A 288,358-nucleotide genomic window follows, 5' to 3' on the forward strand; every position below is an offset into this window, starting at 1 on the left:
TCTTTCCAGGGTGGTTGTTCTTCTAGGTGAAGCTTTATGTTCCGTTTTCATATTACGTTTTAGCTTTGTAACTTTTTATGTTCACTTTGATTTTAAGAACTTTTTCAACTCAAATATACGATGGCTGCTCTGTTTTTATCCTTTGTAAGCTGGCATTTCCACCTTGGTAAATTGAGATCTATGGATCTATTATGTTGTGTCGTGATGTTTAGATGGATGACATGGACGTTTTGTTTTACAATATTGTGTATATAAACAAATTTTAAAACAAAAAGGTGTTTGCTGGGTTCCAAATAAACAGCTGATTGGCAGGGGGTCTACAGTGGTGGGATCCCACTGGTCAGGTAATAAGGTGCTTATGTACTGCCAAATGCCATCCGTAGGGCAGTGACCTGGTTTTTAGCATTGCAGCTCTCTCATTTAGGCCTCCTGCACATGGGCGGATTTGCACTGCGAAATGTGGAGCGGGATTCCACCTCCAGATTTTACAGCAAATCCAGCCCTCAGCATGCTATGAGAATACACGATTTCCTGCCCACAAGCGGAAATCAATTGCGATTTTCCGATCACGGGGGAGAAATCGTAGCATGCTGCGATGTTGTGCAGGGGACGCACGTTCGGCTTCCGTTGAAGTCAATGGAAGCCATCCATACCGCGACCATTCTGCAACCATCATCGCAGAATGGTTGCGGCAGCCACGTCATCTGTACTGTGCACATGCGTCGGCCGGCACATTTGCAGCAGAGGAGAAGACCAGCGGAGAGGTAAGCTGTGGTCACTGGGTCGAAATCCACTGTGGGAATCCCACATGCGAGGTCTGACCCACCCGTGTGCAGGCAGCCTTACTTGAATGGAGGAGAGCTGCAATACCCAACGGGTATCACTGCGCAATGGACAGCGTTTGTCCTCAGCAGACCCCCTCGCCGATCTGCTCTTGGTGACCCTAGATCCCAGTAACTTTGATTTGTGAGAAATCCCTTCTAGTGGCCCGTGATGATTCCATGAAGTAGGTCAGCAGCTGTCCTCTTGTAAGGCTCCGTCATCTGTTAGTACGTTTACACGTCATAACTCACTTTGCAGTTCGTTAAGACTAAAGACTGTTTTTTAATTTGTAAGTATTTTTGTATATTTTTAGCACACAGGTTGAATGGCTGCCGTCCGTTTGTATGATACTTGGTGCGTTTGATATGTTCCGAACTTGAAACCTGAACGAATTTCCCTGCAGCTTTCGTCCTTTTCTTCTAACAATCCGATAACTCCTCCTCCTCCTTCTCTCCCGTCTCTCTTCTTTACTATCTCGAATGACTGTGTTGTCTTCCACTGTCTGAACAGAAGCAGACATTTTAGTATTTATTATACTGAAGAACTTTCTGAAAGCACAGCACCAGGTTTTTTTAATGCCTGTTTTTTGTATTGAAAAATAGTTTTTTTTTGTTTTTGTTTTTGTTTTTTTTCTTCTTTTTGTAACGAAATCCAAAGCAAGTTCCAAAACCACAAATTCTATTTTGTTAGTTTTTATGACAAATATGTGAGTTTCTTGTTCTACCTGAGATGTGAAAAACCCTGCCTTTATAATCTGTTGGGAAACTTAGGAAAAAATGCAAAGTATATTTTGTAATGTTAAAAAGACAAAGTTGATTGAAAGCAATAAAAGTCTACTGAAATTTCTCTAAGTGTTGCCTCTGAGTGTTTGTTTGCGAGCACAAAAGTAGCGCGGTCGAGATTCACATTTATGTACACAATCACGACATGAAAGCCCGGCCCAGGGGGTGTGGGGAGCCGAATGATATATTACTGTTACCCTAAAGTGATGTCCATCCTGGAAGTCGAGGAGCTTGAGGAAGAAGGTTTTAGTGAGTTTAAGGCCTCTTTCACACGGGCGACAGCGATATCGCCGCAAGAAAATTGAAGCAATGTTGTATCTGTGTTTTGTGCGATATTGCTGCGTTTCCTCGTCGTGATATCGCAATTTTGTGTCGGTAGGAGGGGGCTTGACATATAACCCCTACCCCAAAAATAAGCCCTGGCTGCATGGAAAAGAAGACAATACATCACCTAAGAGGCTGTCCGGCTCCGCCACACGTCTTCTCTGCAGCTCCGGCAGACTTACTTGTAGTTTTCACCCAGCGCTTCCTGGTCAGGGGTTCAAAAACCCCGCCTCCAGTAAGCACTGGTTCTGACTGGCTGAGCCACAGCACTCGAGAACCAATCACAGCCATTGTCCAAGTCAGCCTAAGCTGCAGAGGCGACATGCGGCGCCTCTTAGGTGATGTATTATCAGTTTTTTTTGTTTGTTTTTTTTTTCATTACGGCCAGGGGTTATTTCAGGGGAAACAGTAGGATTTCCTACTGCAAAAGTTGCAGCGCACCGCACGAAAACCACGATTTTCAGCATGCTACAATTTTTTTTTTCTTGCAATAGAGCAGCCTACAAAACATCACTAATGTGAAGGAAACCATGGGCTTCACATACACGCGAATTGTAGCACTGTTGCATCACAAGAAAATCACACACTTTTTTTTGCCCGTGTGAAACCGGCCTGAATTGAATAAACACTATGTGGTAAGCCCAGGCAGTCAGGAGGTGATCATTTTAAAGATAGTTTCACATCTATGTCGGGGTTCTATTTTGCTGCTCCGTAAGGGGAGCAGGAAGGGAGAATCCCCTGGCCAAACGTCTGTCTTAAGACGGAACCTAACAGTGCCGAACAGACCCCAGTGGCTATAATGGGGGCCGCCCGCTTTCCATGCAGCTGCCTGGCTTTTACCCGGAAGAAAAAAGACTGTATGCAGCAGTTTTTTCTTTCCCCCAGTATTTTGTACCGGATTTGTGATGGATCCTCCCGCTGGACGATCCGACGAAGATGTGAAGACACCCTAACTGTGTCTATCTAAGCATTTTAGCTCCATGTCAGAAAATACAGCTTGGACAGCATTTATCAAGGGTTGATGTGGGTCAGGAACGCCATCCTAGAAGGTGAGTGAGTGAGGAGACTTATAAGGCCATTCATGCTCTTCTAGGTAATATGCAAATAAGGGAGCTGGAACAATACCTCTGCAGCGCCATCTATTGGAAGGGAGCATTCCTTCAGATCAATGTTTGACTCTTTATACAAGCCTTGTAAGATTTGATACTCACTTTTAAAGGGGTTTCAATGAATTGTCCTACAAGTTCATGCACTAGAAGACATAGGCTGTAGTTCAGTCAGAAACCGTGCACAGATTTGTGACCCAACATCTTCAAGCACCAACAAATGAACCCAAGATCTAGTAAACAATCACATATTACCAGTTTGCCAGAAGCAACAGATGCCCTGTATATATACCCACCCGGTGTGCTAAAACAGAACTTGTATTTGAGAAAACAAATGGAGATGAGCGAGCATACTCGCTAAGGACAATTACTCGAGCGACCATGGTCCTTAGCGAGTACCTGCCCGCTCGAGAGAAAAGGTTCGGCTGCCGGCGCGGGTGACAGGTGAGTTGCGGCAGTGAGCGGGGGGAGAGAGATCTCCCCTCCGTTCCTCCCCGCTCTCCCCCGCTGCCGCCAGCACCCAAACTTTTTCTCTCGAGCGGGCAGGTACTCGCTAAGGACCATGGTCGCTCGAGTAATTGTCCTTAGCGAATATGCTCGCTCATATCTAAAAACAATCCGTTAAAAATATTGTTTAAGATATTTGGTGGGTATATAGGGAGATTCCCAAAAATGTCTACCCACTTTGATTATAAAGTCAGCTTATTAACATATTTTTCATTTCTGTATGATCTGTTATTTTTGTCTAATTGTTCCTCTTTTTATCAACTCCTGTTTTCCAACGGATGGCCATTCTGGTTCAGGCAGAGCAATGACTAGAACAAACCTCAAGAATCCTTTCATTTGGTATCTCTGCACATTCTTGTTCGTTGGTTGCCCTGTAGGCCTCATGCCCACGGTCGTGACAGACTTCACCAGCAGAATGTCGCAGCAGAGTTTGTCATGGCGCCCCCCCCCCCCCCAAAAAAAAACCCCATACTCTCCTCTCGGGATCTGCCGCTCACATCCCATCCGGCGAGCCAGCATACATGCGCTGTATAGCGCATGACGCGCAATTACGCTATACTTTCCCTGTGTTCACAGCGGAAGTATCACGAGCCGGCCGGCTTCCATTGACTACAATGGAAGCCAGCCGCGTGTTTTTCTGCAGCAATTAGAGCATGCCGCAGTTTCTTTCATTCTGCGGAATTCCGAATGGTAGAATTCCGCAGCCTGAACATTGAGCTATTAGGTTCAATAGACCCTAATAGCTGCGGGATAACGTCGCGGATTTCCGTTTTGTTTCACGTGGCAGAAATCTGGCCGTGGGCATTAGCCCTTAAAGTATTGCTGTAAAAAGGAAAAATGTCTGTAACTACTAGGACTGCTGGGGGGGGGGGGGGGGGGGTTCACAGTAGCAGGATAAACACCTGGATGTCGATAATATTTGTCACAGAAAGGGTTTAGAGTGTCCCTCTTAAAACGTAGCTTTTATTAATAAAAATGTATTTTTTGTGAATCCTAAAACAGACACAGATACAACAAAAATTAGTATAACGTGACCGGCGTTATCTCCCGGAAAGATGTAAGCCAAAGTCAGGTATCTGGGGAGACGTTTTTAGGTAAAAAAAAACTCCCTTAGCGGATAAGTGAATCCTGTTACCCAGTACCTAAAAGGTAGTTATTGGCTGGGAATGTTTCAGGGGTCAATTTTGGAAAATCAAGTTCCTGACTTGTAAATAGTTATATCAGCTAGCGTACCGTTCAAGAAGACAGTTTGTGCTTAAATGAACAGTGCACGGTTATATCTTATAGAGGTCGCTGTCTGATAAAACACCTATCTTGGACACACATCAACGCATAGAGAACATGAATGTCCCAAATCAGGATGTATGTACCAAGAGAAAAAGGATGGTGGATATAACCTGGTCAATGCCACGTAAGTCCCTATGTTTCAGGGCAACAAGAAGGGAAATTGAAAAAGACCCAACCAAATTTGATCAGGTACTAAATTTCCAAAGTACAGAGGTTCTACGCGTTTCCACTACATATCACGTAGTTTCATCAGGAACCAAAACAAACAGGTACCAATAATCAAATTATAAAATTGGTGTGGTAGACTCCCAAAATGTAGAGAGTACCACCTAGATGAGCAGGTAGTCGATCCTATAACCGGGTCTAGCAAATTCAAATAGCCCAGTAATCCCCCCCCAAGACAATTCAGGAACGAAAATAAAAAACAGCAGCAGCACCAGCCTCTGTGGTAGGCTGGCGGCTAAGAGGCACAACAGAGGCTGGTGCTGCTGCTGTTTTTTATTTTCGTTCCTGCATTGTCTTGGGGGAAATTACTGGGCTATTTGAATTTGCTAGACCCGGTTATAGGATCGACTACCTCCTCATCTAAGTGGTACTCTCTACATTTTGGGAGTCTACCACACCAATTTTTCAATTTGATTATTTGTACCTGTTTGTTTTGGTACCTGATGAAACTACGTGATATGTAATGGAAACGCGTAGAACCTCTGTACTTTGGAAATTTAGTACCTGATCAAATTTGGTTGGGTCTTTTACAATTTCCCTTCTTGTTGCCTAGAAACATAGGGACTTACGTGGCATTGACCAGGTTATATCCATCCTTTTTCTCTTGGTACATACATGCTGATTTGGGACATTCATGTTCTCTATGCGTTGATGTGTGTCCAAGATAGGTGCTTTATCAGACAGCGATCTCTATAAGATATAACCGTGCACCGTTCATTTAAGCACAAACCGTCTTCTTGAACGGTACGCTAGCTGATGGAACTATTTACAAGTCAGGAACTTGATTTTCCAAAATTGACCCCTGAAGCATTCCCAGCCAATAACTACCTTTTAGGTACTGGGTAACAGGATTCACTTATCCGCTAAGGGAGTTTTTTTTTACCTAAAAACGTCTCCCCAGATACCTGACTTTGGCTTACGTTTTTTCGGGAGATAACGCCGGTCACGTTATACTAATTTTTGTTGTCTGTATCTGTGTCTGTTCTAGGATTCACAAAAAATACATTTTTATTACTAAAAGCTACGTTTTAAGAGGGACACTCTAAACCCTTTCTGTGACAAGTACTAGGACTGCTGGGGGCCACATAACTACAAAGGCCGTGATGACTAGAGGGGGCATGATTACTATTGGTGCTGCTGCAGCGGGCACAAGTCCACTTGAAACGAAGGACCGCCCACTATAAATTTACATCGCTGCTGCCTGGGCTCTGTCCAGCAGCAACAAAAATTTTATATTCTGTCATTGGGCGATCGCAGCCCCCACAGAGATTAAAACACCTGAAACAGGCTTTTACTAAAAGCCCAAGGTTTGGGTGCCGTCGTCCGTGACCGCTAAACACCCCTAGCTGCGCCTTTTGAGCGTCGGCACTGCTTTTTCTCGCCCAAACATCACCGCCCCTTGTGATTTTCTCGTGTTTTTTTCACTCAATTTTGCCATAATTTTTTTTTTACCTGAAAGCCAAAAGAGCTTCTAATGTTACAAACGCATCGCATGAAAAACAGAAGTTCGGAGGGAAACGTGGAGATTTAAAAAAAAAAAAAAAGCAAAAAGGTAAGACCTGCTGCGATTTTTTTATTTATTTATTTATTTATTTTTATTTTCCCTCCCACATCGCATGAGTGAGAACGTCGCAAATGTGAAGGAAAACCTTGAAAATCCTTGTTTTAACTTGATGTTATCGCCAGCGTGAAGGCGCCGTATCCAGAAATACGATACATGTGTAAGGCGACGTTCACACACAGCAGAGTCGGCTGCTGATGCACATTAGATTCTGCGCCAAAATTCACACCCTTTGTTTGGATTTCGGCACAGACCCACCGCTGATTTTGCCCTTCCGCATGAAGGGATGAAGTCTGCGGCGGAGCCTCGTCAGAATCTGCGTCGCGTGGGATGTGAAATTGAGTTCAGATTTTGGTGTGGTTTTTCTGCAGGAACGATCTGCACCGATTTCACTACGTGTGACAGGACGGATTTACCGTGTGGCTAATGCGCCCGCGGCGCCTAATCCTGAGATTAGCCAGCCATGTGGATAAGATTTTGAAAAAATCTCGTCCACATGGGGGGGGGGCAACCCATCGCGGCGAAGCCAGGCGGAATCGGCGATGCGGCGCGGAATTGACAGCTGCAGCAGCTCAATTTTTCCCCCGCTGCGGTCTCACTCCTCTCCATGGGAAGAGAAACCCGCAACGGAATGCCGGCAGTCGAACCGCTCCAAAATCCGCGGCAAAATGCAGTGGGTTTTGAAGCTGCAGCTCTCCCGCGGCTTTTCGGTGCGGCCAAGCCGTGAGATTTCCGTGGGAACCCAGCCATAAGCCGCTTTCACACGGGCCTCAGCGATATCACAGCTTTGTTCCCGCGATCTTGTAGCGTCAGCAGTGCTTTTTCTTGAGAATAATCTCATGGCTACCGCCCCCCCCCCCCCCCCCGATAAAATCACGTGATTTTTTTAATAGTGAAAATCAATAGGAGCTTCGAATGTTCAAATCACATCGCGCAAAAATCGCAAGTTTTTGCGAAAAAAAAGTTATGGCTGTTTAAATCGCCGATGCGAAAGGATCACTTCAGCGAAGTAGCGATTTCCCCCCCCCCCCGTGGATTTTAGCCGTGGCGCGGGATTGCGGAGTGTTTCCCATTGTCTCCAGTGCGTAACCCCCCCATCACACTCGTGGGCTGTGCGATGCTTCGCCGGCCCTATTGAACACAACAGGCAATGCGTTCCGAGGGAACGGCTAAAGATCAGTCACGCTGCGATTTTTCTTTTTTTTTTTTCCCCCCCCTCTGCACCGTGAATGGTTTCAAATTCGTGCGTCTCAAAATACACATATCTCGCATGATTTTATTGGCCGCGTTAAAGCCGCCTAAGGGTGGTGTCACACAGGCGATAAAACCGCGGCTGCGAGAGTGAGTGAAAACGCAGACTTTTGAAAGCAATGATTTTTAATTGTTTCCTTCACATTTGCGATGTTTTTACTGTTGCGACGAAAACAAATCGCAAATATGCAGGAAAATCAGATATTTCTACCAAAATACGCAGAAAAATCAGCGCGTGCGAGCGAAGCCGCTGGAATGAATGTGTTTTATACATTGTGTATCTGATGGACGGCTGTCTGCCACTATCTCCCCGACCACCGTGCAGGGGGCTGGGGCAGCTGGGTGCCGGCAGTGTAACTACAGGCCGCTCATGAGCCACCACACGGGGCGCCAGACTCTCCTCACCACTGAGGCAGCGCCGGCGTTTTACCTCAGAGGCCACGCCCCCTCCTGGCTCCGCCCCGCAGCGGCAGCGCGCCTTTTTTTTTTTCTTTTACTGTTGACAGTGTTGCCAAGGAGACCGGCAGCCGGACCCGCACAGCGGCCGCCGCAGTATGTGAGTACGGGGGGCGTGCATGCTGGGCGTTGTAGTGCCTGTCAGACACAATAATGTGCTGATTGTGCTTATTTATCAATCCTCTGTTTATTCTGTATGGCTCTGCTCCTCCAACTATGGGCTTATTTACCAGTTCTTGCTACACAGTTGTTGGCTCTCACAAAGGTGCTTTTAAACATGGCGGCTTACAGCAGTTTTTTAACGCTCCCCATCATTGCAATAGGTGATGCGGTGCGTCAAAAGCACGCAAGCAAACAAAGCGCACGTTCGCTAAAACGCTCGTCTCAGAAGCGCCGTTGAAATGAGTGAAAGTTTATAACGCCCGCTAAATGCTGTTAAAAACCCGCCTGCGAGAGAGGCGTTATGGCGGATTCCCACGGGCAGACGCGTATTTGGGTACTTGTGGGTTATCTGTCACCATTTTTTTAATCGATACCATTCGCCGCCATCTTGCGAGCTACGGCCGCGTTTATTACACCGCAATAATATTATAGACTTTTATGTTTTGGAGAAATTTTAAAAAAGTTTAAGAAATAAATAGTGTATGGGGGAAATTAATTTAAAAAGTAGTGACCGATAACCGACGAGTACTAAATGGCGTGATGGATGTTGCTGTTTTGCTCACGTATTTTGCTGTATTTTGTTTTTTTAAGCAAATAAAAAATTTATGTAGGAAGATTAAAAAAAAATTCCAATAAAGAAATCTAAACAATAAAAATGAGCATCATTGGTACATCATTGGTATCGCCGCGTCCGAAAAAGTCCGATCTGTTACAATATTCCGTTATACACCCCACATGATGAGCCAAAATACTGCATTTGGTCCCTTCTTCTTCCACCCTTAAAAAAGTAAAGAAAAAGTTAACAAAAAGTTATATCTGCCCCCAAATGGTGGCAATGCTAACTAGGCTCCACCCCCCATACGAGCCGCCATACCGCGGAATCCAGAGGGAAGTAAAAAGGCGACGGGGCTCCGAATGGGGCGACAGAACGCAAGATTTAAAATTTTTTTTAAAAAAAGGATTTTAATTTTTCTGAATTAGTAAAATATTGAAATGATATCGCTGAATTTGTACTAACCGGTAGAATAAGGTAAAAATGTCATACACCCCTTTAAAAATAGCGCAATTGTTTTTTTTTCCCCCCCACTTAAGAAGTTTTGACTGTTTAAAAAAAAAAAAGTTCTCTTCGTACGGGGATGTCGCCAGAAAATTAAAAAGGTTCTGACTCTTGAAAGGCGAGGGTGAAAGAAATAATAAAAACCTGAACATTGGGGGTCACTAAAAGGGTTAATATTTGTGCGTCTCGCAACGCACAGATGTCTCGCGATTTTGACACCCGTGTGAAGGCGGCCTGAGGGTGTAAAGAAGTACGTTTGTTTTTTAAATGCTGCAGCAGCCGGAGCTCCGCTGTAGCTGCTGATGGCGCAGGTCCTTCTTGTGGCCCGTTTACACGTAATGACGAACGCTCAAAATTCGTTCCAACGAACTAGTTTGAGCGATAATTGCTCAGTGTGAATGCACAATAATCGCTCCCTTTTCGTTCGCAGTTTATTAAACTGACTTTTCGTTCAGCTTGAAAAAACTTTATTGGTATTTTTTTGCGCAATACGACGGGTTCATCCTTAGTTTTGTTTTTGCACACGGAAAAACAATGCAGCGCGCTGTATTCTAATGCGCATTTGCGCAGCTGAGAACCTATAGAGGCCTATGGAGGTGCACAACTGCGCCGGAAAAAACACATCCGGATCTAATTAGGCTACATAGCCTTTTAAATCACGCCATGTGGAATGTCAGCGCAAAGAGTACAGTAAAATGTGCACGAAGGCACACAAAAGCCTGACATTCATGGCGCAAGTACGTTCTGCTAATGCGTGTGTTTTTGCGCATACGCTCGTGTGAAGCCGCCCTAAAACTGTGCAGACATCCACAACCAAGCTGAGAATTTCTGCCCCAGATTTGCTCCTCTCTTTGCCCTGCAGGCTGATTTAGCCCTGGGCGGATTCGGCTCGGAATCCGCATCAAGAAGTGACATTTATAGACTGCGGCGCGGATTATCACAGATACAGGGGCAAAAACACTCACCGTGTGAGCATACCCACTGCTGTAATGCCGACCCCTCTGCCAAACTGCAGGGTGCCGCCTGAGGCCAGAGGCTCCACTTGCCTCATGCTGGCATCCACTGTGATATGTGCCACAACTCCCTCCACATGCTCGCCACTTTTCCTTACGTCGCCTCCCGGCCCGCTTAATTGGCACCAATATTTTGCACCAAAAAGTCGTGCACTTGTTAATATTTTTGGTGCCTTTTATGAGTCTTTTAGAATATTTCGTCTTCTACGCACTTTTTAAAGTTGAGGAGGATGTGTAAAAATGATGTAAAGCGCGTATTTTGGAGCGCAAGGCTCCTGCGTCACTTTTTTTTTTTGCTGCAATTTGTGTCCGAATTGTGGTGCATTTTCCTTAGTAAGGCCGGATTCACACAACCGTAGGGTTTTACCGGCGTGGGGAGCTGCGTCCTCCTGTATGCACATGACAGCGTATCTCGCGCACACTGCCGTACACCGGCTTCCTGGTTTCTTCTTTTAAAAAAAAAAAAAAAAAAATTCTTCTATTGTCTCTTAGCAACATTGCGTAAAAACGCCGCACATGCGCGATGTAATTACGTATGTCCATTGTCTTTGTACGCCCCCATGGAGAACAAAACCCAGTAAAATAGAACATTCTGCATTTTACTCATATGCAAGTGTGAATGGAATCTAATATAAATAAGCCTACTGGCTTTTTCGTGCACCGCACTTTGACCCCTTTGTCTGACCTTTGGTGGATGATTTTGGTGTCATTAGATTAGTGACATCCTCGCAGGCGCCGTAAAATCATAAAATTAGAGATTGGTACAGCGAGTGACTTGTGAGGGAAGCCCAAACTTCCTATGTTGAGTCTATGGGTGCATGCCTAGGGACATGAACTGTTTGCTAATCGAGCGCGAGCGGGTGGTACTGAATGACAGCGGCCAGTGCTGATGGGGAGTGGCCACTGCTGAAAGACAGCAGGCAGCGCTGAAAGACAGCGGGGCAACACAGAAGGGACAGGGGGCAGCTCAGAAGGAGAGCAGGCGGTGCTACACTAGAGTGAGCGATGCTGAAGGGACAGCTGGCAGCGCTGAAAGGACAGCGGACGGGGCTGAAGGAGAGGGGTGATGCTGAAGGGACAGCAGGACGGTACTGAAGGGACAGCAGGGCAACACTGAAGGAGAGGGGCAGTTCTGAAGGGACAGTGGGTGGCGCTGAAGGAGAGGGGTGGTACTGAAGGGACAGCAGGGCGGTGCTGAAGAAGAAGGGTGGTGCTGAAGTGACAGCAGGGCGGTGCTTAAGGACAGGGGTATTGCTGAAGGGACAGCAGGGTGGCGCTGAAGGAGAGGGGTGGTGCTGAAGCGACAGCAGGGCGGTGCTTAAGGAACAGCGGAGCGGCACTGAAGGAGAGCTGGCGGTGCTGCAGAGACAGCGGGCGACGCTGAAGGAGAGGGGAGGTGCTAAAGGGACAATTCAATTCAAAAATCCTGCCTCCACGACGGCTGTGTTTGGCTGAGCAGTGCTGGATGAACCAATCACAGCAGTGCTGGGTAAACCAATCACAGCGGTGCTGGATGGACCAATCGTAACCAGCGTGTCGTGCAGGCAGCATTTATGAATTAGCTGATTTACAAGTATTTTTCCTATCATTTTATGTTTGCATAGCGAACAACGGGTCAATCTAGTAATGAATGTATATCTGACTTGTAAGGGTCTGCTGCTGGGGATCCCCTCCGATCAGCTAGATGAAAGGGCTGTGGTACTTGTGTGAGTGCTGCCGCCTCCTCAGTGCGATCCTGTGACGACTCAGAATACCCTATTCTTCTAGTGGCCGTTCTGAGTACTGCAGGCTTGTCTCATTCATTTAAATGGCACAAGCATCAGTAGCCAGAACGGCTGATATAAGAAATATAGTGTGGGGACTCGCAGGATCGTGCTTAGATGTACCTTGAAGGCACTGGAGTTGATCGGTAGGGGTCCTGAGCTGCGGACCCTCACCACACAGCTGATCGGTGGGGAGTATGGTAGTTGCGCCCTCACCGAACTGATATTGATGACATTTCCTAATAATAAGCCATCAATATAAAGTTAATAACCCCTTTAAACCTTGTCATGAGTTTAAGATAGAGGTTTATGCCACTACGGGTGCCGTGCCATGCGGGAAAGAAAATCGCTCATGCGTATGACCCCATTCGAATGGGGTTCATATTCGTGCGAGATTTGTGCTACATGTCCCCGAGGCATTGCATGCCACATCTCTAAAGCCGTGCGGTAAGTGCCGCCATTTAAATCGCAGCGCTTTGCCGCATTTCGCTTCCGTTTTCTGCCGCAGTGATGCAACGGCGAACGACGGTCTCTAGCACTCCTCATCACTGACGAAGAGCGCTAAACCCCCCAAAATAGAAGAGACAGCGCTCAAAAATCGCGGCACTGAAAAGTACTGCGATCAAGCGGCCTGTCTGATCAGTCCCATTGAAAACAATGGGAGTGTTATACCGCGATTAGCATGGTGCTGAAAGCGCCGATTTAATCGCGGTAAAAAAACGTCTGTGTGAGGGAGGCCGGATTCACACGAGCGTATGCGTATTTGCGTGCGTATGAGCACAGATGCTCCCAGCCATTGAATCAGCTAATTAGTCTAATGAGTTCCAGTTGGGCTTTTTTTTTCCTGCGGAATTACGCAGTGTTTCACGCATCTCCTGGTGTATTTTGCGCACACCCATTGACTTCTACGCAGACTTTTGGTGCGCAAACACGCAGGACAGTAGAGCATGTCGGGGTTCTTTCAAAATTTGCAGGAAAAATCTGCTTATGTGAACGAACCTATTGAAATCAGTGCATTCTATTCACTACGTATTGCGCACACACATTTTGCGCACACAAATACGGTCGTGTAGATCTGGCATTACTACTGCAGCACTAGGTGTGTCCAAATAATACCACCATATAGTTTCCAAATAATATTCAGCACCCCAAAATAGTTCCGTAACCTCCCCCAATTTCCAAACGCTACCAACATTCGCCGCCGCGTAATACGGGGTGATTTAAGAAACGTCTTTTAATCTATTCATGGGCATAAAGTTCATTCTAAATGAGCAGTGCCCAAGTACTGCAGCTGGCAGCGGAGGGGGAGGTTTTCTGCACCGCTCTCAGGTGGCTCCTGGGGGTCTAATCATCTGGGGGCCCGGGCAGTTGTTCAGTTCGTCAGTCCCTGAGATGGCAGAGGCATCGGGGAGCGCGGCGTGAGAGGTAAGGTGTAATTTGCCATTACTTTCCATGTAACATCTGGCTGCTGCTGGGGTATATAATCTAATGCCAGGTCTCAGGAGCTCAAGGGGTTAAATGAACTGTAATATATTCCGCCACCAATAATGTAATGCAATTACTTACACAATACCAAAGCAGAACGCTGCCTTAAATACATGAAAATGTGATTGCAGCTAATGAGGGATTAACACACGGCAGGAGATTACGCTCCCCCGGATAATGGAATATCTCTTCTGGCACGGGGCGATCATACTTGTGCGCCGGCGGGATGTCCGAGGGAACCTGCGCTGGAATGTGATGCGACACCTTGCCGGCATTGTACGCTGCCGCGGGATGTGAGAGCAGCCGTATGGACTGATGTCATGTCTCAAATGAGGGGTGTAAAAATAGAGCGCAGATGCAAGGTGTAAAGTAGGATGTGTGGTGCGAAATCCTGATGAGATGTGATGGCAGCCTGCAGGAGGCAATGTGACACCCGCCGAAATTAGATTGTCAAAAATAAAAGCTCGGCATACAAATCATTGCAGAGCTTCCTGCGCTCTGTGCAGCTGATACAATCTGGCTCTGCAGACACATATAGTTAACATTGGTAGATATTCATAGAAGTCTATTGTGAGGCATGACAATGGGAAAATCACATTGTTTCCAGCTTCACAGGCGGGGGTGACAGGAGGGGGCAACCAGCCTCGCTATAGCACAACGGGAGGGGGCAACCAGCCTCGCTATAGCACAACGGGAGGGGGCAACCAGCCTCGCTATAGCACAACAGGAGGGGGCAACTCCATCCTCACTATAGCACAATGGTGGGGGGCAACCCATCCTCACTATAGCACAACAAGAGGGGGCAACCCACTCTTGTTATAGCACAATGAGAGGTGCTCCCCACCCTCGCTTCAGCACAATGGGAGGGGGCAACCCACCCTCGCTTCAGCACAATGGGAAGGAGCAACCCACCCTCGCTTCAGCATAACGAGAGGCGGCAACCCACCCTCGCTATAGCACAACGGGAGGAGGCAACCACACCCTGGCTATAGAACGATAGGAGGGGGCTCCCGACCCTGGCTATAGCACGACGGGAGGGGGCAACCACACCCTGGATATAGAACGATGGGAGGGTGCACCCACCCTGTCTATAGCGTGACGGGAGGGGGCACCCCACCCTGGCTATAGCACAATAGGAGGGGGCACCCCACCCTCGCTATAGCACAAGGACAGGGGGCTCCCCATCCTGACTATAGCCGAACAGGAGGGGGCAACCACACCCTCGTTGTAGCACAACGGAGGGGGCACCCAACCCTGGCTGTAGAACGATGGGGGGGGGCTCCTCACCCTGGCTATAGCGTGACGGGAGGGAGCACCCCACTCTCGCTATAGCACGACGAGAGGGGGCTCCCCACCCTGGCTGTAGAACGATGGGAAGGGGCTCCTCACCCTGGCTATAGCGTGACGGGCACCCCACCCTGGCTATAGCACGACAGGAGGGGGCTCCCCACCCTCGCTATAGCACGACGAGAAAGGGGGCTCCCCACCCTGGCTGTAGAACAATGGGAAGGGGCTCCTCACCCTGGCTATAGCGTGACGGGCACCCCACCCTGGCTATAGCACGACAGGAGGGGGCTCCCCACCCTCGCTATAGCACGACGAGAAAGGGGGCTCCCCACCCTGGCTGTAGAACAATGGGAAGGGGCTCCTCACCCTGGCTATAGCGTGACGGGCACCCCACCCTGGCTATAGCACGACAGGAGGGGGCTCCCCACCCTTGCTATATAGCACGACGAGAGGGGGCTCCCGATCCTGGCTGTAGCCCAATGGGAGGGGGCAACCACACCCTCGTTGTAGCACAACGGAGGAGGCACCCCACCCTGTCTATAGAACGATGGGAGGGGGCTCCCCACCCTCCTATAGTGTGACAGGAGGGGGCACCCCACTCTGGCTGTAGCATGACGGGAGGGGGCTCCCCACTCTTGCTATTACATGACGAGAGGGGCTCCCCACCCTGGCTATAGCCCAACGGGAGGGGGCAACCACATCCTCGTTGTAGCACTACGGAGGGGGCATCCCACCCTGGCTATAGTGTGACAGGAGGGGGCACCCCACCCTAGCAATAGCACGACGGGGGGGGGGGGCTCCCCATCCTCGCTATAGCATGACGAGAGGGGGCTCCCCACCTTGGCTATAGCATGACGAGAAGGGGCTCCCCACCCTGGCTATAACATGACGGTAAGGGCTTCCCACCCTGGCTATAACACGACGGGAGGGGCTCCCCACCCTGGCTATAACATGACGGTAAGGGCTCCCCACCCTGGCTATAACACGACGGGAGGGGGCTCCCCACCCTGGCTATAGCATGACGGTAAGGCCTGCCCACCCTGGCTATAGCATGACGGTAAGGGCTCCCCACCCTGGCTATAGCATGACGGGAGGGGCTCCCCACCCTGGCTATAGCATGACGGGAGGGGCTCCCCACTCTGGCTATTGCCCAATGACATTACTGCTAGGAAGAATTGCTACACACAAAGCAGCATTATAAGCTCCACTTGTAGAAGGTCATTTTAGAATTGATTCATACAAGCATAAATACAATGCGTATTACACGTGTAATGTTTGCACACAAGATACGCATGGAATAGAAGTAGGGATTTCAAAGGGTTGGTTTACTTGGGCGTATTTTTTTGCATGAAAACATAAGCGGTATGTACTATCTTGGAGCATATTTCGCACTGTTGAATTGCACTGAAAACAATGGGTGTGCGGAAATGCGCATATTTGCTCGTATTTACGCACAAAAGCAATGCGACTTTGTGCATTCTTCTTTATGCGCTATAATACGCTACATAGACAAATGGAATCCAACAGCATATTTAGGCTCGTGAATACACTGCGTATTCACGGACTGATATACGCATACACCGGTGTGAGTGCACCCTTCGACCGGCTTCACTCGGGCAATACAATCGTGCGAGGTTTGTGCATTTTGAGAAGCACATATATGAACCCCATTCTTTTGAAGGGCGTCATACACATGAGCGATGTTTTCCTGCATTGGAGAGGTGATGCTGTGCGGGAAACAAATCGCGGCGTGTTCTCGCATCGCAGCCCCACTGAAAGCAATGGGAGAACTCTGCGATCCTCTTCCCCAGCTGTGACAGCCGTGCCGGAGGATCCCTGCATTCCCGAAATGATGCGAGGCTGTTTTCACATGGTTAGGAGCGCGATATGAGGGTGGGATTCACGGCCCCATATCGCGATCGCCCGTGTGAAGTTAGCTGGGATCACATGGGTGTAAGTGCATTTACACATACATTTGCACTGTGTATGTGCGCAATGGTCGTTGCATATTTACTCGAGCGTGTGCATGTTTTACTGTACTTTCTGCACACGCAAATTGTGCACAAAAAAGACACAGCCGCGCTCCCATTCATTGTAATAGGCAATTATGGGCATGCGGCAAATACCGTTTATAGCATGCTATGGAAAATCAATTCTTCCTGCATACTCGCAGAAACTAAATACGATTTCCGTAAGCAGAGGAAAAATCGCAGCATGCTCTAATTTTGTGCTATGAAGCCGTCCGATCAGCGGCCTGCCTGCAATTAACATTGCGGACAGATTGCCGATTCCACATTATCGCCTAGCTAAGGTGCGGGAAAAATAAACATTAACCAAAATCTGCACATGTCTGACAGCGGCTCACCGGAGTACAGATTATGCAGAAAGAAGGCAGGTGCGTACGGACGCCAAGCGGGCACAGGGCTGGATTTCGCTGCCCGCTCCCGCATGCTCAGTACAGGTTTTACTGAAATGTTTAATATTGTAGTTATTCCTTAGTAAGTCAGTGAGATAGAAATTGCCACCAATTGCTTCCTAAAGGCAATTTCCAACTTTTTCATGCAGTTTTTTGGGCCAAAGCCAGAAGTGGATTAGATGTGAGGAATATAAAGGAAAGGCGTCTTAAGGGTGAGCGCACTTTTGGTCAGTCATAAACTGACCAATTCAACTGTGAGTTTATGTTTTTTACATTGGTTTTTGCATTTGTATGGTGCGAGTGCCACCCAAATATAACCTGTTTTTCACAAGCATGAAAAAAGCAGAAGGTGCCCAATTGATGCCAGTTAAAAATGCCCATTGAAGTGAATGAGCGCGTGAAAAAAAAATGGAGCGCACCCATTGACTTTGATGGAGAATTAAGGTGCATGAAAATGCACCAAAATAGGGTGTGTTGTGACCTAATGTAGTGGCCCGAAGTATTGGAGCCCCCGCAGCACTTATGTGACTAATCTTTTCTGGTGAGTCTTTGGCACTCTGTGTGTCTCATCTTATGTAGGTTATTTGTGTGTTTCGGTAACAAGTCTTTGTCTGGTGTTGGTATAGATCCGTTTGTGTTTGCATGCGTGTCAGTTATACTAACCCACACGGTCTTCTGTCCATCACTCCTTAGCTAGTTTGTGATTGGCTGCAGGGATTTCTGTTGCTTGGGATTGGTTAAGGAAAGGAGATAATAAAAAGGCAGACATCAGAGTGGGAGGAAAAAAAATGGCTGGAGAGAAGTAGAGAGGAAGCCTCCAAGGCTGTCAGCCCCAAGAATGGTTTGGTGGTTTCTAGGCACAACTGCTTTTAGAACTTATGACCGGCTTGCCAAAGTGAAGCTGATCCTCGTCAAGCTGCACCTGGCAGATAATAAGTAGTGGAAGTGGTCACAGGAGAGTCTCTTTCCACCCTACCAGATGGCGTTTGAGTAAAGGCAGACCCTGCACAATTGGAAAAGAAAACGACCTTGGAATCATGAGTGATTCGCAACTCTGTTAGGAAGAAGTCATTGTTCCTCCAGCAAATCCTGTCAGTTTCCACCACCAGTCACCAATCAGAGCAAGGTTCAGATAACTTAGACTGGCCACTTCAGCTATCCATCAAGAATGAGTAGAAATAGACCGTGAGAGCGAGAGTAAGTTTGAGCAACAAGGACTGTTGTTAAATATCTGTGTAAAATACTGTCGGAGATTCTATTGTTTGAAGAAAATGTTTTGTGAATGTTAATTTTCAAGCTGTAGTAACACCGTGTGCCTCCAGTTTTGCAAAAATTGATTTGGCTTGGACTCTATTATCGGACAATGTTATTCTCAGAGGTACTGGCGTCACGTGATAACTGCTCAAACCCTCTTTTTCGAGTAATCCACCTGCTGGGTGAGTAATTGCTGAAGGTAGAGTACCAACCACTGTGACACAAGCTGAGGTTCCCACTTAAACTAAGCCTGCCCTCTTCAGGCCACCAAACTAACATGGACCATTGGTCCGTGAAAAAAAACAAAACACATGGGTGAATGACTGAATTTACTTTAATGGCTTCACGTTCTGTCAGTTGCAGAATTCACAGTGATTCATGGCGGCACATGTGCGGAGTGTAAAGGTATACGACTAATTAGCTGACTTAGTTTGCGTCAAAAATTGCACCGTCTTTTTTTTTGCGCACATATCTCAATTGGACCATGCTTAATTTTATGAAGCCACGCCTCCTAGTAGGTCTAGTCTGTAAAAATTGTCAGAAAGTGCCTAAGAGCACATGATAAATGTGTCATAAACCGTGTAAGACCGTTATCTGGCTCAGTTTGCACTAGAAAATGGTGCACTTCTGAAACACATCCATAATTAACATCTGTATTACGGCCGTGTTTCCATGCACTCATCTGAAACTGGCCATAGTCTTTGTTTCGGTTTTAGTATTTGTTTCGGTTTCGGTTTTAGTATTTTTTTCTGGCATTTTTCCATGGACTTCTCTATCGGAGAAAAAAAAACAAAGAAAAAAAACTCAAGTATGCTGACCAAAATTCATACTTTTACATATTATGCTGGATATTATTATATTTTTTTAAGCAAAACTGTAAAAGAGTGTAAAAAAAGAGTTATAAGGCCAGTCTCACACAAACGGGTCGGATTTCGCTTGCGAATATCCACAGCAGAAGACCTGCGGATGATTGCGCGTAAAAAGGAACGCATCAGGGAATGACATCAGAAAGTTGCCCAACACCCAGGCGACATTCCCTTGTGCAGTCATGGTGAGAGGTTCTGAGAACCTTCAGGACGGGATACTGCTTTCCAGGCTTGGCTGGTTTATACTACTTATCTTGGAAGTAGTATAAACCATGTTAAAAAAAACACTTATTCTTGTGGAGGAAGAGCCAAGAAGAGCAAGTGGAGTCTGCAGCTAGCAGTCTGGATGGTGTGTTGCTCCCCAGACTCCATCCTGCATTTGCTGCCCACAAATTCCTTCATTCTTTATACCGTTTGTTATCTGGTCTCCTAGCAACTTGCGTACAAATTTGCGTCCGTTTGCAATGCCATTGCATATCTACTGCAGACAGAACATATCCATAAAGATCAATGGAGCCCATACGCATGGAATCCGCAGTAAAACAGAGCATGCTGCAATTTTCCCACAATTCCTACTCACAAGTGGAAGCGAACCAGCGAAAATTAATGCATTTCAATGCTCACGTATCATACGCATGGACACCGCATTCAAATCCGTTCATGTGAGACCGGCCTAACTCCTTGATTTGGCTGAAAAAAAAAACGTAAACTTGAGCAGGTATATGTACATAGAGCAATGACTAAAGTTTGATAGTTATATTTGTTTTTGTTGTGGCGGATTTTCTTGTAAAAGTGGTGATAAGAAGTGCAAGTGTCAAAACCCCAAGATCAAAGTGTCACTTAGTTATGGATAGAACAGGACACGGCGACAGGTTGTCCTCAATTCCAGAGCAACTATTTCAGAAGTGACAAACGATATGGCTGTATTTTGTATGCGGCCAGTTTCATCCTTTGGATGGAGATGCTCTGAAGCTGTCAACAACCCTTCTATTAACCGGTTACTTTTGTTCGGGGCTGTAACTAGCCGTCCAAACTGGCTGCTTCTAGAGGAGAATGTCTCAGTACATACAAGACTCTTGGTCACAAGACTGCTCACATTGTGACCTGCAGACATAATGAAGACGCATTACAGCCGTCTGCACGAGGCCTAAGACACGGATAGGAAATTCAAACCAGGATTTAGAGATCTGTCGCAGAGAAGAGGCACTCCCGCCCTCCTTATATAAAACAGGGTGCAGCTTGCTTTGGACAACACACAGACCCGAACGATGCACAACAAGGAAACGGATGGGAATAGAACATGCCATGAGTTTTGGGGGGTTTTTTGTGTGCGTTTAAAAAAATGTACATGTGTAAAGTACCATAGGCTATAATGGGGTCATGCGCCAAGCCTTAAGGTGCATTTAGACTGAACTATTCATTCCAGAAATACAAGTGAATGATAATTGTTAACCCTTTCCAATCCACTGTCTGATGTCTTCCTACATTCTGATTGAAGCTTGTACAGCTCCAATGTCAGAAGACAGCCAACAGGGTATTCTTCCCGTCTATTGTCAGCCACTCTGCTGTCGGAGCCTCTCTGGCGCACACACACTGGCTTTAGCCAGCAGATGGCACCGCTGTATAACAAAAAAAAGAGAAAGCTTTTTAGGAAACCCTGAATCCAAAATTGGATTGGAAAGGGTTAAACGTAAGGCAACGACGAACGAGAATCATGCACCTCTTCTTCATCATTCAGTTTCAGCCGACATAAAAATCATCATCAGCTCGTTGGCTTTTGGTTGCGGCTAAACACTCATCGTTCAGGAATATGTAACACTGAATGACAAATTCACAATTCCCAGCGATGGTTTGCCGGCCTAAACAGGCTGCCCGAGCGTGAACAAGCTGGAAAAAAAGAGAATCGTGAGGTTCTCATTTGGGTGTAAAAGGGCCAGTATTCAGGACGGCATCGTCTACGTATTAATGTAAGTGATTTTATGACTGTGTCCGGTTTGGCAGAGGCTGTCTCTAATGGTGCATTCCCACGAACGTATATCGGCTCGGTTTTCACGCCGAGCCGATATACGTTATACTCGTGTGCAGGGGGGGGGGAATGGAAGAGCCAGGAGCAGGAACTGAGCTCCCGCCCCCTCTCTGCCTCCTCTCCGTCCCTCTGCACTATTTGCAATGGGGAGAGGCGGGGCGGGGATAATTCTCGGAACTTAGCCCTGCCCCGCCTCCTTTCATTGCAGGTAGTGCAGAAGGGCGGAGAGGAGGCATAGAGGGGGCGGGAGCTCAGTTCCTGCTCCTGGCTCTTCCATCCTCCCCCCCCCTCCTGCACACGAGGACAACATATATCGGCTCGGCGTGAAAACCAAGCCGATATACATTCGTCTGAATGCAGCCTAAGGGCCTGTTTAGATGAGTCAATTTATCACACGAATGACGCTATTGTTTGCTCGTGCAGCTTGTTCAGATTGGCAGATACATTGTTGACTCGTTCACACGAGAAATCCTTCAGTTGTTCAGTCGTTTATATTCACTGTATAAGTGACTGAGAAGGACTGAACAAGCGCTGTTTAAACTGAACCAGTCAATGATGGTTTTTATGATCGCATAAAATGAACGAGCAGCAAAAAGCGAACGATTATCGTTTGGTCGTTGGCTGTTATTTAGACTGATGAACATTGTTCACTTTCACTCATTTGAATGATATTGTTCCGTGTAAAAGCACCTTTTTGACCATTTCTGCCACACCGCTGAGTGCTAAATTATATTTCAAGTCTGATTCAGACTCCAATTACTGAAGTTCTCAGCTGTTGACTTTGTCTCATTGATCCCATGCTGATTAGTGGCTTACCATACCTCTATCCACTGTCCCTTTTACACGATCGATTGCGGGGGACGTCGCCGCTAATTCGTTTGCAGTTGTTCGCGCTCATGCAGAATGTTTGGACAGGCATCGTTGAGATTTGTTCGCTTCTCACTCAGTACTTCACATTCCTATGTGATACACGGAGCGTTTAGACGCAGCAAGTGAGCGGATCGCTGATGATTTTTATGCAGGCTGAAACTGAGCGACAAATAAAGTGTACGACGGCCCGTGTTTAGACATAACGATTATTGCACACTTTCGTTCAAGTGAATTTTGAATCATTACGTGTAAATGGGCCTTTATGTTCTCACTAACCTTATCCTGATGCTTTCATTAGACTACTTTAAATAAACACGTCCTGTAAAATCAATGGTTCCACCTTAAGTAAATAGCTGCTCAGGAGCACAGAGTGCCTATACTGTGTTGACTTTTCGTACAGATAGAAACAGCTGAAGAATTTGCTACATGCTATTTAATAGGTCACCTGCTCCTTATTAGCAACAATCTGTCATTTCTAATTAATAAAGAATGCTGGACCTATAATTTATAGCTTATTGAGAAACAAAAAACAAGGAAAGCAGACAGAACTTTATAAGATGCTAGCTGATATATCCAGCTTCACCTGAGTTAACTTGGTCCAGGTGTTTACCTGTTGTTCGCACAGAAAGTTTTATGAAGGCATGGTTACCTCTGAGGAACCGAGGAATAAAATATGTATACACATAGAGGAGCATTAGATTCTCCTCAGACTGCATATACCGATGTCCCTCTGCGAAATGCGCTACCCCTCCCATTATCCTCACTTTTTACCCTTAAAGATAATACCCCTTTTAATTCAAATTTACTCCCATACTGGAGGTTGCAGCCTTTTCTTAGCCTAAAAGACATGCTCCATCCCTGCAGTTCATGGCCACTTCCTTATGTACTTTACAGCCTATTCGTATATACACAGAGGTCAGTTAGATTCTACTCAGTATATACACAGAGAGGTGAGGTAGATTCTCCTCAGTATATGCACACAGAGGTCAGTTAGATTCTACTCAGTATATACACAGAGAGGTGAGGTAGATTCTCCTCAGTATATGCACACAGAGGTCAGTTAGATTCTACTCAGTATATACACATAGAGGTGAGGTAGATTCTCCTCAGTATATGCACATAGAGGTCAGTTAGAGTCTTCTCAGTATATACACACAGAGGTCACTTAGATTGTCCTTAGTATGTAAACATAGAGCCGAGGTAGATTCTTTTCAGTATATACACAGAGAGGTGAGGTAGATTCTCCTCAGTATATGCACATAGAGCTGAAGTAGATTCTCTTCACTATATGCACACAGAGGTCAGTTAGATTCTACTCAGTATATACACATAGAGGTGAGGTAGATTCTCCTCAGTATACAAATTACTTCCCTAGGCTTTATAGTAACATAGTATGTAAGGCCAAATGAAGACAGTGTCCATCTATTCCAGCCTGTTTATCCTCCTATGCTGTTAATCCAGAGGAAGGCAAAACCCCCAAGAGGCAGGAGCCAATTTGCCCTTTTGGGGGAAAAATTCCTTCCCGACTCCCTAATGGCAATCAGACTGCTCCCTGGATTAACCCCTAATAGTTCCCACTTGCTGTGTACCCAGATTAACAGTTAACCTAAGATTTATATCCTGTAATATCCTTCCCCTCTAGAAAGACATCAAGTCCCCTTTTAAACTCCTCTATGGATTTTGCCATCATCACCTCCTCAGGCAGAGAGTTCCACAGTCTCTCTGCTCTTACAGTAAAGAACCCTTTTGTGTGTTGGTGATGAAACCTTCTTTCTTCTAGACGTAGCGGATGTCCTCTTGTTAACGTCGCAGTCCTGGGTATGAACAGATCATGGGAGAGATCCCTGTTGTCCCCTCATGTATTTATACATAGTTATTTGATCACTGCTTAGCCGTCTTTTTTCCAGGGTGAATAATCCCAATTTTGGTAGCCTCTCTGGGTATTCCAGTCCCTTCATTCCATGTATTAGTTTAGTTGCCCTTCTTTGAACCACCTCAAGCACTGTAACATCTTTCCTGAGCACCGGTGACCAGAACTGTGCGCAGTATTACATGTGGGGCCTAACAAGTGCCTTATATAGCGGTAGAATAATGTTCTCGTCCTTCGCCCCCTATACCACTTTAATGCACCCCAAGACTTTATTAGCTTTTTCAGCAGCTGACTGGCATTGGTTACTCCGGTTTAATCTTCAATCCACTAGTACCCCCAGGTCTTTTTCCATCTCACTTTTCCCTAGCAGTACCCCATTTAGTGTATATTGGTGACATCTGTTTCTCCTGCCCATGTGCATAACCTTACATTTATCTATATTGAACTTCATTTGCCATTTTTCTGCCCAAGCCCCCAGCTTATCCAGGTCCGTTTGTAGCCGTACATTGTCTTTCGTTGCATTGATTATATTGTATAATTTCGTGTAATCTTCAAATATTGATATTTTGCTGTGCAGCCCCTCTATCAGGTCGTTGATAAATATATTGAACAGAATGGGGCCCAATACTGAACCCTGTGGCACCCCACTAGCAGCTGTGGCCCAATCAGAGTATGAACCGTTTATTACCACCCTCTGCTTTCTATCATTGAGCCAATTCTTTACCCATGTACACATGTTTTCACCCAATCCGAGCTGCCTCATTTTGTATATCAACCTATTATGGGGCACGGTGTCAAATGCTTTAGAGAAGTCCAGATATGCGAGATCAATAGACTCTCCCAGGTCCAGCCTAGAGCTTACTTCATCGTAGAAGCTGATCAGATTGGTTGGATATGATCGACCCTTCATGAATCCATGCTGGTGAGAAGTTAATCTGTTGTTCTCCTTGAGGTATTCTTCGATGGCGTCTCTCAGAAAACCCTCAAATATTTTTCCAGTTACTGAAGTGAGACTTACCGGCCTATAGTTACCAGGCTCACTTTTGGACCCCTTTTTGTAAATTGGAACCACGTTGGCAATGCGCCAATCCAATGGTACAACCCCTGTCTTGATAGTATCCATAAATATTAGATATAGCGGCATAGATATAAAATCACTTAGTTCCCTTAGTACCCTTGGGTGTATTCCATCTGGGCCCGGTGATTTATCGATTTTAATCTTCTTTAACCAGTTCCGCACTTCCTCCTGTGTTAGGTATGAGATATTTTGGGAGGGGTTCATTTTATTCCCCTGCATCTCATGTGGCATTTCCTTTTCATTCGTGAATACGCTTGAAAAGAAACTATTTAATAGGTTTGCCTTCCTTCCATCATCTTCAATGATTTCCCCTGCATTATTTGTTAAAGGGCCAGTGCTCTCCCTGCAAATCCTTTTGCTGTTAATATAGTTAAAAAATTGTTTCGGGTTGTTTTTGCTCTTTTTGGCGATCAGTCTTTCAGCCTCCTCCTTAGCAATTTTGATCTTATCTTTGCATATTTTGTTTTTTTCCCTGTACGATTTTAGCACTTCTTTGCTGCCTTCTTGCTTTAGTAGTTTAAACGCTTTCTTTTTTTCGTTTATTGCCCCTCTTACTGTCTTGTCGAGCCACAATGGTTTCCTTTTACTTGAAGTTCTTTTATTTTTAAAGGGTATGAACTGCTCATATGAGGTGATTAGGATCCTTTTAAACTTTTCCCATTTGTCGTCTGTACTGATATTTTTGAGGACATTGTCCCAATTAATGTTACCGATAGTAGTTCTCAGCTAATCAGATTTTGCTTTACTAAAGTTTAGTTTATTTGTCGCTCCCTAATAAGGCTTCTTATTAAATGACAGCTGGAAGTTAATTATATTGTGGTCACTGTTCCCCAAGTGCCCCTCAACCTGTACCCCCATTATTCGGTCCGGTCTGTTAGTTAGTACTAAGTCCAGAGTGGCCCTCCCTCTAGTTGGATCCTGCACAAGTAAGATAACTACCGTATCCAACTTGGGGTACTTGACCGAATAATGGGGGTACAGGTTTAGGGGCACTTGGGGAACAGTGACCACAATATAATCAACTTCCAGCTGTCATTCAATAAGAAAAAGAACTATGTCATGTATCGTGGATTTTCACAGTTTTTCATGCTTTGAATTGAATATTGAAGTTGTGACCCCTTTATTTTTCCTATTAGGACGTAAAGAATGGTTGTGGCAAATTTCACGTTTGTTCGTTATTAATTACATTACATATGGAGTCACTTACTTTCACACTTAGAATTTATTAATTAAGTGCAACCTTTTTACTTTTCCTATTTACGATTTAAAGAATGCTCGTGCTAGATTTCACATTAGTGCAGTACAGATATGTTTTATTATTTACATTACATAGGGATGCCAATACTTTTGCACTTAGTATTGAATGATCAGGTTGTTGCCCCTTTTCTTTTCCTATTTAGGAACTAAAGAATGGTCATGCCAAATTTCAAACTTGTACGACACTGGCAAATTAGAGAATTAGATTAGGTGCATTACATAAGGGTGCACTTACTTTTGCAATTAGCATTGAATAATTGAGTTGTGACCCCTTTACTTTGCCTATGTAGGACTTAAAGAACGGTAGTGCCAAATTTCACCCTTGTACGACACTAGGAAGTTACATAACATAGAGGGTCACTTACTTTTGCCCTTTAACATTGAATAATGAAGTTGCGGACCCTTTACTTTTCTTATTTGGGACCTAAAGAATGCTCCTGCCAAATTACAAGTTTGTACGACATCAGGAAGTTAGAGAATTAGTTGTGAGTCAGTCAGTCAGTGAATGAAGGCATTTACCTTTACCTTTACATGTATATATAGATATGTAGTCAGTGAATGGGCTCAAATATTTCTTGCTAATCATTTTGCACAATCTTCTTCATGTTTTCAGGAATAGAAAATTCAGCTCTATGAACTGAGTTCATTTATAATGCCGGATCAGGATGAGAAAGGGAAAAAAACGGAAAAAGTATCTGAAAAGAAAAGTCAAGGAGCAGCCTCAAGGTCTGTCATTTTTATTGTTAAATGTATTATTAAGGGGGTTTTGCTGCCTGTGGTTCGGGCAGCCTGAACCTGATGATAGAATCCCTTTAAATGTTCCACGCTAGTTGTCACATAATATTATATTACCAAAAGTATCTGCAAGCCACCCAGCAATTTATAACTTCATTATAAAATATGCAGATGACTAAAATCCAAAATACAGGAGGACATGCCAGTCTGGGTAAAACCCGGGTCCCGCTACGAGCAACAAACGTATTAAGAGGCGAAACCTATGCTAGCTAGGAACTGGAGTAGGTTTTTGCTATAATTTATGCCAGTTTTGGGTGGAGCTTATAGTAAATGTGATGGGCCACGTCTGGTCACTCCTCCTGAAGTCAGGCTCGGGCCCATTTTTTGAGAAAGTGGTGGGGTGCGGTGTGAATCACCATAAAGTCACAGTTTTGGCTCATGCGCCAGAATTCTGGTGTCCAGAATGTATCTTACTGGAAGCACAGCCAGGGGTGTGCATAGCCTTTCTGCTGGCTGACGCGGGCAGCAAAGTAGACCACTCTTTACCCCCTCAAAAACATTATTACTATACGAGGGGGTACCCAAAGGAAACAGGAATTCATGTATTAAAAAAATCTATTTATTTGTACATTTTGAAGCTACAGTCTCATCCAGCACTCTCCATTTGAAGCAATATATTTGTCCAACTGTTTTTTCAACTGCTCAAAGCATTTTTTAAGCTCATCATTATTGATGTCTTTTAGTACTTGTACTTCTCCACCCTCAGTAAAACGTTTTGCTTTGAGGTCTCCTATAACCTGAGAAAATAAAAAAAAAGTCACAGGGAGCGAGATCGGGTGAATACGGAGGGTGAGACAAGGGCGCCATGCAGTTTTTCTTCAACATTTGATTACCTCTCAGTGCTGCGTGGGCGGGTACATTGTCATGTTGGGAGAACCAATCACCTGTTTGCAACAAAGCGGGACGTTTTCTCCGTACATTGTGAAGCAACCTTTTCAAAACTTTCAAATAAAAGCTTTGGTTGACTGTTTGACCTGGTGTTACCAATTCTGCGTGGAAAATGAATTTACAAAAAAATCCCAGCACTTCTAATGCATAAGTGGATTATAATTGATAGCATGAAAAGCATCTACATGGGTGAGGAGTTCACCAACACCGGCGAGCCCCTTCTAATATCCATGTTCGCTTTGAAAATATCACAAAGTTGTCCAGGCAGAGGTGTGAAGTTGTTCGGACATTCTTCCATACTCCCCCTGAAACCAGTTTTGAAAAATCAACCATCCACCAAAACACGTGTATTAGACCAAACCGAAATGACACAGTTCTACAAACTTCTCCTCCACCTCACCCCTAGGAAAAGACCAAGCGTAGAAGGAGGGGCAAACAAACTGGGAAACGTTATAAAAAGAAAAGGCCAAACTAAGCAACCCCCTGGAATAATAACAAATGAGGGCGCTATTAAACACGGTATGTTTAGTCTATCTAAGCATATCCGGAATAGAAAAGAGGTGGACTAGGGAAGAGCTGTGGTAATTAAGGACAGTGATTATTATGATTTGGAAGCTCGAAGAATTTTGGGGGGTAAAGAGTATTATAAATGAATGGGAATCCAACTCTAGACATCAAGAAGTCACTTTTTGATTTTATTTTGGATGTTTAACTAAAACTGAAAATGATTTTATTTGTGTTAATACTCCTAAAACCCCTTAAATTAAAATTCATAAGTCCTAGGCCGCCCCATTATAGCAAGGATGGGCTCAATTACAAGTAATTTATCAGAATACGTAGATCACCAATTAAAACGTTTTGTCATATATCTACCCGCCTATATAAAGGATACTGCACATCTCCTTGGTATGAGCAAGTGCATCCCATAGAAGGATTCTTATATCTGGGCCTCCCTAGATGTCAAATCACTGTATACTAATATTCCCCATGGTAAGGCACTCCTGGCAGTCAAGCAATTCTTAGACCAGGGCACTTGGATGCCTACCAACCAAAGAACCTTTATTCTAGACGTCAACCCTTCTTTTTAAACTAATAATTATTTTACCTGCAACAATAACTATTATTTACAGACCAAAGGGACCGTAATGGGGACAAAATTTGCACCCAGTTATGCAAAGCTTCATATGGGCACTTTTGAAGAAAAGAATATCAATCCATAAATAAAATGATGACATTTAAATCGTATGGGGCGGCCCAGAATCAGACCTTCAGAAAATTAACACTAATCTTAATACAAACACTTGGGGTTTGGAGTTTTTAGGCAATATCAATGTTAGCCATTTTTGAACCTACAACTATATGGATCCAGATATGCACAAAATTTTTTTTAAAGCTGTTGACGCAATCAGATATTTTGATTTTTCAAGCTGGCATGCAAACAAATGGAGATTAAATATCCCTAATGGGAGAATCAGGAGAAATTGCACCACTGACTTAGATTTTACCCAACAATCCAACATTCTTAAAAAACTTTTTAAAGAAAAAGGATACCCAATGGAGTTAGTAGATTCAGCCTTTTTGAGAGCTTGAACACAAGACCAACCAGTGGGCCTGCGGAGGTCTGTGATAATTGGGGACCATGGTTCCAGGACACTGTTTGTGACTCGTTTTAACACCCAACACTCCCACTTGAAAACCATTATAACATTGGGGAATATTAACTCTGGGGACCCTCTCCCTACAGATAACCTTTCCAATCCCCCCCAAGTAGTTTTCAGAAACATACTAGCCATTTCCCGTCTTTACCAACGCAAGATCCAATCACAAGTTCAAACACAATCCAACTTTTATAAAAAAATGAAAATAGACACCATATCATAAGGGATTTCCTCAACTGTGGTTCAATTATATCCTCTATTTACCTTAATGGTCTTGTGGTCTAAAGTCTGGACTATAAATGCTCTCGGAACCAGGGTGAATAAATATCACTACAACATCACAAATGGCTTCCTGAATTACAGCGTTTCCTGACATTTTTCAAGCCGCCACAAAAAAGACACTTAACTCCACTATAGTAAATTTTCCAAACTTCATTCAAAAGAGATGTTTTGGATCTTCCGCTTGACCCCTAAGGGCTTAAATGAGATACTTGAATATGTATCATCCTCTTTCACATAGTTCTCCTGTTTTCTCAGTCCCTCGCTATGTGCTCCTTTTTTATAACATATATTCATATTTTCCACATTTTTATGTAACCTTTTTTAGTATATATTTTTTTATTTTAATGTAGCATTTATAGTTATATCTTCATATTCCATAGTTTTTAAATCCTATCTTCTTTTCACATTTATTCCACCTTGATTTCACCTTATATTTATTGACCTCCAAAACTCCTTTTTAGTTTTCTTTTACGTTTTATTATGAGCTGTATTATGTTTTATTATATATCTTATCCTGTGACAATACATTTTTATGTTATTATGATCTTACATAACCTTTCTACAATTTACATATTTAATATATTAGTGCCTGGATATCCGTTTACCTGTCAAATACACACAATTTGTTTTTGACACATATATGGATACATAAGTACATTGTCCTAGACGGGGTCAAAACAAAGTTGGGAGGGCAAAATTACGAAACAGAGACTCCAACATGCAAATGATCGAACTGAAAGCAGCAGTCCTAAACAGAACCGCGTGGAGAGGGCCGATCCATAAAGTGTCCGAGAGTTGGCCCGACTATACAGATAAAGATACCGGTAGATGGATTTAAATGTAACATCTTACTGTATCCACTGATACATCATGGCTAAGAATTGGGGCCTGTGCACTAAATCTTTTAGTCAAATCATCACAATTACGGTCATTTCCGGTCTGGTGGAGCTTGCACACAAACTTGCAGACGGTTGCAATATGTCACTTCCAGTGTGCAGCGTACTTGCGAGCGCTTCTGGTGGCCATGTTTGTCCAGTGGCATGTTGTGGCTCGCGCAAGCCCACCAACGCACGAATTTCTGGTTGCGTGAGTTTGTGTACACACGCACATCCGGTCACTCACTATATTTACCTATACCCACTCCACTATGTATCGTGCTTTAAAAAGGAGGCCAATCCATTTGTACGTCCTCCGAAACGCGTTGTACTTTCCTGTGCTGTTTATAACTTGTCTTTTGAAAAACTCGGATCAGTTCTTATCCGTTAAGCATCTGCCTGGACAACTTTGTAATATTTTTAAAGCGAACATGGGTATTTGAGGGGGGTCACCAGTGTTTGCGAACTCCTCACCCAAGTGCCTTTCATACTTTCAATTATAATCCACTTTATGCACTTGGAGCGCTGGGGCTTTTTTGTAAATTTGTTTTCCTGTCTTTGTGACGAAGATACTGGCACGCCCTAGGCTCTCCTTTCATGCTCTCCCTCCCCATCCTTATGGATACCAACAGAGATTAGGTGGTAAAGTGGACCATTGCAACATTATTTTGAAGGTGAACCAGGACTAGCAGTGGGTTGGCCTGTCGAATGACGGGTAGTCCGCAGCAGGTGAGTCCTGTTTTACCGTTTTTCCACAACTTACATATGTCTGCACCAACTTTTATCTCCATTTCTGGGGCGCTGTCCTAACTCATTTTCTCTTTTCCTACAAATTCTGAGTGGACTATCCCTCTTCGATCAAAGAAACAAATAAACGTTGTTCGTATGAATCGGCCATCACAAAATAGGCGAAAAACTGGACAACTTGTTGGAACAAAGATCACTGGTGCCGAATACACCCTTCCCCAACAATGTCAGCTGGCTTACTGCCTCAGAAGGGTTCTATAGACATTCACCTAGCAACAGGAGATTTTACTAGTAATCCTCGCCCATCAGAAGAAGATTCTTTTGGGTGCCCCCTCGTATATGTATACACATGGGCAGGAGTTGTTCATTCCAAATTTCGGCTCAACCTGGAGCATTATTCTTTTCCTCCTTCCAGCTTCTCACGAAGGCTTTGTGCACAATGAAGTAACGCCCCATTTAGACAGGATGACAGTTGCCTAAACGACCGTATGAACGCTGACGTCACCACTAGGTTGTTAGCGCTAGTACAGAGCCCTTAGACAGGCAGTTCACTGCTGGCTTCTCACTCCACAGGGAGCGTTTATACTCAACGAGAAGTCAGCGATCCAGCGATTGTTTTCATGCTGGTTGAAAGTGAACGACCAGCGAACTGCAGATGAATAATAGATGATGGCCGTGCATTTAGATGCTATGGTTATTGCACAAATTTGTTTTTTTGAATGAATTGTGTGCGATAAACGACCCGTGGAAATGGCCCTTAAGGACTCAGGGTGGCTCTGAGCTCCCAGGACATTGCAAAGGAAAGCTTGTTAGTCTATATTTTTACTATCCAGTGTGGCTTGGTATGTGGGGCGCAGACTTAAAGATCTGCTGCTGCCTGCTAAAATTATTGCCCAGTAGTTCAAAAAAACTGCAGCAAATTGTTCTGAAATGCAAAAAAGAATCCCCCCCCTGCTGTGCGGTGATGGCGGTAAGAACAGTATGTGACCGCTGAGGTCAGTAATCGGCTGCAGTAGTCACGTGCCATTACAGCACAGCAGCCTATCAGCTAAAACCAGCGGTCAGTCACTGAAGCATCTGCCCTGGATCGGAGGGAAGCTGAGGAGGGGAGGGCGATTTTATTTCGGTTTTTTTTCTTTATCCTAGGACGTTCCTTGCTTTTTTGTAAGTATTCGGCAATCTCTGCAAGGGTGGATTCAGACAAGCGTCTATTAGAACCATTGGTTCCCTATAGTGTGTTCACATGTCCGTGTTTTACAGGTGTGCAAACGCACATACCTGTAAAAGATAGGACATGCGTGCACCATAGGTTCGTGCTGCGTGTAAATATTCCCTGCGGGAAGTCCCCTTGTCACTGAACACTGTGACAGCACAGTCACAGTGTTCAGTGACAAAGGAACTCCCTGTGGGTGGTAAAGAATCCCCTGCCACAGCTGTCACAGCTGTAACAGCTGTGGCAGAGGATCGCAATGTCCTCCCATTGCTTTCAATGGGACTGGCGCTTCTGCTGTCCCATTGAAAGCAATGGGCTGCCGGCAAGCCCTGGAGGGATTTTCGGGGAAGGGCTTTAAATATAAGCCCTTCCCTAAAAACCATCCCTAGAATGTGTTAAAAATAAAAAAATATATATACTCACCTCTCCTCAGCTGCCGGGGCTCATGCACGTCCAGCCGGTCTTCTCCCTGCACTGCTCTGACTCTGTTTCAGTAGGTGCGGATTTAAAATCCCTGCCTGCTGAAAGGGCTGTATCTAATTGGCTAAGCGCTCAGCCAATCATGGGCAGCCCTCAGCTATTCATTAAATGACAGCTGAGTGCAGCCTGTGATTGGTCACAGCACTTAGCCAATCACAGGCAGCACTTGGCCAGCTGTCACAGCTGTGGCAGGGGATTCTTTACTTCCCTCGGGGAGTCCCCTTGTCACTGATCACTTTGACAGTGCTGTCACAGCATTCAGTGACAAGGGGACTTCCCGTGGAGAATATTTACACTTCAGCGGCGGAGAGGTGAGGATAGATAGATAGATAGATTTTTTTTTATTTATGCACAAACCACAGGTAATTTTTAGTGAAGGGCTTATATTTAAAGCCCTTCCCTGAAAAATCACTGCAGGGGTTGCTGGCATCCTATTGCGTTCAATGGGGCCGCCGACAGCAGCCGCAGCCCGATTGACAGCAATGCTGCACAGACCTGCATTCACTCGTGTTTGTGCACATACAGTGGGGAAAAAAAGTATTTAGTCAGATACCAATTGTACAAGTTCTCCCACTTAAAAAGATGAAAGAGGCCTGTAATTGACATCATAGGTAGACCTCAACTATGAGAGACAACATGAGAAAACACATCCAGAAAATCACATTGTCTGATTTTTAACGAATTTATTTGCAAATTATGGTGGAAAATAAGTACCGTATATACCGGCGTATAAGGCGACGGGGCGTATAAGACGACCCCCCAACTGTCACCTTATACGCCGGTATTCAGTGGAGAAAAAAAAAAAATTTTATTACTCACCTCCCACGGCGTTCTGTCGCGCTCCGGCAGGATGTCGCTCGCTCCGGCAGGCTGTCGCTCGCTCCTCGTCCCCGGCGCAGCATAGCTTTCTGAATGTGGGGCTTGAAATCCCCGCTTCCAGAAAGCTAATACACACGCCGGCAGCCATGACATCATTGAATGGCTGTGATTGGCTAAAGCACACGTGGCTTCAGCCAATCACACTATTCAATGACATCATTGAATGGGTGTGATTGCTAACACGTGCGCCTTCAGCCAATCACAGCCATTCAATGATGTCATTGAATAGTGTGATTGGCTGAAGCCACGTGTGCTTTAGCCAATCACAGCCATTCAATGCTGTCATGGCTGCCGGCGTGTGTATTAGCTTTCTGGAAGCGGGGATTTCAAGCCCCGCATTCAGAAAGCTATGCTGCGGCGGGGACGAGGAGCGAGCGACAGCCTGCCGGAGCGAGCGACATCCTGCCGGAGCGCGACAGAACGCCGTGGGAGGTGAGTAATAAATTTTTTTTTTTTTACACTTTTTTTTTTTTTGTATTACCGGCGCATAAGACGACCCCCGACTGCAGAGCAGATTTTTCGGGGTTCAAAAGTCGTCTTATACGCCGGTATATACGGTATTTGGTCACCTACAAATGAGCAAGATTTCTGGGTCTCACAGACCTATAACTTCTTCTTTAAGAGGCTCCTCTGTCCTCCACTCATAACTTGTAGTAATGGCACCTGTTTGAACTTGTTATCAGTATAAAAGACACCTGTCCACAACCTCAAGCAGTCACACTCCAAACTCCACTATGGTGAAGACCAAAGAGCTGGCGAAGGACACCAGAAACACAATTGTAGCCCTGCACCAGACTGGGAAGACTGAATCTGCAATAGGCAAGTAGCTTGATGTGAAGAAATCGACTGTGGGAGCAATAATTAGAAAATGGAAGAGATACAAGACCACTGATAATCTCCCTCGATCTGGGGCTCCACACAAGAACTCACCCCGTGGGGTCAAAATGATCACAAGAACGGTGAGCAAAAATCCCAGAACCACACGGGGGAACATAGTGAATGACCTGCAGAGACCTGGGATCAACGTAACAAAGGCTACCATCAGTATCACACTACTCCACCAGTGACTCAGATCCTGCAGTGCCAGACGTGTCCCCCTGCTTAAGCCAGTACATGTCCAGGGCCGACTGAAGTTTGCTAGAAAGCATTTGGATGATCCAGAAGAGTATTGGGAGAATGTCATGTGGTCAGATGAAACCAAAGTAGAACTGTTTGGCAGAAACACAACTCGTCGTGTTTGGAGGAGAAAGAATGCTGAGTTGCATCCAAAGAACACCATACCTACTGCGAAGTATGGGGGTGGCAACATCATGCTTTGGGGCTGCTTCTCTGCAAAGGGACCAGGACGACTGATCCGTATACATGAAAAAATGAATGGGGCCATGTATCGTGAGCTTTTTAGTGCAAACCTCCCATCAGCAAGGGCACTGAAGATGAAACATGGCTGGGTCTTTCAGCATGACAATGATCCCAAGCTCACCGCCAGGGCAACGAAGGAGTGGCTTCGTAAGAAGCATTTCAAGGTCCTGGAGTGGCCTAGCCAGTCTCCAGATCTCAACCCTATAGAAAACCTTTGGAGGGAGTTGAAAGTCTGTGTTGCCCAGCCCCAAACATCACTGCTCTTGAGGAGATCTGCATGCAGGAATGGGCCAACATACCAGCAACAGCGTGTGCCAACCTTGTGAGGACTTACAGAAAACGTTAGACCTCTGTCATTGCCAATAAAGGATTTATAACAAAGTATTGAGATGAACTTTTGTTATTGACCAAATACTTATTTTCCACCATAATTTGCAAATAAATTTGTTAAAAATCAGACGATGTGATTTTCTGGATGTGTTTTCTCATGTTGTCTCTCATAGTTGAGGTCCACCTATGATGTCAATTACAGGCCTCTCTCATCTTTGTAAGTGGGAGAACTTGTACAATTGGGATCTGACTAAATACTTTTTTTCCCCACTGTATGTAGGTGCGTGGTTTTGTGTGCACCTATGTAAGGCACATGCACACGCTCGTGTGAATGCACCCTAAAGCTGCGGGGCGGATTTTGGTTTCAATCTATATCAAAATCCGCAGTTTTTAAGAATATTCAGGACAAAAATATCGCGCTGCTAACGTGCGGATTTTCATGCAAAATTGAAGAATTCTACCAGCAATTCTGCATCAAAATCCACAGTTAGCAGTGCGGAATTCTAGGACAGCATATTTCACAACACTGTTGCGGTATATTCCGTCCTGTGTGAAAACACCTTTAGACCGTTTTAATAAATGAGCCCCACCTTCTCTTGAAATGCAAATTGCCCGGCAACAGGTGCTGCCCCCCTGAGGAGCAATACAGCCCTGGCAGTACACAAGACCAGAGTCCTCAATATACACTACGGTCCTGAAAACTGGTTCCGTTCTACACAAGTTACAAGCTGAATTAAGTTGTGCGCTTTCAGTGAAACTCCCTGCAGTGTTTATAACATATCTCGGCTTCTGTTCTTTATTTGTAGGAAATGTTCTGATGTCAAAAGACTTTGGTCTCTCTTAAATGTGCAAGCAAGCAAACAGCAGGTAAATGTATTTAATGTGAAGCGAAGTATGATGCTGTTTTTCAAATCTCATTCTGTAATACTAACTTCAATTCTCTATGAAATAGCAATTCTACACCCTCTCTTCTCTGAGTTTTGCACGGTGACGTTCCTCTGTTATTGCTACTGGAAATGTATGAATGAGTTTTGAGAGTTGGGTGTTGTTGTTTCTTCACACTGGAACATGTCCCTATACACTGTGATACAGTTTAATTAGGGATTACAATGTCCCTCTGTGTAGTGACAAACTATTGGTAAGGAAAATGCAAAAACGCAGTTGTCAATTTAGTCATACATTGCCAGGAAGAATAACAGAGGAACGGCACAGTGCAGAGCTGTGAGAAAAGAGGCTTCAGCATTGTTCTTTTATGGGGAAATACAGATGTTTCCTAAAACAAGCATGACATGAGAGTCGACCACTCCGCTGTAATAAATGTAGTATGTAAATGTAAAACGTGCACTGAATGGCCGCTTTATTAGAGACCCCCATCTAGTAGTGTGTTGGACATTGTTTGGCCTTCAGAACTGCAGTAGGTGTTGACATTTTTCTGCTGGAATATCGGCTCATACGGACAAGAAGCTTCTTGGAGTTGCTGCAAATTACATGGAAGTACTGACATGCTCTGAAAAACAATCCTTCCTGTCCGCTATTCCATTTCATGATATATGCGCCAAATTCTGACCTCCTACCGGCGCAGCAAAAATCTGGATTTATCTCATTAGGCGATATTTGTCTACTGCTCCGTGATCTGGTTCTTGCACTCTTCTGGCCGCTGGAGTTTTGCCTTTTCAGTGTTTCTTGGGCCGAATTTTCATAGACGTATTTGTGCATGAAAAATGTGCGTGCAATATGTAGAAAATAGAACCCATTAATTTCAATTGGGCCGTTTACACGTGCGCAATTCGGTTGCACAAAAAATACACAACATGCTCTATTCTGCGCATTTGCACAGGGAAAGAATACATCTTGAACTTATTAAACTAATTGGCCATTTCAGTGGCTGAAGACCCCAAACGATTGGCAGTGAAATCCTGGCCCCCGGCTAGTATAGATGACCACAGGGTGGTGATAAATGTACAACACTGTGCAAAAGTTTTAGGCAGGTGTGGAAAAATGCTGAAAAGTAAGAAATGCTTTCAAAAATATAATTGCTAATAGTTTATTTTGTTAATTAAGAAAATGCAAAGCGAACAAACAAATTCTTCTAGGTATTTTGTAGGATTATAGTCAGGTATATGATTAACTGGCTATACCAAAGTAGTCAGACATGGAAACTTAGGGGCAGATTTATGAAACTGTCTAAAAGAAAAGCTGCCTTTTTTCCAATAGCAACCAATCACAGAGAAGCTACTGCTAGCGGTAACTGAGACAGTTTCCTTTAAGACATTTTCCTAAATTTCCCCCTAAAGCCCAATTTACACGGGACGATCTGTCAGACAAATGATGCCCGATGGCGCCTCCCAGTAAAGCGCGCTGCTGTGTTGTTACACAGGATCAAGTATCGCTGGTATGGCTCACAGCGTGGCCATCATGGAGGCGGCACAACTGGCGAGCGTTCTCCCCCCGCTTGCCTCCATTCACTGTTGTCAGTCGTTCAGTCGCTGCATGCATTTACACAGGACGACTATCATTCAAATTCCTGTCGCATCCGCCGGTACATTGCACATTTCACAGCCCGACATCGCTATCGGCCGTGTGTAGGTAGCCTTAGTGCCGCAGATGAAAGACACCATGAAAGACACAGATGAAAGACACCATGCTTATTTCCTTTTGAAATCAGGTGTCCAGCAGTGCTATCAGCTCAGAATTGGCAGAAACTAGCGGGACCCCGGTACACCCATCTACTTCAGAGGAGTCTGGCCAGAAGTGGTCTTCATGGAAGCATTGCAGCCAAAAAAGCAATTTCTTTTACGTAGGAACAAGGCCAAACAGCGACTCGCATACTTTGTACATATCATGCAAGCCATTGCTCTGGAAACAACACTGATGTTCGGCACAGTTAGTGGGTCAAAGAACACGCTGGCTGGACGCAATCAAGGCGGATACAAACACACACATGGAAGAACTGAAAGAAGCAGTCAAGGATAGCAAAGCATATGGTGAACGATGATTCATAAAGTGACCGAAAGGTGGGCTCGACTGAATGGATAATCATTAACATCAATGGTGTGCTCAATGCTGAGAAATACAGGCTGATGCTTATCCATCATGCACTAATAACAGGGAGGCGTTTGATTGGCTCCAAATTCATTCTGTAGCAGAACAACAAACCCAAACCTACAGCCAGTATCATGAAGAACTATTTTCAGTGTAAAGAAGAACAAGAAGTCCTGGAAGCGATGATATGGCCCCACAGAGAGCGAATTTTAACAGCATCGAAATTACTCAAAGAGACAGAAGGATTTGAGCGAGCTACATCTTCAATAGATCTGTGAATAGTTCTCCCTGCTAAGTTGACTATGTGCAAGTGTAACTTGAAGAATTGATGCTGTTTTGAAGGCAAAGGGTGGTCACGCCAAATAGGGGTTAACGATTGTCCATTGAGAATCTCATTTTGCAATGTTTCCCAACCTTCTTGGACATTTCTGCCCTTAAGAACATTCAGCCATTGGATTCTTCCTACCACGGGAGGTTGTGAGTTTTCCTTCAATGGAAGTCTTCAAACAAAGGCTGGACAGACATCTGTCTGGGATGATTTAGTGAATCCTGCACTGAGCAGGGGGTTGGACCCGATGACCCTGGAGGTCCCTTACAACTCTACCATAGAACGAATCTGGGATTCTTTCTGAGTCTATTAAAATCCGCCTTTCTGAAATCCAAACTTGACGTTTGAGTCTTCTCAGGTCTTCCTCCCTTGTTATCCATAAGGTCTCCTAACCCACTCTTTTTTCCTCAATCATTCCCTCCCTGTTGGTAAGAATTAGGCACAAGATAGCCGATCCCCCTGTTTTATCTTCTAACTTTTGGAAGATAAAGTTGTCAGCAAGAGCGGATAAGAATTTGTTGGATCCATTACTTTTGCCTGAAAGGGGGGAAACAAATACAAAGAGGCAAGGTAAGAAGAGGAGGAACAAGGACAACTGAGAAGGTAAAGGAAAACAAAAAGGGAGAGGGTAAAGAAGCAGCCCCTCCAATTCCGGAGATATTTTATATTTTTAATAGCAGTGCAGAAGAAAAAACTATATAAATGTGATATTATCACAATTGTACTGACCCACAGAATAAAGTTATAGCATTTTGCCACAGTGTGTACACCGTAAAAAACAAGACACCCACTACCCCAAAAGAAGGTGGAATTGCATTTTTTTTTCCATTTCACTCCACTGAGAATTTTTTAATGTTTTTCAGTACGTTATATGGTACATTACATAGTATCACTTGAGAAATACAGCTCTTTCTGCAAAAAACAAGCCCTCATACAGCTGCGTTCTTCAATAAACAAGAGTTAGGATTTTTTTAAAGTGAGAAGGAATAATTGAAAATGAAAAAAAAAAAATTGGACCTGTCCTTAGGGGGTTAAGTTGTTGGGAAGACCCTGCTGTTTGATCTGAACGCTGAGGTTTATGGTAATTCTTACCGCTGCCTTAATTAGTAGTTCTGAAACCCCAACTTTACAGGACAAGTAGATTATACAATAAATAGATTGTACACGTAAATTACACTCCGGGGACACATTAGCTAGTAAACAACTCAGCCTGCTATTATACACCGAAGACTTCACTTGTACATTGTTTACCTGCTACATTCTGGCACAATCAGCCTCGTCTACTGGAAGCTGAGAGCTAAGAAGTTCTCTTTGCTGGGCTTCTATCATTTCTTGCTGATGATAATTACTGTTATTAAAGGGGTTGCTCCACTAAATGCATCTATCGTATACACAGCATAAGTGATACATGTATGATTGTGGAGGATCTGACCACTGGGACCACAAGAATAGGGGACCATGAGACTCTCTAGTGAATAGAGTGGTGGTGCACTGCTCCATTCACTTCTGTGGGACTGATGGAGGCAGCCAAGCATTGTACTCGACTATCTCCATAGACAGCAAATGGAGTAGTGGTCATGCATACACACCACCTCCTCATTCCCTGAGGGCACTTTGTGACTACCATTGTTTAGATCCTCAGGAGTCCCAGTGGTTGGATTCTTAGCAGCCATACACTTATCATAAATGTATTTGGTTGGAAAGCCCCTTTAAAACTTAGAATTCGTAGTAGCGTTTTATTTATCAGTGACATCCACCTCTGACTCCTTTCGTTGTCAAGTTGTTTGATATCCACAGGATACACTTTTGCTGGAACTTTTTTTCTCAATCACTCCATTCTCTATATAATATAGACACGGTTGCAGGAGAAAACCCGCACACGATTGGCAGTTTTTGAAATCCTGGCCCTGGCACTTGTAGTGGCCCAGAGTTAGTGGGCCCCTCCACAATGTTCTATGTCTGTCTTGTGCCACTGTATTGTCAGCGTCTTAATTGTGAAGTGAATTTAATTTTTGTGCATTGCATGGCTGCAGGACTGCATGGGTTAATGTCTCATCCACTGCAACCAATATTTCTTTAACCCTTCCCAATCCACTTTCCTTGCCACCTGCACACTCGCCAGCTCTTATTTATTTTGGGTGGGAAAGTGCATTGTGCATTACCTGGAATTACTCAACAAAAACACATAAAAATAAGCTGTCATGATGATTTTATTAGCATTTTTTGAAAATTAAATGTGTCAATATGTATGTGTAGTATTTATATATATATATATATATATATATATATATATATATATATATATATATATATATATATATAAAATAGTGTACTTATAATCATATATTATTATATATGTGGTACTATGCAAAGGAGAACTCCGATGTTGGAGCTCTCCTCTGCATAGTGTAATATACATATTATGGTAACCTGGGGTTTAAGGGGTCACTGGGATTGCCATCTTCTCCCTTAAGATGGTTGGCACCACTTTTCAGACAGACACTGGGCAACTGAATTGCTTTAAACTCTGGTTTCTGCCAGCTTTATTGCACACAGCAAACCTACCCCAGTATCAGCAGGCTGCATATGCACTGGAACACATAACAACTTCAGGGTTCACAACCCGCAGTGCCTCTGTCACTTTGTCCAGGAAGCGCGTCTAGTGGGCATCCTCCACTGTCAGACTCATGACTCTGGACTTACAACCCGCAGTGTCCTTGTTACTTTACTCAGCAAGCGCATGCAGGGGGCTCCCTCCACTGTCAGACTCATGACTTTGGATTTACAACCCGCAGTGTCCTTGTTACTTTACTCAGCAAGAGCATCTAGGGAGCGCCCTTCACTGTCAGACTCGTGACGGACATGGTCGGGTCCGCACCGGACCACAGGCTTTGCAGCTCCTGTAGCTGTCTCAGCAGCGCCTCTCCCTGGCTTTCAGCAGGGAGCTCAATGTATTTGGAAGTTTTAACTTCTGCAGACACACCAACACAGCTGTTCTTGCCAATTATCACACATTACGCCTGATTTTACGCCCTCTGTAGGCCATCCTGTGTACTACCTTGCCACAATATGCAGAAGAGCGCTCTGATGTCAGAGCTCTGTTCAGCATTGTATTAGAAACATGTGTCAGACCTCGCCAGACATGGGTGCTATGCAAGGAAATCTAAATATCAGACGAGATCCAACACTGGATTGGAAAGGGTTAAAATAATACAAACTGCAGTGATACCAAAATAATAGAGTACGATCAAACAAAATGCTCTCACTTTACTTAGTGATTTTGACATACATTTGTAGAGTTTTATTGCTAGTTTTTTTTTAGTTAGTTTTTTCCATCCGGGGCTCTGGTACACAGTATATGCCTAACAAAAATAGCACAGCTCACTGCGCTATTTTTTTTCCAGTAAAGTGACGATAACCATGACGGAAATCAGTTGGAACCCATTACAGTCATTGAGTTCCCTCCAGTGCCGCTGGTCTCTGTCATTTGATGGATCTGGCATTACTTAATTTTTTTTGTTTCTCTGTTCTATGACGGCGCAGATGAATCAAAGGCTCTCCTGCTCTTGTTCGTCCTCTGTGACCCATCCGCAGAGCTGATCAGTATGAGAGTCTCCATTCTGGTGGACTTTGTTGCCATCCGTCCTAGTATTACAGGAACAGATTTTTCATGTTGGCGCCACTCTTTTTAAATATTCTTCATATTGTGGCATTATTTTCTGTCATGTAGTAGATCAGATTGGTAATAAAATGTTTTCTATTTGAAGCTTCCTGCTTTAAAAACTACTAGCACACCAAAGACTCAGCAGAAGTTTGGGAAGAACCACACATCTAAAAATCAGTGGCAAGAATCCACTGAGTCTGTAGAACTTGAAAAATTTAGGTAGGTAAAATAATCCATATCTTCTGTACATCTAAAGTGTAAAACAAGACAATGCCTTCCAGATATATAACATTGAGAACTGCTATGTGAGCTTCCTGTTACTGTCCGGGTTTGTTCACATATTGCGGATTTGCTGCAGAATTTCCGCAACTGAGAAATACACAGCAAAATCTGCTCCGTTTGGTGCAGAATTACTGCAGATGTTAATTGGAAGAGTGAAATCTGCTGTGGTTCCACTCCAAAATCTATACCACATGGTGTGGATTTTTATGCAGATTTTTGTGCTTATCCACAAATGTGCGGAAAATGTACTGCAGATTTTGATGTGGATCAGCACTAAAACCCATCACGTGTGAATGCAACCTTAGGGCTTAGTCACACGGGCATTTTTTTGTGCGTTTTTTTTTTTTTTGTGCGCAAAACTGATGCGCACAAAAAAATCACATGACCGAAGCCAGCGTCACGGCTGAAAAAAACGTTAATCAGCCCTAAGGGCTCGGTCACACGGGCGCTGCTTGCTATCCTCTGGCAGAGGAGAACGATGTTTGCCCATGATTTTAATAGAGCCGGAAATACAGCCGGCTCCATTGAAAGCAATGGACTGCCGGCAAGCGCTGTATTAATTTTCGGGGAAGGGCTTCAAATATAAGCCCTTCCCTGAAAACCATCCAAAAAAGTGTAAAAAATAAAAAAATATATATACTCACCTTTTTGCAGCTGCCGGAGATCAGCCGCTGAGAGCTGCCTCTGATTGGTCACAGTGCTCAGCCAATCAGAGGCAGCACACACTCACCCATTCATGAATTCATGAATGGGTGAGTGAGAGCTGCCTCTGATTGACTGAGGGCTGTGACCAATCAGAGGCAGCCCATTCAGCAGGTGGGGATTTTAAATCCCCACCTGCTGAATACTACAGAAAGCAGTTCAGGAGAAGGGCCGGCTGGACGTGGCTGATCTCTGGCAGCTGCAAAAAGGTGAGTATATATATTTTTTTATTTTTTACACTTTTTTGGATGGTTTTCAGGGAAGGGCTTATTTTTGAAGCCCTTCCCAGAAAATTAATACAGCGCTTGCCGGCAGCTCATTGCTTCCAATGAAGCCTGCTGTATTGCCGGCTCCATTGAATTCAATGGGAGAACATCGTTCCTCTCTGCCACAGCTGTTACAGCTGTGGCAGTGAAGAACAATCTTTAGTATATGTTCTCAATGGGGTCGGCGCTGCTGCTGCCGGCCCCATTGAGCGCATATACAAGAACAACGATTTGCATATAACTGCGTTCTGCGAATCGTTGTGTCATATAATTCTCGGCACATCCGCATAAAAAACGGCCATGTGACCGCTCCCATTGCAAAGCATTGGGTATATATATTTGCAGATCGCAAGCATCTGCATCTGCAAATCAGGCAAAAAACCGCCTGTGTGACTAAGCCCTTAAAGCGGAACTGGGTTGTGCCGATATTGAAAGTTATCCCCTAACTCTGAGATAGGGAATAACTGCCTGCCAGTGGTCTGACTTCCTGGATGCCCATTGATTATGAGAACAGGAGTCCCAAAGGTCCCTGAATGAATGCAGCGGTGGTTGAGCTCATACACTTCCACTGTATGCATTTCAATGAGACTGAGTTCAAGTGCTCAGCGATCTTTGACAGTCAGTTGAAATAAATGCAACAGCGTTGTGAATGCACATCACCACTCCATTCACACTGGGAGATACAGGATCAGCAGTCAGACCCCCACCGATCAGATAGCCCTCTCCTATTCTGTGGATGGGGCATAATTTTCAATCTTACCAAAAATAGAAAAGAAGTGCAGAGCACTGCATGGGGTAATATAGTACAGGCAAAACACATCAATAGGCAAGTAATATGCTCATTTACGGTGTTGTGACACGACACCGATATCAGCATATAGGATAGTCCTCCAAAGAAAGCTGCAGATGCATTGGATGGGTCGTTGGGAAAATGTTGAGACCGGAAGATCATCTTTAAGAATTGTTTACTTCTTGTTCCGTGCTTCACATTCTATGTAAAACACTGAGCGGGGAGTGTTTACACGTAACGATAAGGGAACGAGCCAACCATGATTTGTATGCAGGCTGAAACTGAACAACTGACGACGTGCACAATTCTTGTTAGTCATTCAGTCGTTGGCTCGCATTTAGAGGTAACGATAATCACTCACTGTAGTTCTTTTGAGCGAATTTTGACCTACAATCGTCAGATGTAAACGGGCCGTAAGAGCCCTTTTATAACTAACTTACTTTGTATAAAGAATTACCGTATATACTTGAGTATAAGCCAAGTTGTTCAGCACATTTTTTTGTGCTGAAAAAGCCCCCCTTGACTTAAACTCGAATGAGGTATTAAAAAAAAAAAGCAATACTCACCTCCCAGCCGGCATCTGTGTCCCTGGCGCGATGGTCTTCCCGGCAGTGCGGAAAGCTGCTTGAGAATTTTCCCTGCTGTCATCTCCCTGCTTGACTTCGAATTCCCCCGCCATCAGCGCTATGTAAGTATGTGCTGTGATTGGATTGAGCACCAGCCAATCACAGCCGTCGCTCGATCATTCACAGCCATTCAGTGAATGGTATCACTGAATGGCTGTGATTGGTTTATCGAGCGCTGGCTGTGATTAGCTGGCGCTTGATCCAATCACAGCGCTTAGTTACACAGCGCTGATGGCGGGAGAATTAAAAGACGAGCAGGGAGATGACGGCAGGGAGAATTCTCTAGCAGCTTGCTGCACTGTCGGGGAGACCATCGCGCCAGGGACACAGATGCCGGCTGGGAGGTGAGTATAGCGGTTTTTTTTTTAAACTTAGTATATATTCAAGTATAGCTAGGCTTATACCAAGTCAATAAGTTTTACCAGGTTTTTGTGGTAAAATTTATTGACTCGGCTTATACTCGGGTATATACGGTATATATTTTTAATTTTTTGTCTTTTCTGAACAGAACCGGACAAACATTTCATGTCATTTATGTTGTATGCAATGAATGTATTACTGTTCTTTTCTTCACTAAAGAAGATGATGTTTTTACCTTCTAGCTTCAGTTATAAAAATGAAAGAAATTTTAGCCAGCACTCGCAACATAATTTATTCCTTGACATATTCACGGCACTGGTAAAAAACCGGCTGGGATGCAGGTAAAATAAGAATGGTGTTGCATATTTTTATATGATTTGTCAATTTAGCTAATTGGTATACTTATAATTCACTGATTATTATTCTTGTTGTAAATAATGTTTTTAGCCCTAACTGAGCTTGTCCTATTTCAAATGGCTGTAGCTCTGGTTCTGAATTCGGTGTTATTTTAAAGCTTCTTGGCTTTTGGACACCAGAAGCATGTTGGTAGCTTTTACAGAGCCAGAGCTACAGCCGTTTGAAGTGCAGTCGAGAATACTGGATTTACTGCTGTCACTTTTCAGTGTGCAGAGCAGAGCAGGAGGAGGAGAGGGGAACGCCTCCAGCAGAGGGGATCTGTGATTCTCCGGTATCTCTCTCTGTCCCGGGGGACTGGCTGACATGAATCTATATTCATGCTATCACTTTCCATTAATCAGAGAGCATATTTGCTCTCTGATTGTCATATATGTTTTTTTCTTCCCCAGAAAAGAAGTGACAAAGTTAGGAGTTGCTCATGTAATCCCTCGTCTACACTGTTTAACCATGTATATGCCACAGTCATTGCTGATCATGGTATCTAAACCTTTTTTCATAAAAAAAAATAAGTTTATTTCCCCTTTCACAAGGCTTTAAATATTGAATAAAATTAAATGAACAAAAAACCCTGCACATAATGTGTATCACCACAACCATAGCAACCCTGCGATAAAATATTATACTTATATCCAGCATGGTACAAAAAACCCCCAAAATAGCTGTTGTCTGCTTATCTCGCCTCAGCAAAACAGGAATAAAAAAAAGTGAAAATAATAAAAATGTTCAGTCCTGGAATGTGGTGCCCACAAGGTCTTTATTAAAAAAAGAAAGAAAGGGTTTATATTGTGCAAAAGTAGTAAAACAGAATAAAACCTCTATAAATTTAGTGTTGTCATAATTGTAACCTGAAAAATAAAGCTAACATAATAAAATAACCCATACTGTAAATATGTTTTTGGCATGATGGAATTCCATACGCAAGATACACGCCTGTGAACGAACCCATTGAAATTGATGGGTTCTGTTTTCTGCTTATTGCATAAGCAAATCTCGTACACGCAACTACGGTCGGGTGAATCCGGGCTTATTTATGTTACTAAGGGGTTAAAAATGCGCTAAAGGCAATTATTACGGTTTTATGAGACAGAAATTCAAAATCTACAAAAGGGACATTTTTGAGAAGAGTTTTTCCAATTTTTATGTGACTGATGGGGAGTTAAGTATGAGTATTGAACTGAATCACTTTCATATAACCCTCTGTTCACATCAGGTTCAAAGCCTTTGAGGGAGGGATAAAGTCCCGTTTAGACTAGACGACTGCACGAGCGCTGATGTCACCGCTAAGGTTGTGAGCGCTCGTGCAGAGAGCAGCGCTGGGTTGCGGAATTCTCGCTCAGTTTTTTATGCTGACTGAAAGTCGGCGATAACGAGAAGTGAACGAATAGTAAACAATTTTTTTTATTTACACGGGTCGATTATCGCTCATTTTTGTTTGTTTGAACAAATTTTGAGTGATAGTCGTCCCGTGTAAATGGCCCTTAAGTCAGGAGGCTCTCCCAATGTATACCTCTGAGGGAAGGCTGTGATGAATACCACTGTGTAAGCCTACAGTGGGATACACCGCTTACAGACTTGGTGTATGTTATTTTACTCTATACATCTATATGGACTAATGTAGTATAATGAATCACGGTTGCATCCCACAACCAGCAGCACACGCTCTGCAGCACAATCAATCCAAAATAATAGGTCAGCACTAGAGATGAGCGAGCACGCTCGTTTAAGGCTGCTACTTGATCGAGTAGCAGTCTTATTGAGTAACTGTGTACTCGCCTGAGCATGCGGGGGAAAATGAGCGGGGGGAGAGCGAGAGAGATCTCTCTCTCCCTCCCCCGCTCACCCACCGGTGGCCCCCGCCGCCCCCCCCCCCCCATGCTGCTCAGGCAAGTACACAGTTACTCGATAAGACTGCTACTCGATTGAGTAGCAGCCTTAAACGAGTGTGCTCGCTCATCTCTAGTCAGCACGCAAAGCTTCCATAAAACAACTTTTCTATATTTTATTCATTACAGTTAAAAAGATGTTACAATATAACAGAGATGAGTCTCCAATGTGCAGCAGACAGGCGGAAGGAAGGCATACAACATATCAAGTTCATAGAATAATATATAAGTTCAAAAATGCATGTATGCAAAACCATATATCAAGTCATTTAATCGTATAGAAGGACAGATCAAGCATGCAAAAGATTGAACCTACATACATATGTAGCAGTACATCGGCAAATGCAGCCCTATGAATATTTAATATATACAATAGAAGCTTTTTCCAGCATATATCCCAAACTCCAAATGTGGCATGAATAGAGCCTAACACTGCATCACATATCTGATGCTGAAAATTAAAATGGGCATTTGCATGGAATTGTAAAAATCTCTTTGTTCCTGAAGTGCAGGAATTCCAGACATTCTTGTCAAGTCGTATTATCTTTGTTGGTCTCACTCCCAGCTCCGCCATTAATATCCATAGACATAAAATAGCCCACACTGATCTCCCACACACTGTATGTTTCACATAGCATCAGCTGGCAATGCAGCAGCCAAATACTACACAGAAGGCTATTAATGCATAATGATCTAATTAAATCTGAAGTTCAACAATTAGATCAGGACTTCTTATTCTGAAATATGTTGCTACAAACTTGTTATTGTTTCCTTCAATTCTCCCACCACAGAGAATGGATTGACAGAGCTCCATCTGTTCACCTATTGCGAGTATTGATCTGCTTGAGACTATTAATCCGGGACCCGTTTTATCAGGTACAATCGTCATAAAATGATAGTTAACGTCTATAAATATCTGTTCATGGAAACACATCAAGAACTTTGGCGCTCACGGCTGTTGAGATCATTTTAGACAGGCAGAGTAGTACCACAACATGTTTTGAGACCTATCAAAGAAGTTGTTACATATATGAGCAACCCCCCAGCCAATAGTTAAAGCTAAATCCTCGAGAGCAAGAGCTGCTATTTAATAATGATAATCTTTATTTGTATAGTACTAACTTATTCCGTAGCCCTTGGAAGGACTCTACATTGACCTCCCGCCCCCTCTCCTCCCATGATATCCAAATGCCCTAAAAAGGCATATAGAAGGGATTGTTCTAATGGGACTACCCCTTTAAAATATTACCATTTTTATCTAAATAAACTGTAATAATGGTATAATGAACATGTAGGCTACTTTTTACTATACATTGTTTCAATTCCTCATCATTTTTTCAAGATCTTTGTCAGAAAATAAAAAATTCTCTTCTGATTACATACTGCTACAACAGTTATAGATATAGGATAGGAACCAGCTCATAGTGAGCGCTGCTCAGGAGTGATGTATGCATTCCATACATGGATGTATCCAAGGGAAAAGACTTTATTAGTAAAAGTTACACGTTTCAACCCTGGAATGGGGTCTTCCTCAGGCATCATCTGATGATGTGCTGCTATCACAACTGTAAAGTTCTCAAGACATTACCTACAGTGGGAAAATATTTCCATGAGTAAATTCCAAGTCCAGGCCAACCTTATAGATTCCTGACTGGAGGAATAACCAAGACAATTGTCTCTTCTACCAGACCCACCTCTGTATTTGCTCTATGATCTTTTATGTCAAATTTTCTTAATGCCAGACATGTTCCATTCTCCACTGACTTTTTGCTCTTCATCTTTTTGTCTATTTAACCACATCACTACTCAAATACAAATGCTCATTAATATCCTGCCGTAATATCCACAATACAACCGGCATGCCCTCAATTGTGTAAACTGAAATAAGCTGTTTATCCCCAATTGTGTAAAGGTGCCAAAAGATTAAAGGATTATCATTAATGATCTGGGTGATTTGATGTTATTAAAGTGTCCCTCCTGGCATAATCTCCTCCCTTGATCTGACATTGGGCGAGGAGAGACATGACGGTATGCCGCACAGTACTGTTGCCAAGGCAACCATACGACACTTGGCTAGTATTGTGCAAGGGTTCTATTCTAGCTAGTGGCCTTGGGAACTCTACTGCATCTCTCCACACATGGTGCCAGAGCGGGCCAGAGAATATACCTAGAAGGGGTCTATGCGCTAACAACAATAGTTATGCTCCAGCCACTCCTTTGGGTTCCACTTTCTAAAAGTTTTGCAGTGGTCGCAATGTTGTTTGCAAGTCTTTGATTACTATGTGAACTGTAAAATTTTGGTGAGATCAACTTTAGCACAAGTCACAGTAAATTCACCGTGCAGCTCTAGCTTCATTGTCGCTGTCTGTCTGCAGCTTGGTAAATGTTACGATCATAGGGGGAATTTCCCTATTATTTGAGGACAATACGTGTCTTAGGGCTCTCTCTCACAAATGTTTTTTACTGCTGGTTTTGTGCGAGGTAACAAACTTTATATTACTTTTAATGGTCTCTTTCACACACACAGCGCGCAAAATAGAATGCGACATCCTGGAGGGTATTTCGCGTGAATATACATACCAAGATAGTGTATGCAGATTTGTCAGTATGAAATGCATTGTGCACTGAAGCATGCTCCCCTCACGGGAGATACAAGAGCGGTAAACACTTGTGTGTGAGAGCCCTTGTGGGTAACATCTCATGCTCCTAAAGGTGCTGTGTGTTTGTGGTGAAACGTTTTTGGGGGGATTTTTGAGTTAGGGCTTTTACCCACTAGCGATATTTTTTCCTGCGATGCGACAGCGATAATTATGAAACCAATGATTTTCAATTGTTTCATACTCATTTGCGATTTTTCACTCCAGCTTCGCATCGCAGAGAAGAAATCTGCGATATCGCTCAGTGTTTTCAATGGGGCCAGAGGTAGCAACGCTAGCCACATTGAAAACATAGGGAGTATATCGCGGACTTCTGCCACAGCTGTGGCAGGGGTCTCCTTCATTCCCGCGGGGACTACGGGGATGAAGGAATCCTCTGCCACAGCTGTCACAGCTGTGGCAGAAGTCCAGGATGCTATCCCATTGCTTTCAATGCGGTCAGCCCGCAGCATGATTTTCGGGGAAGAGCTTGAAATATAAGCCCTTCCCTGAAAATTATCCCCAGCTGGTGAAAAAAAAAAAAATTATATACTCACCTCTCTGCTGCTCAGGCGCACCCACCGGCTGGCTGCCCTGAAAAATCCCCGCCTCCTGAAAGGGCTGTGCTGATTGTCTGAGCGCTCAGCCAATCACAGGCAGCTCTTAGCCATTCATCAATAGATACATTCTCACCACCGCTGTAAAATCCTATAATGTGTGTTTGATACATTGAGTGGCTGTCAGGCCAGGTCAAAGTTCCTATGTTAAGTCTAGCGGCGCGGTTGTGACAACAGCCAAAATCGTGACTTTTTTTCCTGGAATTTTTGAGTGGCAGCGCTGCTTTTTCTTGCAAAAACATTGCAGCCACTTGCAATTTTCCAGCTCAGAAGTCAATAGGACTTTCTAATGTTAAAATCGCATCATATGAAAACCGCAAGCTTGTGCTTTGCAGTGCGATAAAAAGGAGGCTCCATAGGGAAACATGGGCGATTTAAAAAATGCAGAAAGATGGAGCATGCCGCGATTTTGTTTATCGCAACATCCATGAGTGAAAACATTACAAATGTGAAGGAAACCATTAAAAAAATTGATTTCATAACTCTGCATCTTTACTCACTCTCGCATCGCGCAAAAATCACACGATTTTGTTGCCAGTGTAAAGAAGCCCTGAGTCAAACATTGCGAAGTGACATTCATATCAAGTTTTGTCCAGTTTGATTGTTGCCATGTCCCCAAAACATGGAAAACCAAACTGTGGCCGGCCATCAGTTCAAGGGGTACGCTCAGATGGAAGTTGGTACACTGAAAATGTAGTTTTTCCCGAAGTCATTGCCAATCAAAATAATCAGTTCTTAAAACATTTACAACCATTCTTCCAAACATTTTATGTTCATGTAGCCAACACCGGGTCAATCTAGATATTCGACTGAAGCATCCATCTGACAGAGAGTAGAACGCATTGATTTCCAGGCGCTATGGGATGTGTGAAACACTGCATAACTGCACAGGAAAAAGAACATACCTGGAACTCGTTAAACTAATTAGCCATTTTAATTGAGGCATATTTTTTGCCACGCGGAAAAAGTACAGTAAAATCCGCTAATATATGCTCAAAAACACATCATTCATTCCAAAAATACGCTCTTGTGACGCCGGCCTAAAGGAGGAAGTCTTCTAAAGCAAAGCAGACAAATTTAATACCCGAGGAACAACTCTATTGAAATGTCAGATTATTCTCCATAAACCTGGGCAGCGGTAACATTGTTGAATCACACTTTTTGATAATAAATATTGTTTGCTTGTTAAAGGATTACTAATTTTCCAATAAACTTAAGGCCCATTTACACGAGCAGATGAGCGAAGTTTTAGCGATAATTGTCCAGTGTAAATGGGCCTTTAGTTTAGCAGTTTTTCTTTGTCCCCAGCACTTTGTGTCTTCAGGCATAATGACAATTAACAAATGATCAATGTCTGCTTTGGAAAAGCTGAATTTTACAAACGAAGGGCTCGGTTAGAGGAGTGTGTTATATGTGTGCAGAAAATGAGCGCTCCTAAAAGAACCAATGGGCTCTTATGGAAGCGTTTATATGCGAGGAATTAGCAGCGTAAAACGGCGCGCACCTAAAAAAGATAGAATACGCACAATGTTAGCTGCACGCCGGGCAGGAGTTTCCATTAACTCCTATGGGAATAGATTCTCTGCAGCTTACAGCAAGGCATTTAAAAGGTGCTGGCCAGAAGTCCTTTTAAATGTCCTGCTGTTAACTCCTGTTAGTCCCCGCAGGGATGAAGGGACTCTCCAAGGGTCCATGGGGACTAACAGGGTTGTATAACGGGACATTTAAAAGATGCTTCTGGACAGCACCTTTTGAATGTCCTGCTGTAAGCAGCAGGGTATTCCTCCTGGGCAATTCCCCATTGGTAGGGAACTCCCCCCATCTCTCTCCCCAAGGGAATTCCCTATAGCGGGGAGAGAGAAGTGGGCGGGGTTTAAGGACGAAAGTGTAGGAGGAGGGGGCGAACTAGAGGGATCCACCCCTTGCCATGCCCCCTTCATGGTTTGCTATGGGGATTTTTTGTGAGAATCCCAATAGAAAACCATGGAGGAGGTCTGGCTAGGGTCAGATCCCTTTAGGCCCACCTTCTCTATCAAGCCCCTGCACACTCTCTTTGCGCTATGAGGGTATCCCTCGGGATTTCCTCATAGCAGAGAGAGACAGCACTGCTATGGAGGGTTTCCCCAGAGCAGGGACAGTGAGCGGAGCTATGGGGGATTTTTCCCGAGCAGGGACAGTGAGCGGAGCTATGGGGGATTTCCCCATAGCCCCGCTCTGTCTCTCTGTGCTTTGGGGGGGAAAAAAAACATAGCCCCGCTCACTGTCTCTGCTCTGGGGAAATCTGAAAGCCCTGCGGAGCGTCTTCTCTCTCTCCCTGGAGCAGTTGTGCTTCTCCAAGCGCAGCTGCTCCAGTGAACAGGCAGAGTTTCATGTGCTGCACATATGAAACTCTGCCCATTCACGCATTTTCTACATATGCGAGCAGTGCATTTTTTTCATGCACATAGGCACACAAAAAAACATACTCATCTGACTGAGGGCGAATGATGAAGACAACAGTTAGGAAATCATTTATTGCTAAATGTAATTTACTGTATAGAAAAGAATTATCACCCAGTGGAAGTCCCTGAAGTCGTACAATATAAAGGAGAAATGGCATTGATTTTTTGGGGTGGGGGGGGTGGGGGGGTTATTAAAAATGAGAGGTAGAAGTTGGTTCACAGTTCACGTTGTCAGTAATTCCCATCTTGGAACTCCTATGAGTGCACACACTGCGGGTTCAGGCCCACTGTCGTTACACAGCTGTACCTGATAGGGCTCCATTAATTGTTATTGTATGTCACTTTTTTAGGGCGTACTTCATCAGATTAATGGAGTGGACATTCTTGCACAGGTACCCACAGTGTTCAGTTTACTTTTTACTCTTTGAATCCTTATATTTGTTACATTAATGTTTAACTATGAAACTGTCCTGTTAAAAGTATTTACATTTAAGTGAAACTTTTTTCAAGCCGGAAATGTTTAAATAATGATTTTTACACTACATCACTACCTTGAGACAATTTTCTGTTATACAAAACTGCCCTTTATGCTGCATCCCACTGCAGCCCCTGCAGACGGAGCTTTCCTGCCAGTCAATGCCCCTTCCTTGCTGACCAGTTGTTATATGGGACATAAAGAAGTTATAAAAAGAAATCCCAGTATGTCTTGGAATACTTAAAGGGGTTGTCCAGCCTTTAAAAATTGATGACCTATCCTTGGGATGGGCCATCAATATCTAATCAATGGGGGTTTGCTGCTTGAGATCCCGCTGAATGAAGGGGCTGCAGAGCTTCAATGATTGCATCTGAGCCCAATCCTGTTAGTGGCCAGCTGGCCATATTTATTATGGCAGCCGTTCTGGGTACTGCTGGCTTGTCCCATTGGAATGAATTGATGTAAAATTATACTCTTCTATAAAAAATAAAGCCATGACTTCTCTATCTTGAGTTTGTTGAGTATATTCAGGTGGATTTACACACACAAGTTTTGCCGCTGCTTGAAACTTGCACATGTGAACTTAGCCAAACCTAGTGTATTTTGTGGTTTTAAACTGCAAAACAAATTGCTGAATTGAAACGTTTTTTGTATAATGAAAAGGCAAAAAACAACATAAAAAGGATTTTGTTGTTTAAAACAATATACAAAATGATCTCACTTTCCTAAGTTTACACGCGCCAGTGTGTGCAGTAACTATCATTCTATGTTTGTGCATGTACATACAGTACTGTGTCAATTTTAATGCTGGGGTGCCATCTGCTGGACATTTATTGAATTACTCCTTTTTATATTTAGTACATGCAGACAACGTGCAATACATACCTTTCATCTGGTGAGGATGAATTTAATATTGACAAGCTGGTCAATATGACTTGTAAGTATTAATACTGGGCAATATAACGTTTGTAAAGTTGAGGAATATGTTAATGTGGCTGCAGGACATTAGGGGGACAGTTTGATTGTGGGTGCACGAACCATAGACGCACTCTCTGTTGCTCCCGGAGAGCGGGGGACCCTTTTAAGTTGACCTTTATTCTCCTGCTCAATGGAATGTATGAATTTACACTCCTCAAAATCACAGTGATGTAAAGAAGGGATGGAGAGCGCTCCTGGGTCACAGCCACATTGGGGAGGTCCCAAAACGTCCGCTGCAGAATAATGGCGTTGGTGGATATGAAGAATAGTAGGTAATGGCAGGCTGTTTGTGTACATTTATAAGCAATTTGTGATGATGAGACAGGCAAAAAGAGAGAGATTCAGATGTCCATACAAGGCGACTTGAAGACACTTTCAGCTTTTGTGGTCATAGTTGCAGTAGACTGTGCTCTTACTGAGCTTACATTGTAACCCTGGCCTACAGGGTTAAACCATTGTCTACAGACAATTCCTACTATACATTTGCTGTACTGGATAAAGGATAAAAACGTCTAGGGTCCGACTGCTGGACCACCAACGATCCCAAGACCTTTGCGTCCCATATCCTCCATGAGAATGAAGTGGTGGTGCGTATGTGTGATCACCGCTCCATTCACAGTTATGGAATAGAAGACATTTGCTGAGCGCATCAATCTCTCTCCTTTCCACAGAAGTGAATGGAGCGGTGGGCACGCATGTGGACCACCTGTCCATTTTCATGAAGAATCCGGGGCATACCAATCTTGGAATTGCTGGGAGTCCCAGAGGTCGTATCCCCAACAATCACATGATTATCAGCTATGCAGTGGATGAGGGAGGGATGCATGTCATTAGTGAGAAAAACCTTGGAACTCCGAATCGTTTTCATTGTAATTAAAACACAGAATTTTTTTGTCTTACAGATATTTTTCAAAAACTTGCTGCTGCTAAAGATCAAAGAGAATGGGTGATAGAAAGCTCGGCGCAGAAAGTAAGAGGGAATCCGCCAAAAATGGATTAACTATTGGTGCACAGCAGTGTGTACATAAGTCTACAGCCGGCTTACATGGGCCATTTCTGGGCACACGTGAAAAGAGCCCATAATTTAAAATGGCGCTATTTACACGGGCAATTTGTCTCTCGCAGCGATACTATGGAATACAAAAATCCATCATGTCCTGCTTGTGTCTGATTCTGATTCAGGAATCGCCCATTATTTCCAATGGGAGACGATAAAAAAAAAATCGCAATCCTACTTTTTAAAAAAAAAATAAAAATAACAGCAATGTTGCCTTCTACTGAAATCTATATATATAAAATATTTTCAGATAAATGAATTTTAACCCCATAGTGACCAACCAATTTTGTATCTCAAGGACCCAGTGATTTTCATCATCACATTGCAGGAGCCATTACCCCATGACATAGCTGTATGAGGACCTGTATTTTGTAATGCTGCCACTCTTTGGTACATACAATGTGGTACATTTCTTTTTTTTTTTTGTGATGGGAAAACCCCACAACAATTCAGCAATTTTTTTTATGGCGTTCAATAAAAAATAGCATGATGCCTTTCTTATCTGCATCAGCACGATTACTGTGATACCAAGTTTGCATACAGGTTTTTATTTTTTTACTATTTTAGCACAATAAAAACGCATTTTTGAAGAGAAAACCCGTAACCTTTTTTATTTTTCTGGCTGCAGAAGTTTGGGAGGGTTTGTTTTTTTTGTGGAAAGAGCTGTAGTTTTTATTGGTACTATTTTCTGGTAGATATGATTTTTGGATTGTCTTTTATTGTGTTTTTTTAGGCTGTGAATTAAGGAAAAATTGCAATTCTGGCATTGCTTCTTATTTTTATGGTTTTTACCATGCGAGATAAATAACAATAATATTTTCATTGCTTGGGTCATTGCAAACACAACAATTATGGCCCCCTGCACATGGGTGGAAATTCCACGGCGGGATTTGCCGCAGAATTTCCACCCATGCCCGCCTGTATAGGATTGCATTACAAAACACAATCCTATGCAGACGGACGCAATTCGAAGCGTGATAATACACACGGAAAACAAATTGCGGCATGTTCTATTTCTGTGTGGGCCCGCACAGAAATGTCACTCCCGACGCGCCGGCTCCGCTCTGCGCATGTGCCGCCTGGGCGTCACAGAGCCGGAGCCACAGGAGCAGGTGAGAGCCGCACTGGTCCCTGCAGGGGCGCGGGTCGGGTCCCGCTGCGAGAATTCTTACAGGGGATCCGACCCGGCTGTCTGCAGGCGGTCTATGTGTTTGTTTTTTTACATTTCATGGGTGTTTTATCCATTCAGAATGGGGGTTTGTGTAGGAAAAATGTGTGTTTATTTTTTTTAAACTGGATTTTTCCAAAATTGAACTTTTGTTGAAGTTTTTCTTACATTATGGTTTAGTCCCTTAAGAGAATTTGAAGATGCAATCGTTTGATTACTAGTAGAGATGAGCGAATATACTCGCTAAAGGCAATTGCTCTGAAGGTTCGGGTGCCAGCGGCGGGCAGGGAGCTGCGGGGGAGAGCCCCCGGCTCCCTCGTGCTGACTGCTGCTACTCACCGCTCCCCCGTGCCAGCACCCGAACCTTTCGTCCCGAGCGGGCAGGTACTCGCTAAAGGCAATGCTTGCTCGAGCAATTGCCTTTAGCGAGTATACTCGCTCGTCTCTAATTACTAGGATAGTACACGGCATTACTCATGTAGTGCATTCTGCTATGCCTAGGACATCAGCTTATTAGACTGTGCTAGAGGAGGTGTTTAATAGGCTCAGTTACATGGTAGACACGGAGCCTTTGTCAGGTGTCCGGCTACCATGGGAACTCATTGATACCTTGCGATCACATAAGGGGGTACCAATTGGTGACAGAAGGTGCCCATTCACCCTGTCATACCCTACGTACGGAAGTTGCTATTAATTGTCACATGTAAGGGGTTAAACTTCAAGGATCTGAGGTTTCTCTGCTCCTGGCGGTTAGAGCAGGATCCTGGCTGTCAGTAGTCAGTCAAGCCACCACCTTAAAAAGATGTATGTGCAGGTTTGAAGCCTATTAGTGAGGTCAGTAAAGTGGCAGTTAAAAATACACACAAAACAATGTTTGTTTTAAACAAGTGCTTTTATTAAACACGTTTCATATTTAACAGATAGAAACAGCCCTCACGGAGGGGGGAGAAAAAAAGGGGGTAAAAGTGGAAAAAAGAGGGAAAGAGGAGAAGGAAGGTGTAAAGAGAGTCCATCTTGGTGGGGGCCAGATAGTAGTTCCAGGTGGTTGAGAATCAGTGCATGAATGTAAGGCAGTTTTACATGATGGGTAGTTCAGGTTTCTTCCCTTCCCTCATAAAGTCCTTATCGTCCACCCTATTGTTCAATAAAAGCTATCAAACCCAAGATGATAATGTGTGTTCATTTACACTGTGCCAAAAGAATGGAGGTGGATGGGAGGATACACAGACCCTCCTAGCCTCCAGGACAATAGACCACATAGCCCAATCATGGAAGATCATAAATTAGAATCACCAAGCAGTATACCAGTATAATTTTACATTGGCCTTATAGCGCTGTGCTGCCCACCGGAGCACACCCAAGATATTGTGTGCTCGCCCAATAGAATGTGCTTAATATGAAGTGGGAGAATGCTGATGAATGGCAAGCATGTTTCAAAAACTTCTGAATGCGCAGTTTACCCAGTCCATTCTAAATTAGGAAAAAGTTTTTCCAAACGTGTCCGCAATGTGGGAACATTTGATGCCAATGACCTCTGCAAGATTATCTTGCATGCTGAAATGAATATGTGGGATACAAATTTCTTTTTGCCGTGGGGGGTATGGGTGCGCCCATGGTTGTTATGACCCAGGCTGGAGTTAATGCTGTATTGTAGCCGCTGTGTGTTTTGACAATTGTATGAATTTATTTCCAGAATGACTGAATTTGAGGACATGCCCATAGAGAATGGCGGATTATAAAAGGATGGCTGTCATGAGCCCTGGGCTTCAGGCGGTCCACTGCCAACTAAACAAACCCTATTGTAATTTGTCTATGGGCTGCCTCCCAACATCCTACAGAGCAGCCCTCACAATTGGATTCAAGCCCCAAGCTTCCCCTTCTGCACGTGCCCTCCCCATAGGCCCCTCCTCTTTGACAGCATGGATACAACCCCTGACTGCGCTGCTGACAAAGAGGCAGTGTGACCTGCTCTACCTCCCCCCTGTGATCCTACCATGTGGATGACAGGGAGGCCGCGTGACCCCACCCCCCATGCCCCTCCTCCCCATGATCCTACCATGCCGCCAACAGGGAGAAAAACGCCACCTGAGCTGCCTGTTTCCTCTTCTGAATGCTGCTTATTCCTCCCTGGTATATAATGTGTGTCTGTATGTGAGTGTGTGAAAGTATGCCTGGGGTGTACCTCTATGGAATGTGTGTGTATGTATGCAAAAGCAAGCCTCTACGTATGCATGTATGTATAAGCGTGTGCCTATGTGTGTCTAAGGCTGTGTTCACACTACATGTCAGTGTGTGCCCAGCTTTTGCGTATCGGGGTTTTACCTGAATCAATGAAAACAGCATCCAGACAGAACCCTGGATGAAACTGTACGCTGTAATGTAATTAGTCAGAAGGAGACCACGTTGGTCTCCATCTTAGCAGGATTCTGTATGTTTTTATTTGTTTGTTGGACAGTATAGAGTAGTCAACTATGGCCATGAAGGAGTGCAATCCTGCTAAAACGGTCTCCATTTGACTAATGACAGCATGTGCTTTTGTACAGGGTTCTGTTTGCACACAGTGTTTAATGATCCAGACAGAACCCCAGGATGGAACAGCTGAGTGCGCACTGAAATACAACCTGCCCGGAGCCCAAGATGTGCTGCTGTGCGTCACTCTGTCCACTTCACACCCCTGTCTCTGTCCAGGGGTCCCGTCAGGGGGGCCTTTTTAAAATCCCGAAGACCACACCCCTGGATGGGACCTGAACAGAGCCTATCTCAACTGAAATGGAGACCAATAGATCTGTTTCAGAAGGCTTCTTTGTGCCAGTGTATTTCAAGGTGAGGGGGAGGGGGGCGCTGTAGATGCTGAAATGATTTCTAGTCAAAAAAACGCCGTTTTTGATGCAGAAATGCTGCAGATTTTGTCACATATTTTCCACGGAGGAAAATATGTAGCACTTCCACTATGTGCAAACGTACTCTTAAAATTCTATGTAGAGGCTAATAGAGATGGAGCCCATGTTCTCGGCAGCTAATTACATGCCCATAGATCACATGGTGGAGGGCGCTATGTTTCTCCTCAAATGTTAACCCTGTTGCTTCCATGTATAGTCATTTAGTTTTTTCTTTTTGTTCTCTCAGACCCTTGTGAGACTCTTAGCCGCGCGGGACAGTAATGTGTTATTGGGCGCCCTCCTCGCTCTTACTAGTTTGGCTGAAAGGTGAGTTACTGGTAAAGGTGAAGTCTGAGTTCTCGAGACTCTCTAATGTTTTATACACTGTCCAGAACTGCTATTTAACACTTTTTGGCCTCATGTCCACAAGCGGGTCGGGTTCCATGGGCGGGAGCCCACCCTGCCCGCGGCATGAGGACATTACTTACCAGTCCGGATGCGATGCGTTCGTTGTCTCCTCCGTGCATGTGGGCGGGCGCACCAGCCAGCACGCCCGCCCCCCACCCGCACATGCAAAATGGATATTTTTTTTAATTTCCTGCTTTCCTGTGGGACCCGCAGCACACCCGCAGTGACAGTTCCAGGTGTGCAGCAGATTGGACAGCTTCCATTGACTTGAATGGAAGCGTCCCTGCGGGATCTGAAAGGTCCGGAAAACAAACTCACATGCTTTAATTAAGCTGCTGGCACCCATGATTGTCAATGGGCGGCTTGAACTCCAGATCATCTGCGTGGGTGCCCCATGTGGATCCCGGAATTCAAACCCGCCCATGGACATGAGCCCTTTCCCAATTGTTATCTATTAATCTGCCCCTTCTATGTGCGAATGACAGATTCCCAATGGACAATCTTTTTAAAGTTTATTCTGTCCTAGGTTTTTAGCTGGCGTTTGGCCATAATCCGTGAGCTTTATAGTCTATATAGTCTATATAGTCCGGCTGCATAAATTCTGGAGTTATCAGCCAACAGTACAGCTGAGCATTCATTAATTAGTCAGTTAGTTAAAATCTTGTGTTTGTGACCAGCCATGGATCAGAACGTATATATAATCATGTAAGGTCCCTGAAAAACTGTGAAAACATTATAGTGTTAACTGCACCTACATACCAAGCAAATGTTTTTTATTTTTTTTCCATTTGCAGCCCCGAATGCAGAACTGCAATTACTGAACTCAGTATCACTGAAAGTCTGATGATGATGCTGCAAGAATATGATCTGCTCTCTAAAAGGTAAGTGTGATGGCTGTGTGCGCGGAAAGTATTCCTGAAGACCTTCAATTTTTTAATTTAGCTAAATACAAGAACCCCTTGTATTAGCCAGGGTGGAAGTCTGCTAGAAGGGATAGCTTCTACTATGTAGGCCTCTGATCAGTACTATATTTAAAGGGAATGTGTCATCAGGAAATGACCTCTTGTGTAAATCAAGTTTTTACGTTGAATATATGTGTTAAGAGTTTTTGGTGATTTCTTTTTATTAATTTTCAGTGTCACAGTCTGTATTTGAAAAATTTCGAAATCCTGCGTTTTTCACATTATCACTAAGACTAATAATAGTCTGACACTTCCTGGGCTCTAGAGAAAACTTCTCAGCAGGCATCTTATTAACACAGGCAGGCTTACAATGAAAGGTAACAACACTTCTATATAGATCACTCAAAATCCACCACTCACAACAGGTGATGATCACAGCTTACATCTTCCCTCTCCCTGCACATTGACCTCTGTATTTGTCATAGAGCATGTCTAAAATATTCTCCCATAGAAGTCAATTGGTCAGCTCTAGGGATGAGCGAGTATACTCGCTAAAGCACTACTCGCTCGAGTAATGTGCTTTAGCCGAGTATCTCCCTGCTCGTCCCTGAAGATTCGGGGGCCGGCGCGGGGCGGGGAGCTGCGGGGGAGAGCGGGGAGGAACGGAGGGAAGATCTCTCTCTTCTTCTCCCCCCCCCCCCCCCCCGCTCCCCGCTGCGACTCACCTGTCAGCTGCGGCGGCTCCCGAGTCTTCAGGGACGAGCAGAGAGATACTCGTCTAAGACACATTACTCGAGCGAGTAGTGCCTTAGCGAGTATACTCGCTCATCCCTAGTCAGCTCCTGTTGATTGTTTGAATGGCTCTTGAGTTCTGCTGTAAACTCTGTGCATAAATACAGCACCAAAACCAAGCTTACAACATAACTACAGAACCAAGCTCACAATGTAAATACTGCACAAACCAATCACAGTATAAAAATACAATACCAGAACAAAGCTGATAACATAAATACAGTAGCAGAACTAAGCAATTGTGTTGTAGGGGCAGCCACAACATCATAGGGGAGGACACAGAGCCAGGAGGAGAATGATTCATGTAGCTCCACAAGGCGCTTCTGCATGGAGAAAGAAGATCATCTGGACAGGCAGACTTAAGGGGGCAATCGCCCCAACCTACATTTGCCTGGTGCCCCCCACCCACATTTTAGCGTTTTGCACGATCCCACAGGGCGCACGTAGCTAAGGCCAGGCAGGGTAAATCGTAAAGTCTGTCTGTTGAATCCACTGTAGTTGCTTTGCATACCACTTATTCAGCTGTAGGTCATTAATATTCACTATATGTGGCTCTTCCTGTATTGTCAATATTTTCCAAGAGCCGTCTTGTACTTCAAGAAGATTTTCATATGTTTTTACAATATTCTTTGCAATATCAAACCAGAAATGAAAAGATTAGGATTATACTTAAATTAATATGTGGAATTGTCCATCTTTTCAAAGTCATGGTTTTGTACTTCCCCTCCTTTCAAGAGTGTTCCAAACAAGACTTTACAAGCAGATGCTAAATGTGATTGTTCCCAGTAAGAGAAACCACATAATCTTGTAGATATGATACCTTTTAATGGCTAAACAAAAATACATGATGTTAGTGCGAGCTTTCCAACCAACGCAGGGTTCTTCTTCAGGCTAAAATGGAACAGATCTGAAGATGCATGCATAATTATACACACATACTTATGACAGGGCACAGACATGGATGTGAATGATTAAAAGAATACTGCAACAGAAATACAAACATCTATAAATAGTCACTGATACGAGAGTGAAGGTTTTATGGTCCCTGAATTAGTGCTGGGGGGTGTCACCAGGCCAGTGGTGTTATGTGTACTATAGATTTCTTATACTTCCCATTCACGCATGAATCCTCTTGAAGAATTTAACCCTCTATTGAAAGTGTCAAAAGTTGTTATAAATTTATATTCCAAAATTCTTCTATGGCTTTGTGACTTGAAATTGCCTTTCCGTATCATAACTTTCATATCTTCTATGTTGTGTCCATGACTAGAAAACTGCTCGGCCACGGGGAATTCTGTCTTTCTCTGTTTAATTGAGTGGTGGTGAGACCTCATCCTCACTTCCAGTTTTTGTTCTTTTTCTCCAACTTAAAGGCCCCCAACAGGACATTTACTGCACAGGATCAGGTACACAACATCGGACGTGGAACATGTGAATGTCCCCGGGATCTTAAGGTCCTGCTGTGTGTTGGGGTTATGCATCCTGTCTGCAGTCAGTACATGTGAGCAGGTCTTACAGCCCCTTACATTACAGGGATAAGTTCCTTTTTGTGTGCCGGAGGGCAATGCAGTCACGCGTGACACATTTTTTCACCCCTTGTCACGGTATTACATTTTATTTCCCATTAATCTTTCTTGAACCAGCAGCAACATTTGTCAAGTAATGCAAAATCTTCGTACATAGTGTAACATTGTTCTTTACTTCTAAGACTATGGAAAAAGTAATTGAAATCATGACATGATGAATATGTTTGTTTAATCTGCAGGCTTTCAGCAGAGCTCCTGCGTCTCCTCTGTTCAGAGTCTGACGTAAAGGAACAAGTGAAGATTTACGATGGTGTTCCCACTTTGCTCAGTTTGCTGCATTCTGACCACCTAAAGCTACTATGGAGCGTTGTCTGGATATTGGTTCAGATATGCGAGGACCCAGAAATCAGTGTGGAGATTCGGACATGGGGTGGAATAAAACAGCTGCTCCGTATTTTGAAAGGGTACGACTATTTTGTTTCACAAACCGCACATCGTCATAAAATGTGGCGGAGTAGACATCACAGGACACACTTCTGTCTTGTAGTAAATTCGAATTGCTCCATCAATTCCCACAATTTTTATTGTTAGCTAAACCTGTAACGTACTCTAGACAGTACAGGGAAAAGAAGCAAAGGAAATACTTAGATGAACACGTGTGAAAATGTATGAATAGGCCGAATCAGCAGGTTTACACTGAACATGCTTCTACCCTAACATAACCTATGTGATGTTATATGTAGAGATGAGCGGGCACGCTCGGTTAAGGCAATTACTCGAGCGAGCATCGCTCTTTTTGAGTAACTGCATACTCGTCCGAGAAAATTCGGAGGGGAGCAGGGTGGAGAGTGGGAGAGATCTCTCTCTTTCTCTGACCCCTGCTGCTCCCCCGAATTTTCTCGGACAAGTATGCAGTTACTCGAAATGTGCGATGCTCGCTCGAGTAATTGCCTTAACCGAGCGTGCCCGCTCATCTCTAGTTATATGCTCTTGTATAAAAAATCTAATGTGTTCTAGAGGTGATACCTCAATTGGCTAACCAGAAAAAAGTATGTTTGTAAGCTTTTGAGGCAATGCAGGCCTCTTCATCTGGCTATATAGGTGACTTTGCCTGATGAATAGGCCTAAGAAGCCCCAAAAGACTAACAGATATCATTTTTTCTGGTTAGCCAATAAAGATATCGCCTCTATAATACTTTTGTCATTTTATACAAGAGTATTTACATCACATAGCTTTATCTTCCTAAGGCCTCATGTCCATCGACAGACTTGATTTGCAGAATCCGCACAGGTCACCCGCACGGAAGATCCGCAATTCAAAGTGCCCATTGGGAGGCATTTGTATCCACAACTGAATTGAAGCATCCAGATTTGATTTGCGGACCGTTTGGTGCAGAAAACAAATCACGGCATGCTCCATTTCAGTGCGGATTCTGTACAGACGAGCTTAACCCTTTCCAGTCCAATGTCGGGCCTGCCCCGACATCATAATTTCCCTCCACAGCTCTGATGTCGGGGCAGGTCTGACACTGCAGTGCAGGAGTGGATCTGCACCCGATCGTCAGACACATCGGGTGCAGATGCACTCCTGCACTGATCCTCATCGAGGACCCCCGAGGAGAAGGCAGAAAGGGTTTTTAACCCTTTCTGCCTTCTCCTTTACACATTACATAGCGCTCAATTAGCGCTATGCAATGCATAGATTCCGGCCGGCGATCATGTGACCGCCGGTGTTACCTGACCCCCGGCAGTCACATGAACGCTGAGCCAGGAGCCTGCGCTGTTGGAGGACCTGCTTACCTGACCGGCGTCTTGCGCATTCTTCTTCTGTCTCCCGGCCTGGCGATCATGTGACCGCCAGGTGCCACCTGACCCCAGCGGTCACATGATCGCCAAGCCGGGAGGCAGAAGGAGAATGCAGAAGACGCCGGACAGGTAAGCAGGTCCCTCCCTGCACCCTCCTGAACTCTGTCAGTTCAGGAGGGTGCAGAGAAAATTTATTTTTTCTCATCCATTCTCCCCAGCTACAATTTATTTGGAGCTGGGGAGAATGGGTGAGAAAAAATAAATGGATTGGAAAGGGTTAATAGATGTCAGTGGGTGCGGACGATCCGCAGTGCACCCGCAAATACAGTTGGTATGAAGGTTAAAATCAATTAGGGAGATGGGGAAAAGACTGGTAGGCAGGGTTGCAGATTTTTTTTCCACATGGATGATCCACTGTTCATCCACGTACATCCGCCCGCAAAAACCATTACATCCATGATCTCCTGCAAATAGTTTCCGCAGGTCTCCCACTGTGGAAATCTGCATGCGGAATCCGATCTGCCCATGGACAGGAGGCCCTAGACAATACCTCACTATTTCTGCTCTATCATGACCCAAATACAGCAGGTACGGGATATTTCTACGGTACATGTATGTAGCATAGGCACTTATCCCAACCCCCACCCTAATGTTGGGAGATTTATATTAAAACATAGAATATACTTGCTGAGAACTGTCCGAACCATTTAATATACAGTAAGTACACATAACATTATCTGCTTATCTGTCAGCCTTAAAATGGGCAAATCTAAACAATATCAAGATGTTGAGGTTCCTAAAAGTACAATTTAAAATTATCCACTCTTCTGCACTTGAAAAAACTTTTAACTTCTGGTTGCAGTTACTATCATATTTTTATTCTTCTTTAAAACAGTTACTGTACTTATTTACACAGGACCATTATCAGTCGGAATTGTTCCAATTCCCACACTCTAGTTGGATAATCGTCCCGTGTAAACGCATGCAGCGACTGAATGAGAATTGTTTAGTTTCTGCATGTAGAAAACTGATCAACGCACCATCAGTGTAAACAGCAGTAATTCACTTCCGAACGACTGTCTGTTTAAATTTAATGAAGGTGGGTGATGGGAGAGCGCTCCTCGGCCCATACACCCCCTTCCGGCAGTGCTATCAGCGATGTCAGCAATACTCGCTCCTGTGTAACAGCACAGGAGCATCACTGGGCCAAGGTGCCAGGCATCGTTTGCCCGACAGCTCATCCCGTGTAAATGTGGCATTAGGGTGGCTTTACATGGGACAACTATTATTCGACTATCAATAGTGGCTGCAGTGAGAGTACGAATGACAGCTGTTCCTGTGCTCTTACACAGTGCGATTGGTGTTCATGTTCTCCATTGCTGAAGAGCACACCTTCCTGCAAAGTTTATTAGCTGGTCATTAAAAGACAAACGATTATCTGTTTACACCAGACAATAACCAGCAACTATTTTTAGGTGAACTGAAACAAAATGACGAGTGACTCGTGAACAAACTATTGCTTGTCACCTCGTTGGTGGCTGTGTTTACACGGAACAACTATCGCTAACAGAGCAATTATATGGATGTTATTTGTAAAACCACTCTTACATAACATATCAATACATACAAATGATGGACTCTAGGAAACGAATTACACTTAAAAATATTTACTTTAACCCCTTAATGACGCATCCCCCTTTTTCTATTTCCATTTTCGTTTTTTCCTCCCCCCTTCAAAAAAAGTTTGTTTTTTGCGGGACGAGTTGTATTTTTCAATGGTGCTATTTAAAGTACCAAATAATGTACGCCTTGTTTCTACGGCGCACAAACGGCAACAAAAGCGACATGATAACTTTATTCTATGGGTCGGTACGATTGCTACGGTCCAAACTTGTATAGTTTTTTTTTTACTATACTACTCTTTTTTTTTTTCAAAGACATTTCATTTTTTTTCAATTATTTTCTGCGGTCATTTTGTGCGCGCAATAACTTTTTTATTTTTCCATCAACATAGTTGAGCAAGGGCTCATTTTTTGCGGGATGTCCTGTAGTTTCTGATAGTACCAAATTGGAATACATAAGACTTTTTTATTGCTTTTTATTGCGTTTTTTCTGGGAGACGGGGTAACTAAAAAAATGCATTTCTGGCGTTCTTTATTTTTTTTTTTTCGGACTACGTTCACTGTGCGGGAAAAATAATGCACTACTTTGATAGATCGGACTTTTACGGACGCGGCGATACCAAATACATATTTTTATTTTATGATTTAGATTTTTTAATAATAGATATGGCAAAAGGGGGAGATTTTAACTTTTATAACTTTTTTTTTACAATTAAAAAAACTTTATTGATTTTTTTTTAACTTTACTTTAAAGTCCCCCTGGGGGACTACAAGCAGCAATGCTTTTATCGCTCCTGCAGTATGACGTAATGCTATAGTATTACGTCATACTGCTTTCTGACAGGCAGTCTATCAAGCCACCCCACGGAGATCAAGCCACCCCACGGGGATGGCTTGATAGGCAGTCTGCTAAGGCAGCCCTGGGGCCTTTCTAAAGGCCCCCGTCTGCCATGACACCTGCACGGCTCCCCCGATCTCACCGCAGGGGGGCCGTGCGGGACCCCCGAACATCGCTCGGGGGATTTAAATGCCACTGTCAGAAATGACAGCGGCGTTTAAATGGTTAATAGCCGCGATCGCCCGCGGGTGTCAGCTGTATTAAACAGCTGACACCCGCGCTGTATGCAGAGAGGTCATCCCGTGACCTCTCTGCATACATACGCCGACGCTCCATGACGTACCTATATGTCATGGAGCGGGAAGGGGTTAATGCTTACACAGAAATTTGCCACTTTCTCATCATTGGGGGGACCCTGCTTGATCATGGGTATACAGCAACTGCCAATTGGAGATGGACACTAAGCAGAAAACAAATTGGCTCCTCCCACGTGCCATATACCCCCGCAGGCACTCTGCAAATCAGTTTTTAGCTTATGGTCTGTAGGACATTCCACTCTACCACCACACAATGAGGGCGAATGGGCAGCTGATTCCTGTCCTTTGCCTGCCCTGCCTTTGAAGGCAAGATGGTACAGCTGGGTTCCAGCATGTAACCCGGCAGCTATAGGGTCCTCCCAGAGGCACCCATCCCCGCCCCTGGGGATAATGGGGAGTGGGTAAGGGGGACATCTATCTTCAATTGAGGAAGAAGACAGATAAGTAGGCAACACTAGCTGGACCTGCGGTTCTCGCTCCCACCCATTTTAGCCCCTATGTTTTTGCTGGGGGCATCCCTCCTAGCACTTTCACCTGAGTCACACCATGTGTAGGGCTTTTCCCCTGGCCCAATCGGGGTGCTTACCTTGGCGGGAGCGGGGGGGTTCCTCAGTGGTCTCGGCAGACACGCTTTCCTCCAGGCAAGATCCCTGGTTCCATGAGGCTGGAAGCATGCCAGCCGGCTAAGCACACAGTCACTTCTGGGTCATGCTGATGACTCAATCCTAGGTCACGATGGGTCCGTCCTGATGACATGACATGGCATCCAAAGGGCTAATTCCTGGCTGGGGGCTCCGGGTGGTGAGTAGCAACCCCCTCATCCTATCCGCACGCAGAGCATGTGTTTTTTTTCCATTTTCGTTTTTTTCCTCCCCCCTTTTAAAAAAATCGTAACTCCGTTATTTATCCATCGACGTCACTGTATGAGGGCTTATTTTTTGCAGGACGAGTTGTATTTTTCAATGGTGCTATTTAATGTACCATATAATGCACCAAAAAACTTTTAAAAAATTCTAAGTGGAGTAAAATGAAAAAGAAACGACATTCCACCATCGTTCAGTGTTTCTTGTTTCTACGGCACACAAACTGCAACAAGAATGACCTGATAATTTTATTGTGTGGGTCAGTACGATTACTACGATACCAAACTTATATAGTTTTTTTTTTTGCTGTACTACTTTTATTTATTTTCAAAGACATTTAATTTTTAAAATTATTTTCTGCCGCCATCTTCTGAGCGCAATAACTTTTTTATTTTTTCATCAACATAGTTGGAAGAGGGCTCATTTTTTGGGAGATATCCTGTAGTTTACGTTGGTTCCATTTTGGAATACATATGACTTTTTGATTGCTTTGTACTGCATTTTTTTCTGGAAGACAAAGTGACCGAAATAGTGCATTTCTGGCGCTCTTTGTTTTTTCTTTCGGACGACATTCACTGTGCGGAGTAAATAATTTGTTACTTTGATAGATCGACTTTTACGGATGCTGCGATATCTAATATACCTAATATAGGCGGCAGAGGGCACTTTTTCCATGTGGCCGTTGCACGTTAGTGAGCTGGAATGGGTGCCCCCCCCCCCCCTATTTCAAGTGGTGGAGGACCTGTCTAGGGCCTCCGTGGCAATTCTGGACAGATTGGACCAATTGGCAGTCCTATCGGTCAGACCATACTCCGACAAGGAGGGCTCTTAGCGGTGGGACCCATCACGTGGTAGACCGACTAAGAGACACTCTTTCCATGCAGTCCGTGGGCTTTTTGGCTTCATCCTTGCAATCCATGCCAGGGGCTCAGCCGTAGGTGTTCCTCAGCAGTAGTAGTTGTTTTCCGAGTCCTCTGACATGGAGGCAGAACAGGTTTCTGGGTTCTCCTATGGGGTGGACAGCTTAATTTCGGCCATCATAGTCAGGTGTCCGACCTGGCTTCGCCTGTTACTGAAGCTGGGTTTTCTTTCAGACGCCCCGTTGTCTGCCTAAGACCTTCCCTCCTCATGCAGAGTTTGAGGAGGTTATTCAAAAACAATGGGATGCACCAGACAGACTTCTGTATCTTCCGAGCCAATTCAGTACAATGTATCCCTTCCTGGAGGAGCTGGTAAAAAGATGGTCGGTACCTCCTGTAGTAAATTCTCAGGTGTCCCATTTATCAAAATGTACCACCCTACCTATAGCAGATGCGGCTGCACTTGCTGATCCACGGGACAGGAAAATTGAATCCATTGCCTCTTTTGAAGACGCACGGTCATCCCTCAGACCGGTGTTCGCCTGCACCTGGGTTAGTAGGGCCACAACAGAATGGGCCAGATTCATGCACAGGGGCCTCCGGTCTGGAGCCTCTGCGGAGGAACTTAGTAATCTGGCTTCCCAGATAGGCCAGGCCGGGAAGTTCATTTGTGAGGCTTCCCTGGATAGCATGAGACTTTTAACCCGCGTTTCTGCAGCCTTGGTCGCTACATGTCACACGCTCTGGCTGAAATCGTGGTAGGACAATGATTCATCCAAAAAAAGCCCTTATTGGCCTGCCCTTTGCTGGGACCAAACTCTTTGGGGCCAAGGTGGATGAAATCATAGTGGACACAACAAGGGACAAGAGTTCTCTTCTGCCCCAAAATAGGCCGAGGAGGTCGAGAACTGCCCAGCATAGGTCTAGTTTTCTTGGCCTCAGTGATGGCGCTTCCCCACTCAAGAGGAGTAGCGGCCATCCCATATCTAGACGATATCTTAATAAAGGCTCCTTCTCACTCGGCCAATCTGGAGAGCCTGCATATTACCCTAGACATTCTATCCAGTTTCGGGTGGATAGTCAACTACCACAAACTTTCCCTAATACCAGCTTAGAACATCATTTTTCTGGGGCTCAAGTTCAACACGGACCACACCTAAGTTCGTCTTCCGCCAACGATGTTGCGTCAGCTTCAGGTCCGGGCACACTCCCTGATGACAAAGAGTCCCGTAACACTATGACATTGTATGAGCGTGCTCGGGCTGCTGGTCACCGCATTCGAGGCGGTGTCCTTCAGCCAAGTCCATGCACGGACTTTGCAGTGGTTCATTCAGTCCAAGTGGGATATGACCATAGCCTCCCTGTACCTGATGGTTTGAGTTCCCATCCGGATTCATAATTCCCTTGGGTAGTGGTTGAGTACCCCCCAGACCCAGCGGGGATGCCGCACTCGGAGCTCTTCTGTGGCAGGTGTTGACAACAGATGCCAGCCTTTCGGATTGGGGGGGGGAGGGGGACATGGCAGGGTCAGTAAGCTCAGGGAACGGGGGCCACACAGGATTCTGCGCTTTCCATAAACATCCTGGAGCTGTGAGCTATTCTTTGTTCCCTCCACTATTTTGCCCCTAGGTTGGAGAGACAGCCGATGTAGATTCAATCGGACAATGCTACGGCTATGGCATACGTGAACCACCAGAATGGAACCCCAGCACAAGGGTCATTGCAGAAGTGGCCAAGATCCTCAACTGGGTTGAGGTTCACCTATTGTCTCTCTCTGTAGTTCGCATTCTAAGGGTGACTCTAATGGTGGCAGTCACCTCTTTACGTCAAAGTTCTAAACTCCTAGCCCTCTCCGCAGAGCCACTCTTCACTGTTCTGCACAAGGACAAGGTAGTGTTGTGCCCAAACGCTTTTTTCTTGCCGAAGGTGGTCTCAGACCTCTACGTCAATCAGGATAATATTTTACCATCTTTTTTTCCTTGAGACAATTCTTCCAGAAGAACAGGCCCCGCATAAGTTAGATCTATTGGGGTTGCTGCAGATTTACCTATTTAAGACAGCTACCCTGGGGGGCTCTAGTCTCTTTTTGTGGTGCCGGATCCAAGGGGGCCATATTGCGTTGGATATGCTCTGCGGTGGTTGCGGCGTATCAGGGCAAGGGTGAGATTCCACCTTTTCACATCACAACACACTCCACTCAGGTGTTGGGGGCTTCATGGGCAATGCGGAATGGGGCCTCTGCTACCATGGTCTGTAAGGCTGCGACATGGTTGTCGCTGCACATTTTTTCAAAATTTTACCAGCTGCAAATTTTGCGGCAGCTGACACCACCATTGGTCGGACGATTTTGCAAATGTCTATAGAGCGTTCTCCAAGGTCTTAAGCAGGTTTCCCATTTTAAGGACTGCTCTGGAACAGCCCATGGTCAAGCTGTCCCCCCCCCCCCCCCCAATGAAACGAATGAGAAATCTAGATTTCTTGTGCTCACCGTAAAAGATTTTTCTCGTTTCGTTCATTGGAGGACACCGCACCCGGTAAGGATCCTTTTTCTCTCGGTTTTGTTTTGTTTTTTCCTGCTAGGGCTTTCTCTTTGTTGTCATACAGGCTCCTTCCTAAGGTGGTTTATGTGCTACCATATGATATCAGGCCCTACAGGAGCGCTCCTACTGCTTGCATACAAAACTGATTAGCTAAGTATCTACAGGGGGTATACAGAAAGTGGGAGGAGCCAACTTGTTTTCTACTTAGTGTCCATCTCCAACCGGCAGTTGCTGTATACGCATGGTCAAGCTGTCCCCCCAATGAACGAAACGAGAAAAAGATTTTACGGTGAGTACAAAAAATCTAGGTTTTCGCTAGTTTACTGGGCAGGATTTAGCAAAAGGGGCTCATAGCGGGCATAGATTTCCGGTACACCAACTGTCCAGACACGCACCAAATTTATTTAAAGGCAAGTGCTTCTTAATAAATTTGCAGGACGCTCTTTACTTATATTGGCGTATAAACACTGATCTAAGTAAATTTCCCCCAAAGTTCTCTGTAAAGCATGCTAAGTAAAGCAAAAAAAATATACTTTTTTTCGAATGTCAAACTGCAATATATGTGAACGTTTCAGTTCTGTACACAGGCGGTTATTCATAAACCAATGTCAGTGAAAACTCTTGCTTAACATCACATCACTTCTAATATATCACTTTTACATTCTTCCAGGGAACAGTATCTAGTTTCTGATCGTTCCTCTATTGGGAGCCTGTCAAGTGCAAATGCTGCAGGCCGGATTCGACATCTTTATTTATCTGAAGATTTGAGCCCAAGAGAAATACAAGAAAATACCCTTTCACTCCAAGCAGGTAGCATCATTCGTCTGCTATATTTTGAATGTGCAGGGAGAAATAGACAGTTTTGTTTTCGGATTGTAAAATAATTTAAGAAAACTAAAAATGAAATCTTACAGTATAAGTTCATTAGCCAGAGTCATCCGTGAAGATCCTATTTACCTATTTAGATTTTAACTGCAAAAGATTTCTGGAAAAAAACAATTTTTTTGTCCAGAAAATTAGGTTTTTCTGAAAATGTCTTTCCTGTCCTCACTACTATTTTTTAAGGGGTTTTCCAGGAATACATAATTTTTGGAAATACTTATTTTGGCTAAAGAAATACTTCTAACTTACAAATTTAGACTTATTAAAAATTCTGTCTCCATTCCTTGCTAGTAAAACCTCTAGGCCAGCTGCACACAGGCGCATTTGCATGTGCAACGCGCAGAAAATCTGTATTTCGTACGCACATTTTGGTCACACACAAAAAAGAAAAAAATTAAACCTGTGCGTGCAAAAAAGCATTGTTCATTCCGCTAATACACTTACGCCTGTGTGAAGCCGGCCTAAAGTTCCTTTTACACGCAAAGATAATCTTTCAATCGACTAAAAGATTGAAAAATGTTGTGATCTATTTGCATAAAGTGTTAATGGCCACTAATGGCCATTAACACTTTATCATCTAAAGGGACTTCTAGGAGTTGTTTGCAGAGCCCAGTGTGTGTTTACACACACGTCTAGCTGTGCAAACAGCTGCCAAGAGATTCCATTGTTCTTCTCGCTAGTGTAAACATGCTGCGAGGAGAACATCATGCAGTCTTTTGAAAGATGATCGAAATGCATTCAAATGGAATGTATTTGCTCAGTCTTTCAGGTCCTGAACAATGGATTTTATGTGAAGTAAAATCCATCATTCAAACGCAAAGTGGCTGATGCCAGCGTTTACATGTAACGATTATCGCTCATGTTTGGACAGATTGATTATTTTGATTATAATCAATGCGTGTAAAAGGGCCCTAAGGCTAGTTGCATACTTGGTTTCAAATTTCCTCTGTGAATCTGCAGTACAATTCTACACCAAAAGCCACAAATGTTTTATTGCGAATTCTATGAATGGACCGAGTGCTGCCTGTGATTGGCTGAGCGCTCAGCCAATCAGTCGCAGCCCTTTCAGCAGGTGAGAATTTAAAATCCCCGAATCCCCGCCTGCTGAAAAAACATAATTGCAGTTCCAGGACTCGAGTGGATAGACGCGCCTCAGCCCTGGCAGCGGCAGAGAGGTAAGTATATATATATATTTTTTCACACCAGATAAAAATGATCTTCAGGGAAGGGCTTACATTTTAAGCCCCTCCCCGAAAATCACTACGGGGGTTCCGGCATCCTATTGCCTTCAATTGGACCGCCGGCTGTGGGAGGGGATTCTTTACTCCCTGCGGGGCGTCCCCTTTACTACCCATGCAGTGAAAGCCCCGGAGAATTCAGCTGACAGCTCAGTGCTCCGCACATTTCAGCACTAGAGCTGTCCACGGAAACCTTCCGGGGTTTAATTGCATGGTCAGTCCAGCAAGCCCCGGAGATTTTCCGGGCATGCCATTCAAGGGGTTAAACCTCAACCGCTAACAATGTACTGTAGTTAAAGTCCTTTTAGAGTGGCCAAGTTCTCAGTCCAGTCTTATGATTACTCACTCATATCCATCAGTTAATTCTTGGTCCTTGCAAAGGAAAATGAAAGGAATGCTGATCCACGTAGGCTGGCTATATATCTCTCTTTTCAAACAGGCGAGAGGTGTGGCCAATCAGCGAGCACTTTTATGTTCATCGGAACTAAACAATCAGCTGACAACCAGGTTTTCACCCATTCACCAGCTGATGATTAGTCCTTTTACACAGCCTAATTAATAATTATTAATTTAATCGTGGAACTTTGGTGTTTGATATATGAAACTGGCATTAGTATTATGTATGTGCAGCACTAGAACTATAAGTCATGTGATAATTAGAAGTGGAGCATGAAAGGGGGAAAAAACCTATGAAAGTGCAGAATACTAATCACATAATGGCCAGAAATAGTGTTATTCCTCCTGCACACACAGCGGCTTATTCTGAAAAGTCATCTGAAAGTTTAGTTACATTTAAATATTTTTGTTACATAAAAGAGCTAATTATGTAGTTTACCAATAAATACTAATTAGAAATGATGCTGATGAATCCTGCGGCCACATGTAAACAAGATCGCACCGGGTGATACTGTATGTCTTCTACTTTCCTAATTGCTGTAACGTCCAGAGGTTACGTCTGATACTATGTCTGCATAAATGAGTGTTTTTGTGTCCCGACCAGAATACTGAGCCGTGTTGTACTTATACTGAATGTCAATAATCTGGGAAGTCTTCCTCTCGTTGCAGCTTGCTGTGCAGCTCTTACTGAACTTGTGCTTAATGACACAAATGCTCATCAAGTAGTTCAGGTACAGTCATATTTTTATATACATATGCGGGAAGGCAACACTTAAGACTAATATTAGACGCATGCCTGTAAATTATTCATCTGTTCCGTCAACACAATAAGTTTGAGAAGACTTTTTCCCACTTCAAAAAGCTCTTTTTGAAGTAGGAAAAATGACATCCGGAAAAATCAATGCCGCACTAAAACAAGGTTGGGTATGTAATATTCTCTTCTGTAGAACGGACTTGTTTCACACCTTTTGGGACTTGTCAACACTAAGTGGGGTGATGTTTTCAGCACTGTAAAGTGCCGTGAACCCTGGTGGAACCTTAACGGAATATTACACTCTGCTCATAAAGCCCCAAAAGGTCAAAATAGATATGGCCACTGATTTGGATATCTGGTTTAGGAAGTAACCTTGTCTGGTTTTAAACTGAATCCATCATCAGAGTATGCTGGCTTGCGATCCCTGTCTCCGAAGTAATGATTGAAGGCTGATGATATATCTGCCTCTATGCACAGACAGGGGTGCGCTTGGCATCATGAATATGGACTTTTCTTAGAAGTTATCATACAAATGCCACAATATTCTTTGCATTGTCTAATATAGTAGCTGCAGCATACTTTGATGACAGATCTGCTTTAAGGTACTTGGGGTCTATACTTTATGAAATATACCCACCATGTTTTGATACTCTGTGGTCATTCTTTATCTAAATCTAACAGTAAAGGGCCAAATACGCAGGATGATTATCGCTCAAAATTCATTCAAATAAACAAAGTTGAGAAATAATCGTCATATGTAAATGCAAAAAAAAATCGCTTACTATTCATTCTCTCCTCGTTTTCACTGACTTTCACTCTGCTTTAAAAACCATCACAGGATCGTGGGCTTCTCGCTGAGTGTAAATGCTCACCTGAAGCCCGCAATCCAGCGGTGAACTCTGCCTGTCTAAAGCTCTGCACGACCTTAGCCTTGACGTCTTTTAGACGACTGTCATCCCGTCTAAATGGGGCATAAGATTGTCCTTGTTGCCTATAGCAACCAATCAAAGATCAGCTTTCGTTTCTTAGGCTGCGTTCACGTGTCGCGTCTTTGAACCGCAATTAAAAAACATCAAAAACTGCATGCAGCTGTCAGAAGCCACATATGGTTTTTGATGCATTTTTTATAGATAAATTCTTTATTTGTAAATTTTTTGGGTAAACTTTTTTTTAAAAAGAAAAATATATGCTAGGTGTGAACACAGCCTTAGGGCTCACACCCACTGGCATTTTTTTCTCAACTGCACTGCGAGAGTAAAGGAAAAGTCTTGCAGCGCAGTGCGAGAAAAAAACGGCATCACGCCGGGATATCGCCAGTCTGTCCAATGGGGCCAGCGGCAGCAGCACTAGCCCCATTGAAAAGAAATGGAGAATGCCGCGGACTTCTGGCACAGCTGTGACAACTGTGGCTGGAGTTTCCTTCATCCCCGTGGGGACCGCGGGGTTGAAGGAATCCTCTGCTACAGCTGTGACAGCTGTGGCAGAAGTCCGTGGCATGCTATCCCATTGCTTTCAATGGGATCGGCACTGCTGCCGATCCCATTGAAAGCAGTGCTTTCTGGCAAGCCCCGCAGTATGATTATCGGGGAAGGGCTTGAAATATAAGCCCTTCCCCGATAATCATCAATAAGTGGTAAAAAAATTACTCACCTCTCCGCCGCTCAGACGCGTCCTCCGGCTGGCTTTAAATATAAGCTCTTCCCTGAAAAACAAGGCAAACTAGTGTAAAAAATTTTAAAAAACACACTCACCTTTCTTCAGCTGCCAGGGCTCAGTCGCATCCTCTCTGTGCTGTCCACGGGTCTGCAATGCAGTTCTTTGAGCAGGCGGGGAATTAAAATACCTGCCTGCTGAAAGAGCTGCTTCTGATTGGCTGAGGTACTCAGCCAATCACAGGCAGCTCTCGCTGAATGAATGAGAGAGGACGCAGCTGAGTCCCGGTAGCTGAAGAAAGGTAGTATGTGTTTTTTTTTACACTAATTTGCCTCGTTCTTCAGGGAAGGGCATATTTTTAAAGCCCTTCCCTGAAAAACAATTACCGGGTGCCAATAGCTTGATCCTTTAGCGCAGCTGTCATCTGTAACAGCTGCGCTAGGGAATTCTTTATTCCCCGCTGGGATGAAGAATTCCTTTGCTGCATCTGTCACATCTGTGACAGGTGCAGCAGGGAATTCTTTATTCCCCGTGTTGATAAAGATAACATCTGGCACATGCGGCAGATGTGTTCTTCATCCCCCGTGGGGACACGGCAGCAGCGAACAGGTAAGTATATATATATATATTTTTTTTTTTTTTTACACTAAAATGGTTGTTTTTCAGGGAAGAGCTTATATTTAAAGCTCTTCCCTGAAAAACAATTAAGGGGTGTCGGCAGACCATTGCCTCCATTGTAGACATTGCGTACATTCCCTATGGTGCACACATGTCCTATCTTTGCAAGCGCACGCCTGTAAAACACGGACATGTGAACACACCATAGGAATGCATTGGTTCTAATAGACGCGTGTTTTTATGCATGCGTATGCACACACAAAAACACACTCATATGAAGCCACCCTTAAACTTTTCTGGAAAAATGTAAGTTGAGCTCTGATTGGTTGCTATAGGCAGCAAGGACAGTCTTACTGTTAGACAGTTGTAGGCCCTATGGTTTAAGCCTTTGCAATCCAATTTTGGATTCAGGGTTTCCTAGGGGGCTTTGTAACATCTCGTAAAGGCCCACGACAACAGAGCAGCCAGTAATATACAGTAAGAATACCCTGCTGGACGTCTTACGACATCGAAGCTGTACAGGCTTCAATCAGAATGTTGGAAGACGTCAGACAGTGGATTGGAAAGGGTAGTGCATTGTATCCTAATAAAAGGGTTGCGCCAGAAAATAATTTTATGTAGGAATTCCCCTACAAACTTTGAGCATCTGCAATGAGGAGGAGCTTGAAGGAAGCAATAGTCACACATCCACGATGCCATTCACCATTAATGACATTGCTGGAGATAGCTAGGCACTTGTACTCAGCTATTTCTGTCAGTCCCATTAACATGAATGGAATGGTGCTGCACATGTGTGACTGTCCCTCCATTCACTCTCCATGCCCCCGCAGGTGGGTGTAGTGAGCCCATAGTGAGGATCAATGCAGGTCTTAGTTGTGAGACCCCAACCAATCAGACTTGCATCACCTATAATCTATTTTGGGTATACCCCTTTAAATGGGTAGTATTTAACTAAACCAGCAAGAAGCTTTACTGCAAGAAAGTTAGATGGGTTGACCCATACAATGTTAATGTTATACGAATGTTGATTTAACATTAGTGTAAATAATTACGTAACATTAGCTTAAATAATTATGTTTTTCCATTAAACCTGCACCTATCTACTTCTGTGTGCAAGTGTACACCTGCATTAGGGCTTTCCATCTCTCAGTTCTGCTTTTGGGACAGAGAAATGGAATCAAAAGGGAAATAAATGTTTTCAATTTAATTTTTTCCCAATTGATTCAATGGGTTTTCAAAAAAACAAAAAGCAAAACGACAAGTTTCCATCTGCTTCCATTCTGCTTTCTGCTTTCTTTTGGATGGAAAGTAGCGCAGTCTGCAGTGCTATTAATTAGAGATGAGCGAGCACCAAAATGCTCGGGTGCTCGTTACTCGGGACGAAAATTTTGTGATGCTCGAGGGTTCGTTTCGAGTAACGAACCCCATTGAAGTCAATGGGCGACTCGAGCATTTTTGTATTTCGCCGATGCTCGCTAAGGTTTCCATTTGTGAAAATCTGGGCAATTCAGGAAAGTGATGGGAACGACACAGCAACGGATAGGGCAGGCGAGGGGCTACATGTTGGGCTGCATCTCAAGTTCACAGGTCCCACTATTAAGCCACAATAGCGGCAAGAGTGGGCCCCCCCCCCCTCCCAACAATTTTTACTTCTAAAAAGCCCTCATTAGCAATGCATACCTTAGCTAAGCACCACACTACCTCCAACAAAGCACAATCACTGCCTGCATGACACTCCGCTGCCACTTCTCCTGGGTTACATGCTGCCCAACCCCCCCCCCCTGCACGACCCAGTGTCCACAGCGCACACCAAATTGTCCCTGTACAGCCTTCAGCTGCCCTCATGCCACACCACCCTCATGTCTATTTATAAGTGCGTCTGCCATGAGGAGGAACCGCAGGCACACACTGCAGAGGGTTGACACGGCTAGGCAGCGACCCTCTTTAAAAGGGGCGGGGCGATAGCCCACAATGCTGTACAGAAGCAATGAGAAATCCAATCCTGTGCCACCTCCATCAGGAGCTGCACACGTGGGCATAGCAATGGGGAACCTATTTGCCACACACTATTCATTCTGTCAAGGTGTCTGCATGCCCCAGTCAGACCGCGGTTTTTTATAAATAGTCACAGGCAGGTATAACTCTGCAATGGGAATTCCGTGTGCACCCACAGCATGGGTGGCTCCCTGGAACCCACCGGCTGTACATAAATGTATCCCATTGCAGTGCCCTGGACAGCAGAGCTAACGTCAGATTAAATGCAGGTGGGCTTGGGCCCACACTGCATGCCCCAACCTGACTGGGGTTTTTTATAAGTAGACACAGGCAGGTACAACTCCCTATTGTGAAGTCCCTGTGGACCCACAGCATGGGTGGCTCCCTGGAACCCACCGGCGGTACATAAATATATCCCATTGCAGTGCCCAGCACAGCTGAGGTAATGTCATGTTTAATGCAGGTGGGCTTCGGCCCACACTGCATGCCCCAGTTAGACTGGGGTTCTTTAGAAGTGGACACATGCAATTACAACTCCGTGTGGACCGACAGCATGGGTGAGTGCCAGGAAGCCACCGGCGGTACATAAATATATCCCATTGCAGTGCCCAGTACACTGAGGACAGTCACAGGCAGCCCAAATAGATTTTTTTTTCCCAAATTTTTTTGAAAAAGCCCACTGCCTATATAGACAGTATATCTCTTTCACCTTTCCCACTGTCCCTGCCTCACCACTACTGGCCCTATACTATGTAAAATTACTGCAGACTGAGGACGCAATGCTCTGCACGGCCGATATACAAAAAAAAAAAAATGTGCAACACTGCTAAAAGCAGCCTCAACAGTACTGCACACGGTCAGATGTGGCCCTAAGAAGGACCGTTGGGGTTCTTGAAGCCTAAAATCACTCCTAACACTCTCCCTATAGCAGCTCCAGCATCAGCAGCACTTTCCCTGAGCTATGAATGCATCTGTGGCGAGCCGCAGGCGGGGCCGATTTATATACTCGGGTGACACCTGATCTCGCCAGCCACTCACTGCAGGGGGGTGGTATAGGGCTTGAACGTCGCAGGGGGAAGTTGTAATGCCTTCCCTGTCTTTCTATTGGCCAGAAAAGCGCGCTAACGTCTCAGGGATGAAAGTGAAAGTAACTCTAACATCGCGTGGTACTCGTCTCTAGTAACGAGCATCTCGAACACGCTAATACTCGAACGAGTATCAAGCTCGGACGAGTACATTCCCTCATCTCTACTATTAATCCCTAAAAAAAGAATGAAAACCTAATGAAACAGAAGTAAACAGGTAAGCTTCAAGAAGATACAAAACACGAGGTTTAAGTTACAGTTACCAAAACCTTGGAAGATAAAGAAAACTTACCAACAGCTTTTCCATCTTTCCTGATGGAAATGAGGAAAATATGTCTTGCGCAAACTTTTGTTTAAAAAAAAACAAACCTCACATCAGAAGTCCTGGCGTTCCCCATGAGTTACACCTGAATGCTCACTTTTCTGAATTCTTCTATAATGACTAGCACATTGTACTGTGGTATGTTACAAAATATTGATTAGCTGAGTAAAGGAGGAACAAAATGTTGCCAACGTGATAATGTTTAACAGTAGAGATGAGCGAGCACGCTCGTTTAAGCCTGATGCTTGATCGAACATTGATATTGTCGAGTAACTAATTACTCGACCGAGCATCTCCATCTCTCTCATCTCTCTCTCTCCCTCTCCAATTTACCCAAGCACCGCATGGTTCTCGGTCGAGTAATCAGTTACTCGACAATATCAATGCTCGATCGAGCATCAGGTTTAAACGAGCGTGCTCGCTCATCTCTATTTAATGGCTAACTGAAGAACAGAATATACTTCATCGCTCCATACAGAATAGACTCCCTTCTTTGGCTGTTTAACATAAGGCTGAAGTAACTCGATACAGATTCCATTTAGCCGTTAAGGCCTCCTTCACACGAGCGTATGAGCATTTGTGGAATGAATGATGCTTTTTTGCACGCTCATCAGCGTATTTTATTAGTCTAATGAATTCCAGATATGTTCTGTTTCCTGTGCAATTACGCAGTTTCCTACATCTCCTAGCATACAGCACACACGTTTGCACATCCACATTGGCTTCTATGGGGACTTTGGGTGAGCAAATGCACAGAAAAACAGAGCGTGCTGGGGTTCTTTTGCACAACTGAAATGTGCCGGAAAATATGTGAATGTGAACGAACCCACTGCAATCAATAGGTTCTATTCTCTGCGCATTGTGTGCACAGATTTACCTGTGTGAAGGGGCCTAAGACTCATGACTTACCAATCCTTTTCACTGCTGCCCAACATAGTACAATGCATATTGTTGTATATGAAAATCTTGGTTTCTAAAGCAGAGGCATTTCTTCTTCATTCACTATGTAGGAGAATGGTGTTTACATTATCGGTATGCTGATTTTACCAAGTAGACAACATGACTGTATTAAAAGTAAATCTACTGTGTTACAGGTAAGACTATAATCCATTTTGATATTTTGCACACTTGGTAGTCGTATTCTAAAGCCCGAGAATTTAGATTCGGTCTACCAAATGATTTGATCTTAGGATCCACCAGGTGCAACTCACATTGCACCTGTGTGCTGCCAATACCCACAAGTAGAGGACACTGCATGTCCGATTTTGGTCTGTGACATCATCGGTCTGTGTGGGGAAAAAACGCCAGTCTGAATAGCGTAGTTGGGCTAGAATTGGTCCGTATGCTGTCTGTGAAATACATGGACAGCACACAGATGGGAAATACACCCAAGTGAATGAACCCTTAGAAAGAAGAACGTACATAAATACTGGAAGTAACTGCACTGTAATCACTATCACTAGTTATAATCACAGAAAGGGAAATATCAAACAGACAAAAAAAATAACAGAAAGCGGCCAAATTTTTACTGATATACTGATACAAGCGGGCAGGCACATAAACCACTCCTCCCCCAACATGCAGACAGCCAGAAGGCTAAATGGAGGAGCAACAAACGCCTGTGAAGGACACTGATGAGCAGCCACTCACAAACCCTCCTTCTATTGGTGGAAGGTGGCTGTTTAATGTTTACTCCTACATAAAAGAGTTGATACAGGGCTTTAGACCACATGATACGTGTAGTGCACCATACAAGCTTACAATCTATTACTGACGCCATATTTGAATCCAGTCGGTTGTCCTGCACCCCACTAGCGAACCACTCCGGCATTAGCACTCTGGGCTCCCTCATCATTCAAAGCCGCACTGCATGTTATTGATAAATACTGATAAATACAAGGTATTCGCTGATATTTTGGCCAAAATAAACAGCCAGTGCCCCCAATATAGCAAGGGTTTGTGAGTGGCTGCTCATCAGTGTCCCTCACAGGTGTTTGTTGCTCCTCCATTTAGCCTTCTGGCTGTCTGCATGTTGGGGGATGAGTGGTTTATGTGCCTGCCCGCTTGTATCAGTATATCAGTAAGTATTTGCCCGTTTTCTGTAATCACTATCACAGTGTAGAACCGGTATTTAACTATTATTTGGTGACTGCATTGTTTACAAGTACACTAGAGCAAAGCCTCTGTATCTGAGTGTGATGTGTTATGAAGGTTGTCTTTATAGATAGTACAGCCTCCAGTTTATATATATGTTTTTCTTTTTCTTTTTTGAAGGGGTAGGAGGTGAGGGGGAAATGAACCTATGTCTTGAAGTTTGTGCCTCTGATCATTTAGGACTCCAGCGCTACATCATTGGGTCACTTAAGATGACCCAGTGACGCAGCTGAAAGTTACGGACAAGTTGGCAGATGTGAAAAGAAATTGCAAAGAAAGGGGCGGGGGTGCAAGCTGCACTTTTGCATCAGGACCTATGAGCCTTTAGCTTTGCCAGCCAGCATAATGTCTGTGTACAGTACCTCTCCTGACATATCCTGACTACACTGGCATTCGGTCCCTTTACGCTGTTAAAGGGGTTGTCCCGCGAAAGCAAGTGGGGTTATACACTTCTGTATGGCCATATTAATGCACTTTGTAATGTACATCGTGCATTAATTATGAGCCATACAGAAGTTATTCACTTACCTGTTCCGTTGCTAGCGTCCTCGTCTCCATGGTGCCGTCTAATTTCAGCGTCTAATTGCCCGATTAGACGCGCTTGTGCAGTCCGGTCTTCTCCCTGGTGAATGGGGCCGCTCGTGCCGGAGAGCTGGTCCTCGTAGCTCCGCCCCGTCACGTGTGCCGATTCCAGCCAATCAGGAGGCTGGAATCGGCAATGGACCGCAAAGAGCCCACGGTGCACCATGGGAGAAGACCCGCGGTGCATCGTGGGTAAAGATCCCGGTGGCCATCTTGCTAAGGTAAGGAAGAAGTCGCCGCAGCGCGGGGATTCGGGTAAGTACTAAACGTTTTGTTTTTTTTAACACATGCATTGGGTTTGTCTCGCGCCGAACGGTGGGCCTATTGAAAAAAAAAAAAAACCGTTTCGGCGCGGGACAACCCCTTTAAGCCTCAGCCTGTGTAGCACTCCTGAGGTGGTTCTGTGAACGGCTCACATATTAACTGTCCAGCCCACCAAGCTTCTTATTCAGGTTCCTCGAGAATCAAGTAGCCATTCAGGCAATGGCCACATTGATCATTCTCTGATTATATTCTCTGATCTGATTATAAGCACCAATAACAAAGTACAGTACCTGATGGTGGGAAGCCGACTGTGCTGTAACTCAGCTTTTCCCCTGCTCAAATCGGTGCAGCCTCAAAGAATTGTGGAAAAGCTGGGTTACATGTAATGTAGTAGAACTATGAATGCAGCTCTGGTGTGTAATACAAAGTGTAATATAGGTTCTGCAAAGTTTCTGAACCTTTTAGCTTATTGTATATCTATATATAAACTGTAAAATAGTGCTCAAATATGTGTGCTGTGCAAAAGGTTTAGGTAGATGTGGGAAAATGCTGCAAAGTAAGAAGGCTTTTAAAAATGGAGGTATTAATAGTTTATTTTTATCAATTAATAAAATGCAGCGTGAATGAAGAAAAGAGAAATCTAAGTCACATTTGGTGTGATCAGCCTTTGTCTTCAAAACAACATCAATTCTTCTGGCTTATCTTTCATACAATTTTTAAAGGAACTTGACAGGGAAGTTGGACCAAACATCTTGTGGAACTAACCATAGATTTTCTGTGGATGTCAGCCTGCTCAAATCCTTCTGTCTCTTCTTCTTCAAAGCCATTTCTTGCAAGACTTCTTCGAGCAATAAAAGGGTTAGCTGGGTCCCACTGGTTTCTGCCAGTTCTGAGCTGCCAGCACTGCTGGATATCTTTTGATTTTGAAGGGAAGTAAGCATGCATGATGTGTCTTCCATCTGCTGCTCCTCTGTTTTCTTGACCAAACACTGCATCCACGGCCCTCAACTGCCCATTTCTCTGCGCATCTTCAAAAGAGCTTGAGCAGCACATCTTGAAAGCCCAATCTGCTTTGAAATCTTCGTCTGATAGAGACCTTGCTAATATAACATAACTACCTTGTGTCTTGTTGCTATGCTCAGTCTTGCCATTGTGTATGACCTGGCCAATAGGAGAAAAGAAGTTAAATAGGCGGGCGTGCACAACCAGGTGGAGACGGCCACAACTCCACAATATTTGTACAAAAAAAAGATAAAATTAGTCAGCACTTCCCAATAGAAACCTATAGGTGCACGTTAAGCCACGGCTGCAACATACAATAGAAGCAGAAACCAAATAGTGGCAACAGCACTCAAAATACATTTACTATCAGAGGTATACGTACCTATAATCAATACTCTAACCCCATTAAATAATGCACGGTTCTAGGTATATAATTTGGTCAAATCATATTGGCCCATCCACCAACATCCAGGTGACCAAGCTTGCAGATGGGTCCTAGGTTAAGATAAAACTACCTGGCACTACTGTTAGGACCATCTGAGAGCTTGGTCACCTGGACGTTGGTAGATGGGCCAATATGATTTGACCAAATTATATACCAAGAACCTTGCATTATTTAATGTGGTTAGAGTATTGATTATAGGGATGTGTACCTCTGATAGTGAATATATTTTGCGCGCTGTTGCCACTTTTTGGTTTCTGCTTCTACTTTATGTTGCAGCCGTGGTTTAACGTGCACCTATGGATTTCTATTGGGAAGTGCTGACCCATTTTATCTTTTTTTGTACACATTCTTAGGGTTGTTTTACACAAAACAATTATCGTGCAAAACCGAATGACAATCGCACAGTGTAAGCACTTTCAGTGAATGAACGATAAAAGATAATACATTCACTTATAATTCAATGTTCAGTTTAAGCAGGCATAAAAATCAAACAATGATCATCCATTTAAACAGGGAGCTGTTCATCTCTGAACGACTGCCTGTTCACTGAGAATGGAGACAGGCAGCCGGAAGAGATCTCCAAGCATGCTGCACCTCCATTCGCTGAACGATTATCGCTATTGTTTATACAATTGTTGGGTGTTTTAGTGTCTGACAATCATCCCACGGAAGAGGAGCCTTAAGGCCCATTTATACGTAACAGTTGTTCAAAATTTGTTCAAACGACCGAAAATGAACAATAATCGTTACATGTAAATGCAGGCATTGTGCATTTTTCACTTGAACAATGATTTTAAGGTGAATTTAAAATCCATCATTCAGCTAGTAAGAGATAAAGTACCTCCCAGTAGACCGCATGCTGTAATCTCCATGGGAGTCGGCAGAAAACATTATAATCTGCTGGCAGCCATAAAGAGAACAATGCAGCTGGGTGTGTGATTAGTCACATGCTGGGCTCTGCAAACAGCTCCTGAAGGCCCTTTTATATGCAAATGAAGATGATAAAGTGTTAATGGCCATTAACACTTTATGCAAATAGATCGTAAAATCTTTCCACACCTGACTAAAACTTTTGCATAGTACCGTGCCTTTAATTGTCTTTGCATCTGTATCTCATTTGTGGATTTAAGATGCTTTGTAGACTTGAAACCTTCACGCTTGGCTCATTCTGAGGACCAGAAGGCGGTTTTAACTTGTATACTATTTTTATTCGATAAGACAATGTCAATAAGTCTGCAACAGTTTTACATGTCAGTGATAATCTCATATAGGAGTACAAGCATGGAAGTGTTCACATTACATTCATCAGAGCTGCAGACATATCACAATATTTAGCGTGTAATTCCATTTAGCTAAATATGATAGTTGTAGTACAAACTTCCAGATGGTAGCGGATCTCTACAATAAGGATGTACAGCCAGATGGCCTAAGATCATAGACTATGGGAGATAGATGCCGTACTTGGCAGAAAGGAATGATTATGCAGGATCCTGCTGGGTGTTACTGTTCTTGTTGTGACATAAATATTTTAGCTTCTGTGCTTTTCTTTTTGCTTCACAGTGTTACGCATTCAGAGCATTAAGATTTCTCTTTAGCATGGAAAGAAACCGAGATCTGTTCAAAAGGTAGAGTATGCGAAGGAGGAAGGTAATAATGATCCATGCAATATTATATGTAAATATCGTACACCAGTGATTGACAATGGGGATCAGCGGAGCGCTGCAGTTCCATGGAGTCCAGTCAGGGGTCCCCATGGAAAGCCATCTTTTATAGCTGAAAGGCGGGACCCTTTTTTCCAATGGAACTCTGTATGGAGGCTGCTTATGTTTGGGGAGTCACTGTGGTTGCCACTGACTATTAAAAGGGCACTGTGGTTACCTCTGAAATGAGGGCATTTTGGGTGGCTTTGAAATAGCACACTAGGCAAAATCTATAATGTGGGCACTACGGCATCTGAAAACGTAAGAGCGTGACACAAATTGTCGCGTATGTCTATGCATCTATTAGAACTTTAAGAATTGGGAGGTAGGATAACACTACTGTATGTGGATGATATTTGGGTGATTTATTACATTGGCAATTTCCTTAATCGGGCTTCTTACATTACCAGTGATCCTTATTAGCTTTAGGGCCCTTCAGTGAAACTATCAGGCTTATATGTACTGGGGGTAAAACGCAGGCATTGAAAGGCATGTAGTTTTGTTTTTTTTTCCTTCACACTCACGGATACGAATTACGTATTCTGCAAGTGGAAGAAAAATCACGGCATGTTCTATTTTGCCACGGAATCCACGGGGATGGCCTCCATTGAAGTCCCACCCTCAGCCCATATACAATTAACATTGCGTATGGACTACGGGTTCCAATGTCATCGCTAAGCGACTGCGGGGGAGATACAAACAAAACAAAAAGTTGTACTGCGCATGACCACTTGCGAGCCTAGGCGGCCATGCCCAATACATGTCAAAGCCATATGCAGGGTCACCGCCTGGGCTCACACCGGAATCCATCATGGGCCTCCCGCATGCGGAATCCGATCCGCTCGTGTGAGCCCGGCATTAGTGGAAATAGCTTCATGACGCTGAAGACTGGATATTATTTTGCATTGAGTGGAAGGAAGATTTCTTAATTTCACATTTTCACGTTTTTGAAAACGTGATATCAGATAGTGCGACCATATTGGTTGTCTGTTTTAAACTGGCGTCTAAGTAACATATGGCACAATGCAAAAACAATATGTCCTATCAATAGCAAGGCTTGTCATCCCTTGCTGAGAAGCTAATGCAAAGTGACAACCAGAATGTTGGCACGTCCTCTTGTAACGTATTCACAAATTGCTGTTGTATCTCTATAAGCAAAAGAAATCTCATCCCCAAACTTGGGATGTTGCACTGATTTCTGCTTTAATCGTTTATAGCCATGGATGGAAAGTCTCTTCTACAGATAGTAAGGTAGCAATGTGATGCTTGTTCACATTTACAGTATACAATGTACACTTGTTATAGGTTATTTCCACCGGATTTGTTTGAGATGTTCATTGATATTGGACATTATATTCGGGAGATCAGTGCCTATGAAGCCCTGGTGTCTAAATTAAATTCTTTACCGGTAAGTGATGTTTTTAAAAATCCTGTGAAAAAATCTAATTTTCGTTCTCATTGGTGCAATAGTAAGTGGTGCTTTATGTGGCTTCCAGGAAGATGAACTGAAACAAGTCGCTGATGGTATTGAAGGCATCAATCAAAATAAAACGCCCACTAAATTTATCGGAAACTATGCCATTTTAGACCACCTTGGGAGCGGAGCATTTGGGAGTGTATATAAGGTGATTTATCTTGTTTTTTAAGTCTACCGGATGAAACATAATCAATGTTGTTATTCCTTTCTGAGCAATATAGACGTCTTGATCAATAAATAAGTACACGTCCTTTGACTGTGTAAGCACAAAACCTCTTTGCCTGCCATGTTCTGGGCATTGGAGCCCAGATGTTACCGCTGTATCGGCACCCTCTGTAGTCCGGAGTCGGCCTCTACATGTCTTACTGAAGTATGATTTATAATCCCATGTAACTTAGGGCATGCATTTCGTACAGTGTTTTTTTCATATTTTTGTCCACCCCCTGTACCTTAAAACATAGTATGGGAAGATCTCTGACCCTTTTTTTCAGGAAAAAAAGGTACATAATGAATGTCCAGTCCAAATTTAAATAATAAGGAAGCCCCTATGTGTCCCAAAAAATAAAGGAACAAAATATTCTGGAGAAGTATAAGAAACTGAAAAAAAATCATCTTTAGGCCTCATGTTCACAGGCGGATCGGATTCTGCATGTGGGAGTCCACGGTGGAATCCAACCCAGCCTGCGGGCCGAGGACACTGCGGAATTCTACTTACCTGTCCGGGACTTCTCTTTTTTTCACTGCGGATGTGTGCGGAGGCGCCGGCCGGCCATGCTGCCGCACATGCGCAGTGGGGTTTTTTTTTTAAACTCCTGCTTTACTGCAAAGCGGAAGCCATCCGTGCGGGATTCACACTGAAATGAAGCATGCTGACCAAAATGTCCGCAAATCAAATGCACTTTCTTTATTTAATTTGCGGACGCCCATGTTTTCCCATGGGCAACTTGATTTGCGGATTCCGCAAATCACACCCACCCGTGGACATTGGGCCTTACGCTGCTTGCACACTGGGGATTAAAAAGTTGCACCCAAGATTCTCGGGTGCAACTCACATCAGAAAGCACTCCGATATCCTGCACAAAACGTCTTTACCTTCCGTGTTCTGTTTAAAGTAGATCAGTTAGGACCCTACACTACTGAAGGGCAACTTATGATGTAGTGGGAGAGAAATAGCTTATACAGTATCTGAGTCATTACTGGAAGCTCCTGGACACTAATACAAAATCTGTAATAGAGCCTTTCATCTACCAGATGCTACCACTGCATCCGTACCCTCTGTAGACAGGAGCGGGGCACGCTCCCTTGGCACTCTTGCTGTTTCGGCATTGCATGGACAGCCATTGATTCACATGGCTGGGATGTAATAATGCAAGGCCTGCAAGAAAAATGATTAGCCTTGGCCTTAGGGCTTAGTCACATGAGCATAGATCGGCCGCGTTTTCACGGCTGGCCAATATACGCGACCATCTGATGCATTGGATACGGGGTTACCTGCAGCATGGGATAAGTCTGAATTGAACCCCCAAATGTGTAAGCGCTGCTTCCTCATTCGGGTGGTTACTAGGGGAAGCTAGGGACCTGATTCCGTCTGCATACCGGGACTTGCAGGCATGCAAATAAGTTGTGTGCATCTTCTCTGCATGTTTGTAACTACAGATCACTGCTGACAGTAATCTAATGGGCTTTTACCATGTTTTTCCATGTTATTAGTGGTTTGTATATGGAGATTGCAGGGAACACATAGATAATGTGATGCCTGGTAACCTGTGTCCCCATAGTAACAAAAAAAAAGGGAAACGTGAAAAAAAGTTCTAAGAAATAGATAAGTAAAGTGAAAAAAGATAGAAAATGTTTAAAAAAAAGTACAAAAATTAAAAAGCCACCTTCCACTTAGAAAAGTGCACCCAATCTCACGTACTAAAAATATTTCTGTACATGGATGGTCCTTGTTCATATACAGGGGCTGCAGCTAATGCTAAGGATTAGAGAGGCATTTTTGGCTACAATAGGGTGTTTGCTTTCGCCACTTAATGCGACATCATACGTTATACGTACGCGTATGGGATGTCATTATATATGGGTGAATTCCAGGATTATTTGGGGGGTAAATATAGAAAATTGAACAAACTACCATAAAACATAGTGTGGGAAGATTTCAGACCATTTTTTTTCCTAAAGAAAAGTTGCAAAATTAATGTCCATCCCAATGTTAAATAATAAGGAAGCCACATATGTTCAAGAAGTAAAGGAACAAGATATTTGGGGGTAGATTAAGAAACTGGAAAAAATTCACCTTTAGGCCTTAGTCACACGGGCGTTTTTTCACACGATTTGCGGATCGCATGACGGATGCGCATCCGCAAATCGCGTGACCGGTGCGCGCAAGTCGCCTGCAAATCGCCCGAAAATCTGCTCCTAGCCGCTTTTCATTAGAAACGGGCCGGAGCTGTCCAGCGCATTGCATTCAATGGAGACGGCAATAGAGCCGGCTCCATTTAAAGCAATGCGCTGCGGGCGAGCCCGGGATGAATTGTCGGGAAGGGCTTAAATATATAAGCCCTTCCCTGCAATTCATCCTAAAATGTGTAAAAATAAAAAATATATATATATTCACCTTCTCCCGGCAGCCGGAGCTCCGCGCGGCCGTCCTGCAGTGGGTGTGAAGGGGGTGTGAGTCAGACCTGCCCCCTGATTGGCTCAGCGCTGAGCCAATCAGAGGCATGTCTCACACCCATTCATGAATTCATGAATGGATGTGAGTCAGACCTGCCCCTGATTGGCTTAGTGCTGAGAGGCAGCAGTCACTCACCCATTCATGAATTCATGAATGGGTGTGTGAGTGAAACCTGCCTCTGATTGGTCAGGGCTGTGACCAATCAGAGGCAGATCATTCAGCAGGCAGGGATTTTAAAGCCCCGCCGGCTGAATAGTGCCGAGAAGCAGTTCAGGAGAACTGACAGCGGCCGCGGCTGGACTCCGGCTGCAGCGGAAAGGTGAGTATACAATTTTTTTTTATTTTAACACATTTTAGGATGAATTGCAGGGAAGGGCTTATATATTTAAGCCCTTCCCGACAATTAACCCCGCGCACGCCGGCAGCCCATTGCTTTCAATGGAGCGGCTGTATTGCCGGCTCCATTGAATTCAATGGGCAAACATCGTTCTTCTCTGTCACAGCTGTTACAGCTGTGGCAGAGAAGAATGATTTGTCTTCTATATGTTCTCAATGGGGTCGGCGCTGCTGCCGCCGGCCCCATTGAGCGCGTATAGAGAAGAGAACAGGAATCGCAGATCGCAGATAGGTGCGATCTGCGATTTCTGTTCTATAATTTATCGGACGAGCGCATAAAAAGCGCTCATGTGTCCGATACCATTGCAAAGCAATGGTTTTATAAAATCGCCGGACGCATGCGCAAATCGCGGCAAAAAACGCCCGTCTGACTAAGGCCTAAGTCTGCATGCACACGGGCGATTAAAAAGTTGCACCAAAGATTCTCAGGTGCAACTCCCATCAGATAGCACCCGGACATCCCGTGTGATGAACATAGCACATCAGTCCAAGTGAAGAGAAGCCTATGTTCATACACTCATTCACATGAATGGGGGCTAATCCCATCCGATTTTCAGACCATTTTTTCAGTCCGAAAACCGGACCAAAAAGTAGACCGCATGCAAGAAGCCTCAGAATACAGCATTCCAAAAGGTGACATTTTTGCTTGCGGGCACAAAGGCCCAAAACACCTCTGGTTATGAAGGGGTTAAGGATTTTATAACATTTTATCTCAGCTGCTTTATATACATTAGTAATAAAATTGCTAAAATTACTTGCGCTAAAGAATACTTTACTGTTCTTTAGTTATTTCGGGTTTTATTACATTTACCTTTTGTAATAACATTCAACGCAGGTCAAGAAACGCAGTGGGCAAAATCTATTTGCTATGAAAGAAATTAATTTGCACAACCCAGCGTTTGGTAAAGACAAAAGAGACCGAGATAGCAGCGCTGAGAACATTGTGTCTGAACTAACGATAATCAGAGAGCAGGTACTGTGCGCTTGCCTTTAAGTTTATGGTCTGTGATTCACTCTCCATCATCACGGTCTTTGTGGAGCAGATATAGAGAGTAATTGTTCAATTACAGCAACACCATATCTTACCTGAATATGTAGAGAGAATGGCCTGGATGATGAATAGTGTGGTGGGCTTCTTCTATCACTGACAATCAATTTGTTCTCTTAATTACATTGTAATTGTGTCCTTTCCAAAAATGAATAGAACTTGTTTAATATTTGAACACAGGTTAAATATAACGTAGTAATATGCGACTTTTCTATCTACAGATGTAGCAAACTTTAACTTAACGTTCAATGCATAATGATAATTTAAATCAGTGTAATACCTTGTACTTAAATTAAGTTCTCATCTTGTGCCAGTCATGCTTAACCCTTTCCAATTCACTGTCCGATCTCTGAAGACATTATGATTCAAGGCTGTACAGCTCCTATGTTGGAGGACATACATCGGGGTTCCCTTACTGTATATTGCCAGCCTCTCTGCTGTCGGAGCCTATCCAATGTGTCACCTCATGCAGTACTGGCTTTAGCCTGCAGATAGCACCGTTGTATAACGGCAGAAAAAGAGTAAGCCCCCTAGGAAAACCAGGATACAAATTGAATTGGAAAGGGTTAAGTTTGCTACATCTGCAGGACTGTTCATGTATCCTATCAGGGGACACTTTTGCACTGAGTTCTAGAAGCTTAAAGATTTCACCCCTCCGAGAAAAAAGAAAACACATACACTTCCTATGACATTAATAGGATAACATTAACCCTTTCATTGGCATTTGCTGTGGAATGCCGGCCACAGTTAAGAAGTGGAGTTATGTCACAACGTCAACGCCAGCCCGTGTGACCATGCCTTTGGTGCCTGTGCCCTGTCTTTTGGCGCTGGGCTTCTATGAGTTCCCTCGCTCCAGATATATTACAGGGTTTTTTTTATCCTCTTTTACAACTTATGAGTTGTAGTGGATGTAATAAACAATGGCATACAAGCTGTCTATAGACTGCACTTTCCTATGTGGAAGATTCACATGATCTTGCAAATGACAGATGTTTCTGCTGCAAAAGAAAAACTTGACAAAGACCCTGAGGGTCGAAACATAGCTGTCTGTCTTGGGCATGGGAGAATAAAGTTATTCACTATCCTGCACCTACTTATGCCTCCACTCTTCTTCTTTTGGATTTGACTTGGGAACAATGGTATAACTCCTGTCCTACCCAGCTTCGGCTTAAGTGTGTTCTGCTGATAAGCCTCCTTTTTAATACTGTATGAGATGTTTGTGCTGCGTCACAGCAGAAGGCTCTTGAGTTGTCATTTGTCGGAAAACCCTCAATTGATTCAGTATAGAATGTGCCCTTCTTCACAACCCTGGCCAAAGCTCCTGTGGTGTATGGATTGATTGGCCAACTAGGAAAAACACCTCCATGTCGGCCAATCAGCCAGAATGGAGGTGTATTTATTCCTGCCCCGCCTCTACATGGGCACTGGTTATTCTTCTGCCTGAGATGTAGAGTGAGGCAGCGATCTTCTGTCAGCTAAATACTTGCAGCTATTTATTCTGTGTAGGACTTATTCATTTCTACCAAATACTGTGTTATATACTTCACCCTCTTCTTCTGCATGAAATCTCTTTCCTATCCTCCATATAGGGACAGACTAGGCCCCCTAGAGTCTACACTTGGGGCTGCCACTACCGGCGCAATTGCTGTGCTTTTAGGCAGGGTCTGCTCCACCAAATATTGTTGGGGATAGCATTCCCACCCCCATATTTGTTACTGTATTAGCCATATCTTGTGCTCTCAACGTTCTGGTGATATATGTATATATGGGTCCATTGTGAACATTAACATCATCTTGGTGTGACGTGTTGGTGATGTTGCTGAAGGACACCGTACTTGCACCCGCATAAACGCTACACAATAAGATATATAATACATCATGACTTTAAATACTTTATGTAGCTGGAATATCAGGGTTAGGGCTTAGATTTTGGCCAAGAATCATAGATTTGAAATAGTGTGTATCTTTATGGCCCACAGAGAAATAGTGTCCCCTTAGTGGCATCAACTCAGTAATAGTGCCTCTCTGGTGCCCCATTACAATAACTATGCCTGTCTTTATGTCTCCACACAGTAACAGCAACTCTTTAGTGCTCCCATTTAGTACACGTGCCCCTTAGTGCCCAACTACTAAGTAGTAGCACCCTCCTGCCAAGTATTAGTGCTCATTTAGTGCTCCCCACTAAGTGAAAGTGCTCCCTTAGTGCCCTCCACACTTTAATAGTGCCCTTACTTAAGCATCAACATAGTAATAGTACTATCACGTAAATCGTAACACAGTAAAAGTGTCCATGTCATGCCCCAAATAATAATGGTGCCCCTCAACAAGCTTCAAGTAAAAGTTCCTTTATTTCTGCCACTGCACCCATGTAATAATAGTCTGCCTAAGTAAGTAAACTCCAGTAAAAATGCCCACCCCATCCTCCCAAGAAAAATTTAAAATTAATAAACTTCTACCCCTTTTCACACCATGAAAGGGCACTATAAGCCTGTTCCTGCTTTTTGGCCTGAGCTTTCAGCAGCAGAGCTGCTAATGGCTTCCCGCTTCTCCGCAGCACTCCAATGTATCAGTGTCCTGAGGACACAAATACAATTGGAAGTGGTAGGGAGCAAAGGGCCTGTTTTAAGAGTGCCCGAAAGCCCAAAAAAAGTAATCAAAAAGGTAAATCCAGCCTCAAATAGTCAAAACTTCATAAAACTTTTATGCTTTATTCAAAAATATTAAAAATTCCATGTTAGATGCATAAAATCTGTACATGTGAACGGGATTTGTTTTAATACCATTTACTTTAATGCTAAACATTTCAGCTACAGCTTTTCTGCAGCATGTAAATGCACCCTTAGGCCTTAGTCAGACGGGCGTTTTTAGCCGTGATTTGCGCATGCGCATGCGTCCGGCGATTTTTTAAAACCATTGCTTTGCAATGGTATCGGACACATGAGCGCTTTTTATGCGCTCGTCCGATAAATTATAGAACAAAAAATCGCAGATCGCACCTATCTGCGATCTGCGATTCCTGTTCTCTTCTGTATATGCGCTCAATGGGGCCGGCGGCAGCAGCGCCGACCCCATTGAGAACATATAGAAGACAAATCATTCTTCTCTGCCACAGCTATAACAGCTGTGGCAGAGAAGAACGATGTTTGCCCATTGAATTCAATGGAGCGGCAATACAGCCGCTCCATTGAAAGCAATGGGCTGCCGGCGTGCGCGGGGTGAATTGTCGGGAAGGGGTTAAATATATAAACCCTTCCCTGCAATTCATCCTAAAATGTGTTAAAATAAGAAAAAATTGTATACTCACCTTTCCGCTGCAGCCGGAGTCCAGCCGCGGCCGCTGTCAGTTCTCCTGAACTGCTTCTTGGCACTATTCAGCCGGCGGGGCTTTAAAATCCCCGCCTGCTGAATGATCTGCCTCTGATTGGTCACAGCCCTGACCAATCAGAGGCAGGTTTCACTCACACACCCATTCATGAATTCATGAATGGGTGAGTGACTGCTGCCTCTCAGCGCTGAGCCAATCAGGGGCAGGTCTGACTCACATCCATTCATGAATTCATGAATGGGTGTGAGTGAGGCATGCCTCTGATTGGCTCAGCGCTGAGCCAATCAGGGGGCAGGTCTGACTCACACCCCCTTCACACCCACTGCAGGACGGCCGCGCGGAGCTCCGGCTGCCGGCAGAAGGTGAGTATACAATTTTTTTTTTATTTTTACACATTTTAGGATGAATTGCAGGTAAGGGCTTATATATTTAAGCCCTTACCGACAATTCATCCCGGGCTCGCCCGCAGCGCATTGCTTTCAATGGAGAGGGCTGTATTGCCGTCTCCATTGAATGCAATGCGCTGGACAGCTCCGGCCCGTTTCTAATGAAACGCGGCTAGGAGCAGATTTTCGGGCGATTTGCGCGCGACTTGCGCGCACCGGTCACGCGATTTGCGGATGCGCATCCGTCATGCGATCCGCAAATCGCGCGAAAAAACGCCCATCTGACTAAGGCCTTAAAGGGATCCTGTCATCGGATTCATGCTGCACGAGTCGCAGGTAGCATGAACCCAAGACAGAGAAGCCCATCGCCCATGTGAGTGCCACTGTATGTAGATGAAAGCATATCTTGTGCATGACAGCATACCTGAAGCATGTTCTATGAACCTGTAAGGTTAGTTGCACACAAAGCGTAAAAAATATGCTGCATTTCTGCACACAAATTCCACAATGAAATCTTCATGTGATTTGGATTAGCTGCAGATTTCACTGATTCATGAAAATGAATGAAATCCACAGTGAAATATCTACAATTAGGGTGTACCTTTGATTTGAAAACATGCAGCAATTTTTCCCCCTCTTTGAGGGCTGACACCCACTGGCGATATTTTCTATCTTGCGCTGTGAGAGCAAGTGAAAAAACTCGCCTCGCAGCACAAGAAAGACGCCGGAATGAGACCAGGATATCGCCAGTCTTTTCAATGGGGCCAGCGGCAGCAGCGCTAGCCCCATTGAAAAGATATGGAGAATACCGCGGACTTCTGCCACAGCTGTTATTGGTTGAGCGCTCAGCCAATCAGCACAGCCCTTTCAGGAGGCGGGATTTTTAAATCCCTGCCTGCTGAAAGTGCTGGATAGCAGTGTCGGGGAGCCAGCCGGAGGACGCGTGTGAGCAGCTGATAGGTGAGTACTTTTTCTAAAATTTTTGTAACCACTTATTGTTGATTTTCAGGGAAGGGCTTATATTTCAAGCCCTTCCCCGAAAATCATACTGCAGGGTTTGCCAAAAACCACTGCTTTCAATGTGACCGGCAGCAGCATCAATCCCATTGAAAGCAATGGGATAGCATACTGCACTTCTGCCACAGCGGGGATGTAGGAAACTCCTGCCACAGCTGTCACAGCTGTGACAGCTGTGACAGAAGTCTGCGGTATTCTCCATATCTTTTCAATGGGGCTAGCGCTGCTGCCGCTGGCCCCATTGAAAAGACTAGTGATATCTCGGCGTCATCCCATTTTTTTTCTCGCACTGCGAGGCGAGAGTTTTTACTTGCTCTCGCAGCGCAGTGGAGAAAAAAACGCCAGTGGGTGTCCGCCGTTAATGAATCTGGTTTGATAAAACCCTATTGATTAACATTGTACTTTACCTAGTTGTAGAATTCTGCACCGATTCCTCAACCAAAATTCCTTAACTAGTACGCATTGTGGGAAACTGGGCTAACTCAGGCCAGACTCATATCACATTTTCAAATCTATCCAGGAATACTATAAAAAGTGGATGCAGTTGTTTGTTCTGTTGGATCTATTTTTTTCTTTACAATGGAGGTGGACATATTTTCTTCTAACCGTGGCAAACGGAAGCATATTCCTACTATGGTATCTATATAGTATGCTCATTTCTGGCACCGTATTTGTGTATTAAACTTGGTCCGGGTACTGTATCTATGTAGTAAGCTTGGTTTTGGTACCAACGTTTTTTCAACCAAGTGCTCTTCTGTAAGCTTTCTTTATTTGTTCTGGTTTTTTCCATGCATCATACACATTTTTTTATGTCTGCAAAACGTGTAAAAGAAACAGGCCCCCGTTCATTTCTTTTCTGTATTCCTTCAGCATGGAGGTGGGAGGAGTGACAGATTTTTGAGTGTCACCAAAGGGGTTTGATCTCTGTATGGGCCCCATTTATTTTGGAAAGCTTTTGCATTACACAGACTTTACCGATGTGATCTTCTCACGTGCATCTATGACACATTAGAAGATCATTTTCACTTTTGATACAGACCTCTGTTTTGTTTGTCATTATGGTTAATTCCATCTTCCAGGATGTGTTCTTGACTGTTACGCGGCTGTCATAGCTGCTTTGCACACAATACGTTGCATTCATCATGTCTTTTCTTTCAGCTTTGCCATCCAAACATTGTGCGCTATTATAGGACGTTCTTAGAAAGTAAGTAACTCACCTCAAGGATAATATAATCTACAGCAATTGGTTTTCCATGAAAATAACCTAGTAAAATGTGGAGCTTCTAGCCTGCTAATTTTTCAAACCTGCTCACCGATGTACAGTAATTCAGGTCACATTTTTCAACTATGCAGACATTGCTAGGACAGTTGTTACAGGCATTCCACTCAAATAGTTGAAAAAGCATACAGTAAAACTATAGCAATACCTGGAAAAACCGCATGCAGCAATCCCCTATGTGTACAGACAACGATATTGTGTTTTAATGATGGCTAATTAAATGTTAGGCTTCAGCAGAAGGAGAATGTCCTGACAGGGCTCATAGGAGAACGGTCAATGTTGCCCAACCAAAGACTTGGGAGCTGCATGTAGTCCTCTGGACACTAGACACTAGAACTTTCCTGAAACACTGCAGTACTGGAAATTAACCTTATTCCTGGAAGTTAACCCCAAGAAACATATCACTCTAGCCCTCATTCACTATTGAACTGGGCTGTGCTCCAACACAATGTCATTGTCACACAGCATTCAGTTAGATCGGTTCACTTGCAGTTATTACTATCTTGGTATTATTGTGCAGTAGCGTTGATATTATCTTGTTTTATGTCATATTACTTAGCTGTTGCTGTTGTAATATTGGCTCAAATCCACTTGGTATCATTGCATTTAATCCATATGCAGCCAAAAAGTTAATGCGAGGAATTTTCTTACCAAATACATCCTGCAGGTACAATATAGTGTACTGAATTCAGACATGGAAGTTAAAGGGGGTGTTCCATCACTTTTCCAAAAATGAAAAAAGTTCCCATAGCGCTCTATTGGTCAGATAACTCTCTTGTATACCTTTTTAAATGGTAGAGTAGTTTGAGGCACTGTCCCTATGCACCAGGTTGGTTTACTTCTCCGACGTCCTGTGACGTCACTGCCCACAGACTTTTACTGCATTTCCTAAACATGCTTGTGCCATACAGTCAGAAAGTACTTGATACATGTATGCAGGTATATTAGACAGAATGGAGACTGGAGTTCCCTTCCCCTTCCTTTTCCTCATTCCTTTCTTTCCTTTACTTTTCCTTTCCTTGTTTTCCTTTTCCTTCTACTTTCCTTTCTTTTTCTTCTCCCTTCTTCCTTTGCCTTTCCTCTTCCTCATTCCTTTCTTTCCTTTACTTTTCCTTTCCTTGTTTTCCTTTTCCTTCTACTTCCCTCTCTTTTTCTTCTCCCTTCTTCCTTTCCCTTTCCTCTTCCTCATTCCTTTCTTTCCTTTACTTTTCCTTTCCTTGTTTTCCTTTTCCTTCTACTTCCCTCTCTTTTTCTTCTCTCTTCTTCCTTTCCTTTTCCTTCCCCACCGGCTAGAGCGGGGAATGGAGCACCTATTGAAACAAGAAGTACATTGTGATTTTATGTATATACTGAAGTGGGGGAGAGTGCAATTAAGTGATTCTGGACTGGGATAGCCCCTTTATGTGGATAAACCTAGAATTAAGGGAATTTGGTGTTCACAAACTCATGTACGGTAAATACTGAAACCAAATCTTGTCAAAAACAGCTGATCCGCCCCCATTAATGTTGCACTATGAATAGTTACTGTAGAATGGTTAACATCAGTTCTTTATCTTCCTACATGTTTCAGATGACAGACTCTACATTGTTATGGAGCTCATTGAAGGGGCACCTTTGGGTGAGCATTTAAAGTCTCTTAAAGAGAAAAAGCAACAGTTTACAGAAGAACGGCTTTGGAACATTTTTATACAGGTAAGCATGAGATACCAATATCTAAGGAAGCAATCACATATACGAGTTGTATCAGTTGTATCCGGGTAGTTTTCTTCTGCCTGAGCAGCACACAAATGATGGATAAGCTGTACATCTATTTGGTGTCCACATTATGCATTATTCCTCTGTCTATCTTATGGAGATGGTGCCCCACGAGTCCCCCAGGTGAATGCAGTGGTGGTGCACTCCATTCACTATCTATGGAGATAGCCAAGTGGCACTCTGTTATCTCTGTCAGTCCCATAGAAATGAATGAGTTTGGCATGGTGGTCACACATGCACACCAGCACTCCATTTTCTTGGTGCACTTGGTAATATGTCGTCCTTGTGATCTCTCAGAGTCCCAGTCGTCAGGCCTTCAGCAATCATACATATATGACCGGTTTTGGTCGTAAATGATTTAATTGAATAACCACTAACAGTTTGGAATGCTCTGATTCTGAAACGTCTGTAGCCTGCACTGCATAGGCAAAACATAAATCTCTGATAATTGCGTTCAATAGTTTTGAAAGGACTTCAGCGGCCATTGGGGGACCTGCTTTCAATTGGAATCTGCTCTGGGGATCGTTCTTATCACCTTCGAGTGATCAAATTAGAAACAATTAGAAACTGTTAAAAAAGTAACTAAAATAGTTGCACCTTAAAGGGGCTATCATAGATTTACATTCTTTACTGGAACCTGCCGAGTTCCAACAAGGAGTCACATGGTATTGTGGACCTCCAGTGACGTCATAGGTGAGAGCTGAGCTGTCGGCTCATTACAATAGCTAAGAAGCCCCTCCTTCTATCACCGAATCAGCTGTGATAGAAAGAGGGATTTACTTCATTAAGCAAGTTAAATTCCTGGATAGCCCCTTTAATTTGATCACCATTATTGGCGCTACTGGTGGAATTAGTTTTATCCCCCTCATTAACTTTATTTTTATAAGTCATATAAAAATCTATTAAAATCCTGTCTTCTTCATGTTTGTACCCCAATGTCTTACAAGGAGTGACGGATTGCCTTTCACTCTCCATTCTTGTTTCAGTTATGCTTAGCACTGAGATATTTACACAAAGAAAAAATGATTGTTCACAGAGACTTATCACCAAACAACATCATGCTGGGAGAAAAAGATAAAGTAACAGTCAGTAAGTATCTAGCAAAGTCTAGCTATTTCTTTTTTAACCTTGTAGTAAAGGTGCTTTTACACAGAATGACCGGCGGGCATAAGCGCCTAACAGCTGTCCCATAGGATACTACCAGACTATTGCTTTTGGGTAAAGCACGGGGGGGAGGGGGGAAGAGTCATTCAAGTCAATGGAGGTCCGCCTCCATTCACAGTAAACAGCAGTTGCTTAAACATTGAGCGACTGCTGTTTACACAGCCTGACAGTTCTGCTAAGGACCAAGCGACTTCGCCAGATGAGCTATTTCTCATTCAGTGTCCTGCCAGCGACCTCAGGTTTATGGGACAATTATCGCCTGATTAGCTGTTTCCAATGAGAATTCAGGCGATAATCACCCAGTGTAATGGTACCTTAACAAAGCCAGCCCAAGCAAGTGCATGCATATAGCATCCTTGCATAACAGGTACAGTATTAAAACACTTTAGTGTCCACCATGTAAGAACATTTTGTAGTGACAATATGTTTAAGTAGCAAAGCCACTAGGCAGTTGTTAATTCAGATAAAAAGAACCTGCAGACGAAAATATTAGTTTCTGAAAACTCCATGTAAAAGTTTGAATAACTTTTTATTTTCTTGAATAATCAGGCATAACACTGGTATATAGTGGAAACACAGCAGCCACTGCCAGCACATACACTTTGTGCTACAAACATAAACGCTTGCCCGTCCAGACACTAAATAAACAGTAGTTTCACTCACTAAAACCCAGTGGCCTAGTGCCACTAAATGTACCCAACGGTTCAGTCTGGGGGCGAGCGCCCTTCCCTGTCAGACTTGTGGTGTTGCCACAGCCTGGTCTCTAACAGACATCAAGCTTTCAGCCTCCTCTTAGCTGCCCTCCCAAGGAGTAGCTCCAGCTCTCGCTCTCAGAGCCTGGCCTGAAACAACTTTCTACAGCAGCTCTGCTCTAGCTTTTCAGCTAGGGACTGAATGTGTCCGGAGATTTTAGCTCTTCCAGGCGCATATTAACTTTTTCCACCAGACTTCTGCCCTATTCAGCAATTTCAGCAACCTGATTGGTTGTTTGACTGATTCACCGCCCCTTCACTGCCCCCTTTTGAGATTTGCACGAGGATAGAGTTACAGAGATGTGCACGAGAAGCACGTGCTGAGCTGTCAGTGGGCAGTGAAGGGGCAGTGAATCAGCCAACCCAAATAACCAATCAGGTTGCTGGAATTGCTGAATAGGGCAGAAGTCTGGTGGAAAAAGTTAATATGCCCTCCAGACACAACCGCACAGCTGCCCCTGTTGATTAGCACACCTTCCAGTACACAGAAGGCCTGATTACAGACCACTGCAGGCCATGCTGTGTACTGCCTTGCCACAGTGTCTAAAGCATTTTAGCTGTATTGTTCAACAGAATGGGACATATTTTAATTGGCAAATCAACACCTAAAAAGAGTAAGGCCTAAAGTTCAGGAATCTCAGATTTTTAGGGGTTGTTCCATAAAAAATATTGTTTGTGGTTAAATCCAGCCCATAATTATATTTTTTTTGTATTCAATGTTTCTATCCCCAGATATTTCCAGACTGTTAGAATAGTGCCACCTGCTGTCTCTGTTCTGTGTCCACCTGCTCAGTTTAGCTTGTCTCTTTGCTGTACTGGTTATGTGGAAAGATGCCTGATGTGGTGAGCGGCCACTTCTGAGGTTGTAGTGTCTTCTCTGATGTCAGACGTGATGCTGCGCAAGTGAGAAGAGGGGAGATCGCATTACTGCAGAGATACAAGACCGACTACACATGACCACCTCGGAACATTTACTAAGGTGACCTCAACACAGAAAGGCTCTTCAATAAAAAAGCAGGTGGCGCTATTCTAACATTAGTCCTAGAATATCTAGGAATAGAAACATTTTTTAAATATGCGTTAATATTTTATATTTATAGGATGCATCTTAAGTACAAGCAATACTTTTTGTGGGATAATTGCTTTAAAGGGGTTGTCACACAATAGGATGTTTTCCCTAAACTCCCAGCAGCTGTACAACATGATGAAAGAGGCACACTTATGCTAAAATAAATGTGCACTGTTGCTGCAGTGTAGATATTAATGCTCGCCTTTCCCAGCAGTGTGCATCTTGTGTGTGACTGTTTGTAACTACATTTCCCAGCAGCACACTGGTGTGGTCTGGGTTTGTAGCATCTCCCTTATCCTCTTCTTTTGTGCTGCTTATCTAGCTCTGCCTCCAAAAGCTTATGTGCTGGAGTGGCACAACTGGAGCAGCACACAGGAGGGATAATGGGAACATTATTATTTATACCGCTTTCATGTGTGTATATGGGTACCACAGTTTACCTATTAGCCATGCTGGCATGGCAACTTAAATACTCACCATCCAAAATGCTATGCTCCAGCATTTACTGGAGAAGAGCTTTTTCCTTGAAACATGTTTGTTCTGCTGGTTATACTCCTCATATAATAAAATCTTCTTATTTTACCATCATCACCATTTTTTAGAGTTGTTGCGCCTTGAGCTGTTTTTCTTTCACTTCCACTGTGTAGTTCTTGACCTGCCTTGTACAGCTCTATGTCTGGCTGGTAGCACCTTCTACCACTGGAGTAACTATAGGGGATGCAGGAGTTGCGGTTGCACCCGGGCCCAGGAGTTTTAGGGGGCTCATAAGGCCTCTTTTCCATATAGCGAGCCCAGTACTATGAATAAAGCATTACAGTTGGGGGCCCTGTTACAAGTTTTGCATTGGGGCCGAAGAGCTTCAAGTTATGCCTCTGAGTTAAGGGGCTAAGAGAAGTTGGGGGGGGGGGGGGAGATAGACTTTTGCTCCTGGGCCCATGAGCCTTTAGCTACGCCCCTGCCTACTACATACACTGGTGCCACTATTCATCAACGAACTTTCATATATCCACCCACAAAGTAGCTCCACCACTCTCCTTTCAACATTACACACGGAGTCCACTGACGGATTTCTGACAGACAACACCTCAAGGGCCTTCTGTAGCGACAGGAAGAAAACAGCATAGATGTCTCATTTGCAAGTACATGTGAGAGAAGCCCAGTGATGTTACTGGAGAAGGCCCCCATCCCCCCCCCCCCTTCCCCGTAGCCTATGGGCCCGGGTGCAGTTGTGAACCTTGCTATGCTGCTAACCTGCATCACTCAATCTGTGGTCCTGCATTACAATACTGTTGTAATGACCATGGGAGCTCACACTGTGTGACCTGTCAGGGTCTTCTTTATGTTTACACAGTGTAAGAGCTGTCTAAATCACTGGCTATGAGCTCCGGCAGCGAATACAATAGTACTGTCCTGCAAGGCTACAGATCAAGGGGTGGAGGCACCTAGTCTAACAGAGCTGTCATTGGGTTGAACTGAATGAGCCATCACTGAGATTTTATCCGCTCTGCGCATGCCTGTCCAGTGAAGAAGTAGGGTAATCCTTGCATGTGTGGGTTCCCCACCATACAGGCTCAGTGAGAGGAATAGCAGTGAAAGCTGGAGGGACTACACAAGCTCAACCAGTGACCGAAAAACTACAGGAGGTCATCTCCAGTGTCAACAGGAGGTAAATAGAGGCATGGGATGGTTATGCAAAGTGGATAAAAAGTTTTTTTTTAAAAAAGGTGTGTTTTGACATGTTCTACATTCTGAGCCACCAATGTAATCTTGGGAATACCACTTTAAGAAGTCACAAAATGTCTGGTGTTGAGGTTAATATGGTACATCTTAAACCTGTACACATACAGTACCTGTTACATATTCCGATTAGGTGGGAACCATATATCTTATAATATCTCTCTAACATATGCCCTGTTTAACCCTACAATACTACATCTTCCTGCCAAGAATATCCTCATACATATAAGAGCTCAGTACAATTGTCTTGTAATAGCAGAAATGAAATTAATAGCGCTCTGCTGTGCCAATTTGAAGATTTCATCGGGTGAATTTCCATCCAGGGTTAATGTGAAATGAAGTAACTGATGAACTTTGTATCTAAACTTCACAGCTGCGTGTAACGGATAGATATTTAGTTCTCCTGAAATTGAGTTACAATACTTTAGAAAACTGCAATACCCACATCCGTCTACTCCCATCGACCGCTTGGTAGAAAATACATTACTCACCAGGGCCGTATTGATTGTTCCCAGGTGTTCCTAGTTCTGCTAAGGAAAACATCAGCCGGAGCTTTTCAGAAGCTGATCTTATAGTGACAACACATTGTGCTGCGATCCCAGTTGTCCGTACGGGTAACATCCCGTAATACAAAACACAGGTGTCTGAAACGTGATGCATCAGTATTGCGGTGCACCATATTGGCAAGACGTGCATAACTATATATACGGAAGAAGAAGCCAGATTCCGAGGGATCTTTAGAATAGGCGGGTCCATCTTACCATATTTTGTGTATGAGTGGCTGTTCTTGTGCGATGACTCTTCACGGAAATGAACTCGACTACCTCTCTTTTGAAAATTGGCTACAAATCTTAGACTGCCTGTCCACGGCCAAGGTGGAATATCATTAGCGATATCCAGCCGCGGGGGAGAACTGACAGGTCTAATAGATAGACTCACCACGGAAAATTGTGGCAAATCGCAGCTCGCCACGATTTGAATCCCGCGAGCGGAGAATCGCTATGATTTTCCGCGCGAGGAGGTCAGGCTGCGCTTTCCATAGTAAGCCTATGGAAAGCGTTAACTGCGTTACCCGCGTCCGGATAATCACCGTGGATAGCGCAATGACAACTCGCCTGTGAACAGGCCGCCTTACTCAGTTTTCCGATCAGTGTTAGTCTCCTCTATAAACAGACTCTTATGTTATGCCTGATCGACGCATCTTAGAAGTCTTATATCCCAAGTAATAGAGACCATTCTCTTATTCTGCCACTACGTGGAGCTATTGTTCTATGCGTACAATAATGTACTTTTTTTTGTCCGCTTATCAAGAAAGCTCAATATGTTTTAGTATTACAATTATTCATATACCCAACTATCAATCTTTTAATTAGTTTGATGTGTTCTTGGATTAATTCAGTGCTGTTTTTATTTTTAGCTCTGCTATTCTTATACTTGGTAGAACTACATAAGATTATGCAACATCTTCTAACATACGCTATGAGAACATACTGAGCTAATAGGGGGAGCGCCTTCAAGGAAACCAATTATTTATAGTACAGATTGATTTGCAGTAAAAGCTGATTGGGTGTCCAAGGACGGGGTCACATGGGTGCATTTGCGCAATGGGTGTTGCATATTTGTGCGCACTTGTGCGTTTTACTGTTTTTGTGTGCAAAAATCGTGCACATTTGCGTCTGCCAAAAAACATGCAGTCTGTGCTCTTTCCCTGTGCAAATCCGCAGGATAATTGAGCGCGCTAATGAAATACGTGTGCAAAATCCGCTTATTTGGATGAACTCTTAGAAGTCAATGGGTTCTAATCACTGTGTATTGTGCGCGCAAAAACGTTCATACGACACAGGCCTAAGGATATGTTCAGACAGTAGAATGCAACACAGATTTTTCCACATTGGGTTCCACATTTTCCACGTGTGAATTTAGCTGTTGCAATGGGCAAATCCGTGCATGGAATCTTAGATGCAGATTCCGCATAGATACTGCACGGAGTCCACGTCAAGAAGTGGCACATCACTTTTTTTTTCTACACGCTGATTTGAAATCCGTGTGAGAAAAAAATTCACACTGCATAGATTGTAGCTTGGATTCTCACTGGAATTAATGGGATGCGGGTAGGATTTCGTAGCAAATTCCACTGCAAAAATTCGCTGTGTGAACATGGATTGAGGAGTCCCCACAATGTAAGCTGGTAAAGTTAGCCTGATTTGCCAATTCACCAATCTATAGATTACATTGGGAGAATTGATTTGTCTTTTAAATTGAACCAAGCAAAACTCAAAAATGGCGAACCAGTCCATGTAACGACTGTGGATGTGGAACCACTGTGTCAGCCTACCGGGTAGGTGATGATCCAGTCCAGCATAGTTGACAGCCGATCCCAGCGTGGGAGGTAAGATACCAGATGTATAAACCCCGTATGCAGATGGAAACTAGGGAAGGTATCTTGCCCTGAACTAATAACCAGGAGAGGGAAACCCCTGCCCATAAGCGGAGCAGTCGTCCCGATAAGGACGACCCCACGGTCTTCCTCTAGGCACTGACTGGCCCTGACAGGACAGAACAACTATAAAACAAATGACAGAACAATACCGGGACGTACAAGAGGAAAGGAGGTACAGACTGACAAGGATAAACAGAGAGGCAGACTCACGAGGATAACAGACAGCTGGATACATGAATGGAGGACACAGAACACAAGCAGAAAATAAGGCAGCAAGAAAACTGTTGGAGCAGCAGCTAAACATGGAGTTATGGACACGAGTCACAAAACAACACTACAGCACTGTCTGAAAGGCCCAGGGCAGCTATATAGGGAGGTGATTAGAAAAGATGCATCGGCTGAGCAGGAGGCCCAAAAGCAATTAACTCTAGGAGTGCTGGAAGAGAATAAATGTAAGTTCAGTGAACAGGGAGAGCAGGACAACACCCTCGCCTGCCAGACACAGAAGCAGAGGATTGTGTCTGACCAGTGCAACTAACAGTCCAGTTCATTCACAAGTAAATTTGGGAGACCTAAATGGATGAAAAGGTCACTTATCTGTGAAGGTGAAGATTGTTCTCTTTGACCTGGAAGCTCCTACTTTCATACATGCCCTAGACTACACATTTTCAGATGTCCATACTCTAAAATGACCATTTCAAGAGAAGATTACTGAAAATCAGAAGTCAGAACTTTTGGCCACTTGTAATTCTTTCTTTTAAAATATTTTCTAGCTCAAATTCCGATTCTTAGCTCTCAGGTCTTTTTAAATAAACGTAGCAGACTTTTGAGAATGTCTTGGCATCGTTTCATTTTGCTGAATTGCACATCTTTAGAAAGGCATTCATAAGGCATCATTCATGCAAGTGTATTGAAATAAGGTTGAAATACGATGAAAAATATTGACTCAGTGCAGATTGTTACACTTGTCAAATGCACAGAGAAAGGGCAACGAGGGCATCAAGTTCACGGAGGGGGGAGTTACGGCTCCTTAACCCTTTTTTACTTAAAGTATACTAAAATTAATGAATGCAAAATAATGAAATATTATAGTTTATGGATATAGCTCTATAGCAGATGCGAACAGCTGGCTTTTCAGCAGAGCCGTGGAAACTGAATCTTTTCATATAGTTATCTTTTCATCAATAATAGGTGGGCAGCTCTACCATGCTGCTGGAGCCCAAGATGGGAAGGACTACACCGCTGACAATAAGTGATGGAGAAATAAATACACCCATTTTTTGGGTGTTTTTGTTTTTCCCTTTAAGTACCTTCTGGTTGTTTTCAATTGTGTATTTCTACAGTTTCTTCAGCTCTTCAAATCTGTGTACTCCAGTACATTGGATCTTCTCATAATATGTCCGAAATAAGTTGGCCAGTCAATTATACTTCTAAGTGAATGAATGGGCCTCATATATAAATTACTGCAAACCAGAAACCAGCTTCTCCCCAGTCGCTCCCACACAGGGACTGGCTGGAAACCACAACAGATGCACAAAAAAGGGAGTAGGTCCAGCATAGGATAAAAACTCTTACTCTTTATTTAAAAATCCAGACAGACATGGAGGAACAGGGAGCACGTGCCGTTTACCATGCTTCAGGCAAGCATGTTGCCTTTAATGCTAGATAAATAACTGATTCACTTGTTTGTTTTCCTTGCCGTCCATGATATTCTGTCTTTTCCAACACTAAATCTGGCCAATCTGTCTATAGACATGAGATATATGTGGTTGAAACAACTAATTTGGAAATCAATCACATTCACCTATGTATTTCACTCGTAAACAGCTAACAACCGATCAAAGTTATGATCTGTTGTGTTGGGTTTTCTAAGGTGCTTTTACACAGGACGGCCGGTTGGGCAACAGATGCCTGACAACCCATCCCAGCTATAATCGTTCCTATGCTTTTGCTTAGAAACGATTGGATGAAACTAAAATATAAAGTAGAATGGAAATGGATTACAGGATAGACACATGATTTTCGTCAGTGTTGTTTTATAGAACTATTTCAGCCAAAAGTCTACCCACTTCTGATCTATTTGTTGTACATCTAAAAATACAGTAAAATAGTCCAAGCATAAATTATGTTCTAGCATTGGCTAGAGCCATACCTGAGTAATACATGTTTACATGGGCATAACTATAGGGAATGCAGAGGATGCGGTTGCACCTAGGCCCAGGAGCCTTAGGGGGCCCATAAGGCCTCCCTTCTCCATATAGGGAGCCCAGTACTATGAATAAAGCATTATAGTTGGGGGCCCTGTTACAGATTTTGTATGGGGGCCCAGAAGCTTCACGTTACACCTCTGCATGTCCCTGTGGGGACCATAAGTGATCTTTTCTTTTGTCCTTTTAAAAAGGGTTGTATGAGATTGATATACAAAGTATAACTACCTTCTTTTAGAAATAGGGCTGTTGCTATCCATTGGCTGTGTGTGTGACATTGAGCTGTAATACCAAACACAGTTCATTGATAAGAGTAGCACTGGAAGAAACCAGCGATATGTGGTAACAGACAGTTTCTATCTAAGTACTATATAGAGAGATGGTTATTTTAGGAACTTGAATCTGATCATGGGCCTCGGTTCACCCAGTGGAGGCCAAAAGAGAGTTGGGGTGATATGCATCAGCATGTTTTTTAACTGTATTGGAAAGGGCCACTTACTGCATATTTCTGTCCAGTAGACCACCCCAAAAATGTATTCCATATGGTATATATATATTTTTTTTTACACCCTGATCAATAGTCGACTTATGCTATTGGGTATACAGTGGTGTACATGAGAGGTATGCTTCTTCAATCTATAGACGCAATGTGATGTGTTCAGAGTCTAAGGCTGGGTTTTAGACCAAACTAATTATATTCTTGCTCACAGACAAATCCATATTTTGCTTTTAATTGCTAGTTTCTAAATAGAATATATGTATTCATGTTTCATCTCTCAGTGTATTATTTGTATAAAATGTTAGCGAAGTTATATTTGCTGTATGCCGATTAATTTGAAAACAACTAATTATAGCAAACTATCAAAACATATATAAGAGAACAGGCTGGTGCCGAAAGCTGCAGTTCTGATTGGGATTTCTTGTATCTTATTAATGTGGGAAATGCTTATTAAAATGCATGGCAACTGGTGCATTAGTAGGTGTAAAACATACACAGATGGCACTTTACTAAAACGTGCAAATGGAACAGACAAAACTCCACAGCTACTGGAATGTAAATTGATTGTTGTACTGTAAAAATAGACACTTAGCTTTATGGTCGGTACTTATTAATATTAACTAGATTTGTCATTTTGTAGCTGACTTTGGGCTTGCCAAACAGAAGCAAGAAAACAGCAAACTAACGTCTATTGTTGGAACTATTCTGTACTCCTGGTAAGAGCACATTTGTTCATCAGTGTTATTGTTACAGCAATAAACATTCAAAACGCTAATTCAATAACTGTGCATGAATGTCAACTAAAAATTGATTTAGCAGTCACTTTGGTGATAATGTTTCATATAAGCTAGTATTGGGGAGATATGCTTTCAGAAATATTATTTTAGCAACTGCTTTAAAGATGATCAGTCATGGCTCATTAATGAGGAATATCTCACATCGCGCGGAAGCTCCTATTACCAACTCACATATCAGCCTGAACAAGAAATTAAGACCTTGCCATCAGGTGTTTTTTGGAACTTTCACACGGGACAGAACAGGCTGCATGATGCACCGAAAGCCACGGTAAATTCCGCACCAAAATCAGCAGGCTACCTGCGGGTTGTGATGCAGAATTGAAAATGACTTAAAACTTGGCCCCAATTCTGCATCAAAATCCACAGTTATCACCCTCTGATAGCTGTTGGAGATGCGGCCACCAAGGGGAACCCTCCTCCAGATTTGGTGGAATTGCCCAAGGATAGTTCCATATTGGAAACAAATATTTTCCCAAATCAACTAAATCTCTTCAACCTCATTAAAATTGGAACCGGAGGAGGTAACACTGTGGCAACCATCTAAAAACTACACCAAGTAAAGACTCCCTACCAACAATCCTATTATCCGCAGCCAAGCTACTCGTTCCTCTAATGTGGCGGAACAAAGAACTCCCTTCCCTAACCCAATGGGAAAACAAAATACACCACATATACCTCTTTAAAAAACTCATAAGCTGGGAGAACGACACCACAAATACATTTCTAACTATTTGGTCACCATGGATTGATTTTAAAAAATAACCAGGTCACAATAATATCAATCTGGTACCCCACTTCCACTTAACTCAAACACATCCCCCTCATCCACTGAGGGTTTCACATACAGTTACGGAGGAAATACCTCATAAATAACCAACTAGCAGGTCTTTAGGCCAGAATCTATTAAGAACCAGCATAGATAACTCTCTACTAGAGATGAGCGAGCATCCAAATGCTCAAGTCCGCGTTATTCGAGTCAAGCGTTTCGTAAAATTCGAGAGCTCTACTCAAGTAAAGAACCCCATTGACTACAATGAGAGACTCGAGCATTTTTGTATGTGGGACGCCGGGTGCGGAGCTTTTTTTTTCTTCCTAGGTTCGTCTCTCTCTCTCTTTCTCCTGCCTGCCAGAAAAAAAAATTTGCCAATGACGCACGCTGCGTCGGGGAGGGGCCAAAACAGGCACATGACAGTGGGGAGGAGCCAAAAACTGGGGCGGGGTCGAACACGGCTTGATGCTCGTTTGAGTAACGAGCACCATCGAGTATGCTAATACTCGAACGAGCATCAAGCTCGGCAGAGTATGTTCGCTCAACTCTACTCTCCACCCCTCCCACCCTCACCTTTCCCCCCTTTTAGTGGTTTATAGGTTACTGTTTTTATGATTATTGACACCATCATTGTCTTATGATGCGCTTAAAAGACATAATCCTTAAAGATATAAAATATTTATGAGAACATTTATGGTCATTTAAACTGTGACAGATTGTACCTCTTGCGAGACCTGCGTGTCTCATTCATAAATGTACGTTTTTTCCTGTATGTTTAGACAATCTGTATAGCTATGCTTCTCAGACTCATATGTTTTATTAAGCATTACTTAATAAAAAAAGATTATATAAAAAAAAATCCACAGTTAGATCTGTGGATTTTCTCATAGAATTGCGCAGCTGTGGATTTAGCTGTGTCCTGTGGCATAATTCTATCCTGTGTGAAAGGTCCTTTTGGATATTTTGCACCTTCAGTTGCCTGAACAATTTTCACACTCTTGACATGTACAGATAAATTCTACATTACAAAATATAAAAATTATGCTAACACCCATACCCATATATTTTCTGAAAGTACAATCCTTGCACATTGTAAAAATGCCACTCAGCAATGTCATTTTTCATAAATAATGCTTAAATATTTACATTAGTTCCTAAAAGTGTGACCCAAGTAGAAAATTAGATACACAGTATCTCCCAAAAAGTAAAAAATCAGCATGCATAAAGGTAATAGAGATTATTTAGGCCTATGTCTACTTGCAAATATCGTTATAATATCATCAGAACTGGAACAACTAAAAATCTGGTTTTAAGCTGGAAGTTTTAAAAACTAACAACCTATAAAATACAAAAACTGAATATATATTTGAATACATTGTATTCTACACCATTAACTCCTTCCCCTACCTTAAATATTAAGTGCACCCTTAAATTTTATATATTACCTGCTCATTGCATATATGCATTGCATATTGTCTTGAGGGACTGTTGACAGTTATGTCTGCCTTCATGTAACTTTGTGACAAACAGAAATATGTGTGTATGTGTGTGTGTATATATATATATGTGTGTATATGTATATATAATATAATTTTTTTCTATTAACATACTTTTGCACCAAAAACTCACATCAACTTGCTATATCAATTTCAACTTACTGTATCTCAAATGTTATTGCTGATAGAGCATTGACTTTGGTCTTGTTTTAAATAAGACCACAATCAAAGCTCTGTCTCTAGTACAGCCTGAGATACAGGCTGCATATATACAGTCAGGAGTGAGAGCTGCATGTATATGCAACTTCCACTTCAAACAGCCATTTATCAGGCAGTACTGCAGATAGCTTCAGTCTAAGACCACTACCAAAGATCTATCTGCAATAGTGCCTGACAATTGGCTGTTTTAGGCAAGGGTGTGTCTCATACATTCTTGGCCATTAGTCCTCGTTCACACGGCGACAGGGCATCGGCGTGAGAAAATCGCAGCGATATTGCATCGCTGGTTCGTGCCATATTGCTGTCGTTTCTCGCAGTGATACTGCGACTTTAGTGTCGGCTTGTCGCATGCTACAAAACATCTCATGTGTGAAGTAATCCATAGGAAAGCATGGGCTTCACATACATGTGATTTGTAGCATTGTAGCAATGTGACAAAATCGTGCGACTTTGTCGCCCGTGTGAACGAGGCCTTAAAGTGCCACTCTGCAAGGAGATGCATCCTTGGCAGGAAAGGGTAAACTTGCACATATCAGTTTTATAAGGTGCCAATCCAGGGGGTTTAGCTAAAAGCGGCAGTTTAAAAGTCACTCTGCCTTGGTCAGGGTATTTAGATGAGTGATGGGGCAGGAAACTAAATCTTTTTCCTGTGTGAAGGAAAGTCCAGTTACAAGTCATTGGCTTATTACAGATGGGGCATTGAGGATATACACCTATGATCAGCTTATGATCACCGCTAGAACATTGTATGAACGTTCCTGATGTCATATCACTGAAAGGTATAAAAAGGTGCAGGTATAAACATTCAGCAAATATCATAGTTTACTACAAGACATAATGAGAAAACAATGTGATCTCACAGACATGGACTGTGGGATGATTATGGGTGCACATTGCACTGGTGGAGCATAACAAAAATACCTGCACTGGTTTAGCAATTAAAGTATTCAAAAGCTGTAAAATAAGACCAAAATGCTTTTAGTGGTAAACAGCTACTGGATGCTGGAGCTCAGCAGAGGGGTAATAGACTTCTGCAAGCAACTGTATGCCATATAATCAGAATCATTGACCATGTCAGATCTCAGACTCTGAATGTACAATGCTAGGCATTACAACATAGGGGTGTCCAAAAGGTGTTGCAAGAAAAGATTAAATAGATGCTCATGATAAGCAACCTGCTACGCTGATAATGACTTAAATTCTCAAGTCTTTTTGCCTAAATTGAAAATGTTGCTTAAAGGCTCATTTACACTGAAAGATGATCGCTCAAAAATCGCTCATACGACACTTTGAGTGACAGTTTTGAGCGATCATCTTTGTATAATTCTTAAGTAGTTAATTAGCTACTTAAGAGGTAAATGAAGGCGGAGCGGGACACTGCTGATAACTCTGAGAACAGCCAACTGCTTTGTATATGCAAATAGCTGCTTTGTTCTCAGAGCTTTCAGCGGGTATCCCGCTGAGAAGTCCAAGAGGGATACCAGCTGAAACAATGTTGTCAGTAGTATCCCACTGAGAACTCAGTGCACTGCGCTGATAAGGCTCATCGCTGATTTCTAGCTTGCTAAAAATCAGCGATGAACGAGCACTGCACGAAAAGTGCACAATGGCAGAGCATTTAGACACAGTGATTATCGCTCAAAAGATGGATTTTGAGCGAATTTTGAGTGATAATCATTGTGCCTAAATGGACCATAACCCCAGATCTATGTAAGGTGTAGTCATATTCTCCCAGCTTGACTGAAGTCTTTTCTCCAATGATTTTTGCTATTCAAAACCACTTGTTCAAAAATGGAAATACTCAAAAAAATAGAAAGTATTAAAGGTCACCTGGTACTGACCTTCAATAACAACTTTAGGATGCTGTGTTAGATTAGTAACATGAAAAATACATTATCGCCTTTAAAACCAGTGATGGGACATCACAGATTCAAGACATAAAATGAAAGAAGCAACATCTTTGTTTAAATAAATCTTTTAAAGTTCTGTATATTCAGTATAAAACCAATAGTGCGCCCGGACACTAGGTCAGTAAGGTCGGAGTTAATTCACCCGGTAGAGGATGGGAGAAATTCAGGTGGTGGCTAAAAACTCTCTCCCCTCTCAATGTCCAGGAACACCTTGTATGTAGAGAAACGTTGGGTCCACATCCAGGGTATGGATAACGAAGGTTCCAATTTATTGGTACAAAGAAGCAGTAAAAGATAGGTCTCTGGCATGAGACCTAAGGTACAAAGTACTGGAATGCATGAGACCTTATCAAGCACATACGTTTACCTTCCTCCCATCGTTTTCTATGATTTCTCCTGCATTATTTGTTAAAGGGCCAGTGCTCTCAGTGCAAATCCTTTTGCTGTTAATATAGTTGAAAAATAGTTTCGGGTTGTTTTTGCTCCCTTTGGCGATCAGTCTTTCTGCCTCCTACTTAGCAATTTTGATCTTTCCTTTACATATTTTGTTTTTTTCCCTGTATGATTTTAGAGCTTCTTCGCTGCCTTCTTGTTTTAGTAGTTTAAAGGCTTTCTTTTTTTGTTTATTGCCCCTCTTACAGTCTTGTTGAGCCACATTGGTTTCTTTCTACTTGTGGTTCTTTTTTTTCCTTTAAAGTGTATGAACTGCTCACATAAGGTAATTAGGATGTTTTTAAACTTTTCCCATTTATTGTCTGCACTGATATTTTTGAGGATGTTGTCCCAATTAATGTTACCGATAGTAGTTCTAAGCTGATCAAATTTTGCTTACTAAAGTTAGTTTTTTTTATCACTCCCTGATAAGGCTTCTTATTGAATGACAGCTGGAAATTAATTATATTGTGGTCACTATTTCCCAAGTGTCCCTCAACCTGCACCCCCATTATTCGGTCCGGTTAGTTAGTAATACTAAGTCCAGAGTGGCCATCCCTCTAGTTGGCTCCTGCACAAGTTGGGTAACGTAGTTATCTTTAATTGTTCTCAAGAACTTATCACCCTTGTGAGATTTGCAGGTTTTGTTTTCTTATATTATATCATCATGTCCCCTAAGTAGTTGCTGAACAGTATTTTGTGCTGTATAAATGATCCCAACGATGATGTTTAAGTGCACGCTTAAACCCTATATATTACCTGCTCATTGCAGTTGTCTTGAGGAACTGTTGACAATTATGTCCACCTTCATGTAACTTTTTTGTAAATTCTTTTTTTTTAATTAAAAATAAATAAAAGACACAATACAGTATTGTTCATCTTGCATGAACATTACTGTTGAATTAAACATAACATTTTTCATTAGGTAAAGATGGAAACAAGGGGAGGAGGTGGGACAGGGGAGGTGGGATGAGAGACACCTTCATGTAACTTTGTGACAAACAGAATTTTTTTTTAAGTATTAACATACTTACCTTCCTACTGCAGCCTTTTTGGGGTTTTTCGTTTTTCTATCCCTACTTTTAAAATAAATCATAACTTTTTTTATTTTTCCTGCAACACAGCTACTTGAGGGCTTGTTTTTGTAGGACATTTGTAGCTTTCAATGGTTCCATGTAACATACCTTATAATTTTTTGGAACATTTTTAAATATTTATAAGTGGGACACAATGGATCACTTTTCATTTAGTTTTTTTCTTCGAGATGGAGTGACAAAAAAAACATGGAATTCTAGCATTCTATTAAGCCCTGCCACAGCCACAGCTTAACAGGCAGAAATACATGGCAGTCCTGGGGGGTTTCACAAGGCCCCAGGTTGCCATGGTAACCAAACGGCTTCCCACAATCTTGTTGCATGCAAACTGTTTGGATTACAGAAGGAGCCACCTACCTTTGTCAAGCCTTTTAAATGCCATTACCAGAGCTGACAGCAGCAACCAAGGGGACAACTGTTGTTATCAGAGTTATCACCAATCCTGATCATAGTGATCAGGCATCAGCTGTGAAAGACAGCTGACATCTGCCATGTGTAGAGGGCTTAAATGAGTTGTGCCATAATACAAAGTTACCCTCAGTCCACAGGATAGAGGATAATTTTTATATTGGTGGAAGTGTGACCACTGACATGGTCTTTGTTATATCCCCTGTCTACAGATTGAGATATAATACCAGGAAACAATTTTTAGGTAATCAAAAAATTAGATTAACGGCAAACCAACAACTTCTCACTGTTCGTGCAGTTTCTGCACATGTTTAGGCCTTAGTCACACGGGCGTTTTTCCCCCGCGATTTGCGGATCGCATGACGGATGCGCATCCGCAAATCGCGTTGATCGGGGCCGAAAAATCGCCCGAAAAAACTGCTCCTAGCCGCGTTTCAATAGAAACGGGCCGGAGCAGTGCAGCACTGTCCAGCGCATTGAATTCAATGGAGCCGGCAATACAGCCGGCTCCATTGAAAGCAATGCGCTGCAGGCGATCTCACGATTAATTTTCGGGAAGGGCTTAAATATATAAGCCCTTCCCTGCAATTCATCCAGAAATGTGTAAAAATAAAAAAAAATATATATACTCACCTGGTCCCGGCAGACGGAGTTCAGCCGCGGCAGGCGGCAGTTCTCCTGAACTGCTCTCTGTAGTATTCAGCAGCCGGGGATTTAAAATCCCCGCCTGCTGAATGAGCTGCCTCTGATTGGTCACAGCCTGACCAATCAGAGGCAGCTCTCACTCACACCCATTCATGAATTCATTTTTTTGTTTTTACTAGAGATGAGCGAACGCGTTCGTCCGAGCTTGATATTCGTGCGAATATTAGGGTGTTCGGGATGTTCGTTATTCGTAGCGAACACCATGCGGTGTTCTGGTTACTTTCACTTACTTCCCTGAGACGTTTGCGCGCTTTTCTGGCCAATTGAAAGACAGGGAAGGCATTACAACTTCCCCCTGTGACGTTCAAGCCCTATACCACCCCCCTGCTGTGAGTGGCTGGGAAGATCAGGTGTCACCCGAACATAAAAGTCGGCCCCTCCCGCGGCTCGCCTCAGATGCCTGGTGAGTTAGATGAGGGACAGTGCTGTTTGTACCGGAGCTGCTGTAGGGAAAGAATTGGTAGTTAGTGTAGGCTTCAAGACCCCCCAAAGGTCCTTATTAGGGCCACTGATAGCTGTGTGTTGGCTGCTGTTAGCAGTGGCAAATTTTTTTTTCCTCAAAATCGGCAGTGCAGAGCATTGCACCCGGCATTAGGGACAGAAGTGCTGCATAGGCAGGGAGAGTGTTAGGAGTGAGTGTAGCCTTCGAGAACCTCAACGGTCCTTTCTAGGGCCATATTTAACCGTGTGCAGTACTGTCCAGGCTGCTGTTAGCTGTGCTGCATTTTTTTTTGCTTCTCAAAATCGCCTCTGCAGAGCATTGCACCCTCCATTGATACTGCAGGGAAAGAATTGTATAGGCAGGGCGACAACACAGTTGTTATTCATTGAATATACGCAGTGCTGCCTTTTGGTGCCAAAAAATGGAAAATAATTAAATTTGTCCTGCCTCTGTCCGTCCTAACGCCGGTGGACACGTGTGAGCTGCGTCTGCAACCTGTAAAAATCAGACGCACCCAGCTACGCTTTACTGCTGGCTTCGCCATTTGCTTTCCTTAATTGGGAAAAAAATACCTGCTCTGCCAGAGTTATAATAACTCTGCTACCCTCACGTTCTGTGACACATAAGCAGGGACACAGCACAGTTATTAAACTTCTCATGTTCATTGAATATACGCAGTGCTGCCTTTTGGTGGAAAAAAACTGAAAACAAATCTATTTGTCCAGCCTCTGTCCGTCCTAAGGGCTGTGGACACGTGTGAGCTGCGTGAACAACATTGCTAAATCAGACGCACCCAGCTACGCTTTACTGCTGGCTTCGCCATTTGCTTTCCTTAATTGGGAAAAAAATACCTGCTCTGCCAGAGTTATAATAACTCTGCTACCCTCACGTTCTGTGACACATAAGCAGGGACACAGCACAGTTATTAAACTTCTCATGTTCATTGAATATACGCAGTGCTGCCTTTTGGTGGAAAAAAACTGAAAACAAATCTATTTGTCCAGCCTCTGTCCGTCCTAAGGGCTGTGGACACGTGTGAGCTGCGTGAACAACATTGCTAAATCAGACGCACCCAGCTACGCTTTACTGCTGGCTTCGCCATTTGCTTTCCTTAATTGGGAAAAAAATACCTGCTCTGCCAGAGTTATAATAACTCTGCTACCCTCACGTTCTGTGACACATAAGCAGGGACACAGCACAGTTATTAAACTTCTCATGTTCATTGAATATACGCAGTGCTGCCTTTTGGTGGAAAAAAACTGAAAACAAATCTATTTGTCCAGCCTCTGTCCGTCCTAAGGGCTGTGGACACGTGTGAGCTGCGTGAACAACATTGCTAAATCAGACGCACCCAGCTACGCTTTACTGCTGGCTTCGCCATTTGCTTTCCTTAATTGGGAAAAAAATACCTGCTCTGCCAGAGTTATAATAACTCTGCTACCCTCACGTTCTGTGACACATTAGCAGGGACACAGCACAGTTATTAAACTTAGATTATTCATTCACTAGAGGCAGTGGGGCCTTTCGTTTTCCAAAAAGGGCAAAAATTATATTTGGCCTGCAGTCTTGCGCCAATTTATTTCCTGCCTGTGAAATCAAATCACTGGTAATACAGCATGCTGAGGGGTAGGGGTAGGCCTAGAGGACGTGGACGCGGCCGAGGACGCGGAGGGCCAAGTCAGGGTGTGGGCACAGGCCGAGCTCCTGATCCCGGTGTGTCGCAGCCGACTGCTGCGCGATTAGGAGAGAGGCACGTTTCTGGCGTCCCCACATTCATCGCCCAATTAATGGGTCCACGCGGGAGACGGTTATTAGAAAATGAGCAGTGTGAGCAGGTCCTGTCCTGGATGGCAGAAAGTGCTTCGAGCAACCTATCGTCAACACGCAGTTCTGCGCCGTCCACTGCTGCAAATCCGAATCCTCTGTCTGCTGCTCCTCCTTCCTCCCAGCCTCCTCACTCCACTACAATGACACCTGCTCAGGAGCGGGAAGACTCCCAGGAACTGTTCTCGGGCCCCTGCTCAGATTGGGCAGCAGCGGTTCCTCTCCCACCAGAGGAGTTTATAGTCACTGATGCCCAACCATTCGAAAGTTCCCGGGGTCCGGGGGATGAGGCTGGGGACTTCCGCCAACTGTCTCAAGAACTTTCTGTGGGTGAGGAGGACGATGACGATCAGACACAGTTGTCTTGCAGTGAGGTAGTAGTAAGGGCAGTAAGTCCGAGGGAGCAGCGCACAGAGGATTCGGAGGAAGAGCAGCAGGACGATGAGGTGACTGACCCCACCTGGTGTGCAACGCTTACTCAGGAGGACAGGTCTTCAGAGGGGGAGTCAAGGGCATCAGCAGGGCAGGTTGCAAGAGGCAGTGCGGTGGCCAGGGGTAGAGGCAGGGCCAGACCGAATAATCCACCAAGTGTTTCCCAAAGCGCCCCCTCGCGCCATGCCACCCTGCAGAGGCCGAGGTGCTCTAAGGTCTGGCAGTTTTTCACAGAGACGCCTGACGACCGACGAACAGTGGTGTGCAACCTTTGTTGCGCAAAGCTCAGCCGGGGAGCCAACACCAACAGCCTCACCACCACCACCATGCGCAGGCATATGATGGCCAAGCACCCCACAAGGTGGGACGAAGGCCGTTCAGCGCCTCCGGTTTGCACCCCTGCCTCTCCCCCTGTGCCCCAACCTGCCACTGAGATGCAACCCCCCTCTCAGGACACAGGCACTACCGCCTCATGGCCTGCACCCACACCCTCATCTCCGCTGTCCTCGGCCCCATCCAGCAGTGTAGTTCAGCGCACCGTCCAGCCGTCGCTTGCGCAAGTGTTCGAGCGCAAGCGCAAGTACGCCGCCACGCACCCGCACGCTCAAACGTTAACCGTCCGCATCGCAAAATTCATCAGCCTTGAGATGCTGCCATATAGGGTTGTGGAAACGGAGTCCTTCAAAAGTATCATGGAGGCGGCGGCCCCGCGCTACTCAGTTCCCAGTCGCCACTACTTTTCCCGATGTGCCGTCCCAGCCCTGCACGACCACGTCTCCCGCAACATTGTACGCGCCCTCACCAACGCGGTTACTGCCACGGTCCACTTAACTACGGACACGTGGACAAGCACAGGCGGGCAGGGCCACTACATCTCCCTGACGGCACATTGGGTGAATTTAGTGGAGGCTGGGACAGAGTCAGAGCCTGGGACCGCTCACGTCCTACCCACCCCCAGAATTGCGGGCCCCAGCTCGGTGCTGGTATCTGCGGAGGTGTATGCTTCCTCCACTAAAGCACCCTCCTCCTCCTCCTCCTCCTCTGTCTCGCAATCAAGATGTGTTAGCAGCAGCATGTCGCCAGCAGTCGGTGTCGCGCGGTGTGGCAGCACAGCGGTGGGCAAGCGTCAGCAGGCCGTGCTGAAACTACTCAGCTTAGGCGATAAGAGGCACACGGCCCACGAACTGCTGCAGGGTCTGACACAGCAGACCGACCGCTGGCTTGCGCCGCTGAGCCTCCAACCGGGCATGGTCGTGTGTGACAACGGCCGTAACCTGGTGGCGGCTCTGCAGCTCGGCAGCCTCACGCACGTGCCATGCCTGGCCCACGTCTTTAATTTGGTGGTTCAGCGCTTTCTGAAAAGCTACCCACGCTTGTCAGACCTGCTCGTAAAGGCGCGCCGGCTCTGCGCACATTTCCGCAAGTCCCACACGGACGCTGCCACCCTGCGCACCCTGCAACATCACTTTAAGCTGCCAGTGCACCGACTGCTGTGCGACGTGCCCACACGGTGGAACTCTACGCTCCACATGTTGGCCAGGCTCTATGAACAACGGAGAGCTATAGTCGAATACCAACTCCAACATGGGCGGCGCAGTGGGAGTCAGCCTCCTCAATTCCTTTCAGAAGAGTGGGCCTGGTTGGCAGACATCTGCCATGTCCTTGGTAATTTTGAGGAGTCTACCCAGGTGGTGAGCGGCGATGCTACAATCATTAGCGTCACCATTCCTCTGCTATGCATCTTGAGAAATTCCCTGCAAACCATAAAGGCAGCTGCTTTGCGCTCGGAAACGGGGGCGGGGGAAGACAGTATGCCGCTGGATAGTCAGGGCACCCTCCTGTCTATTTCTCAGCGCGTACAGGAGGAGGAGCATGAGGAGGATGAGGAGGAGGGGGAAGAGACAGCTTGGGCCGCTGCTGACGGTACACCGGCTGATTGCCTGTCATCCTTTCAGCGTGTATGGCCTGAGGAGGAGGAGGAGGAGGAGGAGGAGGAGGATCCTGAAAGTGATCTTCCTAGTGAGGACAGCCATGTGTTGCGTACTGGTACCCTGGCACACATGGCTGACTTCATGTTAGGATGCCTTTCTCGTGACCCTCGCGTTGCACGCATTCTGGCCACGACGGATTACTGGGTGTACACACTGCTCGATCCACGGTATAAGGAGAACCTGCCCACTCTGATTCCCGAAGAGGAAAGGGGTTCGAGAGTGTTGCTATACCACAGGACCCTTGCGGACAAGCTGATGGTAAAATTCCCAGCCGACAGCGCTAGTGGCAGAAGGCGCAGTACCGAGGGCAAGGTAGCAGGGGATGTGCGTAGATCGAGCAGCATGTACATCCCAGGCAGTGCAACAGTCTTTAAGGGCCTGGCCAGCTTTATGGCTCCCCACCAAGACTGTGTCACCGCTCCCCAGTCACGGCTGAGTCGGCAGGAGCACTGTAAAAGGATGGTGAGGGAGTACGTAGCGGATCGCACGACCATCCTTGGTGACGCCTCTGCCCCCTACAACTACTGGGTGTCGAAGCTGGACACGTGGCCTGAACTAGCGCTGTATGCCCTTGAGGTGCTTGCTTGTCCTGCGGCTAGCGTCTTGTCGGAAAGGGTGTTTAGTGCGGCTGGGGGAATCATCACAGATAAGCGTAGCCGCTTGTCAACCGACAGTGCCGACAGGCTAACACTCATCAAGATGAACAAAGGCTGGATTTCCCCAGACTTCTGTTCTCCACCAGCGGACAGCAGCGATACGTAAGCAATACGTAGGCTGCACCCGCGGATGGAAGCTACGTTCTCTCTCACCATCCAAAACGGGGACATTTCTGCTTCATCAATCTGTGTCTAATATTCCTCCTCCTCCTCCTGCTCCTCCTCCTGAAACCTCACGTAATCACGCTGAACGGGCAATTTTTCTTAGGGCCACAAGGCTCACTCAAATAATTTTTCTGAACAATTTTTATAAGTTTCAATGCGCTTAAAAGCGTTGGAACTTTAACTTGAACCAATTTTTCGTTACACTGGGCTGCCTCCAGGCCTAGTTACCACTTAAGCCACATTAACCAAAGCGATTAATGGGTTTCACCTGCCCTCTTGGCTGGCCATGGCCAATTTTTGGGATGTACATTAGTACTGTTGATACATCAATTTTTGTGGGCCGTCGCCTACAGTGTAATCAAATTAATTTTTAGCCCACCTGCATTACAGCTGACGTTACCTCAGCTGTGTTGGGCAATGCAATGGGATATTTTTGTGTACCGCCGGTGGGTTCCAGGGAGCCACCCATGCTGTAGGTGCACACGGAGTTTTTAATACATCTGTACACTTCTAAAGAACCCCAGTCTGACTGGGGCATGCAGTGTGGGCCGAAGCCCACCTGTATTACGCACGACATTACTACCTCAGCTGTGTTGGGCAATGCAATGGGATATTTCTATGTACCGCCGGTGGCTTCCTGGCACCCACCCAGGCAGTGGGTCCACAGGGAGTGTAACCTACATGTGTCCACTTGTAAAGAACCCCGGTCAGACTGGGGCATGCAGTGTGGGCCGAAGCCCACCTGTATTACGCACGACATTACTACCTCAGCTGTGTTGGGCAATGCAATGGGATATTTTTGTGTACCGCCGGTGGGTTCCAGGGAGCCACCCATGCTGTAGGTGCACACGGAGTTTTTAATACATCTGTACACTTCTAAAGAACCCCAGTCTGACTGGGGCATGCAGTGTGGGCCGAAGCCCACCTGTATTACGCACGACATTACTACCTCAGCTGTGTTGGGCAATGCAATGGGATATTTCTATGTACCGCCGGTGGCTTCCTGGCACCCACCCATGCTGTCGGTCCACAGGGACTTCACAATAGGGAGTTGTACCTGCCTGTGTCTATGAATTAAAAAGCCCGGTCTAACTGGGGCATGCAGACACCTTGACAGAATGAATAGTGTGTGGCACATAGGTTCCCCATTGCTATGCCTACGTGTGCAGCTCCTGATGGCGGTGGCACAGGATTCTATTTCTCATTGCTTCTGTACAGCATTGTGGGCTATCGCCCCGCCCCTTTTAAAGAGGGTCGCTGCCTAGCCGTGCCAACCCTCTGCAGTGTGTGCCTGCGGTTCCTCCTCATGGCAGACGCACTTCTAAATAGACATGAGTGTGGCGTGGCATGAGGGCAGCTGAAGGCTGCGCAGGGACACTTTGGTGTGCGCTGTGGGGGGGAGGGGGGGCGGTTGGTCAGCATGTAACCCAGGAGAAGTGGCAGCGGAGTGTCATCCAGGCAGTGATTGTGCTTTGTTGTAGCTAGTGTGGTGCTTAGCAAAGGTATGCCATGCTAATGAGGGCTTTTCAGAAGTAAAAGTTGTTGGGAGGGGGGGGCCCACTCTTGCCGGTATTGTGGCTTAATAGTGGGACCTGTGAACTTGAGATGCAGCCCAACATGTAGCCCCTCGCCTGCCCTATCCGTTTCTGTGTCATTCCCATCACTTTCTTGAATTGCCCAGATTTTCACACATGAAAACCTTAGCGAGCATCGGCGAAATACAAAAATGCTCTGGTCGCCCATTGACTTCAATGGGGTTCGTTGTTCGAAACGAACCCTCGAACATCGCGGGATGTTCGTTCCGAATAACGAACACCCGAACATTTTGGTGTTCGCTCATCTCTAGTTTTTACACATTTCTGGATGAATTGCAGGGAAGGGCTTATATTTTTAAGCCCTTCCCGAAAATTAATCCCGCGCTCGCTGGCAGCCCATTGCTCCATTGAATTCAATGGGCAAACATCGTTCTTCTCTACCACAGCTGTTACAGCTGTGGCAGAGGAGAATGATTTGTCTACTATATGTTCTCAATGGGGTCGGTGCTGCTGCCGCCGGCCCCATTGAGCGCATATAGAGAAGAGAACAGGAGTCGCAGATAGGTGCGATCTGCGATTTCTGTTCTATAATTTATCGGACGAGCGCATAAAAAGCGCTCATGTGTCCGATACCATTGCAAAGCAATGGTTTTATAAAATCGCCATGCGCATGCACAAATCGCGCGAAAAAACGCCCGTCTGACTGAGCCCTTACAATGGACAGTAATTCGTAAAATTTGCTCAACACAATTTTTTACATGAAAATCGCTCATTGTAAAAAAAAACTTAAAACAAATCAACTTTCTATCACATTTTTGATCATCCACTTCTGATGAACTATTCGAATACGTTCACTTTAAAGAAGAGTTTTGCAAGAATGTCTAATAAATTGTTCTCCATCTCTTCTGAGTAATTGTCTTTCAACTGGGCCTACTTTTTATTATTACTATTGTCCTGCTATTGAAAGAACAATTTTACCAAAATATTTGTTTATGTAAGTCTTTTGTAGCTAAATTCTCTTCAGATTATGTTCTGAAATATGCTGGCTATCGAGGTTTATCAGATATTTATTTTAGTACACAATAAAAAGAACATTTTGTGTTAAAAGACTGTAGAAAGCAGAGACGTTCGTGTATTCATACTTTTTCACATGCTATTGGAAAGGTATAGTTAAAAGTATAAATTAAAAGTAGAGAAGAAATCATTAAAGTTGTTGGATCGTGAAGACAAACCCTTTCCATGAGCCCTATTAAGGCATATGAATGTCACGAAGGGGAGGTCCCCTGCCCAGGACCTTCCTCTATTAGTAAGAGCAAAGACCTGGTAATAAAGAGTGGCTCTGACGTTGGCAGACCTGGCCTATCTATGGATGTCCTATTATTTAAAAGACTAGCTTGTAATACTATACCTTCTCTGCAGAATAAATATATGACCATTGCAGTTGATCATTTGACCGACTTCAATGCAAAAATGCCATTGATATGTAAATAACAGACAAAAAATAAGCTTTACTTTATACTTTACATCAAAACTCCAGATCCCAAATGTGTTCAGCGATCATGTCCTATGATACCTAAGTATAAGTCAGATGATTAAAAATGCCTTATGAAAGTTTTTAGAAAACCAGTGAAGTAAGAAGTTCTTTGGGCCAACTGTAACCAATATTGTGGCCAAGACCCCTCATTTTCTTTGCACTTATTAATTATAGTAAATATTTATTTCCATTTGGGGAAAACATTGCCTACCTATTTTAGTTCTTTAGTTTTTTTTTTTTTTTGCTCTTGGGTGTATTTGCTGCTCGTTTAGTGTACTGATTCCTATAGGTAACCAGTTGGTTAAGACTACAAGCAGTGTTCTCATAGTCAGGTCTTTTCTATCAGTGGAAGCTCCCTACAGGCCGTGTTGACGTGTAGCTGATTTGCTGCAGATTTTGGTGTAGGTCTGTGGCAGATCACCCTTTCAATTGAATTCAAATTCAATGGCTGAAATCTGCTGCAGATTTGCAGCAAATCAGCTACATGTGAATGCGCCCTTAGGCTCATCGGCATGCAGGCTATTCTCTATAGTGATCCTGCAGATGCAGCCTGAGGGCTCAATCACACGGGCGCATCGGCACCCGTACACCGGCGCCGATGTGCCCGTGTGACTGACAGTTAGAAGACGGCCGTACCTGAAGACAGACGTCTCTCTGCAGCACTGATGAAAGAACACATGACCGGCAATGGAGCCGGTCACATGTTCTTTCCTCCGGTGCTGCAGAGAGACGTCTGTCTTCAGGTACGGCCGTCTGCTACCTGCAGTAACAGGGGAGCCGATGCGCCCGTGTGACTGAGCCCTGAGAAGATATGCATCAGGATGCAGTGACTAAGAAGAAACATCTCAGCCGGGAGAAAGGGAGGACTGAACAGACAGTAGAAATGTGTAGTATATGCCACAATAGAATTTACTGTGTAGCACTGGGGTTGAATTTAGAATTTTTCCAAGGAGCTATTCTGAAAAGGTAGACTGACAGAACAACATGCACAAAATCATGATTGCAAAAAGTAACTTAATGGATCTTTACACCCCCCTACATACTATCCAGGGCTCCATTTTTCTGTAGGAAAAGGACATTATAGCTTTGGAAGAACGGAGCTTCTTCAATTTTAAATGGTTGTAGCTTTGGTTCAATCAGTGCTATTGACATGCTGTTGGGGTCATTTTAAAGCTAAGATTGTTGGATTACAGAACTGGAGCTATGGTAGTTTAAAGCAGTCAATCAGAGAGCATTTTTGCTCTCTGATTGTCACATATGGAGCTTTTTCCAGAAAAAGAATGAAATGATGAAGACTTGCTCATCTAAATACTCCTCCACACCATTTAACCCCGCAGATGCTGCAGTCGTTGCTGACCATTGTATTTATAGAAAAGAACTTAAAAAAATTAATTTCCTTACACAAGGCTTTAAAATGAAAAAAGCAAGAATTAAAAAATAAACTACACATAAATGATATCGCCACATTCATAACCTGTACCATAAAATATTACATTATTTATCCAGCACGATAAATTCCATTCGTCCCGCAAAAAGCAGACCTCATACATCTCTATCTGATTAAAAAATAAAACGAAAAATCCTGCAATGTGGCGCCATGGAAAAAGCATTATTATTATTTTTTTAAAGAAAGAAAAGTGTCTACATTGTGCAAAAGGGGTAAAATGTAATAAAACCTCTATAAATTTGATATTGTCATCAGCATACTAACTCATAGAATGAAGCAAACATAATATTTATACCACGCTGTGAACGCCATAAAAATAAATTTAAAAAAACATGCTAAAATTGCTTTTTTACATTGCCCTCAGCATTAAAAAAATAAGTTATCCCATACATTATATGTACCCATAATTGGTTTCTATAAAAACTAGAACTTGTCCCGCTAAATTCATGGTGTCCTACAGCTACAGTGATGAAAATTTTAAAAAAAGGGTTTCGACTGCTAGAACACAAAAAATGATACAATTTACTGTCTTTTGAGGCTAAAATTAGTTATGTCACTAAGGGGTTAACAATGCAATAAAGGTGACCGAGTTCTGTATCAAATATATTTACATGAGAAATTAATTCTAATCTCTACAATAAAAATTTGACATATTTGGGAGGGTTTTTTCAATTTCACCGTAACTGTTGGGTGGTTAAATGCCCAGGTACTCTACATCAGTGTTCCCCAACTCCATTCCTCAGGGACCGCCAACAGGTCATGTATTCAGGATTTCCTGCACAGGTGATGTAATTATTGCCAGTGCCTTAGACATTCCCACAGGTGTTCTTACCATAGGATATCCTGAAAACATGACCGGTTGGTGGTCCCTGAGGACTGGAGGTGGGGACCCCTGCCTTATAGCCTATCCGAAAATAACATTTTTCAATGTAAATCCGAACCTTCACTTTGTATTCTTAGCTGGACTTTAGCTACTTTGCTATATGGACAGCATAAAACTCGTTGTGTACTAAATACATAATCGTATTTAAATTCCATGCAGTTGAATCATATGGATAACATAAATTCTAAATATGTGAAAATAATTCCTAATAGTTAATACTGATATATTAATGAATAGCTCGGATTTTATTATAAGCGATGGCACCATCGGTTACCAAGAATCAGGGTACTTTTTATGATCTTTCATGATTCCAGATTAGCAGGTTATCGGGCATGATTTGTGATACACTTATCAAATTCCAGTAATTGAGCATTCGTAATAAATGACAAGTTTTTAAGCAATGCGGTCTTTAGAAGTTAATGCCCATGGAGCTTTGTAATGTCGGCTCCTCTCAGCAAACTGCTATACTGCATTTTTAGTTGAACTATGTGTGTGTTCCCGAAGCTTTTTATTGAAGTGGTCATGGATTTATCATCTGGCACGTTGGATGAAGCATCTGGCAACCCTTTACAGGCTGAAAATTATTTATTAAATGTAGTACAAGAGTTGGCAGTGCCACGCAACATATTTAATAAATAATTTTCAGCTTATAGAGGGTTGCCAGATGCTTCTTCAAACCTGTAAATTTATGAGAACCTCATTGCTTTGCTAGCAATCCACTAAAAATAGTTAACATTGTGATTTACATACCGACTGGCAGGACTATGTTCTCCAAGTAGTTTCTAACCTGACCTGACCATAGTGTTCATCATAAAGTACTTATTGAAACTATCAGTCATGGTATATTGCAAGTATGAACCTACGAGGAAGCTGGGTAATAAGCATTAGTCTTGCTTATTAGATGTTTAAAGAGAATTTCTATGTAATATACATTTATCCAGGAATACCATTCATGACTAATTAAACGTTTCAAGCATTATCGTAGCATGGGAAAGCAAAGACTATAAGTCCATTTATCACTTCAGGGAGGTAAGATTTTAACCAAACTACAACTAAGCTCACGCGTATAAGAGCTCACCAATGAGTGCCATGGCCGAGTGCCTCACCACAACTACTGCCACTGAACTCCTATGTTTGCCACCCACAGAGCTGTCCTTGAATGCTTGCCGCACAGAATATCCATTCCACAGATCCCTCGATGATACCTATGCCCCAAACCACAGTAATATCCATGTCAAGGTGCCCCAATAACTGCCCGTCATAGTATTTATTACCAGCTCCCACTCCCTCTTTACTGACAGGTTGGAAGTTAGTTATGGACAACCAGAGCTATCTTTTATTACCTGTACGTGCAAGACCTCTACGTTTGCGACATAGCTCTCCTCCAAAAGCAAGAAAACTCTCCTCATGCAGTACTGGCTTTAGCCAACATATAGCGCCGGTGTATAATGGCAGAAAAAGAGTAAGTCCCCTAGGAAAACCAGGATACAAATTGGATTGGAAAGGCTTACGGCATGACTAGGGTGTCAGCATAACCAAGACACCAATCTGCAGATAGTATTGGTGAGGGCTATTTTACACTGAAAGGTTATCGTTCATTTTATTTGCTGAGTGATAATCACTTGGTGCAAACACTGCCAGCGACTGAACGACAAACCATATTTTGTTCGCTAATCATTCATCATTCAGTTTCTGCAGACATAGAAATGAAACAAGAGTCGGCCTATGCAAACAGGTAGTACTTTATCTATGAACGACTGCCTGTTTACTGTGAATGGCAGTGATCAGCCGGAAGCGATCTTTGGCCCATTTTACCTCCATTCACTGAGGGATTATTGCTCCAGTGGGAAAGCACAAGAGCAATAATTGTTGGGGCTGCTGGGCACTTAAGCACCTGACAATTGTCCTATGTAAAAGGACCATTAGATATTGACATTGGCTTACAGAGGAGCCACTCATAGGTGGTGATAGAGAGACAGTTTTGTTCCTTCTGGAGAAGAGCGATTTTGCATACTTTTCTCAGGGAGCATTGCCTGTAAGACTCCCTAAACAATCTCAATCTCTCCAAAAAGAATCAGTACTTTCTAAAAAGTACCATTGTTTAAAGGGGTTGCCCGGTTACTTTTTGAAATTTAAATGTCCTGTGCAGATGTGGTAAAACAACAAATCAAGCAATATTTACACATCCTTGGCCTTGGTGTTTCTGCTTTGAGCCCACTGTTCTCCCAGTCTCTGTTTACGGTGGAAGTCAGGTGACCGTTGTCTGCCAATCAGAGGCCATGGCTTCACCTCGGAACGCCTGCCATCATAGCACCCAGGTTGTGAGTGCTGATGCCAGGAGAAGCTGCAGCCTCTGATTGGCTGGCAGTGGTTACCTGACTTCCGCTTTCAACAAAAAGCGGGAGAATAGGGGCCTGCAGCGCTGGATCACCAGGGCCGAGGATGGGTTCGTACTGCTTGATTTGTTGTTTTACATCTACATCTGACATTTAAGTTTCAAAACTTAACTGGACAAGCCCTTGAAGAGAATACAAAATGGCTTATGCAAGTCTACTATATTTAAGGTCTAGAATTATCAGATCAGTCACCAATTTTTCCACCAGTACCAAAGTTTTTTGTAGGGGTCTTCCAGTTTGTAAACTTTTTAAACACAAATATAATGCTTAGGAGCTCCTTCATTGCTGTTTACCTTAGTACATTTTGAATATTTGTTGCTCTGCTATGTATAACTGATATAACTTTTTTTTTTGCTTTGTAGCCCAGAAGTTGTAAAAAGCGAACCATACGGGGAAAAGGCTGATGTATGGGCAGCAGGTTGTATCTTCTATCAGATGGCAACTCTGAATCCACCTTTCCACAGCACTAACATGCTCTCCTTAGCAACCAAAGTACGCAGGTTTGCATGGTTAACGTTTATATTTTTTGGCCAATCACCAGAACAGACTAACAGATACCCGTAGAAAAAAACAAATATGGGACACTGCATGAACTAGTGCCCACTATGCATATTGATTTCACAGTTTAGCAGGATGACATGGTCACATCCAGTGCATTTTAGTATGCAAGGTCCAATTATGTAAGGTCCCAGCTGGCTAAGCAGATGGAGGATGCTCATTGGACGTAGCAGTACCAGCTGTCTTGTTTTTCTCAGGACACCTGTAAGATCCCCCAATTAAAGGGGTGCAACATTCCCTTTAACCCATTCAACAAAGTAAAATATATTCTTATTGATATACTATAGATAACATCGGTGTGTTTTCTGTATAGGTTTGTAGTCTGGAATGAGTAAATAAGTAATATGATTAAAACTTAGTATTGTTCATGTATTTAGAGTCTTAGAGGGGTTCTCTGCTTTAGACAATCTTTTTCTTAGAAGGGTCCACTGAATATAAGCTTAATACAAGGTGACCTGTTGCTGGATCCAGTCATTCAGCTGTCAGCAAGTCCTGGTAGCAAGTCTTTAATTTCCCTGCAGTGCCATAACAGGGGAAATTAAGCTTGCATGGCTAGAGTGAGAGACCCTCCTCTTTTACTGCTCTCTGTTCTTGTTAAAGTATGAAATACAAATACACAAATGTATATATTCATATTTACTAATTGTTTAACCTTTTCCTGACATATGATGTACATCATTGGCAGGAGGTAATGTCCACAAAATCTCATACTTGTATGTCATGGTGTTAGTGTGACTACTGTTGCCCCTCTTACTATAACCCTATGGAGACTGACAACTGGGCTGCCTCTGCAGCAGCTGGGATCATGGATAACTCCAATCATCCCAGTCATTTAACCCCTTAGATGCTGTGGTCAATGGTGATCATGACATCTAGGTGTATAGAAGTTCCTTCTGTAAACTCATCAACAAAATAGTATGGCAGTTGGGAGCCTAAGGCTGCCTTCACACACAGAGCATCTGCTGCGGAATTTCCAATTGCGCATTTCATGTGGAAACTCTGCAGAATTTACAATAAAAGCCATATGGCGGGGCTTTAAAAATTTCCCCTTCACATGGTGCGGATATTGTCCGCTGTGAATCCGCTGAGTTTTTGAGATAAGCTGTTTGTTCTGATTCTGCAGCATGACTGTTTATGCTGCGGAATCATACTGCGGAATTCAACCATTGAAATACAGGGTTGAATTTCGCAGGTTTCGGCAAGTGAAAACATGGCCAAATCCGCACTACTTAGGTGCAGGTTTGGACACCGCAGAATTCTTGTGAAATTGCTGCGGGTATTACATTGCAGAATGCCGCAGCGATTCTGCTATCAGTATGTCATCTTAGTACACTTATTAGGATGCAGACTAACAGGCAGTAGTACACTGGAATACAGAAGTATACGGTGTTTGATATCAAGTGATGTTAAAGTTTCCTAATTGGATTTAAAAAAGAAAATTGAAAAAAATGTCCATTACGTAAAAAAAAACTATGAAAATGCACATAATTGTCTGCAATGAACTATAACATTGTCAAGTTATTTTATCTGCACAGTAGCAACGTAAAAAAAACCCAGATTTGTTGACAGAATGCAATAAACTGTGATCATCAGCCGTATGTATCCCAAAATAGTACCAATAAAAACTACAGCTTTTCCCGCAAAAGTAAGCCTTCACACATTTCCATCGCTAAAAAAATAAAATATAAATATTTAAATGCAGCTACACAAAGGCATTTTTCTAAAAAAAAAAAAGGGCTTTAATTCTTCAAAAGTATTAAAACACAAAAAAACTTTCTAAATTTGATATCTCTGTAAACATATTGACCCTCATAATATAGTTAGGGTGCGAGTGTGTGCATGCATAGGTGCGCACAAAACCACGTGTCTATTATAACCATTGGTTCCCTATGTTGTGTTCACATGTCCATGTTTTACAGGCATGCAAACACGTGTAGCTGCAAAACACAGGACATGCGTGCACCATAGGTCCGTGGTGCGTGTCAATATTTCCCACCGGGGAGTCCCCTTGTCACTGAACACTGTGACAGTGTTCAGTGATAAGGGGACTCCCTTCGGGGAGTAAAGAATCCCAGTCACAGCTGTCACAGCTGTCACAGCTGTGGCAGAGGATCGCGATGTTCTCCCATTGCTTTCAATGGGACTAGTGCTTCTGCAGTCCCATTGAAAGCAATGAATGGCTGAGTGCTGCCTGTGATTGGCTGAGTGCTGTGACTAATCACAGGCAGCACTCAGCTGTCATTCAATGAATTGCTGTGTGCTTCCTTTGATTGGCTGAGCGCTCAGCCAATCAGATACAGCCCTTACAGCAGGCGGGGATTTCGAAAGTAATGGGAGAACATCGCGATCCTCTGCCACAGTTGTGGCATGGGATTCTTTACTCCCTGCAGGGAGTCCCCTTGTCACTGATCACTGTGACAGTGCTGTTACAGTGTTTAGTGACAGGGGGACTCCCCACAGGGAAAATTTACAGGGCAGCAGCAGAGAGGTGAGTATGCATGTGTATGTATGAATGTATGTATATATACACACACACATATATATATATACACATACATACATACATATGCATTTTTGTTTATTACACAAACCAGGGATGATTTTCAGGGTGGAGCTTATATTTCAAGCCCTTCCCTAAAAATCACTGCAAGGTTTGCCGGCATCCTATTGCATTCAATGGGGTCGCCAGCAGCAGCCGCAGCCCCATTGAAGGCAATGCTGCACAGACCTTCATTCACACTTGTTTGTGCACATACATGAGTGCGCGGTTTTGTGCACACCTATGTATGCACACTCTCGTGTGAATGCACCCTTAGCATGCCATCCATACTGCATAATGAATGGTGTAAAAAAATACTAATCCCATAATTACTTTTTTTGTTCTCTCTGCACCCCAAAAATGGAATAACAAGAAATCAAAGAGATCTGTACCCTGAAATGCTATCATAAAGCCTTTATACAACTGCGTGAACAGAAAATTGAAATAGTTATGGCTCTAAGACTAAAAAAACACTAGCACAATTTTTTAAAGTGTTTTATTGTGCAAAAGAAGTACCGTGTATACCGGCGTATAAGACGACTTTTGAACCCCCAAAAATCTGCTCTGAAGTCGGGGGTCGTCTTATACGCCGGTAATACAAAAAAAAGAAAGTGTCAAAAAAAAAATCATTACTCACCTCCCCCGGCGGTCTGCGGCGCTGCTGCAGGATGTCGCTCCCTCCTGGTCCCCGGCAGAGCATTGCTTTCTGAATGCGGGGCTTGAAATCCCCGCCTCCAGAAAGCTAATACTGTGATTAGCTAACACACGCCGTCAGCCAATCACAGCCATTCAATTACATCATTGAATGGCTGTGATTGGCTTAAGCCACATGTGTTTTAGCCAATCACAGCTTTCAATGATGTCATTGAATGACTGTGATTGGCTGACGGCGTGTGTTAGCTAATCACAGTATTAGCTTTCTGGAGGCGGGGATTTCAAGCCCCGCATTCAGAAAGCAATGCTCTGCCGAGGACCAGGAGGGAGCGACATCCTGCAGCAGCGCCGCAGAACGCCGGGGGAGGTGAGCAATGATTTTTTTTTTTGCTCCGCTGTATTCCCGGCGTATAAGGTGACAGTTGGGGGGTCGTCTTATACGCCCCGTCGCCTTATACGCCGCAATATACGGTAAAATATAATAATAATATAATAATCTTTATTTGTATAGCACCAACTTATTCTGCATCACTTTCAAAGCATGGAGGAACACAAACAATATAATAATTTCATGTGATATACAGTTATTTAGAAACAAATGGGGTGCTGCTGATACCGGAAGTGCAGCAGGAGGAGATAAGGCACAGGCAAACAGTACGATAATTACATTTGGTATTCAGTAATTAGAAAACAAACGAGTAGGAGGTGATAAGGGGGTACATTGGCAGGAGATGTACATGACAGGCAACATGAAAAGTGGTGGGAGCCATAGGGAGGGGCAGGCGGCTTGTTGTGGGTGTTGGGGTATTAGATTAAGAGATTCGGTATGCTTTTTTGAAGAGCTATGTTTTTAAGGCATGTCTGAAGTTTTGTGTGTTGGGGATTGTACGGATGTTTTGGGGTAGAGCATTCCAGAGGACCAGTGCTGCTCTGGAGAGGCCCTGGAGGTGAGCATGTGAGGTACGTATTGGAGGGTTTAAGCATTTAATCTAAATGTTTTAGCGGATCGGAGTGTGCGGACTGGGTGATGTATGGACAGGAGGGAGGCGATGTATGGTGGTGCGGCAACATGGAGAACTTTGTGGGTGGGGGTAAGGAGTTTGAATTTAGTTCTGTAATGCATGGACAGCCAGTGCAGCGAGTGCCCCCCCCCCCCCTCCCCCCCAAATCTTTTCACCCAAGTACGGAAATACTCGGAAATCGCGGCCCTCGGGCGAAAAAGGGGCGTGTCCGAGTAGGTTCGCTCATCTCTAATTGTAACACATCTGTAATACCTATCCTTATTATGGATTTGTTACAGATTACATTACAACCTTATATCAGCAGTATTTGATATGTATTTCCTGTCATTGGTTTTATTGTCTACTGGGCAAATACTGATCTATATTTGACCAGTGTAAATTACTACTAATGAATGGAAATATGGAGGCGACAGTGGACAAAAGAAGCACATAATCCATTTTTAAAGCACTGCCATTAAAAATACAGCCTTGTGAATAGATACCTAGATCTTGATGAGTTCCGTATTATGGTCCACTAACCACAGACCAGTAATAAAGCTCATCTAAAAGTGGCTTTACACCACACAGAAAACAAAAGAAGCTGAAAAAAACAATTGCTGTTTATTTTCCATTTTCCCCCCAAAAAGATATTTTTTCAATACATTATATTCTATGTACACTGAAATGGTACCGTTGAAAACTAAAATATAAGTCATCCAGCAAAGAACGAGCCTTCAAATGGCTATGTCAAAAGAAAAAAAAATGATGGCTTTTGAAAGGCAGTGATAAGAAAATGAAAAAAATCTGTGTCATAAAGGGCAAACTTGACTGCGGTGATAAGGGGTTCTATGCATCTACACAACAGATATTCTAGGGAAAGTTCTCATCACAGCGTTATGTTCCGGCATTACTAGTTGATTTAAATTACTGTACATCAAAGGTGATATCCGTGCTGAATATAAAACGCGTATGCTTTGACATAATTAAATGTTTGAACATTTTTGTTTTAACGTCTCTTCAATATGTCCCATGTGCTGCTCATTTTATACTTGAAACCATCAGAATCTTCCCAATAAGATATCAAACGGAAAGAGTTCAGTCAGTTGTTTCTTTTCATTTTAGATAGTAGAAGCTGTGTACGTTCCAGTCCCTGATGGATTATATTCAGAAAAAGTTTCAAGTACAATTAAAAGGTAATTAAGTTAATTATCTACAAACTGATTGGTTTTTTAACGGTTTTCTTTACATTCGCGTTAGTGCTTGTAAGTAAAGGTGCGTTGCCACATAACAGGTACCAGTTTGTGGCAGAGATTCCGCCAAACGGCAGCTGCCAATAGCCGCACGATTTTGCCAACCTTATCAGCACGCTCGCGCTTCCGTCGGCAAGGTGGAATTGCAACTGCAAGCCGTACTTGTTATAATATATTTTTACTTAACAAACTAGTTAACTACTCACTCCATGGGAGGGTATGAATACTTTTAACGCTGCATATAATTAACTGAACTTTCACACTTATAACATAGGTCTCTGTCTCAGTATTCTGCAGTATGCGGGTATTACATCCATTGCCCGTATACATGAGGCCTAAGAGCCCTCCTGTGAACCGCTGCTGGTGCTATTACTCAGTAGTTAAAATTTGAATTACCACTGTTTGCAGTGGTGTCATGTATCATAAAACTAGACAGCTATGGAGTGGAACATGGTTATCTTCATACTCCACAAAGACAGTAGACTGAAAGAAATATTCCCAGATTTACCTCTACTCTCATATAAACAGCCACCAAATCTAAAGAATCTCCTTACCAGAAGTGCCCTCCCATGACCATCAGGCACTTTCCTTTGTAACAGCAGGAAATACAAGACCTGTACCCACATCCTACCAACAAGTCCACTTCCCAAACACACAACAGGACCATAAAATCACTCACTGTTTCTCCAGCACATCCTCCAATATGGTGCACATGATATGGTTTACAAGGTGTCCGAAAGAAGTATACACTGGAGAAACAAAACTACAGTCCAGGATGATTCTACACAGACATACAATAATGAAGAAGCTGGATACACCCCCGAGGAACCATTCCTTTGGCCCAGATCACAGTGTAATTCATCTAAAAGTCGTTAAACTCAATGGACATTTTAAAAGTAACAGAGACAGAAACATTTTGGAACTCAAACTGATGAGAAGCTTGCAGACATTAATATAAGGTCTGAATTTAGCACCTGGGTATATGTCTCATTACCTGGCCACTTCACACTCGTAGCCTTATCTGGGATTTCTTAATCATTACCTCTCCGTCTTTCATCTTATGCACAAGTCTTAGCCCGTTGACTGCGGTATATCATTATTTAAATGCTGTGTTCTTCCTCTCAGTGTCAATTGTCATCCTGCCTTTTTAAATGCAAATTGATCACACGATGTTATGTGTGTATATATAGATATTTCTTCAGATATATGCCTGACGAAGAGCCTAGTAGCCTTCAAAGCTTGCATATATAATTTTTCTGGTTATCCAATAAAGAAATCACCTCTGTAACTCTTTTTTACTTTTTGTGCAAGAGTAGTACAAGTCTGTAATGCTTACACAAATACATGCATCACTTAGGCTACCTTGACACGAGCGAGCATGATATTAGACCAAGACACCCGGCCTGATATCGCACTTGCCAGTGTGCGATTTTCACAGCGATGCAAAGCGTTTTTGATTTAAAAATCGCACCCCTCACTGGGATGTTCGGCTCGCAAGTGTTTCCCTTTGACTTCAATTGGAAGTATTGCATCACCTTTGCATATACATTGCACAGCATGCGAGTGCCATGCAATGTCTTTTAAGGTCCTAAACAATGGACGAGGAGTTCCCCCGGAACGCCAAAAGATAGATCATGATGTGAAAAAAATCACTTGTGTGAATGAATGCATTCAAAGGAATGGATTTCATATTTGTGCCCGTTTTGTGCGCATCGTATAAAACTCACATTTTTGTAAATAAGCCCTTAAGGAAAATGCCATGTTCACAGGAAAAGTGTTGTTTAAGGTGCATTCATACGGGCGAACATGTTTTCAGTCCGAGAAACTTGAAACGATATGATGCATGTAAAATTAGCTGAACACTATTTGCGAGTACTATGCAATTTTTTTTTTTATTGATTTTTTTTCTCACCCAATGGAAACAATATGTGAGATTTCTGCAAACTCACAGAAAAACAGACCATGGTGAGAAATTTCTATCTCAAAGGATCACTGCAAGAGGGAAATCACATGTGTAAATACGAGGGGGTGCTGATAAGTATTGAGCCTTACCCAGAAAAAGTTGAGCTACGAAGCTGTAACTGCCACACTATTCTACATATTCCCCCAGGGTGTCAGTGCACTTGCAGCATCTCTCCTGCAGCTTATTAAGTCCCTGCAAACTAGTCCCTGCTAGTCAAACCGCTCATTTGCAACATTAGTTGCCTCCAAAGCACTCCCAAACCATTGTCCCTTCAGGTGTTTTTTGAGATTGGTGAACAGATGGTAGTCAAACGGAGCCAGGTCAGGCAAATAGGGTGGATGGGGCATCAGCTGAAAGCCTAAAGAGGTCATTTTTGCAATACTAGCACCTGCAGTGTGTGACGGGGCATTGTCGTGCAACAGGATGACACCTTTGGAGAGCTTTCCTTGATGTTTTACCTTAATATTTTGCTTCAGCTTTGTCAATAACGAACAGTAATATGTTGCATTGATGGTTGAACCCTATGGGAGGTAGTCTACGAGCAGAACTTCCATGTTATCCCCAAAAATGATTGCCATTTGCTTCTGCACTAACCTTTGCACACGGAACTTCTTTGGCCTGGGGGAACCACTGTTCCTCCATTCCTTAGAATGTTCCTTTGTCTCTTGATCATAGCAGTCGATTCATGTCATCAGTTGCCAGTTTGTTCAGGAAATCTGACTCATCTCTTGCAAAATGCTCCAAAACAGTCACCGATGTCTCCACACGTCTCCGCTTCTGTTCGGTTGTCAAAGGTTTCGGGATCCCCTTTGCTGTAAGCTTTCCCATTTCCAAGTCGTTTTGGATAATGGCACCAACTCTCTCATGTGTCGTCCCCAGATATGTAGCCATACTTTTGGCTGATATTCGGCGGTCCTTCATGATCATGTCATGGATGGCTTTAACATGTACAGGCAAGGAGACGGAGACAGACCTTCCACTCGGTTTCTCAACACCGTAATGGCCGGTTTTAATATTTACAACCCAACGTTTAACTGTTACATATGAAGGACCGCCGTCACCCAAAGTTTGTGACATTTCATCATGGATCTGCTTTGCTCTTCTCCCTTGGAGAAACAAGAACTTGATTATGGTCCTATTCTCTTCCACACTGAACGTCTTTGGAGATGCCGCCATGTTCACTGTGGACTGCAAAAAAGAAAAGATAAGTTAAAATTATAAGTAGATGATTTTAGCATCATTGATTACAGACAAATAGACAAGCACACCCTGCAAGTTACAGCTTCCTAGCTCAATATTTTCTGGGTAAGGCTTAATACTTATCAGCACCTTGTAAACCCATTAAAAAAATGTGGTCTGTTTCAGTGCAAGTTTTGTGTGTCTGGCAATGCTTAAAACTCATGCGAGAAACCTCACTTGTGTGAATGTACCCTCATTGTGCAAATTGCCACAATTGCTGAAATAATGAAACAGTACAAACAGATTGACATTCAAACTCTTGTTATTACGGGGAGAGAAAATGTCAAACTAATACACTGAATTAATGCTTTTTGCAATTCTTTGCTATACGAGGGTGTTGTGCTTTTAGCAAATAATAAGCAAAATGTATTTATCACACATATCAGTAACTCAGTATATTTACCCACAGGTGCTTGACCTCAGATGCAGATCTCCGACCTGACATAGTCGAAGTTTGTGCTTTAATTTCCGATGTCATTATGAGATACATGGACAGCTTATCCTCATGTCAAATTGCCCTGGAGAAAAAACTGGAGAGAGAGAGGAAGCGAGCGCAGAAATATTTCATAGAGGCTAACAAAAATACTGTGAAATATGGTCATCGCCATGCATCGCTACCTTATGTGAGTACCAATATGGCTATAATTTTCATAACATGCATTGTTAATAGACATATTTAAACGGTTTGGTACGGCAGTACACAGAATGGTCTGCAGAGTGTGTGAAATTAGGCATTCTGTGTGCTAAATTAGCTGGGACAGCTGTAGGGGTGTGGTTGGAGGAGATAAAACCTCCATACACACTCCTGCAAAGAGGGAAGATGCTGCTGAGGCAGCTACAGGAGCTGCAAGCTTGAGGTCCGGTGCGGACCAGGCTGTGCCTGTCACGAATCAGACAGGGAAGGACGTCCTCTAGACACCCTGGTGGGGTACAGTGACAAAGACACTGCAGGTTGTCAACCCAGAAGTTGTGTTTCAGTGTATATGCAGTGTGTTGATGTTGATGTTGTAAACCTTTGCAGTGTGCAATAAAGCTGGCAGAAGCAGAGTTTTCAACAAGTCCAGTTATCCAAAGTCTCTGAAAGTGGTGCCAACCATCTTAGGTGAAGAAGATGGCGATCCCCGTGAGTGAGTGACCCCTGAGTGACCACAATGGAAATAAAGGGTTCTTAAGAAGGATAAAGAATTAGTGCAACCCACAGGGGTGAATACACTTTTGTGTCAGAAGATTTTAGTTATTTTAAGAGCTGAATATTTCTTCTGATATAATTAGACTTATCTCTCAGAGAAAAAGGGTTTTCATCTTGAAGCAAGTTGCACTTATGAGACCAATAGGATCCTATGCCCTTTGTGACATACAAACTCCTTTAGCTGTATTCACCACTATGGGTCGCATTAATTCTCCATGCTTTTTGAGGATTCGTCAGCAAAAGCAAGATGGCAGCCCTCATAGTCATTTTTTTATTTTCTCATTGTGGTTTTTTTAATTATATGGTCTGTACATGATTTGAAAAATGGAATTTGTTTCAATATCTGGTTTTATTTATTTAAAAAAAATATAGGTGATACTTTCTCTTCAAAAGAATGAACCAATAATGAATTTTTATTTAGCGCTTTCTTCATTCCTAATCAATATGCTAACTCGTTTCCACACATATAACTCTAAAGCATTTCCTTAAGGGAACAACTGATTGCTCCATAGTACCACAGCATTGTCATCGCTTGGTGGGTATAGAAGCATGATAAGCATGTGAGTAGTAATGGGTTTGTCTAGAGAATCTCTTGTTCACACTGGAATTGTACTTTATCAGCTGCATCTTTACAGCTCACAATCAAGTGCCGATTACATGAAGCAAGGGGGCGCAATCTTTCCAATGCAGTGATCATTGGAGGGTCTGCAAATCAACCACAATAATAATTACTGTATATACTCGAGTATAAGCCTAGTTTTTCAGCACATTTCTTTGTGCTGAAAAAGCCCCCCTTGGCTTATACTCGAGTCAGGGAAGGCTTTAAAAAAAACCTCCATACTCGCCTCCCAGGTGGCATCTGTGTCTCCAGGAGATTTTTCAATCCCCAGCCTGAAGATGACGCAGAGAGACAGTGCCATGACCTGGGGAGAACCTGCAGCGGTGGCGGAGAGCGCTTGTGAGGTGATGTATGTGTTTTTTTTTTGTTTTCTGCAGCGAGGGCTTACATTATAGAGCCTTGTGTGGTGCAGAGTGTAAGCTCTCGCCTACGACCTGAAGGTTGCAAGTTCGATCCCCGCATGAATCAGGTAGCCGGCTCAAGGTTGACTCAGCCTTCCATCCTTCCGAGGTTGGTAAAATGAGAACCCAGCTTGGTGGGGGGTAATAAGTAATAATTACCTGAAAGCGCTGCGGAATAAGTTGGCGCTATACAAATACCATGATTTGATTTGATTTTGATTTTATAGCTTTGACAGTAGGATTTCCTACTATCAAAGTTGCATCGCACCACACGAAAATCGCGTTTTTGTGCGATGTGATGCAACAGAGAGGAAGGCTCCATAGAGAAGCATGGGCTACACAACCTCGCGAGTCGCTGGCACACCGCCAGACCTGCAGGGTTTTTGTGTCGGGTTGTAGCATGCTACAAAACATCGCATGTGTGCAGGAACCCATTGGAAAGCATGGGCTTCTCATACATGCGATTTGTAGCATTGTGGCAACGCAACAAAATCACGTGACTTTGTCGCCTGTATGAACGAGGCCAAAACTCAAGTTTACTTTGAAATAGAATTATAATGATGCTATATCTATAGATGGAGGCACATTCCTTGAAAATCAGCAAATTCAAGGTTCTCATACTGGTGGTGACTGTAATCTCTCTCAAGCTATTTTTGAATGCTGTACTGCACTATTGTGACTTCCTCATGGCCCTGGAGTCTCCTAAACATCCGTTCTGCACTAATGTGCGGTGTTCACAACCTTGGAGTCTGTAGCTTTTTCTAGGGAGCATTTCCATCTGTATAGCAAATCCCGTACTATCCTATGTGTAATGATATCAGGCATCAAGCTTGCAAGCCTGTCCTCCTCTCAGTAGTAGGCCTTCACATCTGCTTCTCCTAGGCTGGGTGTAAAGCCAGTAGTTTCTTTAGCTGTGAGCTTACTGAAGTGCTAAGCACCTGAACAGAACAGATCTAGGTGTGTTCCTGGCTTTTATACACTTGGCTCCACCCACTAGCCTCCGATTGACTATATGGGTGGGACTGAAAACTGAACTGATTAACTCTATGTTATACTATACTAAAATACACTATACAGTGGGTAAAATACAGTACATGCAGAACTCAATAAACACTCTCAAAAACATAAGTAGAGATTATAGAGGCATGAGTACACATTGTAAAGCATTGGAAAGGTACGAAGAACATGTTTGTGGTGCTGGAGTCTTCCTCCGGAATACCGAACAGCTTCTGTAGTATATTAAATGGAATTAAAGAGCAAAACAGATTTAATCTTTTTCCTTAGTTTTTCAATTACATTTTTGTTTCAGTATATTGCTGGTTAGACTTTAAAGTAAAAAGCTTCAGCTACTTCACTTATCTTATAAAATCATATTCTAGAAATATTTCCCTCTACTTTATGGAGTTGAGCAGCCATGTTTTTCCTGTTTCTTATTGCTGCCTGACTGAATGACAGAGGTAGTAGCATGAGTCACATCTTAGTCACCCCCCCCCACCCCTCCTGTATCAAATCTAATAAATGATGCAGTATGTTAGTAAATATGCCATATGAACTGAGCTCCATATTTTACAGTGTATGCCCCATTAGATACATGACCCCTTATGTCCCCAGTACATGTCAGTCTTCAGTTTAGTGAGGGATATATACAATATGAACTAGAAATTGAAAAGGCTATTCAGAAAACCATTATTTTCCGTCTTGCTTCTACACTTTCTACATCACTTTTCATTACAGATGTTTCCAACTTGAGACTTTACAGAATACTAAAATTTAGGGAGGTGAAAACTTTATTGGAGTTATGTCACTTCTCAAAGTATTAGATCAATAGCGGATACTGTGATTATCAATAGAGAAACTCTGACAAAAGGATGTTGGTATCTTTGCATCAACTATATAGTGACTATTCTTCAAAGGTCATTTGCACCTATCTTTTCTAGGAAGCAGATGTCCTGAAATTAGTATTTGCTGATCGGTGCAGAGTCGTTGTCTCTGTGTACTGTGCAGATCATTGTATCATGGCTCCAGACTGTTAGCGCATTTACTAACCATCAACATGAAATGTTCAGTAAAAAAAAAATAGATCTCAGTGAAATTTGACAACTTCCTAAAACTATAAAGTGCTTATAAACATCCATAGTAACTATTTACATAAACAGCCTGTTTCTAAATCTTTTAGGCAGGCTGCACACGGCCGTCACGGGCTCCGCCGCGAAATTCCGCGACGGAGCCCGTCACGGCACCCCCCAGGAGACCCTAAACTTACCTGCGGATCAGGCATCCTCGCTCCCGCATGACGCTTCAATAGAACCTAATAGCTGCGGGCAACGCAGTGGATTTCCGCCGCGAATTACGCGGCGGAAATCCGTTCGTGAGAAGGAGGCCTTAGGATATATTCATGCAGGCGGAATCCGCATTTGGATTTTTCTGCTTGAATTCCATCTCATAAAACGTGGCAAAATGTGACACTTCTCAGTAAGAGAAACAAAGTAATCTTGCAGTTATATCTTTTAATGTCTAACAAAGACACATGATGTTATAGCAAGTTTTCGAACCTTAATAGAATAGATCCTAATAAGCACATACATGGTGTGATTAATTTGCACTTTAAAATAGGATGAGTAGAGGAGTAAATACTTAATTAGTGCACTAGTAATGATGTAAAAGTTTTATGGTCTCTAAATTTGTGTTAGGGGGTCACCAGGCCTGTGTTTTGTCTCTGCTACAATTTCTTATATGCTCCACTATAGCATGAAGCCTCTTGAGATGTTTATGCCTGTGTTGAGAGTGTCAAAGTTGGTTATAAACTTATACTACCAAATTCTTCTATGATGTAGAGATTTTAAGTTGCCTTTTAATATTGAAACCGACATATGTTTTATGTTGTGTTCTAAAATGCTCTGAGACCTCATCCTCCCTTTTAATTTTTGTCTTGTTTCTCCAACATAAAGCATATCAACAGGACATTTACCGCACAGGATCAGGTACACAACATTGTCCATGAAATATATGAATGTCCCAGGAATCTTATATTCCAATTGTGTGTTGGGGATTTGTATCCTGCTCGTGGTCAGTACATGTGAGCAAGTCTTGCAGCTCCTTACATTGCAGGGATAAGTTCCTTTTTTCTGTGTCTTGTGAAGAATCTGGGGGAGGGGGGGAGTCAGTGAACTCCTGATTATAAAGTTCCTCAAATTTAGAGTTTGCCTGTAACACAGAAGGGGAGGGTCCGGGAATATGGTTTTCAGACGGTTATCCTTGTGTAGGATATGATGGAGTTCCATTGCAGTTTTCCTTAGTACCTCTAACTGTGAATTGTAGGTCACTACTAGAGGTACACAATCGTTTTCTTTCTTCTCTATATAATAAACTAGTTGACTTTTAGGTATTCTGTTGGCTCCGGTGTTTTGATCATCAATTGAAGTGGGATGGTAGCCCTGATTTAGAAATGCCACTTTAAGATGGTATAAATGGTCATCTCTATCCATTGGGTTAGAGCAAATCCGGTTGTATCTGATGGCCCGGCTGTAGAATGTGTACTTTTTCATGTGCTTAGGATGGAAACTGTTCCATCAGAGGTATGTGGGACGATCAATAGGTTTTTGGTACAGGGATGTCTGTATTGAGTTTTTCAAAATGTCTATCGTGGTGTCCAAAAAGATTTCTGAATAGTAGCTTAATGTCAGGTTTATGGTGGGGTGAAATGCATTGAATCTCCAATTAGGTATTTACTCCTCTACTCACTCTGCTCTGGTATTGTTTTAAGTGCAAATTAATCACACCATGTCTGTGCCTTTTTATGTGTGTGTATATGTAATTATATATACATATAAAATATACTTCTTCAAAAATTTCTTCGCAGAATAGGTTTAAGAAATAACCTTTATTGACTTAAATTAAAACCAGAGCAATTTAGCAATTAATGCTGATAAAAATACAACATTGACGAGAGGGTTGCCCAGGTATGGACTCATCCCTCTGATATCTCCTTATAACAAGGATTCTTAACACCAAAAATGATTCTGCACCTAGGAGAGGCCCCTAAAGTGAAAGACAGTCACCAGAGATGGTGTCCAAGGAAGAAAAAATGAGGATGCAGCAGCACTCCTATATAGATACCACTGTCAGTGGGGGTGCGTTAGGTTGCAGGCTGTGCAGGCTAAAGCTGAGGCCAGACTTCAATGGGCTCCAATATAAAACTTCTCCAAATAAGTAAGGTGGCTTAGCAGCACTTAGCAATAAGTGAATGGAAGAGGTCGTTCACATCCTTGTTTGTGAAAACGGCATACCTTATATTTAAAGCCCCTACCCGAAAATCACTGCAGGGGTGCCGGCCTCCTATTGCTTTAAACGGGGCTGGCGCTTCTGCAGTCCCATTGAAAGCAATGGGAAGCCGGCAAGCCCTGCAGGGATTTTCGGGAAGGGCTTTAAATATAAGCCCTTGCCTGAAAATCATCCATAGAATGAGTTAAAAATAGAAAAAATATATACTCACCTCTCTTCAGCTGCCGGGGCTCAGGCATGTCCAGACGCATCTTCTCCCTGCACTGCTCTGAATCTCTTTAAGCAGGCAGGGATTTAAAATCCCCGACTGCTGAAAGGGCTACATCTGATTGGCTGAGCGCTCAGCCAGTCACAGGCAACGCTCAGTCATTTATTTGAATGACAGCTTAGCACTACCTGTGATTGGTCACAGCGCTCAGCCAATCATAGGCAGCGCTTGAATTCAATGTACATACGTGAGTGTGCGGTTTTGTGTCCACCTATGTATGCACACGCTCATGTTAATGCATCGTTTCTGTATTGAATGCGTCTCCTCTCTAAATCTATTACACCTTTGTAATATTTCTACTTTCTATGGCTAAGTTCTTCTACACTGCCTGAAGCCTTTTCTACAAGACCTTGCTTGAGGCCTTTTTACATGCAACGATTATGGCTCAAAATTTGTCCAAACAGCCGAAAATAAGCGATAATCGTTACATGTAAATGTGGGCATTGTGCACTTTTTGTTTGAGTGATGGATTTTAGCTCTGCATAAAATCCATCATTTAGCCGCTGAAAGACTGAGCAAATACTTTCTATTTCAATGCATTTCGCTCATCTTTCAATAGACTGCAGGATACACAGTGTACTCCTTGTGTTTTGCATTGCATACATAACACTGTGTACTCTGCCAGGAGGAGAACAATGAAATGTGCCTGTGGATGTTTACTCACCTGGGCATGTGTTTAAACACTCGCCAAGTCAGCAAACAACTCCTGGAGGAAAAAGGTCTTTTCACACACAAATGAAGAAGATTAAAGTGTTAATGGCCATTAAAACCATTAACACTTTATGCAAATACACTGCTAAATCTTTCAATCTTTCGGCCATTTGAAAGATTATTTTTGCATGTCAAAGGACCTTTAGCTCTGTAGGATTAATCACATATCACCAATCAGCTTCTTGAAGACGTTTATTCTGTACTGCATGTGTTCTAATAGCGATGGCAGTCCACTTACACCTGTCCCTGTCAGTGCTCCGTTGGCCTCGGCTGCCTTGGAGCTTTTCTGCCTTGTTGGTAGAGCCATCCTATGCTGCAGAACTCCCATAAAAAGGGCAAAACTCTAGCGTAAGTCCCCTTAATGACTGCTGTAAATATGTGCATTGGCGGTTAATGGGTTATAAATAATGTAATATGAATTGTACTACATGGATGGGTTTAGATACTTTGTAAAATGGTATTTGATGATCTCCAATAAAAAAATATCTAAGCCAGTTAAATATTTCCAATAATAGAAAGTGTGAAAATCAGTTCCTTGTCAGTTTTCTAAGGTCAAACACTCCCAGTAACATGGCAAAAAAGTGTAAAAGCAAAATACTATACCTATCCAAGCAGAAAAGTTGAAATGACAAATGGAACCTGTCTAAACTAATATTAAATCATAAGTCCACTTTTCATATGGGAAATGTGAACTCTGGGGGTTCATTCCCTGGAGAAACACTGTAAAGTACAGCAAATCTACACTACCTTCATGCCGATTGAAAAGGTTTTAGTGAGTTCCTGCCTTAAATATTGGTTATACATACCAAATTATCTCCCTAAATTCCCTGCATTGTTCTGTGTTGTAACAGTAAGTATATGTTTTGAAAAAAAGGACTTACAAGGGAAATCCAACTAAATTAATCTTTACACAATCAGAATGTGGACACCTGACCGCAACACCTATAATAGTTTTATTGATATAGCATTCCAAAACCAAGGGTGTTAATATGGAGTTCATCCCCCTTCCATCACCATAACAGTCTCCACTCGATTCCTGAGGAGATAAGACTTCCCACAAGATTTTGGAGTATCTCTGCGGGGATTTGTGCTCATTTAGCCAAAAGACCATTTGTGATGTCAGGGGTCAATGTTGGATGGGAAGCTCTGACTCTGAGGCCTGGTTCACACGAGCGTCGTTTTGCACATGCGTGTAAACATGTGACAGCCGTGGCAGGGGGTTCTTTACTCTCCACGGGAAGTCCCCTTGTCACTGAACACTGTGACGGTGCTGTCACAGTGTTCAGTGATAAGGGGACTCCCTACTGGGGAGAATTGACATGCACCACGGACCTATGATGCACGCATGTCCTATGTTTTGTAGGTATCTGCATTTGCACGCCTGTAAAACGCGGACATGTGAACACACCATAGGGAACCGATGGTTCTAATAGACATGTGGTTATGTGCGCACCTATGTACGCACACGCTCATCTGAAAGCATATAAACCATCCTTTATATCCTGTATTCAGGTTCCAGATTGGAGTGTGTTAAAAGGTAATGCAACAATTCTAGATGAGTGTGTACTTAATAAATCCCTGTGCACTTCCAGGGCATCTTATATTGACTTGAAGGTTATATATATTCAATTCACTTTATTTTGCGATGATTTGAGCAAAGGAAATTACTGTATTTGAACAAATAATTTCATTAGAAGAACTGAATGACCCTTAAAGCCTTGGGGTAAAATGTGAATGTTCTCAGTAAGAGAAACAAAGTATTCTTGTTCCTGAACATAGGAAAGAAACACCGTGATAAATTTTACGTTTCTTCATTTTCACGGGCAATGTACAAAAAAAAACTTTTCTTTTAAATTACACCTTTGTGAAAAAAAATAAATTTTTATTATTTTCACTTGCTTTGCATTAATTTCAGCAAAAATCTTGTAGAGCTAAAATATTCTCTATCTCGCTAGTTGAATACCCCAAGGGGTGTAGTTTTCAATATAGGTTAACTTCTGAGGATTTTCTATAGTTTTAAGATCTCAATGGCCCAACAAGTGAGCAAATGGACCTGAAGCTAAATCTGTTTTCTAAAAAACACTTGATGCTTCCTTACTTTTAGGCCCTGCTGAGTGTCCAGGCAGCACATTTGGGCCACAACAGAGATTTTTCTGAAGAAGGTGATACATTTTGGATTCAAATAAATGTTATTGGTTACATATCAGACAAGTAGTGATTGTGCTTCAATCATTGCATCAATAAAGTAAGGTCTTTTAATGGAAACTGTAAAAAAGAAAGAAAAGATGAAAAAAGATGGAGGAGGGGGAAGGTTCAGAGCGGAGGACGTGCCTGTCACAACCGTCTTGATCTAATAGTGGCTGCCGCTCGAGGTTTACTCCGGCACCCGTCCTCTACTTCTCTCCCCTGCCTCAGTCTAATTTTCGAGACTGGGGGACTTGTCTCGAGCTCGATTACGATTGTAGAAATAAATCCACTTTCCCCTTCGTGTAAACTTGTCTTATCTAAAACTAAAACATAGACAGAAGGGGAGGGGAAGGGGGGATAGACAGGGAAGGGGGAGAGGGGGGGGGGGAGTAGGGGGAGAGATAAATGCAGAGGTATGACTCTGAGTGGAAAGTCCTCTGCGCGCTGACCCGAGTGGTGAATTAGTTAAGTGAGCCTTGGTCTAGCCATCGTTTAAGGACGTCCGACTCTCTGAACGCTACCAATGGCTGCCAAGTCTTGTAGTAAGCTTCCCAAGACTTACGGTCTTCGGCTCCCAGTTCGTCAAATCTCATGAGGGTGTGGACTTCCTCTACCCACATGCCCCTAGTTGGGACGGTCAGAAGGTGATAGATTTTGGGTGTGTTTTTCATGTGAGCTGTACAACCATAAGAATTCACATATAGGTAACACAGGTAACCTGCAGATGTATACAGGTGGGAGCAGAAGACTATTGTGATGGCGGCTTATTTTGGAGGAAACAATGGCGTTGGACATTAAAAAAAAAAAGAATTGAACTGAGCCAACCTGTGTTCCCTTCATGTAGCTGGGATCTGTTCCCTTCATGTAGCTGGGATCTGTTCCCTTCATGTAGCTGGGATCTGTTCCCTTCATGTAGCTGGGATCTGTTCCCTTCATGTAGCTGGGGTCTGTTCCCTTCATGTAGCTGGGGTCTGTTCCCTTCATGTAGCTGGGGTCTGTTCCCTTCATGTAGCTGGGATCTGTTCCCTTCATGTAGCTGGGATCTGTTCCCTTCATGTAGCTGGGATCTGTTCCCTTCATGTAGCTGGGGTCTGTTCCCTTCATGTAGCTGGGGTCTGTTCCCTTCATGTAGCTGGGGTCTGTTCCCTTCATGTAGCTGGGGTCTGTTCCCTTCATGTAGCTGGGGTCTGTTCCCTTCATGTAGCTGGGATCTGTTCCCTTCATGTAGCTGGGATCTGTTCCCTTCATGTAGCTGGGGTCTGTTCCCTTCATGTAGCTGGGATCTGTTCCCTTCATGTAGCTGGGATCTGTTCCCTTCATGTAGCTGGGATCTGTTCCCTTCATGTAGCTGGGGTCTGTTCCCTTCATGTAGCTGGGGTCTGTTCCCTTCATGTAGCTGGGGTCTGTTCCCTTCATGTAGCTGGGGTCTGTTCCCTTCATGTAGCTGGGATCTGTTCCCTTCATGTAGCTGGGGTCTGTTCCCTTCATGTAGCTGGGGTCTGTTCCCTTCATGTAGCTGGGGTCTGTTCCCTTCATGTAGCTGGGGTCTGTTCCCTTCATGTAGCTGGGATCTGTTCCCTTCATGTAGCTGGGATCTGTTCCCTTCATGTAGCTGGGATCTGTTCCCTTCATGTAGCTGGGGTCTGTTCCCTTCATGTAGCTGGGGTCTGTTCCCTTCATGTAGCTGGGGTCTGTTCCCTTCATGTAGCTGGGGTCTGTTCCCAATCTTGCCCCCAGGACAAGCAATGTAGAAGTGTGTCATACATTATATATCAAAGCAATAGTGTGTTGTGCTCTTTTAGTAGAGTTCTTTGGGTTAGATTTTAAAAGAAAACTTACCTTGTCAGACCTACAGTAGATTGGGGACAACTAATTTTCTGAGCCAGGTCATACGTTACTCAGCGGGAAGAGATGATAACCACCAAGAAAAACCCATCTCCGGGTATATTAACTGTAAGAATACAGTATGTAGTGGTAATATTAATGTTGGTATCAGTTGTGTCTATAAGCTACATTTCAGTGTGATCCGGTAGAGTAAGACAGCAGGATGATGATATGCTTTATAAACCGCAGCAGTATAAATCCACATGTTTGAGATGTTTCAAGCCTTACAGATTTACAGTCTATGTATGGCAATACATCGCAGCACAGTAGTCATAAAGAGAGGAATAGAATCTTTCAGGCGAAAGCAGCCGTTGAGAAGATCAAGGAAGTATTCCTAATGCATATTAAATAAAATGGCAAAACAATTATACATTTAGAAAATGGGAATAATACAGTAAGCCTTGGTGTCCTTCATACAGTTCATTACTGCATATGAGCTAAGCTGTCATTGATAGGTTCATGAACCGCATTCAGATATGAGCCATCACAAGTAGGGTAGGAATTAAAGCTACTAGCATAGTATAATGTCGCCTGTAAAATGAGTTCTATTTTACCTTTCTTAAAATCCTTAAAGGAACATTGCAAGCAAAAATGATACACAGTTATGCCTTCTTATGCATTCCACTATTATGCTATCTCTATTGAATTTTTTTTGCAATAAACCAAAAAACATTTTAAAGCGAACCTGCAACAGGTTCACGCTGCTCGAACCACAGGTAGTATGAACTCGGGACAGATAATCCCATTCGGCCCATGTATGCTGCTGCATTTCAGAAAAAAACATGCTTAAAAGTTTGACTCGGAGCTCCGAGTCAAGGAGATGGACTGCGCCGGGCTCTTCCTGCCTACAGTTCTAAGACTGACTGTCCTTTCCTTCTGCGCTACTTTGGCTCAAGAACTCAGAGAGCTGAGCACCAACTCAAACTTCCAAGTATCTTTTCTTCCTTCCTAAAATGCAGCAGCGTTTCAGAATAAAACCTACATAGGCCGATTGGGCATATCTATCCTGAGCTCATTCTTGCTGCCCATGCTTCGGGCAGCATGGACCTGGTGACAGGTTCCCTTTTAAATGCAAACGAATATCAGAAAGCCCAAAGATACAACAATAAGTCTCTTAGTAATATGTAAGTTCAGATACCTCGATGAAGTAACAATTAGGCTATGTCTATATGGCAACAGGTGTTATGTGACAGAGTCCCATACAACTACAACTTTCCTGCAAGTTTGCTGTAATTTGGGCTATTTTTTAACAGGCAAATTACATCTCTTAAACAGTCACATGACACAAGTCGCAAACAAGTTTGTTTCGTTGCGCAACTGTTTTAGAGCTGCGATTTGGCAATTAAAAAAACAACCAAGTTGGAGGAAAGTTGTAGTTGCATTGCAACTTACATTGATGTCTATGGTGAAAAAGTTGAATGTGACTTGTAACCTGTGACCAAAATCCAACTGAGTTGGATTTTCCGCAACTGTTCTTTCGTATACACATTAGGTCGTAGGTCGCAACGCAACACCATTGACAATCATTAGATACCATAACCTAAAACATACAAATTACAGTGCTTAGTGCAAATCTTCTATCTTTGGTGTTCTTTACATCCAACTGCCCCTCTCAGGCCCTGTACCAGATATAATGGTAGAATGGTTTTGCCTCGAATATTCTTCTAATGTTTGTCCACTGTGCCAAGGGGGGTACTCTTGCCTGCAGGATCGCTGACTTCTAGACCGGAATGGGCACCAGCCGTGTAGAAACACTCTCTGGAGACATAGAAATTTCTTTAACCCTGGCTCCTGCCAGTCTTTATTCATGGCACCAACAACATAACAGAGTCCACATAACATACTTCAGTACAACATAAAGTCCACATATACACACCCAACCTGGGTGTTCAGGTTAGGGGCATCACCCTGTCAACCTCTTGCCTTTCCAGGCCACCAACCTGCAGCACCTCACTCTGCTGCGCTGGTTCTCCCCCTCACTCTTTGGCAGGAACTGGCTTTTATCTGGTTCCTGCTCCACCCCTTGGTTAACCCTCTTAATAGAAGTCCTGTCTCTGGCCCTCTACAGGCCCTTCTGTGTACTGCACTACTACACCACTCATAAAAGCTACTTTGCAAAATGATGTTTTAAATGCATGCTGTATTCCCATTGGCTACAAAGAGCAGTTTTATTTATATCCTTTCTATTTTTAATTTATATAAGTGCATATCTGTAGTTGATGGACTTGTGATTTGTGTTTGCCTCCTTTTACATTTTGTCTTAGGACCAATATGAGAAATCCAGCATGAGCAGTAGCAGCAGTAGCAGTGGAATAGCAAGCTGCAAGAGTGACACTTCAGAGAGCACGTTCATCCCCATGGGATTATTGCAACCACACGACACTGATAAAAGTTCTGAGGTTTTCCTCCCGGACCATAGCTTCTCCATAGACAACCTTGGCAAAGGTATTTCTTTATTTTTTTTACTTTCCGTCAAGTGATGGTTGCTTTGAGAGATTAATTCTATCAAGATAGAAATCGGGTAAACTAAATCGAAGGTCAGGGGTTACTGTGGTGGTAGCAGACTTTCCACAGATGACTGTGGCAGATATGGAAGAATCATCTTAAAATGCCATCCAATGTACAGATTAAGTGGTTGGGATTAATATTATACCATACAGATTTGTCATCTAGTTGTAGACTAGACTGCAATGTCAACTTTTATATACAGCCCAATAATATTTGGGCTCTAAAACCAAATTTCCTTCTTACTAATAGGAATATCAGCCTTTAAAAAAATTCTTTATTAACCCATTTTCACACTTGTGTTTAAAAGATCACCTATAATTTTAAATACATTTAAGCCTAGCCGCAGTCAAAATCAGTATCCATATGTGTAGTATTCTGTTATTGCTATCGGTTTGCTAGATTGACCCCCACATCTTGAACTAGCAAATGGTGGATAAATAGAGGCACCATTAGAGCATGAAAGTCTAGCTAAAAATGTATTTGCACTCCCTAGTAAGGCTAACCTCACACAGGCGAGAGCAATATGGGGCCATGAATCCCACCCCTATATCGTGCTCCCCATCATGAGAAATCCCCATGGATGCGAGGCGTTTTCATGGCAGAACAGCCTTGCATCACTTCAGGGATCCTCTAGGATTGCTGTCACCACCGCGGCAGAGGATCACAGAGTTTCTCCCAATACTTTCAATAGGACCAACGATGCTGCCGCTGACTCCATTGAAAACAATGGGTATTAAGATGCAGCAGCACGCTGCAAGATAGAACATACTGCATACTGAGAGTTTGCTCAGGCAGCCTGTTTATACCAGCAGATACATCGTCGACTCTTCTAATGAGGAATCATTCACATTGACTGTATAAGAGAATGAGCAGGACTGAATGATCGGTATTTAAACCAAACGATCAGTGAATGAGCCAACAATGATTTTTATGCCTGCAGAAAATAAACGATGAACAAAAGCCAATGATTTATCGATTATAGCATTCAATTACATTTGTTTGAACGATTTTTTGAATGATACTAATTCCGTGTAAAAGGGCCTTAATTTAATTTGACTTCTAATGAACAAAAGCTCAAATATAGATAGTTTTTTTAAACTCCTGCAGGGAGATGCCCGCAACCTGACATATTGGAAGGAAACAAAATGAGCATCTAAGCAGTTTAATAAAATATTATTACCGTAACTCTTGCCAACTGTTCTGCTTCTGAAACTATTCGTGCTTTCACATGTGCGGAATATTTTTGCAAGACTCACCCAAAGACGCTGAAAATTCTTCACCATGGGGCTTGTGGAGCAGAAATCCAGAGATATTCTGGAGATGGAGATATGGAGATATTCTGCACATGTGAGAGGTCCCTTCACAATCAGTTGTTCTCCCCAGGGAAAGCTAATGGAAGCCAAACATTTCCTCTACTGCAACAATTTTGCATAGTCTAAATGTTTTTCTAGAGAAGTATTTACCCTTGTTAATCAACAAAAATTTGGCAAAGGTTTTTGGAAATGTTGTAGCTAACTCTAATAGCTTTTCTTCCATTGTAATAACTTTATTCTTGGAAAATATTTGTTTAGATGAATTGATTAATGAAGACCGCATACTGTAGTATAGATTGTAATAATCACATTCAGTCAAGTCATTTCAATTATATTCCTAAGATATTAATCAGCTCACCTTATTACCATCAGTGGGTTGTCAGTGGCATGTTCAGATTCATTCTGGAGGTACGTAGGGGGTGAAGTGGAATAGTCATAAATAAGCTATATGCTTAGGTGGGAATGGCTGTCATGTCTTTCTACTTGATTTATGATGTTTATACACGCATCCTGTCACTACCATTATCTTTTATTCATTTCATAAGTTTATTATCTGCACTACAGTTCTTATCTACACTTTTTTACCCTCAGATGTGTTTTCTGAGCTTGAAGATGACCTAGACACATCTGATAATTCAAACTGCTCTAGTTATTTTAAAGGACCAATGACAGGTATGAGCAGTGTTTATTATATAGTTTACTAAATAGATTATTATGGTTCTATTGGTAATGTGAAATAATACCAAACAACTATGTTTTTACTGTGTCTATAATACTATTCCTGGCACCAGTTATCAGATATGTGTTGTTCTGTTTGTGAAATCCACGTAGATTAGCTTCCACCTTATTTACAATCTAAGGGCTGTTTCACATGAGCGTATATCAGCCGCCGTTTTCACAACCGGCCGATGTATGCTACGATCTCATGCATTGGATTGCAATGCATCAGATCACATGGCCATATTCCCGCAGCAGGAAAGCGCCTGGCCAGGCCAATATAGCCCTGGAACTATCTTTTTGGACAGAATACATCGGACACTGCATGGGCTCCTATGGGAGCCAATGACAGTGGCCGGAGAAGGGAGGTGGGAGGAAGTTTAGCAGCGTGACTGCTAAACTCCCTCCCTCTTCTCTCCTCCTCCCCTACGGCTGTTTGTAATGGGAGGGGACAGCGGCGGAACTAAGCTCTGCCCCCTCCCATTGCTGTCTGTGGACAAGGGTTGGGGAGGGGGCAGGTGCTTAGCTCTGCCTCTGTGCCACTTGCTGCCATTGCAAACAGCCAGAGGGAAGAAGAGAGGAGGTGAGCCGGCAAGGGGGAGAGATAGGGAGCCAACGTCATTGGGGCCTTGGTGTACATGTGCTGAAGGACCGTGCCATGTGTAGGGGTGCACAAACATTAGATTTGTGCACCCGTATACGCGTTTTTAGGGCGCCAGCGCATGCACGTAAAAGCGCCTACGGCTGTGTGACGGTGGCCTAAGGCAGTGTTTCCCAACTCCAGTCCTCAAGTCATCCCAACGGGTCTTTTTTTCCATAGCAAGAACACCTGTGGCAGTGTCTGAGGCAACAATTACACCACCTGTGCAATACTGAGGAAATCCAGAAAATATAGTAACTTAGTATGTAAGGCCAAAAAAAGTCATATGTCCATCCAGTTCAGCCTATTAACCCCCCATATTGATCCAGAGAAAGGCAAAAAAAACAACCTTTTTTTGGGGTAGAAGCCAATTTTCCCCAATTTTAACCCTTTCCAATCCAATGTCGGGCCTGCCCCGACATCATAATTTCCCTCCACAGCTCCGATGTCGGGGCAGGCCCGACACTGCAGTGCAGGAGTGGATCTGCACCCGATCGTCAGACACATCAGGTGCAGATACACTTCTGCACTGGTCCTCATCAAGGACCCCCAAGGAGAAGGCAGAAAGGGTTTTTAACCCTTTCTGCCTTCTCCTTTACACATTACATAGCGCTCAATTAGCGCTATGCAATGCATAGAGATTCCGGCTGGTGATCATGTGACCGCCGGTGTTACCTGACCCCCAGCGGTCACATGAACGCCGAGCTGGGAGCCTGCACCGTGGGGGAACCTGCTTACCTGTCCGGTGTCTTCCGCATTCTCCCTTCTGTCTCCCGGCTCGGCGATCATGTGACCGCTGGATGCCACCTGACCCCAGTGGTCACATGATCGCCGAGCCGGGAGGCAGAAGGAGAATGTGGAAGACGCCGGACAGGTAAGCAAGATCCCCCACGGTGCAGTGAGCACCTGCACCCTCCTGAACTCTATCAGTTCAGGAGGGTGCAGGGAAATTTATTTTTTCTCACCCATTCCCCCCAGCTGCAATTTATTTGGAGCTGGGGAGAATGGGTGAGAAAAAATAAATGGATTGGAAAGGGTTAAGGGGAAAAAAATCTTTCCTCACTTCTGTAGGGGTCCCTTGAGGACTAGAGGTGGGAAACATTGATCTAAGGTCTGCAGTACATTATCATATTTGGACATGTGTGCTGTTCATGTTAGTCCATGGGCAGCACAGAGCCCCATTACAGCCTATGAGGCTATTCACATGGATGTTTTTGCACATGGATCCATGATGAAAATACTCATGGCATGTCCTATCCCTGTCATGCCAGTGCATGTCAGTGTTCAGAGTCTGCATGTATGGGACAGCACACAGACTAATGTCCATGTGCTGTCTGATGTGAGTTATGCCCGAGACTCTCAGGCACAACTTGCATTACCTCTAGTGTGCACCTAGCCATACTACAATTGTGGGACAGGGAAGAGTTCATTAAGTGGACGTAACTAATAAAACTTAAATATTAAAACTCATGAAGGTCAATTCTAAATTTGCTTGGATGCATGATTAATGCTTTCAGGAAAATGGTGGTCAGTTGTCCCCTTTAAACATGTTTTTAATCCACCACTAGTTATTGGAATGGCCCTATTAAATGGCATATAAAAAATTAGTTAGGGGCGAGACCGAGAGATATTGTCTGGAATATTTATAGTGACCAATGCAGTGATAGTAGAATAAAACGCAGTGTTAACTAAAAATATGTATTTGTGTGAAAATGCTGTAAACCTCCTGCATTTAGCACTTTAATGGAAGTAAGCAGCAATGGTAGTGAACTGAGCAGCAACGATATAATACACTGATGCCAGAATCAGAGGCCTTCATATTCCTATCGGTTTCTGACAACTGCCGTGACCATTCGTAGGGTACCATACTGACACTGCACCAATGACATTTTTTGCTTTCTGATGACCTAATATTTGTGCTTGAGGAAAACTCCTTAGCGGCTCATAGCTGACCGTTTACCAGGAGAACTTAGGGTCACTTAGGGAAAGACTACTTTCTGAAGGCGCCTTTTTTAGGGCAGCACCCCCACTTTCTACTATAGAGTATAGAACCTCCAATGAAATACCATGCACACAAGGCAAATATATATGGAGGGAGCCAACCACATCCCCTGACTAAACCCCACAATAACCAACATCCTTATGATCCTTATGACCTATTATCACCTGTACCAATATAGTATGATAGATTTGGCGAAAACAATTTAGACCAATTACCCTTGATATGCTTAAATGTTAGTTTGTTTTAAGGATACGTGATAATATTTGACATCTTATGCGGTCTTGCATGCCTAGGCAGCAGCTGCCTGGCACTAGTTACTAAGACTTCCTTAAAGGGGTTGTCCCGCGGCAGCAAGTGGGTCTATAGACTTCTGTATGGCCATAATAATGCACTTTGTAATATACATTGTGCATTAATTATGAGCCATACAGAAGTTATAAAAAGTTTTTCACTTACCTGTTCCGTTGCTAGCGTCCTCGTCTCCATGGTTGCCGACTAATTTTCGCCCTCCGATGGCCAAATTAGCCGCGCTTGCGCAGTCCGGGTCTTCTGCAGTCTTCTATGGGGCTCCGTGTAGCTCCGTGTAGCTCCGCCCCGTCACGTGCCGATTCCAGCCAATCAGGAGGCTGGAATCGGCAATGGACCGCACAGAAGAGCTGCGGTCCACGGAGCAAGAGGATACTGGCGGCCATCTTCACCGGTAAGTATTGAAGTCACCGGAGCGCGGGGATTAAGGTAAGCGCTCCGGTAAGCTTCCTTTAGGTCCCTGCATCGGGGTTGTCTCGCGCCGAACGGGGGGGGGGGTTGAAAAAAAAAAAAACCCGTTTCGGCGCGGGACAACCCCTTTAAATATCCCCAAGTTTTCTTCATTTCAGTTTTACCCAGTATTTTCCCATGTAGACATGGCAACTTTTGGTTTCCCCTCCCACGTACATATGTTTGTATTTATATGTGTTAAAATTCATTTGCATATCTCCTGCATCTTCAAATCCATCTGTACTGTAATACAGTCTCCTTCCATGATAAACCAGATGACATGAGTATATAGCCTTGTCACAAATTAAAGTCACTCAAAAGAGCGATTATCAGCCTGTGTAACCTGATAGGATAAATGAGCAAAAATCTCTCACTTGTCGGATTCACTCAGTTTTTAGCTCCCCTAACAACCAAACGACTATCGATTTTTTTTTGAATAGGCAGTTGTTCATCTATGTATGACTGCCTGTTTATTCTGAATGGAGGCCAGAAGAGATCTCCAACGTGCTCCATTCAGTGAGCTATTATCACTCAACTTTCGGTCACGTGAAAATAATAATCTTTATTTGTATAGCGCCAACTTGTTCCGCAGCGCTTAAAAAAGATACACCATGCCCTATCTTGATGCGTATTACACACCAAAATTGAAACCTGTAAATACACAGGAAATTTGGAGGAAACCTGCATATTCGCTGCGTATTTGTGTACAAAATCACTGGGATTAACGCACGTAAAAACGCAAACAGGTAGGGAATCGGTGTATTTCAGTTTGTGAATATGCTGAGTATTCACGGACCAAAATACTCAATACGGCTGTGTGAAATGGACCATAGACTTTCAATATACATAATAGGCCTTCTATTTAGATTTAAAGAGATAAGGTTGGGTGATTATATTTTCTAACTACTAAGAAATCCTACAGCAAGAAAAAAAGAGAGAAAGAGTGCTGTTAGACCGTAGACGAGGAGCGATGGAGAGCGACATCCTGTGTCCGACAACCAACAATCTATGTACATACTGTAGAAAGGAGATGTCACATCACTGACCACAAATGGGCTTACAAAGTTGAAGCTATGATATCAAAGATGTTTTAAGTGTGGCAGCATCGGCGGCAAATAGAAACGTGTTCTCAAATATTTACACATTGATGTGAAAGCAAAATTCTTTCTCAAAGAAGAACTAATCAAAACAATGTGCAAATCAGGAGGTTTGTAAAGCTGAAACAACTTGGGGCCAATTACTCAAATAGAAACATTAGAACACAATCATACATTCCAATTTATCAACTGTGACTATTTAATTAGAGTGAGAGTAATCGGTTGAGGAAAACGACTGCTTTTACAAATGTGTGCATGGAGAAAGTTTCAGTCTGCCACACAATGAAAAAACTTGTTTTATTTGTAGTGAAATCTCTTTTTTAAATGTCTCATGGTTGCATTTGCAGAGATTTCCTGGCTCTTCTTGCTCATTACTTTCTGTAAGGCCTCCCTCACACAGGGCGTTTGCAGAAACGCAGCGTTTTTCAATTGATACAACTGCCAAAAAAATGAAAATTGTAATTTTTTTCCTACTGCTTTGCTTAGATTTACCGTATTTTTCGCCTTATAAGACGCACCGGTCTATAAGACGCACCCCCAATTAGAGCAGGAAAATAGGGGAAAAAAATAATTACTCACCCTCCCGGCGTTCGGCGGCGGCGGCGGTGTTCGGTGGTGGTGCTGGCGGCGGCGCTGCTGCAGGCTGTCGCTCCCCTAATACTGTGTTAGCTAACACACGCCGTCAGCCAATCGCTGACGGCGCACGTGTGTTAGCCAATCACAGCCATTCAATGATGTCATTGAATGGCTGTGATTGGCTGACGGCGTGTGTTAGCTAACACAGTATTAGCTTTCTGGAGGCGGGGATTTCAAGCCCCGCGTCCAGAAAGCAATGCTCTGCCGCGGACCAGGAGGGAGCGACAGCCTGCAGCAGCGCCGCAGAATGCCGGGGGAGGTGAGTAACGTTTTTTTTTTTTTTTTTGACAGGAGAATCTAACTGATCGCACATTTGTTCGTGCGATCGCGAATTTAACGCGCAATCGCGGTAAATAAATCGCGTCCGCACGTTAAATTCGCGATCGCGCTAAAAATGGCGATCGGAACGGCACATTCGCTTTATAAGACGCAGGAACTTTCCCCCCCCCCGCTTTGGAGGCGGAAAAAGTGCGTCTTATAGAGCGAAAAATACGGTATTTAAAAATTGTAGGGTAAAAATACGCAGTACACCCCTAGATGAATTCGTTAAGGGGTCTAGTTTTTAAAATGAGGTCATTTGTGGGGGTTCTCTGTCGTTTTGGCCACTCAAGGGCTCTACAAGTGGGCAATGGGGTCTAAATCACCTTCATGTTAAATTTCTGTTCTGAAAGCCACCAACTACTCCTTTCATTTTGGGCCCTATTGTGCATCCACACAAAAGATTAGGGCCACAATGGGTATGTCTCTGAACACGGGACAAACACAGGTATCCATTTTGGGGTGCAAGTCTTCATTCATGTGTGTGCTGTACAAAAAAAGCAGTTTTTAAAATGACAAAATTGCCAAAAAAACGAAAATCACATTTTTTTCCTTTTGCTTTGCTTGAATTCATTCAAAAATTGTGGGGTCAAAATGGGCAGCACACCCCTAGATAAATTCGTTAAGGGGTCTAGTTTTCAAAATGGGGTCACTTTTTGGGGGTTCTCTTTGGTTTTGGCCGCTCAAGAGCTCTACAAGTGGGCTATGGGGCCTAAAAGGCCTTCAAGGAAAATTTATGCTCTAAAAACCAGCGACTACTCCTTTCATTTTGGGCCCCATTGTGCATCCACACAAAAGATTAGGGCCACAATGGGTATGTCTCTGAACACAGGAGAAACAGGGGTATCCATTTTGGGGTGCAAGTCTTCATTCATGTGTGTGCTGTACAAAAAATGCTGTTTTTAAAATGACAGAATTGACAAAAAAACGAAAATCCCAATTTTTTCCTTTTGCTTTGCTTGAATTCATTCAAAAACTGTAGGGTCAAAATGGGCAGTACACCCCTAGATAAATTCGTTAAGGGGTCTAGTTTTCAAAATGGGTTCATTTGTGGGCAGTCTCTTTGGTTTTGGCCGCTCAAGAGCTCTACAAAAGTGGTATGAACGCCTTCAAGCAAAATTTAGGTTCTGAAAGACACTGACTACTCCTTTCATTTTGGGTCCCGTTGTGCATCCAGACATAAGATTGGGGCCACAATGGGTATGTTTCCGAACACAGGAGAAACGGGGGGAATCCATTTTGGGGTGTAAATCCTCATTTTCATGGGCAATATAGGAAAAAAATATGTCTTTAAAATGACATATTTGCAAAAATATGAAATTTTATTTTTTCTCCTCTAAATTGAATTAATTCTTGAAAAAAACTGGTGGGGTCAAAATAGAAAAGCGTTCCGGGCTGCACAGACGTCAGGGCAAGCAGACAGAGATTGACAGCAGGGAGGAGGTAAGTATATGGGTTGGGGGGGCTGCTTACTACTAGGGGGGCTGCCTATTACTTGGGGAGGGCTGCCTATTACCGGGGGGGGGGGGGTGCTGCATATTATGGGGAGGCTGCCCATTACTGGGGGTGGGGGGGTGGGGGCTACCTATTACAGGGGATGGGGCTGCCTATTACTAGGGGGGCTGCCTATTACTGGGGGGGCTGGTTATTACGGGGGGTGACCTGCTTATTACTGGGGGGGACCTGCTTATTACTGGGGTGGTTGCTTACTGGGGTGGCTGCTTATCACTGGGGGGGGTACTTATTACAGGGTAAGGGTCTGCTTATTACTGGGGGGGGCTACTTATTACAGGGGAAGGGGCTGCCTATTACTGGGGGTGCTGCCTATTTCGCGGGGCTACCTATTACTGGGGGGTGGGGGCTACTTACTACTGGGGGGGGCTGCTTATTACTGGGGGGCTGCCTATTACTGGGGGGTACTTCTTATTAATGGGGGGGTTGCTTACTGTGGGGGATGCTTATTACTGGGGGGGCTACTTATTACAGGGGAAGGGGCTGCTTATTACTGGGATGGCTGCCTATTACTGGGGGTGGGGCGCTGCCTATTACTGGGGTGGGACCTGCCTATTACTGGGGTGGGACCTGCCTATTACTTGGGGGGGACCTGCCTATTACTGGGGGGACCTGCCTATTACTGGGGGGGACCTGCCTATTACTGGGGAGGGACCTGCCTATTACTGGGGGGGACCTGCTTATTACGGGGGGGATGGTTATTACTGTGGGGGGGCTACTTATTACAGGGGGAGGGGCTGCTAATTACTGAGAGGTGGGGGCTGTCTATTACTGAGGGGTGGGGGCTGTCTATTACTGGGGGGGAGATAAATTATATGCTGCCCTATGTGTGTGCTGGGGGGGATAGATTATATACTGCCCTATGAGTGTACTGTCAGGACATTCTAAATGTCATAATTAAATAAGAATGGACTAAACTCCAACCCCCTTCATAACCCCGCCCCATATAACCAAAGCCCCACCCATGTCCCGCCCAACCCTGCCGGGCCTTGTAAAAATGGTCTTGCTGGAAGCCGGTCCCTGGTGCCGAAAAGGTTGGGGACCACTGCTCTAAATGGTTAAAAAAACACAAAAGTTTTTCAAGTGTGCATTCAGAATAAAGTAAACAGATGGAAATATATATCTTATCAAAAATTTGTACAGTATGTTTGGACATATTTGAGATATTACAGTTGAAAATTTTTCCAATATTGGTACTTTTAATAAATATACACAAATGATATCGGTCTCTTTTTACAACCTAAATGAAGTACAACATGTGGCGAAAAAACAATGTCAGAATCACTTGGATATGTAAAGCCTTTACGGAGTTATGCTACGTTGAACGACGCATGTCAGATTTTCAAAATGTGGCTCCGTCACTAAGGCGCAAACAGGCTTCGTCACTAAGGGGTTAATGGTTACTGCCTCGCATGTTGTAAACTGTGCCAAGGTCTGCTTCACATGGGCGAAGAGAGCTCGGGTGTGGCCTTGCCTATTTGCTTCTTCCAGTTTTGCGCAATGGTTGTTCCAGTAGCACTCCTTGTCACATCTGACTTTTTTTTTTTTAATTCTGCATTTAGCTGTCTGAACTCAATGATCGTTCCCGTTGCATTAGCTGCTCATCGCTTGTTGGCCATTCTGATGTTGTTCACATCGAAATGGGTGGTGACCTTTTAATGTTGCTGAATCTGAGCTTGACAAATATATATGCTCCATTAAATAGCCTGTAGGCTTTTTGTGTGTCTGTGGCACCACCAAGCTCCATTCCATTGGCTGGCAGTGAAAACAGATCGTCACTCACTGGCAGCTGGTTTGATAAGGCTGCTAGGTGCAGTGTGGGCCCGAAAGATTCTGACACTAGTAGGGAGACACTTGTTGTAACTAGAGATGAGCGAACGTACTCGTCCGAGCTTAATATTCGTGCGAATATCAGGGTGTTCGGGATGCTCGTTACTCGTAACGAGTACCACGCGGTGTTCCGGTTACTTTCAGTTTCCTCTCTGAGACGTTAGCGCGCTTTTCTGGCCAATTGAAAGACAGGGAAGGCATTACAACTTCCCCCTGTGACGTTCAAGCCCTATACCACCCCCCTGCAGTGAGTGGCTGGGGCGATCAGATGTCACCCGAGTATAAAAATCGGCCCCTCCCGCGGCTCGGCTCAGATGCCTTGTGAGTTAGCTGAGGGACAGTGGTATCGTGCTGGAGCTGCTGTAGGGAGAGCGTTAGGAGTTAGTGTAGGCTTCAAGAACCCCAACAGTCCTTCTCAGGGCCACATCTAATAGTGTGCAGTGCTGTGTTAGCACTGTAATTTTTTATTTTTTTTCAAAATTGGATCTGCAGAGCATTGCGCCCTGCAATAGGGACAGAAGTGGTGGTTAGGCAGGGAGAGTGTTAGCAGTGAATGTAGGCTTCAAGAACCCCAACGGTCCTTTCTAGGGCCACATCTATCCGTGTGCAGTACTGTCCAGGCTGCTGTTAGCAGTGTTGCATATTTTTTTTTCTTCTCAAAACCGGCTGTGCAGACCATTGCACCCGGCATTAATACTACAGGGATAGAATTGTGTAGGCAGGGCCAGAAGACATACATTATTCATTGAATAGACGCAGTGTGGCTTGTCCTTTGAAAAACAAGGGAAAAAATTCTATTTCGCCTGCCTCTGACAGTCCTCAGGGCTCTGGGTACGTGTGTGCTGCGTGCAGAACGTTAAAAAAAAATCAGACGCAGCCAGCTACGTTTTACTGCAGGCTTGCGCCAATTTTTTTCCTGCATGGGAAATCCCTGATCTGCTGTAGCGAATAACTTTGCATCACTGCAGTTCTCTGACACATTTGCAGGGCCACAACACAGTTATTAAACTTAGTTGTATTCATTGAATACACGCAGTGTGGCTTGTCCTTTTGAAAAACAAGGGAAAAAATTCTATTTTGGCTGCAGGCTTGCGCCAATTTTTTTCCTGCATGGGAAATCCCTGATCTGCTGTAGCGAATAACTTTGCATCACTGCAGTTCTCTGACACATTTGCAGGGCCACAACACAGTTATTACACTTAGTAGTATTCATTGAATACACGCAGTGTGGCTTGTCCTTTGAAAAACAAGGGAAAAAATTCTATTTTGGCTGCAGGCTTGCGCCAATTTGTTTCCTGGCTTGGAAATCACTGGTAATACAGCATGCTGAGGGGTAGGGGTAGGCCTAGAGGACGTGGACGCGGCCGAGGACGCGTAGGCCCAAGTGAGGGTGTGGGCACAGGCCGAGCTTCTGATCCAGGTGTGTCGCAGCCGACTGCTGCGCGATTAGGAGAGAGGCACGTTTCTGGCGTCCCCACATTCATCGCCCAATTAATGGGTCCACGCGGGAGACCTTTATTAGAAAATGAGCAGTGTGAGCAGGTCCTGTCGTGGATGGCAGAAAGTGCTTCGAGCAAGCTATCATCCACCCAGAGTTCTGCGCCGTCCAGTGCTGCAAATCCGAATACTCTGTCTGCTGCTCCTCCTTCCTCCCAGCCTCCTCACTCCACTACAATGACACATGCTCAGGAGCGGGAACACTCCCAGGAACTGTTCTCGGGCCCCTGCTCAGATTGGGCAGCAGTGGTTCCTCTCCCACCAGAGGAGTTTATCGTCACTAATGCACAACCATTGGAAAGTTCCCGGGGTCCGGGGGATGAGGCTGGGGACTTCCGGCAACTGTCTCAAGACCTTTCAGTGGGTGAGGAGGACGATGACGATGAGACACAGTTGTCTTGCAGTGAGGTAGTAGTAAGGGCAGTAAGTGCGAGGGAGGAGCGCACAGAGGATTCGGAGGAAGAGCAGCAGGACGATGAGGTGACTGACCCCACCTGGTGTGCAACGCCTACTCAGGACAAGTCTTCAGAGGGGGAGGCAAGGGCAGCAGCAGGGCAGGTTGCAAGAGGCAGTGCGGTGTCCAGGGGTAGAGGCAGGGCCAGACCGAATAATCCACCAACTGTTTCCCAAAGCGCACCCTCGCGCCATGCCACCCTGCAGAGGCCGAGGTGCTCTAAGGTCTGGCAGTTTTTCACAGAGACGCCTGACGACCGACGAACAGTGGTGTGCAACCTTTGTCGCGCCAAGATCAGCCGGGGAGCCACCACCAACAGCCTGACCACCACCAGCATGCGCAGACATATGATGGCCAAGCACCCCACAAGGTGGGACGAAGGCCGTTCACCGCCTCCGGTTTGCACCGCTGCCTCTCCCCCTGTGCCCCAACCTGCCACTGAGATCCAACCCCCCTCTCAGGACACAGGCACTACCGTCTCCTGGCCTGCACCCACACCCTCACCTCCGCTGTCCTCGGCCCCATCCACCAATGTCTCGCACCGCACAGTCCAGCCGTCGCTAGCGCAAGTGTTGGAGCGCAAGCGCAAGTACGCCGCCACGCACCCGCACGCTCAATCGTTAACCGTCAACATAGCCAAATTTATCAGCCTTGAGATGCTGCCGTATAGGGTTGTGGAAACGGAGGCTTTCAAAGCTATGATGGCGGCGGCGGCCCCGCGCTACTCAGTTCCCAGTCGCCACTACTTTTCCCGATGTGCCGTCCCAGCCCTGCACGACCACGTCTCCCGCAACATTGTACGCGCCCTCACCAATGCGGTTAGTGGCAAGGTCCACTTAACTACGGACACGTGAACAAGCACAGGCGGGCAGGGCCACTACATCTCCCTGACGGCACATTGGGTGAATTTAGTGGAGGCTGGGACAGAGTCAGAGCCTGGGACCGCTCACGTCCTACCCACCCCCAGAATTGCGGGCCCCAGCTCGGTGGTGGTATCTGCGGCGGTGTATGCTTCCTCCACTAAAGCACCCTCCTCCTCCTCAACCTCTGTCTCGCAATCTAGATGTGTCAGCAGCAGCAGGACGTCGCCAGCAGTCGGTGTCGCGCGGCGTGGCAGCACAGCGGTGGGCAAGCGTCAGCAGGCCGTGCTGAAACTACTCAGCTTAGGAGATAGGAGGCACACGGCCCACGAACTGCTGGAGGGTCTGACAGAGCAGACCGACCGTTGGCTTGCGCCGCTGAGCCTCCAACCGGGCATGGTCGTGTGTGACAACGGCCGTAACCTGGTGGCGGCTCTGCAGCTCGGCAGCCTCACGCACGTGCCATGCCTGGCCCACGTCTTTAATTTGGTGGTTCAGCGCTTTCTGAAAAGCTTCCCCTTGCTTGTCAGACCTGCTCGTAAAGGTGCGCCGACTCTGCGCACATTTCCGCAAGTCCCACACGGACGCTGCCACCCTGCGCACCCTGCAACATCAGTTTAATCTGCCAGTGCACCGACTGCTGTGCGACGTGCCCACACGGTGGAACTCTACGCTCCACATGTTGGCTAGGCTCTATGAGCAGCGTAGAGCTATAGTGGAATACCAACTCCAACATGGGCGGCGCAGTGGGAGTCAGCCTCCTCAATTATTTTCAGAAGAGTGGGCCTGGTTGGCAGACATCTGCCAGGTCCTTCGAAACTTCGAGCAGTCTACCCAGGTGGTGAGCGGCGATGCTGCAATCATTAGCGTCACCATTCCTCTGCTATGCATCTTGAGAAGTTCCCTGCAAACCATAAAGGCAGCCACTTTGCGCTCGGAAACAGAGCCGGGGGAAGACAGTATGTCGCTGGATAGTCAGAGCACACTCCTATCTATATCTCAGCGCGTTCAGGAGGAGGAGGAGGAGCATGAGGAGGATGAGGAGGAGGGGGAAGAGACAGCTTGGCCCACTGCTGACGGTACCCATGCTGCTTGCCTGTCATCATTTCAGCGCTTATGGCCTGAGCAGGAGGAGGAGGAGGAGGAAGAGGAGGAGGAGGATCCTGAAAGTGATCTTCCTAGTGCGGACAGCCATGTGTTGCGTACAGGTACCCTGGCACACATGGCTGACTTCATGTTAGGATGCCTTTCTCGTGACCCTCGCGTTACACGCATTCTGGCCACTATGGATTACTGGGTGTACACACTGCTCGACCCACGCTATAAGGAGAACCTTCCCACTCTCATTCCCGAAGAGGAAAGGGGTTCGAGAGTGTTGCTATACCACAGGACCCTGGCGGACAAGCTGATGGTAAAATTCCCATCCGACAGCGGTAGTGGCAGAAGGCGCAGTTCCGAGGGCCAGGTAGCAGGGGAGGTGCGGAGATCGAGCAGCATGTACAGCCCAAGCAGTGCAACAGTCTTTAAGGGCCTGGACAGCTTTATGGCTCCCCAGCAAGACTGTGTCACCGCTCCCCAGTCAAGGCTGAGTTGGCGGGAGCACTGTAAAAGGATGGTGAGGGAGTACGTAGCCGATCGCACGACCGTCCTCCGTGACGCCTCTGCCACCTACAACTACTGGGTGTCGAAGCTGGACACGTGGCCTGAACTAGCGCTGTATGCCCTGGAGGTGCTTGCTTGTCCTGCGGCTAGCGTCTTGTCGGAAAGGGTGTTTAGTGCGGCTGGGGGAATCATCACAGATAAACGTACCCGCCTGTCAACCGACAGTGCCGACAGGCTAACACTTATCAACATGAACAAAGCCTGGATTTCCCCAGACTTCTCTTCTCCACCAGCGGACAGCAGCGATACGTAAGTAATACGTAGGCTGCACCCGCGGATGGAAGCTACGTTCTCTCTCACCATCCAAAACGGGGACATTTCTGCTTCATCAATATGTGTCTAATATTCCTCCTCCTCCTCCTGCTCCTCCTCCTGAAACTTCACGTAATCACGCTGAACGGGCAATTTTTCTTAGGGCCACAAGGCTCACTCATCTAATTTGTCTAAACAATTTTTATATGTTTCAATGCTCTTAAAAGCGTTGAAACTTTAACTTGAACCAATATTTAGTTAAACTGGGCTGCCTCCAGGCCTAGTTACCACTTAAGCCACATTAACCAAAGCGATTAATGGGTTTCACCTGCCATCTTGGTTGGGCATGGCCAATTTTTACTGAGGTACATTAGTACTGTTGGTACACCAATGTTTTGGGGCCCTCACCTACAGTGTAATCATAGCAATTTGTATGTTCTTCGCCTGCACTCATGGTACAGAAGTGTGTGCGGGGTTGGCCTACACTTTAGCTACATAAATGTAACTTGGGCCTTGGCTATACTGCAGCTACTGAAATGGAACTAAGGCTGCGCTCCCACTATACTGCTGCTTCGGAATTGTTCCTGGGGCCTGTGTAGGCTGCTACAATGACTTAAATGGAACTAAGACTATGCTCCTCCTATACTGCTGCTTCGGAATTGTTCCTGGGGCTTGTGTAGGCTGCTACAATGACTTAAATAGAACTAAGACTATGCTCCTCCTATACTGCTGCTTCGGAATTGTTCCTGTGGGCCTGTGTAGGCTGCTACAATGACTTAAATGGAACTAAGACTGTGCTCCCCCTATAATGCTGCTAGTGATATGTTAGTGGGGCCTGTCGCTAATGCTACGGCTGAAATGTTACTAATTCTGGGCTCTGCCTATACCGCTGCTAATGGTATGTCTCTGGGGTGTGGAAACAGAGGCTTCCCAAAGACATGATGGCGGCGAGGCCATTTCCCACCAACGCTGTTACTGTTAAGGTGCATATAACCACACGTGGAGAGGACACGTAGTGCCTCCAAAACATCCCCCGCCACGGCCCACTTAATCTTGGCCACATTCCGAAAACCAACAAAATAAAACCGCGCTACTAGGTCCGCAGTCACCACCACATTACCACCAACGCGGTTACTGTTAAGGTACATATTACCAGTCTGACTCGGGCATGCAGTGTTGGCCGGAGCCCACCTGCATTAAGCATGACATTACTACCTCAGCTGTGTTGGGCAATGCAATGGGATATTTCTATGTACCGCCGGTGGGTTCCAGGGAGCCACCCATGCTGTGGGTCCACAGGGAATTATAAATGCATCTGTTTCCACTTGTAAAGAACCCCAGTCTGACTGGGGCATGCAGTGTGGGCCGAAGCCCACCTGCATTAAGCACGACATTACTACCTCAGCTGTGTTGGGCAATGCAATGGGATATTTCTATGTACCGCCGGTGGCTTCCTGGCACCCACCCATGCTGTGGGTCCACAGGGAATTATAAATGCATCTGTTTCCACTTGTAAAGAACCCCAGTCTGACTGGGGCATGCAGTGTGGGCCGAAGCCCACCTGCATTAAGCACGACATTACTACCTCAGCTGTGTTGGGCAATGCAATGGGATATTTTTGTGTATCGCCGGTGGGTTCCAGGGAGCCACCCATGCTGTCGGTCGACAGGGACTTCACAATAGGGAGTTGGACATGCCTGTGTCTATGAATTAAAAAGCCCGGTCTGACTGGGGCATGCAGAGACACCTTGACAGAATGAATAGTGTGTGACACATAGGTTCCCCATTGCTATGCCCACGTGTGCAGCTCCAGATGGAGGTGGCACAGGATTGGATTTCCCATTGCTTCTGTACAGCATTGTGGGCTATCGCCCCGCCCCTTTTAAAGAGGGTCGCTGCCTAGCCATGCCAACCCTCTGCAGTGTGTGCCTGCGGTTCCTCCTCATGGCAGACGCACTTCTAAATAGACATGAGGGTGGTGTGGCATGAGGGCAGCTGAAGGCTGCGCAGGGACACTTTGGTGTGCGCTGTGGGGGGGAGGGGGGGCGGTTGGACAGCATGTAACCCAGGAGAAGTGGCAGTGGAGTGTCATGCAGGCAGTGATTGTGCTTTGTTGGAGGTAGTGTGGTGCTTAGCAAAGGTATGCCATGCTAATGAGGCCTTTTCAGAAGTAAAAGCTTTTGGGAGGGGGGGGGGCTCACTCTTGCCGCTATTGTGGCTTAATAGTGGGACCTGTGAACTTGAGATGCAGCCCAACATGTAGCCCCTCGCCTGCCCTATCCGTTGCTGTGTCGTTCCCATCACTTTCTTGAATTGCCCAGATTTTCACACAAGGAAACCTTAGCGAGCATCGGCGAAATACAAAAATGCTCGGGTCGCCCATTGACTTCAATGGGGTTCGTTACTCGAAACGAACCCTCGAGCATCGCGAAAAGTTCGTCCCGAGTAACGAGCACCCGAGCATTTTGGTGCTCGCTCATCTCTAGTTGTAACACTGGTACCAAAAGGAGGAGTTGGGATATAAGACTGTACTCTTGATGCCATTGAGTGTGTGGTTCATCATGTGTGTGGTGATTAAGAAGCCAGCTTCTTTTCCGTGTCTGTCAGCATTATGGGAGGCAAGTGGGATCAAAGCGGCTACTGTGAGCAGCAAGGTGAAGAGCGTATCTCTAGGTCTCCATAGAAGCTGCAGTGGGGTTTATCCACGTATTCCAGGATGCACAATGTCAAGAGGTGTACCTCAAGGGTTGCCTAGCAAGACTTTCAGAGTGTCACATGAGAGGACAGTGAGGTGACCTGTTACTTAGGTTGCTTTCTGGCTAGGTCTAAGGTGTCTTATTCATGGAGGTGGATAGTTTCTACGAACTTGTCACCAAGGAGGTAGAATGCTGCACACAGTTAATTAAATCAGCGCTCCATAGTGTAGGATACCTCAGTGGATTAATAAGTATGTGAGCACATCAAGAGCCTCTTACCTTGTATGGTTGTGCGCCTGACACAACACGCTGGTCAGCAAATGACAGAAAAATGTTCTCTACCTCTTCCTTCATATCTTACTGGTAGACACATATGATATCACTTATCATATAACAGGATGCCTGTTCAAGCACTGGATGCATCTTTTATTTATTCAGTTTATACCACTTTGAATACATATTTCATACGTATTTGTATATAAAACACGGGACCTTGAGTTTTTTTGAGTACCATTATAGGATATGTCAAAGGATTTATGTATATCATTGATTTTTACCACGGATCTTGCGTGCAGACGGCGATCGCGGATTCCGCAATTCAAATCTGTTCATGTAAGCCCATCCTTAGGCCTAAATGTGGGATTTTTTTTTTTTGCTATAAACTTCATTCATAAGTTTGCTTTGTTTACTATTGGTGGGGGATGACTCAGTGACATCACATGCTGCGGGGTTTCTGTATGGTATTGTGTTACTGGCCCCAAGAAGGCGTCAATATGACACTGAAACATATTGCTGAATAAAGTGCTAATCCTAGATCCTCTGATACTTCATCCAGTTGTTGTCAGCAGTGCCATTCATCTCACTTCCTTGGTGGTTTCTTCTCACCAGGGAGATAGAGATTCAGCGTATTATTAGTCTGTGGAGGGGTCAGCTCAAAGCTATTATTGGTTTACATAGTATGTTAGGCTGAAGGGAGACAATGTCCATCTAGTTCAGCCTGTTTCCACCCCCCCCCCCCCTACCTTGTTGATCCAGAGGAAGGCAAAATACCCCAATGAGACAGAAACCAATTATCCCATTTGGGGGAAAACATTCCTTCCCGACACCACACCAAAGCCTGGTTGAAAGCTAGGTTCATATTTGGTCAGAAGGGTTGCCGGGGCCTAAATAGCTATTGATAGAGATAGCTAGCTAGTGATAGTGATGGATCTCTTGAAGTCTGAGCATACCTAATAGGTTGGACCATGCAAGTGTGGGTCAAAGCAGGATTGGTGTCGAGGGGGTAGTGTGGAAGAATGTGCAAAGGGTAGACAAATGGTTAATAATAAACCATTCACTGTATTAGTTCATCTGGATTTGGGAGCTAGTTGCATCCTGTTCACTTAGTTGTAGTTTGGGGATTCCTCTGTGGATGTGATTTTAGGGACTCTTTGTAGTATTAGTAACCCTGAAGCGTTGTTGGTCATTAATTATTGTACAAGAAAGCTCCATAACACCCGGGCTATAGTTCCACCTGGTTTGTTGTAACTGTCAAGCTTTCTACCCATTGTGTGTACTGAAACTGCCAAGCTTACTGTACTGGAATTAAGAAGTGATTATGTAAAGAATGTACTGTTCTCTACACCTGCCTGTGTATGTATGTGTTTCATTTAAAGGGTAACACAATTATCTGTGTATGTTTATGCCATATCTTACATTGAGAAATGAGTAAAATTCTATTAATATTAAAATCTAAATAATTATAATGAATGCATTTAAAATAAAAGGATTAGATTAAAATACATTTAAATAACCACTTTTAATTCATACAATTCAAAATAATCACTAAATATTATAATAGTTTTAAAAGTTAAAGGCAGAAATATACAATTGGTGTTTTAGGAACATTTTATACTTTATCGTATATACAATACGGTAGTCGTTATATTTTGTACTTTTGCAGGTACACTAAAACGAAGTATCAGTGCTTCTGGAGGAGAAATATCTCAAACAAAGTGAGTATATTCAGGTTCTGTTAAAGAACACCTATTACTATTGGACGTTTGAAATATCTGACAGCTTTTTTTTAAACTGTATCCACTAAAAGGGTTGTCTGAGATAAAAGTTATTTATAAAAGAGGTCCCCTGTGTAGCAAACATAATAAATCGATCATAGTCTCCTCTCCCATGTCCAATGCCGGGAGCTCCAGGTCTTCCTTCGGACGTATTGTTTACAGGCTTCGGTCAGCCTATGATGTCCCATAAACTTCCTGCTGCAGCCAATGACAGATGTTAGCGATCATCATTAAGCTCTGTCATTGGCCGCAGCAGGCTATTTACGGGACGTCACAGGCTGACTGAAGCCTGTAAATAGGTCAGCAATGAGACCCGAAACCGCCAGTGAGGAACACGTGGAAAGGGGGAAGAAGTGAGTATGAGTGCTTTATTATGTTTGCCATACATAGAATCCTAGAATGGTAGAGTTGAAAGGGATCTCCAGGGTCCAACCCCTGTCCAATGCAGGATCACTAAATCATCCCAGACAGATGTCTGTCCAGCCTCTCTTTGAAGATTTCCATTGAAGGAGAACTCACCACCTCCTGTGGCAACCTGTTCCACTCATTCATCACCCTCACTGTCAGAAAGTTTTTCTGATACCTAATTTGTGTCTCCTCCCTTTTAATGTCATCCAATTGCTTCTAGTCTTTCCTTGTGCAAATGAAAAAATGACTAGAAAGAATACAGGGGGCCTATTTTTATAAAGAATATTTATCTTGGACAACCCCTTTTATTTTGGTGTCCTTAAATATACTGCATATGATATAGTATATGAAATATACTGTATAAGCACAAATCTTATGAACTACTGGACTGCACACAGATTGTCTCTTTTTGAATAATTATATCTTCATTTAAAAAGGGTTATCCGGGACTTTAAAATTCATGGCCTTCCTTTAAAATAAACCATCAAATATTGGATTGGTTGGGGGTCTGACTCTCAACATCCCTGCAGACCAGCTGGTCCTTACATTTCATAGTGGCTGTGCTGGGTACTACAATTCACTACAGCTTCTCTCATTCAAGCAGCTGATCATTGGTGGTTCTCTGAGTCAGTTTAATAGGATAGATCATAGTTTTTAAGTCCTGGAAAACCCCTTATACATATGTAATGAGAGTGAATACTTCATTTTCTTTGCCACAGATTTAACCCATTTCAGTCCAGTGGTTGGCAAAAGAGATAAGCGAGCGTACTCACTAAGGCAAACTACTCGAGCGAGTAGTGCCTTATGCGAGTATCTGCCCGCTCATCTCAAAAGATTTGGGTGTCGGCAGGGGGGCGGGGAGCTGCAGGAGTGAGCAGGGGGAAGCGGGGGGGGGGAGAGAGTAAGAGAGAGAGTTCCTCCCCGCCCCCTGCCGGCACCCGAATCTGTTGAGACGAGCTGGCAGGTACTCGCATAAGGCACTACTTGCTCGATTATTTTGCCTTAGCGAGTATGCTCGCTCATCTCTAGTTGGCAATCTTTAATTTGCCACCTGTAAAATTAATTTCCGCTACATGCCCTCAAAATCCTCCAATTTTAATCTGTATTTTAGAGAATTCTATCCACCTGCGTGTACTTTATAGTGCTGATATTTGGCGCCGAACTCCACACTGAGCATCTATATGGTGTGTGAATCTAGCCTTAATGTTGTGACCTAATAAAACATGACAAGCTGAAGGTGTGAATATTTTTTACAGGCTTTCTAAGTCAAAGGAAAAAGCCGGATACATGTTTGAGCATCACTTATGAATATGCATTGTCAGCTTATACACTGGGAAATCTCCCCATACACAGTATATGCTGACGTGCCTATAAACTTTAATGGGATAATGTATGCCAAAACTGCTTCCTTTTGGCATCCTGCATATTTGGCCCAGGATGGGTCGTAATCTCCCAGCCCCAACTGTACTTAAAATGTAGTTGACTATGCACTTCCATAGAATTGTGCTAAAGAAGGATACCGCATCCTGTGTAGTTTTATGACCGCTAATGGCAGATGCATACATCTATGAAAACCTACAGTATGTATCTAGCCTTAGGCCATGCTCACACATAGTGTAAATGTAACTTTATGGAGGTGGCCTGCAAACTCTCAATAAACAATGACATTGTACGGTACTTTGTGCTGGATTGTCATTGTGGATCCTATAACAGAAAATCCACAGCAAAAACACAATAGGGCGAATACAGTTTAATAAAATTGGCATTTTATGCATCAGTCTTAATCTGAAGTGCGCTGGAGTAAGAAATGTCAAATTCATTAGGGGGTGCAAGGGCTTAACAAAGTTGACACATCTTTGGCTTTCTGTGTGCAGGATAATAAAATCTATACCAGGTATGAGCTGGTATAGATTTGCACTAAAGGGCCTCATACACTGAGCCTTAGAACTGTTAGGTCTACATCAGATTTTTTCGACGTGGTTTTAACACTTCCAACCGTATCACAATACTGAGGGTGAGCCTTAGATCTGCTCGAGTATTTAGCCCTAGTCAATGGGGCCAATCCGTGTAACTGCAACACACATTGCCATGGCATTCAATAGAATTCAATCTGCACCCAAAAAGGCATGCAATAAAAACTGCAACTTTTTTTAACCCCTCCGTGACAAACCTACAACAATTTGTGTCCTAACTGCTCAGACCTAGAACAGTTATGCTGGGTTCACACTTGCCGTATTCCCGTCGGAAATCTCGCAGTTTGGCCGCAGCAAAAACCGCGAGACTTCCGCCGGGAGAACCGCTGCGGTTTAAGCCGCGGCGGCTTTGAAGCGGCCCGGCCGCTTGCTTTTCCGTTGCGGCCGGCTCTCCCATAGAGGAGAGCGCGGCTGTAACATAAATAAACAAAAATCCGAATGTAAACAGACATGCTGCTTCTTTTGAAACCGCGGCTGCGGCAGTCGCAGCCGCGGTTTCAACCGGATTTACCGCAGCGGATTAGCCGTCCCGTGTGGACGAGGTTTCTGAGAAACCTCGTCCACATGGCTGGCTAATCCCGAGATTAGCGGCTGCGGGCGGATCTACTGCGGCAGAACCGCGGCAAATCCGCCCTGTGTGAACCTAGCCTTAGGATGTAAATAGCCGTCCACAAAATATGCTGTGTACGGAGTAGGCTCAGGAGCCGATACATTGCGAGTATCAGCTATCTCCTGCCTGCAACATCTTCAATCAGCCATAACGCTGATTACAGCTGTAACCCTTTCAGTTCTGACACTAGCATTTCAATGTCCTGATCAATTGCAATTTAATTGTGCTGAACATCCTCGGCCATGATAAACTCACAAGCGATGCCGTCATGACACTCCGGGGTCTCTGAAGGCCCCAAGTCTGCCACGTATTTCTTACTATTCAGATGTGCCCGTGGCACATCTTTACTAGGCAGGCTGGTAAAACATGGTATAATGCCATACCATAGTACTGCATTGCACTATATAAGCAATCAAACAATTGCAAGTCCAAGTCCTATATGGGGACTAGCAAAAGGTTAAAGAAAAGAAAACAGAAATAAAGATTTTTAATTACTATAAAAATAAAAATTTTTAGAAGTTTAAATAAAAACCTTTTCCTAGTCGCATCAAAATAAACAGAATTTTTCAAAATCTAAAAATTGGTATTGCTATATCAGTAAAGGTCCAATTTATTGAAATATTGCATTATTAATCCCACATCGTTAACTCAGAAAGAAAACCCCACAGTGCTAGAATTTAGCTTTTTTGTCACTCCATCTTCGAGAAAAAGTTTTATAAAAAGTGATCAAAAATTCATATATTCCCTAAAATGGTACCAATACAAGTTACAAGTCACCCCACAAAAAACAAGCCCCCGCCCAGTCCTATCAACGGGAAAAAAAATCTTATGGAAGTCAGAAGAAGCAAAAGAAATAAATTATTTTTGTAAAAAAAAAAGGTAACATAGTGTGTTAGGCTGAAGGGAGACAACATCCATCTACTTCAGCCTGTTTCCACCCTTCCTTGTTGATCCAGAAGAAGCCAAAAAAAAACAATGAGGCAGAAGCCAATTTAGCCTACTTGGGGGACACAATTCCTTCCTGATTCTATAATGGCAATCAGAATAATCCTTAGATCAACGTTTGAAAGTTCCTATCTGACTCCAAGACCCGGGTTAACAACCCCGCTGGTTATTTAGTGCCTATGTCCTGTAATATCATAGCGCTCTAGAAAGACATCTAGTCCCCTCTTAAACTCCTCTATCGAATTTTGCCATCATCATGTCCTCAGGCGGAGTGTTTCACAGTCACACTGCTCTTACAGTAAAGAACCCATTTCTATGTTGGTGATGAAACCTTCGTTCCTCTAGACGTAGAGGATTACCTCTTTTTACCATGGCAGTCCTGGGTATAAACAGATCATGGGAGAGATCCTTGTATTGTCTTCTAAAGACTATATAAAAAAAAAATATAAATTTGATATCGCTGTAATCGTACTGACTCCCAGAATAAAGATAACATGTTATTTTGACTGTACCATGGGCAGCATAAAAAGATCTCCCTAGTGGGTTGAAATCTGTATATGATATGGCCACAGTGCACAGCTCAAAGACTGCTCTGCTAACGGTGCTGTACCTATAATGAGCCGTACAGCTATGTGTCTGTCACATGACGATGGACAAATAGTAAACAATGAAAGTTCCAATTAAACCCTTCAAATGACTGCAAGCAGAGACCCTTAACACTGTGAGCTGTTAATTCCGAAAGTATATTGAAAAACTAAGTTGTGCAATGAATAGGGTTTGACTGCTGAAAGCTTACTATTTCTATTTCTTGTTATGTTTCATATTTCTACTTTCTTCTTAGCTTTACTTAAAACTTTCACGCTAAATATTTTTTAGGGAGCACATGGGAAGCACAAGTTCAAAACCAAGACCAGGTAATTCTTTGTTTTGTGAGCAGAGAAAGTTTAAAAGTTTCTTTTAGGAAATAACATGAAATACTCTCTCTTCCTTTCTTTTCTTCAGCTTTGCTGCCTATTGATCTTCTTCTGAAAGTTCCTTCACTGGTGTTCAGGTCTCAAAGTAGGAAGCTAGCGACTTCGTTAGGGGCAGAATGGCCTGCACACAGTTTTTCTACTGTGGTTCTTCACAGTCTGAAACATTCTGGTATATATTTTTAGTGGAATTATATAAGTTTTCACTTTCCTTTTAAATATATTTTTTCCCCTTAAGATGTTCTCTGTGTATACTTGTAAAAACTATTTTCACTTTACAATACTTTAAAGGATATGGAAAAACTTTATTTAAAACCTAAAGAAACAAATTCCCTAGATGTTCAAAATACTTTATGGAACCATAGTATTCATAAAGTACTGTCAGACACAGCTTTACCTCCTACCCAAGAATGTGTATTTCTTGCCGAGTGACAGGAATATTTACATGGTGCGCTTACATTACAGGACAAGTGCATAGAGTCTATAAACTAGATACATTCAGTAATAGAGCCCTGCGATAGGTTCATGCCGGCATGCTGTGATTTTTAGACACAAGTCAAGTCATGTGACAAGTGTCCAGTCATGTTGTGTTGTTCCTTCTTGAGTAAGCAGTTCATACACCTGTAGGGTTGTGATAAGTAATTACAGTATACTAGCATTACAAGATGAACTTTTGTACCTACTGCTTCCCTTAACTCTGCACTGTCTATCATTAACTACAGACTACTAAACAGTAAATTGATCTTTATTCTTCCTATGTGTTTTAAATAAATTAACCTAAATTGCTTATAAAGCTGCACACTGCATAATTAACCAAAGAAAACTATGCACTTATATATGCTTTGCTATACTTTATTATACTTATTCTATGTGATATCACTTATTTGCGCTGACAACCAAGATGAATCTATGTGATAATTGTTTTTAATGACAATTACTAAGTAACTCACAATCTAGACTAAAATACTGTGGAATTTACCTATGGCTATTGTGATGTTATTGTCAGGGTAGGAATCGCCTGTCCAGCAACTGTATGTTCACAACCAAGTGTTGCATTGGTTACTCTGGTTAACAAGCTCCTAGAGACCACTAGTCTTCATCCTTTAACCCCTTATTATGGGATAGAGCTTTCACTGCTATAAATCCCCAAGATGCATCCCCATAGTAGCCACTGATTGTTGGAGCAAGCAGGTGACAGGATCAAACAAGCCAGGGGTCAGTACTAGGTAGTCAGAGCCAAAGGATATATTACTATCCGGGTCTGAATCAGACAAATACAAAGGGGACTGGAAAGTACAAGATCAAAATAAGTAAACAGTATCCAGCGGTCCAGGGAATATGGCAATATACTTGCAGAAGTGGAAGTAAAGAAAATCAACTTACTTTACAGGGGGTCTCAGATAAGAACCCCCCTCTTAATCATAAAAAGTGTTTGCGCCACAATGGTGTTCACCAGGGCTTGGTAATCTACCGAAGGTAAAATATCCAGGGTTTATTAATGGAGTAATTTATACGCTTAATAATATTAATCAATATAATAAAATAATAAACTCAAACTGAGTAGCTGATGGAAGTGTGCAACACGTTGCAGAGGATAACTCAACCTCCTTTTACAAGCACGTGTATTGTCTGTATGGCACCGAGAAATATGGTTTTATAAATAACAAGAAGTATCACTAATAGAGATGAGCGAGCACCCAAATGCTCGGGTCCGCATTATTCGAGTCAAGCTTTTCGTAAAATTCGAGAACTCTACTCGAGTAACGAACCTCATTGACTACAATGGGAGACTCAAGCCATTTTTGTATGTGGGACGCCGGGTGCCGAGTTTTTTTTTTCTTTTTTCTAGTTTCATCCGTCTCTCTCTCTCCCTTTCCCTCTCGCTCTCTCTCCTGCCAGACAAGAAATTTGCCAATGACGCGCGCTGCGTGACGGCAGGGAGGGGCCAAAACAGGCACGTCACTGCAGGGAGGAGCCAAAAACTGGGGCGGGGTCGAACGCGGCTTGATGCTCGTTCGAGTGATGAGTACAGTACGCTAATACTCGAACGAGCATCAAGCTCGGCAGAGTATGTTCGCTCAACTCTAATCACTAACGTAAATGCGGAGTATACTACAGAAGTGTTATGTGCTGTTTAATTTTTAATTCTGTTTTATATTGAAGAATTCTGTTTTTTTTACAGCGTCTGCAGGTATTGCTGTGTCACAGAGAAAAGTGCGACAGATCAGTGATCCTATTCAACAGATATTAATCCAGCTACACAAAATTATCTATATTACACAGGTAGAGATTTTATTTTTATGCTTTTCTGAAGTGCTACTATTTTATGATTTATGGCTCAAATAAAAAAAACTACTGAATGTGAAAAGTTGAACTCCCTCAATTATTACAATTGTGGTTCAGTAATTCTTTTAATCTGGGACCTGGTGGTCTCCCAGAGGTACCACATCTATCTAAAGTAGTCTGTGATTCCATTTTAATACGTGATTGCTTTATCAACTAGGATTTCTTGCTTTCGACTCTAAACATAAGTTACTATAAATGTTGGTGCAGACTCAAGAAGCATCAAAGCAACAAAGTGTATGACTGAAGATCGTGCGTGAAATCCTGTCCTTTATTAGCAGTGTATATCAGGAGACACTGGACGCTGTGCTTTTGGTTTGGTTTGTGTCTTGGGGTAGATGTGCGATTTGCTAGTGGATGAGGTGGAGCAGATAGTGATAGCCCAGCTGCTCTATGCTGTATGACCCAAAAATTGATCGTATAACATTGGCTTAATGAAAATCCCCCAATTATGCAGGGAGTTCATACCTAAGGTTGGCTGGCTGCTGTCCACAGAAAAAGGTTTTTTTTTTTTTTTTATAAATGTCTTTATTGCACAGATCAGGTTACACAAATAATAATGTCATAAATTGGTTAGAATCTTTTTTTCTTTGTATGTATGTGTTAGTCCTAACCTGCTTTTTTTCTTTTTCTTTCACTTACTAAAAAAACATAACAAACTAAACTTTGAAACATATAATTGACATACATTAACTCAGACTCTCGATCTACTACGACCACCTATATTTTTGGTCTACTGACCTGTGTGTTGAGGATCTTCAAGTTTATGGAGGCCTCCCGCGTCCACGGCACAACTCATGTGTCACCCTAAACTGGCATCTCCCCAGCTGCCATCTGTTCCTGGAACCAGCAGGTGTAGCTAAAGCAGTCCCTCAGTTTATCTTTTACCCTTTGTGGTAGTTGTTGGATAAAGTTCTCCCAAGTTTCAAAGAAGGCTTGTACCTTTTTTTCCTTGAATAGTGATGTTTCTGCCCAGTCCATTTGGAACAGGAATGCTAGTTTGTCCAGGAACAATCTGAATGGGGGCCCTGTTGGCTGAATCCATGTTTGCAATATGGCTTTCTGTCCTGCTGCTGCTATGAAGTGTAGTAGTTTTCTTACGCCTCTTGTGCAGTGGTATGTTTCTGGGTCTAGATATCCAAATATTGCCCATATCGGCTCTTGTGGGCAGAAATTCGTTAGGTGTGCTTTTGTATATTCTCCTATACGTGCCCAAAAGGCTTGTATTATGGGGCATGTCCACAAGCTGTGATATAGATTTGCATGAGGTCTCTGGCATTTAAAGCATTTTGAGGTGGTGTAGATTCCCATGTGGAATCCTCTACTTGGGGTTAAGTATGATCTGTGGACAATCTGCAGTCTCATTTCCAGAAACCTTGCCGATGGCAGGAATCTGTGTGCTGCGGTCAGGGACTTCATTATCAGTGAGGGTGTGAATTCCGGGTTGTCCACAGCCCATTTGCCCACCCCCGGATCAATATCGTCTTCCTCTCTCATGTTTCGTATTGTTCTATACAGCTTGGAGATCATGCCCCCTGGCCCTGTTCTCCTGGTGGTCCATGTGTCCCCTGTCTGTTTCCAGTCATTTTCTCGGAATTTTGGTATAAGTTCTGTAATGTAGTGCCTAGCTTGTAGGTATGAAAATAGTGGGACTCTAAGTTCCGGGTATTTTTGTTTCAATTCGTCATATGTTAAGATCCGTCTTTCTCTTGTGTGTAGTAGTTTGTCTATTGAGTGTATTCCCTGGGTCTCCCATTCCGTGAAAGTGTTATGGGGTTTACCGTTTTGGAAGTCGGGGTTGTCTATTAATGATATGTGTGGTGATATTAGTGGTGAAGTTTGATTGTCTTTACGCAATTTGTTCCACGTCTTCCAAGCTGTTAGTATCAGGGGATTCCTTTTGATCTTTTCTGGGAGTTCCGCATATGTGCGGTGTAGAATGTTCTGGAGTTTAACTGGGCCAGCCATTTCCTGTTCAAGGGGTTTGTTTGTAAAGTATGTCCTGGAGTGAATCCAGTCATGGATGATTCGTGCCTGTGCTGCTAAGTTGTAATCTCGAACGTTAGGTAAGTTGGTTCCTCCATTCTCTCTGTGTTTGTGCAGTGTTTTAAGCGCAATACGGGGTCTTTTCCCCCCCCATATAAATTTCCTGTATAGATAGTTAATTTTCTTTATATCTTTTAGTCTTAAGAGTATGGGCAACGTGTGTAATATATATAGTAAGCGTGGGAATTCTATCATTTTTATTAGACTAATCCTCCCCAGGAAGGAGATTGTGAAATTTTTCCATGTGTTCAAAGTTATTTCTAATTTTTTGATGTGGGGTTCTATATTCGCGTCGTATAGTTTGGAAGGGTTTCTTGTAATTTGTATTCCCAGGTATTGTATAGCTTTTTTTCCCATCGGAATGGATATTGTGCTGCCCACGTAGGTTTAGCCGGGCCTCTAAGAAGTAAAGCTTCTGTTTTGTCCAGGTTTATGGTGTAGCCTGATAATTTACCAATTCTCTCAATATTCCGTATTAAAGGTGTTAGTGTTTCCCTGGGGTTATTTACCACCAAAAGGATGTCGTCCGCAAATGCCTCTGTCTTTATCTTTGTGCTTCCGCAAATTGCCCCTGTGTATAATGTTGTGTGTGTTAGATGTCTAAGTAACGGGTCTATAGATAAATTAAACAGTAACGGTGAAAGTGGGCATCCCTGTCTGGCCCCTCTGAATAGGTCTATTTTGGGGGTGTTAAGTCCATTAACTGTAAGAGTCGTGGTGGCATTTGTGTGCGTTGTATCTATGTAATTTACAAAGGTCTGTCCAAAGCTTCTTCTTTCTAGTAGCATATTCAAGAATGGCCAGGCCATCTTATCAAAAGCTTTCTCCGCGTCTAAACTTAGCAGCATCATCGTCTGGCTTTCGGGGTTCTGTGCTATAACCGTTGCCGCTATGGCGGCTCTGATGTTTTTTAGAGCACCTCGCCCTTGTGTGAAGCCTTTCTGTGCTGGATCTAGTATGGACGGGAGAATCCGCTGAAGCCTGTCTGCTAGGATCTTGGACAGAAATTTGTAATCGCAGTTCAACAGCGCTATTGGTCTATAAGACCTTGGGTCCGTTATATCTTTGTTTGGTTTTGGAAGTAGAATGGTTCTAGAGGACCCAAAGTCTTCTGATTGTGTACCATTTATGTATATTGTATTGTAAAGTTGGGTCATTATTGGTACGATGTCGGTGGTTAGTATTTTATAGTATTCTGCCGAGAATCCATCGGGGCCCGGCGTTTTCCCCCCTACCGCCGTTGCTATTACCCTCCGTATCTCTTCTTCCTGTATGTCGGCATCTAGTAGTGACTTTTGTTCTTCAGTCAGTTTTGGTAGGTCTATGGAGTCTAGGAAGTTGTTTATATCCTGTGTGTTCGTTGGTTCTGCCCTGTATAAATCCTCGAAATATTCTTGTAATATTTGAGCCACCTCCTCCTGTTTTGTTGCTATGTTATCTCCGTTAATTTGCCTTAGGGTCAGTATTGGTTTATGAGGTTGTTTTTGTTTGGCAAGGTTCGCTAACAAACGTCCTGCCTTGTTTCCCCATCTGTAGAATTTGTTTTTTGTCAGCTGGGTTTGACAGTGTGCGTGGGCATGTACGAACGTGTCTAGCAGGTGCTTTGCTGTAATAAAGGTTTGGTATGAATTATCATTATGGAGGTTCATGTGTTCTTTTTGTGCTGTCAGGAGGGAGTGATGCAGTGCCTCAAACTCCGTTTGAAATTTTTTCCTCCTGTGGGACTGGTAACTTATTATATGGCCTCTCATTACTGCCTTGGATGCCTGCCAGAACAAATTTATGTTGTCTATATGTATGCTGTTGTCATCTACATAATTGTTCCAGTTGATCTTCAGGTATGTCCTGAAGTCCTCCGATTCCCACAAATATGAGGGAAAGCGCCACGTTTTTGTCAGTTTTCGTGAGGTGATCAGTTGTAGTTTTATTGTTATTGGCGCATGATCGCTTAAGGCTATTGGGTGTATTACCGATTGATGGTGATATTGGAAAATGTTGTCTGAGATTAGGAAGAAGTCTATGCGTGAGAATGAGTGATGGGCATTGGAGCAGCATGTGTACTCCTTGTTGGTGGGGTTGAGGAGTCGCCATGGGTCACATACGCGTAGTTGTTCTTTTAGGGTTAATAGTGCGTGTGTGGTTGCTATTGTCTGGGTAGATGGTCCTGTTCTGTCCAGTGTTTCGTCTTGTGTACCGTTAAAGTCCCCTCCCATGATTATTCTGTCATTTGGGTATGGTTGTAGCTGCTCTATTAGTGCGGTGTAGAATGTTGATTGGTTTGTGTTGGGGGCGTAGATGTTTATCAGGGCATATGTTTGTTCATCCATGGTTATTCTTGTTATTAAGTATCTTCCCTGTGGGTCTGCTGTATTTTGTATTATTGTATGTGGGATGTTTCTCCTGATCAGGGTGGCCACCCCTCGTGATGCTGATGTATGTGAGGCTACGTAGCACGTTTCTATCCATGATGCTTTTAGTTCTCCCTTCCCCTCTTTTTTCCAGTGTGTTTCTTGTAGGAACACTATATCTGGTTTGTGTCGTTTTAGATGTGTAAGCACTTTTTTTCTTTTAATGGGTGTGTTTAGTCCGTCCACGTTCCAAGACAATATTTGTATCGTTGTGGGTGTTTGGTATTCGTTTGTCTCTGTATCTATAGGCATATTAGTGTGCGTGTGTTGGTCTTATTCACCGTTGTTTTTGCCTTTTTGTCCTCGCCACTTCCCTCGGTCCCAGCGAGCCGCGGGCGTGACTGGGTGTTGGTTGTGCCGTGTCCACGGGGCCCTCCAATCCTCCTTTTATTCTGATTCCTAGAGGTCAGACAGATCGAGAGAAAATCAAAAAACATAAAAAACATGAAAAACATGGCAATAAACGCATAAACATTTAGCATCTATTTCGCCTATTCTTTTGCATAACAGGCGTCACATCCACAGTCCTTGGAAAAGGGTTATAATAAGAAGCTGTGATACTTTTCCTTTCCTTCGGCGTTTTCATCCCTGTTCTCCCGGCCTTTCCATTTGTAGGTGCCTTCTTGCTTCCTCCGGCGTGTTGAACACCAAAGATCTATTGCCGTCTTGGATTCGGAGTTTTGCTGGATATAGTAGTTGAAAACGGGTGTTTTGTTCGTGCAAGGCTTGACAGATCGGCGTGAATAGCTTACGTTTTTGTGACACTGCCGCCGAAAAGTCCTGGAACATAAGGATCTTTGTCCCCTGTATTGTTAATTCCCCTCGTCTTCTGTAGGCTTGCAGGATTATTTCTTTTGTTGCCCAGTGCATATACTTCGCTATCACTGGACGGGGTCTATTTCTGTTATTGTGTCCGTCTCCTGGTGGACCAATTCTGTGGGCTCGTTCTATTGTTAGGGGGTCATTAGATATGTCGAGCTGGAGTGCTTGCGGCAGGTCTTTGGTTAGGTAGGCTGTAAGCTGATTATTGGTTACTGTCTCTGGTATTCCCACGAAGCGTAAATTGTTGCGACGGTGTCTATTCTCTAGGTCGTCGATCTTTTCCCGAAGCATTTCTGTTTCTGATTGGCTTCTTTGTAGCGCGACTTCTAGAGTTGCGATGGTTTGTTCTGTACTCTGTGTTCTTGTTTCTAGTTCTGTCAACCTTTGAGTGTTATCTGTGATTTGGGATAATGCTGAATTTATAGATTTGTGTAGCGTCTCAAGTCTATTGTCGAATAGTGGGAGGAGCAGTTTTGAGACCTCTTGTGCCACTAGTGCCGCCTGCGTCATTTCCATGCTGTTGGTTGTTGCTTGCTCGTTGGTTTGTATGGGGGAGGTGTCTAATGTTTCGTGGTCAGAGTCTGGTGAGGCCATGGCGCGAGGTGGGGTGTTCTTTGGAGGGGATCTTGGTTGCTGTGTGGGCTTACTCTCTTTTTCCTTGATATGTTTGGCGGGTCTATTCTTTTGTTGTCCTCCTGCGGTTGTTTTGTCTGTATTGAGCTGACGTGTTGTTCGTGTTGAGGTGCCCGCACTTCTATCGTTTAGATATTTGTCCATATTTTGACTGCTCAAGGTCAGGTGATTTTGCGGGTTGGGTTCACAGAGGGGTTCTTCCCTATTTCCAAGATTGCGGTTGCTTTGTTGTTGGTTCTTTGTTGTGGATGTGACTTCTCATCTGGTATTTATCTATTCATTTCCATTTGCTTGTGCTCAGTATTTTTGTTAACGGCTTTGTTTCTGTTGGGTTTCTTTTGGTCTCTTTCTCCCCACTCTCCTGCCTCCGAGGTGCTCCGCTGTTCTGCTATGTATTGTTTTCTGTCTGGCTCGGATATTGTGTTGTTGCTATATTGTTAAATCCCTCTTTAAGGTCGCATTCAAGTGGGGTTCGTTTGCCTTGTTACTCAGTGTTTGTGGCACTGTGATGATTGCCCTGTTGGGCTGTGCTGCTTGTTTTTTATGTGAGGCTCCTGGGCTTCTTGCCGATTTTACCCTGGGGCCCTCTCTGCAGCTCTGGTGGATCTGTACTGTGCGGCTGTGCTTCGCTGCTCCTCCCCTTCCCTGTTGTGGTGGGCGGGGCTTGCCGCGGGTGTTGTGGCCGAAAATTTAGGCCGTGGCTTCAGGCGTCGCTAGGCCGCAGTGCCTCCGGAGGTCTCCGGTGGAGTCCCAGCCCTGGGGGAGACCCTCGGACCGTCCGGATGTCTCCCGATGTTTCGCTCCCCTCGCTATGTCGGGCGGGTGTCGCCTCGGCTGGGGGGCAGGATCGCGGCCTTCTCCGCCGTCCGGTTCTGACTTTCCGGCGATCTCCTGGTGGCTTCCCGGCCCACCGGTGGTCTCCCGCGTCTCCCCGCAGCTTTTTGGGGTCACCCCTCTTCTCCCTGGTTTCCGCCGGGGTCTATCGCGGCCTCCCTGGCCGGAAGTCTAGGCCGCGGCCCTGGATATTGCTTAGGCCGCGGCGCCCTGGGGCCTCCCGGTGCGTCTCGAGCGGGGCTCGGGATCTCGGCAGCGCTTACCGCGGTTCTTCTGGCGAGGTAAGGTCCTGGCGGTTCGCGGGCAGCGCGATCCTCCTTCTCCCACGGCCGCTCTCCGGCGCCTTACTTCCAGGGGCCGCGTTTGCGGGTATGCGGTGGGTTCCCCCGGTGTTTTTCCCGTGGCTCTGGGGGGGGGGGGCTTCCGCCGGGCAAGCAGGGGGGATGTTTGTCCCTTGCAGCTGCCTGTTTCTCCGGACACTTTAGGGCCCCGGTGTCTCTGGGGGTTGGTGTTTTCAGGAGCTCTGTGAAACACGTCCTGCTCCTGTGTCCTGGGCGGCTATTCCAGAAAAAGGTATTTACCTTAAAAGAAAAGCTGGCCATAGGTATAACAAGCTCTGGTCTAAATGGCTGAGTATGCCTGGTGTGGCACCTTTACACTTGCTTCAAAATAATCTTCTACTCCGGTGGTGTCAAACTCATTTTCATCAAGGACCACATCACATCAACATTATGGCTGCCTTCAAAGGGACGTTTATAATTGTAAGACTGTATTTTAAAGGACATATTAAAGGTTTTGGGAGGGTCGACAGATGGATCAGAGCAAGGTTTTAGTCCAGAAAAATTGGGGCACAAGTCCACCAACACAGATACTTGACTTTAAACTGCCAGGTAGTCAGAGAAAAGAAAAAATTAAGGAAGTTAGCAGAACCTGGTGAAAGGTATCAAAAAATTCCCTAGTGCAGACCCTTGCTCACTGGGTTAAGCAGTAGTATAGCACAATGTCCTCTCTGATCCGTGAAGCAGGCTTACAGGATATGGACAGGCAGGTTGGGACGCACTGTCCTCTGCAGCATGGTAGCGAGGAGCAGCCAAGATGTACAAGCTGCCTCATAGGCTAAGTCCAGGCAAGCAGTGCCGTACTGCAGGATAGGCTCAACAGGAGAAGCAGGCAGGGGAGTGCACACCAAAGGACTTAGGCGCTGTAGTAACAGCCACAGTGCTCAGTTGGCATGCACCCAGTGTAAAATGAAGATGGCGACTGCGATCTCAGTACCCAACGGCAGGCAACAAACAAATCCACAGTGCACCAGAGGGTCTTCCCGCCACAACTCAGAACCATCCGATCTAGAAGAGGCTCTTCTGCATCCAGACTTTTCAGGCTACATAAAATGATGTGGTGGGTTCGGTTCGGCCCGTGGGCCTTGAGTTTGACACGCATGTTCCACTCAAATAACTCTACATGACACTAGAGAGATTCATTATGCATACATTATTATATGGTTCAGCAATTCCAGTTTTCCCCAGGACCCCATTATTCTGTAAGATATTTGTATTCATTTCTATCGTGTTTTCCTGTTTCAGTTACCATTGTTGGCAGGTCACTTTATGAATGGTGCTTTGTGGTCTAGTTAGTGCATCCTAACTTGGGATTCTCGAAGTCTTAGACATTGCTACTCTGTAAATTTGGCTTGAAAGACTAAACCAAACAGTTCTGGTATTGTAGCATGAATTTATTGGAATCGTCTTACACATGCCTTGTTGGTGATGGGGAAGTGGGGTGGAGTGGGGAAGGAATACTGGGGAGAGAAGGTGGGGGGAGAGTTTGTATCTGTAACTTGTTTATTTAAAAAAGTTAATAAAAAGTAGTCAAGCAAGAAAAAAAAAGCTGATTAGGACCTGGAGATGGCTACTGTAGAACTTCCCTGAACAGTATGACCCAGGAAGTCTTAAAGAAGGGCAATGAAAGCTTCTTGATCATTTAACAAATTCAATTGAATACCATAATATTATTAGATATGCATATGTAATATTATTTACTGTAAAGTTACAGTTAACAATATGAAGATATTTAGCAGTATCCTATCAAATAAAAGTCCATATTCCACTACTCCGGTGATTTCATAGGCTTCATCATATGTCTCACAATGTTTTCAAGCATCTTCAGATATTTTCCCTGTGTTGCAGCTTCCCCCTGCTCTTCACGATGACCTGAAAAGGAAGGTTGTTGAACGATACAAGAAATCTCTTTTTAGTCTCCAGAGCAATCCCTGCAACCTGAAAGCAGAAATTCAAAAGGTATAAAATATGTTTTAGAAACAAACTCTATAAATATGACATCCAGCATTAAGTGTTCTCTACAAACCTAATGTTGCCTCTATGTTTCATAGTGTTTGGAAGCCTATGTCATGCACATGTAGATCATTGAGTAGTACATCCTTTGATTTGATTACTTCAAATTAGTGATGCAAACTAGCATATACATTTTTGACAGCACATCATTATTGTACTCCATCCTCCCCATTTGTCTCCTTAGGAAGCGGAAAATATAGAGGGATGTTTGGCGCAGTTCTCACACTGCTAAGAGGTTTCCTTTTCAATCCCTCACTGACAAAATAATGGCTGTGTTGTTTCAGAAGCATCTACTTTGAATCGAAACTTTTAGAGCCGGTATGCCCTAAAAGGTTGTTATCACTGAGCACAAGCACTCCATAGGAAAAGCAAACAATAAGGCCTCATTTCCAGGGGCGGATTCGATTTGCCGAATCCACATGGGTCACCCGCATGGAAGATCTGCAATTCAAAGTGCCCATAGGGAAGCATTGGCATCCACAACTGAATTGAAGCATGCAGATTTGATTTGCGGACCGTTTGGTGCGGAAAACAAATCGCAGCACTCTCCATTTCAGTGCGGACGGGCTCAATAGAAGTCAATCGATGCGGACAATCCGCAGTGCATCCGCAAATACAATTGCGGATGCATTGCGGATTTGAGGGCTAAAATCAATTAGGGAGGTGGGAAAAAGGCTGGGAAATGGGGTTGCAGATTTTGTTCTGCGGGGGTGATCCACAGAGCATCCGCACGGACAAACCATTACATTTACAATCTCCCGCAAATGGTTTCTGCAGGGGTCCGGCTGTGGAAATCCGCATGCGGATTCCGATCCTTCCGTGGGCATGGGGCATTTCTTGGTCTCCTGGACTGTAATGTGATATCCAGTAACACTACATGTATATAACATTATTTATATTATATAAAGTAGCTATACCTGGATCGCTGAAGCTGGCTGCACCAGGGTGGCAAAGAGTACTATTCTTGGCTGTGCCGGAAGCCACTCATTGGTTAACACTGGTTCCTGTCATGCTTATAAGCTATGTCTGTATGATGACAAGAGCTTGTAATAACCACTGAGCACTTTACTTGACAGCAGAGGAGTGCACTCATTAGTTACGGGTGCCTCTCACTGTGCTCAGGGTGAGAAGGTAGTACTGCATGTGGTGGGAAAGGTGTAAGGATGTGCTATGGAGAGGAGACTTTAGTGTGGGGATTGTGTTGGGGGCACATGGCTCTGTAGGGGATTCTGTAATGGATAGACAGTTCTGGGGAGGGAGATTGGCATATCGGAGACATGGTTCTGTGGGGGGAGATTGTGATGGTTGTAGACATGGTTTTGAGCAGAGGGGGGAAATTGTGATGGAGGTGATGTGGTTCTGTTGGAGTGAAATTGTGATGGGTAGATATGGCTTTGGGGGGATATTATGATGAGGAGACATGGTTCTGGGGTGTAGATTTTGATGGGGAGACATTGTTATGTGAGTGGGATATTGTGATGGAATAGAGATGGTTTTGTGGGTGGGAGATTGGGATGGGGTAGACATGGTTCTGTGGGTGGGATATTGTGATGGGGTAGACATGGTTCTGTGGGTAGGATATTGTGATGGGGTAGACATGGTTCTGTGGGTGGGAGATTGTGATGGGGTAGACATGGTTCTGTGGGTGGGAGATTGTGATGGGGTAGACATGGTTCTGTGGGTGGGAGATTGTGATGGGGTAGACATGGTTCTGCGCAGAAGGGGGCGAATTGTAATTGGGAGATATGGTTCTGTGGTGGGCAAGATGTGACTTGGCTCTGTGGGGGAGATTGTGATGGATTAGACATGGTTCTGTGCAGGGGGTGAGATTGTGCTGGGGAAGACTTGGATCTGTGGCGGTGAGATTAACATGGCAGAGACATGGCTCTGGGGAGAGATTGTGATGGGAAGACATGGTTCTATGCAGAGGTGGAGAATTTTTTTTTTGGATGGGGATTGTGATGGGAGAGATATGGTTCCATATAGAGAGCAAAACTGTAATGCAGAAACATAGCTCTTTGCAGGGGAGAGATGTGATTTTGAGGGGGGGAGGGGGTTGATGTCCAAGATGCTACAGTGAATGAAGATGATGCAGCTGAGGAAGGGAAATGATGTTAGGTGGCAGTAAAGATACCATTGAGGCATTGCTGAATATGAGGAGTGCGGGGACCCTGCTAATAGAGGATCACACAACAGACAGCCAGAGAATAATCTGACCAATTGCCTAATTTTGCATTTCGTTTATTTTTCTTGAATTTAATTAATTTATTAACCCCTATCAGAAAAATACACTATGGCAGAATTGTGCTTTTTTGGACACTTCTCCAAGAAAAAATTAAATAAAAAGCGATCAAAAAGTCGCATGTTCCCCAAAATAGCAGCAATACAAACTCCCCGCAAAAAGTGAGCCCGCACATAGCCCCATCGACGGAAAAATAAAAAAGTCATGGCAGTTAAAAGATGCCAACAGAAAGCAATTCTTTTTTACTTTTAAATGTATTTTTAAAAACTGTATAAATTTGATATCGCTTTACTCGTTATAATCCACAGAATAAAGTCAATTTTTCATTTTTAGTGTGAATACCGTAAAATAGCTCTTCCCCTCCACCCCCAAAAAAAGAAAAAAAAGCTTCAATAGTTTTTTTTTCCCACTTCACCCCACTTAGAAACTTTTAAAGGTCTTTCAACACATTATATGGTACTTTTAATGGTGCTATTGAAAAATTGAACTTGTCCTGCAAAAAAAGCGCTCATGTAGAGATGTCAGCCTAAAAATAAATAATTTTTTTTAAAAATAGGAATAACAGAACAGTGGAATGTGGCCTGGGCACGGGAGCATCAATAACCTTTGGTTATGAAAGGGTTAATTAATGTTATGACCTGTGTGGTTACGTTTGGCTCTTTTTCAGACCCCTTATGGCTTTTTTGTCACCTTGTCTGGCTATTTAATTTACATGTTGTAGAACTCAGTTATCTGTTCGCTGTATGAATTAGCGGTCTTTGCCCTATATATATATATATATATATATATATATAGTAGTTATCTATATATGTAGTTATCTGCACACTAGAGGGCTCTGTTACTGGTATCCCATATGCTCATGGCCTGTGTATTCACTAGTATTTGTCTTCCATACAATCCTGTTGTTTACATCTCCTTTTATTTGTGATTGTTTGAGTGGATAAGACTATATTCATATTTTATGCATTTTTCCCTCCTAAAACATTTTTGAAAAGCTGAACACATGAATATATGCACCCCGAATTGGTGCTATTAAATAATATATTACTGTGACTGCAATATCATTGCGACCCTAAAAAGACAAAAGTTTGGTACGGTGTTCACCAGTAGAGCAAAATGTGATTGTTCTCAGCAAGAGAAACCACATAATCTTGTACATATGACACCTTCTAATGTCTCAGAGTCATAGAATAATTTGGGAGTACGAGTTTATGACCATCCTTGACACTTTCAACACAGGCCTAAATATTTCAAGAGGGTTCATGCGTGACTGGAGATGATGAGAAATCTATAGCACAGATTACACGCTGGCCTGGTGCCCCCTTAACACCGATTTAGGGACAAAAAAACTTTCACATCACTTATCAGTGGACTAATTATGTATTTACTCCGCTACTCATCCTGTTCTGGTATTGTTTTAAGTGCAAATTAATCACACCATGTCTGTGCCTTTTTATATGTATGTGTGTGTGTATATATATATATATATATATAAGTCTTCAGATCTATTCCATAAACCTGAGGAAGAACCCCAAGTAGGTTTGAAAGCTCGCCATAACATCATGTATTTTTGTTGACCATTAAAAAGTATCATATCTACTGGATTACTTGGTTTTTCTTACTGAGAACAATCACCTTTAAGGTAAAACATGGGAATATGGCCCTCACAACTAAAAAGGTTGTTCAACCCTGACCTAGACACATATCTGAATGAATTGTAAATGTGCACATGTAGCACATCATAGATTACTTAAAGGGGGTTGTCTCACGCCGAAACGGGTTTTTTTTTTATTCAATAGGCCCCCCGTTCGGCGCGAGACAAACCCAAGGGATGGGTTAAAAAAAAAAAAGTTTATTACTTACCCGAATCCCCGCGCTGCGGCGACTTCTTTCTTCCTTTACCAAGATGGCCGCCGGGATCTTCACTCACGATGCACCGCGGGTCTTCTCCCATGGTGCACCGTGGGCTCTGTGCGGTCCCTGATTGGCTGGAATCGGCACACGTGACGGGGCGGAGCTACGAGGACCAGCTCTCCGGCACGAGCGGCCCCATTCACCAGGGAGAAGACCAAACTGCGGAAGCGCGCCTAAAAACACCAGAAGACAGCGAATTTAGACAGATCCATGGCGACGGGGACGCTAGCAACGGAGCAGGTAAGTGAATAACTTCTGTATGGCTCATATTTAATGCACGATGTACATTACAAAGTGCATTAATATGGCCATACAGAAGTGTATAACCCCACTTGATTTCACGAGACAACCCCTTTAATATGTCTTATCTTTGAAATGCAGATTTCTATAAATAAGAGAACCTGCAAGTGATTTTCACATAGCAGGTCACACTTTAATGGGATTGAAATAAACAGCTATTGGAAAACAGTAGTCATTAGATATGATTTACAAGGAAATAAAGGAACCGTATTGTTCTAGTTATTTTTGCATGATCAGGCAGTATTTAAAGGCAACTTGCTCTAGGCAGACTTAGAATTGTGCATATTCATTCTTTACATGTTTAAATGATTGACTTTACTGTCGACTGAGGGCTATACAGTCAGTTACACGTTTCAATGAATCCATTTTATGACTGGCATTTTTCAAAAGTCTTATCACAAAGTTAACTGAGGTGATCTTATTGTTCATCAATAGATGGAACTTAGAGATGAGTTTATGCTACAATTACTTGACTTAAGTTCCATTCACACCTCCGACAAAAAATCCATGTTTCTGTTCCATTTTAGAAACAGATAAGCAAAAATAACAGCATGTTCGATCCATCATATGACAGATACCAACAGCACCCAACGAACCCCAGTGACTATATTGGATTTTATTGGGTTTCCATCATGGTGTCTGTTCTTTTGCCAAAATAAATAGTAATGTATGCTATTCTATTTTTATTCCTGCATCTATAAGGAAAATTAAACAGAACTTCTGAACAGAGGTGTGAACAGAGCCTTACAACTTTTCTGGACAGTGTAGTGTTGGGTTCCATCACCACGCACTGACAGCAACCATTTTATGCCATACTACGACATCTCCTCTAACTGCCCAGAGGGGATTTTAATATGGTTAATCAAGCAACGTCTAAAACCAGCTTGCTCTTACCAGGATGATTTAGTTTAGCCATAGTAGTAGAAGTGAATAGTTATATATTCGGTAATCTGTTTAGGTTAGTACATTTTAATTTCTGTTCATCACACCAAGACGTCTGTCACTCTGAGAAACTAAATAACAAAATAGAAATTTCCAAACTTATCAACTACAAAACTTGTGACCCGGTAATACTATTCCAGTAGTATTTACTCACATCAGCATCCTCTGTGCCATGTAGTGCTAAATATTCAGCTTCCATAATTAATATCATCCGGTTGTCCTATGAAGAACACGCTCAATCAATTTGACACCATTAGTCACTCCATTAGCAAAGTCAGCAACACCTTCATTATTAATGATGGCTTCCTGTTACTGTTTCAAGTAGCCGCTCAATATATTTTTTTCTATCTTGTTTAACTTTGTAAGATGAAGAAAGGATTCTGATTTAGAACATATTAAAAATTTTTTCTTTTGCTCCCAAAAAATGGCATGGAACCATTCTAAAAATGATATACATGCATAGTTTAATTGCGTTTTCCTAACAAAGTCTCAAAGTTTTGATAATATATTGCATATAATTACAGTGGCATATTAAAATACAAAGACCCCCAAGAACACTAAAATGGTTTATCAGTCAGTGAATCATTAGCTGATTTACATTTTTTTGTGATTTGCTACTTATCTGTTAATGTACACAAATGACTGGTTGTCCTTGTAGGCAGAAGTGGTAAATGTGCCACCATGCAAACTAATGCCACATTAGCACAAACCCATTATTCATTGGGAATATGTCACCAGGACAGATCTCTGTAAATTAGTCTGTGTCTAGGGCTCTGGGAAAATAGCGTAGGAGCGAAAAGACTGACTGAGAGGGCACACAAAAGGAGATGAACTAGCATATGCATTGGGACTGTTTAGTGGCTGCAGTTGTACCCACTACAAGCTCAACTTTAGTGATTTAATTGTTCTCCTCTCAATCACCTTTTAATGATTATTTCCATTGATTTATGTTCTAAACTAACCTTGAAAGTTAATGATGTACTGCTGTTATTGAGCAGGTGCATAAATAGCTGCATGAGTATCCCTAATAGTCGGATGACTATTTCTTGACTTGCCACTTAAAGGGGTTGTCCCGCGAAAGCAAGTGGCGTTATACACTTCTGTATGGCCATATTAATGCACTTTGTAATGTACATCGTGCATTAATTATGAGCCATACAGAAGTTATTCACTTACCTGTTCCGTTGCTAGCGTCCTCGTCTCCATGGTGCCGTCTAATTTCAGCGTTTAATCGCCCGATTAGACGCGCTTGCGCAGTCCGGTCTTCTCCCTGGTGAATGGGGCCGCTCGTGCCGGAGAGCTGGTCCTCGTAGCTCCGCCCCATCACGTGTGCCGATTCCAGCCAATCAGGAGGCTGGAATCGGCAATGGACCGCACAGAGCCCACGGTGCACCATGGGAGAAGACCCGCGGTGCATCGTGGGTGAAGATCCCGGCGGCCATCTTGCTAAGGTAAGGAAGAAGTCGCCGCAGCACGGGGATTCGGGTAAGTACTAAACGTTTGTTTTTTTAAACACATGCATTGGGTTTGTCTCGCGCCGAACGGGGGGCCTATTGAATTAAAAAAAAAAACGTTTCGGCGCGGGACAACCCCTTTAAGGGAGCCTGTACAGGTCATGGACATCCGCAGTAGACATATGCAGATCACACTAATGGCCGGGCTGCACCTGAACTTGCATCTGTATTGTGAACAGGGACTTTTAGCACCAGAAGAACTATCCTTTTCGGTGAGATACGAGTATTCACATGCTCGTTGTCTTAGCTTGCAGTCACCTCGAATTAGATCATTAGCCTATTGGAGAGGCGCAGTTTAAAGAAAGGCTCTCAAATCTGCATAGTTTTACAGGTACTTTCCCTTATACAGGGTGATTCAAAAAGAGTGGTGCAAAAGTAAAGCTGATTTATTCAAATATGAATTAACATGAAATTATGGGAGCACACTTCAAGTTTTAGTGTACCTTATGATGTGGACCATTGGTGACACTAGATGATCTAAAACACCACACCTTCTTTGCAGTGGATTCAATAACAGTAGATATGCCAAGATGCATCCGATCTAACTGGACTACCAACTTGATATTTGCTATCCAGCATTGACAAGATGCTGTGACATTCCCTCAAGTTCTTATTTTACAACAGATAGGCATAATATGGAGGCACTTTACAACATGACTTTGAGAGCCTGAACCTTCGTTGAACCCCTGACTTGACTTGATCTAATGTCTATTCAGTAGAGGGTGATTCAAAAAGAATGGTGCAAAAGTAACGCTGATTTCTTCATGCATGAATTGATATACAACAGCCAGAATGACATGAATAGATAGAAGAATGCTTTAACTTGTTAGTGTCCCCTACAGATGTTTGATGCGGGCACCGTTGGCCATACTACATGGCCTAAAATGACGCATCTCTGCTGCAGTGAAATCAGTAAGAGAATATGCTGGGATGTGTATGGGCAGAACTTGACTACCGACTTGGCATCTGTTGTGTCACCAGCGGTGCCCACATAGAACATCTGTAAGGTGCATTGAAAACTTAGAGTTCTTATATCACTGCAGCGGAGATATGTCATTTTAGGCCATCTGGTATCACCAACGATGCCCGCATCGAACATCTATAAGGGGCTTTCGCAACTTGAAGCATTCTTCCATCCAGAGGCGTAACTTCAAGCTCCTGGGCCCCAATGCAAAACCTGTAACAAGGCCCCCAACTATAATGCTTTATTCATAGTACTGGGCTCCCTATATGGAGAAGAGAGGCCTTATGGGCCCCCTAAGGCTCCTGGGCCCGGGTGCAACCACATCCCCTGCATCCTCTATAGTTACGCCAGTGCTTCCATCTATTCATGTCATTCTGGCTGTTGTAGGTCATGTAAGAACAAATCAGCTTTACTTGTGCACCATTCTTTTTGAATCACCCTGCATTAGGTTCACTTTAAATGGATTTCCACCAAAAGCTTAACATTTGCCAATTATTATAAATCAGAAGTTAGATTGATAAACAAAGTTTGATAATTAACTCATTTCACTTATATTGATATCAACATTTTTTTAATTGTAGCTGTGGCAGACAATTTTATCAAAGTGGCGACATAAGTGCTGCCATATAAGTGGTCTTTAATAGAGATGAGCGAGCATATTTGCAAAGGGCAATTACTTGATCGAGCATTGCCATTAGCGAGTACCTGCCCACTCGGGAGCAAAGATTCAGCTGCCGGCGGCGGGGGAGAGCGGGGAGGAAAGGAGGGGAGATCTCCCTCTCCCCCCCCCCCCCCCCCCCCCGCTCCCCCCTGCTCATGGCCGCAACTCACCTGTCACCTGCATCGGCAGCCGAACCTTTTCTTCCGAGCGGGGAGATAGTTGCTAAGGACAATACGCGATCGAGCAATTGTCCTTAGCGAGTATGCTCGCTCATCTCTAGTCATTAAATAAGCTTATAATATACTGTTTGTATAATTGTAACTTTTGCTGTAGATTAAAAATGCTGACAAAATAACCATTGAATTCAAAGTGACTTTTTATTTACTAATATATGACCAATTTCTCTTTTTGGATGATAAACCCCTTTAATACTACACAGAAGTGAAGTTCTTTTTACAGCATTGCGGTTAGAATTCATATTAGCCTATATCAAGATTTATAGAAAATCTATAATGCATTAATTCCCTATTCAGTCGGGATACAAAACTATTTTATTGGTATTTGAATCATTTTATGTTTTTTTTTAGGTTGTGCAGGGGTCTCCTGAGATTATAGAATTCTTTGCCGATGACTGCCATGGATTGCTACAGCCATATGGAAAGTCACTGATATCTGATGACAGGACAGGTTTGCTTAAGGAAACCATAAAATAACATCTTGAACTTTTACTTCCCTCCATTTCAAACAGATTGAGCTTTTATGAGGTTCCTGGTCTCTTGATGATTGGATTATTGTTATTAAATTACCCTCAAGGTTAACAAATCAAGGAAATATTCCTACCTGTTAGTTGAATTTAGGAATGCCTCTTAGATAAGAGAACATACACACAGCTAGAATCGGGGACTGGGACTCATAGTATCAAATAATCTAACTTATGTTTAAGACAAAATATGGATAAAATATTTGATAGAAAGATATTAGTGCTCATATAAAATTTTATTTGCAGATTTGTCATAATCAAAGCTGAGTACAGATCAAAGTGGCGTTATATAAAAGAGGCACAATGAAAATGGAAATCATAAATTATGGCATAAAGCATTGGTTTTCAAAGAAAGCTCTGCCGGGGAGGTGTGTGTGCATGCACACAATCACTACTGCTTTGATCTGCTGTTCTTGCCTTCACAGCCTATTTGTGTTCCCATTACAAGGCCAAATAATCCAACTCAATGCAACTTCTATTAGAAGTACAAATATGACAGCTGGCTGTATATGCTGCTTGTCTTGTTAGTACTTGAATACAATTTGAGCTAGCGATGTTTTCCGGGAGACTTAAAAGAGAATATTTTAGTAATTGCAAACATGGGATATTTTAGTAGCATTTGCTTCTTTTTCTATTTACAATTTTGTTGACAAGTCCTGCTTTTTATACTTAGTTTTACTTGTCCGTGGTTAGTGGGATTTGAATCTTTGTTGTCATTCGCATATGATTGAAAACCATTTTACCTAAAGCCTAAATATTATCAATATGCTCACAGTTTTCAAAGAGACTCTTTCCAGCAGATGGCTTTTTGCCCCACTGCTGTTCCTCTAGTCAAAGACATTATATCTTTTTAAGACTTTCTTTAAAGGGGTTCTGTCATAAAAAAAAATCTATACTTGCCTAGTCCTCCCCAGGCACTCTTCTTACCAGATCTTCATCTCACCGATCTTTTCCTGGCTCCTCCAGTCCCCTGGGTCACCTCACCTCCAGCTGGACGGATCCTCTTCTTCCTATTATGTAGCGTACATTGCCGGCATTCTGCTTCCTGCAGGTCAGTGTACCCGGTCACTAGTGATGTAGCGTCTACTGCCTTGCAGGGAATGCTGAATCCTCGTCAGCTTGCTTTAGTGTGCAGGCGTGTGTCTCGCTGCTAGTGTTCGTATAGTATGCATAACAGCGAGACCCCACGCCTGTATAAGCAGGCTGCCAAGGATTTGGTGTTCCCTGCTAGGCAGTGAACGCTACATCACTAGTGACTGGGTACACTGACCTGCAGGAAGCAGAATACCGGCAATGGATGCTTTGTCACAGGAAGAAGAGGATCCGGCCGGCTGGAGATAAGGTGACACGGGAGACTGGAGGAGCCTGGGGAAGATCGGTTAGGTGAACATGCAGTAAGAAGGCTGCCTGGGGAGGAATAGGTAAGTATAGAAAAGTTTTTTAATGACAGTACCCCTTTAAAGAAGCATTTTTTAAAATTATGAGGGGATCCAGTTCTGTAGCCCGTCTCCTCAAGGCTGTGTATTATACCCTTTTCTTGTCGCCCCCAGCCTATGTGAAGAACACTGTGACAATATGCTGTGTCCTGCAGTTAATGGAGCAGGTTTATGGTACTGTCTAAAAGAAAGACTGTCTTTCTGGCTTATAGCAGCCAATTACAGCACAGCAGCTTTAGGTTTTCAAGAGCATAAGACAAAATGAAAACTGTGCTGTGATTGGCTGCTATGGGCAGGAAAAACAGTTATTCTTTTAGGCAGTTGTCATAAATCTGCCCTATTAACTGCAGGACACGAAGTGTTGTGAGAGTGCTGGTCATGTGATCTTGAACCTAGAGGAAAAATGTAGAGCATACAACCTGAAGGTGATGAGCTGCAGAACTAGATACTTCAAGCAGGAGGCACTGATATTGTGATAAATTTTCACCCCATAACCCCAGAAAAAAAATCTGGGGTGCTAACTTGGGTCCATGAGGCTTTCCATATTTGGCTATTATCGTTAAGTGACATCCACTAACGGAGTGATATCACAGCCTCAAGGACCAGCAGTGGGGAAGAAGCATGCAGCAACATTGGAAAAAATCTTTTCCAAGACTGTAAGAACCCTTCTACATATAACAATCATCATTCGGGTTCTCGATGGATCATGGGAATCTGAATGATAGTTGTTAAGTGTAAATACTGCCAGCAACTGAACAGCAAATGATAATTCATTCACTTATCATTCGTCGTTCAGTTTTTGCAGGCATATAAATCAAATGACGATCAGCCCGTGTAGACAGGCAGACATTCATCTATGAACGACTGTCTGTTTGCTATGAATGAACGTCCCGTGTAAAAGGATCCTTAATATATCTGTAAAGTTTTTGGTTTTTGGTGTCTTGTAACTTGGACTGGTTTTTCCCAAAACCCGTACTGGTCTTGGAAAACATTTCTATTGCCAATATTGAATTGATGGCGCTACACAGATATTGTACAATTAAAATGAGTGTTATATTGTGTAACATGTTTATTTCCATGATAATAGGAAATGCTGGCACCTTTGAATATGATGGTGGAATAACCTACGAGCAACTACAGGTATGGCATTATTTTACTTCATGGTTGAGTGTATGAGGCCATGTTTAACAGATATTCTAAATGCATGCTTCTCTTATCTTATAGACAATGCTTGAGGAGATTTTAGAAGACAGTGGCTACTATAATTTAACTTCAAACAGGTAAGAAATTACAAAAAGTAATTTGTTTTGAAAGGTATACAATGTATTCATACACATCTACAATGTATATTAGTAATATAGAGTAATGATGCTAGAAACTCATTGCTGAGTTCACCTTGGATAGGCCAAACATTTTCTTCATCATCATTGGAACAGTATAATTCTGATAACTAAGCATGCTTGGGACCACAAAGCTAGTGGATTTCCAGAAATTTTGGATTGTTGAAAGTCCAGGTTTGGATTCTGTACATCATTGGTCTCCACCCTGGCACAGCAGCCACAAGTAGTTTGCAACAACCAGTTGTGTCACTCATTCAACTGCCATGAAGTATCTTCTCTTTTTGCACGGCAAGCTGTTTTACATGACCGATGAATCTAGGAAGAGAGGCAGGCAAGTCATGATCATGTTATGACCTTGTTTTCTGTTACTGCACAATAATTTTCCCTGTGCTATAGTATTGTTACTCCCTCCATTATTAAACATGTATGTAATTGTTACATTTCAGGTCATTTGTGGCACACATTAATCTACCACTAGCATGAAATTCAACGGAGGCAGTTATAAAATTATTTCAGACTCTTGAGACTTCACCATAACCACAGTACAACATCCACATTGTCAAAATTGCACATATTATACCCTCCTATGTGCCGATTTGAATGGTGTAATATGAGGGGCTGCTGATAAGTCTTTGGCTTTACCTACAAAGAAACGAGATAGGAAGATGAAACTTTACATTTATTCCACATACTCCCCACTGATGTCAGCACACTTCTTACACCGGTATTCCAAGTTCTGTAAGCCTTGCAAAGAGAAGGATTTTGGTTGTGCCTCAAACCAGTCATCCGTAGCAGCCATGGCATCAGAAATGGTGTGACATTTGGTACCCTTGAGGTGTTTATTCAGGTTTGGAAACAGATGATAGTCGGAGGAAGCTAGATCTGGTGAATAAGGTGGGTGGTCAACCAGCTGGAAGCCTAGCTGCACCAGTTTTGCTGTGGTTGTTTGTGCAGTGTGAGTGGAGGCGTTGTCTTGCAGGAATAAGATTCCTTTGGACAGCTTGCAGCACCTTTTGGCCTTCAGAGCTGCCTTCAATTGGTCCAAAAGTTCAATGTAATACCTTGCATTGATGGTTGAACCATTTTGAAGGTAGTCGACTAGCAGCACGCCTGCCTTATCCCAGAACACAGATGCCATCACCTTAGTGGCTGAACTTCTTTGGGCGAGGAGAACCACTGTGCCTCCACTCTTTTGACTGCTCTTTGGTTTCAGGGTCATACAAATAAATCCAGGTCTCATCCATAGTGACCAATCGATCCAGAAAGTTCTTATCAGTCCGGAAACGCTGACAAATGGACCGGGAAGTTTTCACTCGCGTGCTTTTCTGATCTGTTGTCAAACATTTGGGGACCCACTTTGCAGATGGCTTCTTCATGTTCAAATGTTCATGGATAATGACACAAATACATTCACGAGAAATCCCCATGATGTCTGCTATTCCTTTAGCTGAAATTGGCTGATTCGCATCGACGATCTCTGGAACAACAACCTCTTGCAAGTCATCCAGGATTTCCCTCATCATTGGTGCTGAAGTGGCCCGTTTTAAATTTGGCAACCCAGTTCTTAACTGTAGAATATGAAGGGCATTGATCCCCTAATGTCTGCAGCATATCACCATGAATACCCTTTGCGGACTTTCCTTGCAGAATCAAGAATTTTATCACTCCTCTGCTCTCATTTACTGTGAATATCGCCATAGACTCCGCCATTTTGTTTTCCCGCGTGCCTAGATCACTCTTGCCATAAGCTACAAACTTTTGAAAACATATATTAGACACATAAGACTTTCATGTGATGTAACATTCGTTACCATAGAAACAAAAAAAGAACGCAAAGCCAAAGACTTATCAGCACCCCCTAGTACTGGCTTTATTTGGTCTGTCCAAGTAAAACGTCACAGTACTTTTTGCACATTCCTTACTTGAGCCTATCACATGTGGCTTAAATGCACACTCATTCATTATACAACTAATCCTTTGTGTTCTGTCAAGGGGGTCACCAGAACTCAGTCAGTCATCAGAAATTCCTGGACAATCAAATTGCATGGAGTGTACCACACATGAAGGGAAAGGAGGGGGGGGGGGCAGAAATACCTATTACATTACTGGTGATGATTAGAGGCTCCTGTCACGCCGTTAGAATGAAGAGGATGACATTTCATCCTCCATGCTTAGGGTATTTAGCTTATTTAGTAGAATGTAGAGGTTAATTGTAATTAAACTGTCCTCCAGCAGGCAGAGATGGTACTGGCTCTAGTTAGTTATGTAATTCTATGCTGATGCATCATGGAATTGCTAGCACAGCAAAAAGGAAGAGAAAGCAGGGGAAATCTAAAACTCAAGATGATGTCTGGTTTATACAGAATCAAACCGAATACTTGACTTCAAGGAAGTGTGTACAAAATATATAGGAGAGAACCAGAGTGTGACAGACAGTCAGATGAGGGATGCAGTGATGGAAAAATGGGTATATGCTGGAGTACTTCTTTAAACATGCCAAATTTCAGAAGGAAAATATTTTAGTTGCAAATTCACACTTTGTTGAGGCTTTGACTCCTTCATAATATACACCGCGGGGGTTCTTGCAATTGAATTCTCATCAGTCAGCAAGTTGTGGCATATCTTATAGATATCCCATCATTTGGAATAGTGGAGAAACTCCTTTAAGATCCAAATAGATCAAATATCTGTTTTCCAATGCATATGCTGATCTTACGTGCTAGTTGTAGCCTTGAGGGCTGCCACCTGGGAGCAGTCCTTCATCCGGATATGCTGTGCTGCTCACACTTGTGCGTGGCATCCAACCTGCTATTGCGGAATTAACTGGAATTATGATAGCTGCAGTCATTGGACATTACTTATAATGGAATATTGGTGCAGCTCATCATATAGGACCACTATAGCTCTAGTATCCACCATTGTTTGTATGACATGAGTCATAAAGAGTGCATAAACCAAATATATGGGAAAAAAGAGGAGAAAGGGGAAAGTTAGACTCAGATCTACAATTCTTTAGATATATTTTCCATAGCATACAATCAATATTTAAAGTAAAAGTATCATGGGAGCCTATGAAATATATCTTCAGTTGTCAAAAAAAGACATAAAAGGGTTATATAAAAAACATTTAATTGATGGCCTAAAAAACAATAAAGATAAGTTAGAAATCTGTAAGCGCCCCCCAGCATTGAACCTCCGGGAGCATCAGATGAATAACGTAACGCGAGCCGAAAGAGCCTACGGAATATCCATGGGCTGGTTGAAGAAATGATCCTGTTTGACTATTTGTGCCTCTTGGGAAAAGATGATAAAGTTGTTTATTTTTATAAATAGTTTTTTTCTTCTTTGCCCCTGAGGGGCGGGGGGGGGGGGGGGCGGGGGGGGGGGGGGGAGGGTGTGGGTCAAGTAGATATTTTCTATATTGTGTTGTGAGGAATAATGTGCTATTTGTTCTGACATTATGTATAATTAGTACATCGTATGTAAATATAAAAGCTTTTTCTCCTACACTAGTTCACATTTCCCTGTGTTATATAAACACTTCTTCTGCCTTCTTAGCTTCCCTTTTCATAGTTCACCTCCTGCTTTACTGTATAATAAATGTCTTACCTTTCATTGTAATCTGCCTGTGATGATAAGGAGGTCACTACTAGTGAGAAGTGAGCTCTACAAAACAGGAAGTGCCAGTTATCAAAGTTCAGTGACCAGTAGGAATTGCAATATTTCAGATTATTTTAATAGATAGTGAGATGGAAAATTCTTTAAAAAATGCCACTAGCATTCATAAGAAAAATATATTTAGCAAAAAAAGTTGATTTAAATAATGGGTAGTTTTCTGAGGCTAGAAACCGAGAAAAATAATGCGAGAAAACGCTTGCAGGGTCCATCTAGTTAGCCCTTATGTTGTTTACTTTTTATTTCTCTCTTAAGATAGATCTATGCTTATCTCAGACATGACTGAATTCTTTTAGGCCAGTTTCACATCTGTGTCAGAACCTCCAGCCGGAGCTTCCTACACAGATCCAGCTAACAACACCGGAAGAAAGGGTGCTGCATACAACACTATTTCTTCTGTCCAAAGGTTAGGCAGCTGGGTGGAAAGCAGGCGGATCCTATTATAGCCAATGGAGTCTGTCCGGCGCTGTTTGGTACCATCCAGACACTGCGCTGGTTGGCTGTGGGAATTCTCCTTTCCTTTTGCCTAGGTGCAGACGTAAAGCCACTCTTATTGTTCATTTTTCATCAAGAATTCCTCTGTTCATTTGGATTCCTTTTCTTTTCCTTTAAATGTTAACAATTGTATCCCAAAAATATGTGACAAGGCGGGACCTATGGTACACACCTCTTCTATATTATAAAAACATTTAGCATTGTGAAGGATCGTTTCTATTCAAGTAGTTGTGCTCCATGCAATAAGGACAAGGAAAAGACAAGGGAAATAAATAGGTACACTAGCATTAGCTTGTTATGGACCACATGCGAAAACTACATTGTGTGCTTCTGGGCTTTAAACCCGCGCTATTGAAAATGTATTGCATGAGTTTGGGTCTTCAATCTAGTGGGAGCAGGTTACAAAAAGGGTTTAGGAGCAGCCTAAATAGCACTCAATGAGTATAGAGAATAGAGACAGAGGCATTGTCATTTGTCTCTATTGGACCTGTCAATCATGCAACATTGAGTGCCAGCATGAAAGAGCTGCTGGGTCTTAACTAACTTAAATTAGTTCAGCCAGTAACCACAAAGGAGCTGTATTGTATGGATGTCCTAATTACAATGGAAAACTGCAAAATAATATGGAAAAAATGTATATATATATATAGATAGATATATATAAAGTGTATGCAGGTATTTTATGACCTCTTTGGGACATACCAGTTGAAAAAAGAAAAAAATACAAATAAAGAAAAAAAATTACATATACCACGCACTTTAACACAAACCATCCCCATAGCCGCCATAGTCACCCAAGACTAAAAATATTTTTAAACAGTTATCCATTCTAATGCGCTATTTTTATATTTGCGAATTTGCAAATATAAAAAATAACTGCATAAAGTAAGAATTAAAAAGTCATACTACTAAAATAAAAAATACAATAATGAAGGTATGAAAAAAACCAAAGGACACCCACATTATTTTAATAGCTTCCACCCCTCCCCCCCATCCCCATCCCCAGTTTATGATGTTAAACCACAAAAAGGCACAAAAATTCTTTAAAAGTTTTGGGTCATTTAGGGCCAAAATACTGGTTGGTAAAGGCTGAATTAACGTATATCATTTTACTGTAATTAGAAAGATGGCAATGATAATATTACAGACTTTATCAAACAAGTACAATTACTGCAGGCATCAACTATAAATGTGTTTGTTACAGAGGATAACAAGAAAGAATAACTTTTCCTCAGCTTTCTGTTCCCCGACCTGCTATAGAGCTCACATCTTGTAGCGTGGAAACAAAGCTGACGGTGGCTACATTTAGTAACATATAGCTCTCTCTATTATCAATCAATCAGCCCAAGTAGATTGCTTACATCTGACAGAGGTCATTGCAAACGTAGTTGTGCCATTCGAGAGGAGCCTGACTATTGAGCGCAGGGCTTATCCTGTTTACAAAGACACTTAATTATATTTTGTTGTTATCATATCTGTTTTTTCTAGATACTACTCATTCCCAGTGGGAGTCAAGAACCTTTTAACAATACAGCGATGATGGCTTTCACCTTTCCAAGACTCAATGTTACTGAGTTTTCTCCCAACTGAAATAGTTGGTTAACTTAAAGCTGCTTAACATATATGGAAGAAGATAATGTGGACCGCACGAATCGCAAGGGAGAACTTCTGAAGGCTTGCGAGTGACTGTATTATCAGACGAGCTGCGCTTGTTTTGAGATGCTTTGCATAATGAAATGCTCTATAAATTGAATACTATATCTTTTATATCTAAATGTAAAGACTTCCTTTATCTTAATCTTTGCCTGGTGTGATAATGTATAAAACAGCTTTGCTGCAGATTGATGGTATCTGAACATGTTTTGCACAGGGGGAAGATGCAAATAAAAATACATTATTTTGATTGGAACTTTGAATGTCTTTTTTCCATACGGTGTGTTATGTGCTGTGTGATAGAAGTGGATTGATGGCAGCTTGGAAAGTGGAGAAATAGAGAAAAGATCTGTTGTGTTGGTTTTTGATAGATTCCAACACAAATGGTAGCACTCCTTGAGTTGTGCAAATCCGGGGTTCACACTCACACAGACCCCCCAATATAACAAAATACAGAAACAGACAACACACACTTTCAAAATGATGCAAAAGAATCTTGGGGATTTATTGACAATCCTCAGATGCATACAATAGAGGTTGAGGAAGTGTTGTGGACCCAGAGCCATTTCTCAAGCCAAAGGGAATAAGAACCAGGACTTAGAATCGCCACAAGAGCAACTCTTACAGTGACCCGGACTACTGGTTCTCATCCACTTTGGCTTGATAAAGGGGCTTTCGGCCTGAAACATTGCTCGGCTAGGCTAAAAAAAAACATAATACTCACCTACCAGCCGGCGTCTGTGCCCGGGCGCAATGGTCTCCCCAGCGGTGCCGCAAGCTGCTTGAGAATTCTCCCCGCTGTCTTCTTTCTGCTCAGCTTTAAATTCCTCCGCCGTCAGCGCTGTGTAAGTAAGCGCTGTGATTGGATCGAGCGCCAGCCAATCACAGCCGGCGCTCGATAAACCAATCACAGCCATTCAGTGATGTCATTCACTGAATGGTTGTGAATGATTATCTGCCACATTTGGCTGTATGTTACCGCCAATATCTACTGCCGATGGCTCCTTAACTTGGGCTATCCCCACTTCCTATATATATGTTGCTTCATGTTAAGTACCACCTGCCAGTGTCATATACATTATATATACCGGCAGGAAGGAGTTGAATACAACAGTTTTGAAAAGTATTCACAGAAAAGGGCTAAAGGCTAAAAGTATCCAGGAGGACTAAATCGTGCCAGCAAACATTCACTAGTTTTTTTTCTCAAGGTTATAAGGAAACTGAAAATCCATCACAGTAAAGTCTTGTCTGGATAAGGCCAAATGCAATGCACACGAATGGGTCGGATTCCGGCTGCGAGATCTCGCGTACTTGTCTGATGTGCTCATGTACAGGCAACTTCTGTACTGCGGATGTGCCGGCCGGGGCACATGCGCAGTACAGATTGTGCCGCGCCATCGCTAGGCGATGACGTGGATCCCGCAACCCTTCTGTAGTGCTCATTGCGGAAGGGCTGTGGGACAGATGGCTTCTATTGAGTTCAGTGTAAGCCGTCCATACGACTAAAATAGAACATGCTGCGATTTTCCCCCTGTGAATGGAAAATCGCAGTTCATTTCAGCTCATGGGCAGGGAAAAGCGATTTGCAATAGCATGCTATGCGCAGTATGTGCTGCGGGATCCGGAGCGGACGCCCGCTCCGGATCCCACAGTGCAAGTACGCCCTTGTGCATTTGGCCTAAGAGGTGGTCTTCCTATTGATGTGGTCTTCTGCACCAGCTCACAGTACTTGGTATCCAACTCCATAGTAAGAAAACATTGTTTATGCATTTTGTTGTGTTTTCCTACACAAACCACCAGCAGACATAATTGGCTTCTGTTCCTCCACGCTCGTATATAGGACATTTATTCCAATAGTCTCTTTTGTTTTAAGTGCATTGTTCTCTTTTTAAACTAATGTTACGCTTCCCTAATGATCTGGATGCTGGTGCCGCGCACAGTCTGCACGCCAGTTTGATCTGAATTATTTGGCAGCGTTCATTTCCTCATGACTGATCCTACACGAGCCGCTTAATGACCTCTTGTTCCAAAATCACGCTGGCATTTTCTACTTTGAGAATTGAACCAGTGATTGTGTTTGGGATTATATTTCAAGTAAAATTGCCGGTAAATAACTGTTTATCCTTATTATCGTGTGCTCATTTCTTGCCACCGTTTGCTTTGTATTCATTTCCTGTAAAAAATGTTGGTTATTATTAAGCAATTTCACTATAGTAACAATGCAGCATCCAGTTATCTGGGAAGCTTGTTACTCTGTATCCGGCATTTCACAAGAAGGAAAAACCGATATTTTCTCTGATTCATAAGTATATTGTAATATTGCCTTCAAAAAGGTTTTTACATCATTTTCTCTGACCATCAGATAATCTAGAATATCTAATGACCTGTTATCTATAAGGTTCTCTCAATGCCAGACCATAGGAATTTCATTGTACTTGTAAATGACAAAATACACTGTAAAACAAAATCAGGCACCTAGAAGACGTTGTCGAAATGGAATGAAACTTTCTCTGTGTGATTGTAATGTTGATACAAGTAAGTGATACAATATCAGAGCAAAATGGTCACGTATCATGGAAAACTGAACACTTGAAGGGAAGCTCTAGGACCCTGTTGTACCGCCTCTAGCTTGGATACAAGATGTGATACTGGTTGGCATGAAAGCTCTAGTACCCTGTTGTGCCACCTCTAACTTGTAAACAAGATGCGATACAGGCAGGCATAGAATCTCTAGTACCTTGTTGTACCTCCTCTAGCTTTGATACAAGATGTGATACAGGCGGGCATGGAGGCTCTAGTACCCTGTTGTACCGCCTCTAGCTTGGATACAAGATGTGATACGGACGGGCATGGAAACTCTAGTACCTTGTTGTACCACCTCTAGCTTGGATACAAGATGTGATACAGGCGGGCATGGAGGCTCTAGTACCCTGTTGTACCGCCTCTAGCTTGGATACAAGATGTGATACGGACGGGCATGGAGGCTCTAGTAACCTGTTGTACCACCTCTAGCTTGGCTACAAGATGTGATACAGGCAGGCATAGAAGCTCTAGTACCTTGTTGTACCACCTCTAGCTTGGATACAAGATGTGATACAGGCGGGCATGGAGGCTCTAGCACCCTGTTGTACCACCTCTAGCTTGGATACAAGATGTGAGACAGGTGGGCATGGAGGCTCTAGTACCCTGTTGTACCACCTCTAGCTTGGATACAGGATGCGATACAGGCAGGAATGGAGGCTCTAGTAACCTGTTGTACCACCTCTAGCTTGGATACAAGATGTGATACTGGGAGGAAGTGAGCCTCTGGTAACCTGTTGTACCGCCTCTAGCTTGGATACAAGATTTGATACGGGCAAGCATGGAGACTCTAGTACCCCATTGTACCACCTCTAGCTTGGATACAGGATGTGATACTGGCAGGCATGGAGGCTCTAGTAGCCTCTTTTACCGCCTCTAGCTCGGATACAAGATGCGGGCATGCATGGAAGCATACAGGTTGTATATGGTATCCTTTAGCATTGGGATCCAAATTTTCTGGAACTGAGCCTCTAAAGCATGCAAACTTGTAAGCTGTTGAAGTTTAATAAATCTGATAATCGGGAAGACTACGGAAGTGTGGCAATGTTATGAAGACATTCCTGTGACACCTTTGTGTGTGCAACTGAGCATTATTCTGCTGGAAAACGCCTCTTGGAAGCCGCCATGAGAGGAATACATGCGGCTGCAGGATGTCCTGAACATATCGCTGAGCTGTCATTGTCCCTCGTACCACTTCTAGGGGGGACCCACTGTCGTATGCAATAGCTCCCCAGACCATCACACCAGCAGGGGCAGTGTGCCGCTCCACAGCAAAGACAGAATTGAGTCACTCACCCTTAAGTCTCCAGAAATGAAATGACTGTCAGCCATACCCAAACTAAACCTGGATTCGTCGCTGAAGACAAACCAGTTCCACTCCATAGCAGTCCAGTTTTGTCGTTCACGACACCACTGCAAACGGAGGTGATGCTGGGTGTTAAAGGTAGTACATGCAATGGGTGCTGTGTGAACCATTTTCTGGTGTTTGGCTGAAGGACATTTGGTCTGACAGACACAGGGGCCTATAATGATGGTGTCACCTGTCTCTGGATGGTGGACACCAAAACAGTTGGTGCTACTCGTACTTATCCGACAATCAGATGATCCTCTGTACTCATGGTCTGTTGCAGGTGTCCTGACCCCAGTCGCTTTGTGTGCCCCCACACATCTACTGGTCCCAACACCTCCTAACTATCCGGTCAGGACAGCCCAGTTGTCGGGCAATATCTCGATGCAACCGTCCAGCTTCTCCCTTTCCAGTAACGATCCTCCTCTCAAACTCTGTTACCTGGGTGTACCGTAGAGGTATTTTTAGTGGTCAACAAGTTTTGCACAGGCAGAAAAATGAGGTCACTACACACAAGTAGCTTCTGCAAGCCTTTATATAGGGCAAGACCATTCATGTAATCACGGCACAACTCTAATCATTTGCATATGTGCCTGAGATGGAACTGCATGATGAGTTTTGCAGCAAAACGACAACTTTTTCTAAGGGCAGGATTTTTTTTTTTTTACAAAGAGTGTAATGCATTATAATAATGAAGATAACATTAGTGAAAATGTATGATTAATAGGAGTATTTTATTATTGTATGTACGTTAATTAAAACCATTTTTCACATATGTTTCTATTGTTATGAAAAAGGGGGCTGTGATTAGTCATATTGTAACAGAAGGGCACCAAAAACTTAGATTTACTTAGTCTTCCTGCAGCAGCTGCCAGGGAAAGGTTAGAAATGTACTGCATATTGCCTAGTGGTGGTTGCCAGCAGACAGACTGTTATCATTTGACTGAAGGAAAGGGAAACAAGTGATTTAGAGATCTGTAAGAAACAGGCCCTCCAAGCATATAAAATTACATTGACACGAGAAAAGTCACAGGATAGCAGTTTGTAAGTAGATTATTAAGTGGCATTTCCTCAGGCGACGGCTTGGGAATGCCCACACCTGTAGAGGTTGTGAGGTGTAATCCTGTGAGTGAGGTTGAATTCTGTCCAACGTGTTCATGACAGAGTTCAAATGTGGCATGAAGTGGGCGCAAGACAGATGGGACATTCCGTTTCCAAAGTTGTGTAGACATATAGCATTCCTCAATACACAGTATTAAGTGTGTACCAGGAATATATCATTGAAAGAATTACCAGCCACAGTGGACAGCGCAGTGGCCGCCCACGAGTTTTTAATAATCATAACTGGTAACATCTAGTTAATAATGTTCATGGGAACATACATCCGACTCAAGCAGAAATCCCATCCACATTCAATGCAAGAGGTCCAACATATATATACTATAGGTCAGTGCAGTGTTCTTTAGCTTCCATAGGATATGGGAGCAGAAGACCAGAGTGTCTCTATTAACACCATGACGCTGGACAAAGTGTCTCACCTAGGCTTGTTAGGTTGGTAACTGGACCCTAGAAGACTTGGCAACATGTGGCGTATGAGTCATGGTACCAATTGTTTTGGCTGATGGTAGGATTCATGTGTGGTATAGTCCCCATGAAGCCATTGACACAAGTGGTGAACAAGGCCGGTGGTGGTTTCATACTGGTGTAGGGTGTGTTCTCGTGGCCTTGGTTGGATCCATTGGTCAATCTAAACATATCGTTCACTGGTACTTGCTACGTTTCCCTGCTTGGTTACCATTTGCAGCCCTCCGTGGACTTCATGTGCCCTCACAATGATCAGATATTCCAGCAAAATAATGCACAATGATGCATCAAGCCCGAATTATCCAGAACTGGTTCAAGAAGGACTGCGAATGGTGTGGCCTGCGTGTTCGTGCCTTTGATTTCGGCAATTGCTGGTGTTTCTAGCACTTTGTACACCAGACCTCTCCTTCCACATGGTCTGTACTCTGTGGCCACCTGTTGTGTCAGTTTGAGTTTGACTGTTCATTTATCATCTTTAACTCTGGTGGGTGTGTCAGCTGTTGGTGTACACCTGGGGGCAATTAGGGAGGATTTTTAGTTCCCTCCTTGCCTAGGTTCTGTGCTGGTCAATTCAGTACAGTCTCCTTCTGCTATTGGTAGAGGGCATCTCTGGATCTGGTTTCAGTGGTTCTTCCAGCAGCTCTTCAGATAAGTACAGAGATTTATTGCTGAGATTTATTTTTAGAGGGTTTTTGTTTACTCCTATGGTGGTTCTCCTTTGTCATTTATCAGGGTTAGTGAGGGGCACAAGCACGAGGGTTGGATGTGTCCTTATCAGGGCGGGTCATCCACCAGAAGGTAGGGGTTGTCATCCTCTAGTTCCCCTTAGGCCTCATGTCCACGGCACACTCGTTGTTTTCATGCAAATACCCGCCACAGATTCACTGTGAGTCGTCATTAAAAGACTTTTTTATTGCTTGCGGGAGATCACGGATTGCATTTTTTTTCCTGCACAGATGTACGTGGATGCACTGTGGATCATCCACACGGAAAAAAAATCTGCAACCCCACCTCCCAGCCTTTTTCCAACCTCCCTAATTGATTTTAACCATCAAATCCGTAGTGCATCCGCAAATGTATTTGCGGATCCTAAGCTCCCATAGAGATGAACGAAGCCACCTGCGTGATAAAATGGAGCACACTGCGATTTATTATCCATCCGTGGCAGCCACAAATCATTTAAAAACAAATCCACAGGAGTTAAATGAAGTGTGGATGCCCCATGTTTCTCCATTGGCAGCTTGAACTGTGGATCACCCACGCAGATTTTGCTAATCAAATCTGCCCGTGGACATTGGGCCTTTGGGAGTGTTTCCCTCTTTTTTTTCCCCTGTTCTTCAGGAGGTTGCTGGTTGTGTGGTGTGAACACTGCCAAGTGGGTGTTTTGGTTTACAGTTATTGCATGCTTGAAGCGGACGTAACACCACCAGTAGTCTCAGGAATTGTGGGTCAGGGCTTCGCCCAAATGAGAGAACGTTTTGCGAATATTCTCTCCATTAAAGTAACATCCTCATGAGTGAGTTAATATTCATATTCATGTTGAGTGTGTGGATATTCATCCATGCCTTCACATGGACCCTTCTACAATAGAGCCATTATTATTCTGATTATGTACGCAGTATTATAAGTACTACCAATATAATAGATATTAATAATAGCTGGCCATGCAGCCGGTATCTATTTTCTTTTTATTATACAGAATATTTCACTGAACATTTTCTCCTTGGAATTTCATTTGGCTTTTTTTTACTTCTGCTTGTTTGACATTTTGATTTCTGCAGTATATTTGTATTCTTCTGTAAGCTCCATTCTGCAGCTCATCTTGAGAACCGCAAAATAAAATATTCAGATGAATGTATCATTATTTCTAAACATCACCATAAAAGCCAAACAGATATTGAACCACACGGCATTCCTACTCCATTTACAATGTTATAATAGCTCAGATACCATTTTTCCATAAAATTGCGTACAGTATATACCATCACTTTTCCATGTTATGTATTGTAATTCTGTCTCCATAAGCTACTCAAAATGATAATGGCTCGGGCTAATAAATTTAACATTGATTTTCCAGACATGAGAAATTGTAACCACTGTTTACTATGTTTGATATAAAAGCTAAAGTAATCTTGGTATTTAAATAATAGGAGACAAATAGCAGTGTTTGAGCGAAAAGGTTTGTTTTCTTAGATTTTGTCTTTTATGTATTATATTGACTTGTAATTACCACATTATGCAGCAAGGCTTTCTTAAAGGAATCTCTAAATGAAAAATGACTTAAGGCTCATTTACACACTGATCTTTCAAAAGATTGAAAGATCAGCGATCATTTTGCATAAAGTACTAATAGGCATTACCTGCTATTAGTACTTTATCAGCTTCATTTGCATGCAAGTAAGCTTCTTGGAGCTGTTGCAGAACTCAGCAGCAGGTCTGAGATCTGTAATTAGCTTCATTGTTCAGCCACGGGTTCCCCGGGGAGAATTCAGCACCATGGACAGTAGACACAGCATGCTTATCAGTTGTTCTGCTGGAGGGTCTGAGAACAACTGATACAATGTTATCAGCTGTAATCAGCTCTCCGAAGCAGAACTGAAAACTGTCGTTCGGCAGAAAACTGAAACATGAGCACATTTATGTCTGGTTTAGACACAACAATTCTCGCTCAAAAGGCATCATTTACAAGGCAAGGTGATCGCTCAAACAGCAGTTTGATTGACAGCTTTGAACGATCACTTTGTGCTTCAAGCGGGGTATACAGAAGACAGCTGGAGCACTGTCTTCTGTATACCCTTGCCGTGTTCACAGAGTGCACAGCTGTTATACAGCTGAGCGCTCCAATCGGGGTATGCAGAAGACAAGCGGGGCCACTTCTCCTCTGCATCCAGCTGTTTTTTTCTCGGAGCACTCAGCTGTTTTACAGCTGAGCTCTCCGAGCGGGGTGTGCAGAACACAGCTGGAGCACTGTGTTCTTCATACCCCAAGAATGTTCACAGAGTGCACAGCTGGTATACAGCTGTGCACTCCGTGTGGAGTATGAAGAACACAGCTGTACTGCTGTGTTCTTCATACTTGCCTGTGCTCAGAGAGCAGGATACAGCTGAAACAATAGTATCAGCTGTATCCCGCAGTGAACTCCTGATAAGACTGATCGTTGTCTGTCAGCACTCTGAAAGACAACGATCAGCGACGGGGTAACGAAAACTGCATTATGTCAGTGCAGTTACACACAACGATTATCGCTCAAAAGATGGCTTTTGAGCGATAATCGTTGTCTAAATGGGCCTTTAGGGTCCTCTTAGATTAACCAATTATCTTTTAAACGAGCAAGTGACGTCACCGCTAGCTGGTTCGCTCTCGTGCCGCTTGTTTAGACTTCAGATACATCGTTGGCTCGTTCAAACAAGAATCATTCAGAATCGTTCAGTCTTTCACATTCGCTGTATAAGTGAATAAGAGAGACAGAATGAGCGCTGTTTAAACCAAACGATAAGCGAACGCACCAATGATGGATTTTATTACTGTATGAAATGAACGAAAAGTGAACGCTTCTTGTTTGTCATTCGGTCGTTGGCTCGCGTTTAGACTGAACGATTATTGTTCACTTTCGCTTGTTTGAACGATTTTTTTTATAATCGTTCCATCTAAAAGCACCTTTAGTGTTTCACTCAAGTGTTTATGTTTTTACCGCTTCTGATTTTTCCTTTACAGGCTACGTAGCATTCAATGAGTGCTATGTAGTAAAGAGAAAAAGCAGTAATGTCACTTTCGCTATTTCAGCCAGTGATCACAAGACCAATGGTTGACCCCTGCCAAGTCAGAGCTGCAGGGTCTTGGCAAACTAAGGCCAGCTCTGTTAGTGACTACTGTCAGTAAAGGGGGGTGTTTTCCCCTCTAACTGGGGCTCCTATGGATGCCCCAGCTACAGTGGAAAAGCGTGAAATAAAATAAAAAGACAATGTGAATGACCCCAGGGGTTTTAAATAACGTCATGGGGGACAGAGATGTTAAAAAAAATAGTTAAAAAAATACGGAATAAAGAAAAGTATATATCTATAAAAAAAAAAAAAACCTCCGCCACCCCAAACTGTCGCCATATGCACCCTGTAATCCGAGACTATACAAAGTATACATCGAAACATCCTAAACAAAATGAGCAACCGTTTCCTGTACGTTATTTTAGCGTAAATATACTAATTTAAAAAATCAACCACCATAAATGAAAAAAAAATCATTTTTTAGCCTTTTACCCCTAATAAAACTACAAAATGATAGTCAGTAAAAATGATTTTAAAAATATCCTTATATGTCACGGGAAAAAAAGGCAGCAAGAATAATTTTGAGACCTGGAGAAAGACAAAAAAAGGCGCAGTAAAACTACTACATGGGTAAAATCCATAAAAAGTGTCTGGTCCATCAGGTACAAAGCAGCCTTAAGGGGTTAAGCATGAGTATTAATTGTTTCAGGAAGACGTAAAGTGTTTCTGGGAGGTATTTTTCTCAATATCTAACAGATGAGTCTTACAATGTACATCGTATTGTCTGATGAAGGGGAATACATCTCCCTAACATTCATTATGTCTTCCCGAGAGCTAGAAATAGAAGGCTGAATATGAAGCGAATGTTCGGAAATGTAAGTAAATCCAAACATGTGTATTACGGAATTGGGAAAGTTTATCTCTTTGAAATGTTCTGCATGCATCTATTGAATACTCACATGCCAACTTGTGTTGTTTCCTGTTTAATGATCTTTGTGGAAGATGACATTGTAGCAAGCAAACAGTAAATGAATTGAACTCGGCGAACATTTCCTGCTTTTATCCGCAGCCAATTATTTTTAACAGCAAAGTCTGTGCAATTCTTGACAGGAAAAAAACTAAATAAAAAAAGCTCTTCTGCTTCATACTGTAAGTACTACAAAGCCAGACCTCATTAGTAATCTAGCCAATAATTTTAGTTTAACTATCCTCCTTCGCATCTTGCTTTTGTTAATTTTCGTCATGGGGTTATTACAAATAATGCCAACAACTAAGAAAAGGGGAAAAAGAAAATAGAAAAACTAAATAAAGTTAACCAACAACTGTTGAAATAATTATGAAATAAATAAAAGTAAGTAATTATGTGAGGACTTTTACTTTTGCTATATTTATAGTTGCTCCAATTGTTTCATTTTACTGTAATAGGAACGTGATACCTCAATCATATTCCCATGAGGAATTTCTGAACCTCTACATCAAAGAACTTCAGTGTGGCTATAGAAGGTGTTCTAGCTCTATGCTTTGGATTCCTTTTGATGACGACTTTGCTAAGTCCTATGCTGAGTGTTTTTTTTAGCAAGCTCGGAAAAACTGAATGATCTACTGTCATTTGTGGCCAACAAGCAATACCTTCAATGTAGAAACAAAGCCAGGGGACTCAACTGCGCATGAAAACATGGGAACTGGGGCAGAAAAATGGCAGCAGGTGCTCTGGACTGATGAGTCAAAATTTGATATGCTTCCTTTTAACAGAAGGAAGTATGTTCACCAAAGTGTTGGATAGCGGTACAGTAATGAGTGTCTGCAGTCAGCAGTGAAGCATGGTGTAGAGCGGTACAATAATGAGTTTCTGCAGGCAACAGTGAAGCATGGAGCAGAGCGATACAATAATGAGTGTTACCATCCGGAGGTTGCTGGTCCTCCTGGGGCAGCGGTGTGCTGGGTCCTGCAGTAGGGGCGCGTCCGATCGGCTTGTTGTGCAGCTACCGGAGGCGCACACACACCTGTGAGTGCAGCTGCCGTGCACGAGCTCCCTTTTATTTTGTTCTGTTGGGAGTTGGCTGTCTGCCTCTCACCGCCCCTGGGCAGAGGCTTTTGTTTAAAGGTCGGGCAGAGACTTGCAATCTGCCAGTTATTGGTTTCCCTCAGTGTGCTAGCTAGTCTGCCTCTGTTGGCCTCCTGCTTCAGTCAGCTTGTCTGCTATACCTTGCTATTATCCGCCAGGTTTTTCCATCGGCCTCAGTTCTGCTTAGTATTGTTCGTGTTGGTTATTTACATCTGCCTTTTCTGTTGGTGTTCTACCCTTTCCATCCAGGTATGCCAGCGTCCCTTTTTTGGTCCCTAGTTAGAGTATGGACTGCTGCCCAGTTGCCCGCCTGGGGTTAGCCAGGAGTGGAGGCAAGCAGGCAGGGACAGGGGTTGTGGGTGAGATCTAGGGCACCCGGGCTGGCGTATCACAGGTAGTATACTATAACAATGAGTGTCTGCAGGCAACAGTGAAACATGGAGAAGAGCGGTACAATAATGAGTGTCTGCAGGCAACAGTGAAGCATAGAGGAGAGTGATACAATAATGAGTGTCTACAGGCAACAGTGAAACATGGAGTGGAGCGGTACAATAATGAATGTCTGCAGGCAGCAGTTAAGCACACTGGAGAGCAGTACCATAATGAGTGTCTGCAGGCAGCAGTAAAGCATGGTGGAGAGGAGTACAATAATGAGTGTCTGCAGACAACAGTGAAGCATGGGGAGAGCGGTACAATAATGAGTGTATGCAGGCAGCAGTGAAGCATGGTGGAGAGCGGTACAATAATGAGTGTCTGCAGGCAGCAGTGAAGCATGGTGGAGAGTGGCACAATAATGAGTGTCTGCAGGCAGCAGTGAAGCATAGTAGAGGTTCCTTGCAAGTTTGGGGCTGTATTTCAGCAAATGAAGTTTGGGATTTGTTCAGGATTAATGGTGTCCTCAATGCTGAGAAATACAGGCAGATATGTATCCACCATGCAATACCATCAGGCAGGCATCTGATTGGCTCCAAATTTATTCTGTAGCAGGAAAATGACCCCAAACGTACAATCAATGTCATTAATAACTATCTTCAATATAAAGAAGAACAGGAAGTCCTGGAAGTGAAGACATGACCCCACAGAGTCCTGATCTCAACATCATCCAGTCTGTCTGGGATTACATGAAGAGACAGAAGGATCTGTGGTTAGTTCTCCAAGACGTTTGGAACAACCTCTCTGCCGAGTTCCTTCAAAAACTGTGCAAGTTTCTTCATTCACTTTGCATTTTGTTAATTGACAAAAATAAATTATTTATACTTCTATTTTTGAAAGCCTTCTTACTTTGCAGCATTTTTCACTCCTGCCTAAAACTTTTGCACAATATTGTACCTTTGACCTTGTCCCATGATGCATGACTTATAGTCACTATGTGATAAGGCCCCATGACCATTGTAAGAGATGCGCTATATAGAGCCCTCTGTACATGTACAGGCAGAAAATATGTGGAGTGGAAAGGCATGTGCAGGCTGTGCAACTGCCACTGTCATGCAGAAAGAGGGCTCAGCTTCTTAAAGACCCAGACATTTAATAATAAAATTGGGAGATTTTAACATTTAATTGTCATTATAATTTTTGCATAAATCAGTAGTAGAGCGCATGTCAATCCATGCAACTTTCCTATACATCCTACTAGTGGAAGTTTGCATCTTCTGAACCTTCCAGTTACTTGTACTTCCCCTTTGTTAGCCTGTAGACTCCTTGCAAATGTTCAGATGCCTCTTCAGTCACCAAAAATCCATCTGAGATACTATACTACATATGAGACTGGAAGTAGGGGATCCTGTTACAAAGGACAACTGTCGGCTAAACCAGTGTTCCCCAACTCCAGTCCTCAGGGACCCCAACAGGCCATGTTTTCAGGATGTCCCCAGTATTGTACAGGTGATGTAATTATTCGGTGCCTTAGACATTGCCACAGGGGTTCTTACTATGGGAGATCCTGAAAACATGACCTGTTGGAGTCCCTGAGGACTGGAGTTGGGGAACACTGATCTAAACAATCTGCATGAGTGGAGAGTGTTTAGACGTAATGTGAAATGAGCGAACCGCCGATGATTTTTTTGCAGGCTGAAATTGAGCAGCAAACAAAGAGGGCACCAAGGCTTCACATTCACTTTTTTTTTTCTTTATTTGACACTTTCCCACTGTAGCTGGGGCATCCATAGGAGCCCTAGTTACAGGGGAAGGCAACCTCTGTAGTGACATTAGTCACTTGCAGAGCTGCCAGGGTCTAGTTTGACCCTCCAGTTCTGCAGTAGCAGGGAATCCCGGGAGGTCACATGACCCCCCCCCCCCCCGGGCTCCCCTAGTGAAAGTGCATTTTACTTTCATTTGTGTATTGGGGAAGCAGAAGGCAGAAAGGGTTAAGTACCCCTCCTGCCTTCTGCTCCAGGTTATCAGCAGTCACTAACAGCTCATAACCTGTCCCTGCCTCTGACTGATTGCAAAGGCAGGAGGCTTAAAGCGCCACCGTAATTTTACTATTAACGGTGCTTTAAGCCAGGACCAGCCGCCGTAAATTTACAGTGGCTGGTCCAAACGGCTTAATTAAAGCAGGCAGATTTGTTTTGCGAACCTTCTGGTTCAGAAAACAAATCGCAGCATGCTCTCTTTTGCTGCAGATCCCGCACAGATGGCTTCCATTGAAGTCAATGGAAGTCGTTTGATCCATGGCCCACCCACAATTCAATTGCGGGCTGGCTGCAGAAAAGTGGGAGTTAAAAAAAAAAAAAAAAAGTACTGCGCATGCAGAAAGAAGATCCAGACGTGGACGCAGAGGACCCGCACAGGTAAAAAGGTGTCCTTGGCCGTGGGCAAGGTCGGATCCCTCTGTTGGCTCCCACAGTCGGAATCCAACCTGCCCGTTGACATTTTGTATATTTCCGCCTGTCAGCTGACAAAATACAAGCTGACTATTGGTCAGAGGAGTTAGAATACTAACATTTTTCAACACAGTGTTGAGAGCAGCGTTTTACTGCGTTTTTGTGAGCGATTTCATATTTTGTGTGGTAACAATGCAGACAAAGCAAGCTGATGACGCCACCATTTTCCCCCTCTCCCGTGGCATAGTAAGTAGAGATGAGCGAGCCTACTCAGTAACGCAGTTACTCGAGCGAGCATCGCTCTTCTTGAGTAACTGCTTAGTGATCCGAGCAGGCTTGGGTGGGCTGCGGGGGGGAATGGAGCAGGGGGAAGAGACAGAGATCTCTATCACTCTTCTTCCTGCTCCGGCTCCCACCCACCCCCCGCAGCGTTATATGCACATAGTGGATATAAAAAGTCCACACACCCCTGTTAAAATGCCTTGGTTTTATCATGTTAAAAAATCTGATACAGATAATTTCAGATTCATTATAACCACTGTATATATATATATATATATATATATATATATATATATATATATATATATACAGTATATATATATATATATATAGTCACAGAACACCCTGAAACTATACATTTTATTAAATAAGATTAAACCTGGGGGGTTTGGAACCAAAAAGAAGGCAATCAACATGTAGCGTATTGTGGAGGCACCATGAGGTTGGGCAACTTACACGTAGTTGTGTAATAAGTTCGCCCTCACTCGGTATCAAGGGTAGGCCATCCAGAGAAAAAGGAAATCAAAAAGATGCCCAGTCAAATGGGCGTTTCTTTGACTGGGCATCTTTTTGATTTCCTTTCATGTGAATTGAAACGAAGCACAATTATACCAACTGTGTGCTGCTTTGCTACACTTCACACATTTGGTCTATTAGTGCTGTGTCTCCTTCTTAGACATGGTTTAGGTGATACGGGAACTTATGTCTACATTTTGTACCCCCATGCACCACCATGCAGGATTGGCGCTTTGAGATAAGAGACCGTGTAAGCACAGCGGCAGCTAATAGGAGTTCATGTTAGGCATTCTTTGATTAGAATTGACCTGCATGAACCTCCACGTTATACTTGTGGGCTGCCCTTGCTATTTGGAGTCCGGTCTCGAACAGTCTCGTTTATTATATGTTTTTCACTAACCCTATTGAGGTTACTGTATATCAGGACTTCCTTGATATTTATTTCTAGTTTCCTCCTTTGTGAGGACTCTTAAGGGCAATTTTGAGCCACACAAATTTCTTATAGACCTCCCTGGAGGTCTGTACTTAGCTTGCACAAATCTAAGGACCTGCATTGTCTGGATGGCCTACCCTTGATACCGAATGAGAGTGAACTTCTTACACAACTATGAGTAAGACGCCCGACCTCGTCGTGTCTCCACATTATGCTGCATGTTGTGTGTCTTTTTTTTGGTTCCAAACCCCAGTGATTTGGATGTAGCGATATAAACTCCATCAACAAATAGCAATTCCACTTTTTAATAAGTCCAATTTACTGAATGGCTGTGAATAATCAAGCGCCGGCTGTGATTGGCTGGCACTCGACCCAATCACAGCGCTCACTTTCCTGAAGGCGGGATATTAAAAGCCCCGTCACCAGTAAGACACTGATCTGTCAGTGCAGAGAACACTGCAGCTTGCCAAAGCGCTGCCAGAGACCATCACGAGGCATAGGGATGCTGCAGACCAGGGTATATATTTTTTTTCATATAGGTTAGCTAGGGCTTATTTTCGGAGGAGGGCTTACATTTCAAGCCTCTCCCGAAAACCGGGGTAGGGTTTATTATCAGGGTAGATCTTATTATCAGGGGGAAACGGTAGTATTTTAATATGAGCAGCTTGAAGAAGAACATAATATAAAGGACACAATGCAACGTGATGACATTTATAGTCCGTATCCTAAGGACTGTATAGTCAGGATTCCGGATGGACTGCGAAATCAAAATGCACTTTTAGTCTTTATTTTTAATTGTAGCTGAGGTCAAACCGATACATTGTGGCGATCTATCTATAAGGAAGCGCTAACAAGAGACCTTTCAGCAGGATTGTATCTCCTGTATATGGCGCTTGTCTTATCTTAGTTTTTCTGCTGACAGACTTTGACAATTTGTCTTGGAAGTTATTTCTCTGTTGATGTGAGGAATTGCTTTGCGGTGTTCTGATTCACGACGCCCTGACGGTTCTTGGAAAGATGGCTTAATATTTGTAGCTGCATCTTGTTGGCTTTATTATATATATAATCAGAGCTGGATATATCGCTATTTACCTTAAAACCTCTGCAATGTAATACGTCATTTCAATGAAATTTAGAGCGCTTTCAGTATTTTAATATTCAGTAATAAACTAATGTAGAAGACATTCTTTATGTAGAAACATATATCCGCTGCGCTTTCCATTCTCACAGATATCTATCTATGAATGCCTGAGACTTTCTTCACACTTTCCAGGCAGGGGATGAGTTCCCTATACCTTTAGTAAGGCCGGCTTCACATGGGAGTATTTGTGCATGCAAGATCTGTACGCGCAATATGCAGAGGATAGAGACCATTGATTTCAAGGGGTTGCTTTACATGTTGCACGTGGATTTTGGGCGCACAAAAGTAATGTAGAACATGCTCTATTTTTCTGCATATTTGCACATCAAGGGTCCCCATAGAGATGTGTGAAATACTGCGGAACTCTGCTAGAAAAATAACACATCTGGAACTCGTTAAGACTAATTAGTAGAGATGAGCGAGCATGCTCGGTAAAGGCAGATACTTGAGTGAGCATCACTCTTCTCGAGTAACTGAGCGGGGGTAAAGAGAGATCTCTCTCACTCTCCCCACCGTCCGTCCCCCCCATCCCGCATTTGCTCGGACGAGTATGCAGTTACTCGAGAAGAGCGATGCTCGCTTGAGTGTCTGCCTTTACCGAGCATGCTCGCTCATCTCTACTAATTAGCCATTTCAATCGGTGCATCTTTGTTTGCTGTGCGCAAATGAGCATGTCTAGTAGGCGCAAAAAGTACAGTAAGATACGCTGATGCATGCACAAAAAAGCATGGGGGGCTGTTTCACACGGGTGTAAATGTATTTCGGTCAAAGTAAATACGTCGTGGATTTACAAGACCGAAAATCACTTATGCCCTCGTATTTCACCCGATTCTGTGGGTTTTTCTGCAAGCCAATACAGTGCATATTTGTGCACACGAAAAGTACATAGAAGGGCCAAAGTATTTGCTGCACAAATATCCAGGTTTCTTGCATATTCATTGTGTATTTGCACCAGCCTATTCACTTCAATGGCCTATTGCAATACGTAATATGCACCAAAATAGGACATGCCGCGTATTTTTTCATGCGATCGAATATCGTGTAAAAAAATCTGCCCATGTGAGCTAAGTCATTGAAATCAATGGGTGCTATTCCTTGCTTATTACGCAAGCAAAAATTGCAGGAGCAATATGTGGCCCATATACATCAGCGTGAATGAGCCCTAAAAGTCTTTCTGGAAAGACAAAAAAGTCACAGACTACTCCCATAGATATCAATGGCAACAGAGAGACGTTGGATGCAGAGTCTTTATATCAGGGAAAAAGACCGTAGAAGTTCGGTTTCAGATCAGTGTATTTTAGTCTGTATTTGGTCCGTGTTTTGGTGACCGTAATATGAAGTTAATGTAAATCTATGTATCTATTCACATGGCCGTATTTTCATGGCTGTTTTTTTAAAAATGCAGCATGATGTTTTTTTGATCTTCAGCCTCCGTATTGCTTTATTTTTTATTGAGTATATACAGATCTGTATTTGCCCAGTAGAAAATAAAAACAACACAGAGAATAATACTGATGATATATGGTTGTAATGTCATCCGTAACACGGATCCATATTATGGCTGAAAAAAAATCACTGAAAAATGGAATATACAGAAATAAAAAATCACAGAAAGTCACCATATACTTACCAATGTACAAGAGGGCAGGTAAATGCACCAAACCCCTCAAAACGCACATAGACAAACTGCTAAATGGAGGAGCAATTGCACAGGTGAAGGCATTGATGAACAGCCACTCACACACCTTCATTATACTGGGGGGGATGGCTGATTAGTACTATTCTTGCACAAAAAAGGCATACAGGGTGTCTTATATTAATTTTTGCCCCAAAAGAGGCACAGTGTCTTATTTTTAGGGTGTGTTTTATACTCACCTGGCTCACAGCATCCGAGTCCCTGGTGCTGGTCCCTGGTGCTGCGGCAGGCTTCCATGTCCTCAGCGTTGACACAGCACTATCTTTCTGGTGATGGGGCTTTGAATACACCGCCTCCAGCAAGCAAGTGCCATCAGAGCCGGCGCTCGATTAACCAATCACAGCCATTCAGAAGAGCAGAGAAGCCGATCGGAGCAGACAGAGGGCCAGACAGTGGCAGTGCAGCAGCAGAGCTGACCGGAGCATGCAGAGGGCCGGAGGTGACAGATGGCAGGATTGCCGAGGGGACAAGCCAGAGGGCCGTGGGTAACCAACCGGAGCAGGCAGAAGGCCAGACAGTGGCAGCGCAGCAGCATAGCCGACTGGAGCAGGCAGTGGATCGGGGGTGAGGAGCGGAACATAGTTGCCGGAGAGCGCCCGCAGCCAATCAGAAGTTGGGGGCGTCAATATATGTCAACACTGCTGCGTTATGTCCCCACCCCTAACTTTCCTTAGCCACATAATACAACAGTACCCATAAATGGTGCACCAAGTGAGTATGAGACACAGCTTCCCGGACTCCCCGTCACCTAAACTATAAGCAGCATAAAGTAGTTAATAGTGCTGATAGTTCATGACAGGTGCCCTTTAAGTTCTCAAGCTATAAGAGTTGTCCATCACAAAGCTGATATCTTATATCTCTTTAGATTTAAAATGTTTTGAACAATGGGATGCATTTCAATGTCATTTTTAGTCCAAATTTGTGTGGCAAAACTTGCTCTACAACTTGCTTGTTTATTAGAGGAAGAGTGTTACAGTATGTTGGCTGCAATCAAGGAGCGGAACCGGGGAGTATGGTGGCTGCAATCAGCAGCAACGGTTCATGTGATCACACATTTGGCACGTGTGCGGTGTCCCAGCGGCTACCTAGACACGAGGCCCATACTGAGGAGATGGGAGAGTAGAGCTGGCACTTGTCACGGTGGCTCTTACCAAACTCCTACCTGGAGGGACGCACACGACCTAGGCCCAAGTACCCCTAGGCCTCTTCCAGGCAACGCGGAGACAGCAATTACCTGTATATCGGTGGTAGACGGTAGACTTGTCACGTGTGACGCCACCGTTCCTTCTTTCCGTAGGTTGTGCCCGGTGGTTAACTGAAGAAAGTCCACACACACAGTTAACTTAAGTACCTCAGTCCCTGGTAACGGATCGAGACTGGAAAAACTTTACTTGAAGCTTCACAGCATGCAACATAATACACACCAGTGCAGGCAGGACAGTAGACTAGAGGTCAGGGAGGAGACACAGGATGACACCGATCCTACAGTCCATGTTATCTGTAATGTACCGCTCCTGGAAGGGGAACACTCCGGAGGACGATGGGGGTAGGAACACTCCATAGACACTTACTTGATTCAGAACTTAGATCACTGTACGGCGGACTCTTCTTTCCACTCAGCACTCACTCTTAAATGAAGGTTACTGTAATAGAGAAGACACTTTACACAGTGCATCTACGCAAAAGACATGACATTCATGAAATGGCCAGAAATAGGTGTTTCAGGCCACTACAGTTCCCCTTACTTAAAATAAGCCAACCCCGGCGCCCCTCAAGCAGAGTGTAATATCCGGAGAAGTAATATCTCAGTGTTCTACTCCAATTCACCTTTAGGAACACTACACAGTCATGCAGTGTGCAAGGTGAAACCTGTAAACACAACTCCTACCCTCCGATTATTTGTACAAAACATTAACCCATTTTAGTATTCTGAGACTACTTTATGAACGTCACTTTCTGAGTATAACTCACAGAAAAAGAGGCCAGATACAAGATATATACTGCAGGAAATGCTCAATCACCATTTGACCCAAAGGCATGCAGATTGCTATATAGAGGAGCAAAAATGTTCAGGTGCATGCTGATTGCACAGCCACTCAACTCAACGCAGGGTGGGTGAGGGGTGACTGCCAACAGACCTAGCCTGCCCTATATGAACTGATACTAGGACGACCGTCATAGATATGTGCGCCACACATACATGGATACAGCCCGCACTGACAAAGCAGTGGATTGCCCTGCATTAAAAGCTCATTTTCTGAGTAAAGCATTGTTATGACAGCCTGTATGAACATGGTTTGACCTAACCATGAGAAGATTCTACTAGGCTGAACGGAATTCAGGATGCACTAGTATAGCTATGGGGCACGTGCATTACTCTTCTCCCCTAAGACAAAGATATGAGGCAAGTGGAATGACCATCACTTCCTCGGACAAAAAGCAATACACACTGATGCAAACCTTCAAAATAGAGAAGGGCGACTGGCAGAAAAAACAAGAAACAAGTGAAATAACCACCACTTTCTCTGAAAAAAAGAATAGGCTCCGTGACGGGTGGTAGCTTAAGTCAATACCACACACCCGGGACTAAAGGGATAAGGTGAAAAGGATGCCCCGCCTACTGAGACAGACTAGGATGGTGGACAGACACTGGCACTAAGGGCTAGACATGGGGAACAAAGGACCTCCAGTCATACACATAAATCATGCTCACCATTCATGCCGTCTCATTCAATTAGGAGCATTTGTCCGGAAACGAAAAGAATTTTACTTTGCTAATAAGAATACTTGGTCTACCTCCTGCACAGTAATTAAACATGAACGTTACATAACAACAGAACAATTTTTTTTGCAATGTGAAATAACTGTTATAGCAGCAAACTATGAAAAAGAGGACGTAATAAAATAACTTTTCAGTCCTTTTCAGATAAAAGGAGCTTAATGGGGAAAACAAGAATGTCTCTTACACTAAGAGCCCTTTTTTCTTTTCAAAATTGGAAATGGTTTCTTGGCCGGACCAAACTGGAAAGTAGAATTTCTTGAGGGTCCTCGCTTTCTGAGTCGGTGATGATGATGAGCATTGCCAAATTCTCTCTGGTGAGGATTTCAATCTCTGAGCTCCCAGTTGAACTGGCTTGGTAAATGTGGTTTACCTCCTCATCACACTCATTGAGAGATTCAGACACTGTATAACTGACAGTGGAGAGCGAAATCAGCATGGAGTCCTCCTCAGATGAAGAAGTGTCCTTTACAGTGATGGGCGCCATCGCGGGTCCGTACTGGGGTGGCCGCAGAGCAGGTTTGGCAGAATACGGCGTGCCCCCATAAACAAAAAGAAAAATTTTGGTCCTCGTACTCCAGGATGAAGTGCCTCAAAAGTCTTGGCAAACAGTCCCTTATAGTGGAGTTGCGGCGGTGGACGATGATCCATGGGGGGTATTCTGCTTAAGCCATTGCATCTGCCACCCTGAAAGTACACATAGGGCGAGCAGGCCCTGCAGCTATGTCAGCTCCTGTGTCTCCTGGTGGTCCCTCAGGTGGCGGAGAAGTGGACAATTCCAGCCGAAGCAAAGGCAGCGGCTGTGGGTATTCTCCCCAGTGGCACTGAGGTCACCTTGTAGGAGTTCCAGCTGACACATCTCCGGCGGGGCGCAGTCGCAGTTCTCTGCAGGGAAGAAACATCTCTGTAGCTGGCTGACTGAAAGCGTTCTGCTGGGACAAGTCCAGAGGCTCCTCTTGTGTATATGACTCCACCCCTTGGGGCGGGCTTGAGATACACTCTACACTTCCTGAGTGGGGGTAGTCCTCCCCTCTACTTTGCGGATAGCTAAAGCGGGAACTTTTTGGCGGCAAGGTCTTGGCAGGAACACCCTGTGAAGAAGGAAGAAGACAGGGCAGCTGGGTGCCATTTTGAGTAGACATGTTGTGACTCACGTGGTGCTCTGTAGCAAAGTCCACTGACTGCACATGGTCCAACAAGATTAGCACACTCTCTCTCTCGATGTAGTACTTGCTTGCAACTGCCACAGAAGAGGAAATTTCTTGTACAACTGAAGACATGGTGGGAAAACTTGACTCAAAGCTTTTCTTTTGCTCCAGACTCGCCAGAGTACCCCTACCCGGTGGTTAAATGAAGAAAATACACACACACAGTTAACTTACACTACCGTTCAAAAGTTTGGGGTCACATTGAAATGTCCTTATTTTTGAAGGAAAAGCACTGTACTTTTCAATGAAGATAACTTTAAACTAGTCCTAACTTTAAACAAATGCACTCTATACATTGCTAATGTGGTAAATGACTATTTTAGCTGCAAATGTCTGGTTTTTTGTGCAATATCTACAAAGGTGTATAGAGGCCCATTTCCAGCAACTATCACTCCAGTGTTCTAATGGTACAATGTGTTTGCTCATTGGCTCAGAAGGCTAATTGATGATTAAAAAACCCTTGTGCAATCATGTTCACACATCTGAAAACAGTCTAGCTCGTTACAGAAGCTACAAAACTGACCTTCCTGTGAGCAGATTGAGTTTCTGGAGCATCACATTTGTGGGGTCAATTAAACGCTCAAAATGGCCAGAAAAAGAGAACTTTCATCGGAAACTCGACAGTCTATTCTTGTTCTTAGAAATGAAGGCTATTCCATGCGAGAAATTGCTAAGAAATTGAAGATTTCCTACAACGGTGTGTACTACTCCCTTCAGAGGACAGCACAAACAGGCTCTAACCAGAGTAGAAAAAGAAGTGGGAGGCCGCGTTGCACAACTAAGCAAGAAGATAAGCACATTAGAGTCTCTAGTTTGAGAAACAGACGCCTCACAGGTACCCAACTGGCATCTTCATTAAATAGTACCCGCAAAACACCAGTGTCAACATCTACAGTGAAGAGGCGGCTGCGGGATTTTGGGCTTCAGGGCAGAGTGGCAAAGAAAAAGCCATATCTGAGACTGGCCAATAAAAGAAAAAGATTAAGATGGGCAAAAGAACACAGACATTGGACAGAGGAAGACTGGAAAAAAGTGTTGTGGACGGATGAATCCAAGTTTGAGGTGTTTGGATCACAAAGAAGAACGTTTGTGAGACGCAGAACAAATGAAAAGATGCTGGAAGAATGCCTGACGCCATCTGTTAAGCATGGTGGAGGTAATGTGATGGTCTGGGGTTGCTTTGGTGCTGGTAAGGTGGGAGATTTGTACAGGGTAAAAGGGATTCTGAATAAGGAAGGCTATCACTCCATTTTGCAACGCCATGCCATACCCAGTGGACAGCGCTTGATTGGAACCAATTTCATCCTACAACAGGACAATGACCCTAAACACACCTCCAAATTGTGCAAGAACTATTTACAGCAGAAGCAGGCAGCTGGTATTCTATCGGTAATGGAGTGGCCAGCGCAGTCACCAGATCTGAACCCCATTGAGCTGTTGTGGGAGCAGCTTGACCGTATGGTACGCCAGAAGTGCCCATCCAACCAATCCAACTTGTGGGAGATGCTTCTAGAAGCGTGGGGTGCAATTTCTCAAGCTTACCTCAACAAATTAACAGCTAGAATGTCAAAGGTGTGCAATGCTGTAATTGCCGCAAAAGGAGGATTCTTTGACGAAAGCAAAGTTTGATGTAAAAACAATGTTATTTCAAATACAAATCATTATTTCTAACCTTGTCAATGTCTTGACTCTATTTTCTATTCATTTCACAACGCATGGTGGTGAATAAGTGTGACTTTTCATGGAAAACACAAAATTGTTTGGGTGACCCCAAACTTTTGAACGGTAGTGTAAGTACCTTAGTCCCTGGGAACGGAGAGAGACTGGAAAAACTTTACTTGAAGCTAGACAGCATACAACTTAATACACACCAGTGCAGGCCGGACAGTAGACTTGAGGTCAGGGAGGAGACACAAGATGACACCGGTCCTACAGGCTATGTTATCTGTAAGGTACCGCTCCTGGAAGGGGAACACTCCGGAGGAGAATGGGGTAGGATCACTCCACAGACACTTACTTGATTCAGAACTTAGATCACTGTACGGTGGACTCTTCTCTCCACTCAGCTCTCACTCTTAAATGAAGGTTCCTGGAATGGGACATCAGGATATCTTTCTTCAGCCTCCATTCTCTTCACCACATGAGGGCTAAAGGTACCCTTGTGGCCTGCACTCTCACTCCTCTCACTACCGTTGAACACCCCAAAGGCTCATATTTATAGGGTCTAACATACCACGTGATAAGACAGATATTGATACTTTTCCAGACATATCCCAGCCACTTTCAGACATTAACTTTTCACTTGCTGCAGCTGTGCAATACACATAACAGACAAGGTACTTTGCACAGTGCATCTCCACAAAAGACATGACATGTATGACATTTATGGAGGGGCCAGAAATGGGTATTTCTGGCCACTATACATGCACCCTGTCAGTCAGTGATGGATGCCAATGATTTCCTCCTGTCTGTCAATGCAGAAGCCTCTTAGGTGTCATCTGTCAGAAATCCCTCAGTGTTTCCTGTCACTACAAAAGGTCTCTGGAGTATCAGGAATACCTCCCCTCTTCCCTTTCCTGCCTCAGTATTTACTGTGTTGCATGGACTAATTGGCCGACAGGGAGGTGTTTTCCCAAACCAGCCAATCAGCTATAACGGAAGTGTATTTATTTGGGTCTCGCCCATACATGAGCGCCCGCCGCTTCATCTCCTGCGTGCGTGTATGCTGTGCAGATCTCTGTTTGTTTGGATCCAGTTTTGTCTATGTCTGAGTCCTGTCCAGCATGTTCCCCCTCTGTCAGAAGGACTGTCAGACATCGGAGTTATGTCTTGTCTGTTCCCTCATCCAATGGATTATCGCATACCTGAACTATGTCTTGATGTGTTTGGTGTGGAAGTGCACTGATGTCAGCTATTACCTGTGGCCACTAATTCTGTATGGAGTTTATTCACCTCTTCCTAGCTCTGCTAAGGTTTCAATTTGCTGTATATTCTTCCCTATCCTCCATCTAGGGACAGTCTAGGTCCATCAAGTTCGAAACGTGGAACCTTCCCTTTTGGGATGACTGCCTTGCTTTTACGCAGGGTCCACCAAGCCAAAGTTGGTTAGAAATTTTGTTACTGTTTCTGACCACTTTTATATGTTCTCTCATTTTGGTGTTATAATACATTTTTATATATTGCTCCATTGTGGACATGAATTGCATCTCCTTTTGACCTCTTGGTACTGTACCTACGCCTTGTATGAACGTAAGAAAGAGCTTCCTGCCTCACTGAAGTTTATTTGATTATAGCACACCTCCATATTTGTAATTGCCAAGTTTGTAATTGCATCCTCGGCTGAAAAAGTTTTATTGGCTGTATGTCCTGCCTCATCATTGTGTAAACTAATACTAGTAGTCGTAAGAGAGTTAAAATCAGACTATAAAAATGAGGTTCAACTGTCACGTAAGGAATAAATTAGCATCTTCAACAACTCTCAGCACAGCCTAATCCTGGCTTCAAAATGCCTCAAAGAAAGCGAATTCCTAATAACTATATCAGTTCATTGTTAGTATGTAAAATTCAAATTAAAGGGGTTTTTCCAGGACTTAAACTTCCTCCCCAACTTGATGATCAGGACATGTGACTGCTGCAGCCAATTCCTGGTCCCTGCATTGACCTTGTATAGCTGGTGATTGCCTGTGGCAGTCACATGGCCTGGTCAGCAGGAAGGACACAGTGGTTGTGAAGCAATTTTAAATAATGGGAAAAGCCCTTTAAGGTTTTTTCTTGTGTCTGATTGCCAAGGAACTTCAGATTCATACAAAGTTTGCAATGTCTTAGGAGAAGATGAGAGAAGACAGGATGCTCGATCTATCCGGAGTAGGAAAAGGAGCGGAAAGCACAACTACACAAGAGGTCAGAGTTGCAGTTTGAGAAAAGCCGCTCTGCAGGTTCTGAGTGGGCAGCTTCCTTAAATAGCAAAGCCAAACTATTTGTGTCTTATGCAACGGTAAGAGAAGATGACCCAAGAGTGCTGCCTGCTAATGTGAACCCTTTCACGACCAGTCTTAATGCCAAGAGAACATTTCAGCTTTTGGAATGTTGTTTTCTAAAGGCAAATTATTTTTTATTTCTTAGCTTACCCCCAAATATTTTCTTCTTTTACTAGCCATTTACTAGCATCATTTAAAATGAGAGATGATTTACGGTACTTTGTTTTGTCTTATTTTAGGAAAAATAGTTGGAAACAGCCAAAAATAAACAACTAATATTTATATCTCTCTCAATCTCATATCTATCTATCTATCTATCTATCTATCTATCTATCTATCTATCTATCTATCTATCTATCTATCTATCTATCTATCTATCTATCTATCTATCTATCTATCTATCTATCTATCTATCTATCTCCGGCCGCCTGCATTTGGCCTAATGATGTTAAACATGTGTATACTTCGTTACTTATGACCTCATTAGAGTGTTGAGAACAAACACTCCATTTTCGCTTCACATGACTCTCCCTCTCTCTGCATTAGCGTCGCCTCGGCACATGGATGGGGTACTGGTGCATCTTGTCTCCTCTGGAAGAATGGGTGGAGACATGGGTTTGGCTGGGTCAGTGACCAGCTGTGGATTGGCCTGGATCAGTAACAAGGGACCGTCCCTAGTGCTCCTGGTTCACCCTGCAAACAAGGACCAATGTCAGTATGGAGCCCCGGCACACACTCATGCCCCACACATGCTTGTACGGACATTGCCTTTGGGGAGTTGGAGCAGAGGAGATCTCTACTGTCACAAGACGTTGTTTGGCCGGAGGACGCACCAGAACGGGAGCCAGAGCTCTGGAGCAAAGGACTGGCTACTGAGAAGAGCTACGTGCAGCAGTAGCAGAGGCCAAATGTCCTGCCTCCAGCATAGAGCCACTCAGGAGACATGGAACTGAAGGCCAGGATGCCAGGATGCCAGAACATCACATCTGCAGACTGCGGAGAGGAAGGGTGACATGAACAGACTTACAGAGAGTGCGGCCAGCAACTCACATGTCCAGGCTGCGGAGAGGATGGAATTTCTGTAGGGCCCCAATCCACAGCTGGGGGCGTCACCAGGGCCTTTCCTGTTACTGATCCCAACCAACCCCTTGCCCCACCCATAGAAATACACACAAAAAATAGGAATTTTATAGTTTACTATACTTGTGTTTTTCATTTCTTTCTTTCTCATTACTGAAGCTCAGCTTAGTGGGTGTTTTCCCTGTTGTTCCCATTTAACACAGCACTGATAATAGAGATCTAAGGATGCTTTCACATGGGACGGAATATTCCACATCACCGTCACGGAATATGCCCTCTTGAGGAGTATTCAGCACCAAAATCCACAGTGTAACATGTAGATTTTGATGCAGAATTGAAAATTACAGAATTCTGCTGGCAATTCCAAATCAAAATCTGCAGTTCCATGTGCGGATTTTGGTGCGGAATTCCAGGATGGCATATTCCGTCTTGTGTGTAAGCACCCTGATAGTAACAACCATTATATTGGTGGTCTTCTATTCACAGTCATACCAAGAAGACTCTGCATGCCCTGAGTCCCCTCTACATAAGAAATCCCTGTAGCATCAGTAATGACATCACAGGGCTCCCCAACAACCCCCGAATGCAGAAGTTTTAATATCTGCATTGGGGAACACAGTTCACAGGCTTCTTTTAGTAAAAAGGAACTAATTTCAGTTCCCAGTATAAGATTATGCTGTCAGTGGGACAGTCTGCTTCAGCCGGTGGCGCTGGTGTGCTACCGTTGTGGGCAGCATGTTTTTGCTTATAGACCGTCCCATTGTTATGTTAATTTAGGTAGCAGTGGGCAAAAAGGGGGCAGGAGAAGTTTAACCCCTTCACGACCAATGACGTACCGGTACGTCATGGTGCATCGGGGTATGTATGAAGAGAGGTTGCGTGGCAACCTCTCTTCATACAGTGCGGGCGTCAGCTGACACCCCTGGGCAATAGCTGCGAGCGGCCGTGCGGCAGAGCGTGGCTATTAACCATTTAAATGCCGCTGTCAATTCTGACAGCGTCATTTAAATCCCCCGAACGATGCAGGTGTCATGGCAGCCGGGGCCTAATGAAAGGCCCCAGGTCTGCCTTAGCAGACTGCCTATCAAGCCATCCCCGTGGGGTGGCTTGATAGACTGCCTGTGAAAAAGCAGTATGACGTAATGCTATAGCATTACGTCATACTGCAGGAGCGATCAAAGGATCGCATGTTAAAATCCTCCAGGGGGACTTCAAAGTAAAGTAAAAAAAAATCAATAAAGTTTTTTTTAATTGAAAAAAAAAGTTGTAAAAGTTTAAATCACCCCCCTTTTGCCATATCTATTATTAAAAAATCTAAATAATAAATTAAAAATATGTATTTGGTATCGCCGCGTCCATAAAAGTCCAAACTATCAAAGTCGTGCATTACTTTTCCCGCACGGTGAACGTCGTCTGAAAAAAAAAATAAAGAACGCCAGAAATGCACTTTTTTAGTTACCCTGTCTCCCAGAAAAAACGCAATAAAAGGCAATCAAAAAGTCGAATGTATTCCAAATTGGTACAGAAACTACAGAACATCCTGCAAAAAATGAGCCCTTGCTAAACTACGTCGACGGAAAAATAAAAAAGTTATTGCGCGCACAAAATGACCGCAGAAAATAATTGAAAAAAATTAAATGTCTGAAAAAAAAGAGTAGTACAGTAAAAAAAAAACTATACAAGTTTAGTATCATAGTAATTGTACTGGCCCATAGAATAAAGTTATCATGTCGTTTTTGTTGCCATTTGTGCGCCGTAGAAACAAGACGCACTAAAAATGGCGAAATGTCGTATTTTTTTTCATTTTACTCCACTTACAATTTTTTTAAAGTTTTTCAGTACATTATATGGTACTTTACATAGCACCATTGAAAAATACAACTCGTCCCGCAAAAAAAAAAAGCCCTCATACAGCGACGTCGATGGATAAATAAAGGAGTTACAATTTTTTTAAAGGGGGGAGGAAAAAATGAAAATGGGAAAAGAAAAAGGGCCACATCATTTAAGGGGTTAAAATTGAGAAACAGACATTTGATGATGGATGGCTGAAGAAAAGCATTTTAGATGAATATAACGAAGTTTCTGAGATCATATGTGACATTAAGCAAATGAAAGAATACCGCTAGAGTGTTTGCTGCTTTCTGTAAATCATCGGAGAGGTAATACAATGGCAGGAGCAGTCTGGCACTCTCATCTACAACCTTATGTTTCACCAGAACGCGATTGGTCAAAATGTTATCATTCAGCACGACAATGATTCGAAGCTAAGCTATGGAAGAACCGGAGCCACAGTGCCGCATCTGATAGACATAATGGCCGGGTCCCACTGCGTCTTTGTAGAATGACCTTCACAGTAAGGAGCTCTTTACATGGGTGTATTTGCGCACACAAAATTTGCGCAAATAATGCGCAGAGAATAGAACCTATTGATTTCAATGGGTTCTTTCACATGTGCGTAGTTTTCCTGTGCATTTCATTTTCGCAAAAAAATGCAGCTTGCTCTATTTTTTTGCACATTTGCGCACCAAGACTCCCCATAAAAGTCAATAGGGATACACAAATGCATACAAAATACGCCACATGCAAATCAATATACTTCCGAGCGCATAAAGTACAATAAAATACGTTGATGAGCTCTCAAAAAAGCGTTGTTCATTCCACAAATATGATGCGTTCCTGTGGAGGGGGCCAAACTTTGAGCAGCAATTTCCCATGAACCATTCACACCGGGAAGGTCCGATGCTGAGCTTAGTATAGTTTGCACCAGCGCACGGTGCGCATAATACATGATGAGTCGCGCGTATTAAGCACATCACGCACTGGGAGAAATTATATTTTCATTTTTGTTTTTTTTCCTCACTTTTAAAAAATCATAAGTTTTATTTTTCCATCTCCATATCTGTCTTAGGTTTTTTTTTTTTTGGGGGGGGGGGGGGGGGGACAAGTTGTATTTTTCAATGCTACTATGTAATGTACCATATACTCCACTAAAGAACGTTTAAAAATGTGGAGTGAAATGGTAAAAAATCTTTGGGGGAAGGTCTTGTTTTCACAGAGTATGCACTGCTGCAAAAAGGACAGGATAACTTTATTCTATGGGTCTTTAAGATTACAACAGACTTGAACTTGTGATCGTTTGATCGCTCATACAGTGTAAGGCAATACCATAATATTATACTGTGTATTGCATTATACTGTGTTCTGACAGGCAGTCTATCAAGACAGGCATATCTTGATAAGCAGTGAGCCATGATAGCCCTTGTCGATGCCCGACACTCGTCCCCACATACACTTGCTCCCGTGCTTTTGCACAGGAACTAGTATCTCTGGCTCCCTCACAGAGCAGCCAGAAGGGAGGCTGCAGGAGATTTCACTCCTTGCTCTCCCCCGCCCCTCTCCATTGACTTAACATAGCGACTGTTCATTACTGAACGGCTGCTATTTAGACTGAACGTTCGTTATTCAGCTCATCGTCCATCGTTTATGCTGCATTAACGATGGCCGATGAGCTGAATGATGAGTAAGAGAGGGGCGGGGGAGTGAAAACTCCTGCCGCCACCCCATTGTAAGACAACGATACTAGCTCCTGTGCAACAGCACAAGAGCGAGTATGTGCAGGGACGAGTGTCGGGCATTGTTTGCCCAACATTCTTCCCGTCTAAATGGGCATTTAGTTAAGACTATTTGCAAAATTAATTCATTTTTCATTTTTAGGTGATTTGGGACGAAAGTATTGTTTTTGAAGGTGACATAGCCTTTGAGGTCTAACAGAAACTAATTTATTTTACTCAAAGAATTGTTAAAACCGTCTGCCAAAAATAAAGGCCATCGCATTTCCCACAATGTAAAGGCGGGGGCATCCTGAAAAACAAGAAAGTCAAAGCTTCCTCTTAGGGAAATGTCTTCTATATAAAACAAACCCCAAATTCCTCTTTTCAGAGTAGAAATACGTTTTGATAACATTTTGTTGAATTCTGTTTTAATTAAAGGAAGTTAAACAAAAAGACAGCTAATTAATTTCAACAGGAAAAAGTTTTACTTCAGGTAAGAAAACACAGAACTCCGGCTGGAAACAGAAGAGTGTGCAAATGAATTCCAAATGATAAGGCTCTCGAATGACATTTAGTTATCTCACTAATGAAATCAACATAAAAGTTAAATTGCTTTTATGACACCGCATACTAAATGCATGCTTAGAGCAGCATTCACAAATTATATTTATATAATACCTCTCCAGGTTCCATCACATTCTTCTCCAGCAAACAGAGTATGCAAAATACTGCCATCAGCTATTGTATATCTGTCTACGGCCGGCTTTCATTATAGCTCAGCTACAGAATGTTTCGTCTACGGCACTGTCCACAACAGGTAGGAATTGTAATATATATGTATAGAAAGATCTGCAATTCGCTACATTAACATTTTAAGTATGTTCTGCATATGGCCGTAATATACCTATCACAATGCATCAGGAGGAGGGTGTTTGGAGCAGGGAAGACGTGACTGATCTTAAAGTTTAGCATTTCCATTCCACATTTTAAGTCTTGAGTGGCAGAGGGTAACATGAAGCTCTAGAGCCCCTATGTAAAATCATTCACAGGCCAAGGCCCTCCCCTACCATGTACAATTTATAAGACAGGAATCTTCTTATGTGGAAGAGGTGCCTTTTTGGGTACCTCAGGCAGCAGGGTCTGGGTGCCACTCCAACTTCTATGTAAGGGATGACGAAAGAATATTACTGTAGGTTGTTACTAATAGACTGAGGTTCAGGAATGGGGACCCCGCAGTAGGTTGGGAGGGGAATTATTAAGTGGGGTTTTAGAGAGACAGCCTTGTATCTTAGTGGGGGCGAAGTAGAGCCTCTGAAAATAAGTGGGGCTACAGATGGGGCAGCATAAGTAGGTGGGGGCACACAGGAGACACTATAACTTTGTGGGGACACAGTAGGGGCTCTATAACTTAGTCGGGCCAAATAGGGGATACTATAACTTAGTGGGGTCATCAAGGAGGCATTATAATTAGGTAAAGCCTCAGATGATGTACTATTAGAAGTGGAGACACAAAGGAAACATTAATACTTGGTGGGGCCACAGAAGGGCACTAATGCTATGGATAGTTATTGAATGGTTCATTGAGCATAGCAGCAAGATAGGGAGAGTGTGCAAAGAGGAGTCGGGGCTGGAGGACGTCTTCATGGTAGTTTAGGTGCAGATAGAGAAGAAACTGACAACTCCAATCAAAGGAGACATAACCTGTGATCAATGTAGCTAACTGCACTGTAATCACTACCAGTGTGTACACATGGTATATGACTATTATTTGAAGGTATACTAGTACTGTGATGGGGTCACTATTGGGCTCTGCAACTATTAGGAATCATAAAGGGTGTGGCTTAATGTAAAAAGGTATGGCCTTAGGGGAAAAAATGCTGCGAGAAGAGCTGGCTCACGTGCAAGATATTTTAGAAAATGGTGTAACTTATACAATCGATAATATTTATTTGCTGAGACTTGAAATACTTTATAACCCCTTTCTGAGGCAGGAATATTCAAACTTTTTCTATGGGGACTGATGATTTATAGGTTCTCCACTGTTACCAATATTCTGATATGTCTCAATTACAATCATTTGTATGAAAAAAAAATTATGGGATGCTTCACCAGACTCTGCATATGGAGGTATACTCTTCTACAAGTATTGCTTCTAGGGGAGGATATCTCCATATACATAGAGTTCCATGAGACACGTGCGACTCCATACTAAAGGGCCATACGGGTCAATGCCAATGTTTTGTATTAACCAATATATTATCCCACCTAGACATTTATCAGCTATTTATAGCTAATAAACAGACTGGTGGCGCATGACCACCTCTCATTTCACTGTTTATAGAGCTAGCCAAGCAATGCTCCCGACTATCTTCATCAGTGGACTTGTCAGGACTCAAACCAGGAGCACCTGTACTCCAGGCGGCAGCTCTAATTGCTGAGCTATCCAGCTTCTCTGCATGACTTGGTCCTTGTTTCCTGCTCTGATCCAGTTTCCTGTTTGGCTCCACCTTGGTCTCCCAGATTGGATGTCCTATAAAAGCCTGGCCATGCACTTTTTTCTTTGTGTGATTATTGTGCTTCAAGCCTATAGTTATGCTCCACCATCTGCCTGCTCCTCTGAATTGCAACTGATACTACCCGTGTACCGACCTCTGGCTTCCCTTGATTGCGCTCCCTGCCTGCTGCTCTATACTGCAACTGATGCAACCCATGTACTGACCTTTGGCTTCACCTGAATATGCTACCTGCCTGCTCCTCTGTACTGCAACTGATACTACCCATGTATCGACCTCTGATTTCACCTAACCATGCTCTGCCTTCATTGGTTACAATACTAAGGCTTGGAACCTGAACCGCACCGTTACAGAAATAATCATGCCCAAAAATGGCGGCCATTGTAACTACTCTGAGGAAGCAAGTTCCAGAACTGCAAGAATTTGGCGCCACTTACCAAGAAACATTTTCTTATTTAGAAACCTTGGTACCGGATAATAAAAGGAAGTAATCAGCTTACAGAGACAACTTATGGATTTGCACAATTCTGGCTCAGATATCCGCATGACACTGCCAGCAAAGTTCAGTGAGGATTGTCACCATTTATAAGGTTTCCTTAACCAATGCTGTATCTACTTTCAAATGCAATACCCTCCTTTTATCAGTGACAGGAAAAAGGTACTATTTATCATTAATCTTCTGACAGATGAAGCACTTGCATGGGCTTCGCCCTATGTGGAGAAGAACTGTAACCTCTTTAATGACCTGAAAACCTTTATTACTGCTATGGACCAAGTTTTAATGACCAGGATCACTGTGCCACAGCAGAGGGTAGATTGCATAACCTATGACATGGGCAAAGCTCTGTTGCTGAATATACAGCAGACTTTTGTCGCTGGACAACTGATACCACATGGAACCTAGCCACCCTGAGGAGTCCGTATCGACAAGGACTTTCGGAGCTGGTGAAGCATGAGCTCACTAGAGTTGAGACTCCCGATGATTTGGCGAACTTTATTCAATTATACATCTGAATAGATCAGAGACTTACTGAATGAGGAAAGGAAAAAGCTGCAGGTATCTGGAAACAACCCTTCCTATTTCTTCAGTCAATCAGCAGTGAACACCCAACAAAAGACCAAAACTATACCTGTACCTATACAGATTGATGTCATCCACAAACCTCGTTGTACAGTAGAGGAGAGGCATTGTACTGAGAATCTGTGTCTTTATTGTGGGGGCTCAGGACATTATGCTATTAACTGCCCCAACAAGTTCCAAAAGACTATTGCCTTTACAAGTGCTAAGACCGTAAGCAATTCTGATGTTTCTAAACAGTCAAATTCTGTTATGCAGGCAATTCCATCTGCAATTCAAGATAAGGACAAGATATGTTTTCCATCCTTTTGTCATTCCCATACAGGTTATAATTGGAAGCCATAAAATACAATGCTCTGCTATATTAGATTCTGGAGCAGGAGGGAATTTTATTGACTTAAAACACGCTCTTCATAACAACATTTCAAGTATGACTAAACCTATGCCAATTGATATAGAAACTGTGGATGGATCACCTTTATCTTCTGGGCCTGTAACTCATGAAACAATTGAACTTGAATTCTGTATTGAACCTGATCACCATGAAACTATTAGTTTTCATCTTATTGCTTCTCCCAGGTTTCCAGTTATTCTAGGAATCCCTTGGTTTTCTATCCATAATCCTTCTATCGACTGGGATTCAAGGACTATTACCTTCCCCTCTGAGTACTGCAAGGAAAATTGTCAGATGACTCTGCCCCCTCTTAAACATACCCAAGTCTATGAGGTTTGTCATCAGAATTGTGATAAGTTGCCAACTTAGTACCAGCAATCCAGTGATGTCTGCAGCAAGAAAAAAGTGGATCAACTAACCCTCATCGGCCATATGATTGTCAAATAGAATTGCTTCCTGGAACAACCATTCCTTTTAGGAGAATTTACAATCTTTCTGAACCAGTATAAAAAGTTCTCAGAGAATACTTGGATCAAAATGTAAAGAAAGGCTTCATTCGACCTTATTCATCCCCAGTTAGGGTGCCCTTGTTCTTTGTGGAGAAAAAAGATTCAACCTTGGGGCCATGTATTGATTACAGAGAACTAAATTAAATTACTGTTAAAAATCGCTACCCTCTCTCCTTAATTGCGGAATGGCTAAAAGACTCCATTCTGCCTAGAGCTTTACCAAACTAGATCTGGGGGCCTATAATCTTTTACAGATTCGCCCAAAGGATGAGTGAAACACTGCCTTTAGAACCAGATATGGACATTTTGAATACCTGGTTATGCCTTTTGGCCTTTGCAATGCCCCTGACACATTTCAAAATTTTATTAATAATGTGTTTTGAGAGCTCTTGGATCAATTTGTTGTTGTGTATCTTGATGACCTTCCTATATTTTCAGACAGCGCAGGCATATCCGGCTAATCTTGGAACATCTCCAAAAGAATCATCTCTATATCAAACTGTAAAAATGTGAGTTTGAGCAAACCAGGATTCAATTTCTTGGATATATCATCTCCCCAGATGTTCTGAGTATGTTCTAGTACAATTAAAGCTGTGGTTGAGTGGCCTACTCTGAGAAATTTAAAAGATGTTCAATGCTTTGTAGGGTGAATTTTCACAGAAGATCATCCTACCAATCACTTCATTTACAAAGAAAGCCAAAGCTTTTTCTTGGTCTTCAGAGGCACAGGATGCTTTTGAAAAAATCTGAAGCAGTACTGGTCCATCCAAAACCTGAATTGGCTTTTGAAGTGGACACCTCTGACTCTGTTGTGGGAGCTATCTTGTCTCAACGACTCCGAGATAAAATGCAACTGCATAGCTGTGCATTTATTTCTCAAAATATGTCTACTGCAGAAAGAAACTATGACATTGGAAATAAGGAACTGTTAGCCATTAAAGTTGCCTTCTCCGAATGGAGATATCTTTTGGATGGTGCCAGTAGTCCTCAGTGACCACAAAAACCTTGAATTTCTTTGCTCAGTTTAAAGATTATCGGCAAGATAAGCACGATGGGGTTTGTTATTCTCCAGATTTAATTTTATAATTTTTTATCAACCTGGTTCAAGAAATGGCAAAGCGGAGACCTTGTCCAGGATTCTTGCTGAACTTGAGAAGGGGTCTAACACTGACAGTACAATTTCGTCCTCCAAAAAATTGAACTGGTCCATGATTCTAAACTAGCAGGTCATCTTGGTGTCATGAAAACTCTAGAACTATTGCTTTTTTTCTTTTTGGTGACCTAATTGTAAGAACAATGTGAGAAAATATGTTGCCTCTTATGTAACGTGTGCACTAGAGATGAGCGAACGTACTCGGTAAGGGCGATTTCGCAATCGAGCACCGCGATTTTCGAGTACTTCACTACTCAGGTGAAAAGTACTCGGGTGCGCTGTGGGGCGGGGGGTTGCAGAGGGGAGTGGGGGGTAGCAGCGTGGAACAGGGGGGAGCCCTCTCTCTCTCCCTCTCCCCCCCACTCCCCGCTGCAACCCCCCGCTCACCCACAGCGCACCCGAGTACTTTTCACCCGAGTAGTGAAGTACTCGAAAATCGCGGTGCTCGATTGCGAAATCGCCCTTACCGAGTACGTTCGCTCATCTCTAGTGTGCACAAAATAAGACAATCTCCTCCTTTAGGACTTCTTTAATCACCTTGAGTTCTATCCAGACCGTGGGGCTCAATATCAATGGATTTTATTGTGGATCTTCCCCCTTCTAAAGAAATGACTGTCATCTTTGTTGTGGTGGACCAACTCACAAAAATGGCCCATTTCATTCCCACTAGAGGGATTCCCACAGCTGAACAAACTGCAGAATTAATGATCAAGGAGATGTTTAGGTTGCATGGAATTCCTGATAATGTCGTTTCTGATAGAGGTGTTCAGTTTACATCAAGATTTTGGAAAAGCTTCTATACTGCTTTAGGGATTACTATTAATTTGTCTTCTGCCTTCCATCCTCAGTCCAATGGCCAGATTAAGAGGACTAACCAGACTCTGTTTTATTTCATACCTCCAGGATGATTGGATGGACAACTTCTCAACAGAAGAATCCACTTATAACAACTCCAAACATAATTCTACGTCTCAAAATCCATTTTATGCTAACTTTGCCTTATAGCCCGTATTAATTCCTGACCTTCCTGTTAATACTCTTATTCCTACTGTTACTCACAGACTAATAATGGTGTAGGAAACCCAGAATAATTTAAGAGATGTTGCAGGAAGCCCAAGAAAACTATAAAAAAGGCAGTGGATAGGCATCGCAAAGCTCTTCCTATCTTTCAGGTTGGTGACAAGATTTGGTTGTCTGCAAAAAATTTAAAGGCAAATTTATCATCCCCAGAGTTGGGTCAAAGATTCATAGGACCTTTTCAGATATCGGCGAAAATTAGCCAAGTTTCCTTCCATCTGAACCTCCCCAACAGACTGAAGATTCACCCTGTGTTCGATGTGTCATTACTTAAAGCATTCAAGAAGAATCATTTTCAGGAAGTAACCAACCACCTCCTCCACCGGTAAAAGTCCACGGTCAGGAAGAGTATATACTGTAGTTGATAAGATTATGGAGTCTAGAATTTTTAGAGGGGGTTTGCAGTATATGGTACAATGGAAGTGGTATGGACTGGAAGAAAATTCATGGGATCCAGACTGCAATGTGCATGCTCCGATGCTCATGGGGGTTTTCCACTGGAGGTATTTTGAATAAGCAGCTCCTGAGATGTCCAAAGGCCATCTTTTCATTTTAGAGGGCAACTGTCAGGAATCAAGCCCATGAGCTCCTGTACTCCAGGTAGCAGCTTTACTTGCTGAGCTATCCAGCCCTGAGGATAGCTCCCCTGAATGACCTTGTCCTTGTTTCCTGCTCCTGATTCAGTTTCATGTTTGGCTCCACCCTGTTCTTCTAGATTGGATGTCCTATAAAAGCCTAGCCCTTCCACTTCCTCTCTGCGTGGTTATTGTGCTCTAAGCCTATAGTCAAGCTCCACCACCTGCCTGCTCCTCTTAATTGCAGCTGAAACTATCCATGTACTGACCTATGGCTTCCCCTGATTATGCTACCTGCCTGCTCCTCTATACTGAAATTGATACTACCCGTGTACCAACCTCTGTCTTCACCAGACCACGCTCTGCTTGCATTGGTTACAATACTAAGGCTCCAAACCCGAATTAGACCATTACAGCCCAAGAAGTGAAAGGAGCTGAAATCACACAAATGCTGTCAGGGACTGTGGGGTTCCAGTAGTTGAACCCAAGCAATGATACAGTACATTTAACATCAATTATGTGGTTAGGTGATAAATGTTTAGGTGGAATAACCACTTTAATAATACCGCTTTATTAAGCAGAGGGGCTTTTCGGCCCTCCACGACGCCAGAGGCCAGGTCCATCACTACTACTGAAGTATAATCCTAAACTTAAATGTTTTTTGAGGGAGATTACAATAAAGTAGGTAAAATATAAGTATGAGACCAGTTTGTAGGAGCAAACAATCATCCATTATTGACTTTACGCTTAACAAAGTTGCAGATGGATAAAACATATTTAATGTTCTTCTTCTGGTGATTGATAATACTGTTACTTCAATGCTATTCACTAGTCACACAAATTCAGGATATTGCTTTTATCAACAAAATGGTTATTGTGTCATCCTACACACACATCAGTAAGAGCAACAGGGGAAGAAATCTAATAGAAAAGAAGTGCCTGCAAGATTATTTTTTGTAAGACGGATTTGTTGCTGTTTGGTCAATCTAAAAAAATGAGCCCGTGGGTTAACATTTAGAATTGGAGAGATACATCACCGTTATGTCTCATGATTGCACTGTGATATAAAATGGTACTAAAAATATCAGGATCCATGTGATTGAATAGAATATAATTACAGGATAATTTATTAAAGAGAACATGTACCTGCAGGCTCCCTCATTAGAATGAACTATGTTTGACTCTATGGTGTTTCAGAGAACAAATAGTTGTAAAAAGAGCTGGCACGGGCAGAAGTACCTGCTCACCAGTTCTACTTTGGCTTCTTCATGCCCGGCTCAGCTTGATTGACAGGATTCTTGCTATATTCAAATAAGCTGAGATCTGTCAATCAAGTCGAGCCGGGCAGGGAGAAGCCAACTAGGAATTACCATACAGACACTTCTTTCTCATGCAACTTCAGCCCATCTGAAGCTGTTGCTGCTAATCTACAGGAATGTTATAAAAGAAAAAAAACTATACTTACCTTTTTTGCTCCCCTTGCGGCTCTGGTCACCATCCATCTGTTTCCCGCTGATCTGCACTTGCCTCCCAGTAGTTGGTCATGTGCTTTCTTCTACGACCAATCCATGGTCTCAGTGTACAGCTGGGGTCAGTGATTGGCCGCATGTAGTCACATGTTTAAAGGGCATGTGACTGGCTGCTGTGAGGCAATAGGCTTGGTCAACAGGGCAGGGCACTTTTACTGTGCGGGGGACATGAACAGCACTTACTGCGTGTGCCCTAGAAGGTGTATAAAAGGGGGTGCTACTTTTACTGAATTGGAAAATTGTGTAGCAGTGTGGAAAAGGTTGAGCAGGTTTGGGAACATTAAGGAGCCAAATATATCTGTGCGTCAAATTTTGTAGAGACAAATTGTGGCTTGGAGATGTCATCATGGAGGTCGGGGCCAGATGGAGAAAAAAAAGGGAAAGTGAAGGACTCAAATCAGAGATAACATTAGCTATAATCACTGGATATAATGGTATTATAATCACCTATACCGTCTGCAGAACATCTGTGTAGAGCTGGTATCTACCACCATATGGTCACTGCATATTGTTCTTTGTATAGTGTTTTTATCAGTAACAGTATGTTTTTTTTTTATCAGTAACAGACCTTATATAGTATTATTATTGGTAATATTAATCTTTCTAGTGATTTTTATTCACTAACAGTGTGGTGGTATTAATTCATCACTATGTGGTAGTAATGTGATCATGGTATGGTAATATTACTTGGCTATTATATACTGTTGGTAATGGGTATGTTGGTCTTGGTATTCTGGGTTTTGTTTAGTAACAGGATGGAGGTAATATGAATAGTGAAATATTTGCACTTTGCATATACAATGTGTGATGTAATTTGGAGGTGTAGTCTGGGGTCTAGATGAATTTAGAGGTCTGGACTGTGATGACATTAATTCTTAGTTAGTTGTTACACCATTGCTAAGTCTGTAAGGGTAAGGGCACACTTAGCAACATGGAATTTTTTTTAGCTTTTAGGCATGACTCGACAGGAAAGTGTGTCCTTACTTAAACTTTCATACAACTTCTCGCCAGTTTATAGTGAGAACTCACAGCTGTGAATAAAGCAAAGCTGTTACATATGAATCATAGCATAGCAATTCAGATTTACAGTAACATCACTCCTTTATTAACAGCTCAATCATTATAGGGGAGCTCCATCAATACTAATGCACCGTGTGAGCGGTACACCAGCACCTTTCCCCCGGTGTATTGTGTTACAGATTTATCAACAAGGTGCATGCTGTTAATAAATCTGGATAAAGCTAAAAAAAAAGTAGTTATTTTTTGTTTTTACCAAACAAGTCACGCTCTGCATAACTCTATCTAGTAGTATTTATCTGTGTCCCTCAGTGCACTTCAAGATAGCCCCATTGCAAGCTTGTAAACCTCTATAGGGTTCCTCATTTCCGAGGCACTACAACAGATCCCAAATAGGAAAGGATAATTGGTTTTAGGGCTGTGCCTCCTGAATAAAACTTTGTAAGGAGGGAAGTAGACTCTGAGCTTTCCTATCCAGGGATAGAGCATATCACAAGAACGCACTCCAGGATAAGGGTCTCATTTAGATTTTTTATGAAATTCTTCAATTCAGCTATTTATGAATATAAAAAAAAAATAGTGCAATTGTCTGCTTTTCTGAATATATTTTTTTGATGTAAACATAATCACTTATACTATTTACTAGAGTTGAGCGAACATGCTCGATCGAGTATTAGCGTACTCGATGGTGCTCGTTACTCGAACGAACATCAAGCCGTGTTCGACCTCGCACCAGTTTTTGGCTCCTCCCTGCTGTTATGTGCCTGTTTTGGCCCCTCCCCACCGGGGAGAGAGAGAGGGAGACTGAGACCAAGGGGAAAAAAAGAAAAAGCTCGGCACCCGGCGTCCCACATACAAAAATGCTCGAGTCTCCCATTGTAGTCAATGGGGTTCATTACTCGTGTAGAGCTCTTGAATTTTACGAAAAGCTCGACTCGAATAACGCAGACTTGAGCATTTGGGTGCTCGCTCAGCTCTACTATTTACAGATTGATATGTCATAACTTATTGTGTATGCTTGTGGAAAGAAAAAGATGTATTGTATCACACTGACCAGAGGTTTGGCACCCCTTCCCATCTGAAGTTTAACTCTACATGCCTCCTCTGCCAATTAATGTAACATACAGATTACAGACTATATGGTGAAATTGTATTTTTTTATTTACGTCGAGGAAAAAATTAAAAAGTTATGATTTTGATTGAAAGTGGGAAATAAAAAAAAAAGATCTGCAGTAAGGAAAGGAAAATGTTTGTAGTTAGGAATACCATGGGGACATCAGCATTGGAGTGGTGGGGGGACTTATATCAGCTGAATATTGTTTACTTCTTCTAGTTGGCAGGAAGCCTAGTGTCATACACCTAAAGGGGTAATGCCCAGGATTTACTAGAAGATCAGCGTCAACAAGGGCAAGCTGGCATCTTCATGTATGCTGTTCTCAGTGCCTGTTATTATGTAGCAGACTCCTCTTATTTATTACTTACTTCATACTTATTTATTCTTATTCACATATTTTATACACTATCGGTCGAAAGTTTTAGAAAACCTCAATTTTTCCAGTTTTCATTGATATTTAAACAGTTTAATGTCTCAAATGTACTTAAAAATGTACTTACGCACTGCAGAATACGTTGGCACTATACAAATAAAGATTATTATTCTTAAAAATGAAAGTATAGAACAAAAGTTAAGATGAATAAAAATCATGGATTAATTTTTTCACGAAATTAAATCAAGATTTTTGACTCTTTAAAGATGCCCTCGCTAGCTGATATAACAGCGTTACACAATTGAGGCATTCTTTCTATGACTGCATTCAGATATTGTTCTGAAATCCCTTTCCACCGTTGTTGCAGAAGTTCCCACAAATGTGCTGCACTTGTAGGTTGCTTGGCTTTCATCCTTCTATCCAGTTCATCCCAACCCAGCTCAATGGGGTTTAAGTCTGGAGACTGTGCAGGTGTAAAGCAAAGCGGTGGTGGTGGAGGCAGAGGCGGCACACATTTTTGCAAAATGAACTTTACTTATCATAAATGGAAGTGGCTGTTTTCACTTCATTGGAGAGTATATGATACTTAAATAATGCTGAACGGAGCATGGCATTTGCAGTTTGATTAGAACCTTATACTGGTACCATCATATGGCATAGCCGACAAGTCAAGATTTAATTAGTTTTTTTTTACATTATCCCTGACTCAATCTAAGCTGCAGCAATTCACCGGTTAGCTTCAATGGCTGTTGGCCATAATCAACTTCATCACATGCAGCTTAGACTTTTTCTCCCCATAGGGGTTGCATCTCTGCTGCCAAGACGTGTAGATGTCTAATGTCACAACTCTAGTTTATTACAGATCTATCCTCAACTAAAACCTGTTTTGTCTCACTACTGCAGTTAAAATTACTGTATCCTCACATCATCCGCATTATACACATACTACCACTTTTTAAAAAAAAAACTGTTTCCCCATCGCAGGCCTGCGTATAATTCTGAGTCTTAAGATGTGCACACTGAACTGAGCCTGCGTCTCCCTTACATCCTGGCGTTGCAGCAGTGTTCAAAGTTCTCTTGTGGCCCATTCCACCACCTTTGCAATGCTGCTTCATATGCTTGCTTGCACGGGTCACTGCAACCTAGCATGTCCTTTGGTTCTAATTTATCAGGACCCTTTTGTTGTTCCTAATGTGGTCCTTTGTATCAGACGCCTGCACATCTCAATCCTAAAGCGGAGGGATCTGGGCGCTGCTCTCAGTCCCAGTTGGCTGCTCCCCAGTATAAGCAGATGGCCACCATATCACTTTCCATCTGTGGCAGCCACCATGTCAGTGCACTTTCTGCTGCTGGGCCATCTTACACTCTGACTGTGTCTCCTGTGCTCCTGCTCATTTGTAATGGTGCAGCTACCAAAAACATATATAGTCAATATGGCCACCGAAAGTCTTGCAAGAGGGGGACAGGGCTTCGTTCGAGCGCATCAATGTTCGCTCTTCTGTTTTCTTGTGAAAATGAACATTTGTGCAGGAGAATAGACATTTGCATGAGTGAATATTCACTAATGCCTTCACATTAGCCCCCCTTATACAGGCCATTCCATTCTTTGAAGCCTACTGGCTTTTTGTCTTCATAAGTAGTTCTGACATAACTTAGAAGCATTGTTTTTCTGTAATATTAACCCCTGACCAACTAGGCATACCCCATGCAGTAGGTATTGCTGAGAGTATGAAAAAGCTGTGGTAGACTTTTTTATCCAGTGTGCCAGTCACCCTATGAAAGTTGGCAACTCTGGATCCAGCAAAAGAGCCGTAGACCATAGTGTTTTCTCTTCCATGTTTGACCGGTGGTGTCACACAGTCAGCAACCAGCCTTTCTATTACTCAACAGCATACAAAAAACAAGTGTGATATATCAAAGATGTCAAATTTTGATTCATCGGTCTACAAGAACTTTTTCCGCTCTTCAGTTGTCTACTGGAGGTGCTATTTGGCCCAGGCAAGTTTTTTTATTTTGCAATCTTAGCAGCGGCTTTCTTACTGATCCTCTACCTGTCAAACCTGCAGATAGAAGTCTTCTTTTCTTAATTGAAATGAAAACTTTTTTATTGTTTACTTGATGATTTATTGTGTGCTTGATGATTTTGTGCTGTGCGGCGCCAGTCATGCAAGTGATCTAGCAGGAGGAAGTGGTCAGGTAAATCTCAGCTGAATCTCAGGTAAATCTTCCTGTCACTACACAAGACAGCATGAATGAGCTCTATAACAGCAGTTCCCAGGTGGGGAGGAAGTCTAGGATGAAGACAAAGTGCAGGACAGGCTTGGTTGGGAGTTTGCCTTCCTGTGTCCCTTACCATTGCTATAATGCCATACCAACCAACCTCTGACACTCAGCAGTAGCTGCTTCAATCAGCCATTTGCTTCAATCACAGAGAGTCTGGGGCGGCTCAGGAGCATTCAGTAGGGACAATCAGCTGTTTATTGGGTGCTCACTGTGTCAGGTTTGTTGCCCCTTCTGCCTTTTCTCCCTGTTGCGCCCGAGGCATATGCCCCGCCTGCCCCCCCATAGCTATGCCCCTGACACTGACCACTTCCCTGTATTGTACTTACAGCTTTGTCTCTCCTTTCCCTTGAGAAATCTGTGGAAGTACAAAGTGAATTCATGAACCATGCTTTTTGTAGCAGTTTGGCAGGCTATTACATTGGCAGTAAACAGAGAGACATTGTTTGATGTAAAAAATAGCAAAATGATACAGCATCTGTACGTAAACATACAGCAGCAGGAAAAACCCACAGCAAACATCAATCTAGTCAATGCTATGATGCCGAGCAAAAAAACCTACTCTAAAGGAAAAAAGATCCAAGTGTTCTCCACTGAAATCTGGGGCATCACATGCTTTAATATAATAATATAATATACACTGTACGATATATACATAAAATGCTTACAATCTGCTGTCATTCCGTTATGTTACCATTTTTTACACAGAACAAATAGCGCAGTACTATTTGCTCCATTTAAAAACAGAAACACAAAATCCCCGCCTGCTGAAAGAGCTGAATGGGATTGGCTGAGGTGCTCAGCCAATCACAGGCAGCTCTCCCCGAATGAATGATGGGTGAGAGCTGCCTGTGATTGGCTGAATCTACTGACATCAATGGGTTCTATTCTCTGCGTATTGCGCATAAATTTAACCGCACAAATACACCTAACGGAGCCTTAAGATGCAGTTTTCAGCAACATAAAATCTTGCAACCTGCTCATCCAGAGGCAGGGGGCTCTGATAGTTCCAGAGACCCCTGACCACTGTCTTAATGACATAGGGTAATGTGTTACTACACTTGTATGTGGGGATTTAGTGTTAATAAAATCAATGTTTAACATGCCAGCCGCAGGTGTATGTGTGGGTACATAGCAGGGCTGTGTGCGTGCATGTATGTATTAGAGCTTTGTGAGTGTGTATGCAGCAGAGCTGTGTGTGTGCATGTAGCAGAGCTGTATGTGTGTATATGAATGCTGCAGAGCTGTGCGTATATGTAGTAGAGTTGTGAATGCTGCAAAGGTGTGTGTGTTATGCACAAGTATAATGTGACTGCAGCAGTGCTGTGTATGTGCATAATGTGAATTTATGGTTCAAAATATTTTTATTGGTTTTATCTTGTATATAATAACTTCTTTTATCAAATAAATCAAAATTGTTACTAAGAGAACTGTTGTTGAGGTCTAGTCTTTGATTCTCCTCGAGTGTCCATGTATCTTCTGTGTACTTCTCCCCGATTACCGGGGTGAGAACCATCGCCTGCGGTTATATACGTAAATCACTCAATCTCTCAAAACCGGAGGGTGGGGGAACATATTAATAGCATAACTGCTTATCGTACATTTTCACTCTAATTGTACTTAATATAAACCAGCTCAATAGTATATACTTTGGAGAAAGAGAAAAATTTCAATAAAGAACGGAGGTGGAAATAAAAGAGAGTTGGGGAAAGAAAGAAAAAGAAAAAGGAGAGGGGGGGGTGACGTATAGGAGGATATAAGGAATATGTATAGGAGGGGGGGGGGGAGGGACCTACCTAGTCAGCTTCTGTTTGTGTACATGTGGCTCCCCTACTCTTGGGAGCCCGTGGCAACCAGTTGTTGGCGTACCCGAGGTGGCGGGGTGGTTCCATTCGCCACCCATGTGATCACCTCCTGTGAGTCTCGGCGCTGATTCCATTCGAACCAGACTGATAGATACTTATTATATCTCAACTCATCTCTAGCACATATTTCTTCTAGATGCCTTATGTTGTCTAGGGCTTCCAGCCACATTATCCGGGAGGGAGGGGATGTAGACTTCCATTTTCTGGGTATTACCTGACGTACTGCTAGGATGAAAAATCTTAACAATGAGTTCTTGGCCTGCGCCAATGATCCAGGAAACATTGACAATAGTGTAAGTTCCGGAGTCAGATGTATCTGGTTGCCACTGACCCAAGCATATAGGGTACCCACCTCCTGCCATAGAGGGCCTATCAGCGTACATGACCACCATATATGGGTAAGCGTACCTTTTTCTGAGTTACATCTCCAGCAGACATCCGAACGTTGGGGGCAGAATCTGGCCAAACTCTCCGGTGTCCTATACCATCTCGTCAGGACTTTATAGTTTAGTTCTTGTAATTTGCTTGATATGTTTATTTTAAATGTCAGTATGTATGCTTTCCTCCATGATTCTTCCGTGAGTGTGGTACCCAGTTCTTGCTCCCATCTCCTTTCTAGGTTCCTCCCCCTATCTTTTGTTTCCTCATCTAGCAAAAATTTGTATAGATCTGAGATTTTTTTGTTCTTCGCCTGATTAAAGACGAATTGATTCTCGAATGGTGTCAATGGGGTGTTTATGTCCTCTAGCTTTCCCAGGGATCTTATGTAGTGGCACAATTGGTGGTATTGATACCATGCTCCGGTCGGGGGCCCCCCTTCTCCTGACACCTCTCCCAAAGGCCTAAGGCCCTCCGTCCCCAGCATGTCCTTGACCCTCGGGATCTCTGTAGGGTGTGTGGCTGTCATTAAATCCGTGAGAGGTGAACCTTTGAAAAATAATGGGATGTCCTTGTTGCCTACCAAGGGTGTCATGGGGCCCGGTCTTGCTATTAGTTTTGCTTTCGAAGCCGGCCCTATCCATGCCGCTAAGATATTTTCTGTGAATGGTGACAGTCCCATGTTTCTAAAGCCTGAATGTCCCGGTAGCCATAGTAGTCCCTGTCCCTTATATGGTATCGCCCCCTGCTCCATCGTCACCCACCGTTTCTGAGGGTTCCTTTGTGTTAGATCTAGTACGCGTCTTGCTAAGGTGGCCTTGTAATACAGTGCTATATTCGGGATTCCCATCCCACCCCGCTCCCGGGGGCCGGTGAGAACCCTCCAGTTGCGTCTAGGTTGCCTGCCGCCCCAGATGAAACGCATCATTGTCTTCCTGATCTGATTAAGGAAAGTCCCCGGTAATCGTATCGGTACGGTTTGAAGGGCATACAAGAGCCTGGGAAGGATGTTCATTTTGACCGTGCTAGTTCTACCGAACCAGGAAAGGGGCACTGTACGCCATTTTTCCATGTCTTCTTCTAGTTTCGTTAGGAGGGGTTTATAGTTTTTCTGGAAGAGGTCAGCTATGTCAGGTGTGATTATGATTCCCAGATATTTGATACTGTGCTTGTTCCAGGAGAATGGGAACGCTGGTCTAATGGCTTCTACTTCCTCCTCTGGGATGTTTATATTGAGAATCTCAGATTTACTCAGATTTACTTTAAAGTTTGAGAGTCGGCTAAATTGATGGAATTCTTTTAGGATGTTAGGAAGGGCTATTCTAGGATTAGTTATGTACATTAGCAAATCATCAGCGTATAATGCAGTTTTTTGCTCCTCACTATTTGTCTGAACTCCCTGAATATTCTTGTTTGCCCGAAGGGCGTTTGCCAATGTCTCCATAACAATAATATATAGAAAAGGGGACAACGGGCAACCCTGACGGGTACCATTTTTAATCTTGAGCTGCTGGGATAGTCTGCCATTAACCCTAATTCTCGCGGATGGGTGTGTGTACAGTGCCATTACCCACCCAAGAAATCTCGGACCTAACCCGATTTGCTCCAGGGCCGCCTCCAGGAACCCCCATCCCACCCTGTCAAACGCTTTTTCTGCGTCGACCGTTAGGAGACAAAGTTGTTCTCTCGAGCTCTGAGCTCTGGACAGGAGTGATAATGTTCTTATTGTATTATCTCCCGCTTCCCTGCCAGGTACGAATCCCACCTGATCTCCATGTATCAGGGTGGGGATGAGGGGCTGGAGGCGAGCCGCAAGCATCTTGGAGAATAATTTCGTATCGACATTCAATAACGAAATTGGCCTATAGCTTCCACATTGAGTAGGGTCTTTCCCGGGTTTGGGTAGGACCGTGATGACCGCCTGTAGGGCTTGTTGCGGGAAAGAGCATTCCCTGGTGATAGCATTAAAGGCATCTAGTATTGTGGGGGCCAGTTGGTCGCTAAGTGTTTTAAAAAAGCGAGGCGTAAAGCCATCCGGGCCCGGGCTCTTGCCTATCTTTAGTGAAGATATCGCCTCTTTTAGTTCCTGCAGTGTGAAATCGCCTTCGAGGGCCTGTTGATCAGAGTCCGATACCGAGTTAGGGGTGTGTGCTGCAATGTATGTTTTCCTCTCTTCATTTAGTTCTTGCCCCTGTGCTCCCTTGCCCTCCTCCAAATTATATAAATCTTGATAGAACTTTTGAAAGCTCTCCAAGATGCCGGTGTTATGATGTATTAGCCCCTCTCCTGGTTTGTTGATTGCAAATATGTGCGATTGTTGCGTTCTGGGATTTAGGGCCCTCGCTAGTCCCCTGCCGCACTTGTCTCCGAATTCATAGAATCTTCCCCGTAGTTTATCCCGTTGACAAAGTGAGGCATAATGTGAATTTATATGCTTGCGCCATTGTGTGAATGTACACACTAAGTTTAATAGGAACTGAATGTTCACTGTTAACCCCTCCACTTTTTTAGACAACCCCGCACTCCCCTCCACCCAAAAAAAATGTTTTTCTGTTTTCTGTCATCTAAACCTATAGTCCAGAAAATACAGTACTTGTTAGAATTGATACTTAGGATAGCACATCATAAAATGGGAAGGGCAAAGTGAACGGTGCTGCTGTGCTTTGTGACTGAAGCGCTTTATTAAGAATAAAAAGGTCATATTATAAGAACATCCACTTAGTGAGGAAGACATGCGGCCCGGCACTCTCTCTCAAGCACATAGTGTCTGCATTGATTTGGATGTTCCCATTACTGGAGCGCTCATCCTAAGCGTATGCCGCTCGTCTCTAGTCTTGTACGATCATTGTTAGCCATGCTTATTCTCTCTGTTTCAGGCAGCTTTATGTATTGGCATCCTGAAATTCCGCTAGACGTCTTGTATGGCCGCCATCTTTCCTATGATGGTATTTTGCTTCTTATTTTAAGCAAGTTTTACAAAATTTCAGCATATATTATGTTTGTACAGTAAATCAACAGTAAGGGAAATTCTCAGTATACTAAGATGTAAATATTTTTTAGAAGTGTGATTTTCTGTTTTACTATTATAATTAGAGGGTATGTGCGATTATGATTGAAAACAAAATCACTTAAAAATAACAATAGGTTATAAAAGGGACCGTAGCTTTAAAGAGCCACTCCGGCAAAAACATATTTTTGCATCTCTACTCGCCTCATCTGATTGCCTGTTACACTCTGCAGGTCTCCTCTGCATACTGCAGTCACTTCTATGTAATGCAACTTCCTGTCTGACGCTTATCATGCACCATTTTGTTGGTGAGATTTTTGCTTTCACTTTCACATCAGTCCCATGATGCATCAGCACTGCATTACATGAGCAACTAGAGACTGTACCATCCCTGCTGCAGGGAAAACACTGTCATTGCATTCTATATTCAGCTAAATAAGCTACAGTTCATAAGAATACAGTCAGGAGGATGAGCTGTGATCTCCTCTGTTATAACTGTGTGATCATCATCAGTAACTGTGACAGAAATGACTGTCTCCCTCTAAACAGTTACTGTGGTAGGATCCATGTAATAGAGTAACACTGACTGAGAAACTGACTTTAAACTGAACACATAAACCAAAGCAAATCTGAGTTAGTCAGAATTAATATCACATGACCACCTGAGGAGAAGGAGGCCAGGAGTTTCAGATAGAAAATAATAACTAGCTAAGGTAACACTGACTTATATATCCTGGGGGCCTAGCTGCAAATAAATGAAAGAATATCACCGGAGTGGCCCTTTAAAATGAACGCCATATTTCTTTTTCATTTAAATTAATTTAAATTTTGTTTTGATTAATTTATTAATATATCGTTACAGCTGTCAGAGCTCTATTTTCCTGATGCAGTGCTTCAAATCCTCTGCCCAGTTATAAAAGAAAACCACCTATGTAGTTGTCCTGTAGTATCCTAAAACAACTTTTATTAGACAAAAGGATAAAAGCAACGAAAGTAGGACACTAAAATAAATCCCTAATATACTTTAAGGTAAGCCCTTGCAACAAAGGAGCACTCGCCCTGAAAAGAGCGACCCACCCTAGGTGGAACTAACCCCAGAGTGACCTTGTTGTAACTTATATCTAGTGAAAGAATGAGGGCTGAGCATGGGGAAAATATGAACACTAGATGAATCAGATATATTAGGGACTTTTTAGTGTCCGACTTTTGCCGCTTTTATCCTTTTGTCCAATAAAAGTTGTTATTTAGTACACTTTAGAGAGATGATCTTATTTCTGTGATTTTCTGGTTTACTTATCTGACCTACATAACATCTGTCTTTCCAAGATACAGTATATCTCGGGTTTTCTGTCCTTAGTTCTAATCATAAATGTAAAAGACAACGTGCAGGTTACCTGCCACCAGCACTAGAGGGAGCCTCCTGAATAGTGTTAGAATGGCTGAGTTCATACCAGCGCTAACTCATTTTATTGTTTGAATTCGTTCTAGTAGCTGAACAGCAGAAAAATTGGAGATGCCAGTTATGGCACATGCCAGACCTGGACCGCACTGGAAAGACCCCACTAACATGTCGCCCAGAATTTTTGGACAAAACAGTGCAGCATGCAATAAAATAAAAACAATGTAGTACACTCACCTTTTTTGCTCTCCTTGCCTGTTCTAGTAATCATTCCGCCAGTCTCTTAGCTCTTCTCCTGACTGCAGTAGGCAATCACTGGCCTTGGCCGAGATCAGGGATTGGCTGCAGCAGGCACATTCTCAGATCATGCAATCATGAAACAGAAATTGGTGGGTAACTGAAGCAGCTGGGTTGGAGCAAAATAGGTGAGTATACGACATTTGTTATATTTTACTGACTACTTAGCTGGGTGTTAGGTCAGAGGATGGGTGACCAGGAGAGGGGGCCTGAAACATGGGTGTCTCCCAGGAAATCCAGGTGACTTGACAGGTCTGCCTTGCTCAACACAAATTGTGGGCCTATCACAGCTGCAGTGCTTGCAGTAGGCCCCACTGACTTTACGTGCAGTCACTCTGCACACTCATTTTGCTTCCTCCTTCTAATAAAACGTTTCCCTGATGCTGTCTTCTGCTGCCACCAACTTCTTAGCCCCCGGTACCACACAGTGGAGACACATGGGGGATCCAATGAGCAAAGTCACAATGAGTAAAAGTTGCATTAGTAATAAGCTCCCCAGCTCCCTCTAGAGGTGGCTGCAAACAGTAAAAATACTATATGTTATATCTATGTATAGGTAGATGAAATATACTTTTATATTCAGTGAATAATAATAATCCCTATTTGTATAGCACCAAATTATTCCACAGCGCTACTATTCATTCTACCGAACTTGGAAAGATGGGTCAACCCTGAGCCGACTACCTGACCCAAGTGGGGATTCAACACGTGACCTTCAGGTTGTGATTGAGGATTTATGACTGCCTTAACACTCTGTTCCACACAGAGCCCTATGACAGGTAATTTACAAAACACATAAGCATGTAATGAATATGTTACACAAACACAATCTAGTCATAACCACAGGGCTTTTTAATGCGGGTCTTGGAGCCAGGTAGAAACTTTCAAATGTTGATTCAGGGATAATTGCTGCTCATTTTCACGCAGCCGTTCAGGCTGTTCGGTTCTATAACCTAGACTCACCATCCTGATGATGCGGTCACTGCATTAAGGACCGCGGAAACGCGTAGATGGTGTTAGCCAGCCTAAGATAGCCTTATTGTTGTGCTTGACATGCCACAGATGTCCACATCATTGTATATCGGGCTATCTATGCTTAAATGGTGATAGTGAATGCAGCAGTTACTGACAAAGAGGGTTCATTATATATCTTATTGAACCCTCTTCAGTTTAGCTGCTCGTAGCTGCTGGTGATTATAAAATCTCACAAACAGCAGCATTCATCTCTAGTGAAGCAGTGATCAGCTGTTTTTATTAGCTGCACTCAGCAGTGTTTAGTCCATGTGACAGGGTCTTATGAGTTAATGACCCTGGTCTAAGACTCTCCGCTGTGTCTGTCCCTAATGGGAATGTGGTAAAATAAAAGAAACGTTTGGTGCTGTAATATGTCCTTGCACCATTTAACTCCTAGTTACAGACCACTCAGCGCTGCAGTCTATTTGCCAGCTTTTATATAAACTAGATAAACACGCTAAATGACGTCAGTCAAGCGAGTCACTATATAGATGAAATTAGTGACCGTGTTTACTATAGCTGGTTATCGCATCAGGGTATAATCCACCATAATAGGGGATATACCACATAGTATATACCTGATTGATGCTATATTTCCTGGGCATTAATATATGCCTCAATACTCTGCCAGACGGGGGTTACATTTATTATTCTGGCCTTTACCCATTTATCGGCTCCAACGTATAAATACAAAAAATATAACCTACATTGTGCTTTGTTAGCCCTTGTGGCCATTTATACACGTGGAGCTGTACACAACCATAATATATATCTCGACCCATGCACCAACAATATAGATTGGGTCATTGTGGTTGTGGAGTTAGAACTTAGCGCATCATCTGGTATATACTTATATGGACTTACTACTGTTAGAATATCTACTTGTCCAGTAGGAGTGTAACTGGAATAAGAGTCCACGCCTTTTATACATTTTTATTTTTATCTTTACCTAATAAAAGTTATATTTTAGTGATTCCCTCGGTGATAGGCTTGTTGACACACAGGGTTTTCCTTTCTGTCACGGTGACAAACAAACACAATCTAGTCATAACCTCAGGGCTTTTTAATGCGGGTCTTGGAGCCAGGTAGAAACTTTCAAATGTTGATTCAGGGATAATTCTGTCTGCCATTATGGAGTCGGGTAGGAATTTTTCCTCCCAAAATGGGGTAAATTGGCTTCTGCCTCATTGGTTTTTTTTTTGCCTTCCTCTGTATCAACAAGGGGGATGGGAACAGGCTGAACTAGATGGATATTTGTCTTTTTCAGCCTTGCATACTATGTTACTATGTATGACAATCCTAGAAACGGCATGCCAAAAGCAGCTATTTTTCTAACCAAGAAAACATTGTTAGGCTGCCTTCATATCTGTGGTGGGGGTTGCATTTTCCTGCTACATTCGGGGAGCAGGAAAGGAAAATCCCCAGGCTGAACAGGTCAGTATTATGACAGAACTGAACAGCGCAGATTAATCCCCATTGACTATAATGGAGTCCGTTTGGTTTCCGCTCAGCATCCCATCATTTTACCAGTAGAAAAAGTGTTGCATGCAGCGCTATTTCTTCCGTTATTTTATGCTGGAGGTTCCAATGCAGATATGAAAGCATAATGAGAAATTGTTGAACATCACAGTCTACAAGTTATGTATGAAACGGATTTGGCGCTCTAAAAGTGGAATCCAGCGACCTTATTAAGCTACTAAACAAATTTCCATTTCACTATATTTTTAGTTTAGAACGCAGTATATAAAATGTTATTATATTACGTCCAGATCAAACACAGTCTTGTTCAAATCAACTTCTAACCACTTGGGTCAATGGGATTAGGGTCGGTTGGCACAAATCTGCTTGAAGTTCAGGCTCGGCTTGTGTCTACATCCGAAAAATGAAGGCTAATTCTGAAATAAGAGAATAAACAGTTTGCTGAAGCCCCAAGTACAATCCACATGCTGGAAGATAAAAATATCTACTCTTAAGTGTAAGAACTCATACTGTCAACAGCTATTAGCCAAAAGCCAGGGGGAAGATGAGGAAAAGCCTCTCCCTTGGTACTTCATTCCGCAGAGTGGATTCATAATGGATTCAGATTATTTATGGCATATTAGTTTCTATTGCAAAATAGTCAGGCATATTAGCTATTAGAGCATAGTCAAGCATGTTTGCCATTATTGTGATCGTAACCCAGAAATAAGCCAGTGCCGCGCTTCCCATTCAGACCGGATCACGATGTACACAACACCGAACCAACTTTTTCCTGTTTAGAAAAAAACACATACTTTCAATTAGTGACATTTACTTTATAAAGTATTCTCTATATTTAATCTGTTGTTTGTTATATTCAATTTATTACGTAGCAATATAATTAATCAATGAGTGTGATTTGGGGCAGATCTCCGGTTTTGGTTCAAATCTTAAAGGTAATGCGTAAGTTTGATTTTTTTTACTTATTGAAATTGTATACTGAAACATATGTGATTATACTTTTTGGACATGATTATGGGGACAGCAGTTTTACCCAAGTTGCTGTTCTAAGCTATGAGCTTTAGTCCAAAGATTTGTTTTACAGTAGCCTTGTGGATGTAAGAACTCCCTCCAGAAAATGACCTATTCATTTCCATGGAAGAATGGTGGGGAATGCTTTGCAGCATATGTAGAGGGCACTGCACACAGAGGAGACCATGACCTGTGTCCTTCAACTATTCTCAGTGGTATGGGGCCATGTTAACTTACATAGTTGTTACCTTTTATTGTATTCCTACCAGTGGTGATGATAAGATGACTGCTAAGTAATCTTTACAATATAGGAAGTCTCAGTCTACTACAATGCTCAGTGGGCAGTGTGAAAACAGCAAGAGTTCAGGATTTGTTTAAATATAGAAAAAAAATACTGTAACATCCCACTGTTACCAACATCAGACTCTGCTCTGCCGCTGTCCAGTTTGGGTATAGAACAGAAACAGATAAAATCCCACACTCGAAGTGTTAAATTCTGAGCTAAAATCCTCATTGGCAAAGTTTGAGGTGCTCACTTGGTGGGCGGGTGTTCTAATAAGGGTTTTAGTACTGATTTTAACACTTTGAGAGTAAGATATGTTTTTGTTTTGGCTTTATATGCTTTTATGACCTGGCCCTTCCCATTGCACTCTTCTACTGAGATGTCTTAATGATGTCTTGAAATGTTTTTATCTACATGCCTTCACAGACCATGGGTGTGACAGCCTGTCAAGTAAGTCCTTTACTTTTATCTTGTCTTCTATTTTTGTTTTTAGCCCTCAGAGCATTGTCATGCTTTTAAATAACTGTCCAGTTCTGGTCCTAAGTGCTCGCACCTTCCTGCTGTGACATTTGCTAGTGTTTTGCATACACTCGCCTGCTGACTCCTGGCTTTCTATAGGGCCTGCACACATCAAAGCAACGTAGCTCGTGCCAATGCCTATTTATTACAGACTTCTTAAAGACTCAACCCCCCCATTTCCCAGTGCCATATGCTAGCCATTGCTAATAGAGACTACTCCAGGAATAGCAACCTGGAGATTACCTATTAAATTTAAAATTGCTTCACAACCACTCCTATGCTGCTGACCAGGACATGTGACTGTTACAGCCAATCACTGGCTATAGTAGTGGTCAGTGATTGGCTGCAGCAGCACAGATCCTGATCAGCAGCACCCAGGAAGAGCAGAGTGGTTGGGAAGCAATTTTAAGTGGTGGGAAAACCCTTTTAAGTCATTTTAAAGAAAAAGGATAGGTTTATCACATATTGTATTATCCATCCACAGCAGCAGTAAACTGGATGATGTCGTATTACAGACATAAGAAAAGAACATTATAGCTGTTCATGCATATTAAGGTATAAAATTGCATTCAAATTTCTTTCTGTAAAATCTCCTGGGATTCTAAATGTTGTTGGAGAAAGTAGTTATTCAAGCGCACTTATAATCCCAAGGAAATTGCTATACGATCTCACAGTTGTTCAGCGGATGGAGCTGAAATACTTGCTCTATTTCTCGCACTCTCTAACAGATTTAACCTATTTCATTTCATGTAAGTGTTTAGGTTACATTTGTACATGACTTTTTACCATTAGGTAATGTGTGTTCTGGTATTCCTAGTCAGAGTTAATTTGCCCTTGGTAATAAAGTAGGCAATTAACATCCTATTATAAATGGAAAAAATAGGGCACATTAAAGTGTTTCTTACCGATTATAAAATATCACTCTTTAGATATCTAGAAATATAAAGGTGAAAGCCCTCACTAACTGACTCGCCACTAATTCTCTAAATTCCCGATGTCGTACAAGTGTGAAATTTGGCATGACCATTCTTTAGGTCCTAAGTAGGAAAAGTAAAGGGGTCATAACTTAATTATTCAATCCTAATAATAATAATAATAATAACACCAGCGCTTTTGGGTGTATTCTCCAGCCCCAAGAGTTATGTCTAACCCAGCTTGACTGATGAAGGGGCCTACCCCGAATGCGTATCTGCTGGTTTTAATTGACGCAATAAAAAGAGAAGTTGGATAAATCTTATCCCACTGCCTGTTAATATTCATTGGAGAGCAGTGACGGGCTACCCGTATTGTTTCTCCATTCACTCCATTTTGTCCATCATTTTGTTGGTGGATTTATCTGGTCGGCAGCGCCTCCTAGTGACGTTTATTTTCACACAAATCTACACTCTTTTCTCTTCAGCTCCTTGAGGCTTCTGGGCCCCAGACATCCTATCGAGCTCCGGACCCTCATACACACCAAGTTTGCTCAACCCCTTTTCTATATCTTTGTCCAATATTATAAATGGCACATTATAGGTGGGAGCTATCTTACAGATTTTTCATTGAGGCTGAGGTACTTTAAGTTACTCCTTTGCCAGGAAATATTACATTATACAGTGACTTAAGGTTCCAGAATGACATGTTTCATGACATCAGCAATTGCCTGATCACTGCAGCTCGACCCTATCTCAGTCTTTTTAGACATTTTGAACCCAACAATGTTCCCATTTTTGATATGTATAGATTACTCCTCAATTGCAAAATAAAAAAACATACTAAACCCCCCAAACCCATATATTTTCGGAAAGTAGACAACCTGCTGATTGCAGTTGTCTTGGTGGGTTGTTGACCGCTATGACCACCTTCACATACCTTAGTGACAAAAATATTTTAAAAAACATGCACTAACATACATTTGCATCTAAAACTCACATCAACTTGCTGTATCACCCCCAACTTGTGGTATCTCAGGCGATATTGCTGATAGGACGTTGATTTTGGTGTTGTTTTAAAAGCAAGATTCTTCTCTTTAAAATAAGACCACAATCAAAGCTCTGAGATACAGAATGTAGAAATACAGTTAATAGTAAGGGCTGCATTGAAAGCTGCAGGCATATGCAACTGCCAGTTATAGCGGCTATTTCTCAGAATACATTGCAGTTGGAGCTCTTTGTCTTGTTTTAAAGCAAAGATCCCTATTTTTAAATCAAAACCAGAATCAAAGCTTTATCTGCAAAACAGACAGCCTGAAGTATAGCTATTTAATGCAAAGACATATCCTTGGCTACTGAAGTGCCACTCTGCAAGGATGTAGAATATATTCCCTAGGCAGGGAGAGGTTAAGCAGCTAGGGGGTGCCAAAAGTTACGGAAAACATCTTTAAGATTAATTGATTTTTAATTTTTAACATGTGACATATAAAATCTATAGCAGAGTTGCCTAGGATTTATTTTCCATTATTTTATATATAGCATGTTCACAGCAATGCCTATCTAGAGGCAATAGGGTTCTTTCCTTTCCATTTTACTGGTTGCATTAATTAATTCATGGTATTTTTAAATTGTCAGCAAATAACAAATGCATTGTTGTGCTAAATTGTCTTAAACTGATTTTCTTTGGTTATTTTAGCATTGGAACAATCATGCTCCACACACATACATTCATGCAATGCTGGAAAGATATATTTTGCCCCATAAGGGCTCAGTCACACGGATGTTTTTATGTGCGTATGTTACCTGCGTTTGCGATCCGCATCTACATAGAACCAATGCTTTTCAATGGCAGCGATCAGATGCCCGATGTTTACCTGTGCACAAAAATGCACAGTGGTAAATATAGGGCAGCAGATTTTAAAACACAGGTAACAGCGGGATCCGCCTTTTTTGGATGTGAAACCCCTGGATGCTGTCGCATCCAGGGATTTCACCTTGTGCTGTCGACCCCATTGAGAACATAAAGTGAAGATCGTGATCCTATGGCACAGCTGTGACAGCTGTGGCACAGGAGCATGATGTTCTCTTATTGAATTCAATGGAGCCGGCGCTACAGCCGGCTCCATTGAAAGCAACAGGCTGCCGGCAAGCCCTGCAGTGATTTTTAGGGAAGGGCTTTAAATATAAGCCCTTCCCTGAAAAATCATCCCTGAAATGTGTAAAAAATAAAGAAATATATATGCTCACCTCTCCGCAGCTACCAAGGTTCAGGCGCGTCTAGCCGTGTCTTCTACTGCACTGCTCTGAAGTGATTTCAGCAGGTGGGGATTTAAAGTCCTCACCTGCCGAAAGGGCTGCCTCTGATTGACTTAACACTGTGACCAATCAGAGGCAGTACTCAGCTGTTAAATGGCAGCTAAGAGCTGCCTCTGATTGGCCACAGCGCTCTGCCAATCAGAGGCAGCCCTTTTAGCAAGCAGGGATTTTAAATCCCCGCCTGCTCAAATCACTTCAGAGCAGTGCAGGAGAAGACCCGGCTGGATGCTCCTGAGCCCTGGCAGCTGCAAAGAGGTGAGTATATATATATTTTTTATTTTTTACACATTTTAGGGATGATTTTCAGGCAAGGGCTTATATTTAAAGCCCTTCCCCAAAAATCATTGCAGGGCTTGTCGGCAGCCCCTTGTTTTCAATGGAGCCGGCTGTAGCACCAGCTCCATTGAATTCAATGGGAGAAGATTGTGATCCTCTGCTACAGCTGTGACAGCTGTGGCAGAGGATTTCTTCATCTCCGCGGGGAGTCCCATTGTCACTGGACACTGTGACAATGCTGTCACAGTGTTCAGTGACAAAGGAACTCCCAGCAGAGATGAAGAAATCCTCTCCCACAGCTGTCACAGCTGTAGCAGAGGATCGCGATCTTCTCTGTATGTCAATAGGGCCGCCGCTGCTGCCACCAGCCCTATTAACCAAAGGTGAAACCTCTAGATGTGACAGCATCCAGGGGTTTCAAATCCAAGAAATCCCTTGCTGCAGCTTTCACAGCCACAGCAGGGGGATAGGGGGCAGTGCCCTTTATGTGCGAAAAAACGCGGCCAAGTGCATTTTTTTCTGCGTGCCGCCCACTTTGGTCACGCAATTTTTTTGTGCGTTTGCGTTCTTTGCACAAACATTCGCACGTTAAAACGCCTGTGTGACTGAGCCCTAATAGGTATTTTTACGGACACCCAATATTTAATTAGATTACAGGATGTTCTACTATTAGAGTAAACCTACTTAAATACTTAAAGGGGTTGTCCCGCGCCGAAACGTTTTTTTTTTTTTTTCAACCCCCCCCCCCCCCCCGTTCGGCGCGAGACAACCCCGATGCAGGGGTTAAAAAAGAACACCGGACAGCGCTTACCTGAATCCCCGCGCTCCGGTGACTTCTTACTGACCTGGTGAAGATGGCCGCCGGCATCTTCTCCCTCGGTGGACCGCAGGGCTTCTGTGCGGTCCATTGCCGATTCCAGCCTCCTGATTGGCTGGAATCGGCACGTGACGGGGCGGAGCTACACGGAGCTACACGGAGCCCCATTGAGAAGAGGAGAAGACCCGGACTGCGCAAGCGCGTCTAATTTGGCCATTAGACGGCGAAAATTAGACGGCAACCATGGAGACGAGGACGCCAGCAACGGAACAGGTAAGTGAATAACTTTTGATAACTTCTGTATGGCTCATAATTAATGCACAATGTACATTACAAAGTGCATTAATATGGCCATACAGAAGTGTATAGACCCACTTGCTGCCGCGGGACAACCCCTTTAACTTTACCGTTTTAATACCAAAAGAAAGAAATCTTACTCCCTTACTGTAATAATAGATCTTTTACAAGAGGTCTGCATATTTCTTTAATCTGTACTGTTATCAGATTCACATTAGTGACGCACCGTGAAAGTAAGAAACCTTTCCATAACCCTGTACTGTTCCTTCCTGTGCATCCTCTAAACATGAATGCTTTTGTGAAGCAGAAAAATGCATTTTTACCCAATAGCTTCTATGTAGAGTTCAGTACATGCTGGAAATGAGTTGTGCTAATACATTCAGACACATGTAAACTCCAATAAATTCTGATATTCTAACATATTGTAAACTGTGCAGAATATACAGGTACTAGCAGAATGATAGAAAGAATACTGCTCATATAGGAATCACCTTTTTAATTTAAAGGGCCACTCCAGCGACAACACATTTTTCCATCCCTGCCCCCAATCATCTGATTGCCTGTCACACTCTGGAGGTCTCCTCTATGAATTCCAGCCTCTACGTTGCACTGTTTAATGCTTATCAGGCACCATCTTGAGAGTGAGATTTTTTTAACTTTCAATCAATCCCATGATGCATCAGTAGTACAGCATAAGCAGAGGTTATACCATTTTTGCCTGCAAGGGGGACAGTTAAATTTTCCTTACCTTCTCTATTCACCTAAATAAGCTACAGCCTATAAGTATACAGTCAAGAGTATGAGCTGTGATCTCCTCTATTATAGCTGTGGGATCATCATCCGTAGCTGTTATAGAAGTGCCTGTGTACTCCTATTTGCAATTTCCATGGTAGATCCATGTAACAGAATCACACAAACTGAGAAACTGACTAGAAAGTGAAGTGTAGATCTGAGCTGGTCAGAACTGAGATCACATGACCATCTGAGGAAAAAGAGGCCAGAAGTTTCCAACAGAAAGAAATAATTAACCAAGGTAACACTAGCTCACTTATATATATTTGGGAAAGATGCATAATGAATGAATTTAGAAAATTACTGGAGTGGCCCTTTTAAGTTTTTTTCATTAAAAGGAATCTGTTAGCAAGATCATGCTGCCAATCATACTAAACTGGGCAAAGGAAAAACAGTGTTAAAACTATGCAATAAAAAAGAAGATATAACTCTGCATGAGCATTACCATAATGGCCCATTCACATGGGTGTATTTCCTGTCCGTATTACATCCGCACTTTTTACAGATGTAATAATGGCAGCATACAACACCATTGATTTGCATTGGTTATTCAGCACTTTATTGTGGACTAATCGTACCCCTTTAGCAAATTCAGGGTGGCATCAGATGGATGTATTTGCTCACTTATTTGGGCGCGCAAAATATATGTGAAACAGGCCAGAACTAGGAGGGGTTAGGCAGTGAGGGAAATCAAAATGGTAGTCACGGTTGCTCTGCTGCTCCTCCTGGCAAGGTGGTAAAAGTGGTTTGGATGTGGTGCTACACAGTGACAAAATTTGGCAGTTCTCTCGTGGGGTCGTGCAGGGTAAGATGGTGATACCCCAGTGGGGCTCTAGCTATGGAGTTGGGTAGGGGAAAATGTTGTTTTGTCATGATGCCAGTCCGTGTATGGGTCAAAATAATAATACATATGAAAAGTGGAGAACTAAACAAAAATGGGGGACCAACCACTGTCCTGCCTGGAGTGCTTCGTATGGTACCTCAGTGCATATGTTGATGATGAAATAGATGGTGGGAAGTGACTCCAGGAGTTGGGTCATACAGTAAACCAAAACTATTTTATTCTTTAAGAGCAGATGAGGAATAAACTTGGCTTGTTGTATACAATTCACATTTATGGACTTTAGTAAAAATGGTTACAGCTACAGGCATTAATTACTTCTCCAGATCTTTAGGGACATGATACAGGGAAATACATTTATCCTCTGTGTGTTGCATTTTAGCTCTGTTCCCTGGCTGGCCCTGACTCTGGCCGACTTGCTTTCCTTTCTGCTTGGTGCCTAGAGATGACTAACATAGATCTCTTTCTACTCTCCTCTTCTAAAATGTTCTTGCTCTTGAGTACTCATACTTTAGATGTTCAACTTCCCACCACACTGGTTTTCTCCTTGTTCCCCCCCGGTCTCCTTCTTAGACTTCCCTGGACTGGACTCCTTTAACTCTGCCCACTACTTTCCTTGTATACTGCCACACTAGCTCAACCTGTACTGGGGATATCTAAGCTACCAATCCCAGACTATCTACTCTTTGCTAAACTTGGCTAGACACTGCACTGACTGTTGCTAGGTGAGCTGTACACACCAGGAGCTGCAGAATATTGCCAGAACACATTCCAGTGGAGAAATAGGAACAATAACGTCATAACTTTTTACACTTATTAAACATCACATTAATACCTGATTGTAAGGATATAGTCAGCATAGAAAGTGCTGAAGTACCCAACTCTGGGGTACTACATATGTACGCAATATGCAGAGAATAGAGCCCATTGATGTCAATGGGCTTGTTCACATTAGTGGGGATTTTGCGAGTGCAAAAGGGCCCAGCTCTATTTTTGTGCGTATTTGCACACCACAGCTCCACATAAAAGTTTATGGGAGGTATGCAAATACGCGTGTAATATGCAAGGAGATGTGCAATATGCTCATTTAAATCACAAGGAAATGAATATATCTGGACCTTATTAGGCTAAATAGTCTTTTAAATCAGGACGGGATGTGTCGCGCACATATGAACGGGCCCTGCATGCACAAAGAAAGTATATTTATGTGCATTTATGGGCTCAAATCAACCTTGTTCACTGCGGAAATACGTTGCACCAAAATGTATGTATTGCTCGTATGAAGGAGTCCTCACTGTGTTCTTTATGTATGTTGCCAAGAGACAGTGTTAAAAAAAACTTCTTGTGTTTTTTTGTGAAAAATACAGTGTATACAGAGGCATTATGGAAGTAAAAAAAAATGTACACGTCAAAAATGCATGCAACACGCACATACATATGCAAGGAAAACTGTGCATTTTTCACAGATTGAAATTGCATACGCCTATGTGAATGAGCCCTAAAGCTCTGCATGCACTTGGCAGAAAGCCTCAAACAGTTTTACGTTCCCCTTTGTTGTGCTGTCCAGGAGCAACACTTCTGAGAGCTCGTAGTAAAGAAGAGTCCTGCTGCCTTCTCAGTAAAGCTAATTTCGCATGAGTGAGTGTGATATTGAACCGTGAAGCACAGCCGATATCGCGCTCGCCAACATGCGATTTCCCCTCGGATGTGAGGTGTTTTTGTATCAAAACCACCTTGCATCACTTCAGGCACGTAGTGATCCCCCTGCGCGGCTGTCAGTCGCAGAGGAGGATTGCAGAGTGTCTACCAGTGTTTTCAATGGGGAAACCTTCCATTACAACATGCGCACCTAGCACGAGACGCGATGCCCCATAGAAAACAATAGGCGATGCAATGCGAGGGCGCACCTAAAGATAGGACATGACGCGTTTTTTTCCTTGCATCGCAAATATGTATGATCCCATTCAAAGTAATCTGGTTTATATTGGTGCAAGATTTTGCGTCTCACAACGCACAAATCTCATGCGAGAATCTTGGCCATGTGAAACTGGCCTAATACCGATGCTACTGATCGGATCTGTTATAGCGCTGACAGAAGTAAACGTTGGCAAGCTCTGACTTTTTAGAGATGTCATATATTGTAAGGCTAAAACTGCATAAACTACAAAGCTCATTTAAAAGGAAAAATACTGTCACACTTAGTGGTCAGGGATCACAGTGGATAGTCTTACCATTTCACTCTTGTCTGACCATAACTGAGCAGCCAACCATACTGTAACTCATTAGTAGAAGTAAAAATGCCTAAGAGTAAATCAAATCAGTTTTACAAAAATTAACTCATTAAAAAGTTAAAAATATAAATAAAGATCATAAGTAAAAATTAATTTACAAGATAAAACCTAAATTGCCACTGGAATGATAAAATGTACTCGTACATACCTAGTGGTGAAGTATCCACATTAGCATAAACTTGCAGGCTAGGAATAGGTGAAGTGGTCAAATTATGTAGAAAAATATGATCAGATGATTCTGATTGTCCGAGACGTAATGTTTAGGTCTTTTTAGGCTAGGTGGATAAAATTTCTCGGTACAAACAGCACCAAGTTGAATGGGACTCTGAACCAGGGGCGTAGCTATAGGGGTTGCAGGAGTGGCAGTCGTTACCGGCACTGAAGCCTTAGAGGGCCCAAAGGCCCCTCCATCACATAAGAAGTCACCAGTATTATTAACAGCACGTGGTTGGTAGGGGGCACTGTTATAGATTTTGCATCTCGGCCCAAGAGCTTCTAGTTACACCTCTGCTTCCAGCCATGTCCTTCTCTACAGTTTCAATGTTTTTACGGAGACCACTTCTACATTGCAGAAGTGCAAGAGGCCTGTATAGCTGAGGCACCCCCAGAAGGAAGACAAGCCCTGATCAGAAGCCGAGGAAACAAAATTATAAGGCATGTACATTATTGTTCATACATATTAAGAACCGTTGGAGAGTAGAAGAGGAACTATTACAATTTTTAGATGCACGGACAGGTATAGTGATTTTATGCCAATGAAATAAATCTGAATTTTTTAATATAAGAATTAGTGGGAATTATGGACTTTCTGACATGTTATTATGTTATGTGCCAAGATGTACAGTACCAAGCTTTTAGCCTAGGGTCACACGGGGCGGATTTGTTGCTTATTTCCCGCGGTTGGCCGTTGCATATCCGCATTGCGGCCATTCCGTCGCGGTTGCAGTGCAATGCAGTGCGAATGTGTTTGGCCAAAATCCCGTTCTCACAGGGCGTAAAATTTTCCGCAGAGCCGCAGTGCGGATATGCAACTGCGTCGCGGTTTTGAAATATGCAGCATGTCCAATCTTTTGACGGTTCCGCAGCGTTTTTTTTTACATAGGGCCCCATGAACGCAGCTACAACCGCAATGAAAACCGCTATTGCTTGTTTTGCAGCGGTTTTCATTGCGGTTCCGCAGCAGATTGTTCGCATGAAAAAGAGGGGCAATAAAGTTTGTTCCCAGGAAGTGGTTCAGCGGCCATTTTAGCTGCTTGGCGCCATTTCAGCCAGGACTTGATGGAGACTGGAAGCAGGGAGCAGGAGCTCTGCCGGCAGAACCCCCCCCCACAGCGGCACCAGAGCCCCCCACAGCGGCACCACAAGAGCCCTCCACAGTGGCACCAGAGCCCTCCACAGCGGGCGTGACCAGAGGCCTCCACAGCGGGCGGCACCAGAGCCTTCCACAGCGGGCCCAGACCCCCCCACAGCGGCACCAGAGCCCCCCACAGCGGCACAAGAGCCCTCCACAGCGGGCGTGACCAGAGGCCTCCACAGCCGGACCAGGGCCCTCCACAGCGGCACCAGAGCCCCCCACAGCGGCACAAGAGCCCTCCACAGCGGGCGTGACCAGAGGCCTCCACAGCCGGACCAGGGCCCTCCACAGCGGCACCAGAGCCCTCCACAGCGGGCCCAGAGCCCTCCACAGCGGGCGGCACCAGAGCCCTCCACAGCGGGCCCAGAGCCCTCCACAGCGGGCGGCACCACAGCCCTCCACAGCGGGCCCAGACCCCCCCACAGCGGCACCAGAGCCCCCCACAGCGGCACAAGAGCCCTCCACAGCGGGCGTGACCAGAGGCCTCCACAGCCGGACCAGGGCCCTCCACAGCGGCACCAGAGCCCTCCACAGCGGGCCCAGAGCCCTCCACAGCGGGCGGCACCAGAGCCCTCCACAGCGGGCCCAGAGCCCTCCACAGCGGGCGGCACCACAGCCCTCCACAGCGGGCCCAGACCCCCCCACAGCGGCACCAGAGCCCCCCACAGCGGCACCACAAGAGCCCTCCACAGTGGCACCAGAGCCCTCCACAGCGGGCGTGACCAGAGGCCTCCACAGCGGCACCAGAGCCCCCCACAGCGGGCGGCACCACAGCCCTCCACAGCGGGCCCAGAGCCCTCCACAGCGGGCGGCACATCGGATAACGAAGGTAATGCACTACTTCGCCTATCATTGCTCTTTTGCGTCCTTTCTCTTTTGCATTGCAATGCATTTTTCCCGCCTTTTTCCTCCCTTGCTTTGCTGCACAATTTATGGCCTTTTCATCTTTTGCATTGCAATGCATTTTTCCCGCCTTTTTCCTCCCTTGCTTTGCTGCACAATTTATGGCCTTTTCATCTTTTGCATTGCAATGCATTTTTCCCGCCTTTTTCCTCCCTTGCTTTGCTGCACAATTTATGGCCTTTTCATCTTTTGCATTGCAATGCATTTTTCCCGCCTTTTTCCTCCCTTGCTTTGCTGCACAATTTATGGCCTTTTCATCTTTTGCATTGCAATGCATTTTTCCCGCCTTTTTCCTCCCTTGCTTTGCTGCACAATTTATGGCCTTTTCATCTTTTGCATTGCAATGCATTTTTCCCGCCTTTTTCCTCCCTTGCTTTGCTGCACAATTTATGGCCTTTTCATCTTTTGCATTGCAATGCATTTTTCCCGCCTTTTTCCTCCCTTGCTTTGCTGCACAATTTATGGCCTTTTCATCTTTTGCATTGCAATGCATTTTTCCCGCCTTTTTCCTCCCTTGCTTCTTTCCCCTTCGGCATCTGACGCGAAGATGTGAGCCTCGTTGTTATTTTGTGCAAATTGAAATTCTGCGCCACTGGGCACTAATGTTGTGTATGTAATGAAATGCAACCATTCTCTGTTTACTCACAGGACGAAAAAGATTTTCGGTTGTCGCAAAGGATATATCGGGAGTATGGCGTGGTACCAGCGAATGGGTATAAACGTTGCCAGGATGATAACATTGGTGAGTGTAGTGTGCGCTGACACAACCATATCCACCCACTTGGAATGCTATTCAACTTTTTTTCTTCTTTCCCCCCCCCCTTCAGGTTGAAAGTAGGCCTGAGATATGGGACCCAGCCGAGACGGGCTACAGCGACCGAGATTTAAAGGCAGACGCCTGGCTATCGGTATGCACTGGCATGTATCCCGATTGGGACTCCGGAACTGCTGCCCTCCACAGTGAAATACGTAAGTTTACACTCCTGAAACTGCTTTGTTGTTTCTTCCTTGGATGTACTCAGAACTGTACTGCATCTAACAACACTCTTTATTGCAGGTGTCGGTGGTACTGCTTGTACCCTGTTTAATTGTCCTTTTTCATTATTTGCAGTTAAAGATGTCAAGAATCGTTGGCGGTCGGTTCGGGACCGCTACAAGAAGCATGAAAAAGATTGTGAAAAAAGTGGCATGTCGCCTTCACAAAAGAAATGTCCATACCAGGAGCAACTGCGCTTCCTCCGAACTAGTCGAGTGTTGCGCGCGTAAGTGCAAATAACTCTCCTAGCTCGGGTTCGATGTGGTGTCATTTTGAGGTTCTAGGTCTCTAATGTTACTCTTGTTTCGCCAACAGATCCAGCGGGAACATTGGGGCCGCGCCTCCCACGGACACCACCGCTTCACCTGACAAAGATGGGCCGGGACAGGAGCCGTGTGACGATGAGTCCACAGAAGGTACCCCAGCCTTGGAGGACAGCCAGCGTAGCACGCCCGATTTGAACCCCACTTCTGTTTCTCCAGAAGTGGGGGAACAAATTGTGTCGTGTGGCAATACTACTGCCCCTGCCAGCAGAGCATGTGTTAGCAGGGTGGTGACTTCCGCGCGGGCCAGCCGCAGCGTTGCTGCTGGCCCGCGTCGGAAGAATAGCAAGGCAGATGCCACCCAAGAGGCGCTGTCTTTATTACGCCGTTCTGAGACGGCCGACCAGTGGGACACAATGGGTACAGCCATTGCGTCCCGCCTTCGTGAACTCAGCTCAGAGCGGCAGTGGACAATTCCGCCAGTTCTGTACACAGTGCTAGAGATTTTCGGATCGCCAAGAGCCATTGCCGATAGCACTGCCATTATTGTGGCAATGAAAAATGCAGCCTTTCCTGTTCAACACTCAAACCGCATGCTGCCTGCACCCCAATCTTTCCCTGATCAACCGCCCAGGGTTTCTAGGACACCGGTATACCCCATGCACCATGGCTCTCCTGACACTGGCTACGGCGACACTGCCTCAGGCGGTTCCCCATCACAAGCGTCATTTCTATCACTCATGAATAGCCCTCTGCAACAGACATCGCAACAGTCCACCTCACGACTGTGCACGCCACCAAATGCATCTCAATGCATTATAGGAGAAAACTCTTTTACTTATACGACATTGGAGTAATCGCAAACGTTGAGTTTGGGATAACTGCAATGTCCTACAGCAAACCATCGGAAAGTATAGGTTCCGTGGTGCTGTTGCCGTGTCTGCCAATGCACGGATTATGCTGGTGTCCCAGAAATCCAACGGATGGTCATGGGAACGATTGGGGTTGCAAACATCGCTCACTCCCAGCTAAGACGTGCTCTGCGGCAAAAGAGGCAAGGCGCACTAATTCCATTACGGCAGTGGAACGCACGTAAATTTCTTTGCGGCCTGTGCTACTGTACGAGAAGGACTGCCTTTTTTTTTTTTTTTTGTTTTCAATTTAACGCTGCCTTATTGTCCTCCAAGGTTGGGGTACATCACTTCTCTTGACTCATAGTCCTTTCTTTCCCTATATTTATTTTCATGTCTGTCTGTTTCCATGCTCGCTCTATGTTTGTAACAGGAGTTCGAGCATGGAAAAAAAAAATGGTGATGACAACAGGGCCATTCTGCGTGCCTGTTGCCATCATCATTTTCGCTTGCGGCATGACCGGCAAGTGTGGCCAGAGCTATACTGCTTGTGGATTGGCCAGTGAAGGAGAAAGTTAGTTGTATTCAAGTAGTGGTAATTGGTATGTGCGCTGAAAAAAAGTAGACGGCTCAACTAATGCTATGTTTATTTTGCACAAAATAAAAAACCATCATTGTCTAACCAATTCCGTTTCTTTACAATGCAGATTATATGTTTTGTGCGCCGGAAAAATTTGGAGAACAATCTTTTTTGTGAAATATTAAAACATTTTATTATGAAAACTGTTTAACACAATTTTATTGAAGTTTTTAAATTAAAGGTGGAGGAGTGTCCTTTTGTGCCTTCAATAAAATACGTATTTCTCTACGCAGTTTGGTTTCCGCTTCCTTCTGGGGCTGGGCGCCGGGGGAGGGTCACACTGCAGTTAGGGCTGCACACCACCGACACAGGAGAACTGCCATGGCACGGTGCCTTCGTGACTAAGGAAATAGTCAGTGAAGAGTTCGCGTACCTGCACTGCAGTAGCAGGCGTCCTACCTCCCCCCCAGTTGATGACCGTGTCAAAGGCAGGATCAAGTTCTTCGACATCTACCTCTGGGCGATAGTCCCGGAGGTAGTTGTGAAGAACACAACATGCCTTGACAAGGTCATCAACTGTGTTAGGGTCTACTAACAGTGTAGTCCCTAGAACTCTCCACTGACTCACCATAATCCCGAAGGCACACTCAACCACACGACGTGCCCGGCTCAGCCTATAATTAAAAATCCTTTTCCGGGCATTCAGTCCTCTCCGCGGGTATGGGCGCAACAGGTTTGGCATCAACGGGAAAGCCTCATCCGATACCATCACAAAGGGGACTGGATGTGTGGTTCCCGGGAAAGGTTGTGGGGCTGGGAGCGTGACGCCATCTCGGAGAATTTGCATCCCAATCTGTGATGTTCGCAGCACCCGAGAATCCCCAGTGCTGCCATAGGCGCCGACGTCGATGCAAACAAATTTGCTATGTGCATCAGCCACGGCCATCAGGACAATTGAAAAAAATTTTTTGTAATTGAAGAATTTGGAGCCTGAGTGGGCTGGCTGAAGCACACGCACATGTTTGCCGTCGACGGCGCCTATGCAGTTAAGAATTTTGGCAACATCTTGAAAGCCTGCTGCAACACGTTGCCAAGTGTCCTCGGTAGGTGAAGGCATCACGATGGGCTGCAACTTCTGCCAGATGGCGCTGCATGTGCACCTCACAATTTCGGTGATGGTTGATTTACCAACACGAAATTGGAGATGCAGGGATGCATAGCTCTCTCCTGTGGCCAAGAAGCTGAAAAGAAGCAGAGAAGAGAAAAAAAAATTAGTACACAATGAAGACTTGCATTACATCAACACTTCTATGTATGCAGTATTCAGATATTGTTCTCAACACGAAATAGATCGGAGAATGCAGAAGAATTCGTGTGAAGGAAATAAGATTTGCAATTGAAAGGTATACATGGGATGTGGGGGGGGGGGGGCCGTGAAATTCTCACTATCCATTCCACACATGGTTCAGATTTCCATTCTCCCCATCCCAAACAAAAGGGGAGGGAGAATGAGAAAATGAAAACATGTTCCTGCTACACTCAGAAAGGTAACTTGGTCCCGTTCACTGCCGGTGCACAAAAAAGGTTGCCCAAGTTTGCTGGTCTGGTAAGTTCAACAATGTAGCTTCTGACAATGTCAATGAAGTCAACCAGCCACAAGATGATGCTGTTCTAATGCCACGCACGGGCAAATAAAGACCCACCCGTCCCGGTGAGATCGGGGTAGCCGTGCAGGTGTCATGATGGGCGTGGTGCTAATAACAGGGGTGCTTGATAGCCCAGCTGTGAAAAAGCAGTGTGACGTAATGCTATAGCATTACGTCCTACTGCCGGAGCAATCAGTGCATAAAAAAAGGTACCGCGCAAAAATCACAGAACCAAAAAAAAAAAAGGAAAAACAAAAAAAAAAAAAATAACTACAGTGACACAATAAGAAATGTAACTTACCGAAGGGTGATGAGCAGCCTTTCTTCTGCAGTGATCGCCTTCCTCATCTGCGTGTCCTGGTAGGTAAGATCCCGGCGCACCAGCTCCAGAAGGCGGTCAAAGGCCTCCAGAGGCAGGCGACAAAATGAGACGAACTTCTCAGGATGGCTGCAGAGAGAAAGAGAAAGGGAGAGCGGGCTAAAATTAATAACAATTCAGAGTGCAACATCAAACCTATTCCCATGCAACACTTCACTTACTTTTTAAGATCGTGGTAGAGGCTCGCAAAATGGCCCTTCGTCCCCCTCTCGGTTAGTAGGGGATGAACCCAGAAACGTCTCTGACGCCGGGAAGCACGATCAGTCTGAAGAAGAATAAGCACATGAATTTTTAAAGCACATTAACATGAATTAAAGCACATGAATTTAAAGCACATGACTGCAATTACACTCTAGTCCGCAGTGCATAAACAAACAACAAGGAAACTAAGCACACAATGACCACAAATCGCTCACCTTTTCAGATTGTTCTCTATCCATCATAAGCACAAATGTAATCAGTCTGCGTCGGTATGCGCGGCTCAGACGGACTGTTGCTCGGTCCATGTCTGCAGAGAAAATGGCCACAAATACAAAGCTCTTCCTACCCTATGCAGAAATGGGTGGGATCGATGACCTCACAGGAAACAGTTTTTTTAAGAATCTGCACCTAGTAAAATACGCAGGCAAATCTGCAAGAAAAACCGCGCCTCTCCAAAAATAACCGCTGCGGTTTTTTCCGCAACAAAGGGCCTGCGGATTTACCGGCGGCAGAACCGCAGATAAATACGCGGTCAAAAACGCGTCTTAATTGGGCCATTGCATGCGGATTTGCCGCAGAAACGGAAAGGTTGCGGCAAATCCGCAGCGGCAAAACCGCGAACTTTCAGCAACAAATCCGCCCTGTGTGAATCCAGCCTTAAGGTAATGTGGGAATTATTTTCCATTCACACTAGTAACATAGTATGTTAGGCTGAATGAAGACAATGTCCATCTACTTCAGCCCGTTTCACCTCCCCTCCCTTGTTGGTCCAGAGGAAGACAAAAAAAAAAACAATGAGCCAATTCAGCTAGGGTCGGAGAGGTCCATTTTGCCTTTCTGCATTTTTAAGCTAAAAGCTTAGGACAGAGCAGGGTAAAGGAGAGAGAAGGTGCTTTCGCTTTTCACTTTTCTTGGGATCAGTTCTCATTTTTGGCATCTCACAGACTTTACCGTAAACCGAGGTCTACATATGTATATTGTGAACATTGAATCGCTATGACCAGTAAATGTCTCCATACTGAGACCTTAATACTCCTTGAATTCGGCTACAAGATAATCTAAAAGAAATGTGTGTGTATTGTGCTACAGTCATAGGTTATGAGTCTATGACATGTTTGTGAGTATCTTCGATGGCCTTGTATTTCTGTGATAACTGTTTTCCTTAAGCTTATCTCATAAACACGGCAGCTGGCCAAACCGCTCAAAACTTTCTGGGTCATCTTACAAGCAAGATATGATTTCAATCCATATATCATAGCAGGATCTTTCTGACAAGTAGACACGACATGATTAAGCAAAGTTCACATTTTTCATTGCACACGTCAACAATGTTGAAGATTGGTAAAAGATGTGGATGAACCGCTTTCACCTTATTGGAGATGACACTTTTAGAACAGGCTATAAAAAGTCTTAAATCTGCCAGCACATCAACTGATAATTGCTGATTTTGTGCTTATTCAGATGGTATGTTTCCTTAATGGCACATTAACGGCAACCTCTAACGAGACCAAAAACTTGAAAATAGCCAGTCATTGAAATGTTATATAAATAGTAGAGAAGCAAGAATCTGCTGACAGCTGATTGGCCGAGGACCACAGTGGGATTCAAAAAGGAAAAGTGACATTTGTGACAGTCTGTAAAGTTTACAGTGCAAAATCTGTCCAACCAGAGCTAATAACTCTGAAACTTTATATTTAAATTTATATTTAAATCCCTTACCGGAAAAACAATAACTGGGTGTCAGCAGCTTGATCTGTAACTGCAGCTGTCATCTGTGACAGCTGCGGTAGGGAATTCTTTATTCCCTGCAGGGATAAAGAAAACATCTGCCGCATGCAGCAGATGTGTTCTTCATCCCCGTGGGGATTTAGAATTCCTTTGCTGCATCTGTCACAGATGTGGCAAGTGCAGCAGGGAATTCTTCATCCCCGCGGGGACACGGCAGCAGCGGACAGGTATGTTTTGTTTTTTTCTAACACTAAAATTAGGGCTTATATTTAAAGCTCTTCCCTGAAAAACAATTCTGGGGTTCCAGCAGACCATTGTCTTCAGTGAAGCCGCCAGCAGCAGTGTGCATTATAATTTTTTTACACTAAAATTCAGTTTTTTTCAGGGAAGGGCTTATATGTAAAGCCCTTCCCTGAAAAACAATTCAGGGATTCCGGCAGACCATTGTCTTCAATAGGGCTGGCGGCAGCAGCCGCGGCTCCTTTGAAAACAATGCACGGACCTGCATTCACGGTTGTTTTTGCACGTACATGGGTGCACACTTATGTACGCACAAAAACACGCTCGTTTGAAGTCACCCTTAATGACCTTCATTTATTTCCCTATTTTTTTTTTACTGTTGTATTGAAAGAGCCATAACTTTTAAATTTTTAATCAATGTAGCAATATGAGGGTTTTTTAGCTGTTTTATTTTTGTGGGATGAGTTGTATTTTTTAATGGCATCATTTTAGGGTACATATAAAGTATTCTATAAATTTTCTTAATTTTTTGGGTGGGAATTGGAAAAAAATATCCACCATTTGCTTACAGGATTTCATTTTACAGTGCTCAGCATGTAGAATAAATAATGGGATAATATTATTGTCTAGGTCAGCACAATTCTGCAGATACTGAGTTTATGTAGATATATATTTTTTATATTTTGCTATTTTTGTACGGTAAAAGCACTTTTTATTATTAAAGATTCGCTTTTGTGTCGCTGCATTCCAAAAGCCATAAAATTTTTATTTCTTCCACTGCCGGATTTCTATGAGGACTTTTTTTCAGGATAAGCTCTAGTCTTCATTGATGCCATTTTTGGAAACTCATAACAATTTGATCACTTTTTATTCCTTTTTTTTCCTAGAGGCAAAATTAACAAAATCGACAATTCTGCCATGGTTTTTTATTTATGTATTTATTTCTTTGTGACGGCGTTCCCCATGTAGTATAAATAGTATGTTAAATTAATTGTTTAGGTAAGTAAGATTATATCAAATTCATATAGTTTTTTTTGCAACTTTTTAACATTAAAAAAAAAGATGTATTTGTCCACATTCACAGACATTTTTTCCCCATCAAGAGCGCCGAGTGAGGAATTTTTCTGGAGGGACAAATTGTACTTTTTAATGCTACCAATTGGTGATCCAAATGACTTTGCGATAACTTTCTAATCTGTTTTTTGTAGGTGAGATATGCAAAATTAGCTTCACTATTTTTTTTCACAGCTTGCACTATACAAGTTGAATAATTTTAAGAAATGTTTTTCTTGGTTCATTATGAAAGCGGCAATAAAAATGTGTGTTGATTTAAAAATATTTTTTTTACATATACAAAGGGAAAAGGTGGGGTTTTGACTGTTTAAATTTTTTTTACTATTTTCCTTACACTTCTTTTTATTTTTGTCCCAGTAAGGGAATTAAATTAACTTTTGATCATTTGTATAATACAAAATCCTTACGGGGTTACTCACCTCTGAATCACCGATCTCTTGGTCAGGAATGGGCACCAACCGTGTAGAAACAATGAGGAGACGTGGATTCTCTTTTAGAATCTGGCGCCTGCAGGCATTCATTCATTAGCATAAATGTAGACACCGCATACAACAGTCCATAATTTGCGCCCCACCAGGGTCTGAGTCGAGGGTTGCCGTCCCCTGTCAGACTCAGGGCCTTTTGCTGGTCACAACTGGGCCTCGGGCTAGCAGCCCTCCTAGCTCCACTGAGCCGTCTCTTACTCCCCGTTTCTGGCAGGAACTGGCTCTTTTGTAATGATAATAAAAAATGTTTCTGCTCATCCTCTTCCAATCTATACAGCAAAGCTGACAAGTTACATATAGAAGGCAGGAAGCATCATCTGATTGTGATTGCTGTAGTAGCCAGTGTCAAAACGGCAACATTTCAATACTTTTTATGTGAAAAGTAACAAAAAAAATTATTTTATAATTTAATTATGTTTATAGTAATATAAACATGATTTATATAATATGTCAATTATATATATATATATATATATATATATATATATATATATCTTTTAAAAAGCTGTACAGTGTGACAAACAATGGAGGGGAAGGCTCCGGCAGGGGTAAACTGAAAATGCCTAGGGAATAATGGTCAGGACCCTCTTACCAACTGCTACAGTTACATTAAACCAGATCCAGCCTGCATCGCACTGACCAAATGTTAATCCACGTAACCTTTTTTATTGAAGTCCCTGCCCTCCAACTTTGCCATGTGGCGCAGCGTAGTAAGGCAGCAGCAATGCATTTCTTATCTCTCACAACCTGAAGGTTGCAAGTTCAATCCCTGCATGGTTCAGGTAGCCAGCTCAAGATTGACCCAGACTTCCATCCTTCCAAAGTCAGTAAAATGAGTACCCAGCTTGGTGGGGAGTAATAAATAAATTACCTGAAAGCACTGCGGAATAAGTTGGCGCTATACAGATAACCAGATTTATTTTATTTTTATCTGACTCATGGGATGTGTGCTCTTTTCAGCCATTGGCCCTCAGGTAATGCTTTAATTCCCCCAAAAATCAGTCTTCCCCTGCAAGACAGTATTATGATTATCTATATAGTTTTTTTTCCATGATTTGGTCATAGGTCTTATATATATATATATATATAAAGATTTGTGGGTTACATTCATTGCTCCTCAACTTTTTAAATCTTGTTCTCTTTACTTGCCTGGACAGTATCCTGAGTAATGTTCTGCCGAGTTAAATATTTAGAAAAGCACTTCTAATATGATTGTGGCAGCCTGACATGTACTTGTGTTACCGCCAACACTGGCATCCATGTTGTCCCCCTAGTGTGAATGCCTCAGCTGGTGCCTGTCAAGTGGAACCGGTATTGCAGTTATTGTTCAATGAAGAGAATCATTTCTGGCCTTTGGTCACCAGGAGGGTGAGGCAGGTGCATAGTGCTTTAGCTACAGAAAACAACAGGGATTTGCATATGAAAAGTTATGGTTACAGCAATGAAATACAGTGAGAAAATAATACTGAAAACCTTATGGATGAATGCTACATTTCCTATTCATATTCCTTCTTTTCTTTTGGATGTTTATTGTACAGTATATTTTGATATCTACGCTGCATTATAAACCCCCGTCTGGTTGATTTCTTGTTAGACTAGAGAAAGTGTTCAGTTGCATATATATATAATCGCACTTGCATGTCATATGATTTGATATAAGTGCAATGCATTTTTTCTATTTTTGCTAGTGGAACCACTCGGTATAATGTGAGTTTCTTAAGATCGATAGAGAAAATGACTTCCAATCCGCAGTAGTATGTGGCTAATCACAGTAGACATCATGTGGGAGATCGGAGGACTAGTTTGGGGTGGCTCTTGAATACAATGATCGGTAAGTGCATTAACTATTTCCCCAATTTGCTTCTTTAACTCTTTGGAATCTAATTTTAGATTCAGGGTTTCCTAAAAGGCTTTCTCTTTTTGCTGTTATACAATGGTGCCATCTGCTGGCTAAAGCCAGTGTGTGTGCACCAGAGAGGCTCCGACAGCAGAGTGGCTGGCAATAGACGGTAAGAATACCCTGTTGGATGTCTTCAAACATTGGAGCTGTACAGGCTTCAATCAGAATGTAGGAAGACGTCAGACAGTGGATTGGAATGGGTTAATGCTTCCTTCACAGTAGAGTTTTTTTCATTATATTTTAGGGGTTTGTGGAAAAAGCATGAAATTCATATGGTTTTTGTAGATGTTTTTTTTAGCTATTTCCTTTGCCTATACAGATATTTATGGGAACGTGTTTGAAAAACTATGCCAACACCAACAAAACACCATAGACCTAAAAACCCCCCACTAAAGTAAAGCTAAGAACCACTAAAAATGTACTGCTTGTCTATTGATGTGATTTGCAGATAATATCTGGCCACAATATTTTCTGCTGCAAAAATGCATAACAATGCAAAGACACTATGGGGCCTATTTATCAACTGGCTTTCAACAGTATTTCATGATCAAAAAGTCACAATTTTGGTGCATGTGCCAAAAGTGTGACTTTTTGAAGTTTTACGCTGGACCTCGCCACTCTTTTAAAATGTTGGCAGGACTTATTAGCATTAGGGGGCATGGCCTGTCACAATTACTATAATGTACACCAGAAGCTGACACAGCTCCTAGCTGTTGTAAATATCAGATTGGTGCATGGCGTCCCCGTAGATGCGACAAATATATAATGCGGCTTGAGCCTCTTAATTCATTTGTCGCACTTACGCCAGAGCAAACTTTAGACTGGTGTATAAAACAGAAGTCCAAGTAAATATGTCCTTATCCAAGAAACAACCATATATGGAAATAATGGAAATATATCTCCCCACTAAATCATTTTAGTGGGGAGATATAGAGT

At 43.4% G+C, this 288,358-nt stretch overlaps 3 protein-coding genes across 17 annotated transcripts in view; all 3 read left to right on the forward strand.

The window, feature by feature from the left end:
* Positions 1–1,673, forward strand: part of SLC4A7 (solute carrier family 4 member 7) — a 128,687-nt gene extending 127,014 nt beyond the window's left edge. For all 11 annotated transcript variants that reach the window (XM_066584572.1, XM_066584577.1, XM_066584574.1 and 8 more), the window contains one exon: positions 1–1,673. This exon is cut by the window's left edge and continues 3,354 nt beyond it. The gene's annotated coding sequence lies outside the window, so the exon portion shown is untranslated.
* Positions 1,674–8,370: 6,697 nt separating this feature from the next.
* Positions 8,371–210,810, forward strand: NEK10 (NIMA related kinase 10). 4 transcript variants are annotated; one of them, XM_066584730.1, is made up of 37 exons: positions 8,371–8,421; positions 27,339–27,451; positions 37,038–37,098; positions 43,369–43,484; positions 46,534–46,632; positions 49,383–49,467; positions 54,636–54,677; positions 55,619–55,697; positions 56,641–56,708; positions 61,090–61,169; positions 62,045–62,131; positions 64,710–64,934; positions 73,987–74,126; positions 76,502–76,563; positions 83,270–83,353; positions 88,267–88,331; positions 89,712–89,814; positions 89,903–90,031; positions 93,789–93,926; positions 99,888–99,933; positions 101,579–101,700; positions 102,750–102,852; positions 112,272–112,347; positions 133,129–133,258; positions 138,641–138,711; positions 142,380–142,593; positions 155,775–155,955; positions 157,923–158,003; positions 176,203–176,254; positions 181,127–181,164; positions 181,253–181,393; positions 183,404–183,504; positions 192,494–192,604; positions 201,783–201,882; positions 204,479–204,531; positions 204,616–204,671; positions 210,390–210,810. In XM_066584730.1, exons 2-37 carry the CDS (start codon positions 27,378–27,380, stop codon positions 210,439–210,441), a joined length of 3,465 nt encoding a protein of 1,154 aa, XP_066440827.1. In that variant the 5' UTR covers positions 8,371–8,421; positions 27,339–27,377; the 3' UTR covers positions 210,442–210,810. The 4 variants fall into 4 exon arrangements, with proteins under 4 accessions (XP_066440827.1, XP_066440828.1, XP_066440830.1 ...); XM_066584731.1 differs by having other exon boundaries at positions 201,783–201,851; positions 204,478–204,531; XM_066584733.1 differs by lacking the exon at positions 181,253–181,393.
* A 66,060-nt stretch (positions 210,811–276,870) lies between these two features.
* LOC136586801 (uncharacterized) lies at positions 276,871–280,229 on the forward strand. Of its 2 annotated transcripts, XM_066585035.1 has the most exons (5): positions 276,871–276,965; positions 277,688–277,781; positions 277,867–278,008; positions 278,151–278,301; positions 278,391–280,229. In XM_066585035.1, exons 2-5 carry the CDS (start codon positions 277,731–277,733, stop codon positions 279,193–279,195), a joined length of 1,149 nt encoding a protein of 382 aa, XP_066441132.1. In that variant the 5' UTR covers positions 276,871–276,965; positions 277,688–277,730; the 3' UTR covers positions 279,196–280,229. The 2 variants fall into 2 exon arrangements, with proteins under 2 accessions (XP_066441132.1, XP_066441131.1); XM_066585034.1 differs by lacking the exon at positions 276,871–276,965 and having other exon boundaries at positions 277,501–277,781.
* Positions 280,230–288,358: the final 8,129 nt, after the last annotated feature.

The sequence above is a fragment of the Eleutherodactylus coqui genome, chromosome 12 (genome assembly GCF_035609145.1).
Source record: "Eleutherodactylus coqui strain aEleCoq1 chromosome 12, aEleCoq1.hap1, whole genome shotgun sequence".
In the NCBI taxonomy this organism is placed as follows: domain Eukaryota; kingdom Metazoa; phylum Chordata; class Amphibia; order Anura; family Eleutherodactylidae; genus Eleutherodactylus; species Eleutherodactylus coqui.

What these genes read in the sequence shown, in the direction of transcription:
- NEK10 (XM_066584730.1), top strand. Translation starts at nt 27,378, where the DNA reads ATGCCGGATCAGGATGAGAAAGGGAAAAAAACGGAAAAAGTATCTGAA. An exon ending in AAAAGATAAAGTAACAGTCA is followed by an intron (nt 102,853 to 112,271) that starts GTAAGTATCTAG and finishes GTCATTTTGTAG; the next exon opens with CTGACTTTGGGCTTGCCAAA. An exon ending in TGCTCTCCTTAGCAACCAAA is followed by an intron (nt 133,259 to 138,640) that starts GTACGCAGGTTT and finishes TTTTCATTTTAG; the next exon opens with ATAGTAGAAGCTGTGTACGT.
- LOC136586801 (XM_066585034.1), top strand. Translation starts at nt 277,656, where the DNA reads ATGAAATGCAACCATTCTCTGTTTACTCACAGGACGAAAAAGATTTTC. An exon ending in TTGCCAGGATGATAACATTG is followed by an intron (nt 277,782 to 277,866) that starts GTGAGTGTAGTG and finishes CCCCCCCTTCAG; the next exon opens with GTTGAAAGTAGGCCTGAGAT. An exon ending in ACTAGTCGAGTGTTGCGCGC is followed by an intron (nt 278,302 to 278,390) that starts GTAAGTGCAAAT and finishes TTTCGCCAACAG; the next exon opens with ATCCAGCGGGAACATTGGGG.